This window comes from Anabrus simplex, chromosome 5, assembly GCF_040414725.1.
Source record: "Anabrus simplex isolate iqAnaSimp1 chromosome 5, ASM4041472v1, whole genome shotgun sequence".
NCBI classification, from domain to species: Eukaryota; Metazoa; Arthropoda; class Insecta; order Orthoptera; family Tettigoniidae; genus Anabrus; species Anabrus simplex.
This window is the reverse complement of record NC_090269.1, coordinates 301,394,086-301,603,101: the sequence shown is the minus strand read 5'-3', so window position 1 is coordinate 301,603,101 and position 209,016 is coordinate 301,394,086. Positions and strand designations below refer to the sequence as shown.

The following is a 209,016-nucleotide window of genomic DNA, read 5'->3' as shown; positions in this document are numbered from 1 at the left end:
CGTGTGTGAGCCAGCACGATGAACTTGTTCATCTGTAATCCGCCATAATCCGGATGGGAAACCTACATCTACATCTGTATACAAGACGCCGGAGATATACATCGGAACAATAAGTACCTTTGTAACAATTCCCTTTCTTTCTGTAGATTGCTAGTTGGATTGTATTCTTGTATAAAGAAACGTTGAATATAGTTAGAGTAGTAGAATTTCGATAGTGGTAATGGTAGAGTAGACATTGGTTTATTGATTCATTGATATTATTTTATTGATTTCTTGAGATGTTGCTGTGTTGATTCAGTGATTAATCCCCATTTGTTGGTGAATTTCATGAGAGTATGAGTGTAATTAAGGTCTTCAAAATGGACTACGGGGAAATGAAGGCTATAATAATAATTATGATGATGAAGGATTTCATTATAAATCATGACGATAATAATAATAATATCAACTTGAAAAACAAGTTATGCAGTCAGTGTTAAAGCAATGATTTAACCGAAGCATTGGTAGAGAATGACCTCTGAAATAATTCTGACCTTAGAAGGGAAGGTGTTATTCGTGGTCAATTGACAGTTCATCGAAATGATGCACTTAGGAATAATAATCACGGAAATAATAATGAGTCGGAATAATTTACATTTGTTGTTGAGAGATAAATATGAGTGTCAATTGTGTGATGATTCTTTTTTATGAATATTTGACAACATGATGACCGCTAGGGTACATGTTAGTGGTTAAGGTATTTGTGATTATAGAGATATGATTAGTCTTTTAGGAATAATAATAAAGTATAGCTCAACAATTTGTATTATGTAAAGGAGGGACTTTGTAATTTTTCAATGAGGCTAGATGAGTGCATTCTTCGAAATGTCTTAACTGATGGTAGTGATGATTTTATTCATCCAATTTTTGGTCATTTATAGCATGTCACGGTGTTATTCACTGCTATGATCTGTGAATATGATGCAAGGGTCTCCAACTTAATCCAGAAAGGAGATATAACAATAAGATAATAATAATAATAATAATAATAATAATAATAATAATAATAATAATAATAATAATAATAATAATAATAATAATAATAATAATAATAATCATCTTGATGCTCTGATAAAAAATTTCTGATAAATAATTGGGGTAGATTGTGAAATTGCGTGACGGTCTACCAATGTATTTCATTCCGTAGATAATTTTTTCCTTTGTGGTTTTTCATGGATTCTTGTAATGTGGATTTTTGATTCTGTTTGTTGCGCATTTGTTTATGTGATACTCCACTATGCAGCTATAAGTAACTTAGAAAGTGGATGATTGTTTAAAAATTTAAATATAGGAATACAGTCGGACGTAATCTGAGGAGGGGAAACTTGCCAAAGAATTTTCCAAGTTTTGTAAGAGAATTTTTCAAGTTTTGTAAAAGAACTTTTTCAAAGAAATTTTTTCAAGAATTTGTAAAAGAAATTTTCCAAGAATCTTTCACAGTGTATTCTTAAAGGAATTTCCAGAGAATTGATTGAAACATTTTCTAAAGAGTTTGTGAAGAATTTGGGAATTAATTTATAGGAATTAACCAAGAGATTGAAAAGGAAGTTGAAAGTATTGGTAAAAATATTTATTCTTTAAGCAAAATATGGTATCATTAAATGATCAAATGTAGCAATATTGATTATAACGACGTTTTCGCTAACATTGTAGTCTGTTCAATGTTACAGTTCGTAAATCAGCGGTTCAGACCGGAAGCGCGGTTTCAGACAAGAAGTTTATGTGATGATTGTAATGAATGGAACCCGTACGCATGCAGTGTATATAAGCTCACATTAAAAGATCAAAAGCAGTCGTATTATGTTGAAGTTGTGTATAAGTGAATAGTTTTTTATATGTTTTCATGTCCAGACTGCCATCATATTAATAAATGTTATTGTTATTTTGTTGTGATTTTCATTATGCAGTGTCGCCTCTCCAATCATCTATAGCCCTGCAAATATAAATTTCATAATGTCTGTCCCGAAATTGTGAAGACGGCCCTTCGAACGTTCCACAAGTTGGGACTCTCGCTCCGCCGACTGAGAGACCCCGGAAAAGGAACATTACAGACTTCTGACACAACTGAGACAGTATTAAGTAGTTTGAGACTCCCCCTATAACCTTTTCGAACTGGCGTGTGTGTTGCCATTTGGAAATTCTAGGTCAATCGGCTTTTGCCAATATACCCTTTTGTTATGGTATGCCGTGCGCTGCTGAACTGAGTATTGGTCTGCACCTACTGCGCGTGCGCGAGTGGTGTGACGCGAGTCTACTGTTGACTGCTAGCGACTACTTCCGAGTGAGTCGGCGTCCTGTAGCCGCCATGGATGGACGTGAATGTGTGTGTTCCGCTATGCGGCGGGTGGTTATGCCGAAACCCCCGTGAAATCCAACTTAAGAGGGATTATCCCTTATTCCATTAGTTGCTGGCCTCCTACTGTTTCATTGGACTGTTTTTGCTACGATAATTCTCCAGGATCCTTGGTGAACAACCTCAGTTCACGGCCTCGTGGTTGCCGCTCTTCAATAACAATGGCCAGGTTTGAACTTCTCAATTTTTCTGGACTCAAAGGTATGTAACTGTTTTGGATTAAAGTAATTCTGGGGAAGCAAGAAGATTAATGTGTTTCGGCGTACTTCAAGATAACTGTAATAATAATAATAATGATAATTTGGATTAAGACTTCCTCTTCGAAATTTGTGCTGGATATCGTGTGCGTCTGTGAACCATAGGAAACGGTTTCGGCAATTAATCATTTTAGAATGCAGTTCGCACGGTGAAAGAAATTAGCGTGTTTATCTTATAATTAAGTAAAAGTTTTTGGTGCACCTTCATTGTACTTTTAGGTGTGAACCAAGGCGCTGTTTCCAAGGTAGCGGGGTTAGCTTTCCTTCGGGTTCCTTGCCTTCTGGGATTTATTTCTCCTTGCTTTGTTTTATTGCGTTGTTTCTGGGATTTCTGTGAAATTTTATTTTAATTTAAAACCGTTGGTCTTCCTTCTTATTTGTAGACTGTGCTTCGCTTGTCCGTTAATATGGCAACGTGTGTTTGGGTAATTGTTGTGGGCGTTTTGGTTTTTAATGGGGATTGTTGTTGGTTCGTGTGTGCTTCTTGGTTGAAATATTTTTGTTGCCTGGTATCGTTGGCTTTTCTTTCATATATAGTGATTAATTTCGGCCAACCTCCTTGTCGTTTCGTCTCGTTCCTTGTCTGGGCGAAATGTGTAACTTCTACCTGTATTTTCGTGTGCCCTTGGAAATTGCCCTGGGTAGAAATTGGAACGGATTGTGGTAAAGTTAAAAGGCAACCGGCCTAAAGGTCATGGAACTACTGATGGTTTACTAAGTATGGTATTTGTTTTTCTCTTTAACGCGTGATCGATCACATTTAAATCAATATTTTACTTATCTTGTTTGAGGTATGGAGGTCACTATTGTTTTTTCCTTGTTGATATTTACGGATTAGTTCCTTTATTATTTGTTAAATGAAGTCTACATTTTCTTATTTAAAGCTGCCTTGTTGGCTATTTATTTACTAAACATATTAAGTTCTTGCAAGTTAATCCTATTACTGTTAAACGAGTATTTACATTCTTTTAAACACCTGGATCAAGTTATTATCTGATTTTAATCTTCTCCCTTATGATGAACCTAGGTTTCCTCCAGGTATTATCTTGTTGAATTGTTACCTCTCATTTTAATTTCTATTAAAGTTGTCTTTCATATCACTTAAAAGTTGGTTTTCATTTACCACATTTGGTGCAGCGCCGCAACTATTTCTTTATTTGGGTGTCCACGGGCCTTAAGCCGTTTTTCCTCTACGTTTTGGGTAAGCGTCTCTATTTTTTTTCCCTTTTGGGTAATTTTAGTATCATGTTGTTGGCTGGTGTTGGTTTTATCCTTGAATTTTTTGATGTACTGTGACTTGTTGTTTCACTTTGGCCCTTGTTCTCTCTTGTGTTCGCTTAATCTACCCATTTGGGGCGGACACAATAGCAACCTTCACACCAGGCTCTCTCACTCTCTCTCTCGCTCTCTCTTTCTCTCTCTCTCTCTCCCTCTCTCTCTTTCTCTCTCTTTCTTTTTTACCTAAGCTGGTGGGTAAGGTTATTAACCTCATCACCGCTAGGATGTTACCGGGGTCCTAGAGGGTGGTGCCGGTTAGACAACAGAACCTATTCTTTGGTCTGTTCCATTTTTACTGGTGGTATGTTTGTCGCTTTCCCTAGATCTTTATTCCCTAACTCATTTGCCAACCTTATTTTTACCATCTTAACGACCTCTTTGTTACCTATTACAATTATATCGTCAACATACAAACCAATGACACAACTCTCCTTTACATACACACATGGTTCTTTGACACATCTCTTAAAATCTAGCCTTCGTATTATACCATCAGCACAAGCATTCCAGTCTTTACTTGAATTTGGTACAGTTCATAGATACTTTTCAATTTACATACATAGTTTTGGACATCCTTCTCTACTAACAATTCTGCTTGTTCCATGCATACAGTACAACTGATTTCACTATTTAAGTAAGCACTAGTTACATCTAAATGTTCTACAGTCCAATCTTTACGTACTGCAAAGCCTATGAATAGTCTCATTGTTTTTCCCGTTATAATATGACTTAATGTTTCATCACAACTAAGGTTCATCTGTCTCTTAAAACCTTGGGCAACATCTCGCGCCTTATATTTCTGAATGTTTTTGTACTGGGTTTATACCTGGTAGCTTTTATAGGATGAAGCGGTGGGCCGAGGGAAACAGGCGTAAAGGCACGTTAAGTTTGTCAGATCACAATTTATTACATAAATGGAAGCCATTGCATTACTGCGATAAACAATTTTTCAAACAGCCAGCGACATGTCCCAATTCCAAACCCAATTTACTAAAATAGTATAAACACATGTGCATAGCACAATTTACTACTACTACTACTACTACTACTACTACTACTACTACTACTACTACTACTACTACTAATAATAATAATAATAATAATAATAATAATATTTGTTTTACGTCCAACTAACTTCTTTGGCGGTTTTCGGAGACGCCGAGGTGCCGCAGTTTAGTCCCACATGAGTTCTTTTACGTGCCAGTGAATCTACAGACACAAGGCTGACGTATTTGAGCACCTTCAAATACCATCGAACTGAGCCAGGATCGAACCTGCCAAGTTGGGGTCAGAAGGCGAGCGCCTCAACCGTCTGAGCCACTCAGCCCGGCAGCACAATTAACTAGTTAACATACTATTCACCAGTAACGGGGGCTTAGCCCTAAAAACACACTGCATCGCCTTCACGCAAACACCAAATTGTAGAGTCTCTTGGTATCCCACATTGCCGAGATAGTACCAGATAGTTCTGGGTCACGCCTGAATAATCGTAGACTTAGCAATGCTACGCGAAAGCATATGCCTCGAAAGTAAACTCATTACAACTAGAAATGTAAATACCATAATATTCGCCCTATTTACCAAAACTTTCTGGTACTTTCACATAATCAGTAACTATACTCATTTACACATTTACCAAAACATTCTGGTACTTTCACATAATCAGTAACTATACTCATTTACACATTTACTTCTAAAAGAAAGGATTTTAGGTAACTCTAAATTTACACACAACAATTAAAAGTGATCTCTCCATATTCAAGAGATAACATAGCTAAGCGGATCACAGGTCATAAGACCATAATATAAATCTAACATCTATACCATGTTTAAGAGTGAAGAATACACGGACCGAGAACTCTTTTAAAACCTTTCATTAACTGGGGCTTTACACCTACTCAACATATACATAGCTCAAAGATTGCGATCCGCTTCCTCAAACTCCTCATAACGAGCTACATAAGGGGAAAAATCTCTATGTCTTACCTCTACGTCTAGTGAGTACTCAGTTTCGAGGCTGCGGCAGGACCTGCCCGCAAGTGTACAGCGAACAAGCTAATAAGCCAGAATGATAATACGGTCAAGCGAGCGCTACCCTGCCCGGAGCGGGGAAAGGCACGCGCAAGGTGTCCCGCCTCCGATTGGCGCACCAAATAGGGCGGGGTGTTTCTCACCAGAACGTGGAGCCAAGAGGAAGGTAGCCAACTTAAGGCGGGTAAATACCCCAGGACGGGAAGAAACTTCCCTTTATCCTGTGGCCATAATGGGATGAGGACCAGACTTTATTTAAGGAAGAAGAGGGCAATTCAAAGACTACATTATACAATATAACACGTACAAATATGAACACAATTAAAACACAGCTTGCAAGCACGATCACAAACGATGACGAAGGGGGAGGAGGGAAAACGTTCTTCACGGTACAGATCCCCCAAACTCCATATAGGGTGTGAGGTTCCATGGAAAACTTTGGTCTAAGTTTAAGTAATTTTCGTCCAGGACTAAGTTCCAAACAAAGACAAAGTGGTCATTTTTGAGACGAGACTTTATTTAACCTCCTGAGGCCCAGATTATTTCTCTTTTGATCAAATGTCATAAAAGTGTAAACTTCTCTAACGGTGTCTTGGTTGGAGACAGTGAAGTGAGAAGCATATCACACCAAGGTAAATGAATTCCCAAAAAAGTGGAGCACCAACAAAAGGTCAATTTTTATTTATTTTATTTTTCTTTTTTTTCTTTTACGTGATATTCCTTTTTTAAACAGTGTCCTTTTAAAAGGACGCCAGGCCTCAGGAGGGAAGAAAAGGGCAATCCAAAGAATACATAATACAATATAACACGTACAAATAAGAACACAATTAAAACACAGCTTGCAAGCACGATCACAAACGAAGAACACAGATAAAATAAGACGAAGTGGGAGAAGGAAAAACGTTCTTCACGGTACAGTGTTAATGAACATATTTATATGAAACAGTCTAACGCAAGCTAGCAAAGGAAGCGGATGGGCTGAGTGGAGTGTGCAGCACAATGCTTGGTGTGGAGCAGTACCGAGCAGCGATAGGAAGGTGGTTATGACGAATGAAGTGGAAAAAGTCTGAGAATAGAGAGCACAAGAGTGACTTATGGAATATAGGAGAGGTGGTACTGGTGGCCGTGGTGATAACGATGTTGTTAGTTATTGGGGGCGTGGAACATAATCCCGGTCCGAATGGTAAGAGCTGGGACGACACGGAGGCTATTAAAGGAATAGTCAGAGAGGAGGTGAAGGATGTTTGTACAACAGAACAATTAAAGCAGATGTTCTAGAACCAGTCAAAGAAATTTGAAGAGCTGGAGAGATGGATAAAGGGGAAAACTCAGGAGGTAGCAGCAGTGACGGGAAATAATGAAGAAATCAGGAACTGGAAAAAGAAAGTAAAAAATCTGGAAGAAGAGGTAATTAAACTAAGAAAGTAGAGGCGAACTATGGTCAGGAACGTGTAAGAAATATCCGGGAAGTTCAAACGTAAGTAGGTTGTTCAACAAAACACAAGGAGCACGCGAGGAAATAAAAGATCGAGACACCCTGAATATAAGGAGATGTTTAAGCCAAAAAAGACTTATGGGGCAAGAAAAGTAGATTTTAGGAAGAAAAGGGGAACAGGCTGCACTCCATAGGACAAAAGAAAGAAGGAATGGGAATAGAAGAGGATAGGGCTATATGAACAAGAAGCAAAAATAAGGGAGGTAACGGGGAGAGACGGGAGGGTAAGTCATAGCTAGTCTGGAAGATAGGGTTTATAAATATTGAAGGGTTACTAAATAAGCTAGGTAATGATGCAGTTATTAAAACGGTAGAAAGCTATGTCATCGTGGCGCCACTAGAGACGTGGTTTGAATTCGGGAAAGAGATAAAATGGAAAGGGTATGGGGTAAAGTATAAATCCAGAAGGAAAAATAACGGAAAGGGGAGATTTCTGGAAGGAATAGCGTTATTGATAAAAGAAGAGATTAGTGAGCTAGTAGAAGTCATTGAAAATCAGATGGAGGAAGTAATTTGGGCCAGACTTATGAAGGGGAATGGACAAGGGAGGGAAAGGAAGATATGTTTGGTCTTTGCATACTGCCACGCACAGAACTCTGCTTAAGTGAACGAACATTTTTATGAGGAATTAGTACTAGAAACAAGTAGGTACCTTAAGAGGGAAATTTGATGAATATGGACTGTTGTTATTTGGGAACTGGAATGCCCAAATAGGAGAACTGTGCCCTGTCTACAGGAAAGAAGACGAGATGATGATCAGGGTAAGAAGGTGAAGTGCAGATAAAGAAAGGAATGGGTATGGATCAAAACTGTTGGAGCTATGTGCTACAGGCAAATTTTATATTTTGAATGGATGATGGGACGGAGATAGCGGGGGTAATTTGACATTCATCACGGGACAGGGGAGAGTGCGATTGATTTAGTATTGTGTTCAGAAGACATGCTAGAGTATATAAAAAGATGCAGATTTGAGACCGGGCTGCGTCCCATCATGCACCAGTATGGGGAATGATAGAAGGAAGGGAGGGAAAAATAGATGGGGGAGATATAGGAATGCATAGCTATACTAAACACAGGTGGAAGGAAAAGACTGAACAGGAGCTAAATGCCCTTTTGGAGAAGGAGCTGGATGTAATTAGGTGTGGATGGGAAGAAGCCTTAAGGGAAGGTAATACTGATAGAGCGCTAGAGCTACTCGAATACCCAATAAAAAGGGTAGCACAGCCGAATAGAGTCCCTAGGAGGTTGAAGAAGAACGAAGAGGGCAGGCACAACAATGAATGTAAAGAAAAAAGGAAATTAGTGATGGTGGCGCTAAAAGAGTTTAGGAAGAAGGTGAGGGTGCGAAGACAGAATGACATTCTGTAACCTAAGAAAAGAATACAAATTAAAAATCGCAGAGAGAAAGAGAATATGGATGAAAGAGCAAGTACAGTTAATAAATAAGGAGTGCAAAATGAAACAAATGTATAGGGTATGGGACAGAATATATAAAATGAATAAGGGAGGGAAGAGGGTTGGCAAACCGATCATAGCAGACGACCAATGGTTTGACTATTTCCGGGAGCTGTTAGAGGGTGAAGACAAATGGAACAAGGTAGAAAGGAAAATGACAGGAGGGAGAAATTTAGAGGTTCAAATTTAGGAACTTGATAAAGAGATTTCAAGGGATGAAGTGATAAGTGTGCTGAGTAATCTTAAGAGAAAATCAGTGGGAGGATGTAATGGTATTAGTAACGTTTTTTGGAAGTAAATAGGCAAACACGAGCAGATAATAAAGGGCATAGTTAAATTTTTAACAGGATTTTCGAAGGGAGGAATTACCCAAAAGAGTGGGAAGTTGGAGTAATATGCCCTATTTATAAAAAAGGTTGCAGAAATCTACCAAATACCTATAGAGGAATAACACTACTGGACTCGCTGAGTAAGGTCTTCACAGGATATTGGTGAACAGGTTAAGTGTCTGGGCCGACATTCAGTCGATTTTGTCAATTTATCAAAGGGGGTTTAGAACATGACGTAGAAAAATAGATAGTATAATGACCGTCAAGATGATCATAGAAAAATATCAGGATAGGAAAAGGGGTACTTAGCTGCAATAGATTTTGAGAAAGCATTTGACACGGTTAGTAGAGGTTCATTAATAGAAAAATCAGGGAAAGTGGGGATATCCATGAAAATGATCAAAGCGATTCAAGCGTTATATGGGAAGGTATATTGTCGATTTGGATTGGAGGAATATCTGATGAGCAGCCAAACAGTGTGTAAGGTGGGGCTGACGCAGGGGTGTAAGTTATCGCCCATATTATTTCTTCTATCCATGAACGACATCCTCCAGGATCACGGTGGATATAACTGAGCAGTGCCAGCGGTAAATGGGTTGGAGATACCAGGCTTAATATTTGCAGATAGTGTGATCTTTCTAACCATGACAGGGGGAGGCTTACAGGAATGCCTCAACATGGTTAAGGAGTTTGCAAGGAAATGGTCCCTGAAAATGAATGGAGGTTATTCGAAGGTGATGGTATTAAGTAAAATTGGAGAAGGAAGGATGAAAGGATATGGGTGGTACAGGGAGTGAAGATTGAAGAAGTAAGCAAACTGGAATATTTGGGAGTAATTATAAACAGGAGAGGAGGCTGGAAAGACCAAATTAAGAGGGCGAAGTGAAGAATCAAAATTCCCTGGGATAAATTACAGTTTGCAGAGATTGGTTTTAAAAACTTTGGTGCTAGGCAGAGTTCTGTACGGGGTGGAACTATGGGGTTTAGAGGACAAAAAAGGCATGTTAAAGCAGATTATATCAGATTTAGCAAAACAATAATGCAATTAACACAGTGCACGGCTAATGCCGGTGAATTACAAATTTGTGGTGAGGGTATCGAAGCAGATTGTGTTAAAAGAGTATTAAAATACTGGATGAGACTTAAAATAGGAGAAGGGGATGTAGTTCTGCAAACATCATATCTCCAACAGTTGAAGCATATGTATACGTGGCGTTGGCTAACGAAAATTAAAGCGTATTTGGATAGGATTTGTATGGGATATATTTGGAAGATAGTTTGGTACGGGAAGGAGAACAGCAGCGCCTGATAGAGGCATGTAGGGAGAAGTGCTCCCTTTGCCTGTACAATAAAGTGACAAAATTTGCATGAATAAGCCTTATCAATGTAAACAGAGCAGAGAGAAGAGGTTTGTTATCGTGGTTTATCGGGCTGTATAAGAATAAAGGATGGACTAGAAGGACAGATAAGTCACGGTGTTTAATGTGCGTAAAAGTGTCCAATGACCTTCATTTGGTGAAAGAAGCTTTTGCATTTTAAAAAAGAAGAAGTAAATTATTGAATCCAAAGGAACAACCCCTACTCAAGCAGGGGGATGAACGGAAAATTATGAAATGGGTGGCGAATGAATGGACCAGGATCGGTAATTTTAATATTTATGTGCTGTTAAAAAATAAGTGTGGTCAAAGTAGAAGAAGGAATTGTTAAAATATCTTAAAAAATTGTAAAAAGAAGGTTTGGCGAGTGTGATTTAATGCTGCTCTTCAATAGCGAGTCAGGGGTTTAGTATATTTCGAGTTGAAAGTAGTTAATGCATAATTCAGCAAGCTGAAGGAACGTTATGTGTGTGTAGCGAAATGGAACAAGAGAGGACGTCATGATTAAGAGCAAGCAGACAGGTTCAATCATATGGAACATGGTTCAATGACAGTAGCTGCTTGCTAAGGTCATGTACCCCCACAGAGTACCGATGTGTTTTCTATTTATTTTATTGCTTTATATCGCCGAAGGGCATTTATTTTCTTTATTCAGTGTTGCCGTTGTGCCAAGGTCTCCGAATAGGAGCTAAACATTTCCCTGTTTTATTAGTTTTATAAGTCTTGGGTTAGATGTAAATTAGTAATCGCATTTAGTAGGAGGCTTAGGAGGAATATTACATTTGTCTTTATGGGTATTGTGAACATGTACTTGGGCGAAAGCCTGCTATGTTCAATGTGCAATAAATAAATAAATAAATAAATAAATAAATAAATAAATAAATAAATAAATAAATAAATAAATAAATAAATAAATAAATAAATAAATAAATAAATAAATAAATAAATGAAAACACCCACTTAGAACTAATCACCTTGATGTTATACCGTCTTATAAAAATTTCCCAAACACCCTTCTTTCTCATCCCATTGATCTCCACTCTCATGGCTTCCATCCAGTTATTAGACTCTTGACTTGACATAGCCTCCTCCACTGTTCTAGGTTCCACTACACTCCCATGTCTAACTACAATCACTGCCTTACAATCTTCAAAAGTCTTTCCTCTCCTCTGTCTTATTGACCTTCTCAGATTATTCCATGGCTCTTTTATTGCTTTAGACACAACCTCTAGTTGTGCCTCCCGTCGTTGACTCAAGAGCCAATGTTTCCTCTCCGTCCTCCGCTGGGTCTAATCCAGTCCCTAATTTTGTATCTGGATCTTCAATACACAATATGTCAAACTACACTGCACAACAGAAAAAGCGACGCACCAGGAAGGAATTGTCCGATGGAGATAAAAATCGGTGGATGTGAGCAACAGACATAGAAAACAAACGATCAAAAGTGCAAAACAATCGAAAGGTTTATTGCGGAGTTAGAGCGTTACAAAGTGATGACGTCAATAAGGTGTTGGTCCACACCTGGCCTGGATGCAAGCTGTCAACGTGGCATAGACTGATAAATTTCCAGGATGGTGTCCTGCGGAATTTGGTGGCAAATGGTATCTAGCTGTTGGGCTAAATCGGCGACATTCCGGGATGTTCGCTATCGTCTTCCCATGACATCCCAAATGTGCTCTATAGGAGAGAGATTCGGCGACCTAGCTGGCCATGGAGGGATAGGGCAAGCTTGAAGACAGTTCATAGAAACACGTGCGGTGTGCGGCCGGGCACTATCCTGTTGGAAAGTAAGGCCTGGATGTCGCTGAATGAACTATAACACAACGGGCCGTAGAATGTCATCAACATACCGCTATGCTGTCAGTGTGCCAGTAATGACTACAAGAGGGGCCAGCTATCAAAGGAGATACCACCCCAGACCGTCACCCCCAGTTATGGGGCTGTGTGGCGTGCGATAGTCAAGGCAGGATCCCCACGCTGGCCTGGACGTCTCCAAACACGTCTGCGGTTGTTATCAGGGCACCGTTAGAAACGGGACACGTTACTAAAGACTATACGTCCCTAGCCAGCGCAGTTTCACGTTGCTTGAACGCGGCATCACAGTAATCTGGCTTGACGGTGAACAGGCGTGATTGGTAAGCGGCGTAACGGGCGGCTCGAGCGCAAATTTCTCTCGCTCAGGCGTCTGTTGATGGTCATGGTGGACACTTGTGTGCGGGTCACACGCTGGATCGTTGATAAAGACGACTCCGGTGCTGTGACAGCTGTTCTGGCAATCGCTCTGTCTGCCCGCACTGTTGTGGCCCTCGGCCGACCACTGCCGTCCTGACGCTGATGTCTGCCGTTGCTGACCCATGCTTGCCAGCATCGTCTTATCGCCCCATCACTTCGACCCAAATGAGCAGCGATAGCTCGATTCGACCAACCAGCTTCTTTCAAACCGATCGCACGGCATCTTTCAAACTCTGACATCTGCTAGTAATAAGCACGAATGATTCGGCGCGGCATTCTTACAGCCGACGTTAAGATAGTGCAGTCGAATGCATCAGCTAGTTTGAGCATACGCTTCGGAATCGCGCCATATATACACCTGACACATGCGCAGTTTGGATGTGCAGGAGCTCCCACTATTCACTCATTGGACACGAAACTTTAATCATATGCATGTTCGGTCCGAGTGTCATTGCATACGTAATTTCCTTACAATCGGACAACGCCTTCCCGGTGCATCGTTTTTTGTTATAGAGTGTATGTTTCATCACCCTCTGCCTTTGGTATAGTTTTCTTTTCTATAATATCGATTCCAGGACGTTTCACTTTAAAGAGAAGTATCTGCTCCTGAAATACCCCACTTCTCCTCACTATTACGTTTTTTTTCTTTCAAGACTCCATAATCTATATCCATCTTTAGTACCTGCCTCGTACCCTATCATAACGCATGACTCTGCTCTGCGATCTAACTTCCTGTTGTCTACTCTCACAGCCCACGCCTGACATCCAAATACTTTCAATTTGCCCTTTTCTGCCAACTTCCTAAAGAACCACAGTTAATACGGTAACTGAAAATTTATTGCTGAAGATGGGCACGTATTTCTTAAACAGACTTCAGTCATTACCGTTTCTCCCTAAAATTCCTTTGGTGACCCAGGCTGGATCAATAGACATCTAACAGCATCAAACATCGTTCTATTCTGCATCTCTGCTAATCCATTTTCTTGTGGAGTGTACGGTACAGACCACGTATGGGTAATACCCAATTTGTGCAATTGTGCTTGAAACCCGCTACATGTGTACACTGTACCATTGTCAGATTGTACTACATTAATTCTTACACCATGTACATTTTTTATCTTTGCCTGATACCTGAGAAACACCTCCTACACTTCATCCTTATTTTTCACACACACAGCCACATTATATCTGGAGTATTCATCAATCATAGTTACAACGTATTGAACTTTCCCAAGTGATTGTGGATTCATTTTTCTAACTAAATCAGTGTGCACAACATCGAGTGATTTTTCTCCCTTACGCTCACAAGTCTTATGTACTCCCTTGTTACTTAATTTTTCCTAAATGCATACAGAACATGTATTAATATCATTACTTCTTTTCAATTCTATCATTGGCAATTTAAACAAAGCTTCAGAATGTACTTGTCCATACCTCTCATGCCACAACCTAACCTTTCCAACACAATTAAATGCTAAATTATTATTACATTCTTGATCTATCATTTGGTCACAACCACTCACAGCTACAATATCATTTCTTTTCTTTATCAGTACTACATAAACATCATTCCTCCTGTTTGTAATGTTTCATCTTCATTCTTGTCTATAACCGCTGCTTTCTCACCTGCAACTCCTACTTTGATACCTTTGCTGGTTAACTTATCAACGGATATTAAATTCGCACCCACGTTTGACACATCAAAAACATCTGTAAATGTAGCTGTCCATACTGTTGATATTTTTACTTTCACCTTACCTATATCTCTAATATCCAGCTTACTGTTATCTCCTATTTCTACATTCCCAGTCACATTTGTTAACATGACTATGAAATCTCCTCTGTTGGACGCATATGATGGGACGCACAAGAATCGAACAGCTAATCTCCAATTTTCTCAGTTCCTACAGAAACAAATTTCATTTTTCAAGTTTGTTTCTGCTTTCCTCAGTGAGTAATCACGCCTTCACATCTGAGATTGTCAGTTTCGCCAAATCAGCTTCCAAGGCAGGTAGATGACTAATGCTAAAGAAGTATTAAGATTTGCATATGATAACAATGACATTTACCCTACGATACAAAAGATGAAAACTAAAAAAGCGTCTGGAATTATAAGTTTTCTGGGGATACACTAAAGAAAATGGATTGGGATATAGTACCATATCTGAAGGTTTGCATGAAAGAGCTATAACAAATGAATGGGGAGTTGCTATAGTAGCCCCTGTGAATAAAGGAAAGGGTGATAGACATAAAGCTGGAAATTACGGGCCAGTAAGTTTGACATGCGTTGCATGTAAGTTTGGGAAGGCATTCTTTCTGATTATATTAGACATATTTTCGAAATTAATAACTGGTTCGATAGAAGGCAGTTCGGTTTTAGGAAAGGTTATTCCACTGAAGCTCAACGTGTAGGATTCCAGCAAGATATAGCAGATATCTTGGATTCAGGAGGTCAAATGGACTGTGTCGCGATTGACCTGTCTAAAGCATTTGATAGGGTAGATCATGGGAAACTACTGGCACAAATGAGTGCAATTGGACTAGACAAAAGGGTGACGGAATGGGTTGCTATATTTCTAAAGAATGGATCTCAGATAATTAGAGTAGGTGAAGCTTTATCTAAGCCTGTAATGATTAAGAGGGGAATTCCTCAAGGCAGTACATTTGGACCTTTATGTTTCCTTATATATATATATGATATGAGTAAAGGAGTGGAATCATAGATAAGGCTTTTTGCGGATAATGTTATTCTGTATAGAGTAATAAATAAGTTACAAGATTGTGAGCACTTGCAACATGCCTTCGATAATGTTGTGGGATGGATAGCAGTCAATGGTATGATGATAAACGGGGTTAAAAGTCAGGTTGTGAGTTTCACAAATAGGAAAAGTCCTCTCTGTTTTAATTACTGCGTTGATGAGGTGAAAGTTCTTTTTGGGGTTGATTGTAGGTATCTGAGTGTTAATATAAGGATAGACTTTCATTGGGGAAATCACAAAAATGGGATTGTAAATAAGGGGTGCAGATTTCTGCACATGGATATGATGGTGTTTAGGGGTTCTAGTAAGGATGTAAAGGAGAGGGCATATAAGTCTCTGGTAAGACCACAACTAGAGTATTGTTCCAATTGTATGGGACCCTCACCAGGATTACTTGAATCAAAATCAAAATCTCTTTATTTGCAAGTGAGGTGTCTACCTCGGTGGCAAATGGTACACTAAAATACATTATTGTCAAGCACTAAATTTTAAATTAACAGGAGACGCAGAAAATTTTCCTAGAATACAATATTATACAATTTACGCTAATAATTTTTTCTATTAAACACACACATCATCCTTAATAAATTTATATTGTTTACAAAATTCTACTTATAATATCTTACAAACATAGTCAACTCATATACAGTACGGTATGTGAAATTACTTCTAATAATACTATACAACTGGTATAAGATTAAAGTTAACACTGAATTTATTTACATATTTATATTTTACCCATTCTGGAACCTAAGTAGCATAACGACCTGGTCGACTAAGTGGTATGTTGCGAGCTGTCAGCGGAGAGATGGCGTGGAATGACATTAGTAGACGAATAAGTCTGAGTGGCGACTTTAAAAGTAGGAACGATAAAAATATGAAGGTAAAGTTGGAATTCAAGTGGACAAATTTGCGCAAAGCGAACTGAATACCTGGAAACAGAAGCCAAGAAGCTTGTAGTCGAAGCAGAAACAGACCAATTTCGGGCCCTCAAGTAAAAGCAAGAGTGTAGAGCGAGGGAAATACCAATGGAAACATGGGAAAAATACTTCTCAGCGCTTCTAAACAAGGTCAGCAGAGCAAAAGATGACACCGCAAACCATTCTATCGATCCAGAACATGAAATTAGACTAACCACCGGGGAAGTACAAATGGTAATCAGCAAAGGAAAAAGGGGGAAGACAGTAGGACCGGACAACATATATACAGAACACTTAAAATATACTCAAGACCACTTACTACAGCTTTGGACAGAATTTGAAATTAACCAGGAAAAGACAGAACAGGTGGTGTTCAGAAAAGGTGGCAAGGCTGCCAAGGACGACGCTGATGTCTGCCGTTGCTGACCTGCTGCGTCTTAACCAGAGCCCCTTTTGCCACCACTTTTCAGAGTTCCTGAAGGGCCTTCACAGCTACCGTAGCGGTCCCAGGGCCCTCGAAGTCCCCACTGTACTTCACCCCGAGAACTGGAAGATATCCAAAGATATCCAAAGAAAAGCAGCTCGATTTGTTCTGGGAGATTTTCGACGAAAGAGAAGCGTTACAAAAATGTTGCAAAATTTGGGTTGGGAAGAACTGGGAGAAAGAAGACGACCTGGAGAATTAAACCGCAGTTATATACCGCATACCTTGAGGATAGTTTACGACGAATACCTGACAACCTTTTTTCTTATCAATAGTTACCTCAGATTTTACAAGAGTATATTAATTTGCATCATCCCATAATAGCAACCCCCCCTCCAACTTATAGGCGCCCTCTGAAAGTTAAATGGTGGGACGAGGAATGCCATTTATTGATACAAACTCGTAAGTTTTTGTTCCACCAATATAGGCCACATCCCACACTTCACAATTATTTCAGGCTCAAACATCATATAGCACACACTCGAAAAGTTTTGCACAAAATAACCGTCGTTTAGCTCGGCGAGAGTTCATCTCTTCCCTTACTCGTCAAGTTTCTATCACAAGTTTGTGGAATGCTATCCGGGCGATAACAAGAGTTACGCAACAGGTGTTATCAGATTTTCTTGACCGTGAGACTCCAGATTATGTAGTACCTTATTATGTCCACTTACAAGACATGCACGATACACGCTTTTCCGTGTTATTACAGCCGTGCGACCACCAGGAATTAGAAGCTTTTTTTCAATCTTGTTCGAATTCATCTCCCGGTCCTGACAACGTATCGTATCAGATGCTTAAATTATTACCGCTTAGAGCTAAGAAAATTTTATTAGAGATGTATAATGACATCCTTCGAAATTTTATTACGCCACCTACGTGGAATGAATTTTTCTTATTCCTATTCTTAAAAATAAGCAATTATGCTCTGAACCGTATAGTGTTAGGTTCTTGTATCCGCAAAGTCTTTTTAAAGATTTTACTTCGGAGGATTATATGGGCAATATAGGCAACACTCCACACCTCACAAATATTTCAGACTCAAACATCATATAGCACACACTCGAAAAGTTTTGCACAAAAAGAAAAAACGTCGTTTAGCTTGGCGAGAGTTCATCTCTTCCCTTACCCGTCAAGTTTCTATCACAAGTTTGTGGAATGCTATCCGGGCGATAACAAGAGTTACGCAACATTCCTCTCCCATGACAATTCCACGATAGGTGTTATCAGATTTTCTTGACCGTGAGACTCCAGATAACGCCGCAATATCAATATGCATTTTTCAAGGGACGAAGTTCATATGATGCGTTTAATATGTTCGTTATCGACTTGTTACTAGCTCGTCACAGGAAACACAGCACGATTGCGGTTTTTCTAGATATTCAACGGGCCTACGACTCAGTACCACTGAATATCCTATGGGATAAACTGGCATCTCTTAAAATACCTGTGGGGATTATTACCATTCTTAGACACTTATATATCGAACATTGTACTTTAAAACATCGCAATATACAATACAGCCACGTCAGGTGAGCACAGGTTTGCCTCAGGGAGATATACTGAGCGGCATTCTTTTTGCTATATTTATGAAGGACTTTGAAACAGTCATTCTCCGCTATGTTCGTATTACAGGCGTTCGCAGGTATTTTTGGTTTATTATATGCACCAGAATTTACAGTTTTGTAGACAGCATATCATATACACGCTTAGAGAGGCCATGACATGGGTGAATGCTCATGGACTGCATCTTTCTATTGCTAAATGTCGAGCGATGATCTTCACACACCATCGTACCTATGATCGCTCACCGATTTCTTTTGATGCTTATGAAATCCCCATAAGTAGTATAATAAGCGGGTTCGGCGGCCACCTCCACCTCAGGCTCCCAGTGGCCACCTCCACCTCCACCTCAGCCAGAGGCCTCCCAGATGCCACCTCCACCTCCACCTCAGCCAGAGGCCTCCCAGATGCCTCCTCCACCTCCCGCGGGAAATTTGAATTTGTAAACAAAGCCACGTGCTTTTTGACAGCTGTCATCGACAACAACGCATCGCTAACCTCAGTACTGCCATCTTGACGGGCCTAAACCTCAGTAGTGCCAACTTAACCTAACTAGCGCGAGGTAAACAAAGCCACGTGCTTTTTGACAGCCACATGCTTTTTGACAGATTTGTAAACAAAGCCACGTGCTTTTTGACAGCTCTCATCAACAACAACGCATCGCAAACCTCAGTACTACCATCTTGACGGGCCTAAACCTTAGTGGTACCAACTTAACCTAACTAGCATGAGGTAAACAAAGCCACGTATTTTTTGACAGCCACGTGCTTTTTGACAGATTTGTAAACAAAGCCACGTGCTTTTTGACAGACAACAACGCATCGCAAACCTCAGTACTACCATCTTGACGGGCCTAAACCTTAGTGGTACCAATTTAACCTCACTAGCGCGAGGTAAACAAAGCCACGTGCTTTTTGACAGCCACGTGCTTTTTGACAGATTTGTAAACAAAGCCACGTGCTTTTTGACAGACAACAACGCATCGCTAACCTCAGTACTGCCATCTTGACGGGCCTAAACCTCGGTAGTACCAACTTAACCTCACTAGCGCGAGGTAAACAAAGCCACGTGCTTTTTGACAGCCACGTGCTTTTTTGACAGCTGTCATCCGCCATCTTTAAACTACAGAGCACCGTGCTGCCCTCTTTCGTCACCTGTCATCGGCAGTGCTGCCATCTTGACGGGCCTAAACCTTAGTGCTACCAACTTAACCTCACTAGCTCGAGATAAACAAATCCACGTGCTTTTTGACAGCTACGTGCTTTTTTGATAGCTGTCATCCGCCATCTTTAATCTATAGAGCACAGTGCTGCCCTCTTTAGCTACTTACCTTTGAAATGTGGTGGCGGATAATTTGTAAAATGCTTTTCGACAAGCAGCCATCTTTAATCCAGAGAGAACAGTGCTGCCCTCTATGTGGTGGCGGTAAATTCCACATGCTCTTGTTTGAAAACAAACTCACGTGCTTTTTTGACAGCTGTCATCTGCCATCTTTAATCTATAGAGCACAGTGCTGCCCTCTTTAGTTTGAAATGTGGTGGTGGTAAATTCCACGTGCTCTTGTTTGGAAACAAAGCCACGTGCAGCTGTCATCCGCCATCTTTAATCAACAGAGCACTGTGCTACTATCATGCGGGCAATTTCATCACCTGTCATCCGCCATCTTGAATCCACAGAACACCGTGCTGCCCTCTTTATGGCTACTACCTTAAGCACGTAGTAGCGGACAATTTGAAAAGTTCTGTTAGCTATCATCCGCCATCTTTAATCAAGAGAGCACCGTGCTGCCATCTTTAGCTAGATACCTTTGAAATGTGGTGGCGGCAAATTGAAAAATTCCACGTGCTCTTGTTTGGAAACAAACTCACGTGCTTTTTCGACAGCTACCATCCGCCATCTTTAATCAACAGAGCATAGTGCTGCCCTCTTTAGTTTGAAATGTGATGGCGGCAAATTCCACGTGCTCTTGTTTGGTAAACATAGCCATGTGCTTTTTTGACAGCTGTCATCCGCCATCTTTAATACAGAGAGCACCGTGCTGCCCTCTTTATCGTAGTAGATGTAAATTCGTCACCTGTCATCCGCAGTGCTGCCATCTTTAGCTAGATACCTTTGAAATGTGGTGGCGGATAATTTAAAAAGAAAAATTCTACAGCAGCCCTCTCTCGACGCTAATTGCATAAGATGGTGGCTATACATGACTCCTTAAGGGTGCTTACGCAAGATGGCTGCTATACACAGGTTCTTATGAGACGCCCTTGGGATGCTTGCGCAAGATGACAGTTATACATGGCTCCTTATGAGATACCCTAGGGATGCTTGCGCAAGATAGCGGCTGATCTTATGGGACGGCTTAAGGGTCCTTGGACAAGATGGCTTGAGACGCCCTAAGGATGCTTGCGCAAGATGGCGGACACAAGATGGCAGCTATACATAACTCCTTATGAGACGCTTTAAGGGTGCTTGCGCAAGATAGTTGCTACTCTTAGCTTAGAGGCTAACGTGTCGTGATAGTTCGATTCATTAAATTTGGGGCTTAAATGCAAAATGTTAAATATCTCGAAAACGGTGCATCGTAGAGCAAAACGGACAAAATTTTTCCGCCTAATACCTAGGTTCGCAGTATGAGGAACAAGAAAATCATAGTCTAATGATGGGATCAACGGTTCGGTTCCTACTTAGGCCCTTTGGCATTTGCTCTGTTTTAGCTTGTATTGAAGCGAGTCTTCGTAACATGATCAGGTCTAGCTATGGTAGAGAGTATAACGTACCGTGCAGGTTCGATTCATTAAATTTGGAGGCTTAAATGCAAAATGTTAAATATCTCGAAAACGATGCATCGTAGAGCAAAACGGACAAAATTTTTCCGCCTAATACGTAGGTTCGTAGTATCAGGAACAAGAAAAAACATAGTCTAATGATGAGATCAACGGTTCGATTCCTACTTAAGCCCTTTGGCATTCGCAGCTATCTATTTCTACAAGATGGTGGCTGCTCTTATGAGAAACAAGATGCCTTGAGACGTCCTAGGGATGCTTACGCAAGATGGCAGACACACAATGGTGACTATACATAGCTCCTTATGAGACGGCCTAGGGGTGCTCGCACAAGATGGCGGCTACTCTTATGAAGAAAGCTAGCTTAGAGGCTACTGCGCAAGATAACAGCTGCTGTTATGCATGTGGTGGAGGGCAATTTGAAATTCTATGTGCTTAATCAACAGAGCACCCTGCTGCCCTCTTTAGCTGAAATGTGGTGGTGGATAATTTGAAAAATTCTTTTGACAGCTATCATCTTTAAAAACAATGGCGACTATACATAGGCTGTTAAGGTCTTATCATTCTCCTCCTCCTCCTCCTCCTCCTCCTCCTCCTCCTCCCCCTCCTCCTTCTCTACCTCCTCCTCCGCCTCTTATGTCAAGGCATAGCTTTATATCGAACAAGTTTAAACCTGCATCGCGAAGGCAAGCGTGTGCAGCGATAACATTATTGTGCATGTTTAGACTTTCGAAACATAAGAAGAGTAGAATCAAACGCTGTACTCGATACGACATGTGATCAGAACATTGATTGATGCATTCAGAAAAACAAAATAAGTGATCAAGACTAGAATCGAACAATGTACTCAATACATCATGTGTTTAGAATATGTCAGGGGATACGCTTGTTCTAAGAAGATCAGATTGAAACATAACAAGACTAGAATAGAACACTGTAATCGATGTTATTAACTTCAACATGTGATCAGAACATTGATTGATGTGTTCAGAACACAAAATAAGTGATCATGACTAGAATCGAACACTGTACTCGATACAACATGTGATCAGAACATTGATCGATGTGTTCAGAACACGAAATAAGTGATCAAGACTAGAATCGAACACTGTACTCAATACAACATGTGTTTAGAACATGTTAGGGGGTACCCTTGTTCTAAGAAGATCAGAATGAAACATAACAAGACTAGAATCGAACACTGTAATCGATGTTGTTAACCTCAACATATGATCAGAACATTGTTTGATGTGTTCAGAGCAAAAGTACAATTTTGATGATTTGCTTAGTGTAAAATCAAAAACTATGGAAACACACTGTGCACATATCGCGTAGCTAACTCGCTCAGTAAGCAATATTGCAAAACTACAACTTCAATGATTTGCATAGTGTAAAAATCAAAAACACACTGTACCCATACTGCGCAGCTAACTCGCTCGGTAAACGATATAGCCAAAGTATAACTTCAAATTATTTACCTTCCATCATTCGTCTTGTGTGTAAAAATCAGTCGAACAAGTTATCGCATAAACATGGCTGAAAAAAATCGTGATAGGGTATGGAACCCAGGGGTTACATCTTATCAGAAGGGCAAAAAGGATGAAAGGACTCTTCCTCCTCCTTACCGCACATTCCTTGAAGGGCTAATTGGCTGAAGGGCTAATGGGCTAAAGGGCTAAAGGGCTAATGGGCTAAAGGGCTAATGGGCTAAAGGGCTAAAGGAGCAACAACCTCGTCGATCGCTATCAGCAAGAACGCTTGTACTTTGTTAAGTGTAGAAAATTAATCTTTATTTGTAAATGGTTTCATGTTCAGAACAAGGAATGGAAAATCCCCGAGGTGCGATGAGTTACGTTTTTCGAACTAGTGTTTGGAACACTGAACTTTTCAAGATGATAGCAGAGAGTTTAGCAATGTTCTGTTGTTGGATTTTAAATTCCGCGCTACAACATGCATAAGGTGGTAGCCTTGAGGTTTACCGCCGTAAAGATGGCAAGAGTGAGGTTAACAATGTTCTGTTGTTGGATTTTAAATTCCGCGCTACAACATGCATAAGGTGGTAGCCTTGAGGTTTACCGCCGTAAAGATGGCAAGAGTGAGGTTAACAATGTTCTGCTGTTGGATTTTAAATTCCGCGCTATAACATGCATAAGGTGGCAGCCTTGAGGTTTACCGCCGTAAAGATGGCAGCAGTGAGGTTAGCGACGCTCTATTGTCCTTCAAAGTGAGGTTAGGGTTCGTCAAGAAGACAGCTGTCAAAAAAGCACGTGGCTATGTTTACCAAACAAGAGCACGTGGTCGTGACGTCACGGTCACGTAATCAATCCTTAGCTCGACGTCGTTAAGAGCAGTATTAGGGTTAGCTATGCTTAAAAGTCTTGGGAACAGAGCAGCACTATGAATTGCTATGTTTCAAAGCGTGTACACATGACCTATCGATATTACATGCATCGACCATCGAACTAAACTTCATCCGCTAGATCGTGCTGCTATCTTAGCATAACCTATACCCATAAAATTAAAGTACAATGAATAGCCATGTTTCAAAGCGTGTACACATCACCTATCGATTTTGCACACATCGACTCTCGTACTAAACCTCTTCCGCTAGATTGTGCTGCTATCTTAGCATAACCTATACGCGTGACCTTAAGGTACAAAGAATAGCCATGTTTCAAAGCGTGTACACATTACCTATCGACTTTGCATGCAACAAATATCGTACTAAACTTCTTCCGCTAGGTTGTGCTCTCTTAGCATAACTTATACACATGAACTTAAAGTACAAAGAATAGCCATGTTTCAAAGCGTGTACACATTACTTATTGATTTTGCATGCATCAAATCTCGTACTAAATTTCTTCCGCTAGATTGTGCTGCTATCTTAGCATAACCTATACCCATGAACTTAAAGTATAATGAATAGTCATGTTTCAAAGCGTGTACACATCAACTATCGAATTTGCATGTATCGACTCTCGTACTAAACTTCTGCAGGTAGATTGTGCTGCTATCTCAGCATAAGTAAGACGCATGAACTTAAAGAACAAAGAAGAGCTATGTCTCAAAACGTGTACACATTACCTATCGATTTTGCAAGCATCGACTCTCGTACTAAACTTCTTCCGCTAGATTGTGCTGCTATCTTAGCGTAACCTATACGCATGGCCTTAAGGTACAAAGAATAGCCATGTTTCAAAGCGTGTACACATTACCTATCGACTTTGCATGCAACAAATATCGTACTAAATTTCTTCCGCTAGGTTGTGCTGCTATCTTAGCATAACTTATACACATGAACTTAAAGTACGAAGAATAGCCATGTTTCAAAGCGTGTACACATTACTTATTGATTTTGCATTCATCGAATCTCGTACTAAATTTCTTCCGCTAGATTGTGCTGCTATCTTAGCATAACCTATACCCATGAACTTAAAGTACAATGAATAGTCATGTTTTAAAGCGTGTACGCATCAACTATCGATTTTGCATGTATCGACTCTCGTGCAAAACTTCTTCAGGTAGATTGTGCTGCTATCTTAGCATAACTAAGACGCATGAACTTAAAGTACAAAGAATAGCCTTGTTTCAAAGCGTGTACACATTACCTAATGATTTTGCAAGCATCGACTCTCGTACTAAACTTCTTCCACTAGATTGTGCTAAAATCGTGTAAGTGTGCTGCTATCTTAGCATAACCTATCGATTTTACATGCATCGACTATCGCAAGCATAACTAAGACGCATGAACTTAAAGTACAAAGAATAGCCTTGTTTCAAAGCGTGTACAGATCACCCTGAACATCTTCCGCCAGATTGTGCTGCTATAATAGCATAACCTATACGTATGACGTTAAGGTACAAAGAATAGCCATGTTTCAAAGCGTGTACACATTACCTATCGACTTTGCATGTATCGACTCTCGTACAAAACTTCTTCCGCTAGGTTGTGCTGCTATCTTAGCATAACTCATACACATGAACTTAAAGTACAAAGAATAGCCTTGTTTCAAAGAGTTTACACATTACCTAATGATTTTGCACGAAACGACTATCATACTAAACTTTTTCCACTAGATTGTGCTAAAATCATGTAAGTGTGCTGCTATCTTAGCATAACCTATCGATTTTACATGCATCGACTATCGTACTATACTTCTTCCGCTAGAGCATGTAGCAATCGCTTTTGTGTATCCCAAACCCCTGTGCACGAACTTAAAGCATAAAGATGAGCTATGTTCTAAAGCGTGTACACATCACCTATCGATAATGTATGTATCGAATATCGTACTAAACTTCTCCTGCTAGAGCGTACGAGTATCGCTTGTGCGTGCACGAACTTAAAGCATAAAGAATAGCAATGTATAAAAATCTTGTAAACAAAGCAGCAGCATTACGTATAGTCAAGATTAAATGCGTGCACACATCATGTATCCATGATGCACACAGTACTAAACTTATTCCATTAGAATGTACAAAGTTCGCATGTGTTTGTACTGCTATCTTAGCATAGCCTATGTGCATGAACTTAAAGCATAAAGAATAGTAATGTGTAAAAAATCTTGTGAACATAGCAGAGTGTTAACTACGTAGGTGTAGACATTGAACTTTACATGCTGAGGCAACATACTACGTGACCGTGACGTCACGACCACGTGCTCTTGTTTGGTAAACATAGCCACGTGCTTTTTTGACAGCTGTCTTCTTGACGAACCCTAACCTCACGTTGAAGGACAATAGAGCGTCGCTAACCTCACTGCTGCCATCTTTACGGCGGTAAACCTCAAGGCTGCCACCTTATGCATGTTATAGCGCGGAATTTAAAATCCAACAGCAGAACATTGTTAACCTCACTCTTGCCATCTTTACGGCGGTAAACCTCAAGGCTACCACCTTATGCATGTTGTAGCGCGGAATTTAAAATCCAACAACAGAACATTGTTAACCTCACTCTTGCCATCTTTACGGCGGTAAACCTCAAGGCTACCACCTTATGCATGTTGTAGCGCGGAATTTAAAATCCAACAACAGAACATTGCTAAACTCTCTGCTATCATCTTGAAAAGTTCAGTGTTCAAAACACTAGTTCGAAAAACGTAACTCATCGCACCTCGGGGATTTTCCATTCCTTGTTCTGAACATGAAATCATTTACAAATAAAGATTAATTTTCTACACTTAACAAAGTACAAGCGTTCTTGCTGATAGCGATCGACGAGGTTGTTGCTCCTTTAGCCCTTTAGCCCATTAGCCCTTTAGCCGAAAAGTTCAGTGTTCCAAACACTAGTTCGAAAAACGTAACTCATCGCACCTCGGGGATTTTCCATTCCTTGTTCTGAACATGAAACCATTTACAAATAAAGATTAATTTTCTACACTTAACAAAGTACAAGCGTTCTTGCTGATAGCGATCGACGAGGTTGTTGCTCCTTTAGCCCTTTAGCCCATTAGCCCTTTAGCCCATTAGCCCTTTAGCCCTTTAGCCCATTAGCCCTTCAGCCAATTAGCCCTTCAAGGAATGTGCGGTAAGGAGGAGGAAGAGTCCTTTCATCCTTTTTGCCCTTCTGATAAGATGTAACCCCTGGGTTCCATACCCTATCACGATTTTTTTCAGCCATGTTTATGCGATAACTTGTTCGACTGATTTTTACACACAAGACGAATGATGGAAGGTAAATAATTTGAAGTTATACTTTGGCTATATCGTTTACCGAGCGAGTTAGCTGCGCAGTATGGGTACAGTGTGTTTTTGATTTTTACACTATGCAAATCATTGAAGTTGTAGTTTTGCAATATTGCTTACTGAGCGAGTTAGCTACGCGATATGTGCACAGTGTGTTTCCATAGTTTTTGATTTTACACTAAGCAAATCATCAAAATTGTACTTTTGCTCTGAACACATCAAACAATGTTCTGATCATATGTTGAGGTTAACAACATCGATTACAGTGTTCGATTCTAGTCTTGTTATGTTTCATTCTGATCTTCTTAGAACAAGGGTACCCCCTAACATGTTCTAAACACATGTTGTATTGAGTACAGTGTTCGATTCTAGTCTTGATCACTTATTTCGTGTTCTGAACACATCGATCAATGTTCTGATCACATGTTGTATCGAGTACAGTGTTCGATTCTAGTCATGATCACTTATTTTGTGTTCTGAACACATCAATCAATGTTCTGATCACATGTTGAAGTTAATAACATCGATTACAGTGTTCTATTCTAGTCTTGTTATGTTTCAATCTGATCTTCTTAGAACAAGCGTATCCCCTGACATATTCTAAACACATGATGTATTGAGTACATTGTTCGATTCTAGTCTTGATCACTTATTTTGTTTTTCTGAATGCATCAATCAATGTTCTGATCACATGTCGTATCGAGTACAGCGTTTGATTCTACTCTTCTTATGTTTCGAAAGTCTAAACATGCACAATAATGTTATCGCTGCACACGCTTGCCTTCGCGATGCAGGTTTAAACTTGTTCGATATAAAGCTATGCCTTGACATAAGAGGCGGAGGAGGAGGTAGAGAAGGAGGAGGGGGAGGAGGAGGAGGAGGAGGAGGAGGAGGAGGAGGAGGAGGAGGAGGAGGAGGAGAATGATAAGACCTTAACAGCCTATGTATAGTCGCCATTGTTTTTAAAGATGATAGCTGTCAAAAGAATTTTTCAAATTATCCACCACCACATTTCAGCTAAAGAGGGCAGCAGGGTGCTCTGTTGATTAAGCACATAGAATTTCAAATTGCCCTCCACCACATGCATAACAGCAGCTGTTATCTTGCGCAGTAGCCTCTAAGCTAGCTTTCTTCATAAGAGTAGCCGCCATCTTGTGCGAGCACCCCTAGGCCGTCTCATAAGGAGCTATGTATAGTCACCATTGTGTGTCTGCCATCTTGCGTAAGCATCCCTAGGACGTCTCAAGGCATCTTGTTTCTCATAAGAGCAGCCACCATCTTGTAGAAATAGATAGCTGCGAATGCCAAAGGGCTTAAGTAGGAATCGAACCGTTGATCTCATCATTAGACTATGTTTTTTCTTGTTCCTGATACTACGAACCTACGTATTAGGCGGAAAAATTTTGTCCGTTTTGCTCTACGATGCATCGTTTTCGAGATATTTAACATTTTGCATTTAAGCCTCCAAATTTAATGAATCGAACCTGCACGGTACGTTATACTCTCTACCATAGCTAGACCTGATCATGTTACGAAGACTCGCTTCAATACAAGCTAAAACAGAGCAAATGCCAAAGGGCCTAAGTAGGAACCGAACCGTTGATCCCATCATTAGACTATGATTTTCTTGTTCCTCATACTGCGAACCTAGGTATTAGGCGGAAAAATTTTGTCCGTTTTGCTCTACGATGCACCGTTTTCGAGATATTTAACATTTTGCATTTAAGCCCCAAATTTAATGAATCGAACTATCACGACACGTTAGCCTCTAAGCTAAGAGTAGCAACTATCTTGCGCAAGCACCCTTAAAGCGTCTCATAAGGAGTTATGTATAGCTGCCATCTTGTGTCCGCCATCTTGCGCAAGCATCCTTAGGGCGTCTCAAGCCATCTTGTCCAAGGACCCTTAAGCCGTCCCATAAGATCAGCCGCTATCTTGCGCAAGCATCCCTAGGGTATCTCATAAGGAGCCATGTATAACTGTCATCTTGCGCAAGCATCCCAAGGGCGTCTCATAAGAACCTGTGTATAGCAGCCATCTTGCGTAAGCACCCTTAAGGAGTCATGTATAGCCACCATCTTATGCAATTAGCGTCGAGAGAGGGCTGCTGTAGAATTTTTCTTTTTAAATTATCCGCCACCACATTTCAAAGGTATCTAGTTAAAGATGGCAGCACTGCGGATGACAGGTGACGAATTTACATCTACTACGATAAAGAGGGCAGCACGGTGCTCTCTGTATTAAAGATGGCGGATGGCAGCTGTCAAAAAAGCACATGGCTATGTTTACCAAACAAGAGCACGTGGAATTTGCCGCCATCACATTTCAAACTAAAGAGGGCAGCACTATGCTCTGTTGATTAAAGATGGCGGATGGTAGCTGTCGAAAAAGCACGCGAGTTTGTTTCCAAAAAAGAGCACGTGGAATTTTTCAATTTGCCGCCACCACATTTCAAAGGTATCTAGCTAAAGATGGCAGCACGGTGCTCTCTTGATTAAAGATGGCGGATGATAGCTAACAGAACTTTTCAAATTGTCCGCTACTACGTGCTTAAGGTAGTAGCCATAAAGAGGGCAGCACGGTGTTCTGTGGATTCAAGATGGCGGATGACAGGTGATGAAATTGCCCGCATGATAGTAGCACAGTGCTCTGTTGATTAAAGATGGCGGATGACAGCTGCACGTGGCTTTGTTTCCAAACAAGAGCACGTGGAATTTACCACCACCACATTTCAAACTAAAGAGGGCAGCACTGTGCTCTATAGATTAAAGATGGCAGATGACAGCTGTCAAAAAAGCACGTGAGTTTGTTTTCAAACAAGAGCATGTGGAATTTACCGCCACCACATAGAGGGCAGCACTGTTCTCTCTGGATTAAAGATGGCTGCTTGTCGAAAAGCATTTTACAAATTATCCGCCACCACATTTCAAAGGTAAGTAGCTAAAGAGGGCAGCACTGTGCTCTATAGATTAAAGATGGCGGATGACAGCTGTCAAAAAAGCACGTAGCTGTCAAAAAGCACGTGGATTTGTTTATCTCGAGCTAGTGAGGTTAAGTTGGTAGCACTAAGGTTTTGGCCCGTCAAGATGGCAGCACTGCCGATGACAGGTGACGAAAGAGGGCAGCACGGTGCTCTGTAGTTTAAAGATGGCGGATGACAGCTGTCAAAAAAGCACGTGGCTGTCAAAAAGCACGTGGCTTTGTTTACCTCGCGCTAGTGAGGTTAAGTTGGTACTACTGAGGTTTAGGCCCGTCAAGATGGCAGTACTGAGGTTAGCGATGCGTTGTTGTCTGTCAAAAAGCACGTGGCTTTGTTTACAAATCTGTCAAAAAGCACGTGGCTGTCAAAAAGCACGTGGCTTTGTTTACCTCGCGCTAGTGAGGTTAAATTGGTACCACTAAGGTTTAGGCCCGTCAAGATGGTAGTACTGAGGTTTGCGATGCGTTGTTGTCTGTCAAAAAGCACGTGGCTTTGTTAACAAATCTGTCAAAAAGCACGTGGCTGTCAAAAAACACGTGGCTTTGTTTACCTCATGCTAGTTAGGTTAAGTTGGTACCACTAAGGTTTAGGCCCGTCAAGATGGTAGTACTGAGGTTTGCGATGCGTTGTTGTTGATGAGAGCTGTCAAAAAGCACGTGGCTTTGTTTACAAATCTGTCAAAAAGCACGTGGCTGTCAAAAAGCACGTGGCTTTGTTTACCTCGCGCTAGTTAGGTTAAGTTGGCACTACTGAGGTTTAGGCCCGTCAAGATGGCAGTACTGAGGTTAGCGATGCGTTGTTGTCGATGACAGCTGTCAAAAAGCACGTGGCTTTGTTTACAAATTCAAATTTCCCGCGGGAGGTGGAGGAGGCATCTGGGAGGCCTCTGGCTGAGGTGGAGGTGGAGGTGGCATCTGGGAGGCCTCTGGCTGAGGTGGAGGTGGAGGTGGCCACTGGGAGCCTGAGGTGGAGGTGGCCGCCGAACCCGCTTATTATACTACTCCCATAGTTAGTCAACATAAATATCTAGGATTATTTATAGATCATAAGCTTACATGGAAGCAGCATTTTCGCTATTTACGCTCGAAAAGTGATCAGTACATACAGATAATAAAAGCTAACACCCGTAGACACTGGGGAGCTGACCGTGTGCAGCAATATCCTTGTACAAGTCCACTATAAGATCGATCCTGGTCTATGGTGCACATATCTTTGACTTGGCAGCGAGCACGAATTTGAATACTCTATTATGTCAATATCAAGCACTGCGCACGTGTATAGGAGCTCTGAAATCGACACCTACAAATGCACTTTTGGTACAATCCTGCGAACCTCCGTTACATACTCGTAGAAAAATACTTGCTATGCAATATTTACTCAAAAAAATTCTCTTACGAGGCACCCTTTAATCTCTAAATTGCAGCTCCTCCATGAGTATTATTCCATACGGCGTCAAGGTTTGCGAAGACTGCCTGCCTTATATTATGCTTTCGATCATTCCAAGGTACAGTACTGCAAAGTGAAAATTTAATTCCCTATACTTTACCGTATTCTGTTCCCCATTATCGGCCACAGATAATCTGGCCTACCCGCAGTAGCTACACTGCTGTCATTCGTGCACAGGAGCCAGATCATTTGCCCGCTAAAAGACTGAAACTTTCCTGTATCTCTCCAAGCATAGACATATACACAGATGGGCCAAGAATACCACTGGAGTTGGAGCCGCTTTCAGCATACCTTCAATAAATGTCAAGAAACAATATGGTTTACCTAGTGATTGTTCGATCTTTACTGCGGAATTATTCGCTATCCAGCAAGCTTTACCCTTTGTTCAGCGGCTTGACTATAAGAGAGTTACGATATATACGGATGCGCTGAGCGCGTTGCAGTCCCTGATCTCCTATGCGCTATCTTGTGACTGGTATGTAATAACGTTAAATGTCTTCTCTATATGCTTGATATTTCCGGTATTTATATAACATTAGCCTGGTTACCCGGACATGTGTGTATTTTGGGTAATGAACAAGCGGATTTCCTTGCAAAACAAGCTTCTCCCCTTCCTGTTCCGAATTCTAATAATATCGTTCCTTCGTCCGATAATGCAGCTGTAATTAAACGATCTGCGCGTAATGAATGGCAAGATGAATGGAGACAGATAGCACAAATCAAATCAAAATCTCTATATTTGCAAATGAGGTGTCTACTTCGGTGGCAAATGGTACACTAAAATACATTATACCGGGCGAGTTGGCCGTGCGCGTAGAGGCGCGCGGCTGTGAGCTTGCATCCGGGAGATAGTAGGTTCGAATCCCACTATCGGCAGCCCTGAAGATGGTTTTCCGTGGTTTCCCATTTTCACACCAGGCAAATGCTGGGGCTGTACCTTAATTAAGGCCACGGCCGCTTCCTTCCAACTCCTAGGTCTTTCCTATCCCATCGTCGCCATAAGACCTATCTGTGTCGGTGCGACGTAAAGCCGCTAGCAAAAAAAAATACATTATTGTCAAGCACTAAATATTAAATTAACAAGAGAAGACAATTTTCCTGTAATACAATATTATACAATTTATACTAACAATGTTTTCCATTAAACACACAGCTCAACCTTAAGAAATTTATATTGTTTACAAAATTCTACTTATAATATCTTCTGTACTACTTACAAATGTAGTCAACTAATATACAGTATGTGGAATTACTTCAAATGATACTATACAACTGGTATAAGATTAATATTTACATTGCATTTATTTACTTATTTACTTTTTTTACCCGTTCTGGAACCTAAGTAGCATAACGACCTGCTGCGTCTTAACCAGAGTCCCTTTTGCTACCACTTTTCAGAGTTCCTGAAGGGCCTTCACAGCTACCGTAGCGGTCCCAGGCCCTCGAAGTCCCCACTGTACTTTACCCCTACAGGCAGTCCCCTACTTTGGCTGTCCAAAGTCCTTAGACCAGGGGATGGAATTAATTTATTCACACACATTTTTTTATTTACAATAACCTGCACTGGTCGAATGCCCTCTAACACTTCATTTATTTTCTCTGTTGCTGTTTATTCTCTTCTTGAATATCTGTACGGATTTTGGAAAAGGATCAAACACTACCCCTGGTAAACTGTTCCACTCCTTCACATCCTTCCCAATGAATGAAAATTTACCCCAATCGCTTCTGCTAAAATTCCTTCTAATTTTATATTTATGGTCAGTCCTGCCGATATAATTATTTTGCAACTGAAGCCTCTCACGGATATCTCCCCATGCTTCTTCTCTTGTATAGGCTCTATATAATCCTATAAGTCTAGTTTTCTCCCTTCTCTTACTTAAAGTTTCCCACCCAAGTTCCTTTAACATTTCTGATACACTACTCTTTCTCCTGAAATCCCCTGTTACAAATCTTGCTGCTTTCCTCTGCACACTATCTATTTATTTTATTAGGTATTGCATATTCCAATAATGGACGAACCATACTTAAGTAACTTTTTCTTTTAATTCTTTGTTGCATCCTTTAAGTAGCCTCATTATGACATGTAACGATCTGTATGCTTTCCCAACAACGTCATCAACATGACCCTTCCAGTGCAAATTACTTTCAAATCTCACACCTAAGTATTTGCACTTGCCATCTTTTGGGATAACTACCTCATCCAAAGTATATTCAAATTCAGTTTTAAAGCTCCTGTTTGTAAAAGTTGTAACAGTTGATTTGCCTCCATTAACCTTCATATTATTTTCTTCAACCCATTGTTGGATACTGTCAACGTCCCTTTGTAATTCTGAACAATCCTCAATGTTGTTTATTTCCCTATAATCAATTATGCCATCTGCATACAATCTTATTTTTGATGTTATATTGTTCCCTAAATCATTTGCGTATATTAAGAAAAGTAACGGACCGATTATACTACCCTGTGCAATTCCCTTACAAACTTGCTCTTCCTGAGATACATTATTTCCTACTTTGACTTTCTGAACCCTTGAATTTAAAAATGTTTTTATCCAACGTGTAACTATTATGTCCAATCCTATTTCCCTCAATTTCTTTAATAATATTCCATGTTCCACTCTATCAAAGGCTTTGGAAAGATCTATGGCTATGCAACCTAACTGACCTCCTGAATCCAATTGATCTGATATATCCTGCTGAAATCCCACCAGTTGTGCCTCACAAGAAAATTTCCTTCTAAATCCATGCTGCCACCTCATGAACCAATTTTTATCATCACATATCCCTCTGATGTACTTTGCTATTAAACTCTTCAGTATTTTACAAATTATACTGGTCAGGCTGATTGGTCTGTAGTTCTCTGGTTTCCTTTTATCACCCTTTTCTTTATAAGTTGCTATTGTTATAGATTCCTTCCATTCCTTTGGTATTACACTATTATTTATGACATAGTCAAAGAGAAATTTTAAATAAGGCACTATGTACCACCCCATTGTCTTTAATACCTCCCCAGTTATTTGATCACTTCCTGCTGCTTTTCCTTGCTGAAGCAGTTGGATTTCTCTGAAAATATTTTCATTTGTGAAGAGAAGCTTATTGTTTCCCTCTGTGTCTCTCCCTCTCTATCTTCTGTTTCGGTTTCCAACTCCTGACAATCATCTACTGAATCTCTGAATTCCCTACTCAATAGGTTTGCTTTCTCAGTATCTGTTAAATAGTGTTCACCCCCTTCTCCCACCATTGTAGGAATTTGGATTTCTTTTCCTTTTTGATTTCTGATATATGAATACAGCTTTTTCCATTTCCCTTTGTGGTCATTACCCTCTTGAAGAATGCCATTCATATAATTCTCTTTTGCTTCCTTTTTCGCTCTATTCAGTTCCCTCATTAGCTGTTTTCTAGTTTCTCTACTCTCCCTACCTTCTTTGATTTTCCTGTTTACTATTCTACATTTTCTTTTTAATTTTCTTATTTCCCTTGTATAAGAAACAGGGTCTGAGGTCATTTTACCCTTCTTAACAGGTACAAATCTCTTCTCTCCTTCCTAAATTATTCCTTTAAATTTAGCCCAAAGTGTATCCACGTTACTCCCTTCGCTTATCCAACAACTGAATTGTGATTTATGGTAAGTCCCAAATTCATCAACTTTGGTTTTTCTGTACAATTTCTTGTCTTGTGTAACCCTCATATTAAGCCTTTTTGGTACGAGTCCTACATCCATTATTACAGCCTTATGGTCTCCTATTCCTTCAATTACCTCCGTTTTATCAACAAGTTCCCATGGTTTAATCAAGAATACCTCTAGTAAGTTATTGAGACGAGTCGGTTTTTGTACCACTTGTGTAAATCCTCCCTCCAGTGGCGGCTCGTGGATATCAGCAGTGGGGGGCGCGCCTTAGTTTCATAATTCCATAATATATCTCAAGTTCTTCAAACCATGTTATCAAGATACACACTTCGAACACTATACGGTGCAATGCATATGCAATTTTATTATTATTATTATTATTATTATTATTATTATTATTATTATTATTATTATTATTATTATTATTATTATTATTAAGCGTGAATGGTCCCTTTCCGAACACACGAAGCTTTATTTATGATTTCGTTTGTGGAGGATCCAGGATGCTTTCATCTGTTGACTAAAGATCCTCTTCCTTTCTTCCGTCCACTTGGTACCTGCTCTTTTTGGTACTTCTTTCTCTGGAGTAACTTCCCACTTTTCAATTTTCTTTCTATATATATTTCGATTCAAAATGTCTTCGGGTTGAATTTGTGCGTTCTTCACGTCCGCTTTTGTCTGTTGTATTATTATTATTATTATTATTATTATTATTATTATTATTATTATTATTATTATTAACATTTGCCTGTTCCTATCCACGATCGAATTATGTTTACGAATAGTTTCACTGTAGTGATCACTCAAACAAGACACGGCATTGACTTTACCAAGCATTTCAGGGTCCATGGTACTATTCATATCACCCCTGTGGTGATCCATTTATCTCCTTTCTTAGAACGGGAGAACAGCAGGCAAGGAATGCAGTAAAAGGTTTCTGAGATATCACTTCCACATATTCGCGCGTTCTTGTTATATATGGCAGGAGAATTAATTTCTCTTTGAAAAGCCGTATTTTCATTTTCCTTGGCCTCCGGTTTTTTCAACGAGATGTCTGGTGTCGGCCTACCACATTTCTTCAGTTCGACTTTCTTTTCGATAGAAAGAGAAGAAAACGTTAGTTCTTTAATATGTTCGACGGTAATCATACTGTACGAAGTGCAAACATAACACTACGCCTAAGCCTACATATAAATCACAACCTTTCTCCTAATTTCACCTCGTCACAGTCACCTCACGAGATCATTCTTCAACACAAAGCTACACATCGCGCTCTCCAGTGAGTATCGCCAACATGAGTCTAGTGCGAGGAGACAGTAGTTATAGCTGTTACTCGTTTCGTCAGTTAATAATCCAAAAAATTGCAAGACTATTTTAAATATATACCGGCACATTTAACTCAGGTAAGTGCCTCAGTAAAATAGTTCCTAGTTTTAGGAGAGAAATGGCATAAACTGACCCCTGTTAAATAGAAATCAAATCAGCAATGTTTCGGGTAGGTTGGCTACAACGATAGGCCGCGGCAGAAACGCGCCGGAATCTCCGCTAGAACAGCACATCTCTACTGTGCCTCTGATCGGCTCCCTCAAGGCCAGTCAAGCGAGATTCGGAGTATTTGGTCCGCTATGAGAGAGCGCCCTCCTGCGCAGGGCGAGCAGCGCATCGGGCCGCAGTACGGTACAACTCGCGCCCTTGATAATAATAGTAAAATATTTCCCTTGTTAACATTTAAGATTAAAATTCCCTAATTCAATGGAACCCCGTGGGGGGGGGGCGCCTTAGCGCCTCCCAAACGAGCCGCCACTGCCTCCCTCCCAAATTAACTTATTTGCCAGTTTCTGTTCATGGGCTTCACTTGCAGCTCCATTCAATTCAACTTCAGGCAAATTTAGAATTCCCCCAATTATTACCATATCATTATTATTGTTTTTATGAGTATAATTTATTATTTTCTCAAATATTTCCATGTCTCTTTCCTCTCTTCCAGGCCTGTATGTTCCTATAATTCCCACCTCCTTCATATTATCACAAACTAATTTTATCCATAATATTTCATCCCTTTCATCGGTAAACCATTCATGTGAACAGTAAGTTTCCTTCACCAGAATAAACACCCCCCTCCTTTTTTATCTCCTCGGTCTCTACGATAGACTGTGTACCCTTCTGGAAACACTTCTCTATTACCCACCCCTTCTCTCAACCACGATTCCACTCCTATCACCACATCAGTCTCATAAGATTCCTTCAATGTACCGAATTTTAATTGTTTATTTACTACACTTTGACAGTTTACCAAGAGCAATCTCAGACCTCCGTCCTCCCTAAAACTTGACTGCTGCAATTGGGTAACTTGAAATTGCTTACTATGCTGAGTTTCATTTTCTAGTTGACTGAGCCAGCTTGAAGAACAGCTGGCTCTTTCTACTAGTTTTCCTGGTCAGTATTATAACTCAAGGGAGTTGCCTGTTTTGCAGTACATATCTTAAGATTAATAAAATCTAGAACAATATTTGCTATCTTTCGTTTACCTGAATTGTTTAGATGGAGGCCATGTTTTGTATAATAGTATCTCTCAAAACTGCTGCATTCAATAACCTGAGTATTCCGAAAATATTTACAAATTTTAACAATATCTATATTGACTTTGTCCACTTCAATGTTCACACACGAGCCTCTACTCAAATCATGCCTGTGGGGCACGTTCACTACAAAGACGTTAGTGTGGGTCAGCTTCCCTAGTGTATGTTTAAATTGTGATCTTACATTCTTGGCGTCGTCGTGAGCTATGCCACCGATGATAAGCACTGCATCGCCGCTCCCGAAGTTTCTAGTTGTTTCTTCTACGTTTTCCAGGACACTGCTAATAGAAGCTCCTGGATATATTTCTCCGGTTGCTGCTATATTCTCGTCGTTAATCACTCCCGCAATTCCCCTTCCTTGGCTATCACCAAAAACAGCTACCTTCACTGATTTAGGCCTAACTGGGTCTTGAATCTGAATTCTAGTCCAAAATTTTAAACTCGGCACGGCAACGGATCGCGATGATTTGGTTTCACGCGCGCGATCACTTTCTTCCAGAATTAAATTATTTCGGGCAGAAAACATATTTCTGATGTTTATTTCCGGAAATTCAGTTGTAGATTTCTTGTTAGCCGGCCATCCACGAACTACTTGACACGACGTGCTCGAGTTTATTACTGGTACCGGTATAGCACTCGAAGAATGGTCAGTCCCAATTTCTAGCGATCGCAGTCTTTTTTTTAAATTCTTGGTTTTCAACTTTAAGAGTCTCATTGTCCTTTTGTAGAATATTTATAATTTCTAATGCACTTTTATATTCCTCATCGATTGTTTTCGGTGCTTCATCGTCAACGCCGTCACCAACTACAACATTCCCAACTCACTGCTCACAAATCCAGTCAACATTTTCATTAGTTTTTACGTCTCTAGGGCAGTTTCCGCACTTATAATGCCACCATCAGTCACATGAATCACACATCATTCCATTTTTCACTAATCTTCGACATTTTCCGCACTTTTCGCCACATTTTATGGTTAATTTACTCGGGGATAAAACACTACGTCGTCATTACCGGGCGCCATTTTGAAAAAGTCCAAGGTACCTTTTATTATCATCTCCAAACATCTATACCCGTAAAACCATGGTTGATGAGAGGAGCATATTCCAGAAGATATATCGCTAACATCATTAGGTTGCGTTTTAATCATGCCCCTACGCCCCTATATAAACTTCGGTTCCATTTAACGCAGGATCCAAACTGTTCGTTTGGTGCAAGTGATGGAAATGCGATTCATCTACTTTTTCAGTGTTAGTAGTCTCGTGCGACTCAAGCAGGTTTTTCCAACCAGTGTTTCTTGTTTGCTATGTAATCCTTCTGCAGAGATCATCAAAGTTTTAAATACGTTTTTGGATGATGCAAATATTGCGTTATAATTTTCTTTGTGGTGTATGGTGGATCGTATTCAGATACTACTGATTCCATTGGGGTGGTTCATCACATTTTTGGAGTATTTAGTGATAGTAATTAGTTCGCGCTGGTTCCCGGTGGCGAGTGGACGTGACTATCGGTGCTAGCGTATTAATCGGTACAGTGTGCGAGTAGGTTCGGTGTTGGTAAGGTGTTCAAGTTTCTTCGCTTCCTTGGGAGTGGTGTGGGAGTCTTGTGAGTAATTATATGTATTAATTTCTCAACTCGCTCCGAACCTCATGGCGGAGTCGAGTGGGGGACAGCGTATGGAGGAGGAGTCCATTGAGGTAGATAGTCGTGAGTTCTCTTTGGATAACACCCTCGTGTTAAATGACCCACCCCCACCTGATAGTAACCGTGCTCCCTCTCCTAAAGTTGATGTGTATTCTCTGAAACCTGACACACAGCCATATGATGAGACACATACGGGACCCTACGTAGTATTTGTGGAGGCCCTTGCTGACGGTAAGAAATTGGGCAGCATCCATCCCATGGCTTTGGGAAAAAAATTTTTTGATCGTAAATTTGAGGGTGTTACTCAAATTGCTCGGCGAGGTCGCCATAGGATCCAAATTGAGTTTAATTCACGAACAAAAGCTAACGATTTTCTCACCAACCCTATTTTAAAGGAAAAAAACCTTAAAGCGTTTATTCCTTCTGCGTCAATCTATAAGATAGGCGTTATTCGAGGGGTTGATAAAGATTTATCGGTCGAGGAACTTTGTAAGGTTGCTGAATCAACTGCCCCATTAGTCGAAGCACAGAGAATGAACCGACGCTCCTTTCAGGATGGCCGCGTCAGTTACATTCCCACTGGTACCATTAGACTCACGTTTCGCAGCCAGACTCTCCCTGCTTTCATTTCCGTCTACCGAGTTCGTACCCAGGTCGAACCATTTGTTTTCCAGCCGACGATTTGCCGGCGATGCCAACGATACGGCCACACCAGAAAAAACTGTAGGGCTCAACACCCTCGATGCGCTAATTGCGCACATGAACATGAAACTACAGAATGTAAGAATTCTACCCGCCGTTGTCTCAATTGTTCCGGAGAACATTCCGTAGGTTCACTTCAATGCCCAGAACAAAAACGGCAACAGGAACTGAAAAAACAGCAGGCGTTGGCCGTCCCTCAGTTATCCTCAGAGTCCTTTTTTACTCCGACAGCCAATAGATTCAATCCCCTTTTGACCTTACATAACTTTCCTCCGCTTCCGAGCACTTCGTCGTTTCCTCAACCCCAGCCGCCGAGAAAGCGAAAATTTACGGCGGTTGTTTCATCGCCTCCACCGAGTCCGGATCGTTCGCCAGGTTACGATGTCAAGGGATATCGTGCTCTTCTCAAACAGCCTCCCTCTGTCCCCACTGCTATACATCCTATACCTTCCATATCGGGGACGAACCTCCCGGCCACTTCCAGGCATGTAGATTCTACTGTATACTCAAAGCAAGACAGTTCCCGGGCCTCGAACCCGGTATCGGCTACCATTACAGCCATTTCAAACAAACTCTCTGCCTATGCCCGGGCGGCTGAAAACTATTGCTAAATGGTCTAAAATGCTCCTCACCATGCAAGAGGAAGTTCAGTCACTACTCCATTCATTAGTATCAATTATATCGTTACATGATCATTCTTCAGTGGAATGCACGGAGCGTAGTTCACAAGAGACATGAAGTATTCTTACTTATTGATTCTTACAAACCTCATATCATTTTCCTTAGTGAAACTTGGTTGGCTCCGGCCAAACATTTTCATATACCCCATTATACTGTTATTCGTCATGACAATTATGGTTTTGACGGGGCGTGTATTTTGGTCCATAACAGCCTATCATACTCGTCGGTATCATTAACGTATAAAATACCTGGTACACAGGCGGTCGCCATTGTGATCAACAACATCCATTTTATTTCCATCTATTGCCCCCCGAGAATTCAAGGCACTTATGCTGATTGGGCGACTTTTTTCTCACACCTGCCGCACCCCTTTCTTCTGGGGGGCGATTTAAACGGGCACCATCGGAGTTGGGGATGTGACGTTTCGTGCCCTAAGGGCAATAAAATAGCTAAATTAGCGGCATCACATCATTTACGGATTTTGAATGATGGGTCACCTACTCGCGTTACGCCCCCTTCTACAAATAAAAGTGCTGTGGACTTAACTATCTGTTCGAGTAATCTGGCGCACCGTGTGGAATGGGAGGTCGTCAAGGACACCCATTCCAGTGACCATTTCCCTATCTTTATTGGGTTGGCTGACGGTCTCCCCGCCGCTCAACCCCCGGTTAAAGTAAGCAGACGAATGCGCAACTTCAATTCTTCTCAGTTTCAACATTTTTTAGCCCACAAGTTTGCAGCCTTAGGAGGTCAACCGGTGTCCTACAGTTCCTTCACAGCTATTATCACTGAATATCTCGATCTCTACCATCCACTACAACCATATTTCCCACCTAAATCTATCGTTTATGCTCGCTGGTGGGACGCGGAATGCACCGCCTTAATATCACGCCGGAAAGCAGCATTGCGCTCTTTTCGACGTTTGGGTACGTTCCAATCTTATTTACATTATAAAGTCATAGTAGCACAATCGAAAAAGTTTTTTAATGATAAACGCCGCCGAGCTTGGAAAACATTCATTGCCTCGTTAAATAGGCAGACACCGTCCAAACATATATGGAGAGCAATCGCTGGTCTATCGAACCGCCTCCTTAATCCACCGTCTACTATACATTTCAATATGGATGCTTTGATTAACTTTTTTCATCACCTCACGCCGGATTCGGTAGACCCTCAGTATGGTTTCGTTATCCCTCCTAGTTCCAATACTTTTTCGTCGCTCATGAGCCCAATTGACATAGACGAATTAAATCTGGTTATCAATCGTTCCAACAATTCGACACCTGGACGGGATGCGATTTCGTATTCCGTATTAAAGCAACTCCCCCTTCTAGCTAGGCAACTTTTACTTCACATTTTCAATCATTGCCTTGAGACGGCTCGAACCCCTTCCACATGGAATGACTTTTATCTCGTACCCCTGTTGAAACCAGGTAAAAATCCTCTCCTCACTGATAGTTACCGGGGTATCTACCTGGGCCAATGCCTTAGGAAACTTTTCCAAAAAATTCTTCTGGAACGCCTCAAATGGTCTCTCGATTTTTATAACCTGTTACCAAAATATCAATTTGCCTTCCTCCCGGGTCGTTCTGCCTCTGATGCCATTCACCTTTTGGTTACAGATATCAGTTTAGCACGCTGTCGGAAGGAACCTTTGTTGGCAATTTTCTTTGACTTACGGGGAGCATATGATCATGTTGACCTAAAAATTTTACTCCAAAAATTGCTAAATTATAAGTTTCCGCCGCTCTTTATTAATCTCCTTTTGAATATGCTAAGGCACAGATCACTTCAACTCAAACACTTCCCACAAATCTCAGCACGTCTGACCTCTACGGGGCTCCCTCAGGGGGATATCTTAAGTCCTATTCTCTTCTCAATTTATTCGATGTCCCTCGAGAACATTATTACACGCAGAGCACGTATGATCCAATTTGCTGACGATCTCGTGATATATCTCAGTCTTCCACAACTTGACGAGGTTTATAAGTCATTACATCTGACGTTACTGGATTTTGGAAAGTGGCTCCATGATCATAACTTAGAGGTATCTTTTGCCAAATGTCGTGCGATGATTTTCTCTTGGGCTCGGCGTACAGATCACCCGCCTATTCGCTTCCAAGGGTTTTCGATCCCGATAGTCCAGTCTACTAAATATCTTGGTATTTACCTTGACCGGAAATTACTATGGCACTCTCACATAAAATACCTGGTGGATAAGTCCTTTCCAAAAAAATCACTCTTTGTTGCCCTACGACATAGATCTTGGGGATCCGATCCTAGTACGATGCTTCTGTTATATCGTAACATTCTTCGATCGTCTTTGGATTATGGCTCGGGGTTTATCGACACGGCGGCCAAGACCAAACTTAATCACTTGGATTCACTGCAAGTACAGTTTGTTAAACTTTGTCTTGGGGCTCTACCATCTTCCCCCAACAATGCCACCCTGGTTGAAGCTGCGGAATTCCCCTTAAATCTGCGGCGGAAATTGCTAGCAACCAAGTTTCTTCTACGGACTTTATCTCTAAACTCTCACCCTCTCATCCCTAAATTATCTTTACTCGTTCGCTATTATCACGATATGGGTACTCCGTTACACAGATTCCCCGCGCTGGCTTGGGCTTATTGGAAATTTAGCTATCTTCGCAACTCTATTCTGCGTAACCCGTCCACAGCTAACTACATCTTTCCCTTTCAGGCAAACTACTATGTCCCTGACATGATACTCCCCACGTCAGGGGAGGTCCCATCTTTTGGCCCGGCCCGGACACAAAGTGCTCGGAAATATGTCCATCACATTTTGGCACAGGATGTTCACACATTAGCACCAGTCTTCTATACGGATGGGTCCAAAATTGGTACCCCCCCGTGTGTGGGGGCGGCCTTTTTCTCCCCAGATCTTGTCCTAGGAAAACAATTCTCCCTCCCGTCGGAGACTTCTATCTTTACGGCTGAAGCTTTCGCCATCCGTCAAGCCCTCTTATACGTTAAGTACTCCCGCCTCGAAACTGCTACTATTGCTTCTGATTCCTTGAGTGTACTTCAGGCTTTACACAATCCCACTCACCGCTCTCATTGGTACATTCAGAATCTCAGAAAAATTTGTTTCGATCTTCATCAACGAGGTAAACAGATTAAATTTCTCTGGGTTCCGGGTCATTCCCATATCACTGGTAATGAACAGGCTGATCGCTTAGCCCAGGCTGCTGCGCATGGTCAGGGTGTGGCTTTTTATTTGATGTTGCCCTACATGGAATTTTGGAGCGGTTGTTGCGAGACTCTACGACAGATTTGGCAGACTGAGTGGAGTAACCCCGCGTGTCGAAAAGGACGGAACTTATTCACAATTCTCCCGAATGTCCCACGTTCTCCGTGGTTTACAAAACATCCTTATACTCGACGTCATATTACGAATCTTGTCCGTTTGCGGCTTAACCACATGTGCACGCCGGATCAATTATTTCGGATGAAGTTGGTCGCGTCTAACCTCTGTCAGTGTCGAACGTCGATTGCTACCATTAATCATCTACTTTTTCAATGTCCGTTACTCGAAATTAGTAGGCGTAAATGGTTACAACCTTTTTTTAGTACACACTTCGCGTTACCCACTCAATTGACGTGTTGGATACTCGATCCCACGCCTACTACGGTAATTGCCCTCTCGAATTTCCTTCATGACACTAATTGTTTACTGTAGGTTCGGTGTTGTTGTTTTTCCTTTTCCCCTTATGTGTCGACCTGGTCTTGTTTGTGATTGGTAGAAGTCGCCAAGTATCGGTCACTCTGGCGTGAAGTCTAGTACCTTGTGTCCTTGTGCTTTTCCTGTGTGGTAGATATGTAGTTGAATTCCTTATTCCCTTTTTTTACATTCTACATATTCTTTTTCATCTTCTCCATCTTTTGGGTTTGTTTAGAGGATGCGTGGCTGGGTATACCGCTGCCAAGCGAAGCCCATTAAATTATACGATCAAGACAAGACAAGACAAGTGATAGTAATTTGGTGGAATATAGTGGTGTGCGTCCCTTCAAAATGACGACTTGTTATGGACTAGTGTTTTCGCTTGTATTAGTGTTATTCAGCAAGTAATGGATTTTACAATGGGTGAAATTACCTCGGTAAAAGCCCACAACTCATCACCACCAACAACAACTCCAACTCCAAGAGCAAAGACATGTCATATAACAAGATACGCAATACATGGCTTTCACCACAAAATATGCGCAAAGACAAAATTCCACACCCCAACAGATGACTGTGTTTGTACACTGTGTAAGGAAAACTGCGACCGCTACCATCTGCTAAAGTGCAAAAACAGAATAAAGACTCTGAAAGAATACAGCAAAATGTAAATTGGCACAACAAACTTAATACTCATTCGAGTGCTCTTTATAAATATATATATATAATAGGGTTATTATGCAAAGGTTGGCAGCTACTGTGATCAGCTGATCATTGTACTTGATTAAATTCTGCCAACTTTACAGTTGCTGTGTTTTGGTTATGTAGGTGTTGATGTTATTATGATAATTTTCTCAACTTTTTACCTCTCATTAAAAATATCGGATGCTGTAATTTTTTGAAATTTTATTTTAAAATATGCTAAGAAATTTGTTTGTTTGGTTACTGATTTTGGTAGGTCATGCCTTTGCGTGTTTTGAGGTTATGGTGTGATCCGCAAGATTTGTACGTACATTTGTGATATGTCGGGAATATTTGAGAAAGCCGTTGACTCCTTAGGTTCTCTCTTCTCACCCTTTGGAACTAATTCAGACTTGAAACAAACTCTAGAGCGATGTGTTTCCGCTCGAACCAAGGGAGTAAGTTAAATCTGTGTGTGTACCTTGTTATGCTTAGTAGTGAATATGCATTTACTAATCCTGTGTATTGTTTTAATCCAACAATTGCATTTTCCAGGAAGAAGAATGGTTAGTTAAAGAAAATCTCAGAGTTTTAAATAATAAGTTACTGGAACCGTCAAATAAACCCTCCACAATAAGCAGATGTTTAGCATTTGCTGTTTTTTCAGAAATGCTGGGATATAAGGCAGACTTTGCACATATTCATGCTGTGAAACTTGCTCAGTGTGAATCATTGATTGATAAACGGAAGGGTAAGTTAACAGTAATATTTTCCTTATAAGGTAGGGTATTGATATTTTATTGATTCATTAATATAGGGCTAACAAGTTAAGGTATGAGGCTTGTTTGGTTACATGAAACATAGTTCTTTGAACGCCTCCTACGCAGGACATTACAAGGAGGGAAAGCCAGCTGTTGTCCTACATTTTTTTTTAATGCACGAGTTGGACTAGGCCTACTAAAAATAAGTTATAAGTTTATCTGTCTGTTCAACCACAAACTATAATACTTAGAACACAGTATCATACCTGTAGAAATGAACAATTACTGTATAAGCAGAATGATATGTTTCATTGTACAGGAGCATATTCAGCATTCAATTCAATCACTTTTACAATGTGTAGGCTTATAACTTATATATACAAGATAGTTTTACTTTGCATAAACGTATCAATGACTGTGAATTGGTGATTTTATGAACAAGTGAGATAAATTATGAATGCAGATGTCCATTATTGACACGTATTTTGGAGAAAGTTTTCTATAAGTTACTTAAACTCACCTTGTCCATTGCTTATGGCAGCAGCTGCTGGACTGTGTCAAGATTTGCTGACATACTTATCTGTAGGGGTGCGAGGTGAAGGTAGAAGGGTAGCAACTCTGTTCAGCGAAGAGAGGGGAAAGTGCTATGTGGCTGTAGTCTATTTGTCTTGACATATTGGAATGAATAAGTGATAATGACTTTGGATGAAATAAATGCATAATAAAGAATTAAAGAGTGACATTTTTTAAAATGATATGATAACAATGTTCAGAGAGACTATTTCATAAAATAGGAAATTTTATTTTGAACTTTAATCTTGCAATGCATACAAGCAGCTATATCATGCCACAGCCTGATGAAAATTGTATCAGCTGGTGTGGATTTGCCACTTTATTTGACAAAATGTAAGGCCACCTGAAACATTGGAGAAATTTATTTTGTTGTTGTTGTTGTTGTTTCGATCATTATTATCATCATCATCATCATCATCAATTCCGTGCTTCAGCAAGCCGGGTGCATGTTTTTACAAGTCTTCTACAGTTCATCATGTCCATCTACAGCTGATGTTTTATTTTTTGCTGCCAATTTACATTACGTTTTGCAAGGTCTTTGACATTACTGGGTCTCCCTCTAGGCCTCTTACCAACAACATTCATATTATAATATGGATATCAGAACTGTTGGCACCGAGCAAGTTGACCGAGCAGTTAGGGGCGCGCAGCTGTGAGCTTGCATTCGGTTGATAGTGGGTTCGAACCCCATTGTTGGTGAAGATGGTTTTCCGTGGTTTCACATTTTCACACCAAGCAAAAGCTGGGGCTGTACCTTAATTAAGGCCATGCTCGCTTCCTCCCCACACCTAGCCCTTTCCTATCCCATCATTGCCGTAAGACCTATCTGTATCGGAGATATAAAAAGAAAAAATCAAAACTGTTATCCTGCATTTCTTATTTGTTGTCTGCTGGTTCTAATATGTCCATACCATCGTAATTTGCTTAATTCTAAGGTTTTCAACAGACTTTTGTCCTGTCCAAGTTGTTGCTGGATATTCCCATTCCCATTCCTTATTTTCTCTCTCCTTGTCTTTTGGAGACAAGAACGAAGGAATTTCATTTTAGTAGCTTGTAGGCAACCATGCAGGTCTAGTCAACATTGCTGTTTCCAGTCCATATGTCAGAATTCATACAAGAAATTTTGTACAGTGTGAGTTTGGGGAAATGAGTGATCCCAAAGTAGTTTATGAACAGAGTGATAGAATTTTGATGCATCTTTTCGTTAATTAAGGCCATAGTGACTTCCTTCCCAGTCCTAGCCCTTTCCTGTCCCATCGTAGCCATAAGACATATCTGTGTCGGTGCGACGTAAAGCAAATAGCAGTCTTTTATTCTAAATTGCTTATTTATTGGTTTATGGTTTATGGTATTTGAAGTTATTAACAGTATCCACTTCTTCATTTTGCACTCACAGGTGGGGACTGCTTCAGGATTTTGACTCATCCCTAAATCAGCAGTGTTAGTTCGGCTGATGATCATTCCCATCATTTCAAATTCTTCTTGCCAAAGCTGTAGTTTAGCTTGAACTTGTGCTTCTGTCTCAACCCGAAGGTTTGTACCAGTACATGAGGTCATCGACAACTGGGGTTTGAGAGTTCAGAATACTTCGGTTATGTTCAGGTTTTGATATCACAGCGAGACCTGCCTCGCTGTGGGATCACACCTGCCACCAGTCTCTCTAAGAGTCTGTGAAGTAATGTGTGGGAAGCATGCAAGTTTTTTTAATAGGTGCAAGTGAGTTACAGTTTTTCAGGTCCAGTCAGGATCATCCTGTTACCGTATGTGACAGTAGGTGGTACGACTTGCAACTGTCTGATCAAGGGTCAAGGAGTCATTATCAAACTTGACTCCTGAAGGTGGGGGGACCGATGGTTACAGGCAGAGAAGAGCTCCCTTTGGAGTCCAGGTGAAGCCTTTGTGTAGGAAATGACACATATATTCACCAGAAAAGAAAACATGGGCAACAGTTGGATATGATACTTAAACTTAATAGCGTAGTGTAGTTCATCAATAAGCACTGAATCACTGGATATTACCCAGTTTATTACTTAGCTCAAATACAAACATTTTACATGATTACTATACAGACAGCTTCAAGACACCATGATGCCTTTAGTCTCTGGATACTGCCAATCTTAACATAACAAAAATACCAAAAAGACAAAAGTTTACTACTGCTGACCATCATCAAGTTAAACTTCCCATATCTTGTCCATCCTGTCCCCCTTGATCTGTCAAGATCAACTACTCGTCTGTGGGAAGTGGTACTAATTGACTCAAGGAATATTTAAATATCCCATTGGAAGTTTTAACATCCACTGCACGCACGAGTCCATCACTACCAGGGTAGGTCCTGACCACAACACCCATCGTCCACTGGAGCAGTGGGGTGTTCTCGTTCTTCGTGAGAATGACAGTACCAACAAGAACATTGGGTTGGACAGTTTTCCATTTTTGGTGTTGAAGGCTGCTGAGGTAGCTGGTGGACCATCTCTTCCATATATGCTGTAAGAAATACTGTAGCTACTCCCATGTCCTGAGCTAGGACAGAGAGGCATTGGTAAGTCTTGCTCCAGAAAGGCAACAAGTGGGGAACCAAGTAGGAAACGTCCAGATGTTAAGTGACAACACACTTAAAGGCCTCGAATTCAAACAAGTTTCTATCTGACATAGCAAGGTACTTAACTCTTTATAGGTAAGTACATGTGTACTTAGTGTGCATGTGAGGTGATACTTCAAACTCTTGATGTTTGGTTCCCAGAGGCTGCCAAAATGTGGAGAACCTGGACGTATAAAATGCCACTTGAACTGTTCACTAGTTGCAAAGTTTTTCAAATCTTCCTTGAATGATACAGAAGATACCAGTTTATGAAGCTCCTGCAGTTCCTTACTAGTCTTAACAGAATTAGTCCCATTTTATTATTATTACAAATTGCTTTATGTCTCACTGGCACAGATACGTCTTATGGCGATGATGAGACAGGAAAAGGCTAGGAGTGGGAAAGAAGCGGCCGTTGCCTTAATAAGGTACAGCCCCAGCATTTGCCTGGTGTGAAAATGGGAAACCACGGAAAACCATCTTCAGGGCTGCCAACAGTGGGGTTCGAACCCACTATCTCCCGAATACTGGATACTGGACGGAATTAAGCGACTGCAGCTATCAAGCTTGGTAGTCCCATTTTCAGAATACACTTTGGAACATTTACCTCTATGAGCTGTAAATCATTTCATGGTGGCTATAAATGCACTTGATGTCAGACTACTAACCTTAGTTCCATATATACAAAGAACTCGAAATAACACTTTTGGGTTGCTTACTTTTAACAGAGCCAAGTTTCAACATTAAACGTCCAGTGTTGTCTGCATCAACATTCGTAAAGGGATAAGAAGGCTGGACACAAACATTCGGGTATTAATATATAAGTAATAATAATAACAACGTAAACGTTTCCACCTTTTCAATACTAAAATATATTCACAAAATTATAAATTACACGGTACTAGTTTCGACCCATCTAGGGGTCATCATCAGCCGTATTGGAGCAAAGATCACTTTTGGCGAAATCCTAAGAAAATGTTATTTTAAAGAATAACAAGTGAAATGAGATGTTATTATGGTAATAGTTAATAATACAAGGAATATACATACTAAGAGGTTTTTAACAAAGAATAAAGTATAAATGGGGTGTTGTAAAAATTATAATCATGGAAATCAGTAAGTTCTTGTATTGAAATGACATATATGAAATTATATATGGCTTAGGAAGAGGGCTTAAGGTGGGGCTGAAGGGTGCGGGAGAAAGTGTAAGTATTGGTCTAGGTGTATGTAGTAATTTTCCATTATGCCAGTCACAATCTCAATGAAATCTCAGAGAAACCCAACATACTCTTCGATCTATTTATCACTTTCCTCAGAAACAGTAATGCAGCCAACCTAAACTCAATCCTAAATTTAATCAAAGGTACTTTTCCAAGACAATTACACTTTCTCCCGCACCCTTCAGCCCCACCTTAAGCCCTCTTCCTAAGCCATATATAATTTCATATATGTCATTTCAATACAAGAACTTACTGATTTCCATGATTATAATTTTTACAACACCCCATTTATACTTTATTCTTTGTTAAAAACCTCTTAGTATGTATATTCCTTGTATTATTAACTATTACCATAATAACATCTCATTTCACTTGTTATCTTTAAAATAACATTTTCTTAGGATTTCGCCAAAAGTGATCTTTGCTCCAATACGGCTGATGATGACCCCTAGATGGGTCGAAACTAGTACCGTGTAATTTATAATTTTGTGAATATATTTTAGTATTGAAAAGGTGGAAACGTTTACGTTGTTATTATTATTACTTATATATTATTCTCAGTTCAATACGGACCAAAAACATGAAATTCATAACCATTAATACATTAGGGTATTGTCGCATTAACTCTATCCTTGCTGCTCCTTTCAGTTTAACACTCCGCAAGCACCTGTGGAAAAGGTATTTGACTACCTGACGAATCCTCGGAACCCAGTACTGCTGTCGCAAACTGGAGACGACAAGTTCAGATCCTGCATGTAGCAGACGAAGGTGTTCTGCTTTATAACAAGCGTAGTCAGTTGATGTCCAGGAGGCAATATCATTTGATGTTTTGTTTTGTAAGGTAATGCTGACTGATTCAACCTTCCCCCTACTTTTAAATCTTCTTCATCCAGAAATGGATGGAGGCTAAGAAGACTGCTGCTCAGTGAGATTGGTTCCCTTTTTCAGTGTTTCAATCTCCTTCTTATAAACAGAACTTCGTGCAATCTTGACACAAGTCCTCAATGATATCCTTAATTCCTTGGTGTCCATAGTACCATTCATTTTGTCAGAATGTCTGGAGTTATAGATGAATCTCTGACAGTAAGCCATAACTCTAACAAGCTTACCAAGACTTGAAAAATGCTTAGTATTTGTATCACAGTCTGTTAATGATATCAAGGTTTTAACTTTGGTAATACGTTTTTGTAGCATAGATTTCTTAGGGCTAATTCAAATTTTGATGATGATGATGATTGAGGATGCTTCAACCATTGAGGCACCTTGCCACCATGCCACCAGATGTTTCACCTTCAAACCTCATGACATTATAATTATATGCTGGGTTATCTTGAGACAATACAAGTCTCCAGCAACTGCCTTCACTCAGCTGGGATCTGTGACACACGATTTCCAACAAACATTTTCCAGCTTGAGGCTGGGGAAGATAATCAACCTAACACCTCCATCGAGTCTGTCCATTAAGAGATGCTGGAAATGTCAAGCTCCAAGCTTTGTGTTGTTTTCCTAACAAGTTTAGCTATAAGAACAGATGCACACAGCTTTAGTCTTGGAAGAATAATTTTCTTTACGAGTGCAACTCTGTATTTGGCACACAGTAATCTAACAGATATGTTACGAGCATTGTTTACAATTCTGAGAAAAATGCAGCAACCATATGCTTTCTCACTCACATCACAAAATGCATGCATTTGTATTTTCTTAATGTGTGGAAGACTTAAAACACATCGGTCTATCTCAAAGTTCTTGACATTGCATAACTGAGAACTTGATTTATACCAGCTATTACTTATTGAGTTTGGCAATGGATCGTCCCATTGTAAATTATGAGAACACAGTTCTTGCATAAGCATTTTAAGTCAAATAACATAAGGGCCAATGAAACCAAGTACATCGAATACCGAAGTAATTGTAGAGATCACCTGTCATTTTGTCCTTGCTAATCAACTTACTGTTCTTCATTGCAATAAGGAACTTGTCAGCTTCCTCGTTAACATTTTTATTAATAATCTTGACCATACTGGTATTGGGTCCATATTGGCTTAATCACAGTAAATAGAGAAATGGATAATCATGTTTACAATTGAATCGGAGGACAATGAAAGTCTGAACTATCTAGACATAACAGTAACTAGAAATAATAATAACCTGGTTTATTCAGAAAGCCTACACATACAGATGTTATAATTAGGAAAGACTCGAACCACCTGAGACAACACAAGAAAGTGACATTTTACAGCATGATCAATAGAGCAGTAAATATGCCACTAGATAAAATGAATTTAATAAAGAGAGAAAACCATAATGTTTGCAGGGCATGGAGGAAATGCCTACTCCCAGTCCTGAAAAAAACAATTAGGATGAACTTGTAGCGTTTCATTTATCACCAATTCATACTTCATTAATCACCTTTCCAGATCACATCTGGAATTGTAAAGCCTGACCTTGGTCAGAAATGTTTCTATCGAAAGATCAGACAATCGATGATGAGTCTCCTAATGAATAAATCCACCGGTGTGGACAAACAACAACAAGGATCTGCACAAAGACGCCACTCGGAATCGGTGGGGTGTCAAGTAGAAGACCTAGGCGAGTCGGAGCGCCTGGAAGCCCAACAGACAATCGACAGACAGCTGACAGACAGTGGTCAAACCCAACAATGTAAGAAGAGACTTTAAGTTCAACAAATCAGGAAAATTTTCATATTTTGCAACATTAAACATTAATTCACTAAGTAAGGTGGGCAAGTTGAAACATTTAACTGATGTGATGGACCAACATAGGATTTTAATAATGTCTTTACAAGAACTTAGGAACACAGATCAGGACCGAATTGAATCAGGAAGTTATCGTCTCTACAAAGGACCTCCAGGACTAAGAGTAAAGAAGAATGTCCCCCAATTTGGTGTAGGTTTTCTTGTTCATAGTAGCATAATAGACTCAATTAAAGATTTTTCTTCAAACTCTTCGAGGATGGCACTTCTAACTTTTAACGTAGGGAATAAAATGTATACTTTAATAAATGTCCATGCACCAACAAATGACAAAACAATAAAGATAGAGAAGGAGTTGAAAACTTTTGGGAAGAACTTGATTACATATTATCGAAGATCCCTGATGAGCATATAAAAAACTTACTTGGAGATTTCAATGCTAAAATAGGCAGAGAAAAGAAGTATCGCACAGTACAGGACCGTCCCCGCTGAAATCCTCCTTGATATTCACCAATCGTTCGATCAGATTGGCTTTCTACATTGTCCAGTAAAATCCTTTGCAGCACTTTGTATGCTACTGACAGCAGAGATATCCCTCGGTAGTTGTTGACATCACTGTGGTCACCTTTTTTATGTAAAGGGTGTATGATAGCTGATTTCCAGTCATCAGGGATCCTGCCAGTCTCCCAGCAGTTGATCAAGATCTGGTGTATTGCCTCTGTGATCGTATTTTCACCTGCTTTTAGAGCTTCCGCAATGATGCCATCTTCCCCGGGTGCCTTGCAGTTCTTAAGATGTTCGATGGCATTAGCTACTTGCTGCATTGTTGCTGGGTTAGATGGGAGGTGTATCTCTGGAGGATCTTCAACAGGTAATCTTTCCGTGGGCTCTTCGCAATTGAGCAGCTGTTCAAAGTAGTTTGCCAAAAGTTCCATGTTCCAGCAGTTACAGGTGACCAACTCCCCGTCTGTATTCTTAAAGTGAAGACATTGTGATTTATAACCCGAGAGTTCCTCTTTGAAGGCCCGATAAAAGTTTCTGGTGTTGTACATTTTGAATTCTTCATCCAACTTCTCCAGTCTTGACCGATCGTAAGATCTTTTCACACATCTGATGGTCTTACTCGACAGTTTCCGCATCATTCTGCAATTTTCCCAGTCTTCCTTTCGTTTAGTTGAGTACCACTTCGTCCACGCTGCGGCACGCTCATCAACTGCAAGATCGGATTCAGTATTCCACCATCTATGTCGTCTCTTCCTTCGAGGTTGTCCGAGGTCATGGGTCATTTCGCATATGGTGGACTTCAGTTGGTTCCAGTCTTTCATATCTTTTTGCAAGATGTCAGTTGCAAAATGTTCTTTATTCTCCGACAGGAATTGGGGATCAATCCTTAGTGGAACTGTGGTAGAAGGTATATTTCGTTTGGGCAGTAATCTGGTCTTTATTTGTGTGAAGAAATGGTCAGAATCAATATTCCAACCTTTACGAACTCTGACATTCATGATCTCTTTCCTGCATTTTACACTGATTGCAACATGATCGATTTGAAATGATCCTATAGCTGCGTTCGATGATTGCCAGGTGGTCTGGTATTTTGGCTTTCTGGGGAAAACTGTGGACATGATCTTCAACTGATATAATCTACACAGTTCAATTAAGCGCTTGCCATTGGTGTTTGTTCGTCTATGTGCTGTGTAAGTCCCCAGTATATCTTGGTACTGTCGTTCTTTTCCCAGTTGAGCGTTGAAGTCACCTACGAGTATTTTGACATGGTGACCGGGGATCTTACCGATCTCGTCTTCTAGCATCTGCCAGAAACTTTGGACCTTTTCAGGGTTCTTCTTATTGTCATTATTAACTGGAGCATGTGCATTTACAATAGAGTATCCCTTGTTGTCACATCTTAGAGATAACACAGAGATGCGTTCGCTAGCTGATGTAAATCTGATGACAGAATCCATTATATCACGTCGTACTAAAAAAGCTGTACCAAAAATGCTGGAGCCATGTGTGTTCTTAGACGCTGGTTTCCCCTTGATTACTCTATAACCTTCTGACTTAAAAGCCACATCATCAGTAAATTGGGTTTCTTGGACTGCTGCTGTTGCAATTTTGCGCTTATGCAGGATGTTGGTCAATTGCTTGAGTTTTCCGGTCTTGCAGAGTGTTCGAATATTGATGGTTCCAAAGTGTGTGACAGTTTTGGGTCTCAACAGGTTGGTGATATTGGGGAACTCCGACTTTCCCCGCACGATGAGGTCAGGCTCCCCAGAATCCGAAGGTCTGAATGCGCCACCATTGGTGACGGGAGATTGGTACTCCCTGGGGTAGTGACATCTGCGTCGTTGTTTATCATCGTATGCGAACTAGTAAAGAAATTTACTAGGGGTGATGACTAAACGCCTTCAGGGTTGGCCACTCCGAATGTTATTCAGGAGTGTTGATTACAATGGGGTCGCCACTCCCAAAGGCATTTTAGAGCTACTGCCAGCAATTATTTAGGCCACCCCTTACATGGGGGAACAGACGCCCTTGCAGCCGCCCCTGACATGGGAAACAGACGCTGCTGATGCCAAGCGTACTTATAGTATTCCCTAAGCACTGGGCTGCCTCTTCCACAATCTCCACCATTCAGAAGTCCATCTTCTCTGCTGTAGATTCCATTGAGGGCTTCACTCGTAACCCTGAGCTGGGACCCTTACCAGATGCTACACACTGGGTCAGTGTGCTCTGGGACTCACATAGGCAGGGGCGCCAATCCCTGGGCAGGGCTACCTCCGAAGAGGGTCCCTACCTGCTACCTAGACCCTACCTGAGGTTTGATGGTCACTGACTTGCTGCTACGTGTAGCCCCTCAATTAACACACGGGATACACCCGATTTATATTATTTCACTTACGAGATCAGTAGTTCTCCATTTGAAGCCCAATATTAACACACTACTACACAAAATATAATAATTTTTGAAACACAACGCGAGGAAGTCCCATAAGGTTATTTACGCCGATCCAGACAACGTTTTATCATCAGTGCAGTTCGTTTTTCAACCAATATATGTGATTTTAGCATTCCTCCTCATGTTTATTTTAAAAAACAACATCATAGTTCATTACAAGAGCGCACCCTTATGTGAATAACTGTTTTTAATCATAAACAGTCTAATGCAATTGAGCAAAGATTATTATGGTCATTGATTTATACGAACATTTAATCGCTACATACTATAGTAACATTTCATGTTATTCATTCCACTTACATTTTAAGCAATTTTAATGATCAATATTTGTTTTAGTAGGCATAATATAAACTTATGGATTATTTTTAAATTGTTAAAATTCGTATTTTATCAATGTATATTAGATGTTTTTTCGTTATATATACCAGGATCAGGTCCCTGATCCACCATGGATTATGTTATCTATAGCTGATGATGCTCACTAAGATTGAGCGAAACATGTCCTACTTGTAATTAAATGGTTTTATCCTAAATATAAAGTACTATTGTGTATTGGAAAGGTGGTTTTATTAATATAGTAACTTCTTAACAATAAACTATATTGGACACACAAAGGGCTTCCAGGTCGGAGAGGATGAGAAAGTTCTGGAAGAAGAAAAAGAAGAAATTAACTCAAATGTATTGATTTAAGTTCTCCATTGTGGGTGTAAAATATGTAAATAATAAATAAATAAAGAGATAAACATCATCCATGATACTACCGGAAGAAATGGTTACCCTAAGAATTATGTCAATAGGATAAAGAGCAAGGTCATGAATAAACCAAAGGCTTCACTTGTAGATAGGAAAGAAAAGAAGAAGAACTTTGTTATGTTCACTTATATTAATAAATAATCATACAGATTGGCTAAAATGTTTGATAATGATGATGCTTGTTGTTTAAAGGGGTCTAACATCTAGGTCATCGGCCCTCTAAAATGTTTAGGAAACACAATATATACGTATCCTTTAGAACAGACAACATTTTATTCAGTTCGAATAGCGTGAATACCAATAGTATTTTCAGTAAGTTGGGAGTATACAAACAGTCTTGTTAAGACTGCAAAAAAAAGTATGTAGTACAGTCGGGAAGAAGTGTGATGGTACGCTATGAAGAGCATGTGAACGCAAGAAGATATTCCTGATACTCTGGCATTTGTGAACATATGTATGAAAACAATCATCATTTCACATTTCATAAATATTGAACAGGATATGGTTTTATTAGACCTGGTACATAGAGGTAAACAAATTAATGCCCTTGAGAAATTAGAAATTTACAAGTTACAAAAATTTGATAATGTAAATAACCTTAATAAACACATGGCAGAGGATAATCAGTTATTTAAATCGGTGACCCGATATTCTAGAAAGAGGGGGGGAAAGAGAATGAGGGAAAATACGTAAGAGGGTAGGGATATGACAGTAACAACACGTAGATGGTATTCTCCACTCCTCCTTCCCTCCGCTGCATCTCCCACTCCAACTCCACAGTCTGTCGTCAAACAACTTCAGTTGCTTTTATATCCCTCTGAGATCTGCTTCTTTTATAACATCGGTAAGTCATTCTTTATGCATTGTCCTCTCATTTTGTTTACGTTATACTCTCACACTTGCATTCTCTATTTTACCTCTTCTTCTTACAGGCCAAATAAAGTTCATGTCAACCTGGCAGCCTAAACATCTATTACCTGAGGGGATCATCTTGACATCTTGGTTTCACACCATTTTATGGTATTTTTACATACATACATTATCATTATGGACTTATGCCTTTCAGAATTCAGTCTGCAAGCCTCTGTAAATTTACTAAATGTTGCCACAATCCTCTATTTGCAACTAATGCTGTGGCCTCATTTAGTTCTATACCTCTTACCTTTAAATTGTTAGAAACTGAGTCTAATCATCGTCGTCTTGGTCTACCTCTACTTCTCTTACCCTCCATAACAGAGTCCATTATTCCCCTAGGTAACCTATCCTCCTCCATTTGCCTCATGTGACCCCACCACCGAAGCCGGTTTATGCGTACAGCTTCATCCATCGAGTTCATTCCTAAATTAGCCTTTATCTCCTCATTCTGAGTACCCTCCTGCCATTGTTCCTACCAGTTTGTACCAGCAATCATTATCACTACTTTCATGTTTGTTACTTCTAACTTATGAATAAGATATCCTGAGTCCATCCAGCTTTGGCTCCCGTAAAGTAAAGTTGGTCTGAAAACAGACCGATGTAAAGATAGTTTCGTCTGGGAGCTGACTTCCTTCTTACAGAATACTGTTGATTGCAACTGTGAGCTCACTGCAGTAGCTTTACTATACCTTGATTCAATCTCTCTCACTATATACCATCCTGGGAGATCACACACCCGAAATACTTGAAATTATCGACCTCTTCTAGCTTTGTATCACCAATCTGACATTCAGTTCTGTTGAATTTCTTACCTACTGACATCAATTTAGTCTTCAAAAGGCTAATTTTCATACCACTCATTGCATCTATTTTCAAGTTCCAAGATATTAGACTGCAGTCTTTTGGCACAATCTGCCATTAAAACCAAGTTGTCAGCATAGGCCAGACTGCTTACTACATTTCCACCTAACTGAATCCCTCCTTGCCACTTTATGCCTTTCAGCAGATTATCCATGTAAACTACGAACACCGGGCGAGTTGGCCGTGCGTGTAGAGGCGTGCGGCTGTGAGCTTGCATCCGGGAGATAGTAGGTTCGAATCCCACTATCAGCAGTCCTGAAAATGGTTTTCCGTTGTTTCCCATTTTCACACCAGGCAAATGCTGGGGCTGTACCTTAATTAAGGCCACGGCCGCTTCCTTCCAACTCCTAGGCCTTTCCTATCCCATCGTTGCCATAAGACCTATCCGTGTCGGCGCGACGTAAAGCCCCTAGCAAAAAAAAAAAAAAAAAAAAAACTACGAACAGCAAAGGTGAAAGATTACAGCCTTGTCTAACCCCTGTAAGTACCCTGAACCAAGAACTCATTGTACCATCAATTCTCACTGAAGCCCAATTGTCAATATAATTACTTTTGATTGATTTTAATAGTCTACCTTTAATTTCATAGTGTCCCAGTATGGCGAACGTCTTTTCCCTCGGTACCCTGTCATATGCTTTCTCTAGATCTATGAAACATAAACACAACTTGCCTATTCCTCTTATAGCATTTTTCAGTTACCTGGCACATACTGAAAATCTGATCCTGACAGCCTCTCTGTGGTCTGAAACCACACTGGTTTTCATCCAACTTCCTCTCAACGACTGATCACACCCTCCCTTCCAAGATGCCAGTGAATACTTTGCCTGGTACACTAATCACTGAGATACCTCGATAGTTTTTGCAATCCTTCCTGTTTCCTTGCTTATAGATAGGTGCTATTACTGCTTTTGTCTAATCTGAAGGTACCTTACCAACATTCCATTCTAATCTTACTACTCTATGAAGCCATTTCATCCCTGCCTTCCCACTATACTTCACCATTTCAGGTCTAATTTAATCTATTCCTGCTGTTTTATGACAATGGAGTTTATTTACCATCCTTTCCACTTCCTCTAGTGTAAATTCATCAGCATCATTTTCCTACTCCCCATGAGCTTGCCTGTTCGCAACACCACCAGGAGGATTTTCTTTTACATTGAGATGTTCAAAATATTCCCTCCACCTCTCCAGTGATTCCCTGGGGTCTATCATGAGTTCACCTGAAATACTCAAAAGACTGTTCATTTCCTTTTTCCCTCCCTTCCTGAGATTCTTTATTACTGTCCAGAAAGGTTTCCCTGCTGCTTGACCTAGCCTTTCCAGGTTATTACCAAAATCTTCCCACGACTTCTTTTTGGATTCAACAACTATTTGTTTCGCTCTGTTTCTTTCATCTACGTGCACATCCCTGTCTGCCTCAGCCCTTGTTTGTAGCCATTTCTGATAAGCCACCTTTTTACGTTTACAAGCTGCTCTCACTTCATCATTCTACCAAGATGTTTGCCTTTTCCCATCTTTACACACAGTTGTTCCTAGGCATTCCCTTGTTGTTTCTCCTACAGCATTCCTGTATGACCGGGCGAGTTGGCCGTGCGGTTTGGAGCGCACAGCTGTGAGCTCGCATCCGGCAGATAGTGGGTTCGAACCCCACTGTCGGCAGCCCTGAAGATGGTTTTCCATGGTTTCCCATTTTCACAAGGCCATGGCCGCTTCCTTCCCATTCCTAGGACTTTCCTGTCCCATCGTCGCCATAAGACCTATCTGTGTCGGTGCGACGTAAAGCAACTAGCATCCCTGTATGAAACCCATTCTCTTTCTATATCCCGAACCTGCTTACTGTCTACTGTTCAAAACTTCTCACTAATCATATCTGTGTACTTCTGTCTAATTTCCTCGTCCTAGAGATTTTTTACCCTTATTCGTTTGTAGATGGATTTCACTTTCTTTATCCTAGGTCTAGAGATACGTTCACTACAGTTCAGATAGTGGTCTGTATCATCGAAAAATCCGCCGAAAACTCGTACATTCCTAACAGACTTCCTGAATTTGAAGTCGATTAAGATATAGTCTATTATGGATCTATTACCCCTAGCCTCTCATGTGTAGTGGTGAATAACCTTATGCTTGAAGAATGTATTCGAAACTGCTAAACCCATACTAGCACAGAAATCCTGCAAATGCTTCCTATTCCCATTAGCTTCTATATCTTCCCCACATTTACCAATCACCCTTTTGTATCCTTTAGTTCTTTTTCTAACTCTCACATTGAAATCGCCGATTAGCACTATTCTATCCTCTGTTGACCCTGATCACGATGTCACTCAATGCTTCATAAAACTTGTCAACTTCATCGTCATTTTCACCCTCACATGTTGAATACACTGAGACAGTTCTTGTCCTAATTCCTCCAACTGCCAAATCTACCCACATAATTTGCTCATTTACGTGCCTAACAGAAACTATATTGCGTGCAATGGTATTCTTGATAAACAGCCCTACCCCATACTCTGCCCTTCCCTTTCTAACACCTGTCAAGTATACTTTATAATCTCCTATCTGTTCTTCGTTATATCCCCTTACCCGAATATCACTTACTCCCAGCATTTCCAGATGCATCCTCTTAGCTGACTCAGCCAGTTCTACTTTGTAATGACTATCAGGTCAAATAAGAACAAGACCCAATATCAACATGAACATTTTCCCTAAGCTCCATTAATATTGAAAGCTCCTCATCAAATTCCATTTCGTTCGCCAAGTTGTTTCCAAGGAGTCCATATCATCCAATTTGAATTTGATAAGGGAGTATTGGATCAACGAGGACACATTGATGTCTCATCGCAGCAGTGCTCAGAGCTCAACACTTTATCCACCTACTGTGTTTATACTCCTGCTGTGTTAATCTTGAGATGACAAGATGGAATTTAATTCCATGTCACTATTCATCAATTTTTAATATGTCATATTGTACAGTTTTAGCTTTCTTAGCAGGGGCCCCCTGTTTCATTAGGTCTTATTGTAATATATGAATTTTACCCTATTTAACTGGAGAAGGAATGAACATCATCTTGAAATATGTACTAGATGTAATGTAAATGTGAATTGTAAATTAATTTTTAATACACAAGATTTACTGGGCACATTATCCATCTCTCTATTTACTGTAGGTTTTGTGAGTATTTCTTGAGGATTTCTTGCTTCTTCTTAATATAATAGCTGTAGCAGACATCTTGTTGCCAGGAAGGAACTTGGTACCATTCCATATGTCAGGTGTTCTTTTTTTTTTAATTTATTTTTTTGCTATTTGCTATTTGCTTTATGTCGTACTGACACGGATAGGTCTTATGGCAACAATGGGACAGGAAAGACCTAGGAGTGGAAAGGAAGTGTCCGTGACCTTAATTAAGGTTTGCATGGTGTGAAAATGGGGAAACCACGGAAAACCATTTTCAGGGGTGCTGACAGTGGGGTTCGAACCCGCTATCTCCTGGATGCAAGCTCACAGCTGCACGACCCTAACCACACGGCCAACTCGCCCGGTACGTCAGTGTTCTCATCTGGTTTATGTGAATAGGCTCCTTGGGATTTGGTTGCCACAAGATGTGTTGGAAGTATCTACGATCTGAACGTACTAATTCATTCCTGTATATCTTCTCTATATCAGCTGTCTACCGCGGTGTTTTTAACAGTCGTCATGAACAATGGAGATACATTTCTAGTGATGAGAATGGGGAATCTTTGGTTTCATGGGCTGAGGATCACAACCTCCATCTTATTTATGATGCTAAAGATCTCTGCACTTTTAGATCAGCAGCATGGGGACGAGAGTCTAATCCTGATTTGTGTTTTATGTCTACTAATAACTGCACCCCCCTACCAGTTACGCGAAAAGTTCTCTCCAGCTTTCCTCATAGCCAGCACTGGCCAGTTGTAATAGAGATCGGAATAAAAGCCCCTATTGTTACAACTATTCCTCATTCACGCTGGAACTTCCGAAAGGCAATTTGGCTGCCTTTACTGAACAGCTTGATAAGGTATTGGGATGGATTCCCCCAACAAGTGACAACTATGAGAGATTCACAGGTGCCGTAATAAGCACAGCAAAGAAGTTTACATCTAGGGGTTATCGAAAGGAATATATTTCTGGATGGAGCGAAGCTAGCGAAGAACTGTATCAAGAATTCCAAACAACTGGAGACAAGAACACAGCTGATCAACTATTACACAGCCTGGACACTGCTCGCCGACAGAAATGGACAGAAACAGTTGAAAACCTCAACTTCAAACATTCAAGCAGGAAGGCATGGTCCTTGTTTAGGAAATTAGGAGATGGGAGCCAAATAGCTCGAGACATTATTCCTATAAACCCCAACAAAGTTGCATCTCATATCGTGTCAAGTTCAAATGCTCCGAAAAATCGCGACCATACCACTGCAATCAAAAGGGAAATCAGAGCCTTGAAAACAGACAGTCTTGAGGGCAGCAGATTTTCTTGTCCGTTCTCTCGAGAGGAAGTTGCTATGGCTTTAAAAGATGTGAAATCAGGAAAATCCCCTGGTTTCGATAGCATTCACTCAGGATGTTTAGTGCATGCTGGGAAATATGCAATGATCTGGTTAGCAAAATTCTACTCCAATGTCTTAGAAACAGGGTCCATGCCTCGACTTCTGAAACAGACAAAGATCATCACCATTCTCAAACCAGGTAAATCCTCAAAGCTACCGCCCAATTGCACTTCTGAGTGTGGTTTACAAATTACTGGAGACACTTCTTTACAACAGAATTGGCTCAGTAGTTCTTGACCATCTACCCATTGAACAAGCGGGCTTTCGCCCAAATCGAAGTTGCACATACCAGGTTCTCTCTCTGACTACACATATTGAAGCTGGTTTTCAAAATCAACTAAAAACCTCAGTTGTGTTCGTGGACCTTACTGCAGCATACGATACAGTGTGGAGAGAAGGACTCGTCTACAAACTGCTTCGAGTAATACCTTGCAAGAAAATCGCCAAGCTGATTGAAAACACACTTATAGACAGGAGGTTTCCTGTAATTTTTGGAAACAAGACACGTAAGGAAAGGATTCTTAATAACGGTCTTCCTCAAGGATCGGTACTAGCACCTCTGCTGTTTATCAGACTTACTGAAAACAGCCTCTAAAGCATTTGGTTATGCGGATGACTGGGCATTTGCAACACAGGGCAAATCTATGGAGAACACCGAAGATACACTGACAGCTGACCTCACCACCTTAGATCAGTACTTTCGTAAGTGGAGACTTAGGCCGAGTTTGAGTAAAACTGAAGTCTCATGTTTCCATCTCAACAACAAACTGGCCCACTGTAAACTTAATGTCAGATTCCAGAACACTAGACTTCCTCACAACAAACACCCAAAATACCTCGGAGTAACCTTTGACAGAACACTATCCTTCAAAGAACATCTGAAGATGACAAAAGCCAAACTCCAGTCACGGAACAATATCATCCACAAACTGTATGGCACCACCTGGGGTTCTTCTGCTTCGACCTTACAAACTTCAGCCCTTGCCCTTGTCTTCTCAACTACAGAATATTGCTCTCCAGTGTGGCTGAACAGTTGTTATACAAAACTGGTTGACACACAGCTAAATCATACTTTGCGCATTATATCGGGAACCATAAAATCTACCCCCACTTCTTGGCTACCAGTTCTGACCCATATTCCTCCACCTCACTTACGGAGAAAGAACGTCTTGTTGCGTGAGTACCAGATATACCCAACGCCTTGAACAACAAACTTCGGTCCAGAAATCCACCAATAAGGACTGCCAAAATCCTGGTTGACAAATTCAGCCTGCAGCAGGATTGGATTCAAGAATGGACTTCTAAAGCTCCAGCTGAGTAGCAGAACTTCCCCTATATTACAAGAATACCAAAAGGATTTGACCTACCTCGCAAAACATGGGCAACACTCAATCATATCACGACAGGCCATGGAAAGTGCACTGACTTCCTCTATAAATGGGGCAAACTTCCCTCCCCGGAATGTAGCTGCAGTGCTCCTAAGCAAACAGTTCGTCATATAGTGGAACAGTGCCCCCTGAGTACTTATCAGGGTAGCCCAAAAGACTTTCTTGACCCAAATCCTTCTTGTATACACTATTTGCAGAGCTTGATGGTGAAATTGTAACCTACATAGTATATTGTATATTTAATTTGTGATTGTGTGTTTTTTATTTTTAATGTCATACGCTAAAGAAATAAATATCAGCCGTGAAGACAACAGCATGTGTCCTAAATCTCAGGGCTATAGAATATAAATCTTGTTGAAGTGTAGGTCATTTTAGCAACAAATCATTCAGAGAACAACCACTAGTAGTTTTACTTGAACAATCAAAGACTGCTCTTAACTTAGTTGTCGTGCTTGAATCCTTAAATACGGAATGTTTGGGAATATAATAAATGGATTTCAAATCTCCAGTTTGAGCCATCCTTTTTTCCTCCATGTGATAAGCCTTTCATACTCTATTATGAATTCCATACAGTACCGCCCATAAGTATTTTGACATTCGTATTTTCGACCCTAGGGAGGGAGAGAGTGAAACCTGGTGCTGGCACATAGCCTACTCCTGTTGAATAGCACCAAGGAGTCTGCTCAAGGCAAATTATCATCAACAGCGTCATATGCTCGTACTCTATCAGAACACTGCAGACGGATTTGAAATTTAATCCAGGCTTTTGGCATGCAGTCTAGTGATCAGAAATTTTATACCACTACCTCTCGTACCTTGCCGGCCAACATTCTGATGGTGAATTTTTTCACCCACGGGACTCGAATTGGCTAACCACGGTGTGAGACTTGATGTCTTAACAATCATGGCCACGAGGCTAGCTAAACAAGTATACAATACAGTATTCGCAACATAAGTCACTGAACTATTATGGGCAAAATGTTATATCGAGAACAGTTCCAAGGAAGAATAGAGGTATGGTATTGGGTATTGAGGGACATTTAACTTTTCATTTCATGCATCTGGATATTGCTCTCAAACAATAAATGGTTTTAATCCAACAAATTACTGGGCGAGTAGGCTGTGCGGTCAGGGGCACGCGGCTTTGAGCTTGCATGCGGGTTCGAATCCCACTGTCAGGAGCCCTGAAGATGGTTTTCCGTGGTTTCCCATTTTCACACCAGGCAAATGCTGGGGCTGTACCTTCATTCATGCCAAGGCCGCTTCCTTCCAATTCCTAGGCCTTTCCTATCCCATCGTCGCCATAAGACCTATCTGTGTTGGTGCGATGTGAAGCCACTAAAAATATATATGTATTCCAACAAATTAGAGTCCAAACGATTGAACACACACACGCCTTCATTGTTGTAGACCGTTTTGCTCATCTGCGTTCAGTCTGCAAGACTCTGTAAATAAAAAAGCACTTTCAGAATCCACTATTCAAAACCAGTTCTGTGAGCAAATTTAGTTCCACAGCTCTTTTCATTAAATCATTAAAAACGTAGTCTGACCGTCGTCACTTTGGTCTCCCTCTTCTTCTCTTGCCCTCCGTGACCAAGTCCATTAGTCTCCTTGGGTACCTATCCTTCATTTATCTCACATGATTTCACCAGTAAAGCCAGCTTATATGCACAGTTTCACTAAGAGATGGTGCCAGCGAACAGTACGCAGCGTATGAATTTGACGCATACGTCAGTTTGTTTGATATTAACCTACCAACACACACAAGTTGAGTCCTCCAAACACTAGTGTTGTATCGTTCAGTGATCATGTTGACGTTTGTGCCTGAAGAGGAACATTTGTGGCATGTATTGCTTTTCTTATTTAATCAAAAGAAAAAGGCTGTGGAAAGTCATTGTTTGCTGGTAGAAACATACAATGAACACGCTCCATCGATTAGAACATGTACCACCACCTTTATGCGTCAACTGCACTTGCATGTATGCCCAATTTCTAAGGACTCTTCCACATTCAGAGAGGAGAAGAAGATCCAGGAGATCAAAACTCTGGATAAACTCTCCTATCCAGATGGCCAGAGGAAGTTCAAATCTCTCTGGAGTTCTTCCTCTCCTTCGCTGAAAAGGTCGCACAAGTACAGATTTTTTATTTTTTTTAAATATCAGAAGCATGGCAAAGTGGTCCCAAAGTATCTATTACTATGAAGAGTAGTGACGGTCCCAAGAAGGTACTTGTACCTTTGAGGGAACCATCTAGTGCGTTATTGCTGATGTCGTCGTGGAAGAGCACTTGCTAAGCATATTCGGCTGGGAAGTCATCCGAGAAGAAGCCTTTTTCAACCTGATTGGTGGTCACTATATCCCCGAAGAAACCTGGCAAGCCGTTTGCTGGCTCTCCTTCAAAAGATATGCAAACAGGGAGCAAGAGTGGGAGATGTCGATGCCCTCTTGCTTGATTCTTTTCTTGGGAACCCAGTTCTTTCATGAAGAAGGCCCACCATTCCAAATCAGACAGCTCACTGTCTACAGAGTGCTCAACCACCAAGTTACCCTCTACTAATGAGAGAGTGGAGACTGAACCACTCATTATTATAGGTGGTGATGGCAACGATGATGGCAGAAATTGGCAGATAGCTGGATGAAATTAGGACATGCAACTGCCCTAATTTTGTCACGCTATTCAATGCTATTCAACAGAATATGAAATGAGGGAGAGTTTCTGTCTCAGTGGCATGAAGGAATTGTAATACCAATTCCAAAGCCAGGTAGAGATCGAAATCTCCAGGATAGCTATAGGCCATTTATCATCATCGTCATCACCTTGAACCAGCTGCAGTTCCCTGGATGTGGTGAATGAGTGCTCTCCATTTATTTCTGTCCATGTAGGTGCCTTCTTCCATAACGTGGCGCAAATCCAGACCTACTGTCGGATTTTTTTATTATGGGCGCTCGAGTTTAGGCTTTAATTACAAACGAATCAATAGGCCTATTGCAATGCGAGTTATACCAATATTTTCCTTGTTTAATTCTACATTAGTGTATATAAGACACATTGTTTTCAATGTGCATTAAATATTTTTTATTTGTGGTTGTAATAAATATTGCCCTGGTTTTTGGCTTCTTCTCTAGGAAGCGCTCACTTAGGAATATATATATATATAATTAAATTTTTATATCTTATAACCACATGTATTTGTAGTGTAATATTCAAGTTACAATTTTTTTCAACCACCCCGAAAAAAGTTCTTTTATTTTTCTAAAGTAACTCTTTCTCAGCCCAGGATAAACGTACAGCAGCAAACTTGGGCTTGTTTTGAAGCACTCGGTCATGGTTATCAGAAACTACAACAACTGTAACCATACAGTGTGGTCCTGAATTTATGAAAAGTAATATTGAAGGGAGGTTTTGTGCACGCCGGACCGTGCGATTAACAGCAGGCCATGTGGTGAAATCGGGCGTAGTGTTGCCGCATTCAGTAGTAATCACACGCGCAACGAACACAGCTTTTCGTTTACTTTCAACCTTTAATTTTATTTCCTCTTATAAATTTAGACCTTCAATTGCAGGTTTAAAAATGGTTGACTCCTAATTTATAAATATCACACTGTACAATTTTTAGAGTTATTTGCATTATTATTTACATATATTTCTTTCTTTCTTTCTTAATCTGCTTACCCTCCAGGTTCGGTTTTTCCCTCGGACTCGGCGAGGGATCCCACCTCTACCGTCTCAAGGGCAGTGTCCTGGAACTTCAGACTCTGGGTCGGGAGATACAACTGGGGAGGATGACCAGTACCTTGCCCAGGCGGCCTCACCTGCTATGGGAAGATCGGAAGGGATAGACAAGGAAGAGGGAAGGAAGCGGCTGTGGCGTTAAGTTAGGTACCATCCCGGCATTTGCCTGGAGGAGACGTGGGGAAACCACGGAAAACCACTTCCAGTATGGCTGAGGTGGGAATCGAACCCACCTCTACTCAGATGACCTCCTGAAGCTGAGTGGACCCCATTCCAGCCCTTGTACCACTTTTCAAATTTTGTGGCAGAGCCGGGAATCGAACCCGGGCCTCCGGGGGTGGCAGCTAATCACACTAACCACTACACCACAGAAGCGGACATTTACATATATTTACAATATTTAATTTATCAATTTTCTTTGTATGTGTTCTGTGTTGCGATGAATCGGTGCTGCTGTCATTCATGTTGATTATGACTGGCTCGAAGTAAGGGACATTTTCAGACAGTCCATCTTTTTCCCAGTGGTGGTCTTCAGTTTTCTTAGTGTGTTTAATACATTGTTTCCAGAGTTCAGGGGTAAAATTATGATGCATTTCCCATCTCCAGACGATGTATTGAACCCTCCACGCCATACGTAAATTTGCTGAATGTACCTTATGTACAGATTATAGTTGCCAAAGTTATTTTCTAAAGCTTCAACCATGTTTTCTTGCCACCCATATTTCATAGTATGGTTCTGTCCGCACCAGGTCTCGTCTGTAAAGATCTTGTAGCCCTGTGCACTTAAGTCTCTAATTCGTGTAAAGTAGGTATGTCGGGATGCAGCAACTATCACAGATTCCATTAGCACTGGTGTCCTGTTTAGTTTTCGGAATCGGAATCCCAAGCTTTGAACTACTTTCAAAAGCATAGAAATTGACATATCAGGAAAATCCGCCATATTTTCTAACAGTTTCGTGCGGAGTCTTTTAATTGTGGGAAATATCTTATTCATATAAAAATCGTGCATATTTCTTCATATTGTGCCCAAAGTAAAATTATCGAGATGGATTTTCGGACGCCACGGTCTCACACACTGCTTCTTTCTTGACCTGGATGACGTATTTCCATCATTCTCCATTGAAGCGGCTCCTACTCTCTTCACTGACGACAGCGATAATCCAAGACAATCTGCCACCTTCTGGTTGCACAGGGAAACTCTTGGCCCCTACTCGCCCCCCCCCCCCCCCCCTCCCCTATCATTGAAAGAAACAAATAGCACTCAAAATATTGAAAGTTGAAAGTAAAGGTTGAAAGTAAACGAAAAGCTGTGTTCGTTGCGCGTGTGATTACTACTGAATGCGGCCACACTGCGCCCGATTTCACCACCTGGCCTGCTGTTAATCGCATGGTCCGGCATGCACAAAACCTCCCTTCAATATTACTCTTCATAAATTCGGTACCACACTGTATGGTTACAGTTGTTGTAGTTTCTGATAACGATGACTGAGTGCTTCAAAACAAGCCCAAGTTTGCTGCTGTATGTTTATCCTGAACTGAGAAAGAGTTGCTTTAGAAAAATGATAAGAACTTTTTTCAGGGTGGTTGAAAAAAATTGTAACTTGAGTATTATACTACAAATACATGTGGTTATAGCATACAAAAATTTCATTACCATCAGACAAGAAGTTTTCCTTGTATATATTCTTAAGTGAGCGCTTCCTAGAGAAGAAGCCAAAAACCAGGGCAATATTTATTACAGCCTCAAATAAAAAATATTTAATGAACATCAAAAACGATGTGTCTTATATACGCTAATGTAGAAAAAACAAGGAAAATATTGGTATAACTCGCATTGCAATAGGCCTATTGGTTCGTTTGTAATTAAAGCCTAAACTCGAGTGTCCATAATAAAAAATCCGACAGTAGCTAGATTATTTCTAATCTGATTGATCCAACTCTTCCTTGGCTGACCTCTTGACCTTTTGCCTTAGAGTTCCTTCTCAAACCAATTCTAGCTGTTCTTTTGAGGTGATCAAACCATTTCAGCCTGGCTTCGACACAGATCTCGCTAAGGGGTTGTTTCACTTGGACAAGTTGGCCTATCTCGTCGTTTCTTATTTTGTCCTTCCTTGTTTTCGGAATCATATTTCTTAACCTATTGCAGTGCAGTTATATACCTTGAAAATGTACCTTGGAATGCGATTATTATTATTATTATTATTTTTTTTTTTTTAAGTTATGGATGCTAAAATGGTTACAAAAGCACACTGCATCAAACTGACAACATTTTGGGTTACAGTTTAACTTCCTACAATAAATTGAAGTCTTTTAAGGTATGGTACACCTTAAAACATCCATCCACGTAGAGGGCAACTTTGCATTTGTTACGCTCGAAGTAAGATTCCTTTTGGATTCTATGCTCAGAACAGACTTTACATCTCCTTGATGGGGCTGATTTACTTGTTGTAGGAGCAATTTCAGAAAAATGACTCCAGTGCCTTCCCTGTAGTCTCGCTGGTATGCTATCTGAGATGAACATCCTCTAGTGGCATAATCAGGAAGGGTGACATCTTCCAGAATTTGCTCTGCGATGTTGACTCGGAATGATGAGAAGCTCATTGTCTTTTTCCTTGCGCTCAGCATGTCATGTATGTAGCTAGCATTCTACAATGTCACATCCAGCAAGTAGAAGTACGATTTCTTGTGTCTGCATTGCCTTTCGGAACATTACTGACCAAATTCCAGTTCCAATTGTTTGATGTGATGAGGTTATATACGGAGTTGTCTTTATCTTCACTATCATTTTCATAAGCAGAGTCACAATACTCAGATGCACTATCACTACTAAAACTACTATCAGATAATTCTGAGATATCTTCATCACCACTATCAAGAAGAAATTGCAGAAAATTTCCTCTTCCTCCTCACAGTGTTTACACATCTTGCTCAGTAGAAATTCATTTCATGAACAAGATGACCAACTTTAGAACAAAAATATACATTGACAAAATGGCCTTCGGGTAATAACATTGGCATGTAAAACATGCTAGCACTATCTAGGAACATAATTCTGAAGTACATCATCACAATCAAAAGAAATCAATGGTCAGACAGACGCATTTCCGACTTGAGTACCCGGTGATGGTTGTACCCATCATTGCATGTTAATGAATGGAAAACTCTTGGCGATTGTACTCGTCACCGTAGTGGAATGAGTTAAGAACTTCATTTCCTCTGCTTGTAGTTTGCCTAACAAATCGCCTCTGTAAACTATTTGAAACGATGGCAAACTGAAGACTTGTGTGGGCTTTGGAAGAGAGAGATCTTATATGTGGTTTTTGCTCTCATCAGTATGCCACTGATTATCTCGTTTGACCGAAGAGAGCCATTCTAGAGGCCATTCCTTGACCTAGAAAAGGCTTATGACACTATGTGGCTGTATGGAATTATCTCCACCCTACACTAGTGGGGATTCCAGGGAAATATAACTAAGACTTATGGCTCATCAACGAGATCTATGCTGACCCTTTTAGTGGAATTAGGCTGACAACTGGATTTCCAGTCTACTTGCTGCATTGAGAGTTCCATCTTTGCAAAAAAAAGGGGGGCAACAGATACTCCTCACATACACTGCCAAAATTTTTGAACTAGTCCACCATCCAAGCTATCAGTGCCTCTTTAATACCCAATCCCAGCAAAAGTATGAAAACTGTCCGAATGCCACGTGACTGTTTGGGGTTCAAATTGATAGCTTGTGTCATGAGTTGGATATGGCTATTGGTGATTGTTTGAACAGAGCAAGGTACCTCCATGGCTAGTGTTACAACCAGATATACAACTAGATTTACTCCGTGGACGTAAGGTGAACACGGATATCTCTGTTTATCGTGTTTCCAGGATTTTGTCCAATAGTATCTGGAAACACGACTTGTATTTCTGGATGGTTCTAAGATAGAAGAGAACGTTGGATGACCGTCTCCGATGATGTCAAGACCAAGATCCCAGTATCTGTAGTGTGTATATCGCGAAGCACTGTGCCATCTTAGAAGCTCTGCATTTGCGCTGTATCATGAACAAGACCACTTTCTCATGTGTACCAACTCGTTAAGGTCCCTTTGCAAGTAATCATCCGCATTTTCGATATTGATGTTATGTACTGTTAAAAGAAGTAAAAAACACAATTGTTCCACCTGATCGATACTGTTTATTTGTTTAAGGCAATAGTAACGAATTTAAGATTGTAGAGAGAGACCCCACCTCACGTATGCAAAAGGATCTAAAAGAGCTTCTCAAGAAAGCTTCTTTTATTTTTAATGAGCAAGAGGTAAAAAAGCTGGTTTGCTTGAATTCAAAGCTCCCGAAGGCTAAAGCACTACCGAAATTGCAAAAAGAAAATATCCCCATTAGATCCATTATAAATTATCGAGACAGTCCTACATATATTCCCGGCATATATCTTTTCTTTACATAAGTTTTTGACCATTAATTTTTCTTTCCACAACAAAAATCCAATTAAAAATTTAGTTGATTTCTGCAAGAAGATTCAAGTTTTCAAAGTAACTCCCTTTCACACAACTTGCTCCTTCGACATCAAGGACATGTATACTAATGATCCTGTTGAAAGAACGATTAACATTATTAAGAAGAATTTGCAGGAACACAGGAGTATGGTTCCAGTGTATGGGACCCTCACCAGGATTACCTGATTCAAGAACTGGAAAAAATCCAAAGAAATGGAGCTCGATTTGTTCTGGGTGATTTCCGACAAAAGAGTAGCGTTACAACAATGTTGCATAGTTTGGGCTGGGTAGAATTGAGAGAAAGAAGGAGAGCTGCTCGACTAAGTGGTATGTAAATTTCTGTAAAATATTTTCACTGCCTTGTCAATACTTATACATTTTATTTTATTTTATTACCGTACATGTACATGTTTCGAGAGCCACCGCTCTCTTCTTCAGCGGTGCCAAACATTAATTGATCCTTGGACTATGGTACCATGGTATAATATAACAAGTATATATGAATTTTGAAAATTGTTACAACAATTTCTCTTAGTTTCACCTTTCCTATTTACTATGTCATTTGTTGCAGATTTTACTGGAAATTTCCTAACTAATGTAATCTATTAAATTTATCTCTATATGTTAATTTATGTCCTTATTTACATCTGAAAGAAAAATTATTTCTCCTTGTCTAAATTTAACATTTACTTGTCATTTAGTGGAAATCCTTAAATAAATCAATTTGTAAAATAAGAGATAACATCTATGAATAGTCTTTATCCTAAAATCGTAAAATCATAAATAATAAATATCAATTCATAAAATAATAAATAAATAACATCTATAAAATTAGTTATCCTTTAAAATGTTTCTGCCCTCTTTTTGGATAAATTAGATGGAATGAAGTAAGTAGGCCTAAATAATTTCTCCAGACATCTGAGTAACTGTCTTTTTCGCAAAAGGTCTCTAAAGTTAGTTTGTTTGGTTTACTTATTTAAGGAATTGGACGAGATTAAGAGAAGATATTCTGATATGAGGGGTCTAGAAAATTATAGCAGACTTTAAGAAGAGGGCAGAAACATTTTAAAGGATACCGGTAACTAATTTTATAGATGTTATTTATTTATTATTTTATGAATTGATATTTATTATTTATGATTTTATGATTTTAGGATAAAGACTATTTATAGATGTTATCTATTATTTTACAAATTGATTTATTAAAGGATTTCCACTAAATGACAAGTAAATGTTAAATTTAGACAAGAAGAAATCATTATTCTTTCAGGTGTAAATAAGGACATAAATTAACATATAGAGATTAATTTAATAGATTACATTAGTTAGGAAATTTCCAGTAAAATCTGCAACAAATGACATAGTAAATAGGGAAGGTGAAACTAAGAGAATTTGTTGTAACAATTTTCAAAATTCATATATACTTGTTATATTATACCATGGTACCATAGTCCAAGGATCAATTAATGTTTGGCACCGCTAAAGAAGAGAGCAGTGGCTCTCGAAACATGTACATGTACGGTAATTAAATAAAATAAAATGTATAAGTATTGACAAAGCGGTGAAAATATTTTACAGAAATTTGAATATAAGTCAGTATGGACCAACATGGTGAAAATAATCAATTCTAAGTGGTATGTTCCAAGCTATCAGCGGAGAGATGGCGTGGAATGATATTAGTAGACGAATAAGTTTGAGTGGCGTTTATAAAAGTAGGAATGATCACAATATGAAGATGTTCAATAAATTTCCAATTTCTTTGAAATCATTTAGGAAAAGGTTAGGAAAACAACAGATAGGGAATCTGCCACCTGGGCGACTGCCCTAAATGCAGATCAGTATTGATTGATTGATTGATTGATTGATTGATTGATTCATTCATTCATTCATTCATTCACAATAGGGTTAGCAGTCCAGAAATTGAGGACTTTATCAATATTCTTAAATTTGTACTCAAAAATAACTATTTTTCTTTTAATGATAACATTTATTTCCAAAATGTCCTCCCATTGGGAGCACCAGCTTCTGGCATCTTGGCAAATATTTACCTTGATTACCTCGAACATGCTCATATTATTGGAAAGAAGGTTTAGATATATGGTCACATTATGTGAATGACGTCTACGCAGTAATGACAGTAACAAAATCCTAAACATCATAAACAATTTAAATTCAAACGTTAAATTTATGCTAGAGAACAAAGAGGATGGTTCCTTTAATTTTCTAGGGAAAGTAATAAGTTTTCCTTTAAGATTTATAGAAAACCCACGTTTGATTTAAATACCATAATAAAAGTCCCTTGCACACTAAAGCTCAAAAAGAAAAGATTGGCGTGCTTCAGTTTTGTTAACAGGGCATTCATGATTCCTCTCTCGAAACCTGAATGGGAGAATGAACTCAATTTCATCTGCTAAAGGCCCTTTTCATAGATTATGATGAATCAAAACCAATCAAGAAGGATGTGAAATTCACTTACAATAATCCCAGAATGCACACGATAACAAACCTGTTGAATAAGCCTAATTATAAAGTTGCATTTTCGACAAATAACAATACAAAACATAGGTTATTCAATCACAATTCAGTTAATACGAAGGTAATCCCAAAAATGTCTCCTATTTTTTTTATAAATACATAGACCTGTTTATTTCTACAATGGTTTACATCATTTTACAGCTTGAACATTGTTACGAGTCAGTTTTCAGATATTTAAGTCTTACAATAAATGTATGTGAATGCATAGGTTATGAAAACGCCCAATCATAAAATCAGTAAGTGCTCAGATATCAGAATCGCTGAGGTCAAAGTCACGCCTTATAGAGAACACCAGCCATGTTGCACATATAATACTCGGGAGCTCGAGCACGAAGCGACGAAGGTAATAGAGCGAAGCGCATAATCAAAAACAACAATGCTTCAGCAGAGTTCGCGCAGGGATTGTCCGGACCTGTGCTCAGGAGGTATATTGTGGTAGGTACATGAGAATGGGGAAAGTAGGGAAGTAAAATACACCTCAAACCACAAGGTTCAAACCACAAGATGTATTAATAACATGAGTAAAGGGAAAACGTAATACAACCAAGTAATTCACACAATGGTAAAAATCAATTTACAAAATTAGTTTCATTTATAAAGCACAAGCGAAAAATCACAAAGTCGATGGGACTCATGAAAAGGAAGTCAATTGCAAGATCATGACTAGAATTTTCAAAGTGTCATAGTTACACAAAGAATTTTAAAAAGGGCGATCTTTTAGACAGAGACTAGACCTGGGTAATAACCTGATAACTGGGAAAACGACATATTTTTACACTTGAGGAATACACTCCTGGAATAATAAGCAGTTTCGAAGGAAACCAACAGTAATCCTAATCATTTGAAGAGAGAAAAAGTACGACGAATCACACCAAATACCTATTGGTTTGGAATAAGTATAGGCCACGAGACAAATCGAAGCACCTGAATTATATTTTTCTTTAAAGTGCGGGAGGGGGGAGGACTGGGAATGGAAAAGGAATTGTTGTGAACGGCAAGGATGAAGGGAGGGAAAAATCAAGCTGCTGTCTCAGTTTCTTTGAAATCACATGCACACAGGAAGTACAGAAAGTTAGTAACGGAAAAGGATGTTCGTCCAAGCAGAAGTCCTTGCACAAATATCGCAAACGCTGAAGGGTAGAAAAAGTTTATCTCAAATTGTATGAAGTGCCCAGCATGGGCCAGAGTTCGAAAAGACAAAGTAAGTTAAGGCGTAAGAAGCCAAAATTTTCAAGAAAATCAGAATAACATGATTGCAAGCCTGCTCACCCTGCACAGTGATGAAGTGAAGTCACGTAGAACGAAATTATAATTTAAAAATCGTCACGGGCCAGCCATGCAAAAAAGTGCCTGGTCCCGCCGCTTACATTAACAGAGAATGCCTGACTGGCAATTAGATGGATACGGCGAGTTTATATACCGTAGCGAAGCGAGGCCGAGAACATGCTGGAATCAGGTGACGTAATCAAGTGCAGAGCAGGCAGCAGGAACAGCAGGCAGTCGTAGACAAGGCGGGTGAGGAGACGGAGGACAGTGATGCCAGTAGAAATGTTCATAGCAGCAAGGCGATGAAGTAGGGAGAAGGTAAGATGAAAGATGAACATAATAGTGTAATTTTGGGAGCCAGTAACAACATTTAGCTGTTTTTCTACATAATCGCCATTTCGGTTGATGCATTTTTGTAACGCTGTGACAGTTTTTGTATGCCCATGTCGTACCAGCTCGCCGCCATGCAATGTTGTTAACCTCATCTTTCACCTCGGCGTCGGTGCTGAATTGCTTTCCAGCCAAATGTTTCTTCAACTTGGGAAACAAGTGATAGTCACTGGGCGCCAAGTCGGGACTGTAGGGTGGGTGGGTAATGATGATGCACTGAAACTGTTGCAGGAGAGCAATGGTTCCGGGCAATGTGCGGGCAAGCGTTGTCATGGAGAATATTTACGCCCTTGCTCAAGGTTCCTCTTCTCCGGTTCTAAAGTGCACATCGTGAGTTTTTTCAGGGTCTCACAGTACCTGTCAGCGTTAATTGTGGTCTCAGCGGGCATAAAGTCGGCCAACAATACCCCTCTTTGATCCCAAAACACAGTTGTTATGACTTTACCGGCAGACTATATTTGCTTGAATTTCCGCAGCTTTGGTGAAGAGGGATGCTGCCACTGGCGTGATTGTTACTTGGTCTCAGGTGTAAAGTGGAACGCCCAGGTTTCGTCACCCGTGACAATTGAGTCCAAAAAGGTGTCCTGTTCTTCTGCAAAGCATTGAAGAAATGCACGGGAAGAATCAACTTCTTGCCGCATGTGGTCTTCAGTCAGCATGCGTGGCATCCATCTTGCGCACACCTTTGGGTATTTCAATTTTTCCGTTAATATTCTGTGAGCGGTGATTCTGGAAACCTCAGGAACCAAGGTCAGAGATCATCCAGGGTGATCTGCCGATCTTCACGCATGATTTGCTCAATCATCACGACTGTCTCGATGGAAATTGATGGTCTTCTGCTCCTTTGTTCGTTGTAAATTTCAGTCCGAACGGCTGCAAACTCTCTACACCATTTACAAACATTTTTGACATTATTGCATGACTCAGCATACACTTCTGTCAGTAGGCGATGGATTTCAATCTGTTCAGTACCTTTTGTGTTCAAAAACCGAATAACTGTGCGTACTTTGCACTTGGGGGTAACATCCAACAGGAGCTCCATTCTCAACGGCTGCCAATCCAAGACTGAGAGCCTCAGCGTGGCGTGCGCACGTTTATATGCGAGCGCGGGAAACACTCTCTACAATATTGTGACCAACAGCCACACGAACAGAGTTCTGTATTTATAAAAAAAATAGGAAACCTTATTTTTGGGATTACCTTTTTTTTTTTTTTTTTTTTTTTTTTTTTTTTTTTTTTTTTTTGCTACTTGCTTTACGTCACACCGACACAGATATGTCTAAAATACCAATATAATGGTCTGTTATTGGACAGATATGTCTTACGGCGACGATGGGATATGAGAGGCCGAGGAAGTGGAAGGAAGCGGCCGTGGCTTTAATTAAGGTACAGCCCAGGCATTTGCCTGGTGTGAAAATGGGAAACCACGGAAAACCATCTTCAGGGCTGCCGACAGTGGGGCTCGAACCCACTATCTCCCGATTACTGGATACTGGCCGCACTTTGTAATTCTTAGAACCATAAATTTCTCAACTCAGGAATCTACATATTAACGTGCTCACTGTGCGAAAAATCATACATTGAGCAATGTGGACACAATTTTATGATTAGATACCTAGATCATGTTAATGCAATAAGGCATAACAGGTTTTCAGCAATGGGAGCTCATAAAAACGCAACAGGTCACAAATTCATTAGTATTGAACAAGATCTCGAAATTATAGAAAGATTGAATAAGGGCCGGCTGTTGAATAATTACGAGAGTTTCTACATACATGTAGATAAACTTTTTAAGGCTAATGAATAACTATGAGAGTTCCCAGGTGCATTTAGATAAACTTTTAAATAAAGATAATCATTTAAATGATGTTTTGAGCATAAAAATGTGACCATCTTTTCTTCATTTGAGAGATTTGGGAATGAAATGCAATTTTGTGGCAAACAAAATTGTTAAGTCAGAATGGCAGTAGTCACAACATGAAGTCCCCTCTCCGCAAGTAGTCGCAAATGATGAGACAGCTAAAGACGAGCCCTCCCCATCCTCTGCTTCTCCACCTCGTTACTATAGTGAACGAGACTCTGCACATATAAACCCGTACAACACTAGGCATAAAGCTAAGGCACGGACTGGGAAACTGCTCCTCGAAAATATATTAGATAAGTAACTTAGGGAGATCAGAGGGTAAACCGCATCTTAATATTACAACAGTCATTCACACAAATAATTTCTTTGTACATACGTGTTTACACACTTTACTTTTTCCCCGATTGCAGAACTGGTTGCAAACCACCATCTAAATTGCCAGCTGTTAAATACATGACAGTCACAACATTCTCAGCAATACAGTGGCTCTCTTTCAAACACAACAAGAATAGCGTTCTAAAGGATGATACCAAATAATCGTCCACCTAGTGAATTGTAGCTGGATTTGCTACAAAGTTTTTACATGACATATGAACAGTGACAACAGCAAACTTTTTTTAGCTTTAAGCTGGATTTAATAAGGCATGATTGAAAGGGATGTAAATCAACGATCGTAGTTAAAAGTTGTTAGGTAGTTTACCTTGTTGTATGTCCCTCCAATTTTTATTTGTCAGTTTGGTGTTGGTTGGTCACCACATAACCCCGGATAACATCCCTTTCAATCATGCCTTATTAAATCCATTATTTCAGCGTATGATCACTGACATCAACAAGAGCGTATTTATTCAACAGCATTCACCGAGGTCAAATGACAACAAGCATTTAAATTTCATTAAGACCAACGTTCATCCTGTCACAAGTTCAATGATCAAATTGATGAAATCTTTGAATCTTTATAGACTCGTATCCTGAAGGAATAAAACTTTTTTTTACCAGATCTCATTGCAAAGAAAATCCTCAAATTTAGCTCTTAAGATTGATTTTCATGTCTTTCTAAGATTTTAGACATGCTACTTGTTTTAAACACTTTAGAACAACTCATTCTTCCACAATTTTAATGTATATTTCCTATTAAGCCCATGTTATTAAGGCATGTCTCCAAATATTCTATATTTTATGATATTCTAGTAGAGTAAGTTTAAGTGTGTGAAAAATGGTGTAATAGTTCTTAAGTCATTATTTACGAACATAACCATTCTTCGAGATTCAGATTTTGGCTGATGATGCTCTGTAAGGGAACAAAACGTGTCCCACATATAACTTTTAAATTAATGAAGATATTTTAAACGTGACAACAATATAATGTATTTGACAGGTGGATCATAATAAAACTTTGTTATTGTAAACTAACAGACTTTAATATGGATTAAAACATGAGATTAGTCACTTGCAACAAGACCCAGAAAAGTTTTAACTCAGACAAGACTTGGGTCTTGGTCTTAAGATTGAAATAGGCTGAAGATGCCCAAAAATGGGGCAAAACATGTACCTGTGTAGTGTATACAAATCACTTAGAATTTAATCACCACAAACGGTGAATTGTATTGAATAGGTGGCTACAATAAATTTTATTCTAATAGAATCTTACTTATTAAGTTTACTAGCCTCAAACATAAACATGGATATTAGAAAAGTGATTCTAAAGATATTTTTGTAAAGCTTTATATTGTATAGAAGTGAAATGTGTTCCATAACTGATTTAAAAAAGAAAATAGAACCCTTTGAAATGTGGTGTTATAGAAGAATGTTAGAGGTGAAATGAGTAGACTAGACCACAAATGAAGAAATAGTAAGAGGAGAACAGTTGGGTTAAATTTGACCTGAAAATGAGATAGATTGATTGGGGACATTTTGCATTTCCAACATAATACATTCTTCTTGTAGGCCCTATATATAAAAATCAACTTTTATTTCAGTTTCAGCATATGTTTAGCTCCTCATATCTTTTTCCTTTTTAATCTTTGAATATTTATTGCTTCATCTGCATTTAGAATACTCTTTGGCTTGAAATGGTAGGTTGATATATAATTACTTATTGTTCCTGTAATTTTATGTTACAGGTTACTTGGCAAGTGTTTTCTTTCTGCAGGAGCAACATCCTCTCTCTGTTCTTTTGGTCAACACTATTGTGCGAGATCTCTCAAGTAGAAATATTATGATACTAGCAATGGCATTGACAGCAACTTGCTATCTTATTCCATCCAATCAAGCACCCACAGTCCTCCCTCTAATAGCTGACAGACTGAACCATCAGAATGTAAGTCATACCTCTGTGCAGTTTATTGATAATTTAATATATGTAGAGGTATTGTTTTAGAGCCTAGTGAATGTTTTTGTGAATGGAAAGCAGTAAGAGATAGTAACCACACACTTGTCAATGTTACAGTTCACATGTGGTTGTTATTAAACATCTATGTCCCTTACCATTATTTACTCATTATTTATTTAATAGCAACCATAAGTGAATCATAACATTGACAGTCATTAAAGAAGAGAGATTTGAAATAGTTAAGTCATTATGAAAATTTACTGTTAATTTTGGCTGTAGAGATGATTGCGTGAAATGGTGAACAAGTCTCATAAAACTTGCAAGCAAATTCTTTTAATATTGCATCCTGGAATGCCTAAGATTACCAACTTCCCTGACCTCCCTTGCATTAATAGGCAAGTTGTATCTCTCACTCAGGTAAGGAATACACGGATGGTATATTGTCTCCTTTTTGTCATTCACCTCCTTCGCTTGCTAAATATGTTGTTCCATTCTGTTGGACCGGGCGAGTTGGCCATGCAGGTAGAGGCATGCGGCTGTGAGCTTGCATCTGGGAGTTAGTGGGTTCGAATCCCACTGTCGGCAACCCTGAAGATGGTTTTCCTTGGTTTCCCATTTTCACACCAGGTAAATGCTGGGGCTGTACCTTAATTAAGGCCACAGCCACTTCCTTCCAACTCTTAGGCCTTTCCTATCCCATCGTTGCCATAAGACCTATCTGTGTCGATATGACTTCAAGCCCCTAGCAAAAAAAACAAAAACATTCTGTTGGTTGGGTCCAGAACAAGGTCTCTTCTTGTTTTCTGTTGGTTGGTACAATATCCCCTCTTCAGAGACTGCCATCCTCTTATACATAATGTACTTCTTCATACACTTAGGGATGTAGAGATGGAAGAACATATGTGTTGGTCACAAGTGTTACAAAATAAGTCTCCCTATGGTCAAAATCCTAGCACTTGATCGAGAGCCTCAACTGCTTCACGGGTGAGTTGTCAGCAAATAGTTGCCGGGTTCTCTTGGGTACAGATCGTACTACTGATATATTACATGAAATTAATAGCGGTTGTTCACTCGGAACATGACAACATTTCTTTGTTACTCGCCCATGAGTTGGTAGTGGCATCATCCTTGTACTCTGAATATAGGCTTCCCATTCTGTTCTAAAGAGACCCAAACTGGGCAGATTTTTGGGTGCATATATAGGAAGTATAATTTAAGACTTTGCACTTTTGCTCACAGGCCACGGGAATCTCCAAGCAAGCGCCATATGGCTTGTGTCAAGCTTGGCGTGTTAAGAAGTCTTGACAGTTGATGTAGTTGTTCGGTAGTAACTACTGGAGTTTTAAGGTCTGTTGTGAGGTTATTATCATGGTGGTTAAGTACTCTGCAGCATAGAGAATATTTTTGGTTTAGTGTTATTTGCACAATAAGAAACTGGTTAAAAGGTGCCTTAGAAAATACCCCGTAGACAGTTCCCCGGTTCTACAGTACCATATAAATCAGGAATAATCTGAATCAGTCAAGGAATTTTCCACCATTCAACACTGTATATAATGTGAAACATTTATTAAATGAAGACCAGTTTTGATTCTCTTGAAATCATCATCAGTTCAAAACAATAAATAAATAAATCAGAAAGGTATGTGGATTAACACACATTTAACATAAAATTTGCCTTAAAAATACACTTGAAGTGGTTCACATGAGTTGTATGTCATAAAGACATGTTCAATTTTAAAGAACTTCCTTAGAGTCTAAGGCACAAATAATTGGACTGCGTATGCACAATATTGAGCAGTTTTAAATTATTATGTAAAAATTTGGAGTTGAGGATATTATAAAGTTCCTATGATGTTGTAGATGTGACCATGGATATAAAATCATGTTAAAAAGGTTCATTTATTTGTAGTCGAATCATCGTTTAAAATAAAAATACGTGTGTCAAAATTGACAATCTTGTAATAGTTCCAATGTTAAGTAAATCGGAGGTTGTAGAATTGGATTATGTACAGTTTGCCGAGGAGTTAGGGCAACATCATTCGTTGCTTGTAATAGCTGTGTAATTTGAAAATGACACTGTTGATTTTGTTGATGTTAAAAGTTATATGACGCTACAGCCTTGGTTGTATGGAACATTGTAATCGCAAATGGTGGATGTTCCCTTACTCCTCGCTTTCGTAATCCTACCGCTAGGAAAGCTGGAGGTATATTCTTTCCTAGCAGTCCTAGAGGTACACTCTTTCGTAGTGGTAGGATTATTATTGGTGGTTTTATATGCTATTTTTAATATATGTTTTCTTAAAATGTTTGGTAGATGTTTTGGTTGCCAAAGGTGAATGTAGAGAATTGCTTATTGGTCTCTTTTATTAAAATAATACTGATTTATTTTTTAATGCACACTCTATTAAGAGACAGAATAAATATTCTAAATCTGGGGCTTACAGGTTATAGTGCACTGAGTGTTAAACTGCCTACCTTGGGCAAATGGGCAGGAGCTTTTCAATAAGTTACGCAGAACACGTTAATGCTATCAAGCATAATAAATTTGCAGCAATGGCATTACATATGTCAGACGCTAATCATAGTTTTTCAACCTTCAAGCAAGACATGATCATCATTACGCTGGCCACCAAAAGCACATCTTACAGAACTATTTTATATATTTAGAACAATTCTCCAACCCGAATTACAATGTGAACGAAGGATGAGAGAAATTAAATTGTCTGTTTGACGTCACCATTCCAGTATATCTAGAACATTTATTAAACATAAATAAGAGATTCCCCCCCCCACGCAAGAGTACAGTGCCCCCTCTACTTCCCCTACCTACGACCATTCACTTGCCCCCCTCCCCTCCCTCTCTTCCCACTATTAGAAGAGCAACCAGCACTTCGGTGTTAACAGATACTGAAAAAGCAAACCTATTTAGTTGGGAATTTAGAGATTCAGTAGATGATTGTTAAGAGTTGGAAACCGAAACAGAAGATAGAGAGGGAGAGAGACAGAGGGAAACAAGGAGCTTCTCATTCACAAACGAAGATATTTTCAGAGAAATCCAACTGCTTCAGCAAGGAAAAGCAGCAGGAAGTGATCAAATTACTGGGGAGGTATTAAAGACAATGGGGTGGTACATAGTGCCTTATTTAAAATTTCTCTTTGACTATGTCATAAATAATAGTGTAATACCAGACCAGGAAACCAGAGAACTACAGACCAATCAGAGGAGCTAGTATGGATTTAGAAAGAAATTTTCTTGTGAGGCACAACTGGTGGGATTTCAGCAGGACATATCAGATCAGTTGGATTCAGGAGGTCAGTTAGATTGCATAGCCATAGATCTTTCCAAAGCCTTTGATAGAGTGGAACATGGAATATTATTAAAGAAATTGGAGGGAATAGGACTGGACATAATGGTTACACGTTGGATAAAAACATTTTTAAATTCAAGGGTTCAGAAAGTCAAAGTAGGAAATAATGTATCTCAGGAAGAGAAAGTTTGGAAGGGAATTGCACAGGGTAGTATAATCAGTCCGTTACTTTTCTTAATATACGCAAATGATTTAGGGAACAATATAACATCAAAAATAAGATTGTATGCAGATGACATAATTGTTTATAGGGAAATAAACAACATTGAGGATTGTTCAGAATTACAAAGGGACCTTGAAAGTATCCAACAATGGGTTGAAGATTAATATGAAGGTTAATGGAGGCAAATCAACTGTTACAACTTTTACAAACAGGAGCTTTAAAACTGAATTTGAATATACTTTGGATGAGGTAGTTATCCCAAAAGATGGCAAGTGCAAATACTTAGGTGTGAGATTTGAAAGTAATTTGCACTGGAAGGGTCATATTGATGACATTGTTGGGAAATTTAAAGATAAAAATTTCATTGTTCCGTATTGAAATTATTGATGTTAAAAATTAAATAACTGGAGGTTCAACCTATTCAATACTCAAAAGAAAGAAACGTAGCAATCACATTTCTATTTAAATGGGACCGGTTTCGACCTTAGTCTAGGTCATCATCAGCCATAAAAAACATGTAAAATGTTTAAGAATGTTGGAGGTCAGTTTTTCACTGTTAGGGACAAAGACACGACATCACATTCTGTTCTGCACAAAGTCACAACATTAACAATCAACTTGCGAAGATCAAAAAGGCTTGAATTCGCAGACGAACAGATCTGTAGATGAAAGCCGCCAGCTCCCGGTGACTACGTGGCACACTCAAGGTCACGCACTGCGGCCAAACACCAAAGCAGAGTGGAGAACGTTTCGAAGGTCCAGAACCTGTCACGGCTGCGGGAAGCCAAGTACGTATATAAAAATGTACGATGCCAATTAGTATAACCGAATGAGCACCCGTACTCAAGCTAAGATCTTGGTAAACAGTTGATTTGAAAAAACAATTGTAGAGAGAAGAAAAAAATGTAGTAAAAAGCGCAATATCGGAAAACAAATGAAAACTTATATGCACAGTGCGCTATTTAAAAAAAAAAATTTTTTTTTTTAGGTTATGATTGAAGTAGTCAAAGTTGGCGCAAGACAAAAATTTTTGAAAGAGGAGAATAAATTAAACGAGGAAGAGTGATAGTGAAATAAGAGAAAGAATAAAAGAAATTGAAGTTAGATGGTAATGAGGAAAGATAAGATAGGGAAATGAAGGAGGGGTAGTTTAAGGTGGGTTAGGAGGGTGGGTTATTGGAGGTAGAAAATGTGGGTGGGAACTATGTAAGACATGGAAAATAGAATTGGGGTTTTGGAATTTGGAATTTTTGAGAAGAAGAATTAGGAAGTCAAAAAGGATATTGGGTTTTTCAGAAATGTCGTTTAAATTGAAATTAGGGTTGAAGTACTGGTCAAGGTGGATAAAGCAATTTTCAGTAATGTTTAAGAGGGGGCCTTTGTTAATGATTTTAAGTATGTTTATGTCATTGTCAATACTGGTGAAATTATGTTTGGAGTCTTGTATGTGCTGTCCTATGGCAGAGAATCTGTTGTATTTAATGGCGTTGACATGTTCAGAGTACCTGATATTGAAGTTGCGGCCAGTTTGTCCGACGTAGGAGGAACTGCAGTTGTTACATTTAAATCTGTATACACCAGATTTAGAAAAGGCATTAGACTTATTTAGAGATTTAGAGTTGTGTAAGATATCAAGACTTCTATTGTTAGTTCTAAAAGAAATTTTCATATTATGTTTTTTAAAGATATTAGTTATTTTATAAGCATCCTGAGTAAAAGTGAAGGTGGAAAAAGCAGTTGGTTTTATTGTGTCTTTAGATAAAGTGGTTTTTGGACGGTGTTTGAATTTGTTGATAATGCGGTTAATGAAGGAGTTGTTAAAGCCATTAAATTTAGCAATGTTGCGGATGGTGTTTAATTCATTATTTAAATCTTTTTTGGACATAGGGGTGTTGAAGGCACGAAAAATTAAGCTGTTATAAGTAGCACGTTTATGAGCTTGGGGGTGCGAAGAATCTTGTCTTATTGTAGTTGCTGTTTGAGTACGGGTGCTCATTCGGTTATACTAATTGGCATCGTACATTTTTATATACGTACTTGGCTTCCCGCAGCCGTGACAGGTTCTGGACCTTCGAAACGTTCTCCACTCTGCTTTGGTGTTTGGCCGCAGTGCGTGACCTTGAGTGTGCCACGTAGTCACCGGGAGCTGGCGGCTTTCATCTACAGATCTGTTCGTCTGCGAATTCAAGCCTTTTTGATCTTCGCAAGTTGATTGTTAATGTTGTGACTTTGTGCAGAACAGAATGTGATGTCGTGTCTTTGTGCCTAACAGTGAAAAACTGACCTCCAACATTCTTAAACATTTTACATGTTTTTTATGGCTGATGATGACCTAGACTAAGGTCGAAACCGGTCCCATTTAAATAGAAATGTGATTGCTACGTTTCTTTCTTTTGAGTATTGAATAGGTTGAACCTCCAGTTATTTAATTTTTAACATTGTTGGGAAAGCATACAGATCGTTACATGTCATAATGAGGCTACTTAAAGGATGCAACAAAGAATTAAAAGAAAAAAGTTACTTGAGTATGGTTCGTCCATTATTGGAATATGCAAACAGTGTTTGGGATCCTCACCAAGAATACCTAATAAAAGAAATAGATAGTGTACAGAGGAAAGCAGCAAGATTTGTAACAGGGGATTTCAGGAGAAAGAGTAGTGTATCAGAAATGTTAAAGGAACTTGGGTGGGAAACTTTAAGTAAGAGAAGGGAGAAAACTAGACTTATAGGATTATATAGAGCCTATACAGGAGAAGAAGCATGGGGAGATATCCGTGAGAGGCTTCAGTTAAAAAATAATTATATTGGCAGGACTGACCACAAATATAAAATTAGAAGGAATTTCAGCAGAAGCAATTGGGGTAAATTTTCATTCGTTGGGAAGGGTGTGAAGGAGTGGAACAGTTTACCAGGGGTAGTGTTTGATCCTTTTCCAAAATCTGTACAGATATTCAAGAAGAGAATAAACAGCAACAGAGAAAATAAATGAAGTGTTAGAGGGCATTCGACCAGTGCAGGTTATTGTAAAAAAAAAAGTGTGTGAATAAATTAATTCCATCCCCTGGTCTAAGGAGTTTGGACAGCCAAAGTAGGGGACTGCCTGTAGGGGTGAAGTACAGTGGGGACTTCGAGGGCCCTGGGACCGCTATGGTAGCTGTGAAGGCCCTTCAGGAACTCTGAAAAGTGGTGGCAAAAAGGGCTCTGGTTAAGACGCAGCAGGTCGTTATGCTACTTAGGTTCCTGAATGGGTAAAAAAAAAATGCAATGTAAATATTAATCTTATACCAGTTGTATAGTATCATTTGAAGTAATTCCACATACTGTATATCAGTTAACTATATTTGTAAGTAGTACAGGAGATATTATAAGTAGAATTTTATAAACAATATAAATTTACTAGCAAGGTACCCGTGCTTCGCTATGGTATTATACTGAAATTTATAATTGAATGCTTATTGTTTTAGATATATAATCCGCCGAAATTCGCGATCTGACACGTTTTCAGCGAGAATCCACCAAAATTCCCGATCTGACTCGTTTTCTATTAGATTACGGCACGTTTCCTCCCATTTTTCAATCTTCCTTTCCAGCAATCGACTTCGTACTTCCCGGGCTAGTCTCAGGTATTCTTCCCGGACACTTGGGTCCGTAAATCTTTGCCATACCGTATTTTCCTATAATCATTTTTAATCTGGATAAAATCCTTCAGGAGATCCGGCGTGGTGTCATATTGGGTGCCTTGGCGGCACTGAACCCGCGGCCGGACTGCATTCTTAGTCATTACCCGTCCAGGAGCCGTTTCCAGCGCGGTCCGCATATTTGACGACGGTCCGGAACATTATTATTATTATTATTATTATTATTATTATTATTATTATTATTAATGTTATTCTTATTCTTCTTCTTCTTATTATTATTATTACTATTATGTGTTGCTGGGATGAATGATGACAGGGAAAACCGGAGTATCCGGAGAAAAACCTGTCCCGCCTCCGTTTTGTCCAGCACGAATGTCACATGGAGTGACCGGGATTTGAACCACGGAACCCAGCTGTGAGAGGCCGGCGCGCTGCCGCCTGAGCAACGGAGGATCCTTATAAGTACATTAAGAACAGTAAAATCAATTGGTCTCACCTCCTTTTACACCCCACCGCCGTTAGTTTTTACTGCCAACCCCCCCCCAAAAAAAAATTAAAAGAAGGCGTGTTTCTTTATGTTTAAGGGAGATTCCAAACACCAATGTTCACGTCTATTACCTTCAGTTTTGAGATATAAGTATCCCCATAAATATAATTTACTTTTGTCACTTCATTTCAAACTACTCCCCCCCCCCCCCCCAAGTGAATTTTCCCGCAAAAAATACTTGTTTCTTTAATAGTGAAGGATCTTCTAAATACCAATTATCACGACTCTAACTTCTTCACTTTTAGATTTATGTGTCCTCATGAAAGGAATTCAACTCCTTTACACTCCCGCCCCCCAAGATTTTTCCCCCCCCAAAACGCGTTTTTCTTTGTTTTTAAAGGAGATCCAAATACGAATTTTCACGTCTGTAACAACTTTAGTTTTTATTAGATGTATATATTCTCATACAATTAAAGTCAATTAATTTTTCACCGAGCTCGATAGCTGCAGTCGCTTAAGTGCGGCCAGTATCCAGTAATCGGGAGATCGTGGGTTCGAGCCCCACTGTCGGCAGCCCTGAAGATGGTTTTCCGTGGTTTCCCATTTTCACACCAGGCAAATGCCGGGGCTGTACCTTAATTAAGGCCACGGCCGCTTCCTTCCACTTCCTAGTCCTTTCCCATCCCATCGTCGCCATAAGACATATCTGTGTCGGTGCGACGTAAAGCAAATAGCAAAAAAAAAAAAAAAAATTAATTTTTCAATTCTTTCACACCCCTCCCCCCGCTTCATTGGATTTTCCGAGAATACGTGTTTCTTTACTTTTAAAGCAGATTGCAAATATCAAATTTCACGTCTGTAACATCTTCATTTTTAAGATATCAGTAGCCTAATTAAAAGAATTCAACACCATTTTCAGTCACTTTCACCCCCCCCCCCTTTCCACACAAGTGGTATTTCCGAAAATTAAAAATACACGTTTCTTTATGTTTAATAGAGATAAAAAATGCCATTTTTCACTTCTGTAACATGTTAAGTTTTTTTAGATATACTGTAAAAATTCTCATTTTAAAATTTCACCCCTTTTGGGTTCCCCTTAAGTGGAGTTTCCAAAAACAAATCACCTATGTTTCTTTACATTTACAGGAGATTCCAAACACCCACTTTTACGTCTGTAACATTTTACGTTTCCAAGATAATCTTTCAAAAATTTCACCCCAATTTGTCACTTCTGTTTAACCGCCATTAATAGGATTTTCCAAAAACTAAAAAAATACCTGTTTCTTTATTTTTAAAGGAGATCCCATACACAAATTTTCAGTTCTGTTATATCTTCCGTTTCTGAGATATATGCATCCTCATTAAAGGCATTCAACCCATTTTTTACCCTTTTACACCCCTCCTATTGGGATTTACAGGAAACAAAAAAATACGTGTTCCTTTATATTTAGAGGAGATTCTAACTACCAGTTTTTACATCTGTAAATTTTAAAGTTTTAAGATGTAGACACATTCATTTTTAAAAATTCACCCCCCTTTTCACCCCTCAATATTTGGATTATCCAAAAACGAAAAAATACGTGTTTCTTTACATTTAAAGTAGATCCCAAATACCAATTTTCAGGTCTGTAATATCTTCAGGTTCTGAAATATAAGTAGCCTCATTAAAGGCATTCAACCCATTATTCACCCTTTTACACCCTTCCTATTGGCATTTTCCGAAAACAAAAGAATACGTGTTTCTTTATTTTTAAAGAAGATTCTAAATACCAATTTTTACATCTATAAACTGTAACAGTTTTGAGATAAAAATACACTCATTTTAAAAAATCACCCCTTTTTCACCCCCCATTAATTGGATTTTCCAAAAATAAAAAAAACGTGTTTCTTTATTTTTAAAGGAGATCCCAAACACCAATTTTCAGGTCTGTAATATCTTCAGTTTCTGAAATATATGTAGCCTCATCAAAGGCATTCAACCCCTTTTTCACCCCTTTTCACCCCTCCTATTGCGATTTACCGAAATCAAAAAATACGTGTTTCTTTATGTTTAATGAAGATTCTAAATACCAATTTTTACATCTGCAAACTTTAAAAGTTTGGAGATATAGATTCACTCATTTTAAAAATTCACCCCCTTTTCACCCTCCCATTAATTAATTAAATTAATTAATTTTCCAAAAACAAAAAAATACGTGTTTCTTTATTTTTAAAAGAGATCGAAAGTACCAATTTTCAGGTCTGTAATATCTTCAGTTTCTGAGATATAGGTACTGGTATACTGATTAAGGGCATTCAACCCATTTTCCCCATTTTCACCCCTTTTCACCCCTCCTATTGGGATTTTCTGAAAACAAAAATATACGTGTTTCCTTATTTTTAAAGAAGATTCTAAATACCTATTTTTACATCTGTAAACTTTTAAACTTTCGAGATATAGACACACTCATTTTAAAATTTCACCCCTCTTTTCACCCCCTTAGCGAAGGAATATCCAAAATTCCTCTCTTAGCGAGCACCTACATCTTAATATGAATATATCCCCAAAATTTCATTTCGTTACGTCCAGTAGTTTTGGCTCTGCGATGATGAATCAGTCAGTCAGTCAGGACAAGTTATTATATATATATATTAAGGATGAGCTGTGTGTGTTTAATAGAAAACATTGTTGGCGTAAATTGTATAATATTGTATTATAGGAAAATTTTCTTCGTCTCTTGTTAATTTAATATTTAGTGCTTGACAATAATGTATTTTAGTGTACCATTTGCCACCGAGGTAAACACCTCATTTGCAAATAAAGAGATTTTGATTTTTGATTTGAACATGAGCACAGTGTACCTCAAATTGCCAACACTTTAATATGTTGGGAATACGAACGAAGGGTATGTATCTTACAATTTTGCTATGATTTACCTTCTAACACATTTTTATTCTTTTTAACATTCTTTTGTTTTCTCTCTTCCCTTGCAGCCATTTAAACATTTTCCTATATTGACATGGTCAGGAGGATACTCTTTGAGCCTTATCCACAGATTGGCCTACAACTTATATTTTTTAAGAAGCTTGGTGACAGGATAATACCCATGTACACTGTATAACAAAAAAACGACGCAGCAGAAAGGAATTGTCCGATGATGATAACAATCGGTGGATGTGAGGAACAGACATAGAAAAACAAACGATCAAAAGTGCAGAACAATCAAATGATTTATTGCAGAGTTAGAGCGTTACAAATTGAGGACGTCAATAAGGTGTTGGTCCACCCCTGGCCTGGTTGCAAGCTGTCATTTGACATGGCATAGATTGATAAAATTCCCGGGTGGTGTCAGGGGAATGTCATGCCAAATGGTCTTCAGCTGTTCGGCTAAATCAGCAACATTCCGGGATGTTCGCAATCGCGTTCCCATGATGTCCCAAATGTGCTCTATGGGAGAGAGATCCGGCGACCGAGCTGGCCAAGGAAGGTAGGGCAAGCTTGAAGACGGTTCATAGCAACATGTGCGGTGTTCGGCTGGGCATGATCCTGTTGGAAAGTAAGGCCTGGATGTCGCTGAAGGAACGGCAACACAACCGGCTGCAGAATGTCATCAACATACCACTGTGCTGTCAGTGTGCCAGGAATGGTTACCAGAGGGGTCCGGCTATCAAAAAAGATGGCACCCCAGACCATCACCCCCTATTGTGGGGCTGTGTGGCATGCGATAGTCAAGGCAGGATCACCACACTGGCCTGGACGTCTCCAAACACGTCTGCAGTTGTCGTCAGGGCACCGTTGGAAACGGGACTCGTCACTAAAGACTATACGTCCCCAGTCAGCGCAGTTCCACGTTGCTCGAGCGCGGCGTGACTGTAATCCGGCTTGACGGTGAACAGACATGAGTGGTAAGCGGTGTAACGGGCGGCGCGAGCGCACATTCCTCTTGCTCAGGCATCTGTTGATGGTCATGGTGGACACATGTGTGCAGGTCGCACACTGGATCGTTGTCCGGCTCCATGGCTAATTGGTTAGCGTGCTGGCCTTTGGTCACAGGGGTCCCGGGTTCGATTCCCGGCAGGGTCGGGAATTTTAACCATCATTGGTTAATTTCGCTGGCACGGGGGCTGGGTGTATGTGTTGTCTTCATCATCATTTCATCCTCATCATGACGCGCAGGTCTCCTACGGGAGTCAAATCGAAAGACCTGCACCTGGCGAGCCGAACATGTCCTCGGACACTCCCGGTGCTAAAAGCCATACGCCATTTCATTACTGGCTGTGACAGCTGTTCTGACAATCGCTCTGTCTGCCCGTGCTGTTGTGGCCCTCGGTCGACCACTGACATACTGACGCTGATGCCTGCCGTTGCTGACCTACGCTTGCCAGCATTGTCTGATCGCCCCATCATTTCGACTCAAATGTCCAGCGACAGCTCGATTTGACCAACCAGCATCTTTCAGTCCGATCGCACGACCTCTTTCAAACTCTGACATCTGCTCGTAATGAGCACGCATCCTTCAGCGTGGCATTCTTACAGCCAACATTAAGATAGCGAAGTCGAATGCAACAGCTACTTTGAGTATACGCTTCAGAATCACTCCTTATATACACTTGATGCATGCGCAGTTCGGATGCGCAGGAGCTCCGCTATTCATTCATTCAACACGAAACTTTAATCAATTGCATGTTCAGTCTGAATGTCTTTGCATACGTAATTTCCTTACAATCGGACAATGCTTTCACGGTGCGTTTTTTTTTTTTTTTTTTTTTGTTATAGATTGTATTATATGGTTCTCTTTTCTAACCGCTAATAACTTCTATTAAATCACGTAACTTCGGCCAACATTTTTAAACATTACTTAAGAAGATAAAGTTTTAATTTTGTATGTACCGGTACTAATCAACAAATGGGTCATACACACATACACAAGGAATAAATGTTAACTGATTGACGTACTTCAGACTTCCATTCCAAGAGAACTTGTTTACAAGTGATCAGTTGACCAAAACTTTTATTTGAATTTCACAGCTGGTGTTTTAAGTGTCTTCTACTTTGTCATTATATATGTAAATGTGTGTTTCATGTCTTATGACAATGTATACGGTAAGGGATTTTAATGATTGTACATACATAGTATAAACTGCCGATGTTTAGAATTATAAGGCTGAGGATGACCCTTGGTTGGGTTGAAACCAGTTCCTTAAATAGTGGTATGATCTAAAATCTCTTTCTCATTTTACTTAAGAGGAGCATATTTCCAAAAAACATCTTTTCTCCACATTTTGAAGAAATTGACTTATTGGTACATTGATATTGTCCATCTCTTTCTGCATGGAATGTAAACAGACTCTGGGGTGGGTTTAAAGCATTTGTTGAGGAATGTGAAAATAGGTTTGTACCTTCAAAGGTGGTAAGGAATGGTGTAGATCCACAATATTATAAGAAGGAAGTAAAGAGACTAAGAAGGAGGTGCAGATTGGAAATAGTGTTAGAAATGGCTGTGGAAGTAAGGAGAAATTGAAGGAACTTACTAGGAAATTAAATCTAGCAAAGAAGTCAGCTAGGGATAACATGATGGTAAGCATAATTAGTGGTCTTACAAATTTTAGTGAAAAATGGAAGGGTATGTATAGGTACTTTAAGGAAGATCCAAGAAGGACATTCCAGGAATCATTAATGAACAAGGGGAGTGTGTGTGCGAGGATCTTCAAAAGGCAGAAGTATTCAGTGAGCAGTATGTAAAGATTGTTGGTTACAAGGATAATGTCCAGATAGAGGAGGTGACTAATACTAAAGAAGTATTAAAATATATCTATGATAACAATGACATTTACAGTAAGATACAAAAGATGAAAACTAGAAAAGCACCTGGAATTGACAAGATTTCTGGGTATTTACTAAAGGCAATGGGTTGGGATATGGTACTATATCTGAAGTACTTATTTGATTATTGTTTGCATGAAGGAGTTATACCAAATGAATGGAGAGTCGCTATAGTAGCCCCTATGTATAAAGGAAAGGGTGATAGACATTAAACTGAAAATTACAGGCCATAAGTTTGACATACAATGCATGGGAAGGCATTCTTTCTGATTATACTAGACATGTTTGTGGAATTAATAACTGGTTCAATAGAAGACAGTTTGGGTTTAGGAAAGGTTATTCCACTGAAGCTGAACTTATAGGATTCCAGCAGGAAATAGCAGATATCTTGGATTCAGGAGGTTAAACGGACTGTATCGTGATTGACCTGTCTAAAGCATTTGATAGGGTGGATCATGGGAAACTGCTGGCAAAAATGAGTGCAGTTGGACTTTACAAAAGAGTGACTGAATGGGTTGCTATATTTCTAGAAAATAGATCTCAGAGAATTAGAGTAGGCGAAGCTTTATCTGACCCTGTAATAATTGAAGCGGGAATTCCTCAAGGCAGTATTATTGGACCTTTATGTTTTCTTATATTTATATATATGATATGAGTAAAGAAGTGGAATCAGAGATAAGGCATTTTGTAGATGATGTTATTCTATATAGAATAATAAATAAGTTAAAAGATTGTGAGCAACTGCAAAATAACCTTGATATTGTAAAATGCACAGCAGGCAATGGTATAATGTTAAACGGGGTTAAAAGTCAGGTTGTGAGTTTCACAAATACGAAAAGTCCTCTCAGTTTTAATTACTGCGTTGATGGGGTGTAAGTTCCTTACGGGGATCACTGTAAGTATCTAGGTGTTAATATAAGGAAAGATCTTCATTGGGGTAATCACATAAATGGGATTGTAAATAAAGGGTACAGATCTCTGCACATAGTTATGAGGTAGAGTATGGTTCCAGTGTATGAGACCCTCACCAGAATTACTTGACCAAGCTCGATAGCTGCAGTCGCTTAAGTGCGGCCAGTATCCAGTATTCGGGAGATAGTAGGTTCGAACCCCACTGTCGGCAGCCCTGAAAATTGTTTTCCGTGGTTTCCCATTTTCACACCAGGCAAATGCTGGGGCTGTACCTTAATTAAGGCCACGGCCGCTTCCTTCCCATTCCTAGCCCTTCCCTGTCCCAACGTCGCCATAAGACCTATCTGTGTCGATGCAACGTAAAGCAACTAGCAAAAAAAAAAAAAAGATTACTTGATTCAAAAACTGGAAAAAAAATCCAGAGAAAAGCAGCTCGATTTGTTCTGGGTGATTTCCAACAAAAAAGTAGCATTACAAAAATGTTGCAAATTTTGGGCTGGGAAGACTGGGGAGAAAGAGGGCAAGCTGCTCGTCTAAATGGTATGTTTTGAGCTGTCAGTGGAGAGATGGCGTGGAATGACATTAGTAGATGAATAAGTTTGAGTGGTCTCTTTAAAAGTAGGAAAGATCACAATATGAAGATAAAGTTGGAATTCAAGGGGATGAATTGGGGCAAATATTCGTTTATAGGAAGAGGAGTTAGGGACTGAAATAACTTACTAAGGGAAATGTTCAATAAATATCCAATTTCTTTGAAATCTTTTAAGAAAAATCTAGAAAAACAACAGATGGGAATCTGCCACCTGGGCGACTGTCCTAAATGCAGATCAGTATTGTCAGTATTGATTGATTGATTGATTGACTGATCGATTGGTTGACTGGAGTGCGTTAGAATTACGAAGGTGGTTTGAAAAGTCTGTGCAAAGTCCGAGAGATGGCACCACCGGCGCGTATCGAGGTCATGTTTAGTTAGTAGCATCTCTTGAATGAACGCACACCAAGTTTCAGCCATATTGGTCTACTTTTTTGTGTTTGGTATTCGTGTGAATCAAGGAAGTCGAGTGATTTTCAAGAAATGGACAAAAAAGAATTTCGTGTGGTGATTAAACATTACTTTATGAAAGGCAAAACGCCTCAGGAGACTAAAGAGAAGCTTGATAAACATTATGGTGACTCTGCACCTTTGATTAGAACAGTTTATAAGTGGTTTCAACATTTTCGGACTGGCCACATGGGCACAAGTGACGCTGAACAGTCTGGACGGCCTGTGGAGGTTTCGACTCCAGAAATCATCGATCAAATCCATGATATGGTGATGGATAACAGAAGAGTTAAGGTGCGTGAGATTGCTATGTTGTGGGTATCTTGACTGAACGGGTACATAATATTTTGCATAAACATTTGAACATGAGAAAGCTATCCGCAAGATGGGTGCCGCGATTGCTCACGCTTGACCAAAAACGGAATCGTGTGAAGTGTTGCGAGGATGGTTTGCAACTGTCCCAGAAGAATCTGGAGGACTTTAAGCCTTGGTTTGTCACTGTGGATGAAACATGGATACATTACTATACTCCTGAGACCAAACAACAATCTAAACAATGGGTTACCCCCACTACCCCATCCTTCCGCCCTGCCTTAGTTCCATTCCCCCACAAGAGCTCCGCCTCCTTCCTTCCCCTCGCCTCCTTTACCGTTGCCCACACACTTCGTCCGGCTCCGTCTGTGTAACAACACGTTTACATGCTGCTCAAGGTGAGTCAAATCATCATTCAACGATTCTAATGTTTCTAGTAACTTCCACACATTGCTTCCAACGTCTAACTTGGCTATTTCTCCTTCAGGTTCAAATTGAAGTGGGAATTCATGTCTAATTACATCACGATCTTATATGATCAAAGTAAACTTCCCTGGAACCACCTAATATCTAAAGGAACAAATGTCATTCACATAGACAGCGTACAACTGCAAAAATTCACTTATCCCGGATGCACACAGACTGAATTATGTAACGAACAGCCGGAATTTTAAGAATTTTATATCACACCAATTGTATCATAATTTTATCGTATTTCATGTATCACCACATTAATTGTATGTTATTTTATAATGAGTTAAAATGTGTTTTAGATGTTTTAGGAATATATGTCTTGTTTTAATTTGTAGTCAAGGCTGATGATGGCACATAGATGCCGAAACTAGTACCATTTGACTATTTGACATGTGATTAAATCACAATAAAACGTCATTGTATTGAATAGGTGGACCTTGAAAGAATTTAATTTTACTGTTACCAAGGGGGAATCTGAACCAAAAAAGGCAAAGACCGTTCCTTCAGCCGGAAAGGTTATGGCGACTGTCTTTTGGGATTCACAAGGGATAATCCTCCTCGACTATCTGGAAAAGGGTAAAACTATCACAGGTGCATATTATTCAATGTTATTGGACCATTTGAAAACACAGCTGCAAGAAAAACGCCCACGATTGGCCCACAAGAAAGTCCTTTTCCATCACGACAACGCACCAGCACACACCTCCGTAGTTGTGGTTGCAAAATTAATGGAAATAGGATTCCAACTCGTTTCACATCGCCCCTGTTCTCCAGACTTGGCTCCCTTGGACTACTATTTGTTCCCCAATTTGAAGAAATGGTTGGCGGGACAAAGATTTTTTCAAACGAGGAAGTGATTGCAAACACTAATGGATATTTTGCAGACAAATCCTATTATTCGGAAGGGATCAACAAACTAGAACATTGTTGGATGAAGTGTATAAGTGTAAAAGGAGACTATGTCAAAAAATTAAAAAAGTTTACCCCAAACACATAAGTCGTTTTTATTTTTGCACGGACTTTTCAAACGCCCCTCGTACATTTACAAAATGTCTCTTCTCCTGTATACTGTATAACAAGGACTGCCATTATTGTTTCAAAGTTGTCTGTTATTCTTTAACACAACTAGATTTAAAGGCAATGCCGAATAATTGTATTATGCAATTTCTTTGCAAATATGTTGATAATTATGTAGTGGTGACATTGTTGCAGTATGAGATGAAGGAAAACAATTTATCTACAAGTTATGGTGCAGTAATGCTTTTAAGTCTTGTGCTTCATGTAGTTTTCTGCTAAGTTATAGTGGTTTTACATACATTTTTTTATATTTACACTGACTGACAGAGCAAATGCAACACCAAGAAGGAGTGGTTCGAAAGGGATGAAAGTTCGGGAAAAAACAGAGACGGCACGGACGAATAATTGATGTTTATTTCAAATCGATATGCAGGTTACACAATGCGCACGGCATCGACTCAGTAGGATTTAGGACCACGGCGAGCGGCGATGCACACAGAAACACGTCGAGGTACAGAGTCAATAAGAGTGCGGATGGTGTCCTGAGGGATGGTTCTCCATTCTCTGTCAACCATTTGCCACAGTTGGTCGTCCGTACGAGGCTGGGGCAGAGTTTGCAAACGGCGTCCAATGAGATCCCACACGTGTTCGATTGGTGAGAGATCCGGAGAGTACGCTGGCCACGGAAGCATCTGTACACCTCGTAGAGCCTGTTGGGAGATGCGACCAGTGTGTGGGCGAGCATTATCCTGCTGAAACAGAGCATTGGGCAGCCCCTGAAGGTACGAGAGTGCCACCGGCCGCAGCACATGCTGCACGTAGCGGTAGGCATTTAACGTGCCTTGAATACGCACTAGAGGTGACGTAGAATCATACGCAATAGCGCCCCAAACCATGATGCCGCGTTGTCTAGCGGTAGGGCGCTCCACAGTTACTGCCGGATTTGACCTTTCTCCACGCCGACGCCACACTTGTCTGCGTTGACTATCACTAACAGAACAGAAGCGTGACTCATCGGAGAACACGACGTTCCGCCATTCCCTCATCCAAGTCGCTCTAGCCCGGCACCATGCCAGGCGTGCACGTCTATGCTGTGGAGTCAATGGTAGTCTTCTGAGCAGACGCCGGGAGTGCAGGCCTCCTTCAACCAATCGACGGGAAATTGTTCTGGTCGATATTGGAACAGCCAGGGTGTCTTGCACATACTGAAGAATGGCGGTTGATGTGGCGTGCGGGGCTGCCACCGCTTGGCGGCGGATGCGCCGATCCTCGCGTGCTGACGTCACTCGGGCTGCGCCTGGACCCCTCGCACGTGCCAGATGTCCCTGCGCCAAGCATCTTCGCCACAGGCGCTGCACTGTGGACACATCCCTATGGGTATCGGCTGCGATTTGACGAAGCGACCAACCTGCCCTTCTCAGCCCGATCACCATACCCCTCGTAAAGTCGTCTGTCTGCTGGAAATGCCTCCGTTGACGGCGGCCTGGCATTCTTAGCTATACACGTGTCCTGTGGCACACGACAACACGTTCTACAATGACTGTCGGCTGAGAAATCACGGTACGAAGTGGGCCATTCGCCAACGCCGTGTCCCATTTATCGTTCGCTACGTGCGCAGCACAGCGGCGCATTTCACATCATGAGCATACCTCAGTGACGTCAGTCTACCCTGCAATTGGCATAAAGTTCTGACCACTCCTTCTTGGTGTTGCATTTGCTCTGTCAGTCAGTGTATACATTTGGACATACTTTTTGTCAGGTGTTTACTGTTAGATTCGTTTCCATGCTAGATAATGGCAAAAAAACTGTCAAATGAAGATCCAAACCAAACCAAACCCCATGGCACTACAGCCCTTGAAGGGCCTTGGGCCTACCATGCGACCACTGCTCAGCCCGAAGGCCTGCAGATTACGATGTGCCGTGTGGTCAGCACGACGAATCCTCTCGGTTGTTATTCTTGGCTTTCTAGACCGGAGCCGCTATCTCATCGTCAGATAGCTACTTAATTCTAATCACGTAGGCTGAGTGGACCTCGAACCAGCCCTCAGGTCCAGGTAAAAATTCCTGACCTGTCTGGGAATCGAATCCGGGGCCTCTGGGTAAGAGGAAGGCATGCTACCCCTACACCATGGGGCGGGCGTCAAATGAAGATAGTGTGACAAAACAGTGTAATAGTTCCTGCTCCCTTGAGAAAAGGGAGAAAACGTACCAGGAGTGAGGATGAGTGGAGGAAAAATGTTAAACAAAAAGTCTATGCTCAGAAGAGACTACCACAGATGCCAAAGTATACACACGTCAGTAGTGTTTTGTATTGTAAAGAGTTATCTATGCAGGACGTTCATAAATTTTGTCTGTCCTATACCGAGAGAGGAAAAGTTTATCAAGACAGTTTTGTTCAGAAATACAGTATACTCATAGTGAATCTCCACGAAGTTGTAGAGTGGCAGATGAAAGAAAACAAAGTAATGAAAGTTGGAATTGCTATTTTGTGCCCAGCACCAGGGACAAGGAAACGTAACTAATACAGGTATGCAAGATGCTTTTCTGTAACATCCTAGATATAAATGAGAATAGAATACAAGGAATCATTTTCAATATGGATACTCCCCAAAGAGAAAAGAGGCGGTGACCATGTTTCTCACTGCTATCAGTCCAGAAGGGTTGTTGTGAAGGAATTTGTTGAGAGCCTTGTCCTCTAGAATCAGACTGTTGAAGGGCAGCCCAAGTATCATGCCATTATTTGCCGAGCTACTTATCAATAGCAAACCTTCACCAACAGTATAATAGGAATGTCATTGATAATTTAAAAGTGAAGTACTCTTATTTTCACAATATCTTCGTGAAAGATTACCTCCTAAGTTTTAGGTCACCAGCAGTTGACATTTGATCCAAATGCATCCAATACCGACTCGGAATTAAAGGAGGTGACATTTCCTATGAAACAGTATTAGCTGTACACAAGTGGAAGAGTGAGGCATCCCTTCCCTTTTGAGGGATCAAGAGACAGGAGAAATTACATACTCCGTTGACTACAATAGAGTAAAATAATATATTATTATTGGTCCACCTTTTCAATACAAAATGAAAATTACATAGGTTGACTAGTTTCGACCTAGTAATAGGTCATCATCAGCCTGAAGTAAATTAAAGCATAAATATCGAAGAAAACATAAACAATGTAAACACAAGTACAGTCTTTTTAAAGGTACATACCATGTGGGAAATTGAGTAGTGATATATTAAAAATAATAACTCTTCCAATTGACGAAGCACTGAGCGGAAGTTATGTAAAGTTCGGTGCGCCGTATATTATAAAAGTCCACTGTGCACTAAATGATGTAATAAAGAAGAATAGTAGGTTGAATGCTGGCTTCTTCTTAGCTGTTGTATATTCGAAGAAGATTACGTCGTATTTTACTCTATTGTAATCACAGTTCAATACGGATCTATCATTATGAAACTTATTTCTTTTAATTACTCCGTTGACTGCCAGAAAAAACAAGTATTACCTAAAATACTTAAGCAGGCAGCTTATTATAGCTGCCAGTTGTATTTATACAACTTCACAATCTGTGAGGGCACTTCAAAAAATGAACAGTTTAAAGACAAAGTTTTTATCTAAGCATGGACTGAGGCAGTCTGTGCCAAAGGTTCAGCACAGATTTCTTTAGCAGTCTTCCAGTGTTAACAAAATACTACCATGGAAGGCTACAGTAAAATTGGGCTGTTCTCAGATGGGTGCGGGGGCCAGAACAAGAATTCTTCCATGATCTGTATGCTTATGTGCTGGTTGAGTGTCTGTGCCCCAAGCAACATTAAGGAAATAGAGTTCATATTCCCCATACCAGGTCACTAATTCATCCCATCGGATTGAGTTTTCGGAAGAATAGAACTTGAACTCCAAAAGACAGACACAATAATTCAACGTGATGACTATCTGAAAATCTTTAATAATTATGGGACTGTTTTCAAATTAGTGGATGACTGTACAATTCACAAATGGAAAAATATCTCCCTGATGTACTTGAAGAAACCTCAACTGTGGCACTTCAGGTTTGCAACAACAAAGCAATTTATCTGATTTTTCATAAGGCACAATCCATTGCCAAATGGCTCCATTCTTCTCATAGGTGAGCCACACTATAACAATAACATAGGAGCAGCAAAGAAAGTCCTCAAGCCTGGTATTAATTTTCCTGATTTTAACCTTCATATTGTTCCAACAAACATTCCTATTAAAGAAGTAAAGAAAACAGATGTGAATAAACTGCTGAGTTTGCATTTTGGTGATAAATGGGAGGCAAATCAGGTCCTTAAGTCCTATAAAGACCTTGTTAATAGAGACACTAATTAAGCTACTCCATCTGAGGCTGAAGATGAAGGGGTATTGATGGAAGACGTGGATGTTGTTTAACTCCTTCCAAAGACATTTAAAGTTTTTAAATCACCTGGGAACTTAACATTAATATTCACTTAAGAGTTAGATGCCTTAGATTACTATGAAATTCTTGAGCTTTTAAAAAATTTAATTATGCTGGTTACTAGTACACTTTACTTTTAATCTAGTTGTCTAGTTTTTGCATGTTTAATAAATAATTTCAAATGTATTTCCAAAACATCTCTTATCCTTTCTATATTTCCAAAATGTCCCTTCTCCAAATAATTTGTATTAATATCTAATTATATGGTATTAAGTGAATACTTTGATTCTAGGGAATCATGGAAAATACAACAATTAACTAGAAGGAGGTTTGAGGGAGTCAGATTCAAAATTCCATTTTCTATTAGATTTTTCTCATTCCTCTGAACTAGAAGCTGCTGGAGAAAGGATGTTTTGAAAATGTGTTCCTCTGATATAGTGTATTGAAAGGTGGATAACCTCATACCTATTCTCCTGATTACAAACTTTCTGGAATCATTCAATCCATAACATACAGCCAGCAGATTTTATTGCAGGAATAAAATTTTGCGATTGGCTAATGAATATTGTTCGACCCTGCGGTGTAGGAGTAGCGTGCTTGCCTCTTACCTCAAGGCCCCGGGTTTGATTCCTGGCCACATCAGGGACTTTTACTTCATCCTGAGTGTTGGTTTGAGTCTTCTCAGACTATGTGATTACAGTTGAGGAGCTCTCTGATGGTAAGATGGCAACTCCAGTCTAGAAAAAGAAGAGTAACGACCAAAGGATTTGTCACACCGACCATGCGTCACCTTGTAATCTGCAGGCCTTTGGGTTGAGTAGCAGTCACTTTGTTGGCCAAGGCACTTCAGGGCTGTAGTGCCATGGGGATTATCGTTCTGTGATGAGATTTTATTTGACGTAAATAAATATCACAGGAGAACACGTTCACTTCCTTATATAATTTACTTTATTCACAATGTACGTCACAAACAATTATACAAAGTCGCATATGACACTATATACAACACTCAATAGCGGAGTACCCTGAAGTCGATTCTGACAAGTACAGATATCGACAACACTGACGTGCGCACTATAACATACTCTCTCTTGAATTCACCGCCTCACTCACTTGAGACCAATACTCAGACTCCACCTCGGAGCCCAACAGTCACTCCCAGTTCATCACTTGTCTGAGTCCCAGGAACTAAGAACTGCGAACTTAGAACTGCCTTCTCTGACTGACAGCTCGATTTTTATACTACTCGATCAACCATCTAGAATGATCGACTTCTGGAAGAGTTCTTGCAACACTCTAATGAAACACACTCGAAACATCGATCGACCAGCTAATCAAATGGATACTCGAACTTTCCTTCAGTATTTAAAAACACCTATCGAAATATCTACAACATTCGTAATGTCTCTACATGTATCTGGATAATAAAACCTTACAGTAAGTTTCCAGAACCTTTCCTATATACCAAATTGTAATACAATAAGTTTAACATACGAACATTATGGAATTTTCTACCACTTTCGACTCTATAGATTTTGAGGTTATACAAATCTATACTACATATTTACAGGGAAATCATATATTAATCATATTTAATCTTTAATAAAATATAATTTAGCCTTATATAAACTATAATTAAAATACACTTAAGAAAATGGAAATTGCAACACCATGAAGGCATTGGTCGTTTATGTTGATTTTCAAGATATGGAACGATGCCATGTAGGTATGTAAACGATCAAAGTTTCAGACCCATTGGATTGTTGCTACAGGCCTCCCCACGTGATTGGTCGCGGAGGAATCAACTCCAGTATACGGACTCTGGTGTGGCGTAGTTGACTTGCAGTCTGTGCAGTGAAGTGTTCCCTGTCAAACATCCCTCAACAACAGAGAACAGCACGCTATCAACAACTGTCGTTTGAGAGGGCTCGGATAATTGGGCTGTGTGAGGCTGGACGCTAAGGACTGTCACTGCACTTGTTGGCCGACAGGCATCTACGGTACAATGTGTATGGCAGCTGTGGTCAAATGAAGGTACCCACACTCATAGACCTGGCACAGGCCCAGCGCGACAGACAACTGTGAGAGAGGATCGCCGCATCATTCGGAAGGCCCAGATGGAACCCCATGCAACAGCAGCGCAAATTCGAGCAGCTGTGGCACCCCACGTTACACAACAAACAGTTGGTAATCGCCTGCGTGCAGGTGGCTTACGAGCCCATTTCCCTGGAGAAGGTGTTCCATTGACCCCACAGCAGCGACGTGTAAGGCTGGCCTGGTGTCGAGAAAGATCGACGTGGGTCGACGAATGGCATAGGATCATCTTTATTGATAAATCGCGCTTCTGTCTTGCCTGCAGTGATCGCCGGAATCTTGTCCGCCGACGTACCAGGGAGAGGGGCCGCCCAGATCTTATTGTCGAGAGGCACACAGGGCCAACACCAAGCATTATGGTCTGGTGAGCTATTGGCTTTAATGTGAAATCACAATTAGTGCTTGTTGAGGGCACTGTGACTGCTCGACAGTACGTTGATAGGGTACTCAATCCAGTGGTTGTCCCTATGATGGTGAACATTACTAATGGGATGTTTCAGCAGGACAAAGCCCGGGTTCACACTGCACGCATCTCCAGAGAAGCTCTCCACAACATCACAACCTTAGAATGGCCCGCCAGATCCCCAGACCTCAGTCCTATTGAGCACGTGTGGGACCTGATGGGTCGACAACTGGCCAACCGTCCTCAGCCACCCACAACTCTGGAACAACTGATCCATGCAGTGCAGCAAGTATGGGCCACAATCCCTCAGGAAGCGATCCAGGGCCTTATTGACTCCATGCCTCGATGAATTCATCAATGTATTGCAGCTCGTGTTGGGCACATCTTGTATTGATTGTTGTCCAAACTTGCGGTCAGAGGGACCTGAAGGTGTAATCATCGAAGCACAACCGAACACTCGTCCTGCATGTTCAATTGCAGCAATGTAGCACTATTCCTTCTGGGTGTTGCAATTTCCATTTTCTTCAGTGTATATTAAACATAATAATTGATGGTTTTACACCAATTACGATGTCGTACTTATGACAGGATTTTGTTTGTGTAATGAATAGTGTCAGTGATGGTATCATGGATCCGAACTTTTTTTTTTATGAGTGAAGAATGGTTTTGTTTGAGTGGCTATGTCATTTCACAGAACAGTGGGATCTGGGATACAGAGAACCCACACATTTTACAGCTGAGACCTCTGCACAATGTGAAGGTGGATATATGGTGCACTTTTAGTGCCCGATGAATTTTTGGTCCAATATTTTTTTCAAGATACGATTACTTCTGACCGTTACATTCACAACATTCTTGAATCATTTTTTTTGCTGAACTGACTAAAGAAGAAAAAATGTACTGCTGTTTCCAGCAGGATGATGCAATGGCCCATATGGCGCGTAATTCTTTGCGACGGTGGCAGGAAGTGTTCGATGATGATCAAATCTTCAGTAAAGGCTTATGGACTCCTCGTTTGCCTGATTTAAGTACATGTGACTTTTATCTATGGGGAAATCTCAAAGGAAATGTTTACAGGAATAATTCTGGAACTGCAGAAAAATTAGAAATCAAAATTTGGATCACTGTGCGTTCCATCAGTGTCCATGAACTGCAAAGTGTATTTCAAAATCTCATTACAAGATGTGAAGCATGCATTACAGCTCAAGGAAATAACTTTCAACATCTACTGTAAATACTGGTGATTTCAGTTTTATTTACAGTAGAACTTCTGTTATCCAGAACACTTTTAACTGAAATACCGTTTAATTGAAATGACCAAAAATAAATATTTTCGAATTGAGGGAATGTTGCTTGTTGCGTTATATTATGACAAAGGGGATGAGTATGGATTGCGTGGCCTCTGACCTTGAGTGCCTCCTTGCCTTCTCTATTGACAACCCTGTTTTACCCCTTTCATTAGTTTCATTGTTTGCTGCATTAAGTTATGGCAAAGGGGGTTTGAGTAATGGAATACGTGGACTTCAGCCTTGACTGTCCCCTTCCTTTCTCCGTTGCCAACTCAGTTTGTGAAGTGGCAAATCAAAGCCTTCTGATGTTCTGCTAATGAAATGGTGCTGTGACATATTGGCTAGAAAATGATGTGAAAAGATAAAACAAAAGGTAGTAGACGACTTTTTCAAAAAATTGTGCCATATGTACAGTATAAGTATATGCACTATGGAACATGGTTTGTTCTAAACATGTACAGTAGTTTGGGTTTATTAAAATGCTTTGTTAGCATTGTATATTTATTGTCTTTATTAACTTTAATCTAAAACATCAAAAAATGTGTCTTAACTATAAAAATATTATTTTAATTATTATCCAAATTTTTCATTATCTGAAACCATCTTTCCTTTCTTTGCTCCAGTATCAGAGGTTCTACTGTATTTATTTATTTATTTATTTATTTATTTATTTATTTATTTATTTATTTATTTGTTTGTTTGTTTGTTTGTTTGCTTGTTTGTTTGTTTGTTTGTTTCTTTATTTATTTATTTATTTATTTATTTATTTATTTATTTATTTATTTATTTATTTATTTATTTATTTATTTTGTTCTGAGGTATCTGTGGAACAGCAGAGGTGAAAGAAGGTGCGGGGGTGAACAGGTCCCAAAATACAAAATTAAGGTTAAGATAAAATTTAACAAGGATATATTTTTTTTAGCAAAATCAAGAAATAACAAGAATGGCAGGTACAGAGTAGCAAGGCAACAAAAGTACAATTACAGTATTCACAGGATTTGGGCTTCGAGCCCCGGACTCTCAATTCTTGAGCAATTAGCCCAACTTTACGATATACACAATTCAACAAAGGGGCAGAAGACCCCTATCATGCCCAGGAGCACTTGCTCCCAATTACACAGTAAAGCCTCCTCGAGGCGCGCAGGAAACAAAATTTTTTGAAAGAGCAATCTGCTCTTAAGTACGAGCCTATCCAAGGCCACACCAAATTCCACTTTCAAGTTGTCCTCCAAGGACACGAAAACAGGGGTAAAATACCCAACCTACTGAGGCCTATTAAGTAAGGAAAGGTTAATTACGTGGCCTCTAAAATACCAACTTGAGAGGAGGCGTTCTTGCACTCCTAACACACTTTATATAAAATCTACTTGGCACTAGACCGTTACTGCAAGGGCTAATCCCATACTAAAGAGGTGACTTTAGAATGAAACAATTTACATTACGTTAAGGAAGAAACGGTTGTGAAAAATAAGTTCATCTCAATGCAATATGAGTGGGAGCTCGAGAGGGTTAAGCACTCTCTATCCCAATATGTAGCTTAAAAGAGAATAGATACTAAGTGTCTTTACATTTTAGGGAAAAGCTACATGGTGGAAAAGCTTTGGACCTGCCCCGAGAGTTAAACTGCTGAGCTAACAAGAAAAGAAGTTATTTAACGGCCATTACCTTGTTGTTGAACTGTTGCCCGAAGAAAGAGGCGCTTCCCGCCCCCTGCTACGTACTTTACACACTGAAAGATGTTACTGAAGTGGCCCGGAGACCCGAGAATCAGCAGTTTATATACTCTCGCGGAAAGTTCGAGGCGTTTCAGGAATGAGAACACCCTCCCACAAGAATTTTATTGGCTAGGGTTAAGCAACATATCCAATTTGGAGAAGATACACCTGATTGGTCATAAATTAATTAAAGAAATTCGGGATTGGCTAAATTCAAAACAAGGGGAAAGAAAGGGTTATACAGCCAACTTAAACAATAACAGAAAGAAATTTAACAAGAAACAAACTTCTGAAATAAAAATTTCTCCAAATTCTTTCACTTCGCACTAGGGTGCACCATTCTAGTTCTTCAGTAGTGTCCTCTAGAAGAGAATGTTCACACTTCTTACTACAGGCAAAACAAAAATACATCGAAAACGACCCAGTTCAGAAACTTCAAAATTTTCAAGTAGTGACATCTTCTGAGAAACTTGAAAATTAACACATTTGATAAAGTTCAGACTTCCTCCAGTAGGGGAGTTTCAACTGGCGCAAAGTTTGAATTAGCGACGTGGAGGTGTACCACCCGGTACATATTTATTTATTTATTTATTTATTTATTTATTTGTATTCAGCTGGTAAGTGTAGTTTCTTTAGATGTAATCATGCCCCTTCTTTGAGAAAAGGCATCTCCAAAAACCATTGAAAGCAGTTAGTGGGACATAAAAAATTAAAATTATTATTATTATTATTATTATTATTATTATTATTATTATTATTATCATCATCATCATCATCTTTGAGACGACTATGTCTGCTCGCCATTGTGAGCACTATGCTCGCTGTCACCCCTTCTCTGCGCTCCTATCCCTCGGTTCTCCGCTACAGGGTCTTTATGCTCCCTGTATTATGTCATTGGGACATGTACAGTAGCCCAATTACCTCTTTGACAGATATTCTTCATAATATATCAATATCTTCCATAAAGGAAATTGGTATCTTATGTAACATCTTCAAAGAGTAAATTAATCTTGGCCATATATATTATGTTCATCTAATAACACTGTCAGTGAGTTTAGATCATCCTCTAAATTTTTAAATGTCTTACTAAACATATTTCGTCAGAGAGCTTCACACCAAGGTATTTTATAGTTTGTGTCCCTCAGGGTATCTGATCATTGAAATTTCTCTGAGTTTACTGTGTTTGATATTTATTACATTTCATTTTGATTCATTTAGATGAAGATGTATTTCTACCAGACTACTAATAGCAAAATCCAATAACGATCGTGCAGATGTTTTATCTTTCTGTCTAAAACAACGTCATCAGAAAATCTTCGGTAGTTATATTTTCAATTTGAGAGGAAGGCTCATATCCATACAGTTTCAGAATTGCTGGATCTGTTAGATCTTTAATGATGTACTCAATCCCAGATATTAGAATCCATGGTGAATCAGTGATGAATGAAACCTTTGGCATTAAGAGATTCTTTTCCTCATGTAATAAATTCCCAGACATATCTGAATATATCAGAATATTGCTGTATTGATTTTGCAGATAATATTTTTTACCTTTTTAACTTTTTGTCCTGGATTTTATTATTTCAAAAATTGTAAAATGGTTTAAAGCACTGTATTTTCATCTCCTCAGGAATTTGTTAGAAGTAAAGCTGTGATTGCCCTCCATCACTTCTTGAAGGTGTGCCCAGACCAGTGTTACCATTATATCGTAAATGTCAAGGCGTTACTTAGTGACAAGGACCCTGGGGTGGTAGCTGTGGTCTTACAGTTTCTTGTGGATGCTGTACAGATAAATCAAGTATGTATGAGAAAAATATTATTAAAATATGTTCTGTCTAGAGAGGCATGCTATATAAGCTATTAGGATGTTGTTTTTATAGCATTTTATTTTGCTGGTGGTAAACACCATATTTAGGAATCTGAATGTTTAATGCGTTTGCAATTTTTTTTGGTGTACATTAGTATATTAACAATTAATTGTAGAATCAGTGTAACCAGACTGTCATTGTCTCATGAAGGTGATAAAAAGAGGTAATGGAAATGAGAACAATTATTTAGTTTTTCCTTAGTTTTCATTGTAAAGCTGTTTTTACCTTTTGTGTTAAATCTCCCAAAGAGTCTGTTAATTATAAGCAGTGCTTAAAGTGGGTCTGTATTTTATTTATTTATTTATTTATTTATTTATTTATTTATTTATTTATTTATTTATTTATTTATTTATTTATTTATTTATTTATTTATTTATTTATTTATTTATTTATTCATTTATTCATTCATTCATTCATTCAAGGAGCCTCCGTGGCTCAGGAGGCAGCACGTCGGCCTCTCACCACTGGGTTCTGTGGTTCAAATCCCTGTCACTCCATGTGAGATTTGTGCTGGACAAAGAGGAGGTGCAACAGGTTTTTCTCTGGGTATTCTGGTTTTCCCTGTCATCTTTCATTCCAGCAACACACTTCAATATCATTTCATTTCATCTATCAGTCAGCTGCCTGTGTGGATCAGTGGTACAGTGCCAGCCTCCGGATCCCAAGATAGCAGGTTCATACCTGGCAGAGGTAGTTGGATTTTTGAAGGGCAGAAAAAAATCTATTCGACACTCCATGTTGTACGATGTCGGCATTTAGAATATCTCTAGGACACATTTGGTGTTAAAACCCGACAAAATTAATTGAATCTCGCCCACAGACACCCAAGAGAGATTGGGTGTATTATCGGCACACTTTATCTGGATGCATTTGTGTACAGGGTTGAGGAGTAAGGAGGGAGCTGTCCCGGTTCCGGTAGTGCTGCCAACTGAATGAAAATGAAATCTGAATTGAATCGAGAATGTGATAGATCGATATGAAGTTTCTACACCGTTATTATCTTAAACCAACAACTGTGTCACATACACTATATATAACATTATATAACATTTCTCTATGTGAATCGTGTTCCTAGCATGAATTCTATAGTTTGGCTTTGCTGTGTAAACAACAACAGTACTAGTTCGTAAAGTGTACGCCAGATGTCGCGCAACGATGCTTATCATAATCTATGAGCTTCATCTCCGTATTGATTGCTACTACAATATAAAAATAATATAGAAGCCTCCACCTTATGAATACAATGTTTATTTACAAGATGCAGTAAATTCAGTACCGGTTTCGACTCCTGTGGGGTCATCCTCAGCTGTTATACATTAAATCGGTTTCAAAAACATCACATAAGGACTGATGTCTTCATATCACTGACCCAATTTGACAGATCATAAAAGTAAATATAACAGTAGTATAATGGATCATTTCTCATTGACTAGAAAGTTGCTTATTATGTAAAGTGTCATCTCATTGTAGCCTGAGTCTAGTAAACATCAAATAAAGTTTATAACGGTATATGTGGAATTATTACATATTTACATATATATTATTGGAACATACATTGTCTATTAAAAGCGAATCTATACACATAAAATTTGACCCGCTATAACAGGCCGTTTAAAAGTGGATGAAATGATAAAAACAAGATAAAATGGGTCCACATTTAACTCTAGTTTGTACTGGTTTGTTGTTGCTGAATTATTCTTGAAATATGGTAAGTACACAGTGTTTGTATTCTAATGTTTAAACTTGTGATAATTTTTGTTCATTCCGATGTTAATGCTACCAGATCTGGTAGTGAAATAATTAAAATCATTAGGGTATCATTGCTACCAGCCAGTCAATCAGAATGTTCAAATATAAAACAGGAGTGAAAATATATAAGTGTTCATCATGGCTAAGTGAGAAAAAACACGTAATCGTGTTGCCAGAGTTTAAAAACATAAGGTACAGCACAGAGCTGGCAGTGTAATAATCAAACTCATAGCTGCCAGTCAGTTAATAAGAATGTTCATCATGACAAAAATGATGATTATATTCTTTTGAATGAAGAAAAAATTAAATCACAATCTTGTATAGATACATGAGACGGGCAAGAGAAATCGCATATTGTAGGAGACAGGAATTGATCACGCCTGAAGCCGCTTCATTTTTACTGGGAGTTCAAGATCGTAACGGAAAAAATAAGATGCCGAATGCGTGAACTGGAATCTGGAAAATGGAAAAGGGAAAAAGATGTACTCGGGCCTTGAAAATAGGGTGTTCAGAATGGGAGTCTAAGATCGCTTACCTCTTATGTTGGATGAGCGTTGACCGGAGACATTAGCCGTTCGAGGGGGTCTGTTAAACGTATGCCCGTTGCTGCGTGTGTTGTATCTGTGAGCTTGCTTAGGCGGAGAGTAAGTTGGGACGGGAGGGGTAGGCGCAACAATGAGAGTGCTGGAAGCTGGCAGCGGAGTTGTATTATGGGGAGGGGGTAAGGTGGAATCTGTTATGACGACCGGAGGGGTATTTAAAGGTTTATAATTGAAGATTTTTGTGAAATTGTTATGATTTATATTAAAATTAGTGAGTTACTTGGGGACTTGTTCAATTAATGGGCTGTTGTTCTCTGGGACATCATTCAAATTATTATTATTATTAAAATGTTGATCCAAGAAAATGTATGTATTTTCTAATCCAGTCATTAGGCTGCTTTTATTTACATATTTTATAATGTGGTAGTCCTGATCAATTGTAGAATAATTGTGGCCGGAATCCCTCATGTGTTTTCTCTTGGCAGAGTACTTTTTATGCTTCAAGGCATTATACACGTTCCAGGTATCTAGTTCTAAAACTGCGGCCAGTTTGTCCGATATAAGAGAACTCACACTGGGGGCATTTGAGTCTGTAAATACCAGAGTTTGAAAATTTGTCCTGAGAAGTATTTACCAAGTTGGAATTAAAGAATATATTCCGATTAGTGTTGTGGGTTCGGTAGGCAATTCTGATGTTATGCTTCTTAAATGGGTTAGTAATGCTGTATATGGCAGGGTTAGTGAAGGTGAAGGTGGCAGTGTTTATTCTTTTGGGCTTATCTGGAATTAAATTTGTAGTATTTTTTTATTTGATTTTACCAGTAATCTTATTTATCAGGTTAGGTTTACAGCCGTTAAGTTTTGCAAGTTCTTTTATATATTCAAACTCTTTTTTCCGGTTAGAAGGGGATAGTGCAATATTTAATACTCGATGAACTAAACTGTAGAAAGTTGCTTGTTTATGAGATTGAGGGTGTAAAGTAGGGTTGGGCAGACTGGAACATTCACTTGTTCCGCAACATTAGGAGCTTGAGGCGGAGTGTTTCGGTACAGAGTGCCGAGACACGGGACACAGGACACAGGACTGTAACTGCGTCCTAGAGAGAACTTCGAGAGGCAATAGGACATGCTCCGCTTCAGCTGGAATGTGCCTGAACCGAACGTGCTGTGCCAAGGCCGCACTAGATAGATTAGTTGGCTTTGGCTGTGTCTGCCTGTCGATACCGGCTGTGTGCCGCCCTGCGTTGGAGTGTCAACATTTTTTCATCCAGTTATATCTTTAATTCCAAAGCGATGACCCATATTTTTCTTGGGCTTGAACGTTTCCTTAAAGTCCAAATTAATATTTAACATCAGTCCCCGAGAAAGTGTTGAGGGAAATTTTCGAGATATTGAAGAAAGTAAATGGAAGTTGAGAGGGAAGGAATTCGAAGTGCAGAGAGCATAACAGCACGAAAATACATCAATGTTTTCATCCAGTTATATTTTTAATTCCAAAGCGACGACCCCTATTTTTCTTGGGCTTAAAAGTTTCCTTAAACTCCAAATTAATTTTTAACGTCAATCCCCGAGAAAGTGTTGAGGGAAATTTTTGAGATATTGAAGAAAGTAAATGGAAGTTGAGAGGGAAGGAATTCGAAGTGCAGAGAGCACATTCGGACGCAGGCGAAGCAGCTAAAGCAGTGCAGCGCAGAGCAGATTTTTGTAATCCACACAAATCATTGCACCATCGCATGTTGACAGACAGGGCAGAACAGAGCAGAGCAGGCCGGTTCTGCGCCTACTTCCGCCTACCACGCGTAGTCTTCGAAACACAGTTTCCTGCGCACGTGTCACGCAGTTAGTTAAGAAATGGAGGAGAAAATTACCACAGCCATTCAGTCTCACCATGTTTTGTAGGTACTATGTAAATCATGTGGACTGCAATGCAGTATGTACGTATATATGTATGTATGTATGTATGTATTATGTATGTATGTATGTTCGTGAGAAAATGGCTGAACAGAATTTAATGAAAATCGGTATGTAAATTTGGGGAATAAGGCACTACAGCCTAGGCTATAAATCATTTTATTCACGCTGTGTAACAAGGTAGTTTGGAGAAAGGCCTAAAATGTAATCCACCGAGCAAGTGGCCGTGTGGTTACGGTCGCGCATCTGTGAGCTTGCATTCGGGAGATAGTGGGTTCGAACCCCACTGTCGGCAGTCCTGAAGATGGTTTTCCGTGGTTTCCCATTTTCATACTAGGCAAATGCTGGGGCTGTACCTTAATTCAGGCCACGCCCGCTACCTTCCCAATCTTCCACCCTTCCGTCGCCGAAAACCTTCGATGTATTAGTGCACCGTTAAACAAACAGAAAAAAATGTAATCCTCAAATATCTATGAAACAATCCGTGACCCATGTTCTCGCAACATATAGAATTTAAGACAAAGATCTAATGCTGATTATGGAGAGCATCATCGCCGACTCCGTCACCATCATCCATCATCACATTTATGTGAAGAGATAGATACAGAAAATCATTTATCATGTCTTGTCAAATATAAATGCAAACGCGTTCACAACAGATTGTCAATGTTGATTGATTTTAGTATCTTGTGTCTTGTGACAACTAGATGAAAATCTAGCAGTACATTTGTAAATACATATTTTTCTCTCTCCCCCACTGTGATCCTATTAATGAATTTACCATGCAAGTTGGTCGTGCGGTTAGAATCGCCTTGCTATGAGCTTGCATTCGGGAGATAGGGGGTTCGAACCCCACTGTCGGCAACCGTGAAGATAGTTTTCCGTGGTTTCCCATTTTCACACCAGGCTAATGCTGGGGGGGGGGGGCTGTGCCTTAATTAAGGCCACGGCCGCTTCCTTCCCATTCCTAGCCCTTTCCTATTCCATCGTTGCCATAAGACCTATCTGTGTCGGTACGACGTAAAAAATATAACAATCATGAATTAAATTCTTTGCTTAGTCCATATGAACGCCGAACATCGGTAACATAGAAATATTGTTCAGTCTTGCAAACTGGTGAAGGTGGTTGTTTTTATTGCGATTGTCTTAAGCTGAATAACCGCGTTGCCATCAGCACAAGGGAAATTGTGAAGATGACTAACAAAATGAGAAAAATCGCGAATGCTTGAAGAAAAAAAAAAAGGGCCTCTTTATACTGGATGCCCCAATATCACAGAGTCTAAAGAAAACATGTTATTTCTGAAAACCGACGAGACCCTGCGTAGCAATGTGCACTCACGTCCACTTCGCAGTTTCGTAAGCTTCGCGCTGTTCTGCTCTGATCTTCCCTGCTCTGCGGCCAACTGCTTCTCAGTGTGGGCCCGGCCTAACAGCACGAAAGTACAACAATTTTTTCATCCAGTTATATTTTTAATTCCAAAGCGACGACCCACATTTTTCTTGGGCTTAAAAGTTTCCTTAAAGTCCAAATTAATGTTTAACGTCAATCCCCGAGAAAGTGTTGAGGGAAATTTTCGAGATATTAATTACTCACTAATTACTCACAATACATTCAACTGGTGAAAATATTCTTGAATTGGTTACTTTTAAACATCTGCTCTGCCATTGTAACCGTGTTATGTGCATTTTATATTGACGGGAAAAATCTTAACCTAAAAGCAGCCTTTAAACGTGATTAGTGGGCGCGAATTTCAGTGTTCCGACTGTTCGTTCACGTTCCCTGCAGCTTTATGCTGGCCATAACTACACACAGGCACACACCACACAGCACGTTCCATACAGGCACATTCCCACTGGCGCGGAGCATGTAATGTTGCCTCTCGAAGTTCTCTCTACACTGCGCAGTTACAGTCCTGCGTCCCATGCGCCCGCTGCACAGTTCAACTAATAGGCGAAGGGCAGTGCATAGTGGCGCTTCTGATGGGACAGCGAGTCAGCTCGCTTGAGAATGTTTCGGAACAATTGGCACTCGGTGTTATGGAACAGCGGAGCATAACTGTGCACCGTCACATTGTGCCGAAACAGGGACATAGTGCCCAACCCTAGTGTAAAGACTCATTCTTTATTGTCAAAGGAGCAGCGGAGGGCTTTCTGTAAATTTGGAAAATAAAATTATCACTGGTTCTGGTCAAGGTTAAGTCCAGAAAGTTTAAAGACCTGTTGATTTCGTCTTCCTTAGTGAACCTGATATTGTGGTCAAGGTCATTAAGGGTATTTAAAATGTTATCACTATTATTGCGATGAGTGTCGATGATGTCAAATGTGTCATCGATGTATCTTAGCCAGAGCTGTAGACCATTGATTTTATTGATTATCTTGTTAGTCTCAAGGTGATCCATAAAAATGTTAGCAAGGATTCCAGATATCGGGTCGCCCATTGCTAGTCCCTTCTGTTGGTAAATTTTGTTATTGAATTTAAAGAAGTTATTGTTTACTACAAATTTTAGCAAGTTGATCAGTTCATCTATTTCACATTTGCTTATAGTGTTATGTTTCAAAAGGTTAGTTTCTATTAAACTAATGGTTTCATTTACTGGTATACTAGTATACATATTGGTGACATCATACGGAACCATGACGTGATTGTCATGTAACTGGAAATTAGAAAGTTTATTACAAAAATCAACTGGATTTTTGACATAGGCTTCATTATTGAACTTATAATGGCTATTAAAAAATGGTGTAAAAATTTAGAAACCTTGTAAGTGGGACTATTTCGACAGTTTATAATAGGGCACATTGGCACCTCCTTTTGATGTATTTTTGGTAAGGCTTTAGCAGTAGGTAACCTGGGATTCATAATGGTGAGTTTTTGTTGTTCATGCTCTTGAAAGAGAAAAATTGAATTTTTCAGCAAGTTCTTTAAACAACGCTGGATCTTTAAAGTGGGATCCTTGTCAACTAGTTTGTAGTTATTGGCAGAAAAGAAGTCTTCAGTTTTACTAATATATTCATTTTTGTTCAATAATACAGTTGTAGAGCCTTTGTCGGCTTTTGTGGCTATTATATTATTGTTTCTGATTTTGTTCTTTAATTCAATTATTTGCTTGTTAAGATTTAAAGAAAGCTTGGAATTTATTTCACTGGTTAGTAATGGGAGCTTCTTTTTAATTTCGTATTTAACATCATTACGGTGTTCTATAGGAAGTTTTGAAATATTTGATTCGATTTCAGCAATGTTGGTCACCAGATCATCAATTTTATTGGGGTTGGGCCGATTGAATTTGAAACCTTTGTTCAAAGTTAGTGTTGGACAAATTTACAGTGTTTGGAACAACTTTGATTTGGGGAGAGGGTGTTCCTGTGGTTTTGAAAGATTTGACGAATTTTAGTTCTTGATTTTTTAAGAAAAGTCAATTTTTTGTCTAAAACTTCTTGTTTCTTATTTGCCGCGATTGACACCTTGTCGTTAACATATTTAGAAAAGGAGTCCCATTCTAAAGGTGACATGTTGGACGAAGTTTTTAGATGAACTTTGTAAAGCTGCAAGTTCAGGAGTGATTTTTTTCCTGTAGAGTGTTTTGATTTGATTTTTCAGCCCAATAGAATTAATTTTATCTTGGGTGTGTTGTAGATTTGGGGATGTAATGCTCTTTCATTGTAAATGTTTTAAGAATCTGGGAACCAATCCATATTTTAAGCACTCCTGTAAAAACGTAATGTCCCTGGAAATTCTATTGACCTTAACTTTGAGGTTAAGATATTTATTCTTTTCTTTTGCCTGGTTGGCGGTTACATTACAAGTAATAAATCTCATTGTAGACCGTATTGGACATCAGATTATGAACTTTAAAATAAGAATAATAGTTAACACCACCTTTCCAATACTTAACTTTCCTTATATTTAGAAAACAAACATTACAACAGGCGTTTTAAGATGGGACATGTTTCACTTAACTGTCGTAAGCATCATCAGCCAAAAATAAATCTTAGCGTAAAGTTAGGTCAGGGCCCCGAACCTAGTGTCCTTAAAATATATGGTATCCTAAGAAACAACATTTACATTTAGAAAATCAAATAGGCTTAAACTAGTGTGAAAGAAACATAAAATATTACAACATGGCTAAGAGAAAAACACACAATCGTATTGAAACAGAGGATAAAAACAGAAAGTATAATACAGAGCAGGTAGTGAAATAATTAAAATCATAAGGGTATCATTGCTACCAGTCAGTCAATCAGAATGTTCAAATATAAAACAGGAGTGAAAATATATAAGTGTTCATCATGGCTAAGTGAGAAGAAAACACGTAATCGTGTTGCCAGAGGTTAAAAACATAAGGTACAACACAGAGTTGGCAGTGTAATAATCAAACTCATAGCTGCCAGTCAGTTAATAAGAATGTTCATCATGACAAAAAATGATGATTATATTCTTTTGAATGAAGAAAAAATTAAATCACAATCTTGTATAGATACGTGAGACAGGCAAGAGAAATCACATATTGTAGCAGACATGGAGTAGTAACACTTCAAACAGGAAAATTCATCATGCCTGAAGCCGCTTCATTTTTACTGGGAGTTCAAGATCATAACGGAAAAAATAAGATGCCGAGTGCATGAAAGAAATCTGGAAAATGGAAAAAGGAAAAAGATGTACTCGGGCCTTGAAAATAGGGTGTTCAAAATGGGCGTCTAAGATCGCTTACCTCTTATGTTGGATGAGCGTTGACCGGAGACATTAGCTGTTCGAGGGGGTCTGTTAAACATATGCCCGTTGCTGCGTGTGTTGTATCTGTGAGCTTGCTTAGGCGGAGAGTAAGTTGGGACGGGAGGGGTAGGCGCAACAATGAGGTGCGTAATAATTGTTACGGAGTTACCCGTTTAGCAGAAGAGGTGAAAGAAGGTGCCGGGATGAATGGGTCTAATTCCAGTGTCAAGAAAATAATTTAAAAACTTAACTGAAGGTTATATTTTCGAAAAACAACAAACTTAACAACTTTTCACTTAGTGAGGTAACAATGACATTTCAGGTCCAAAATTAGAAACAAGACTTAGAAAAATCCAAGATTTCAGAACTTTAACACTCTTGGGCTACAAGCCCCTAGTTTTACAATTTTTGGAGCTCCCAGCTCACATTTTACAGACGAGCATAAATTTGTTCAAGGGTAGAAATCCCCTAAATTCATTGAGCACTTGCTCCCAGTGTACAATATCAGGCCTCCCAGAGGCACTTTTACAGCACTAGAAAAAGAGCTAACGTGCTCTCAGTTCTCAAGCCTACTCAAGGCAACACCCAAAATATCTTACACCTTTTGGCCGTCCATGGCCCAACCTGCAATTTGAAACAGTGGTATCTTGTACCCAACCTATAGGGCCTACGTGTAAAAAGAAATAACAGTAAAATAAATGGCCCAAATACAAAAGGAAAGGAGGCAAATACCTGCACTCCTAGATAAGAACACTTAAAACCTAAAGGGCACTAGGCCGGTGAAACAGGGGTTATTCCCAGACTACTGAGGTGACTCGTATAAGAATAAATTAAGACATGACGGAAAGGAAGGAAACCAGTTACAAAACGTAGTCATCTCAGACCAATATGAAGGGGAGCTCGAGAGGGTACATCACTCTCTATCCCCGATTTACAGTTAAAGATTTTATGAAGTTATTACATAAGCCGGCAGAAGTTACATTTTCAGAAAAGTAGGTTACATAGGTGATGATTCAGAACTTTCCCTCAGGTTAAACTGCGGAGCAAGCAAGAAATAAAGATGTTATGTGGCCATTACCTTGTCGGCATACTGCTGCCTGATGAAAAAGGCGCCGCCCGCCTCCTGCTTGACACACATACTAGGTTAGATAACGATTAACTGGCCAAGAGACGAGAAAATCCACAGTTTATAAACCCTCGGGGAAAGTTCGAGACCATTCAAGATTAAACTAGCCACACCCTCTCATTTTTATTGGTGGATTTAAAAGTTACACTCAAAATCTAAGAAGAAGAAGAAGAAGAAGAAGACTGTGATTGGTAGAAAATTAATTACAGAAATTAGGAATTGGCTAAATTCAAAACTGGCAAAGAAAAGATAAATATTGTCAACTCAAAAATAAATGAGCATCAATTAGTTAAAAAAACTTATGGATACAAAACTTCTTTAAATCAAAAGTTCGTTCACTTCGCACCAGGGTGCATGATCATAGTTTTTTAGCAGTGACATCTATGGAAGAATTTCCAAACTTCTTGATGAAGGGCAAACAAAACAAGTCAAAATACAGTCAGTTCAGGAAACTTCAAAATAACAAAATTCCATCAGATTTTATTGGTGACATCTTGTGAGTAAAGGTTTAAGTAGGTCTAGTTTCAAGTTCACGGTTCCTCCAGTAGAGGAGTTCTTTTAGATGCAAGATTTAAATGTGCGGCGTAGAGGTGTACCTCCTGGTACAACAATAATATTTTTTTTTTTTTTTTCCTCGAGGGAGTGTGGAAAATTTTTCATAAGACGCTTGTGAGGGTCCGCACTCAACAAGTGTGTGGAGATTCTTACCCACTAAAAACCACATTCCCTTTTCCCACGACGGATGTCGTGCTTAATGCATCTTGTGCTTCATCTTCCTCCTTCTGCTTTACTGTCTGTCATAATCGTCCAGGTCCTTCTTCTTCTGACGCAGAATATTTTCTACGTAGACTGCCGCCTGGTCCCAAGGTTCTTGACTTCGTAGCATTACTGACACGATAATAATAATAATAATAATAATAATAATAATAATAATAATAATAATAATAATAATAATAATAATAATAATATGGCCTCGTCTACCATGTGCAAACATCTTAATTTGATGCCATCTGCCTGCTTGCTCATCAATTTTGATGTTCCGTTGTAGTCTAGACCTACTAGATGGCAGAGGAAACCTAATCCTACTTGGGCAACTAATGCTGAATTCAGTGTATTTTGTCGGGTAAACACCAAATATGTCACTAGAGATCTTTTACGGGCCGACATCGTACAACATGAAGCCTTGAAAAATTCCAGCGATCTCTGCCGAGTTCGAATCCTCTATCTCTACAAATGATCCACAGAGGGCATTGGCAGTAATATCAGACAGGTAAACTATTTTTGTGTTATCACAAACAGGTTGTTCAAGTGTTCTACTGCTCGTTTATAATCAAACACCAGTGTTACCATACAAGTGTCCAGCTCGATGGCTAAATGGTTAGCATGTTGGCCTTTGTCACAGGGGTCCCGGGTTTGATTGCCAGTAGGGTCTGGAATTTTAACCATAATTCGTTAATTTCCCTAGCTCGGGGGATGGGTGTATGTAACGTCTTCATCATCATTTGAACCTCATAAAGACGCGCAGGTCGCCTTCGGGTGTCGTATCAAAGGACCTACATCTGGCAAGCTGAATTTGTCCTCGGACACTCCCAGCAGTAAAAGCCATACGCCATTTCATTTACCATACGAGTTTGTGATGTCGTGATGAATCTAGTGCTCTTGTGTGATTCCATGGTAATCCAGACACCACTCGCACACAACACTATAGACACTATGTTATAGTCAACCTAAACATTTAAACTCCGATGTAGTTGATGCAATTATGCTGAGAATAGTGCAGATTTATCACTTAAGTATTACCTTGTTGCCAGCCATTAAGGATTTACGTAGGTAGTTCCTTTCCCTGTCCCTTCACTATTGTTATTTCATTATGTTGTTTTCCAAATTCGTACGTTCCTCATCGCTAGATGTTTCAGTCCAGGCTTGTGTCAGTGTCATATGTTGTGTACACCCGTTATGTTATGTAACCCTTCCAGACTGATTCTGATGGTTCCGCCAGCTTCCGCTTCAAACACTAGCGCTGTACCACGTCCGAGGAGTCATCTGGTGATGAATGAACTACCGTTTCCATTTCTATTATAACGTCTAAATTCAAAGCTCATTGTTTAAGAAGCCCTTCTCGTGGACAGTCAAGATTTCTTCTTATGACACAGAGCAAAGTTCTCTGCGAAACATAAAGAATTTCACCTTATTTTCTTGACACGGCATAAGCCCAAAAGCCTATATCATGTCTAAACTACAGCATGTCACTGACCTAGCCAGGGTCTGGGTCATGGCATGGCAGAAGGTCAATGGACTGACTAGCCAGCTGGATTAAAATTAGTTTCAGCAGAATCAAAAACCTAACAGTTATTGAATATACAGAAGGATGAGACAAAAAGAAACATGAAAACACAACAGGATACAAACTCCCATATCTTCGTAGATGGGCTCCATCCCCTGCAGTCCCAATGTATACTTTTTCAGGCACTTCTGAGTTTGTTTCTGGTTTTCTGCTTTCATAAAAGAAAGAAGAATCTGCATCCATAGAAGACAAATATCAGTTTCAATGTTGGAACTGTGCAGTACAGAAGGAAGCTTGAAAACAAGAAGGAAAGTGAGAAAAGGAAAAAAAAAATTTAAATTGAGGTCCATATCCCTTTCAGACCTGAAACAAAACTGGCGGTGTGAATTTTTGTTTGTACATCAAAAACTGACTAAATGCTCTTAAATACACATATTTTTAGTTTATTCTACAAAATAAAAATTAACATCTGAAAAAAAAAGCACCCCACAATTGTACGTACACGGTCTGAAAGCGATATGAGACAACGAACACAAGACAAAAACATACAAAGAAAATATACCCACTAAGAATAATATGTAGGAATTGCAAAGAACAAACACATGTACATAGACTTCCTCTTGGTCAATCCCAGGTCACCTTATCTATTTCTTCTCAGTTCCTAATGAACTTAAATACCACTGTATTCAGCTATATAGGTGCATGAACCAAGGTGATAACTGCCCGTACTCTCTGAGGTGTTGTTATTGGAACATTGTTTCAAAACTGTAGAATACCATTTGATATTGTTCAGCTTTTGTAACCACTTCTTTCCATTTGACATAATATTTATTGCAGACTAGCTCTTCATTTTAAACCACATTAAGCACTGATTATTCTGTTGTGACTGAGTAGTGTTATAATATTATTCTAGTTATACCTGACTTGTAATGAACTGCTGGTCCTGTTGTTAGACAACACCAGTGTTGGTGGCTGAGTTGGCTCCTGCATTGGTGCAAATTCAACAGCAGATCTTGGAAGGAAAGCTGCCGCATGAATACACCTATCGAGGACTGCATGCACCTTGGATGCAAATATCTGTACTTAGGTGAATTCTCTTTATCCCACTACCTGTAGAAGTAAAAGGGTTAATTAAAATGAACAACAGTGTAGTTGAAAGTGTTATTTTTGCTCAAGTCTGTGTTTTTGCCATGATTGGCATTAGAATATCTGTTGACTTACTACTCTTGTATTTAGTAAGATGTTCAGTTTTTTAACTAGGCTATTAATTTGTAGTGTCTTGAATTGTGTAGTTGGTGAAGTACAAGAATTCCTGCTTGAAAATAATATTCTATAAACTACCACTGACCTAGTGCCAAAACCTAAAGCTATTTTCCTGTGAAATTTACTCTATGCTTTAGACTAAGGAACACATATTACCTTTTTATTGCTAGAAGTATGAATTTTCTTTATTAGCTCACATTCCTCACACAGGCATTAAAAATTGGTGAGGTCTATATATGCAGGTGTTATTCTTTTGTCCCTAGGTATATACTCATTGCCAGATAACACCACACCCAGAAGAAAAACAGAATGTTACTTGGCTTCGAAAATGGCAACAATTATTGGTTGCAATGCCAGAGCAATGAGTTCATTTATTTTGGCAATAACTCCAGGAAAATAATAATTTTAATATAATGTCATATTTTCTCTGGTGATGATGTACTGTATATGGTCAAGGATGTTTGCTATACTCCTATGAAATTTTGTCATAACTGTTGAGACTTCTGCTCCAGATTCCTTATATTCAGTAATGGCCAAACTGCTTCTTTATCTTGCTGGGTACATGCTCTGTAGGAGGCCAAGGTGTCAGTGATTAAACAGGATACATTCAAAGAAAAGTTATGCTATACTTATATAGGTACCTCTCAGCAAACCATTGATGTTGCTACACAGTTCCTCCAATTTTTGTTCTCTGTATATGTTGGGAACTATACTACGTCTTGTTGACAAAACATCCTTCTCCAGGTGTGGAAATGGTGTATAGATTTAGTGGCGGATTATTGATCATAGTAGACTGCAGGCCGAGACCAAAGTATTCACATTTTCAGTTATCGAAGTCCAATACACAGATAATAATGTTGATGTAGCCAATAGAGAGGATTACTGCCCAACTATTTTGAATGCATTATACCAAGCATGTACAAATATCAGATTAGAACTTAACAAAACACAAGTCCTTTGCCAGTCTGCACCAGATACCAACAAGGCAGCTCCTTCCTTCACAAACAGTGGCAACTCCATACAAATATTAAACACTTTCCTTATGTTGGCAGCCACCTCTCGATAAATGCATACATAGACACTGAAATACAGTATCTCCTCAGATGTGCTAGTGCAGCATTTAGTTATCTCCAAATGGGTCTTCAGTAACCACGATTTCAGTATCCAGCCATGTTTCTAATGCCATAGTGATAGCAACACTTATTCATGAATCCAAGACTTAGAATACTTACAGAAAACTCTTAAAATATATGGAAAAGAAGAATACTTAAAATAAAATGACAGGACTGACAAAACTAATATCTGAATCACCGGGCGAGTTGGCCGTGTGGACAGGGGCACGTGGCTGTGAGCTTGCATCCGGGAGATAGTGGGTTCGAATCCCATTGTCGGCAGCCCTGAAGATAGTTTTCCAGGTTTCCCATTTTCACACCAGGCAAATACCGGGGCTATACCTTAATTAAGGCCATGGCACTTTCTTCAAACTCCTAGGCCTTTCCTATCCCGTCGTCGCCATAAGACCTATGTGTGTCAGTGTGACGTAAAGCAACTAGCAAAAAATATCTGTATCTTTGAAGGGGCTTATGGACAAGGCTGTGTTTAGATGCTTGTTTGCTCTTAGACAGGTTTCTTCTCAGCATCCCCTGCTCAATTCAGAATGACATGGGTTTTTTTGCTTTTTGTAAACTCTGGCACTAGGCATAATACATGTACAAAATTATAACGTATGAACAAATTGAAATAAGAATACAGGAGGTATAAAGGCATTAGAATTTTAGTCTTTACTGTACTAATCTAACTACTGTAAATGTTTGTTTATATTTTACTCACTTTTTTTTTCTTCTAGTTTGATGTTTTGTTTTCTTTCCATTTTCTGAGCAGGTACTCAGGGTGCACAACAGTGAACACTATTTTAATTAGATTTAGACTACATGAGAATTTCAAATTAGAGTTTTATTGGATCATTCATTGTGTTTGGAAGCAGGTTTATTTGGTATTATTACTAGTTTTTAGTTATAAAGCAGATAGTTACTAACATACCTCAAATGTTTAAGTTATTTTTGTCTTGCTTTCCTAGAAGCAAAAAAGTTTCAACAACCTGTTTGAAGCTAAGACATTTTGTGATGTCATTCTCTATGCACGATATGGATGTATTCGATAGTCGCTCCTGGGTCATTGTGGAGGTGAATGAGTTTTTTTACACACTTCAGTGCTTGAAGGTATCTTTCACCACTGTAGTTAGACACTGCTGTTGATAGGAACCTTCTTAAGGCAGTTCTGATATTTGGGTAAACACTATGAAAGTTATTTTCCTTTAACCAGGTCAATCAAGATGCATGGTTTGCTGAAATCTTTGCATCACCGATGAGTATGTGTTCTTGAAAATGCAGACACACTTCATGAAAGTGTTTCTCAAGTTCGAGGTCATCATTGTATGTGTTTACTAAAATGTCTATGCTATTTCATATTCTTGAGATGATGTTTCAGGCAATTTAATAAGAAATGAAGGTAGACTGCATGTACCATTTCAACCACATACCAGCCCTCCTGCCATTCTTAAATTTCTGGCAGTACCAGGAATCAAACCCAGACCCCCGAGGGCAGTTGCTAATAACACTCCCAGTACGCTACAGAGGCGGATTGTGTAGCAGGGATACTGACTGGAGGGTAATTAGGGATTTAAATGAGGCAATGGAATGTGTATATGGGGAATTGTGAGTGGGATTTGTAGGTCCTAATGGGTGGGTAGGAGACAGGGATCTATGCTCAGTCAGCCTTCACTAGAACCACAATGGTACATATAAGTTGGATTTTTGTTTAGAAGAGTTATAGGACATTCAGGGAAATTGGGTGGACTTAGGGAGCAGAGATGACAGTATAGAAAGCATGAAGTCAAGTAAGGATGAAATAAAATTGTTAGTGTTAAACTGTAGAAGTATTGTGAAGAAAGTGTATAGGTTATATGTGTATGGGCTATTGAACTTTGGAACACAGTGTTACTGGCCAATTCAACAAACTGTTATGGTCAAGGTTGGCAGCATGTGTTGGTGCATTGGCAACAAGACTTGTCATAAAATATGGCAACAGAGTACAGTCCACAAGCAGTTACATATCAGTTATGGTGTAAAGAACAGTTATTAAATCTTGCGTATTGTGCATTGTGTATGAATATTGTAAATATATAATTTTTAATGAACATGTGAGTATTAAGCCTAACATTTTGGTCCCATGGGCCAGATCTGTGCTACATCTTCAAGCGGACCAACCCTGTGGTCATGAATGCACGCTTAACATTCAACAAGTAAAACTTGTATTTTAGAGTCATGGCTGCATCAAGAATACTCACAAAAGGGTGGATATTTTCTAACAACTCCAGTTAGCGGGTCATTGGTCGAAACTGTTGAACGGCGGCTTCTTCACGACAACGTGGACACGGGCTTCTTGATGGCAATGCTGGGTCTTTACAACAACAAGTGGCTTCTTAATCGTCACAACTACTCAGGGTGGGTAAGCAGTATTTATTCAGGCTTTCCTAAACATTATCACATAGACCACAAATCCTACAGAAAGGCTAAGATTAATGCGGAAAAGAGCTGTAGTAAAGGGTCAGATGACGAGAATGACAAAGTTTGTTAGCGATTTTGATAATGAAAGTCAAGGTTTAAATCCTGTTCAACTACAATGTGACCTGATAGACATCGCAAGTAATTATGATAAAATTCAGTCATATTTAGAAGTTGAGGCACTTGAGGATCGTAGTCATGACGAAGACAGGGAACAATTCGAAGCAAGTTATTATATGTTAAAGGACAGAATGATGATATTGCTAACTGAACAAATGGGGGATTTCATTCAGATGGGTCATAAATTGTCAGTGTACATGGTTCATGTAACCCAGCAAGGCCTAGGCAAGTGAAACTTCCACCAAGTACACTGCTTAGTTTTAATGGTGAATATGAGAAATGGTTTTCATTTTCAGACTCTTTCAGAGTGATAGTGCATGAAAACCAAGTTATATCAACCCTACAGAAATTTCAGTACTTGCAAGGGAGTTAGTGTAAGTTGCAATCACAATTGCAACAAAGTTTTGGTTTGCATGTAAGGGTTTTACATGTACGTTACAAATATGCGCACAATATTTGCCATTGATAATTACACTGCACTTTACAGTCATGTGCATGTTCAGTCACAGAGCTCAAAAATGGGTTGTTGGGTAGCTCTTGGCAAAAGATTGTGGGGATGAACATGTCCACAGAGTATAAAGTGTCAGAAACAGAGTTGCTTATCACAGTAGGAGCACTTCATGAATGCCAATATTAAGCAGTCTTCTGAGTCACACTGCTTTTGATTATCAAAAATCGGGTGGTGTTTTAAACCTCTCTGGTCTGAAGTCATCATATCCAGCTACAGTCCAGGCATAACGAACAAAGTCTGCAAAGACAGGAGAACTTATTGTGTAGAATTCATATTAGAAACAAAATTTAATCCCTCGACGATGGTATGAATTGATAGTCATTAAGGATACTGTGATCTTCAGTCCGCTTCAGCACCGCCTTGAACTGTTGGAAGAATAGCGCATCAAGTGGCTGAATGTAAGGTCTGCACCCAGAAGGGATGATCTTGAATGTATACACCATGTTTTGGGGTTGGATAGCATCAATATGAGTTCTGTCATGATATGTCCCAAGCGAATCAACCAGAAGAGGAGACTCCTTTGCTGCAGATGGGAAGTAGACATCTTGAAAGAATTGCATCAGGATTTGTTTCATGATTAGGCCGGACTTCAAGGCAACTTTAATCACATTTTGCGGTTTCAGCATGTGTTGCACTACTCACACTCCAAACTGATCTACAGGTTCCTGTAAAATTACTAGCATCTTTGGAAACATGTATCCACTTGCTGACTTTAACGGATTGGATGAGTTGTTACAGGATCACTCCATACCAAACTTCTTACCGACTTCTCTCCCTTGAAATGCAGAGTTCGCAGAATTCCGTATACCACCTTGATCGGTATTATAAATCTGTATACATTCCATGGTGTTCATTAAGGACATTACCTCATTGCTAAACTCGTCACACCTTTCATTCATGTCACCATCTGTACTCTAGGTTTTAGTGGTTGCGCATTTTGTTATTGCCTGTGAGCCAAGATAGTGTGTCTGTTTCACCCTCAAGCACACGCACCAGATGTTAGGACGCAGACACACGCGTGGGGGTGCTTTCCACCCCATATATCATTGTATTGTAAAATATGAATTACTGTATTAATTGAAGATTTTAAGATAGATTATGTAAAGAATGACTCTTTCCAGTCAGAAAGGTACAAAAGTGGGGAGAGCACAGAAAAGTTATTTATACATTTCACTAGGAAATAAAATGCCCTGGGGTGGATTCCACCCCATACGCATGTGTTTGAGGGTTAAACCTTGCAACCCATCCATGGATAGATCCAGTGAATCGAGTCAATCCAATTTTTTGGGCTTTCTCCAAACCCCAAGCATGAATATCCCTGTCGTGAACATTAGCGTTTAGAACAGTTCTAGTCAACCTGAATTTTTAAAATCATTAAGCATATGAAGTTTTGAGCACTGGCCTTCCTTCCCTTTCTCTACTACATGATGTAAATATCATAGATGATGTATGTCTTGCCCCATACGCTATTGTTTCCGTACTGTATTGAAGCTTAACCTTTTAGTTTTACCAGAAGCCTGGAAGGCAATTATCTTCTTTGCCTTTTCAAAAGAGATATCACCCGACTTCTTCCTCTTAGGTGAGTTTGGCTGATAAGCAGACGACTGTCTTCCATCACTTCTTAACAATTCTTCATTGTCAGGTTCAGGATCATCCATAAATATTTCACAATCAGACAAGTCTTCTTCTGCATATTCATATTCTTCTATGTAGTCTATTGTATTTTTATGATGTAAATTATTACCATTGGTTGCCATTGTTTCATCTATCGCATTGATTGTGAATTCAGCTGCATTTCTCTCCTTTACTGTAATTTCTGTGGCTCTTCCTTTGTGTTTGTAATGGCTAACAATCATGCTCACTGTATTTGCAGGATTCATTATCACATGTTTACGTTGTCTGTGAGAGTAACATACTTGCTACGAATTTGGTGACACCACAAACGGACGGATTATCTGCCAAGGTTGATGCAGCACAGATGGGGGTCACTATTATACTGGTTTCCTTGCTCTTATGCATCATGTCTGTCTGGTTCCCCTAGATGTCACATCAAACACTTCGTCAGGTCACCTTCAATACGGCGTGGCGTGTCAACCATAGCATACACTGCCAATAACTACATTAGCTAGAGAAATAAATGTTAACGATGGCTAAAGCTACTAAAGTCACGATATCATGTTAGGTAAGATCAGTTGTGAGCAGAATATTGAGTCTTCGTAGCTTACAGTGTAATTGGCGATGGCACTTAATTTATACATTTTGTAATCAACACCCCCAAACATATTCATACAAACTACAACTCAGCTGCAATTGCGATCGCTGCTTGTGCTAACTCCCGTGTTAGTATCTTCTTCTAAGGTAGTAGCCAATCAATTAATTCAAAGTATTCCAAGCACGGAAAGCAATTACCTTATAGCATGGAAACTGTTAGTAGACAGATATGAGAATAAGCGCCTCATTGTGTGTACTCGTTTTCAGGAATTAATGTCATTAAATAATACCTGTACAAAAAGAATGTGCATCAGAATTTGTGAGATATTCCAATTCATTTGCCAGTAATTTAAATGCACTAAAGGCATTAAGCAATTCCATTGCGTGAGGTATTACACTAGCCAACATGATTTTGCAGTAAAATAGAAAATATGTTTAAAAAAATGGAAATCTATGCCCTGAGTCCGAAAAAAGTTTTTTCATATCACGTCTAGTTTCGATGCAGTTCTGTTTTGTAGTGTCTGCATTCATAAGATGTAATGATGAAATATGTTCTGACGCAGCTCACTTTGTAATAATAGTATATTACGTATCAAGGAAGGGAAACAAGCGATTATTCCCGTGTTTGAAGATGGCATATCGCGAGGGCCAAAGTTGTGAGTTCTCTTTGCTAGAAATTTAGATACGCAGTATTAAGAGCACGAGAGAAATTCTGTTGCAGATAAGAGAGTAGAGTTGCTCTCTCAGACCCCTTGTTTAAACAGAAGTGTTTTAAACCCCAGTCCTTATCCAATGTTTATATTAGGCTGTCATTCCTTTTCAAGATAAACTAAGTTGATATAATCCATTGTGCATGAGATGCACTTCAGCAAGTACGCGTTTAGTGCATCTTTTCATGTGTATGTGTGTGCGTGTGCGTGTGCATGCGTGCGTGCGCACACGTCCATGCACATTAATGTGAATATAAAAACTGTGTTTTAGTCTATTGTTATTCATGAAACTTTTATAATAGTATTTTAAAACCATCATGGCTAGTGTAACAGGGGTGTACAGAATGCAGTGTAAACAAAATCCTCAAAAAATTTTGCTACATTTGTGGAATTTGTGTGTTCGATTCCAAGGTGCGTCGAATAGACTCATTTGTGAAGAAACTATTCTTTTACTTCCAATTAACTGAAAGTTGGAGATCAAGAGAAATCTTTCACACCTCACATTGCATGCAATACGTGTGTTGATGGACATCATTGTTGGTATGAGGGTAAATGAAACACATCATAATTTGCCATACCTATGCAATAGCGAGAGCAGAACAATTATTATGACGACTGTTATTTTTGTATGACCAATGTTGTCGGTTACAATAAGAAAAACAAAACCAAAATTAAATATCCAAGCCTCTTGTCAGCTATTCGTCCCATTCCGACTTGTATTTTGTACAGATGTTTGAAAACTCTGTACCAGTTGGGAGGGAAAGAATATGTATGATCCTAGCAACTGGCACCGTTTTATTGACTCTTCCAAAATAAGTCATAAGGCTGTTTTGCTTCATAACAGCAATGTTCTGGCTTCCATACCACTCACGCACTCCACAAAACTGTCCGAAACATACAAGACATTAAAGTTGGTGCTTGAAAGAATTAAATATAACCAGCACGAGTGGCAAATTTGCAATGATTTGAAGGTCATTGAATTGCTGCTGGGAAAACAAAAAGGCTACACAAAATGTGCTACACAAAATGTACCTGTTTCCTATGTGAATGGGATATCAAGGCACAGAATAAACATTGGGCTACTGTACATTGACCTCAAAGGGGCAACTTCAACCAGGATCATAAAATGTCTTGAATGTAGGTCTTGTTGACTGTGAAAACATTTTACTTCCACCCTTGCACATCAAATTGGAAGTGATGAAACAAAATGTTAAGGCATTAGACAAAAGTAATCAATACTTCAAATATTTATGCACAAATTTTTCCACATTATCACATGCAAAAATCAAAGGAGGAGTATTTGATTGGTCACGGATTTGTAAACTGATGATGGACAAACATTTCACAGGAACATTGGCCACAATTGAGGAAGATGCATGGAACGCATTCAGAGTAGTAGTGGCAAAATTCCTTAACAACGTCAAGGACCCTCCATACAAAAAAAAATTGTAAGAAACATGTTGGACAAGTTTAACCAACTTGGTTGTAATATGAGCCTAAATTTTCATTTCTTAGTGTCATTCTGAACTACTTCCCTCCTAATTTAGGAGCTGTAAGTGAAGAGCAAGGTGAAAGGTTCACCAGGATCTCAAAGATGCAGAATGGTGCTATCAGGGACATTAGGATGTAAATATCATGGCCAATTACTGTTGGACGATTTCTCGTGACAGTCCTTCCAAAGAGCACTTGCATACTTAGAAAATATGCAAATTCTATGGGAAATAGGAAAATATGACCGAGTAAATGCGAGTCTTTTATTTATCATTTACTGTACTTCACTTGCTAAGATGTTTCGTTTGTAACGTTTTATCTCTCTACTCTGCACACGTAATTCAATCAGTACTAAGTATTGAAAATTTTACATAACAACAAAATGTTTTTTCACAATTGCCATTTAACCACATGTGATATGGCAAAACAAAATTCATTTTTGAATTCAGCATTATGAAATTAATGAAACTCACCTATTTTAGTTTATACCGGGCAAAAATAGTGGGCTTTTTTTTTTTTTTTCCAGGCTAGTGTTATTGATGTGTGATGTGTGTGTATCTACAAGGGTTTGATTCGAACAGTAGAAAGGAATGGGAATTAGAATCCAATAGCCAGGAGCTGCCAACATTACATGAACTGCTACAGGTTGTATGCAGTCATATCCTACAGAGGGCACGGACAGTGAACGTAAGGCCAATTAAACTAATTTTTCAAGAAGAGCTCTTTTACGGTGACTAAAAAAGATCCGACCCAACAAATACAACATCTCCTAAAATCAAACCTAAAAAATATGTAATTTTTATTTACAGAACAAGAGAAGACAAAACTAATAACTATGTACCCCAGTCTGCCAGTAGCGAAAGCTTTACCTAAGATCCATGAGGCCGGCATCCCCATACACCCCATCATCAATTATAGGCCAAGCCCATTGTATAAATGAACACAATTTATCCAGAAATACAATTGAGTTAATTAAAAAACCAGATAGCTTTGAAATACAGCCTTTCCACTCATTGCATTCTTTCAACATAACAAATATGTATCCGAGTATCAATATTAAGAAACTTTTTTCTATTATCCAAAATAATTTACATAAAAATAGTAACCTCAGTAAATTTGAGATCCAAGATTTCATAGAAATTTTGAAACTAGTAGTTAAAAATAATTTCTTCCTTTTTAATAATTGCATATATCAGCATTATGGTTTGGCTAAGGGGTCACTGGCCTCAGGGATATTAGCGGAAATACACATCGACTATTTAGAGCATACGGCAATTAGGTCCAAATTCATAGACAGCACTTATACATAAGTGCCCCTTATAAGCCAGGTTTCATTTCATATTACCTACTTAAGTGTCCCACTTATTGCTATAAGTGGCCTCCCACACACACTTAAGTGACCCACTTACGTTGCAGCAAGATGGAGGATAATGATTTAGCTGAATATGTTGCATTTCATTCACAGAATACTTTCCGTGCACACAGTAGAGATGGAAAATCCTGTCAAAATGTAATGTGACCAACAGTTTAAAGAAGGTTTCATTTTAGTAAAGTGAGAGTTATGAATATTCTTGTTCCTTTGATTGAGAGAGTGAACATAACCTCTAGAGGACTCGCCATCTCACCATTAATGAAGATATTGTTTTGAGATTTTATGCACACTCTTAATTTCAGGTTATTATTATTGTTATTATTATCATCACCATCATTACTGGTATTTTGCTTAATTAATTGGAAACATGTTACAAGTTGATAAGTTATCAAGACTGTAGGTCTATGGAATAGTAAAGAACTATACTGAGTTATGAGAAAAATGAATGTATTGCACTACCACCATTTATTTTAAGGTTGATTTGTGCTAAGTATATCAGGTTAGCCAACCAATTGTTTGCCGGATTATATCAGGAGTTTCTGAAATTATGGCATCGCACATCAAAACATACTATTTACGTTTTATTGGGGGAGGCCTATGTCAACATAACGACTACGGATATATTTGTCAAATCATCAAAAGCGTTGCAAGGGTAGATATTCTACATTTGGATGAATATTTGTATAAGTTCAAGTATCTGGATAACTATAAACATATTATATTAAAAAGAAAATTAGACTCTAGGCATTTTTGTAGTTTGCATTGTCCACAACAAGTTTTTTCCATGTCATTCATATTCTGATGAGAAACTGCTTCGGTCAGCTTGTTCTATATTATGTTCATGTACTTTGACACAAGTTCTTGCAGGTGCCATCTCATCTCGCTGTTTTGTTATCCATTCTGATAACCAAATACAATCAGACGATCTTTTAACCTCAAAGATTTCGCGCGTGGTCATGCGATGTCTTTCGATAAACAAAACACAATAGATCATTCCACTATTCGGTAGCCAGAACTACACAATCCAGGAAGCATGGGCATAATATACAGCATTGCCACATCTCCAGTGATACTGTATCAGTAAGTATGCTCTTTAAGTGCTGTCTATGAAATGTAAACTCATATAAGTGAATACTTTACTTATAAGTGATCCCTTATTACTTAAAGGTTCCACTTATGTATAAGTGTTGACTATGAATTTGGCCCTAAATCTCACATTAAACAGACTTCCTTCTTCTATAGAATACAGTATTTACAGGAAACTGATACAGGCAGCTACTACCATCAAGAAAGATTCTTTCCATCCCAAAGCACACAAATGTGCTACCTACAGCAGTATGGTAAACCGGGCATTCAGTATACCGCAAAATAAAGAAAATTCAATGAAAGAATTAAATACATTTTGCTCCATAGCTAAATATAACGGGTATGATAATGCATTTATAGAGCGCATTATCAACAAATGCAGATATCACTTAAACTCAACTGTAACTATAGAGAAAAATAAACCTGCTCATTATTCAACCTTTACTTTCAATGAAGATATTTACAGCATTACAAATATTTTGAAGAAACATAACACTAAAATCGCATATCGAACTGATATTAGAAATATGGACATCATATATAATACCAGCTCAGTTAATAAAACTGACATTTATAAAAAATCAGGTGTCTACAGATTCCAATGTAAAAACTGTGAGTGCTCGTATATTGGACAGACTGGTAGGAGCTTCAAAATCAGATACATGGAGCATGTAAATGCTATAAAACATAATAGATACTCGGCAGTCGGACAACATATTCAAGATTTCAAGCGTAACTTCAGTAACATAAAACAGTATTTAGAGGTTCTTATGAATGTAAACAAAAGCCCTGTTCTTGACATCACAGAGGAATGCTTCATTCACTTGGATCAGTTCTTTAACTCCAGTTTGAACCTGAATGAAATCTCAGAAAAAACTAACATTCTCTTTGATTTTTTAATTAAAGTCTTTAGATGCGTCAATGTTCCGAATAGACGGTCAGTATTTAGCGCGATACACAATACCCTATCACGTTACAAACCCCTACCACACTAATCACATCAGCGTTTTCCGGGCTTGTAGGCCATGGTCCAGGAGCGAGTGAATGTCCCGACATTTCACTGAAGACTGCGTTCGGCATTGTCAAGGGTAGGCATAGATATCAAGGATAACTTAATAAAAAACACCTATTCATTACTTTCCACGTTTAATGTGGTTATTATCTACATGATTTTATGTAGACTTATTTGGTCAGGTACAAGTTTCACCCATTATTTTGGGCATCTTCAGCCTGTAAACGACCTTTAGGTCAAGGTTTTGGACCTTTTTAACCAATATAAACATACCAATATATACACTATATACAATATATACATTATATACAATATATACAAACATGAGTTAATACAGTTAAGTTTTTTTCTTTCTTTTTTTGTCCTAATCTATCTAATATGAAAAATGTCCAAAACTAAAATGGATCTTCTTTTCGGTAAAGAGGATTGCATATCGGGGTTTATGTGACCCCTATATCATATTAAGTTCTTGACGTACCGTGTCTGGTGACAGGATGTGTCGTCAACAATAAGTGGAGATTTGAACTGATTGTTGTTTGTAGGTTGGTCAAGATTGAAAATATAAATTTAAATTAAATGTGTTTTAACTTGGCAGTTCTATTCTGGTTAACTTAAAATGTTCAAAATAAAAATACAATGAAACGGATCTTTTTTTTTTTTTTATTAAATCATAAGTCTTGAGAAAGGGTGATATTAAAACTGGGGCTTATATGACCCACGATTTTCATTTTTATGTTCTTGACGTAACTAATATTTAAATGTGTTGTCATGCACAAGTGGGGATTTAAAAGCCGATTGTTGTAGGTAGACTGGTCAAGAACGTTGTGAATGAAACTGTGAATGAAACGTTCTTGACCAGTCTACCTACAACAATCGGCTTTTAAATCCCCACTTGTGCATGACAACACATTTAAATATTAGTTACGTCAAGAACATAAAAATGAAAATCGTGGGTCAAATAAGCCCCAGTTTTAATATCACCCTTTCTCAAGACTTATGATTTAAAAAAAAAAAACAAGATCCGTTTCATTTTATTTTTATTTTGAACATTTTAAGTTAACCAGAATAGAACTGCCAAGTTAAAACACATTTAATTTAAATTTATATTTTCAATCTTGACCAACCTACAAACAACAATCAGTTCAATCTCCACTTATTGTTGACGACACATCCTGTCACCAGACACGGTACGTCAAGAACTTAATATGATATAGGGGTCACATAAACCCCGATATGCAATCCTCTTTACCGAAAAGAAGATCCATTTTAGTTTTGGACATTTTTCATATTAGATAGATTAGGACCCAAAAAAAAAACTTAACTGTATTAACTTATGTTTGTATATATTGTATATAATGTATATATTGTATATAGTGTATATATTGGTATGTTTATATTGGTTAAAAAGGTCCCAAACCTTGACCTAAAGGTTGTTTACAGGCTGAAGATGCCCAAAATAATGGGTGAAACATGTACCTGACCAAATAAGTCTACATAAAATCATGTAGATAATAACCACATTAAACGTGGAAAGTATTGAATAGGTGTTTTTTATTAAGTTATCCTTGATATCTATGCCTAACGTCATCTTCAATACGGAACAATGAGAGTTGTTACTTGTAAATTGTCAAGGGTTCCAACTGACTTCGATTGCAGTGAAGCTGTCAGTTATGTTTTCACTTTTGACAACATTTGAATAACAAGTGTCTTAAGGACGGACAAATTATCGTCGAGAGTTTCAAATGCAACCGTAAATATGACGTGATGATTTGAGTATTAGCACATAAACAGATCAACCAAAACAGTGTATCAAGTGATTGCTATACGTTTTTTACGGGGTTCACACCTAGCTCTTTATTGTACACCAAGTTTTTGTAAAGAAATGTGGAGGGAAACATCATTTGCTGCTACACAGGGTGGCTTACAAGACTACCAATGAACAGCAAAAAACAACACGGGGCTGATCTCATGGAACTGTCTTACCATATTGTTAAGGGAAGGTTAAGGTCACAAGTACTCTTGTCTACAGCCAAGGTTCGAGTTAAGGATGCTTATGCCAGACTGCATACCTTTCGCGCCTTACTGACCAGCGGAAGTGAAGTTAACTATGTCACTGAACAAATGCCTCAGGCACTGAAGCTTAAAAGACACAGACAAGTGGTACCAATCCAGGGGATCAATAATGCAGCCGTTGAGACAGTCACAGTGTCACTGTACGTACACAAGCGGTACTGGTAATTTTCAAGATACAATTTAGTTTTTAGTTTTAGTTCTTCCACACTTCACAGGAATCATGCCTCATTGTTATATTGAGCATAAACATTGGAACTTGCCCTATGATATTGATTTAGCGGATCCTATATTTTATCCGCCTGGACACATAGACAAGTTGTTGGGAGTAGGGCTTTTCTTCAAGCTTTTGCAGAATGGGAGAATGATGTGCCCAGGATAATACCCAGTATTACAAGAAACAGAACTAGGATGGATCTTGTCCAATAAGCAACAGAGGATGGCACACTCAAAATAAATACCTGCATCATGAAATATGAAGAACACTTCAAAGAACATACTATCAGAGATGGGAAAGGAAGATACATTGTTCGTCTGCCAATAAAGAAAGATTGTAAGTCACTAGGAAGCTTGTATAGTCAAACTACAGTACAGTAATTGGAATGCCATCTACAGTGCCAACCACAGGTTTGATCAGAATGCAACAAGTTCATGGAAGAATAATGTGGCAGCGGGGGAGGGGTTAGAGGTACATTAAATAATGGGAATAAAATGGTTAACTTACAAATATATCGAAACCAGTCATACGTGAGACAAAACTCAACTTACAGGTAGTTCAAACGACAACTACAGAAAGGACGTGGAAGTGGCAGGAGCCCTATTGAGGTCCTTGGGGAAGTATAGCGTTGTGGGGAAAGAGAAACACGCACCAAACACCCTTGAAATCTATTGACAAACTAAACACCAAATAGAAAATGAGGCCAGCCATTAATGTAGAAAATAAAACTTTAAGTACACTGAACTGAAATGCATACTGAGGTACAATTGAATACTATAGCTCTTCAGGTAATGTGTAGTGCAAGCTTTAACACAGAAGTTGAGGCAGGATTATGGGAGGCAAACTCAAAGGCAGTTAATTTTACGTTAATTATAATTTACATAGATTACAAATTTAGAACAAAAGAAGAGTTGTCTCCGAAAAGTATGCTATGTCTGTCGAAGCACAGTCATTCAGGAACCCAAAATTGGTGAATATGGAAGTCTAGAGAAAAACTCCATTATGCGAAACAAATTTACATTATCACAGAAAGTTACATTAAATGAGAAAAGGGGCCGAAACACAAATAAGAATTTAAATTAACTCACACATAAGATGATAGCGCTTGCCTAGGGGGCTAGGGTCCAGAGACTGGCCGGACACAGTGTGTGTCCGGCCGCTAAGGTGATCAGTATTCAAAAGACGTGGACAATTGCCTCGCTCTCATGAGGAGCCTAAAACCGGAAATCAAGTGATCACAAGGTAACCAATGAAAACGTGGAATGTCCCCAGATCTCCATATTCACTAATTAGAAAGGTCGTTATTCTGACCAATAAAAATACACTTCCTTACATGGGCAAGTTCTAGAGTGTTTGATTGCGAAACATGTAGAAATTTCGTTATTAAAATTACACATGCCAATACAAGCTGCCACAAAAGTTGGGTACTGCACTCGGTTTCACTATATTACAAAATACACAGTTTGTTAAATATCAAACAAACATAAATCCAAATAAATTTAGTAGAGTTGCAGAATAATTAAATAACACTGATACAAATTTCCAAAAGTTCTTTGTCCTCATCCAAAATTATAATTTTAAATATCACACACAGTCAATTTTTCAAGTCAAAACAAAATAAACAGATTTTACAATATCAAAATAAAGACAATGACTTTTCTTGAGGCTTTCCGAAATTACGTAAAATGGTCCACAACATCTTTCAAAATACAGCTTTCTTGTCATCATGACAATTAAGAAGGCTTAGAACATATGAAACTTGTCTGTGATGAAGAGGGAGATCATGAAGGCATCTCCCTCATCACCCAGTTATAAAGGAATCTGGTACATTCACAAGAACATGAGTTTTTTTGATGCATCAACCAAAACCACTAGCGATATTTCACTCAATGATAGGTTGATGGTAGGCCCTACAGGGCAGCAGGATCGCATTCAATTATTGTTTTGAGATTCAGAACACACCCTATTGTATTCACTGCTGATGTTTCAAAAATGTCCAGGCAAAACAGATTTCAACCATGTGACATGGGACTTCAGCGGATACTCTGGCATAGGTCACCCAATGAGGCAATGAAGATTTATGAGCTTCATTTAGGAGATAGTGGTTTTGAATGCCAATGTCAGCAGCTCTGAAGATGGTTTTCCATGGTTTCTCATTTTCACACCAGGCAAATGCTGGGGCTGTATCTTAATTAAGGCCACAGTCACTTCCTTCCCACTCCTAGCCCTATCCTACACCATCGTTGCCATAAGAATTATCTGTGTCGTGCAACATAAAGCAGATTGTAAAAAAAAACAAAAAAAAACATGAGCGTCATGTGCAACTATGGTCCTTTGAAGGGACTTTTATGTCGACAGTGTGCTTTCTGGATGCTCTACAGTTGAGGAGGTGCTAAAGCCTCAGACAGAGTTGATCCAATTGCTAAACTGTGATAGATTTCTATTATGCAAATGGTGCGTGACTCACAGTGATTTACTAGAAGCAATCCCTGCAGAACACCGTGAGATACAGTTACTATTGCAAACTGACAATGATGGTGGTGTTAAAACCTTACGGCTTCTTTGGCATTCAACTACAGATAAGTTTCTTGTAAGAACCAAGGCCAGTGTAAACGGATCATCAGCAGCAGCGGGCGACACATGTAAGTGCATTGGATCTTGTATTGTTGCATCAATTTTTGATCCACTGGGTCTTATTAGCCCTCTTATGATTGTTTACAAGACTTTATAAGTTGTAATGGGATAAACATCTTCCAGCAGACTTAACGAAGAAATGGCAAATCGTATACAATCACTTGCGTACAGCATAGATTGGTATTATGTCGGGGTGAACCAGTCACCTAAACATCCAGATGCATGGGTTTTGTGATGCTTCGGAGAAGGCATATGTCACATGTGTACATCAGATCAATAAATAAACAGGGAGAAACTATGATATGATTGTGTTCACAGTCAAGAGTAGCTCCAGTGAAAAGGTTAACTTTGCTAATTTTAGAGCTGGACGTTAGCAACATATATGTATGGACAGATTCATCAGTAGTATTGTGCTGGATTGCATCACCTGCAACTAGATGGAAGACATTTGTTACTAATATGCTTGCAACAATTCAAGAGGCCACACATAGTGTCGAATGGAACCATGTTTCTTTGAGTCAGAATCTAGCAGATCTTGTGTCGAAGGGAATCACTTCATTGGAACTAATGAGTTCACGATTTTGGCAGACTGGTCTGGAGTGGTTACTAAGATACACGGATATGTGACCATCGACTATGCCAACATTAGGAGTGACCGAAGAACATAGAAGGACCCAAGTAACCTTGGCAGGGCCAAATGCTACAGGAGAGTTCATGGAACAGTATTCTGCGGTGTCACGCTTAGTGAGAGTAACAGCATGCTGCATCAGATCCATTCGCAATGCAAGGAATCAGAAATTAAAAACAGCAGGGGCGTTAACAAGAAATGAACTATATACAGCACTAGGCAGATGAATCAAGACTGCACAACATGTGATCTACAACCAGGAAATGCACAAACTGAAGAGAGGCGAACAAGTACCGAAGCAAAACAAGTTGATGGATCTACATCCATTCTTGGATGATTATGAAATGTTTCAGGTCAGTGGGATACTTGACAGTTCAAACCTAATATTTGATACCAATCATCATCTGATTTTTCCTCCAGAACATCACCTGACAAAACTTATTGGCAGAACATCTGCAGGAGAGTTTCCCAGCAACTAACGGGAAATTTAACATCACCTTGAATCCAATCATCTCAACCATTTCTCAATGCTGGTGTGGACTATGCAAGCCCGATCTTGATCAAATGTGGGAATACATGGAGCAAAATAACTCTGAAATGCTATATTGCAATATTCATCTGCTTGTCAACAAAGGCAATCTACCTAGAAGTGGTTAATAATCTATCTTCAGGGGCCTTTAGGACTGCCTTCAAGAGGTTTACAGCAAGACGAGGAAAGTGTGCGGATATTTACAGTGCCAACAGAACCATTTTCAGCTAATCGGGCATTTCATACCTCCAAGTTCACCTCACGTTGGCAGTCTATGGGAAGCAGCAGTGAAATCCATGAAATACCATTTTAAATGTGTAGTAGGCAATAATATGGTGACATTTGAGGAATTAAGTACACTAACTGCTCAGATTGAAGCTTGCCCTAACTCCCGTCCTTTAACAGTTCTGTTGGATGATCCATGCTTCTAAGTTATTTATCTCCTGGTCATTTTCTAATTAATGCACCTCTCATCTGCCTACCTAAGCCTGATTGAACAGATCTTCCCCTTGAGTAAGTTGTCCAGATGTCAGCAAGTGCAGCCTTTGCAACAGCAGTTGTGGAGAAGGTGGTCATACAATCACCACAATTCATTGCTGCAGAGAAGAAAGTGGGCAACTTCTAAGTACAACAAGCTACATGGATCATTGGTCATTATTCGTGAGGACAGTTTACCTCCTTTACAGTGGCACATGGGAGTCACCACCGAAGTTTAGCTGGGAAAGGATGGAGTGGTGAGAGTAGTAATATTTGCAAACCAAGGCAGGCACATTCAGGCGGCTCATTCAGAAGTTGGTGTTACTTCCTACCTGATAGGAAAAATACGGCAATTGAGCAGTGTACATAATATTGGAATTTACTTGAAACTATTAAGTCTGTTACCTCATTTTTTGTGTAGTTCAAATGTTAATGGGCATATTCATTCATTTTTATGTGATTCATTGTGTTGTATTATTGTTGAATCTAGTAGATTCAGTGGAGGGTAGTAATGTTTAGGTTATGTTTTTATGGGCTATGGAACTTTAGAACACAGTTTTATTGGGTGATTCAACGGACTGTTACGGTCACGGTTGACAGCATGTGTTGGTGTGTTGGGAACAAGCGTTGGCGTAAAATATGGCATCAGAACACAGTCCACAAGCAGTTACGGTACCAATTATGGTGTAAAGAACAGTTACTAAATCATGCATATTGTGTATTGTGTATGAATACTGTAAATATAGAACTTGTAGGATTGTGAGTATTAAGCCCAACAGAATGAAATAGAATTAACTAATTTGATAGATAGGTATTTAATCATGACTGAGAAGTGATATGGATACAGACATTTTCTCGTGGAACTGGAGTGTCTATCATAGAGACAGATTAGGAACGATAGGAGGGGGAGTATACATACTGATTAAGGAAGAATTTGTAAGCTAATGAAAATGTTAAGGATGAGGAACATGAAAGATAATTAGCTATGTGGGGAATTACACAGAAAAGAATGTTATTTTAGCAGGGGATCCGAACTTACCAAATGTTGATTTGGAAGGGAATGCAAATGACAGAAAGCATGGCCAATAAATGGTGAATAAGTTAATATGGGAAGGACAGCTGAATCAAAAAGTGATGGAACCAACTAGAGGGAAAAATATTCTAGACATGGTGCTGATAAAACTAGATGAGATCTACAGTGGAACTGAAGTGATAGATGGTATAAGTGATCATAAAGCTGTTTTTGTCAGTTTCTAACAAACTCAATGCATTCTTGAAATGAAATCTATTTGCAAGATCATTAGTGGTGAACAAGAAAAGCTCCTGGAAGATATATCACCCATCTATGATCTAGTATCGCATCAGAATAAAAAATATACCATAGTATTTGTGTTACGTAATAAGGGTTTAAAGACAGATTCTATATTAACTTTATTTATTAAAATTTACTTTTTTCACTTTCAGGGCATAAGGGCAACAGAAAATTAGCTACAATAATACATTATGTAATATACTGCACGATTTACAGTACATAACATTATTTTTATATATTTGAAGTATTTTGATTATGCACTTAATTTGATTATTTAATGCTGTCAAAATTAGAAAATGGTAGACTATACAACTCACCTAAAGCAACAATAGTGACTTTGTCATAAAATATGGAGGCATTTAAGAAAGAAGTATTGTCTCATATCATTGTTGGCTGTAACTTGATCCGAGTATGTATAACTTCTTCCTGCATAAAGTGAGCAATTTGTGTTTGTGATGACTAAACAAACCAATCATGGCATAAAACATTCGCCCACACAAATCATACTGAATGGATGCAGGAGTGTGGGGTTGTAATTTACGGAGCTTTCTTGCTTGTCACTTGGCCTCTTGATGTCTGCAGCGTTCTCTTTCGTACAAGTTGACAGCGGTGGATGTAGTGTTCTGCCACAGTGAATGGTCCTCAGCACACTCTTCCCATATCTGTATATTTATACCAATTGTCTTCATGATGTGTTTCAGCTAGTCCTTAAAACACTTAAGAGGGGCTCCATGAGGTCCACTGCTGGAGCAAAGTTCACCATAAAGAGTTTCGCAGGGAAGCCTGGTATCACACATGTGGTTGACATGGCCTAACCATCTCAGTTGATGAGCGATGATTGTTGCCTCAATGCTATTTAGTTGTGCTTTGTCGAGAACTGCAGTATTGGTCACATAGTCCTCCCACTTGATATGCAAGATGTATTTCATTTTTTGTTGGTGGAAGCATTCAATTTTTTTGATATCACGGCGATAGAGTGTCCAAGTTTTACAGCCATACAGTAGTGTGGAAATGACCACAGCTTTGTACACCATGAGTTTGGTATACAGATTTAGGTCATTATCCATAAAGACTCTGTGCATTAACCGTCCGAATGCTTCATGAGCAACCCTGATTCTGTTATCAACATCTTGTTCGCAGGTACACCGTTTAGACAAGATTCTTCTAAGGTAAAAAATGTGATCAACCTGCTCCAGTGTTGTGTCTAAGATGTAGATACTGAAATCAGGAAGAGTTAATCCTGGGGCAGGTTGTGCAAGTACCTTCGGGTTCTCTCCCCCCTCCCGCATTAATGGCAAGATCAAAGCGATCACATGCTTTTAAAGCAGATGACTGACTGTTGTAGTTCTGCAGCTGTTAGAGCAGGAGATGTGGTGTCATCGGCATACTGCAGTTCTGTCACCCAGGTAACCAGAGTACTTGTAAGCAAAGTCTTGCCAAATTGAATAGGCCTCCTTCAAAACAAAACTTAATCTCCATGCCTAAGTTGTTTGCAGATGATAGTCATGTACAGTGCAAAGAGTGCTGGAGCAAGCACACAGCCTTGTTTCAATCCATGAGTGATTGGGAACGAATCTGATACTGAGTTACCATGAAGAACCTGTCCAGACATGCCATCATGAAGAGCTTGAACCAATTCCACATAATGCTCAGGACTCAATATCATAAGTCAAAATAAAAGTAATATACGAACAGTTTTGTACATGTGGTGCATTAATACTATTACATACTGTATTTATATTACATATTTCACTGATATTTACTACATTTTTTATGAACATGCTGTATTTCACACTTTGATATTAAATAAAAGTCCAGGCCACACTGATAACTGTCAGTACGGATTACAATGAAATTTGGCACAATGTTGGGATCCCGGGGAACAAACTTGCAGATCAAGCTGCAAAGGAAGTGGTACATTTACCACCTTAGCTACATTGAACCATTTTGGCATCCTGAAAATCGAAATGCTTAACTATCCGAACTCCCAGCAAATCATGACCAATTAGGAAGACGAGTGCCATATGGTGGTCCTTTTTCCTATCTTCACAGAGAGAGGCTGTAGTTTTATGTAGGATGAGGATGGAAAGTTTATGCACTCTTACCTCGTAAAGAGGGTAGACCCCTCGGTACCGGGCGAGTTGGCCGTGCTCGTAGAGGCGCGCGGCTGTGAGCTTGCATCCGGGAGATAGTAGGTTCGAATCCCACTGTCGGCAGCCCTGAAAATGGTTTTCCGTGGTTTCCCATTTTCACACCAGGCAAATGCTGGGGCTGTACCTTAATTAAGGCCACGGCCGCTTCCTTCCAACTCCTAGGCCTATCCTATCCCATCGTCGCCATAAGACCTATCTGTGTCGGTGCGACGTAAAGCCCCTAGCAAAAAAAAAGACCCCTCGGTGTGTTTTTGTGGTGCCGAATTTGCCGTGACCCACGTCCTGACTGAGTGTGCTGATATCTCTAGCCTAAGATAGAACATTGACTTGCAGGAGACACTCAGGCTCGTACTATCCAATGACGAGAATACTACTGGTCTCATCATTCAGTTTATGTGTGAGAGTGAAGTAATCAGGAGCATATACATTTTAACCAGCCCCACAGTGTGCCTGCCTCTTACCTGGTATGGACATCATCACCAAATTGACTATTGAGAGGGAGCAGGAGTATAGCTTATGATGGCAGGGGTTGAAGGTACCAGGTGCACACGACTTACGAAGAACATACGGATATTCACTTCAAACCAAATTAAACACTAGAACAATACATCTGATGAAAAAGAATACCTATTCAAGTTACGAATGTTCCCCTTCAAGCTACATACAAGTCATTACCCATATTACTATTGAACAAACATAAATTATAAATCAAACTTCTCATCTATACAGATAGGGATGCCAACTCCCAGATCAACTCAGGAACTTTTGGTTGCTGTAAGAGCGACGACATAGTTCGGCATCAACCATAGCCGTTTGGATGTGTCATTTTGTTTCAAGTTTAGATGTGTTATTCGGACTTCATCAAAGTTTTAAATTAAGATTGTAAATTGTGACATACCAGATTGTTTAATTTATTATTGGTTATATGTGTGCAAATGTCTTCCAATTGGAGCGTGGCTTAAGATGACCTAATATATATGGGGTCGAAACTAGTCCCACTTTTATAAGACAGTATACAAGCTAATGGTATTGAATAGGTGGACCCTTCTCTACCCTTTGATAGTGATCAATTGTCAATACAGACCATAATGAAATTCATATCTTATGATCATTTTCAATTCATTTTCAAATTTCCCCATTCAGGAAATAGTTTTATTTTTGTTTTTGTTTCTACTTAATTTGTTCAGAGAGTATGGTTACCTAGCTCTACTTCTTTTTCCTTTTAAAACAAAGCTCACCATCACCACCACTTTAAAAGGCTCTTATCTTCATTTCAGGTTAATACAGCAGATAAAGGTACCTAATCCGAATCTTGAAGCTGTGATTCAGAAGACATTGGTTGCAGCAAAACGTAGTCATGAAGAAGCCATTGGAGCTGCTCTGGTTTCAGAAAGTATCACTACCCTGGTTCAGTTTAAACAAAGTGAAGATATGCTGGCATTGGCTATGACTCACATCAGTAGCTTCTTAGAAAGCAAGAGTCAGAACTTACGGTAATATACCTTGTACAAAGACGAATATAATTATCTCTGTCTACGGTTTGTCATGTAGATTTTTGTGTGGAAAAATATTACATTGCTTTCCTTTCTTATACCATAGGTTGTATAATATGTCCCATAAAGTAATTTATGCATATTGATTTTACTATGTACTGTATTAAACGTAGCAGTATGAAGGTGGAATATGTTTTCTCCAAAATTGCTGCTTTTCCCTTTCATTTGAGTTTGCCTCATTGACCTTGGTTTAGTGGGTGGCATGTTCCATATCATACCCTGTTAGGAAGCGGTTGACTCTTTGCTCTGTCTTGCCTAAGTGTCAAAGAAGGGTGCTCTTTACCATACGAATTAGCTGAAAAGGGCCATCCTAGATGTGTTTTTGCATTTCCCCCTTAAACCACAGATAACTGTAATAATACTAACTAGGTTATAGGATATGGCCACTTCCTCCATTATCTAGGTCTCAGATAATTACAGATGCTCTTGGTAGTACAAATCCCCTGCTCATGCACTTATATTTGGACCACAAATTATTTTACTTAATTATTACTTGCATAAGTACAGGAGTTCAATCACGTGATTTATAAATGAACCAAAGACCTTAAGCAGAATAAAAGTTGATTTAAAATGATGATGGTGATAATAATAATAATTAATAATAATAATAACAACAACTCATTTTTTTACATAAATCGTAACACTGTGAATAAATTTAAACCCCTCCCTTCCCCATATAGATACGAGGCATGTTTTTTTTAAGTAAGGGGTGTTTGAAAATGGCTACACAACGAAAGGCGTTTTTCAAACACCACATTTATTTTCAGATTCTTTTCAGTATTGCCACCAAGTTTGTTTAAACACTTATCATACCTTACAGCTAAGTTTTGAATACCGTCTTCATAGACACTTGCTGCCTGTTCAGATAATCAAGAGATCATGATCTTGTGCTGGGTCAGAGTCTGTTTGGCCTTCACCTTTACAGGCGAATCTTTTGTTTTTGTACAGATTGGAGTGTTTGATGACGTTTTGGGCTCGTTATGCCGAAGAACGTGATGACATGTTGAGTCAGATCGTAACGGGAGACGAAGCATGGGTTTCGCACATCACGCCCGAATCGAAGCAGCAGAGCATGGAATGGAGACACACACACATTCGCCTGTAAAGGTGAAGGTCAAATAGACTCTGTCCCAGCACAAGATAAAGGTCAAGAAATCTTGGTTATCAGAGCAGGCGGCAAGTTTCCATGAAGAGGGTATTCAAAACTTAGTTGTAAGGTATGATAAGTGTTTAAACAAACTTGGCGGCTATGTTGAAAAATAGAGTAAAGTGTGTAGAATCTGATAATTAATGTGGTGTTTGAAAAATGTCTTTCATTGTGTAGTTATTGTCAAACGGCCCTTACTTAAAATCATGCCTCGTATATAGATTCAGTATATACCAACCATACTTGCTTGCCTGGTGTCCATGATCATTCATCAAGTTTGTATGGTCTGGCATGATTGTTTAGCTGGTTCAGGTCCCTCACATTGAAAATTTCTACAATTTTTAATCACTAGATTGCATGCCAAACGCTTGGATTCAGTTCCGAACCTCTCCACAGTGTTCAGATGGATTGAGGGCATACGACACTGTTGATGGTGATTCATCCATCGGATGGAGACGTTAAACCTTGAGAGCAGGCGTCTTGGTGCTATTCAATAGGAGTAGGCTCCATTACTACCATCATACAGTATATCACATCATTCATTTCATCTCATTAACTCCTCTGATGAGGTTGACGTCGGGAAGGGCAGTTGGTCGTAAAAACTCTCTACAAAGATTCATCTCACTTCATACTCAACCCTGTAGAGAAATGCAACAAGGATTGGAGAGAGAGAGAGAGAGAGAGAGAGAGAGAGACACAGGCACGCGCGTTTGCGCATAGGACCCATCCGCTTTTTTCCTCATTTTTAACTTCCAACACTGGGGGAGGGTCCAATGGCATAAACTTCACAAAAATCCATTGTTGTGGGAAGTGTGGTTCAAATAATCTCCTTTATTTTGATGCTACATAACATGAGATATTAAATTGAAATAAACAAAGTTTATATCTTTATCAACAGTGATTCTCTGCAAAGACTGAAGATGTTATAGTGTGGTAGATGGGCTTGGCCAATTAAAAAGGGAGAACATGCAGCCTGATTACAAAATGGTTTACCTGTAACACAACAAATCTTTCTTTCTAATGCTGTATGTTCATTCTTCACAAAAATATTTAGGTATAGGTAAAATAATTAAAATTAGGCCTTTTTTTAAAAAATCAAAGGCTAATCTCATTGCTGTCTTCACTGCCGCCATCATTGCTTTAGTCTGGGTCTTCATTTTCTTACTGTTATTTCCATAGATCATCATCTTCACAGTCATCTAATGCACACGCTGTTCCAGTCTGTGTAAAACTCTCTTCAAGAATGCACCAAACGTGCATGATCCAGTCGCAAATACATTGAAGCGAAGGCCATTTGATTTTTCCAGCTTTTGTTTTCTCATGCACGTTGTCAACCATTCAGCTTGTGTAAAACCTTCTTATATGGTCTGTAAAAAGCTTGTTTATGGAGACATCTAATTGATGCAAAACATATACAGTAAGTTCTCCTGGGATAATTGCTGGGTAGATTTTGGTTAGTGCCATTGGGTTATTTTACGCAGTCAACTAAGTGTCCACGAAAGCAGTCCAGTAAAAGCATTGATTTTTTATTAAGTATGGTCGTTCATGTTGTTTCCATACAGTTCTTAGTCTTCCATCAGATCCACCTCCATCCACCCTTTACACGGATGGTGATGTCAGTGTGAGATAATCGCAACAAGCAAAACAGCATTGCTGGCAGATTATTGAGGCCTGCGATAAGGAAGTTCCTAGAAATGTTGAAATTTTGACATCTTGAGTGAAATGAGACCAGCAGTATTCAGAGGACTGGCCCAATCCATATTGTTACAACTGCTTCTAGCCATGAGTTATTTCACTAAGTGGCCTAAGGTCTATACCATCCCCAATCAGGAAGCATCAACTGTGGCCGATACCCCAGTGAAGAACGTCTTCTGCTGCTTTGGTGTTCCGATGGAGTTAAACAGCAACCAGGGCAGGAAATTTTAGTGAACACTGTTGAAGGAAGTTTTGCACCATCTTGTCCACAAGCTCTGAACGTCTCTCCACCCGCAGTTGAATGGCATGGTAGAGCAGTTCATGAAGACCATTGAGGAGCATCCGGGGAAGGTGATGTTGGCACGTCAAGACTGAGATGTGAGGGTGCTCGTCTTCCTGCTAGCATATTGTGCATCCATTCACAAGACAACAGATATGACACCCTCCAGCATGATCATCGGAAGGGAGCTATGTGTACCATGTGACCTAATGTTTGGGACAGCTCTGTAGCAAGAACAACTAGCGACAGACTATACATGCGAACTGGTTGAGCAACTCAGTGACATCCATGAATATGTCCAAGAACAACTGAAGGTAGCTAGCAATTGAATCAAGTTCCGATGCTACCTGCAAGTTAACTCAGCAGGATTCCAGAAAAGTGACATGGTGTTGCTATACCAACCCGTATAGAGGGGAAATTGACATGGTAAGGTCCCTACACAGTTATCACCAGGTTAATGATGTAGCCTTTCGGGATTAAGCAGCTTCCCTGATGTAAAATGGTGGTTGTCCACCAAAATCAGCTTATGTGTTATTGTGGAGCAGTTCGGAGTGTAGATAGGGCCAGCAGCAACCAAAAGAATAGCACCGGCAGATTTTTGAGGCTCATGATAAGGAAGCTCCATATGGTATCCGTTAGCTTCATTTCACTTATAAAACCCCTAGGGTGGTATATCTGGAAAATAAGTAGAATTTAGCATAAGGAAGGAAAAGATATTAAAAGGATTCAATAATTCTGAAAATTAAACATAAGATGTGGAAAATAAAATTTGACAAAAGTGACAGCTTGCTAACTGTGAGAATATAAAAACAAATCATTTATACATAGCAGGGCTCAGTGGTCTAGATGGTGGAACGCTGGTTTTCTTAGTCCAAGGTGTCGGGTTCAGTTCCGTCTCGGTCCTATAGTATTTGAGGGTGCGTAAATATGCCACCACGTGTTGACAGATTTACCAGTATGTTAAAAAGCTCCTGCAGGACATAATTTCCAGTATCTTGATGTCTTGGTAAACTGTAGAAGTAATTAAGAGAATATAAAACCAGTAATATTATTTACTATAATTTACAGTTACAAATTAAAACTTGAAACTTGAACAAAAATCTTGATTATATATAGATTTGCAAGGTTTCATCTAGATTCTGGAATAAGGAATAGAAAGTAACTTTGAAATTTTGAAAAATAGATCTAGTCCAAGACCATTTCAAATGGTATCAGACCTTAATTGTTAAATATTCTCCATCTGTAACACTTCAAATCATTCTTATCTATCAATAGTAGAAGCAATTTGAAGTTCTGTGATGGCACATACATTTTCGCATAAAATACACCACCACCACCCATATCATTACAAGAAATGAACTTCATATTTAATCTGTATGGTCAACCTTGAACAAGTGAACTCAATCCTTAACACTTGATCACCCATGTAGTTGGTCACTTTAATACTTTTTGTGAGTAATATTATATGAGATGTTACCTTATCCTCTACTTTAACAAAAATAATATATTGTTCACAAATAAAATAAATAACTTTATCACTTTTTATAACCTCACTTTTTAAAACTTCAAAATTAGTTGTAGTAGTTTGGGAAATGTGCTTGGGTAGTTACCAAGTCAGAGCTTTGGCTTTATGCAGGGAAAATAGCACATGGGAAACATCCTTTCTAATGAGAAATTTATCTTTGAATGATTTAATGCACTCTAATGAATTATCAATGAAATCATCACAAATACCCTTGATCTAAATAGGAATGCATCCGCCTTAACCTAATTTACATCGAAACACGCAATGTAAAGGACACATTCTAATATATCATACTAGTTTTAAAACCAAATTTCCATACAAATATCACTATACTAACTTGTTAAAATTAAAATTAATTAAACAACAGAAAGAACTTAACAAATGCTTTGCACAACCACTTATTTACATTTGAACAAACTGAACACAGCACCATTTTAGCTAATATCTGTAGCTGCATTAAGGCCTGACATTGGAGATGGTCTTGTCTTCTTTCATATATCTTGCAGATTCATAAATTGTGTGTTGTAGGTATGCGGGCCTTAGTCTCCTGGAGGTGATCCTTTATCGTTACCATCTCACTCTGACTCCAGAGCAGCAGCAGGTCGTTCTCTCCAGTCTGCAACATCCAGACCATGCTGTGAAACGTAAAACCTTAAGTCTTCTGTGTGTGGTGGCCAATGAAAAGAATGTTCAAGCCATTTGTAGCCAAGTGGTTGACTATGCCCAGGACTCCTGTGAAGATAACCCCCACTTACGAAGTGATCTTGTTGATAGGGCTGTTACTCTAACAGACAAGTTTCCTGACATTAATAATTGCTGGCACATTGCCATGCTTATACGCATACTGCCACTTTCTACTCAAGACCAGACAAAAAGTGTTCAGAGAAGAATTAAAATGTGTCTATTATCAGGTAAGATGCTTGTATTACATGCTTAAATCACAAACTACTCCTTCCCAAAGTTAGCCCATTTTTGCATTCATTTTATTATAGATACATGCACTTGTACAGACACCGCATTGACACAGGGTATCACATGAGACTTTATACATGCACAAATGACTGGGATTATTGACCAAGATGTCCCAGGTCTCTTGCACAAAGTGAAAAGAGCCATCTATATTCTTGGTTGCCTGTAATGTAATCAGGTAAAATAATGTATTTATTTATTTATTTATTTATTTATTTATTTATTTATTTATTTATTTATTTATTTATTTATTTATTTATTTATTTATTTATTTATTTATTTATTTATTTATTTATTTATTTATTTTAATTTTTTAGCCAACATAGGACTACGTAGTCAGGTTTATGGAGGTTTTTCAGTCCAATACTGTTTCATCCTTTCTGAACGTAATTTTCTTTCTGCTTCTGGAATCACTCTTCCTATTCTCTGCTTGTTGATTTTTATCTGTAGTCTAGTGTGTTTATCTTTCAGTATTTTGAGTGTATTGGTTTTGTATTTTAAATCTTCTATTATAATATGCAACTTTCTCATGTCTTATTTAAGTTCTGTGATACATCTAATATTAATCATTATTAATGATAATAATTGAAACTTTTTTGTTGCCTACTATAGACCACGGGGCTGGTCTTAACTCTTAGCTAAGGTCTTCTGCTTTTTCTTGGCCTAGTACACTTTCATTTTCTGGCTGTGAGCTTGCTTCCTTCTATCGGTCCACTTAGGTCTGGTGGTCCCTGTACTCTTTTTGCTTGTGAGGGACAGTGGGAAGATTCCCTGTAGGATGGCCTGTCGATACTGAGATCGGTTCTCCATGGTCTCTAATGGGATCTGTACTTCCTCAAGGTCTGATTTTACTAAAGTGATCCACATGGTCTTGGAAGCCTTTCTCCTCCTTGTTACTGTGAGGATTCTGTTGGTGAGCCTGCAGGATTTCAGGCGCCTCATGTGTCCGTAGAAAGTCAGTCTCCTTTCCCTCATACATGTGATTATGTCTTCCTGATGTTCGTAGAGCTCGTTGTTGAGCCTGATCCTGTAGATGCCATCTTCCTCTCTTATGGGTACTAGTATCCTCCTCAAAAATCTTTGTCTCTTTTAAGTTCTAGTTTCCTAAGTGGGCCTTTTCGATTCATCAAGAGGCACTCAGAGGCGTAGAGTACAGGGGGTCTTACTACTGTGTTGTAGTGCTTCAGCTTTATTATTAGTAATTTTATTGTTATTATAATATGATGACACGTTTTAAAAAGGTTGAACATTTTTGCATTATCACTCAGTAGAATTAAAGGAACAGTGGCTTACTCCAATCTTGTAATTTAACGTTCTCTTGCTGTCATTGACCACTTTTCTCACACTAGTAATGTGGTAATGTGTGTTCTCAATGATGACAGACTCCATGTGCCATAGCATGCTACCCGCAAGGTTAGCAGGTACTGAAAGACTGCAGTATATTTGGACCTCTTTCTTATTTGAATAATTTCCATTAAATATTTCTGAGAAAAACTACAATGTAGAAGGAATAAGAATTGTAACAAGCAAGGCTGAGTGCAGGGCAGCTGGCAATATTTCTCCCCTGTTTCAATGCGCTTTGCCCAAGCATATCCCAAAGGATTGAGGTTTGAGCTGTATGCTGACGAGTTCAGAGTTTGTATCCCAACATCACGAAGGAATTCCAATGTACAACAAGTGACATAGGGTTGGGCATTATCATGCATCAGTCTTAAGTTTTCACCAACAATAAGAATAGTGTCCTCTTGAGATAACTGCGGGGAACAAAACTATAGTGCTGGTAGATTATTGAGGCCTGTGAAGTTCCTAAAAATGTTGAAATTTTGACACCCTGAGTGAAATGAGACCAGCAGTATTGGAGGAGTGGCCCAATCCACATTGTCACAACTGCTTCGAGCCATGAATTATTTCACCATGTGGCCTTAGGTCTACACCATCCCCAATCAGGAAGCATCAACAGTGGACAATGCCCCAGTGAAGAATGTCTTCTGTTGCTTTGGTGTACTGATGGAGCTAAACAGCAACCAGGGCAGGAATTTCTAGTGAACACTGTTGAAGGAAGTTCTGCAGCATCTCGTATGCAAACTCTAAACAACGTTTTTCCACCCGCAGTTGAATGGCATGGTAGAGCGGTTCATGAAGACCATTGAGGATCATCTGGGGAAGGTGATGTTGGCACATCAGGAGAACTGAGATGAGAGGATGCTCGTCTTCCTGCTAGCGTATCGTGCATCCATTCACAAGACAACAGGTACAACACCCATCAGCATTGTCTTTGGAAGGGAGCTATGTTTGCCATGTGAGCTAACGTTTGGAACAGCTGTGAAGCAAGAGCAGCTCAGCAACAGACTATACATGCGAACTGGTAGAGCAGCTCTGCGACGTCCATGAATATACCCAACAACTGAAGGTAGCGAGAGATCGAATGAAGTTCTGATGTTACCTGCAAAGTTAACTCATCGGGATTCCAGGAATGTGATGTAGTGTAGTTATACCGACCCATACAAATGGGAAATTGACATGGTAAGGTCCTTACACAGTTATCACCAGGATTAATGACATAGCCTACAGGATTAATCTGCTTCCCCGCGGTAGAATGATGGTTGTCCACCGAGACCAGCTTGTGTGTTATTGTGGAGCAATTTGGGAAAGCGAGAGATGATAATTCCGGCATAGTTGCCACAATGTAGATGGGGCCATCAGCAACCAAAGCAATAGCACCAGCAGATTTTTGAGGCTCCGGATAAGGAAGCTCCACATACCCATTAGCTCTATTCCAAGCATAAAACTCCTGGCAGTGGTACATCCAGAAATGAGTAGAGTTTAGCATAAGGAAGAAAAATATATAAAAGGTATTCAGAAATACTGAAAATAAACATAAAATGTGGAAAACAAAGTTTATTGATAAAAGTCTTCAGAAAAGGGAGAAAAATAGCAACAGTTATCACCATTGAGTTGAACAAAATTAAGTGTTCCAGATTTAAAAGATTCTACTAGCAAGACCTTATTGAAGTTTCCAAGTTGGGATTAAAACAGAAAACACATTAATTACACTCATTAAATTATTAGAAAAAAATTTCACTTTTCAAATAATATTATTACAAGTTTCAGATTCCGTTCCGTGAAGGATTGCATGCCTTCTTAATGCACCTATCAGTCATTGCTTAAATTCTATATATTTACATTAAATCTGTATTCAAATTTTAGCAAGTATCAAGACTATTTTCAACATTGACCTTCAATCTGTCTTAGTCTCTTCAAAACATAATTTATATGATTGAAATATTTTCACATTTCTGACATGATCTTGATTTTCTATGGTCTTGTCTTGAATTAATCCTTGTGAAAACCAAAATTACACATTAAACATTATGTTACATGTTAAACTTAATACATTGAATTTTAAACTTTAAATGTTGTTGGAACTTTCATTGTTCTAATGATATGACAGTCTTGTTCACTATAGTATAATTAATTACCCCTTTAGTTAAATAACTATAAGGTTCATATTCTAAATCTGTCCATTTCAAAAACACAATAAGCTCAAGACTGAAATAAATGCTCGACTATAGTACCTTACAGTAAACAAATTCATTATGAAGTAATGAATTCAGTTCACAAAAATACATTGATGTGACACAATAATCTCGTGGTAAAAAAAATTACATACAAAGAAATTTCAAATATGCATTCCATGCTATTTTCACTTTTGTTTATGTGAATAATAGTGTCATTATTATTAGTAGGAAAATAATGTTATTAAGGGAAGGAATGTGAAAAATTGTTGTGTAAACGACCGTGTAAAATCACCGTCCAAATATTGTAACCTCTGTAATACGGCTTTAGGCTTTTGGTAAACATTGCCACATTTTGTGGTGACAGTTGTAGGCCTAAATTAACTGAAATGCTCAAAACAAATTATATGAATGATTATATATATTGGGTGCTGAGCAAAGGATCCTCTCCCATTTGCTTAAATTATACTGATTCTCGTGAGTGAAAAATAACTTTGAAAATAAGGTTAGTGTCATTGTAATGAAATAGCAGAAAATCAACAATAAATTAAATTGAGCACGAGAAATCTTCTTCCGGTTCCCAGGGCATTTGGTCATGAGCTGACGAGTCTTCGATTTTGCTGGTATAACCTTACTTGACACTCGTTTATCCCTGAAAATGATAGGGTAATAAGCCAGGTATGACTCCACTAATGAAATAAGCTATTAACTGTTAACTAATTGAATTTACTTGACTAAACGAATCATAAATTGAGAAGGCTCATACTTATATCCCAAAATCACACCCAGTATAATCATCAAATTGGTAGATATTCTCACAACACTGTTATCAACACTCACAATCACCTATCTTATAAGAACTAGGCACTACTACCTGTCTTACGTTTGAATAGTGTCCCTAATTCTATTTATACAACACTTTTCTAGCTTCTGAACCTCACAGCTGGTTAGTATTTTCTGTGTGGATCCCCAAAAACATAACTTGGTAGAAGTTATAACACTAATTTTCTCAAGTATTTCTGTACCCAATAAATGCAAAGGTTGTACCTCATATCATTTGTTCAAATCATCAATTTGTAACACTGGGCCAATAAACGAGAACACAATCATGAGAAGTTAGAAAACAATATACAGTATACAGTCGTGTACAACGTAAGTCTAAAACACCATCACTGTGCCGTAGAATAAATATCATGGTCACTTGTACATTCCAGTACAAATCATCACACAACTCGACAGCAGTAAGCAACGGCAAGTTTCTCGCATATTACACACCAGAGTATAGATCACATCCTTGCTGTGCGAATAAGTCTTAAGTTTCAGGTCAAAGCTCCTTTCAGATTTAATTGTCAATATCCCTCATGTCTCAGTAATACTAGCCCTTATAAGCAAGTCTACCACAGATAGAGGTCTGGTGAAAAGCCCCTCTAACTTTCAGAACATAGTTCTTACAATTTATGATGTTAAGTTTGAACTTTTAAATTTCCTAGCACTCTGATCGGCTACTAGGACATAGGCACACAATGTGCTAAGCGCTACTCATTTGTTTAACATTGATGAACACACATCTATAACCACAGTATTGAACATTTTCAGTTGTTGCTAGCCAGTCCCTGCTATGAATGGTGTGAAAATGTCACTCACAGGGTCGGTTGGTGCATGCATTTCAGTGGGCTTGGCAGACTGATGTGCAATAGCAACTTCTGGCTCAGTGAGGAAAGCAACGGGAAAATACCTCACTCCTCATTTCCCTAGTACGCCTCTTCAGTGACACCTAGCCATCTATGACAACTAATGGTGAACCTGTTGAGGATCCAACCAGCCTTCGGGCTGAATACCCAACATACAACATACATACATGCTATGGAAAATGACTCACTCTACGTGAAATACCCATCTGAACCAACGGCTGTTCCAAATATAACCTGGAACTTTCCCAAGTTTGAACATCATACATTCAGACTTCTACTAACATTAAATATTATACAGATTTATATGATATCATTACAAAATCCATGACTTTAAGTAATTTTACATGCTCAAGATATGGTCTTATATGATAACTTAAATAATTAATTACCGGCCCCGTGGTGTAGGGGTAGCGTGCCTGTCTCTTACTCGGAGGCCCCCGATTCGATTCCTGGCCAGGTCAGGGATTTTTACCTGGACCTGAGGGTTGGTTCAAGGTCCACTCAGCCTACGTGATTAGAATTGAGGAGCTATCTGACGGAGAGATAGTGGCCCCGGTCTAGAAAGCCAAGTTTAATGGCCGAGAGGAATCGTCCTGTTGACCACATGACACCTCACAATCTGCAGGCCTTCGGGCTGAGCAGCAGTTGCTTGGTAGGCCAAGGCCCTTCAAGGGCTGTAGTGCCATGAGGTTAGTTTGGTTAGTTTAAATAATGAATTAATTAGTGGAGTCTTTATATTTGTCAAATTTCTGGGTTTGTACTCTTGTACGGTTATATCTTGTGTACAAGGCTTGTGACTGTATTTGAATGGGGTCACTTGTTTGATCTCAGTCGTTGTATTCTATTATCAATCCAAAATGTGTAATCAGGGACCAAGCGAGTTGGGCATGCAGTTAGGAGCGCGCGCGCACCTGTGAGTTTGCATTTGAGAGATAGTGGGTTCGGACCCCACCGTCGGCAGCCCTGAAGGTGGTTTTCCGCGGTTTCCCATTTTCATACCAGCCAAATGCTGAGGCTGTGCCTTAATTAAGATCACAGCTGCTTCCTTCCCACTCTCCATAAGAGCTATCAGTGTCAGTGCAACGTAAAGCCAATTGTAAAAAGAAGTTAAAAATATGTGTAATCAGAAGATCATCTCATGGAATAGATTTAATAACAACACATAGTGATGAAAAATTCCTATTAATTTTTCTGGCATGGGAAGTATTATTCCTAGCCATGTTTAAGTTGACTTTACAGCACATTACTTAACGTGATACTTCAGTACGCAATCATAACTGCTAATATGTACTCCTAACGCCCTTTACCAAACATATGAGACCCGGTGGTCTACCCGTGTATTTCAATAGTGTAAAATGAATGAAATCAGGCAATGAGCACGAATACTCCAAATCTAGGCATCACAAATAGCTATCCATTATTAACTCTCATCTCGCATCATTACCTAACCTGCTTCTTCTTTTTCTTATTATTGCATATAGAGTTAGGTTCATTATTTAATTTTATTATTATTTTATGTCTCTAAATCTGTCCTGGGCAAAAGTAAAGGAACAAGTCATAACCACTTGCTAACTGTACCCAACATGACATATCAGGTTTAAATAGATGGCTTTTACTCTAATATCCATAATTATTCATGTGAAAGTAGCATTAAATCACATTTTATCATCTTAATTGAACACTGGGGCTTCTTATGATGATTATTATTATTGATTTGCAATGTTGCCTTCGGAATAAATAGTACCTAAAGATCACTTCTTAGAATAGACGACACAGAACTATCAAATTCTTCATCATCTTCTACTGGATAGATAAGAATTCTACAGTCATATTTGGTTAATAGAATTATGTTAAAATACTGTAATGAAGGAAACACTTGTTACCTTTTCAATATCAGAAAACCAGATTTGATTATTTCAACAAGATACTCATATTTGTTGCATTTTAGCCTTGTGGTCATTGGGCTCCTCACGGTAGCTTTATTGCTGAGGTCAGGATTCTCTGCATTCTCTGCTTGTAAAAATTTGTAGAGGTTGGTGATTCTCTGGAGTATATGTACCTTGCAGTGTAGTTATTCTTGACAGATGTCCTGAGTTTTAGCAATATCTTTCCCAAGGCACAGGCTCATAATTTGGCACTGAGGAATTTAATTTCCTTTCGGCCCGTCTTTTCCTTTTCTCTTCCTGATAAAGCAAGCTTTCTGCACTGACATAGTTTGTATTCAGATTTTGTTGACTGATGGCGTGTCTCCTCTTCTCTATTTTCCTGAGTGATCTTTCAGTGTTCATCTAGATATGTTATGCTCTCGTGTTGCTATTGAAGCTTTGGGTCTGAATCCTGCTGTTGTTCCTGGATGTCTTTCTCCATTTACTACCTGCGTGTTTGGAATATGGTCCCTTCTGTGGATATCATTTCTGATATATGAAGTTTCCTCTGTTCCTTCAGTTTCTTAGATAGTCAGAGTTTTGTAGCACCGTTGTTACCAGAAGTTATTTCTTGGGAGCCTTGGCCATTTATTTCTCAGTTTATCCTGAGTTCTCACATCCAGAAAACAACTTGTCTTGCCTGGCACTGGCTTATTCTCTCCTGTGCTAGAAATGTTGTGGATCTGGTGTTCTTGCATCCTCAGGTTTCTATGTTAGAAATGACTGGTAGTACTATCAAGCTGTCAGAGTACACACTCAGCTTAAACCACTGTTTGTACTTTAGCAGCAACCATATTCCTTTGAATTTCAGAGGACAGCTGATGTTCAGTAACTCTTATGAGTTCCAGCTCAATTGGAGGCGGGTCAAATTCCCTAAGCTTATACAGTTGGCTAACGATGTAGTCTGCATATTTAGTAGGCCACCTATTCCTCCTGCTCCTCCTCCTTTGCCCATATCCAGCTCCTGCCAGGGCGGGCCGTTTATGACAGTTCTCCACCTTCCTCTCTCCTTCATTTTATGCCAATCCAGGTTTCTTCTTCTTGCACTCCTCTTTATTGCAACAGTCCACCTTATTCTAGGTCTTCCTCTCACTCTCTTTCCCTTAAACTTCATCTCCATCATCTGTTTTGATATTCTTTTCTCAAACATCCTCTTTACGTGTCCAAACCATCCTAGTTTATTCCTATCAATTCAATTCTCTCATTTAGGTTTTCTATTCTGACTTCCTTTCTAACATCTTTGTTTCTCACTCTATCTTTCCTTGTCTTTCCTACCATATTAGTTATTTCATTTTGCTGGCTTAAATTCTACACTCCTCCGTACTTGTCATTGTACAGGTCTCAGCCTCTTAAGTCAGTATGGGAGTACTTTACACTTCCTTGGTACTTCCTTATTCCAGACAAGGTTTCTTACACTCTGGTAAAATGCATTGCCCTGTTCTACCCTCTTGCTAATGTCCATGCCTAGCCTCGTATTCTGTATTAATTCACTCGCTAGGTATTTGAAACTGTCCATAATTTCAATGCTTTGACTACCAGTTTTCACAATGCCTTTCCCTTGTCTTTCTCCTCTTGATTTCACCATAGTCTTGCTTTTCCCTGTGCTGATTTTTATACCATGCTTTTCAGTTTTCTCATTCAGTGCATCAAGTTGTTCTTGTACTTCTTTGCTGTTCACTTCCCAGACCACAGTACCATCTGCAAATAGGGGCAAAATATCTTCCTAGGTTAATGCCCCAAACAAATAGCATTTAAAAAAAAATCTGCAAATAGTAATAACTTTATCTCCCTATTCCCATGTGCTTCCTTTGTCTCCTTTACAATTTCGTCCATAACCATTAGAAACAGCACACTCCCCTGTCTTTGTCCACTTTCATTTCTAAATCATTCCATCATTCCAACCATAGTCTGTACGGAGTTGATGCAGTCGTTGTACATTGCTTGCACCATTTCTACAGTTTGTGTACCCAGCCCCTTTTTGATCATGGTTTCCCAAACCTTCTTCCTGGGAACACACATGATGAGATCCTTTCCATATTCCCAATTCTTTTCCATTAATTTTATCACGCAGAAAATTGGTTCCAGACCCTCCATGGCAGAGCGCCGGCCTCTCGCCGCTGGGTTCCGTGGTTCAAATCCCAGTCACTCCATGTGAGATTTGTGCTGGACAAAGTGGAGGTGGGACAGGTTTTTCTCCAGGTACTCCGGTTTTCCCTGTCATCTTTCATTCCAGCAACATTTTACAGTATCACTTCATTTCATCTGTCAGTCATTCATCATTGCCCCAGAGGAGTGCAGTAGGCTTTAACAGCCAGCACACTTCCTATCCTCGCCGCTAGATGGGGGCTTCATTCATGCCTTTCCTGACCTGGTCGAATGACTGGAAACAGGCTATGGATTTTCAGAAGATTGGTTCCACTGCAGATCGTCCACTTCTAAAGATGCACTGTTCCTCTTGCAACTCTTCTACTTTTCTTCTCATTCTCCACTCTCTAATATCCTTTCAAGTATTTTTGCCACTTTTGATAAAGTATGATTCCTCTAGAGTTATCACACAGTTTTTTTGTCCCTCTTCTTAAAGACTGATATTATTATTCCTTTTTCCCAGTCTTCTGGCACACGTTTCTGTTTCCATATTTACTTTGACTATCTCTACATCCATTGCAATCCAACAGGTCCAGCAGCCTTTATCATTTCACACTAATTTCATCCATCCTGTGTGCCATCCTCATTTTCATTTCAAGGACTACTCATTTCACCTCTAAGATTGTTATATCATTTTCTGCTATTGTCATCACACCGAATTATTACCGTCTCGCCTCTTCTACACAGTTTCTCACACTTAGCAGCTTATCACAGTGCTGCTTTCTTCTTCTCTTTATTTCTTCTGGATGTGTTACAAGCTCTTTACCTTCTTTTGTCATCAGCTTTGTATAAAATCTCTTTCCTGTTATTTAGTATATTTCCTACAGTGAGTACATTATGAGGGAAATTCTCGAGGATTGGAGTGACGCCATCACAGTTGGTGGCAGGAAAATTAACAATCTCAGATATGCGGATGACACTGTGATAATTGCAACAGATGACCATGAACTAGAAGCCATCATGCGGAGTTTAGACAAGCGAAGCAGAAAATATGGTCTTGAAATCAACAATAAAAAGACCAAAGTGATGATTGTAGACCGTTTTAATAACAACAGACCTGCCAAAACAAGAATTGCTGATTATGAGGTTGTCAGTCGCTTTGAGTATCTAGGATCTATTGTCACAAATACCGGAGACTGTGAACCTGAGATCCGTAAGCGCATTGTGATTGCAAGAAATTCAACAGCAAAACTTACTCGTATCTGGAAGGACAAAAATGAAATGAAATGGCGTATGGCTTTTAGTGCCGGGAGTGTCTGAGGACATGTTCACCAGGTGCAGGTCTTTAGATATGACACCCGTAGGTGACATGCGCGTCGTGTTGAAGATGAAATGATGATGAATACGACACATACACCCAGCCCCCGTGCCAGTGAAATTAACCAATGTTGGTTAAAATTCCCGACCCTGCTGGGAATCGAACCCAGGACCCCTGTGACCAAAGGCCAGCACGCCAACCATTTAGCCATGGAGCCGGACTCTGGAAGGACACCTCCATCACTTCCAAGACAAAGCTCACTCTCATTCGAAATCTGATCTTCCCTATCGCGACCTATGCAGCAGAAACTTGTGACGATGAAGACAGCGGATCGCCACAGGATTGATGCTCTAGAAATGTGGTGCTATAGGAGATTACTGCGAATACCATGGACAGCACACCGTACTAACGAATCGATCCTGCAACAGTTCGGCATCAGAACAAGACTGTCGACCCCTATCAACCAAAAACAACTCAAATATTTTGGTCATATTGCCAGAAGACAGGAGGCAATGGAAATACTTATCATAGGGGAAAAAGTCGATGGCCGAAGACCTAGAGGACATGCACCGTTACGATGGATGGACCAGATCAAGAGCTTGACCATGATGAGCTAACAACAAGCAAGTCACCATGCCCAAAGCAGAGATTCCTGGAGGAATATCACCTAAAGGATTGTCGCGTGATGCCACTACACTCTTACGAAGGGTTGGACTAAAAGAGAGAGTATATTTCCATACGGCATTCTTTTACTGTCAGCTCCATCTGTTTCCAACGTTTGTGTAAATTCTTCCCAACTTTTCTTCTCTTACAAATTTCATACATTTCCTTTTATTATATAAAGATACTGTACTTCCTTTTGCTTCCTTCTTTTTTTTTATCTGTACACTCGTGCCATGCTTTCTTCTTTCCTGTCACTGCTTCTCTGACCTCATTCCACGTGTGTCCCCTTTCTTTCAATCTCGTCAGTGTTCTACCACAGGCTCTCTGCTCCACTTACAAATCCCTATTTAAAGTTGGAGCATTCATCTTCCACATTTCCTACTTCAGTAACTGGAATTTGTTGTTTCAGTCTTTCCAGAAATTCTTTTAGCTTATAGTCAATACGGAACCTGAAAATGAATTTCATTACTTGTAATATTTAGTAGGCAATGATGAGACATATTTCTGGGAGTATAATTCAGATTTTATGTTATGCTGAACTTCCTGGCTCCAATACTTTTCTATAAAGGCATTTCAGAATCCCTCAGAGTCATCGAATGAATATTTGAATGCCCTATACTAGTTCATAGGACTACGATCAAGATATTTCTCCATGACTCTTTAACTCATGTTCTGCAATAACCTTGGTGTCTCAAAAATATTCTTTAATATTTCTTATAAAGCTTTTGGTTGTCATCTCTAGGAAATCAGTAGGGCCTAGACTTTTGGCCAGTCTTCATGTAAGTGAATAATATTAATTATTTGGGGTCACCCTGGTTAAGATTATGCACCCAGGGTGTCATCCCATGATGTTTGGTCCACACTATTTTCATTTGTCTTCTGGTTAGCTTCCTTCAGTGGAGTAGAAGTTGTTAGTTTCTGCTTTATGCTCTTCTCCAATTTGTTCTGCAAATCCATTAGTGAGATGACTATCACTTTTGTGCCTTTGTCTTGTTTAACATTTAATATTAATATATTAATATTAACAAATACTTTGCAATTGGGAAATATCCCAGTGACAATGATCGCTTACAGAGTGTGATAATGAAGTTAAAACATAATTTACACTACAAGAGTACAACAATCAATTCCATGGAAAGAAAATATTACAAGAAATACTATTAGTTTAACATTCTCAATCCAGCATCATATACAAATTCTTACACAACTTAAGTATTTCCAGTGCTTAACACTACGGCTGTATTTCTATATCTTGATGGATTAAAATGTCCAAGTGAATCTTCTTTCATAATATATAGCAGCTGAAGATGTCCAACATTTGGATGAAACATGTACTACTAACTTTTATCCAGTGACTTTTTTCTGATTAAAATGAAATATTAAATAGGTGAATCTATAACATTTTCATGTATGTATAACATGAAATGCTACGGTAAGGGACGTGTGGTACCGTACAGTGTGGTACCAACGTGTTTCTTCTGTTTCCACATCAAGCTAATGGGAAGTTATAGTATTCATTGGTTTTCTGACATTCCTTTCATCTGTTATGAACACATTTCATGCAATGAAATCTTCATGTACACTCAATCCATAGCAACCATAGTCGCTTCATTTAAAGAATGCACCAATTCAGAGCATTCTACAGTCAAATTTGGCTAATAGTACTACATTAAACTACTGCAACAAACGAAAAGATCTTTACATCTGTATATATAAAAGAAGAGTTTTGTCTGTACATTGCTCAGAATTTTAAGAGAATGGTATTTCAGTATCGGTCATGTCCACAGTAATAAGGAAATGCACTTTTTACTTTTCTGTAACTTCTGTCTGTCTGTCTGTCTGTCTGTCTGTCTGTCTGTCTGTCTGTCTGTCTGTCTGTCTGTCTGTCTGTCTGTCTGTCTGTCTGTCTGTCTGTCTGTCTGTACACACATCACGAGAAAACGGCTGAAGAGAATTTTAATGAAAATCTGTATGTAAAGTCAGGGGGTGAGTCACTACAATCTAGGCTGTAAATCATTTTATTCACACTGAGTGAAACCATAGTTTAGGGGAAGGCCTAAAATTTAATTCTCAAATATTTATGTTATTAGTGGTCCTATCGATAAATACTACATAACTAATGTTATATAATTAAATTTCCGATCATTTATATCTTATACACTTTTACTATGATAATACAGATATTAATGAATTTGTATTTTTGTTGCTAAGTCCATATCAATGCCGAGCCACGAGAAAATGGGTTAACAGAATATAATGACAATCGGTATATAGAGTCGGGGAATAAGAAACTACAGTCTTAAGCTATAAACAATGTTATTCACCCTGAATGAAATCGTAGTTTAGGGGAAGGCGCCTAAAATTTAATTTTTAAATACCTGTATTCCTGGTCCTATCAAAATGTACTACATGACAAAAGTTATAGAGAATACAATTTCCGATCATTTATGTTTTATTCAGTTTTTTCCGTAGGCCTACCGACTGTTATAAGAGTGGTATTTCAGAGTCTGAGAAAAACTAAATGTGAAGGCTGACAACATCAAAAGCTCATAAAATTGATCAACAATTACATTGACAATTGTTTGTTGTGATGTTCTTTGTCCCTTATGGTGCCACTCATCTCTGATAGATGGGATTACTGCTGTGTACCGAGGATAAAAGCCTGCCTAAATATTGATGGGAAATAGCTGGGGATTTAGATAACTTTCTTTTTTGGCATGCCATTCCTCTGGTTCATATATTTTCTGATACTGTTGGTACGTAACACACTGGTTCATCATAGTATTCCAGCTTTTCGATCCCTACTCTGAGATGCTGATTGGAATGAGCAGTCTGCACACTTAACAGCTGTCTGCAGCCTGGTCATTTCAGCTCTGCAGCATAGTACTGTTCGTTAAAAGTGAGAAAATGTGTGTTTTTTCATTTGATCGAGTATTTCATATGATGGCATTGCTTTTAATCACGACATTCCTACTGACGTCATTGTAATGACCTGTGTTGATTTAAGTTGGGAAAACCACTGATACAGTCTTTCTGAGGGTATAAAAAGGCAGGCGGAGAGTGAGTGTCTGCAATTATAATGAAAACTCCTGAACTTGATTGTAACTGATGGTAAGCAAGAGGGCCTACCATTACAATGAAGATTCCATAACCCAGTCTTCGCATGAGAAAAGACGTATGCTGACTTCCCTGTTGCGTTTCTGGGGTAACGCTAAGAACTATGCAACTTAATGCAGCCTTAGTCACTACGTGTACACTACCTAACCTAGAATTCTGTATGCAATGTAGAGTTCCATAGTGAAGCACGAGCACATGAGCTAGTTTACAGTATCAGGAAAACAGATTCGATTTTTTGTAATTCGCTTTACATCTCAACGACACAGATAGGTCTTTTGGCAATGATGGGATAGGAAATTGCTATGAGTGGGAAGAAAGCAACCATGGCCTTGATTAAAGTACAGCCCCAGAATTAGCTAGATATGAAGATGTAAAACCATGAAAAACTATTATGTTATTTTAACAAGGTACTCAGTTCATTGCGTTTTAGCATTGTCCTTGGGCTCCTCCTGGAGGCTTCATTGCTAAGGTTAGGATTCCATTAACATCTTAACTTGCCATACTCTTCATCCAAATGTGGGTTGGAATCACCATCACTAAGTTAGTCCCACGCTGGAAGGTCATTCTCAAACTTGACTTCAAAGTCCATTCAGGATTCGAACTTATCTGAAAGCTAAAGATTTGTCCAAGTATATGCTTGTAAGCACACACAATTTAATCAACAGAGCATCATAGAGACTACTTACCTTGTATGGCAATGAGAATAGAGTGAGACTGTACTTTTACGCTACCCCTGTTTCCTGCCTGTTTACACCATGTGGTGCGTTGTGTGCATGCCAGAAATGCATTCCTATTGACTACTTATAATGTCACCTGTAACTGATTGGTAAATCATGATATGTAATTATAATTTCATTCTCACATTGAAATTGAAGAATACTTAATGTTAAAATGCACATACAGAACACTCGGCATTAATCAGATAATGCAAACTACCCTTCTGTTATATAGAAAAACACACACACCATCACCCTAGTTGGTTTCATCAGCTGGCTGCCAGCCATAGTAGGTTGCAGTCTGGTTGCTTCCCATACATCATCTGTGAAAGTTACCTCACCTGGAATACAGCCTTTGCCAGCAAAGAAAGATAATGATGGGGGCAATACGTTATACTGTTTAGTTTGAACATTTGTGTAGGCTTGGGTGGGGTAGGTCTCCAGATAATTCATTGTAACGCTCTTTGGAGAGGTTTGACAAGAACTTGATGGTCCATCATAGAAACATCTGCTCGTACCACAATAGGATACTGACAAAAACACAGTATTATAGATTGAAGATCTTGTTGTACTGTGGAACCCCACCATATACAATTCATTTACGGGCACTCCAATTCCCTATGGGAATCAACATCTATATCACTCCAGTACCTGTTCTTGCTGAACCGTCAAACCCAACTTGTAACTTTGTTGTTCAACTTTCTCCCTTAATATTCCATTATGCGGTAGATAATAGACATAAAGTAGAAGTCTGTTATAGCAAGAATTCATAACGGTGACAAATGTACTCACTATAACGGATTGTCATTATATCCTCATACACATTAAAATCGGTATGAAACAGCAATCAGTTTGTTCAAACCTTACATTTTTACAGATGATATCCACACTGTGGCCTGCTAGTTTGTTAGTTTTCAAAATCTGATACTACGTAAAAGTGTATTTTTAATTTAATTCTGAAAAAATTATAGTACAGAGTCCTCTATGGCAAATGTTCCAGTTTTCTTGTTCGAACAGCATCACCTAACCTAACCATGTATGTATCATGAAACTGTATTTCAAGCGCACATAGAGAAATGATAACCTCCTCGCTACAAAATTACATGGGAACAGCCTTTCCAAAATTTAACTAGACGTGAGAAAATATAATCTATCCTCTGAATCAGTGATGTACTCTGCCATATCTTGAGGTGTATCACATTCTTACTTAATTTCAGTATATAACATTAAAAATTAAGCGATCATTCAGCCTTTATTTCTAACGAGTTAACAACTGCTGTCAGCCACGTTATTTTGTGCATTTATTACGAAAATGTGTTATCCTCTTTCATTTTGAATTTTCTTTTAGAGAACAGTAGTCAACGGGCATTACTTTTCAACTCCGACATCACCTTCGAAAGTCGATGAGAAAGCTCGCAAGTGTACATAGCTAGAAAACGATACAGTACCGAAGATAACCGATTGCATTTTGTGACAAATGTTTCAGTTTTCTTATTCAAACAGCGTCACCTAACTTAACCGAACTGCATGTGTCATAAAACATATTCCAAGCACCAGTAGTGAAATGATAACATGCTCACTATAAATTTACATCGGGATAGCCTCTCAGAAATTTAACCAGATGTAAGAAAATATAAACTAACCTCTGAAATCAGTGATGCACTCTGCTATATGTTGAGGTGTATCATATTCTTACTTAATTTCAGTGTAGAGAACTAAAATTACACAATTGTTTACTTAGCCTTTATTTCTAGCGAGTTAACAACTGCTATCGACCATGTTATTTACATATTTGTTACAAAAACATGTTCTGTTCTTTCATTTATAATTTTCTTTATGAAACAGCAGTTGACGGGTGTTACTAATTGACTCCAATCGACTCCGACATCGCCTTCGAATGGATGATAGGAAAACTTAAAACGGTCCACCTTTTCAATACAAAAATGTTATAGTTTATTTATAACATGTATTTGCACTTGGAACTAGTTTCAACGCTGTTTTGCGTCATCATCAGCCAAAATGTGGGAAATAGGCCAGCATGTAGGCATTTATATTACACAAGGCGTTACATTAAACAATACACATCTTACAAGGAGATAAAAACAGGGACGAATATAGAAACAAATGAATTGTTGAGAAAGCAAAAGTTATACATATTAAAAATAACCTTAACCGCACATCTTGCAGTGCGAAAGTGTTCTTCTTGAATGATTCCTGAATATAAAACGCACGCGCACACATTTCTGAAGAGCCAGCAGGCAGGACAAAGTAAAGTGAAACCTACAAGATGTGTGGTTAAGGTTATTTTTAATATGTATAACTTTCCCTGTTTTTATCTCCTTATAAGATGTGTATTGTTTAATTTCCTGTTGTGTATGTTTATCAGGAACTCAAGGGAGACTTCATTAGTTATTCGGAACATAGAAAGAATGATGAACTCTTCTCAGAAGAACTCTTACGGTTTCACCTTACTTTTTCCTGCCTGCTGGCTCTTTAGAAGTGTGTGCGCGTGCGTTTTGTATTCAGGAATCATTCAAGGCAAATATTTTCGCACTGCAAGTTGTGTGGTTAAGCTTATTTTTAATATGTATAACTTTTGCTTTCTCAACGATGCATGTGTTTCTACATTCGTCCCTGTTTTTATCTCCTCGTAAGATGTGTATTATTTAATGTAACACCTTGTGTAAAAAATTGGGTTATATGAAGGAGTTATATCATGTTCAAGATCATGCTTTCACGTCTCTGCACAATATTTAAAATGAAATTTTACCGTTGGTCTTTATAGCTATTGTTGAGAGTGAAGGAGAATTTCCTGTTGTGTATGTTTATCAGGAACTCAAGGGAGACTTCATTAGTTAGTCGGAACATAGAAAAAATGATGAACTCTTCTCAGAAAAACTCTTAAGGTTTCACTTTACTTTGTCCTGCCTGCTGGCTCTTCAGAAATGTGTGCGCGTGTGTTTTATATTCAGGAATGTTTCAAGAAGAACACTTTCACACTGCAAGATGTGTGGTTAAGGTTATTTTTAATATGTATAACTTTTGCTTTCTCAACGATTCATTTGTTTCTATATTCGTCCCTGTTTTTATCTCCTTGTAAGATGTGTATTGTTTAATGTAACGCCTTGTGTAATATAAATGCCTATATGCTGGCCTATTTCCCACATTTTGGCTGATGATGACGCAAAACAGCGTTGAAACTAGTTCCAAGTGCAAATACATGTTATAAATAAACTATAACATTTTTGTATTGAAAAGGTGGACCGTTTTAAGTTTTCCTATCATCCATTCTCAGTTCAATACGGACAAAAATGAAATTCTTAGGTTTAAATCGCCTTCGAATGTCGACTAGAGAGCTTGGAAGTGCACATAGCAAGAAAACGATACCATAGGTCACGTTTTATGGCAAGCGCTTCAGTTTTCTTATTCAAGCAGCTTAACTTAACCTAATTTAAAACACATGCCAAGCACCAGTAGAAATGTGATAACCTTCTCACTATAAATTTAGATGGGAATAGCCTTACCAAAATTTAACCAGACGAGAGAAAATGTAATCTAATCTCAGAAATTAGTGATGCACTCTGCCATATCTTGAGATGTATCACATCCTTACTTAATTTCAGTGTAGAGCATTAAAATTAAACAAGCAGAAATGTATCATGAAGAAGAAGAAGTAAAATTAAGTCATTGTTTACTTAGCCTTTATTTCTAACGAGTTAACAACTGCTATTGACCATGTTATTTACGCATTTATTACAAAAACATGCTCTCTTTCATTTCTGATTTTTAAATATTTTTTTTTATGGAACAGCAGTTGATGGGTATTACTAATCGGCTCCGACATCGCCGTTGACAAACTTAACCATAATAGGTATTTTATTTGATCCTGTATTGACTTGTCTAAATCTGTTAAAGAAACTATTTAAAATAGTTTATGTTGGGTCCACCTTGTCAATACACTCTTAATGATTGAAAATTATTTATTCTATCATACATGTTTCAGGAACAGTATGCATTCCCTTCATCAGTGAATGTTGACGAGAGAGTTCGCAAGTGGACATAGCGATAAAACTATATACCCAAGATGATCAATTGCATTTTGTGGCAAACATTTCACTTTTCTTATTCAGACAGCGTCACCTAACTTAACAGTACTATATATATCATGAAAACATATTTCAAGCGCCAGTAGAGAAATGATAACCTTCTCACTATAAATTGTCTGAGTCGTTGGCTGAATAGTTAGCGTACTGACCTTCGGTTCAGAGGGTCCCGGGTTTGATTCCCGGCCAGGTCGGGGATTTTAACCTTCATTGGTTAATTCCAATGGCCCGGGGGCTGGGTGTTTGTGCTGTCCCCAACATCCCTGCAACTCACACACCATACATAACACTATCCTCCACCACAATAACACGCAGTTACCTACACATGGCAGATGCCGCCCACCCTCATCGGAGGGTCTGCCTTACAAGGGCTGCACTCGGCTAGAAATAGCCACACGAAATTAAAAAAATTAACTATAAATTTACATGATAATAGCCTTCCCAAAATTTAATCAGACGCAAGAAAATATAAACTAACCTCTGAAATCGATGATGCACTCTGCCGTATCTAGAGGTGTATCTCATTCTTACTTAATTGCAGTATTTAGCATTAGAATTAAGCAATTGTTTACTTCAGCTTTTATTTTTAAGAGTTGACAACTGCTATTGGACATGTTATTCACACATTTATTACGAAAACATACTCTCCTCTTCCATATTTCTATACGGAACAGCAGTTGATGGGTATCGTCTTCGAATGTCGACGAGAGAGCTCACTAGTGAACATAGGAACGAAACGATATTGATGCGGATGCGTCAGTGATAGGGCTCTCACTGTAACTGAAGGATAATACACAGTTTAATATTGGAATTTTGAAGGGATGGACAAAAACTGTCGTTATAACGGGGTTCTCGTTATATGCCGTACTCGTTATAGCTGACTTCCACTGTATTAAGGAGGTTGGTTTTCAATAATGTTCCACATTTGACCTAACCATTCATACTGTTGCTTAATCTTCATGCATTTTTTTCTCAGTGCTTTCTTGTGCTGAAATTTTTTGTTCCAGGGCAGCAAATAAGTGATCTTCTTGTTCACTACAGTCTTCTAAAGATCCTGATGAACCGAGCTGAGTGGCTCAGAGGTTGAGGCACTGGCCTTCTGACCCCAACTTGGCAGGTTTGATCCTGGCTCAGTCTGGTGGTATTTGAAGGTGCTCAAATATGTCAGCCGTGTTAGTAGATTTGCTGGCATGTAAAATAATTCCTGCAGGACTAAATTCCGGCACCTCAGTGTCTTTGAAAAACTGCAAAATAGTTAGTGGGATGTAAAGCCAATAACATTGTTAGATTCTAATAAATTCTTTTAAGGGATTCAAACAATAAAGTGACCGTTAGCATCCCTTTTTGGGTTTTGTACAAAATTCAATTTACAGTCTCTTTTTCTGCAAAGGAATATTCATGTTTGGACCCCTCTTAAATTTCTCAGAATTTCTTTATTTGATCTGAAATGTTTGAAAGGTTTGCTACTTTGCATACAGCGGTTTGCTGTGAGAGATCATGCCGAGGTATTTTCCCAGATACAAAATAACCAAACTTTGCATTGTATAAATAGGATGGGATGTGGATTATGACAGAGCAGATCACAAACTAAATTCACTCCTATCAGTATATCTATCCTTCTGGTCAGTAAAACTCAGGATCAGCCTAGATGATACTTCACAAATATTGTGTTTTTGTCAGTATTCTGTTGTGGTAGGAATAGATTTCTGTGATGTACCGTCAAGTTCTTGCCAATCTTCACCAAACAGCGTAACAATGAATCATTTGGAGACCTACCCCATTCGAGCCTATTGCTCCCCTTTTGCTATTTCTGCTATCAACAACCACCTTTTTTTTTTTTTTTTTTCATGTAAAACCTTTCCGGACCTACCAGCACACACACAGATTTCAGAAGCTAAACAGCATTAAAAATGTTTAGATTGCTTGCAAACAGATCAGTTACTTGTAAATCTAAAGGCTAAAGGCTGCTGCAAATGTTCAAGGATGTACAATAACTTTCTGCATTTAAAAAACAGTTCAGAAAACAGGAAAGAGAATCAGTCTAAAAATGAAGCTCCCACAGCAAAGCTTAATGGTATGGTGCTGTCGACTATAAAAATGCATGTGGGGAGTAGACATGCAACATTCCAAGTTTTGCCCATTGCGGTGATTGAAGTTTTCAACAAAGATGGAAATGCATGTGAATGCACAGTATAATTGATCCCTATGCGAACCACAATCTATGTCACATTAATGCACTGCATTGTTAGAATTCCGATTGTTAATTCGCAGATATCTTTACACTTCAACAGCTTTTAACCTCTTAACAAGGAAGTTTCCACTTATAGCAAGGAATATATTTTGTCTGAAAATGAGTTAATTCGACTTTGCACATTACCTTGATACAGATGACAAAGTAAGTCATCCCACCCATTATACATGTATGCAGAGGACTAGTTAGCTAGTCCTGCACCTTTTGAATACATCATAATTTTTTTGTGGTTGAGTATTTATTTTTATTTCATTGAATAAGATATTTGTTTTTTCTAAAATTTAATTAAAGTTGAAGTTAGGGTTTTCTCGTCGATCAAGATGTGTACATTTTCAAGTATGTTTATGAAAGCTCCCTTTTTAACTACATGAATATTTCCTAGATCCAGTATTCAAACCCCACTGTCGGCAATCCTGAATATGGTTTTCCATTTTCACACCAGGCAAATGCTGGGGCAGAACCTTAATTTAGGCCATGGCCGCTTCCTTCCCACTCCTAGGGTTTTCCTGTCCCACTGTCGCCATAAGACCTATCTATGTCGGTGCAACATAAAGCAACTTATAAAAAAACAAAAAAGTTCCTAGATCTTGATTTATGAAGGAAACAACATGCAATAAGCCAGCCGTTCCCATCCCTACAACTTCTTCCCCTTCTGTACTGTTTCCCCTCAACAGTGACAGCCCAAGGCAATTGTCTGTCTGCGCTCACTCGTATATCAACATTACATGACATAGTCAACTTCAGGGGCAGGAAGAGAGTATGACTATCGCTTCATTCATCCATACATCCATTTTTCGCTAGTGTATCCCATTTTCTTATATTCTGTTTTAATTCCTTTCTAGATTTATTCATATCAACCAAAGCAGAGATACAGCATTTACAATAATACTAAATACTACATTCACGTTCCGTATTGATGCTTACATAATTAGAAATACTCTGTAAGACAGTTACGGTCCATCACATAAAAACTTAAAGAGAAATTTCCTTCCAGCCTCATTCGACCTACAATCAACGTTGGTCTATACTTCTCGAGGACATTCTCCTAGACTATAAAACATAAAGCATGATGTTTTTAGAAAGCTTTTAATGTGCTAGTGTTTTAATATACTTTTCATCCAACATATTTTACTTTATAATTACCAAAATGTTTCTCCACAACTAGCTGTAGATAACCCAAATAAGGGTTGAAGTATGTTCTGGTTTTTTAACATGACTCTTTATTTTTAAGTAGATGGTCTTGATATTGTATTGAATAGGTGGACCTGTAGAAATTTATTATTTTCAATAATTTAATTTAGTTATTGTCAAGTGGGTACAGAACCAAAGATGAAATTCATTAGTTTCAAGAAATGACATATCCATTGTTGTGTAATGAAGTTACATATTTCCACAGATCCTTCTCTATTTGCAGAAACTTCCCACTTGTTGGACTGTGAAATGCTTTATAAGACTCGTTGGGTGCTTGAAGTGAAATTTTATGTTTCCATCAGTAGCACACGTTGCATTTGGACACTGGACACTTGCGGTTCACTACCCTATTTTTGTGTGTGTTTCAGCGTAACTGATCACCGCGAGCTTTATGTTGGAGTATTACTCGAACACTTGGTCATTGCAGATTAACAATTTTGAAATCACAAAATATACACATATCCAACATGCTCATATATTTGTACCAGACTGGAATAGAGCATCTCGAGTCAGATGGGCACTGATTCATTCACTGAAGTAGTGCATTGGTACTTCCTAATGGGTGATAACAGGAAGTTGTGCATTATTTGTAATCCGAGGTTTTGCAATAGGAAGGCTGCTACTTGATATTTTTATTTTGAAATGCATCTGTAATTGCGATGAATCGTCGAGAAAGTGGGTGCATAAATATGCAAACATTTCTCTTTTCCCACTTTGAACAAAAAATATTGGGGTGTGTAAATTATCCAGGGGCATTAATTTTGCAAGAAAATACGGTAACTTATGGTAGATATTTTAGTACAGTACATACAGTTTACAAGCCTACCAAATCGGTTGTATGTTTATCACAGAGAAGGTTACTAGACTGAAGTTTTACCACTACCTCCAAAATAAATTTTTATATGTTCAGTGTGTAACTTTACTAATGAAAAATTACTAATTCAAATATTGCTGAGAAATTACTGTAATGTTAATCTCTGTCTGTCTGTCTGTCTGTCTGTCTGTCTGTCTGTCTGTCTGTCTGTCTGTCTGTCTGTCTGTCTACTTCAGAAGAATAAAAAAGGCAGTATGCCTGTGGTAAAGAGGTTGACTAGTTTCAGAGTTCATCACCAGTGGCGTATGCTGGGATCAAGACCTGGGTTACCACTAGACTTAGGTTACCCCTTTTTGATGGTTGGTTTAGTGAACTTCAAGACTTCGGCGTTTTGAGCTGCAGCCAATAGCCAACGGAGTAGTTTGCTGTGTTGTCAGTGTTTGTTTCACAAGGTATACTGCCCTGGCCTCTGCTACTGCCAATGCTCAACCCCTGATCAGTGGAAATGGTAGCCTAAGGTTTAGCAAATTAAAGTCCGGCTTTGTGGCTAAATGGATAGAATGCTTGCCTTTGGTCCAATGGTCCCGGTTCATTTCTCAGAATCAACCCCCTCATACTGTTAATTCCCCTAGCACCGGGCTGAGTGGCTCAGACGGTTGAGGCGCTGGCTTTCGGACCCCAACTTGGCAGGTTCGATCCTGGCTCAGTCAGGTGGTATTTGAAGGTGCTCAAATACGTCAGCCTCGTGTCGGTAGATTTACGGGCACGTAAAAGAACTCCCGCGGGACTAAATTCCAGCACCTCGGCGTCTCCGAAAACCGTAAAAGAGTAGTTAGTGGGACGTAAAACAAATAACATTAATTCATTAATTAATTCCCCTGGCTTGGTGACTGGGTGTTTATGACGTCTTTGCCATTCATTTTATCCTCATTAGGTCACCACTAAGCCTATACAGATGTCATGCACCATTATTATTATTATTATTATTATTATTATTATTATTATTATTATTATTATTATTACGGAGTTATCCGTGGAAAGCAGAGGTGAAAGAAGGTGCGGGCTGGAATAGGTCTCAACTACAAAATTAAAGTTAGTTTAAAACTTTAGCAAAGGTTATTTCGAAATCAACAAATAACAGATTATAACACGTACCAAGTAGCAGATCAACAAATTAAGAAATTACAAATTACAGTTCATTACAGGATTTGGGCTTCGAGCCCCGTTTTACATTCCTGAGCCCTCAGCTCACAACCAGAAATTACCAAAGGGCAGAAAACCCTTTCATACCAAGGAGCACTTGCCCCTAATGAGAATGTCAAGCCTCCTAGAGGCACGCAGAGATCAAATTAGGAAAGAGCAGTCCCGCTCTCAAGTTTACAAGCCTATCAAAGGCCACAACAAACTTCACTCCTAACTGCCCTCAAGGCACACATACAGTGAAACAGGGGTATCTTGTACCCAACCTACAGGGCCTTCACATGAAGAAAACAAAACTTTGGGTTAATTAAATGGCCCAAAAAACCAAATTGACTGGAGGCGTAGCTTGCACTCCTTCATGAAACTTCTTAAAACCTAGGTGGCACTCGGCCAGTTATACAGGGGCTAATCCCATACTAGGGAGGTGACTCGTAGAAGAATAATTTATTACATTAAGAAGAGAAGAAAATCGGTTATGAAAACTCAGTCACCTCAAAACAACATGAGTGGGAGCTCGAGAGGGTTAAGCACTCTCTATCCCAAATTGCGGTTAATTTACATGAATATAGTAAGGTTTACATTGAAAAGGATTCGAACCTTCCCGTCGGGTTACAACTGCTGAGCTAGCAAGAAATAAAGATGTTAACAGGCCATTACCTTGTTGATGAACTGCTGCCCGAAGAAAGAGGCGCTTCCTGCCCCCTGCTACATAATCACACACTAAGCAAGTTTTCGATGAAGTGGCGACGAGCCATGAACCTCAGCAGTTTTATACGCTCGGGGAAAGTTCGAGACCTTTTGTGAATAAAACAGTCCCGCCCACTACCTTTTATTGGTCGGCTAAAGATTACATGTCAGAACTGAAGAAGAAATCTAGGATTGGTGGAAAATTAATTTAGAAAATTCAGGATTGGCTGAATTCAAAACTGGCAGAAACAGAGATCAATATTGCCAACCCAAAAAATGAAGGAAAGAAATTTAACAAAGAACAAACTTATGGATACAAAATTTCTTCAAAAACAGTTTGTTCACTTCGCACCAGGGTGCACAGTTATAGTTTTTATGTAGTGACATCTAGGAGAGAATGTCCACACTTCTTGCTATGGAGCAAACAAACACAAATCAAAATAGACATAGTTCAGAACACTTCAAAATTTACAGTAGTGACATCTTCCAAGAAACCTTTGATTTAAAGTTCAGAGTTTCTCCTGTAGGGGATACTTTTTAGGCGCACAATTTAAATTTGCGGGGTCGGGGTGTACCAACCGGTACAGACCTCCCCCCCCCCCCCCCAAAAGTCCTTCCCAGGGGCGACACAGAAGAATGTTGAAGAAAATCTTTTCCCAAAACAGAGTCCAAGTTTGTTGTAGATAATTTGAAATTAATTGAATTGCAGCTTTCTTTGAAATAGATTTGTAGGAGTATATGGAGGAGTTATTAAAAATTTTCAGAGTCTGTAGCAGCATTTAAACAGAAACCATTTAAAGCATCAAGACATGTTTCAACATAGTTAGGAGTTAGTTGAACTCCGGCTAGAGAGTGTCTTTGTTGTAGTTGGATTTAAATGCAAATTTTTTTGAGTACGGTAGTAGTTGGATTCCGAAACAAAACTTTAATTCTTGAAGGAATATATTTTAAAGTTCAGCACGGTTGATGTTAGAGTCAAAATATCTTAAATGTAGGTATAGAATGTCCATGTGACAGTTACATGCTGCTTGGTCTTGACGGCAAGTCCTGCCGCCGCTGCCGATATTTCACCGATGTCGCTCGGACCCCACAAGTACCCTGAGATACCGTTCTCCCGCACTATGAGAGGGGTAGAGGTGCTGCACGCCGCAGATGAGAGGCGAAGTTTAAGCCTCCCGCTGAGTTGATGGAAGGGCTGCCGCGCAACAGCCCGTGCCGGGAGATAGACTCCGGCGCGCCATACTCGAATATCCATCATGGGAGTGGGGTGGGCCCGTACCCCTCCTCAGTGGGAGTACGGCGCCGAGCTGCTGCCGGGCACTGAAACATTAAAATTTCTGCGGCAGAAAGATGTTGTTGGAGACAATTTATTTATTGGGTACGGTATAGAAGTTGAGGCTGAGGGGTTAGCGGCATGACTTTTTTTTTCAAGCCAATGGTGTGTTTGAGCAGGAGACGGGAGCATGGTAATGGCCTAGGTGGGCAGGATAGCAGTTTAACTGACAGGGGAGGTTGTACAATGAATATTTAAATACAAAGAACATAATTCAAAGGGCAGAAGGCCTAAAAATGAAACCAAAAATATAACCTTTACGCCGTTGCAGCCAAACTTTCAAGACTAAGTTATTAGACATTACACAGGCTTTATCTGCGACAGATGTACCCTAAAGATCCTCTCGGTGGCTGGATTACTCACTAACAAAGTGACCAGCGTAAGAAAATCTAAAATTATGCACGGCCCATGAAATCTGGGGGCAAGCTTGCCCGCGGGAACAAAATTCTTGACCATAACTTGGTCTCCTACCTTTAAATTGGTGGGCCTCCATCCACGATCATATCTTTCCCTAACATTTTCATGAGAAATTTTAAGATTGGCCTTGGCCTTCTTCCAAAGATCTTTAATGTTATCAGGATCTATTGTCTCAGGTAGAATATCACTAAGAGACCAAAGGTTAGAGAGCGGCGCGTTGGGAACAAACTTGAACATCAAAGAAGCTGGAGTAAATTTATGTGATTCATGAACCGCCGAATTCAAAGCAAAAGCTAACCAATGCAGGGACGTGTCCCACCTAGAATGATCTTCATGATGATATGCAGTCAGCGCCGACCTCAGATTACGATTGACCCTTTCAGCCAGAAATGGTTGAGGATAGTACGCAGAAGTTGTTACATGTGAGATAGATAGATCAAAACAGAATTTACGAAAGAGATTAGAGGTAAAGGCTTTAGCATTATCAGACACAATATATTGACACGGACCAAACAAAGCTAAAATGGAATTTAAACAAGAAATAGTGGACTGAGCGGTAGCCAGCTTAGTCGGAAATAACCAGGAAAATCTTGTGAAACCATCTACACACACCAAAATGAATTTGTTGGCATTCCCCTTTGACTGGGGGAAGGGTCCTACGTAGTCGATATAAAGACGTTCCATGGGGCGCGACGCCTGATGAGAAGACAAGAGCCCCTGCTTAGTGGACATGGAGGGTTTACTAAGCCAACAAGTTTTACAAGCTTTTACAAATTTACGGATTTCTCCGTCCATACCCTTCCAAATGAACATTTCACGGATCTTTTCACAGGTTTTGAAGATGCCTAAATGCCCCCTAATGGGGTCTCATGATAGTACTTGAACATCATGGGCACGAGAACAGCTGGAACCACAACTTTCATCATCTTATCATGCCTCGACGGGCAACATAAAACACCATTCCTCAGTACATAAGGGACGACATGTTCCCCAGAAGAAAGGGTTTGTGTGATAGGGGCCAGCGTCGGATCCTCACGTTGATATTTCTCAAGATCCCTAAACAACATGGGAGCATCAGTTAGAATGGCATTAACCTCAGGTAGTATGGACTCGGGAGGTGAAGAACTATCAACCTGTTCAGGGGTCTCTACATCATTAGAAAACATACGGCTTAGTCCGTCAGCAACCACGTTTTCAGTACCTCTAATATGCCTAACGTCAAACTGGAAGGCAGAAATTCGGATGGCCCACCGGGCTATACGACCCGTACGACGCGGCCTACCTAAGACCCAACTTAAGGCTTGGTTATCAGTTTCCAAGTCGAACTTGTCATGTTCCAGATAAAGGCGGAACTTTTCTAGCTCAAACAAGACAGCCAGACCCTCAAGTTCATAGATGGAATACTTGGCTTCTTGAGCCGAAAGAGTCCTAGATGCATAGGCAATGGGTCGCCTCCCTAGTTCGGTCTCTTGAAGAAGGACCGCAGCCACTGCCGACGATGACGCGTCGGTTTGGACAATGAATTTCTTAGAGAAATCGGGCATGGCAAGAACAGGGGCATTACACAGAGCTAATTTAAGATCTTCAAAAGCGGCTTGTTGAGAAGGTCCCCACTCTAATTTGATGCCTTTCCTACGAAGTAAGTTCAAGGTCGCCGCTCTATTGGTGAAATTTGGAATAAATTTCCTGAAGAAATTCACCATACCAATGAACCTAGCAATACCTTTGATGTCCTTGGGAGGCTTGAAATCACGGATGGCCTGTGTTCTAGCGTGATTGACTGCAACACCATCGGGCGACACAGTATGCCCTAGGAATGACATGGAAGGTTTAGCGAAAGCTACTTTGGACAGCTTAACTGTTAACCCTGCCTTCCGAAGGCGATTAAGGACCTCTTTTAGATGATCAAGGTGTTCCTCAAAGGTCTCAGAAAATACGACGACGTCATCCAGATAATGATACAAGTACTCAAATTTGATGTCGGAGAAGACCCTATCTAGCAGTCTTGTAAGCACAGCTGCTCCCGTGGGGAGCCCGAACGGCACGTGGTTGTATTCGTACAAGTTCCAATCTGTGGCAAAAGCTGTCAGGTGTTTGGATTCCTCTGCTAACGGTATCTGGTTATAAGCCTGGTTGAGGTCCAAGATGGTGAAGAACTTAGCTTTACGAAACCAGGAAAAGCAAGAATGAAGGTCAGGAAAGGGCACAGATTGTAACACCACCTTCCGATTGAGAGCCCTATAATCAATCACAGGCCTGAAGCCACCTTGGGGTTTCGGGACTAGAAAAATAGGCGAAGAATACGCCGACTTAGAGGGCCGAATAATACCATCCTTCAGCATCTGATCTATAATTTCCTTCAAAGCTTTCATTTTAGGAGGAGACAGCCTATAAGGTGGAAAATGGACAGGAATCGAATCCGTAACCTCAATCTTGTATTCAGTAAGGTCAGTAACACCAAGAGTATCAGAGAACACCTCTGGAAACGACTGACACAACTTACGAATACTCTCTGCCTGCTCCTCAGGTAGATGTCTAAGGTCTAACAACATCTCATCCTGGGTAGGCGAAATAGATGAACATGACACAGAACTACATTTTAGCAGAGGGATTTTGGAATTACTATCAAATTTGAAAGTGCACGACTTGCTGTGAAGGTCGAGCACTAGACCGGTGTGAGACATGAAATCAGCTCCCAATATAATGGGGCAAGACAAGTGCTTGGCCACAGACAGTTTTATTTTCCAAGTGAACTTCGAAATGCGGATTTTAGCTTACAGAAAACCTAAAATATCTAATGGGGATGAGTTTGCTGAAACATAATGAACCGAAGTTGAACAAAAATCAGGAAGATTACAAACAGTTTTCAATTTGGAGTACCATTCAGCCGAAATAATAGAACAAACACTGCCAGAATCGAATAGAGCTGTTACAGGTTCATTATTTAATTCAATTTTGAGAAAAGGAACAGGTGCGGGGGTATCCGCCGCAATCCTAAGACATTCTTTGGGACCTTCAAAGATAAATTTGAAGACTGAGTTTTCCCTGAAATTTCGACAGGTTTACTTGGGGCTGAGCCTCGGGAAGATGGGTTAGCCGACTCAGCCGAAGCCACTAGTCACTTATGATTGTTGGTGGAAGTTGCACCCGAAGTTGAGCAGGAAGGGGTGCTGTTAGCATTAGGGCAGTTCTTGGCAATATGGGAAAACGCGCCGCATTTAAAACAGCCTTGAGATGACCCTGCTCCATTCCTTGTCCCACTAGACTTGATCAATGCACATTTATTGCAAAGATGGTCAGGCGACCCGCAAGCATAACGTTTACGGGGTGTTACAGGTCGGCGAGGTGGAGGCCGAAAACTACTAGAGGATGGAGGGGGTTCTTTCATGACACGCAAGGTATCGGCATATCTAACTCCTTCGGCGGAGACAGCCATAGCCTCTAACTCGGCAAAAGTTTGCGGATGCGACACAAAACACAAGTATGATCTGTAAGATGGTGAAATTCCTTCCACAGTGGCTTGAACGATTTGATCTTCGGGAAAATGAAGGGCAAATTCCCTAGTATAGAATTTGATGTCTTGTATGAAGTCTGCCAGGTTTTCATCAAGTCGCTGCACTCTATAATAGTACTTCTGAATTAGAGATGACCTAGCTCGAGCTGGAATAAAATTAGCTAACAGATGGGCGTGGAAGTCTTCTATGGATGACTGTTCAGCAATTGCCCTAACTATCTTGTCTGAGAGAACACCAATTGCATAGTGATAAATGATCTGCAAAATTTGACACGGAGAAAGAGAAAAAACAAGGGCATGATCCTGGAACTCAACTAAAAACCTTAAGAATGAAATTACGTCACTGGTAGAGTTAACAGAAAACTTAGAAATACCCCTGAGCAACATTGCTAATGGATGAGGCAAACTGCTGAACCCTGGTGACATAGTAGGTAGAGGTCTAAGTGGCGAGGAAGCTAATTTAGAACGTGCATTATTCAAAGAGGTGGAAAGCAGAGGTGAAAGAAGGTGCGGGCTGGAATGGGTCTCAGCTACAAAATTAAAGTTAGTTTAAAACTTTAACAAAGGTTATATGTTCTTTTCAAAATCAACAAATAACAGATTATAACAGGTACCAAGTAGCAGATCAACAAATTAAGAAATTACAAATTACAGTTCATTACAGGATTTGGGCTTCGAGCCCCGTTTTACATTCCTAAGCCCTCAGCTCACAACCACAAATTACCAAAGGGCAGAACCCCCCTTCATGCCAAGGAGCACTTGCCCCTAATGAGAATGTCAGCCTCCTAGAGGCACGCAGAGATCAAATTAGGAAAGAGCAGTCCCGCTCTCAAGTTTACAAGCCTATCAAAGGCCACAACAAACTTCACTCCTAACTGCCCTCAAGGCACACATACAGTGAAACAGGGGTATCTTGTACCCAACCTACAGGGCCTTCACATGAAGAAAACAAAACTTTGGGTTAATTAAATGGCCCAAAAAACCAAATTGACTGGAGGCGTAGCTTGCACTCCTACATGAAACTTCTTAAAACCTAGGTGGCACTCGGCCAGTTATACAGGGGCTAATCCCATACTAGGGAGGTGACTCATAGAAGAATAATTCATTACATTAAGAAGAGAAGAAAATCGGTTATGAAAACTCAGTCACCTCTAAACAACATGAGTGGGAGCTCGAGAGGGTTAAGCACTCTCTATCCCAAATTGCTGTTAATTTACATGAATATAATAAGGTTTACATTGAAAAGGATTCGAACCTTCCCCGCGGGTTAAAACTGCTGAGCTAGCAAGAAATAAAGTTCTTAAATGGCCATTACCTTGTTGATGAACTGCTGCCCGAAGAAAGAGGTGCTTCCCGCCCCCTGCTACATAATCGCACACTAAGCAAGTTGTCGATGAAGTGGCGACGAGCCATGAACCTCAGCAGTTTTATACGCTCGGGGAAAGTGCGAGACCTTTTGTGAATAAAACAGTCCCGCCCACTACCTTTTATTGGTCGGCTAAAGATTACATGTCAAAACTGAAGAAGAAATCTAGGATTGGTGGAAAATTAATTTAGAAAATTCAGGATTGGCTGAATTCAAAACTGGCAGAAACAGAGATCAATATTGCCAACCCAAAAAACGAAAGAAAAAATTTAACAAAGAACAAACTTATGGATACAAAATTTCTTCAAAAACAGTTCGTTCACTTCGCACCAGGGTGCACAGTTATAGTTTTTATGTAGTGACATCTAGAAGAGAATGTCCACACTTCTTGCTACGGAGCAAACAAACACAAATCGAAATAGACGTAGTTCAGAACACTTCAAAATTTACAGTAGTGACATCTTCCAAGAAACCTTTGATTTAATACAGATTTTAAAGTTCAGAGTTTCTCCTGTAGGGGATACTTTTCAGGCGCACAATTTAGATTTGCGGGGTCGGGGTGTACCAACCGGTACAATTATTATTACTATTACTATTATTATTATTATTATTATTATTATTATTATTATTATTATTATTATTAAATGCCGGGCTGAGTGGCTCAGACGGTTAAGGCGCTGGCCTTCTAACCCCAACCTGGCAGGTTCGATCCTGGCTCAGTCCGGTGGTATTTGAAGGTGCTCAAATACGACAGCCCCATGTCGGTAGATTTACTGGCATGTAAAAGAACTCCTGCGGGACTAAATTCTGGCACCTCGGCGTCTTCGAAGACCTTAAAAAGTAGTTAGTGGGACGTAAAGCAAATAACATTATTATTATTATTATTAAATAAAAATGTTGAATTTTATAGCGGTCGTATCCATCAACACTAGGTAATTATCTTCCTCGGGAGATCAGTGGTGGTGTCCGACCCACGATCACGGGTTCGATTTCAACCAGCAAAAGAGAACACTAAATCTGAAAGATTGCACTTCATTTTAGCAGATCTACCAATAAAAAGAAAATTATATTGCTCCTATAACAGCAGCCCTGCAGTGTCTTCCTCCAAGGATGAAGAAGGAAACAGGAGTGAAATGCCAGCACTGTGTTATCTATATAATTAAGTCAGAAGTATGAGGTGAGGAAGTATGTATGATGAGTAACGCATGATTGATAGTTAGCAGTGGCGATCTGACGTACCAAAGTCTAGCAAACCTATCCTCCAGACCCCGCTCCTATCCGATATACAGCCGCAAGCTGTGTAGGGTGAGTCGAGGGAAGAGGGATGAGAGTCTGGGCTGCAATATCAGTCTCCGATGCCTTGCGCTCAGAAATATGTGCGTCGTTTTTTCTCACTTCTTTCAAGTTTTGTAAATGGAACAATGTGTCAGATGCTTACATTATATTGTGCTTTAGACTTCCATCATTCTCAATTGAGGTTGGGGCTTCACTGATAGCCTTGGTAGCCCTCAGTATACACCACTGCTTATCACATTTGACGTTACATATCATTAGTTTCATTTGGAACAAACCAGGCATTCTCTTGCTTTCTTCTTCTTCTTCTTCTTTTATGACCACATAGGATCACTTTAGTCAGTCCGTCGTTCAGGTCTCTTTGAAGGGATTGTTCGGGCTTTGCGGTCCTCCCAGTACTTCTTCAGACGCTCCGATCTTCGTGCCCTTTCCTCAGTTGAAAATGTGCGTGTTGTTGGTTTGTTTTGTGTAAGGGTAAAGCGGAGGTTTGTATTCTTGAGTTTTGTATTCAATTTTATCTTATTTGTGGTGTCTTCTGTTGTAAGGCCTATTTCCTTCAGATCCTCTCTTACTTCTCTGATCCATTTACATCCTGTTGTGGTATTTTTTGAGACGAGATTGTGTTGTACTAGTTGTTTCAGAAGTCTCGAGTCCTGCATCCTCATGATATGTCCAAAGAATCCCAGTCTCCTCTTACGCATAGTATCTGTAATGGGTTCTAGCTCTTTGTACACGACTTTGTTAGGCATTAACCGCCACTGTCCATCTTTCTGATATTTTTTGTTGATACAGGTTCTTCCAATCCTCCTTTCAATTTTCTGAAGTCTGTCAGTCTTTGATTGTTTATTCAGGTAAAAGAGTGTTTCTGCTGCATATGTAGCTTCCGGTTTTATAACTGTGTTGTAGTGTTTTATTTTTGTATTTATTGATAGACATTTCTTTTTGTAGATATCCCATGTTAATTTTTGTGCTTTAGCTAATCTATTTGTTCTTACTTGGATTGAGATTTTTTCATTTAAGTTATGTGTTATTACTTCTCCAAGATATTTAAACTGAGTTACTATTTTGATTTTATTACCATTTATGGTGACTTCTTTTAGCTGTGTTGGTTTTTGGGGCATAATTTCTGTTTTTTCAAATGATATTTTGAGGCCAATTTTATTTGCAATGTTTTGAAGTTCTGATATCTGGGTTTTTGCTTCTTTTATGTCCACTGCTAGTAATGCTAAATCGTCAGCAAAACCCAGGCAATTTGTTTTGATTTTTCGGCCAATCTTTATTTTGGGGGGAGATTTTCTAAACCATTCCCTCATTACCATTTCTAGAGCACAGTTAAATAATAGTGGTGAGAGCCCATCTCCCTGCCGTAGTCCAGTTTTAATTTCAAATGTCTCTGATGTTTCCCCCCTAAACTTCACTTTTGACTTGGTATTGGTGAGAGTCAATTTTATCATGTTTATTAATTTGGGGTGTAGTCCAAGGTGTCTTAAAATTTTAAACAGAGATTCTCTATGGATGCAATCATAAGCTTTCTTGAAATCTACAAATGTTATCACCATATCTCTGTTTCTTCTCCTGTTATAGTCCATTATCAACTTAAGACTCATGATCTGATCAGGACAGCTCCTCCAGGGTCTGAAACCTCCTTGATATTCTCCTAGTTCTTTCTCAAGTTGTAAACTTATCCTATTAAGGATGATTATTGAAAATATTTTGTATGTTATGTCTAGGAGAGAGATTCCCCTGTAGTTATTAGGGTCGGTTTTGTCCCCTTTTTTGTGCAGAGGATGAATGAGGGCTGTTGTCCAGTGTTCTGGTAGTTCTTCTTTAATCCAGATAGAGACAAGTTGTTGATGGAGGGCAACTTTTGCTGAGGTTCCTGCATATTTCCAGATTTCCGCAAAGGTCTGATCTTCTCCTGGCGCTTTGTAGTTTTTTAATTTATTCAGAGCTTGGTAGACTTCCTTTATTGTGGGGGGATTGATGTTTTCTGGTGATGTTTTTATCGGGGTGTTGGTGTCCAAATGAAGGAGTTCTGTAGGTTCCTCACAATTTAAAAGCTTGTTGAAATGTTTAGCCAGAATTTCTGCATTGTCTTTATTGTTATGGGCCAGCTTACCATCTTCATCCTTCATCAGTAGGGTCGGGGGTTCATATTTTTGGAGCTGCTTTCTGAAGGTTTTGTAGTAGTCCCTTGATTTAGTTTTACTGAACTGTTCTTCAATTAACTGCAGGGTGTCCTTATGATGTTGTCTTTTTATTCTTCTTAAGACTTGGGTAGTTTCTTTTCTCTGTTTTACTAGCTTTTGATAGGATATTTCTGTCTTTTGGGACTGATGTAATAGCCATGCCTGATGTCTTTTCTCCACTGTTTCATCACATTCACTGTTCCACCATTGGTGTTTTTTACGTGGTTTAATTGGAGCTAGGTCTTCTGCAATTTGTTTAAGGTTGTGTACTAAGTCTTCAAGTTTGTCTGTGATTTTTATTTTTTCAGTTGCTTTCTGGTAATTTTTGTTGTTGATTAGCTGGGTAGGATCTATTTTTCTTTTAGTTTTAAGGGCTTGCTTTTGTTGTCTCCTCTGGGGAGTGAGTTTAATTTTAATTTTAACTACGTAGTGATCTGAACCTGTGTCTATTCCTCGGAGGACTTTGACGTTATAGATCTCTTTGTGGTGGTATTTGTCCATGCAGACGTGGTCCAGTTGCCATTCTCCTTTAGTGTAGTCAGGGTGTTTCCATGTTTTGAGTTTTTGAGGTTTCCTCTTAAAACATGTAGATTTTGAGATTAAATTATGGTTTCTACACAGGTCAACTAGTCTCTCTCCATTTTTATTTGTTTTCTTGTGTGCTGGCCATTTTCCGATGATGTCACGGTATTTTCTTTCTCTGCCTAGTTGAGCGTTGAAGTCGCCTATTAATAATTTTATATGGTGTTTGGGGATGTTATCTATGGTCTGGTCCAATAGGTCCCAAAATTCTCCTGTTTCCTCCTGGTCTTTTGAGGAGTTATTTTTATCATTAGTGGGAGCATGGGCATTTATTATAGTATAGATTTTATTAGATGCCTTTAAGGTGAGCGTTGAGAGTCGTGGAGACTGTGATCTGAATTCTTGAACTGAGTTTATTATTTTAAGGCTGACCAAAAATCCTGTTCCAAATTGTGGGACATTCTTCATCACTCTCTTCCCGGGTATACCTTTATAAAGTCTGTACCCTTGAGATTCCAAGGCATCCTGGTCAGTGTTTCTAATTTCCTGTAATCCCATGATAAGAATTTTGTGTTGGTCCATTATGTCGGTGATCACTTTTAGTTTACCGGTTTGCATGAGTGAGTTTATGTTGTGTGTAGAGAAGTATGTTATCTGCTTTGGTTTGATTCTTGATTTTGTCTCATTCGTGTATGTAGTACTGGGGTATTTCCGTGCCTCCGACTTCACGGTATCTTTCAGGTGGCAGCCCACCGTATCCGAATGCTGCCTTCTCTGAACTCTTGGTTCAGCCGGTGGAGTATTCCTTAAAAGACCTTCCATGGTTGACTGTCAAGGTGTCACCTGTGTGGGACTAGGTCCCGAATTACAACTCTGGATGTGATCCAGTGAGGTGATAATGAGGCCGCTCCTCTGGAGTACAGACGCCTTGTGCAGCCGCCCCTAACCTGGAGAACAGACGCTGCATAATGGATTCCAGTGGCATTTCCTCCACTGTGGGGACCATCACCCCACCCAAAGGGGCTCATTCGCCCGAAGCCGTTGGCCCCCTTAGGGAGTCAGGTTATTTCCCGCCGCCCAACACTCGGCGTTGGCAATTTTACAGCTGGGTGCCAGACCAGCAAACCCTCCTCCTTTCTCATTCCGGACTTGGGACCGGACAATGGCGGAGTTATTCTCTTGCTTTATAATCTGCATTTTACATAATTACTGAGGTTATTTGTAGCTCATGACATTGTCATAAAATTGTCTTTGATATGCTAAAGGCCAACAAGCTTTTACAAAAACTCTCAAAATGTACTATCATTTGTACCTTCCATGTTTTAATGTAATGCAATATTTCATGGGCCCCTTAATACCATTTCAAATATGAAAACGGAATATCAATCAATTAGAAGTTATTTTGGTGTAACATAAGTGAAAGACGCTGTGTATGAGAAGTGCTGCCATTAATGTTTTTGAAAAGAATGTTGTGGTTTCTTTTTAGAAACTTGTTTGTCATTACCTTATTTCTTTATTATAAGACTGTATTATTTGATTCCTATAGTGGATTATTTTACTCTTTGGTTTTTTATGGTAATATATATTTTCTGGTGTATATTTTCAGGTAAAAACCATGACCTTACTGCTGCTCGTCACAAAGTTATAAAAATTTTGAAGAAATACTCTGAATCAAAGACAGCTGCAACATCTATCTTAGAAGTCTATGTGTGGGCTGTGAGTCAGTTTGAGCTCCTTGTTGTGGATAATGCTGTTCATAAAGTTACTCCTGATGTGGTCCTACAAGAAATCATTGATTTGGGAGAAAAGATTTTAAAGTTTCAGAATCCTGAGAGTGGTTTACATTATGGGATAAAGGAATTTCTTCTCTCCTCATTAAATGCTATTACTCATGTTATTGAAAACCATGGAACATTTCCTGACACACTTATCCCATTCTTGAATAAATTGAAGAAATTTTCCATTGGTGACTCGTTTTTACGTGCAAGTTGCTCAGAGTTGCTTTATATGTTACCTCAGTCTCAGCTTGTCTGTGAATATTTAAAGCCATTGAATGGAGGAAGAGTGGATGATATGGACTTCACCTTGTCATTCTTGGATGAGTTTGTGTGTGAAAGTTTACGAAGAGGGGAACAGCCCTTTCAGCCAAAAATGCCAAAAGCTGCTACTATTGAGAGTGCCCTTGCAAGTCTTGGGACTGAATGTCTCTCATTCCCAACATCACCTTCTGTTCCATACCAAAGCCCTGTCTGCTCAGAGAAGAATTCTATAATAGGATCATCCAGCTCAGAGGATTTCAAGTCAAATAAAAGGTATTTCTTCATTGTTTTATTCAGAAGCATGAATTATTTATAGGAACAAATCTGTTGATTTTATGAGGGTAAGTGAAAAAAATAAATTTTCTTGTTTGTTGCTCAGAAACAAAGGAAGTGGTCTGCCTCTGTGGTGTAGTGGTTATTGTGATTAGCTGCCACCACCGGAGGTCTGGGTTTGATTTTTCAGCTCTGCCATGAAATTTGAAAAGTGGCACTTGGACTGGAATGGGATCCACTTAGCTCAGGAGGATAGCTGAGTAGAGGAGGATTTGATTCCCACTTCGGCCATCATTGAAGTGGTTTTCCATGGTTTCCCACTTCTCCTTCAGGCAAATGCCGGAATGGCATCTAACTTAAGTCTACAATTGCTTCCTTTCCTCTTCCTTGTCTATCTCTTCAAATCTTCCCCATCCCCCCCACAAGGCCCCTGTATAGCATAACATGTGTGGCCGCCTGGGCGAGGTACTGGTCCTTCTCCACAGTTACATCCCTGACCCAAAGTCCCATGCTCCAGGACACTGGCCTTGAGGTGGTAGAGATGGGATCCCTTGCTGAGTCCGGGGAAAAAACCAACCCTGGAAGTTAAATGGATAATGAAATGAAATGAAACAAAGGAACTGAGCTCATGCCCATGTAAGTATATGATATTTTGTAGTCACTCTGATAGATAGTGCACAGGTTCACAAGTCAGAACCTGGACACAGTTTGTCGTACGAACGACATCGTAACCGACGTAAAACCTTCAATCATTATGTTTAATATATTTTAATTATAGTTTATTTAATGCTAAATTATCTTTTATTAAATGTTAAACATGACTAGTACTTGGTTCCCTGTAAATATGTACTATAAAATAGTATAACCTCAAATACGTATTGTGTATAAGTTAACCTCAAAATCTAGATAGTCGAAAGCGGTAGAAAATTCCATAATGTTCGTATGTTAGACTTATTGTACTATAATTTGGTATGTATGAAGGGTTCTGGAAACTTACGGTAAGGTTTTATTATCCAGATACATGTAGAGACATTACGAATGTTGTAGATATTTCCATGTGCGTTTGTAACTAGGAAACGAAAGTTTGAGTACCCATTCGACTAGCTGGTTGATCGATGTTTCGAGTGTGTTCCATTAGAGTGTTGTAAGAACTCTTCCAGAAGTCGATCATTCTAGATGGTTGATCGAATATATATATATATCAAGCTATCAGTCAGTGAAGTCAGTTCTTAGATCTTAGTTCTTAGGACTCAGGCAAGTGATGGACTGGGCTCCGAGGTGGAGTCTGAGTATTGGACTCGAGTGAATGAGGCGGGGAATTCAAGAGAGTGCACGAGTCAGTGTTGTTGATATCTGTACTGGTCAGAATCGACTTCAGGGTACTCCGCTATTGAGTGTTGTATATAGTGTCATTTGCTACTGTGTATAATTGTGTGTTGTGACGTACAGTGTAAATAAACTAATTTATATAAGGAAGTGAACGTGTTCTCATGTGATATTTATTTACGTCAAATAAAATCGCAACGAAGAACGATAAGTTAGGGTTCCAAAATTGGGAAGTTACTGTACAAATGGTCGTGGGAGATGGTCTGTATAGCGATCCACTTTCTTTGGGCAAAAGACGTGGAACCTGTCAACATTTAAGGGAGAATTTTTTCTGTGAACAGAGCGAAAGTGATATCTACTGGTAAGTGAGGAAGTGATGCCGTGAATTTGTAGACGTGAATGGCTGTGAAAGATGAAGAGCACCGGGCGAGTTGGCCGTGCGCGTAGAGGCGCACAGCTGTGAGCTTGCATCCGGGAGATAGTAGGTTCGAATCCCACTGTCGGCAGCCCTGAAAATGGTTTTCCGTGGTTTCCCATTTTCACACCAGGCAAATGCTGGGGCTGTACCTTAATTAAGGCCACGGCCGCTTCCTTCCAACTCCTAGGCCTTTCCTATCCCATCGTCGCCATAAGACCTATCTGTGTCGGTGCGACGTTAAGCCCCTAGCAAAAAAAAAAAAAAAAAAAAAAAAAAAAAAAAAGATGAAGAGTGTGTGTTGGTCAACATCAGGCTTATTCATGAATGCCTTTAATGAAATGGTATGGGAGAACAGATATGGTGTTTTTTACAATTTGTTTTACGTCACATTGACACAGCTAGGTCTTACAGTAACGATGGGATAGGAAAGGCCTAGGAGTGCGAAGGAAGTGGCTGTGGCCTTTATTAAGGTACAACCCCACATTTGCCTGTTGTGAAAATAGGGAACCATCTAAAACCACCTTCAGGGCTGCGGACAGTGGGGTTCGAACCCACTATCTCCCAGATGCGAACGGATACAGTAAATTAAATTAAATTCTTTCAAGGTCCACCTATTCAATACAATGACGTTTTATTGTGATTCAATCACATGTCAAATGGTCAAATGGTACTAGTTTCGGCATCTATGTGCCATCATCAGCCTTAAGTACAAATTAAACAATATATATATTCCTCAAACATTTAAAACACATTTTAACACATTATAAAATACAATTACTGTAGTGGTACATGAGATAAGTTAAAATTATGTTACAATTGATTGGTGTGATATAAAATTCTTAAAATTCCGGCTGTTCAGTACATAGTTCAGTCTGTGTACATCCAGGATAAGTGAATTTGTGCTGTTGTATGCTGTCTATGTGAGTGACATTTATTCCCTTGATATTAGGTGGTTCCGGAGAAGTTTACTTCGATCATGTAAGATCGTGATATAAATAAAGATGAATTCCCACTTCAATTTAAACCTGAAGGAGAAAATAGCCAAATTAGACATTGGAAGCAATATATGGAAGTTACTAGAATCATTAGGATCATTGAATGATGATTGACTCACCTTGAGCAGCATGTTGATCGTGTTGTTACACAGACGGAGCCAGACGAAGTGTGTGGCCAGCGGTAAAGGAGGCGAGGGGAAGGAAGGAGGCAGAGCACCTGCGGGGGAATGGAACTAAGGCGGGGCGAAGGATGGGGTAGTGGGGGTAATTGACGGGAGTGTGTATTCCGGATTACTTGGAAAATCGAACTGTTTTTCGATAGTTTGGTATTTTTAAGCCAATCGATTAAATGATCGAAAAGGATATTGGGTTTCTCGTAAATTTCGTTTAAATTATAATTGGGGTTGAAGTATTGATCGCAGTTGATGTATCAACTTTCAATAATATTCATGATGGGTCTCTTGTTTGCTGTTTGAAGATCTTCCATATCGTGTTCAATGTCGGTAAATTTGTGATTAGTGTCGTGCATATGTATACCCATGGCAGAGAACTTATTGTGCCTCATCGCGTTGACATGTTCTGAATATCTAATCATAAAGTTGCGTCCTGTTTGACCCACATAAGAGTTGCTGCATTCATTACATTTTAGTCTATATATTCCAGATTGCCCTTATGGTGTTAAGTTCATTATTAAGATCTTTCTTTGCCATTGGTATGGCAAAAGCTTGATATACCATGCTATTGTATGCTACACGTTTGTGCATTATGGGATGTATGGAATCTTTGTGGATAGTGTTAGCAGTTTGTGTAGTTTTCCTGTATATTTTGTAAGACAGGCCAGATATATTTCTAATAATGGTTATATCTAGAAAATTATGTTCGAATGATAACAGCAACTGGTAGTGAACACTGACAGTGCAGTTTGTTTTTTGTGCTTAGCATTTACCAGTAGACAATGTTCGACAACTAATGGACTTTCCTTTCCTACACCTATTTTACTTTTCCCTCCGTTGAGAGGGGGAAATGATTGGTGGACCTGGTACATGAGTTTGGTCCTCTTTTATTTCCATAGGGGCACTTGTGATCTCATAATTGGTGAAACAATGAAATGAGCTATCTGCAGCTTTTTGTAGTTAAGATAATTTTTAAAAGTAGAATTAGAAATAAGTTGCATCGCCTTTGGTTACCGGTTTATTTCAGTACATAGCAATGAGACTGGTTACCAATTATAGAACCATTTCCATTGTATAAATCAATCAATCAATCAGTCAATACTGATCTGCATTTAAGGCAGTCGCCCAGGTGGAAGATTCCCTATGTGTTGTTTTCCTAGCCTTTTCTTAAATGATTTTAAAGAAATTGTATCTGTGTGATTTGTGTAGTTGTGGTAAGTAAGATAAATAGATTTATTACCACCAACAAGATAAATCCGTATCACAGGTGATAAAATAAGGTTAGAAATGAAATCATATGACAGAAACAATTTAATCTGACAAGGGGAGGTGGTATATATATGAGGGCTATTTTTTTTTTCAAGGTCCGATTGGTCACAAAATGAAACAGCAGTACAAATTTGACACTTTTCTATTAGTAACACTTACTGATACATCACAGCTATTTTTCAACATAGTCGCCTCGCAGATTGAGACATTTGTCATAGCGTGGTACCAACTTGTCAATGCCCTCTTGATAGAACGTCGCCGCCTGCGCCTGTAACCATCTTTGTACGCCGGTCTGCAGCGCCTCGTCGGTGTCAAAACGCTGTCCTCCTAGCCAGCGATTCATGTGAGCAAAGAGGTGAAAATCTGATGGAGCCAGGTCCGGACTGTATGCTGGGTGATCGAAAACGTCCCACTGGAAACGCTGCAGGAGGTTCGTGGTGGCAGCTGCAGTGTGCGGCCGAGCATTGTCATGGAGGAGGACAATGCCTGATGACAACATCCCTCTCCGCTTATTCTGAATTGCTCGTCGTAGACGTTGAATAGTCGCACAGTATGCGGCTGCAGTGATGGTGGAACCACGTTCCATGAATTCCACCAACAGAATTCCTTTCCGGTCCCAGAACACAGTAGCCATACACTTTCTGTTGGAGAATGTTCGCTTGAATTTCTTTGGCTTACTCCGGGAGTGCGAATGCATCCATTGTTTGGATTGCTCTTTTGTTTCTTCCGTTTCAAAATGAACCCATGTCTTGTCCCCTGTGACAATTTTGTTCAAAAAATCCGGTCCTTCATCATGGTAGTGCTGGAGAAACGCTAAAGCAGCGCCCATTCGCTGTGTTTTGTGACGGTCAGACAGCATCTTCGGAACCCATCTCGCACAAAGTTTGCGGACTGAAGTGTCTCACTCACAATTGCGTAGAGAGCTGACCTGGAAATTTCAGGAAACGAAGCACTCAACACAGAAATTGTGAACCGACGATTTTCTTGAATTGCCTGATCCACACGCTGAACAAGATCATCGGTTGACACACGCTTCCTTCCCTGGCCGCCTGCATCATGGATGTCTGTACACCCTGCTGTAAAGTTCCTGCACCATTGTCGCACTTTGCTGTCGCTCATGCACGTTTCACCATACACACAACTTATTCGGTGATGAATTTCGGGTGCATTGCACCCCTCAGCCTGAAGAAATCGAATTACACCGTGCACTTCACACTTGGCGGGCGAAGCGATCGTTGTAGCCATGTTTACAAGCGCGCTGCACATTCACTACTGACGGGACTGAGGTGAGGCGCATAACGGTCATTTCAGAGACGTTGCAGAACACATCTGCACAGCGGTTCATCATATATTCGCGGGCGTTTGACTGTCGCGACCGATCGGACCTTGAAAAAAAAATAGCCCTCGTATATACACACACACACACACACACACACCCCTCTTCATTATGGACAGTTCTACCTTTCAAAGTTCAGTCCTCAACCCTCTATGAATTTACTAACTACTACCACAATCCTCTATTTGTAACTAGTTCTGTGGCCTCGTTTAGCTGTTTACCTCTTATCTTTAAATTGTTAGAAACTGAAACTAATCTCCCCCTGTGGATGGCAGCGGTAGAATAACACCCACGGTAACACCTGGCTGTCGTAAGAGTCAACTAAAAGGGGCCCCAGGGGCTCTCAACTTGCAAGCGTGGGTTGGGTACTGGCATTGCTTCCACTTACTTGTGCCAGGCTCCTCACTTTCAACTATCCTATCTTGCCTGCCCTGGTCAATTCTTGTTCTTTTCCGACCCCTACGGTATTGCAGCGTTCGAGGTCTAGGGAGTCTTTCATTTTCACACCCTTCATGGCCCTTGTCTTGTACTTGTTGAATTTAAACTGATTTTTGTGAAATATTTCCTGAATCCCAAATCCCACACGTGTGTTTGTTAGAAGGTTGGAAAGATAAAATGTTGATTTCTGAAGATTTTGAGTTACGACCCCTTTGTATTCAGGGTGTGACCTATTATTAAGTTCCAAGATATTAGACTGCAGGTTTTCGGCACAATCTACCATTACAACCAAGACATCGGCATAGGCCAAACTGCTTACTACATTTTCACCTAACTGAATTCCTCCCTGCCACTTAATACCTTTCAATAGATGATCCATGTAAACTAAGATAACAAAGGTGAAAGAATACAGCCTTGTCTAAGCCCTGTAAGTGCCTTGAACCAATAATTCATTCTACCATCAATTCTCACCGCAGCCCAATTGTCAACATAAATGCCTTTGATTGCTTTTAATAATCTACCCTTAATCCCATGGTCCCTCAGTATGGCAAACATCTTTTCCTTCAGTACTCTTGTCATATGCCTTCTTTAGATCTACAAAACAACTGTCTATTCCTCTGTAGCGTTTTTCAATCACCTGACGTATACTGAAAATCTGATCTTGACAGCCCCTCTGTGGTCTGAAACCACACTGGTTTTCATCCGACTTTCAATCACTGATCGCACCCTCCTTTCCAAAATGCCAGTGAACACCTTGCCTAGTATACTGATATTCCTTCCACCTGTCTAGTGATTCCTTGGGATCTATTTTGAGATCACCTAATTTACCCAAAACACCATTCATTTCCTTTTTCCCTCCCTTTTTAAGATTCTTTATTTTGTTCAAAAGGCTTGGTCTAGCCTTTCCAGGTTATTACCAAAATCTTCTCACAATTACTTCTCGGATACAACAACTATGTTTTTCACTCTGTTTCTTTCATTTATGTATACAGTTCCCTGTTTACATCACTCCTTGTTTGAAGCCATTTCTGATACGCCTTCCTTCTTTTTTTGTTTACAAGCTGCTCTCACTTAATCACTTTTCCCCATTATTACACACAGTTGTTCCTAGGATTCCCTCACTTTTTCTACTACAGCATGTCTGTATGCCACCCATTCTCTATATCCTGAACCTGCTTACTGTCCATTTTCTAGAACTTTTCGTTAATCATATCCATGTTCTTGTAATTTCCTCATCCTGGAGATTGTCTACCCTTATTTGTCTGCAGACAGCTTTCACTTTCTCTTTCTTAGGCCTAGAGATACTTTAGTTCACCACATCAGGTAGTGGTCTGTATCATTGAAAAATCCCCAGAAAACCTGCACATTTCTAACAAATTTCCTGAATTCGAAGTTGGTGAAGATATAGTCTGTTATGGATCTGGTGCCCTTACCCTCCCATATGTAGCAATGAATAGCCTTTTGCTTGAAGAAGGTATTTGTAACTGCTAATCCCATACTAGTACAGAAGTCCAGTAAATGCTTCCTGTTCCTATTAACTTCCATATCTTTCCCACATTTACCCATCACCTTCCCATACCCTTCAGTTCTATTTCCATCTCTCACATTGAAATAGCTCATTAGCACTATCCTACTCTTGCTGTTGACCCTGATTACGATGTAACTCTATGCTTCATAAATCTTGTCAACTTCTTCCTCATTTGCACCTTTACATCGTGAATACACTGAGACAATTCTCATCCTAATTCTTCCAACTGCCAGGTCTACCTACATCATTCACTCGTTTACGTGCCTAACATCTTGCATGCAGTACTATTCCTGATGAACAGTCCTACCCCCTTACTCTGCCCTTTCCTTTTTTAACACCCCTGGAAAACACTTTATAATCTCCTCTCTCTTCCTTATTATCTAACACATCCAGATGCATTGTCTTTGCTGACTCAGCCAGTTCTTCCATAAGCCGTGCGGTCAGGGGCACGCGGCTGTGAGCGTGCATCCGGGAGATAGTGGGTTTGAATCCCACTGTCAGCAGCCCTGAATATGGTTTTCCGTGGTTTCCTATTTTCACACCAGGCAAATGCTGGAGCTGTATCTTAATTAAGGCCACGGCCGTTTCCTTCCAACTCCTAGGTCTTTCCTATCCCATCATCGCCATAAGACCTATCGTATTGGTGCGACGTAAAGCAACTAGCAAAATATTGATAGCTCCCCATCAAATTCCATTTCGCTTGCCAAGTTGGTTCCAAGGAGTCCCTCACATGACAAATGGAACGGGACTCCATTACTGCCTTAGATCCAAGGCTAGCTTAAAATGTTCTGAGTCTGCTCAGTGAAAATTCTATGAAGCAGGATACTACCCTACTTACACATAGATCCAGTGAAGATCTGTCCTCTAATGAGTTAGAGACCACCGGTGGATTGTATAGTCCTAGCTGCCTGAGCACAATGAGGGTCATGGCTCAAAATATGTTCAAAATTGCCACTCCCATTCCATAGCAACTGGTATCCCAACTCTCAGAACCACTTACTAGGCCATTCAGCCATTGCCCATTGTTCATGAACTAGGACGTGACTACAGTAACCCACACCACAAACCATCAACACCTAAAAGGACCAGAAATATTGATTTCTTCTTTTTGGCGGTCCTTAGTTTCTTAGAATCTGGGTTACGAGATTCTGTTGATATTTTGCCTTAAAACTCTCCCTAACAGTATGCAAATATAATTTAAATTCCACCTGGCTTCTGTCTTGTCTGCTTCCTTCAGTACATGTGTTAGTTGTTGAATATCGAGTTATAAACCTCCTTTTTAAGGAGAAATTGCTTTCCTTTATATTTTCTGAATTGGCTAGTCTGTGATACATGTTAGACTTCACTTGTTTGCTATGTTGACTTCAAATGTACTTGGAACCTTGTCATCAAGTAAAATATTTTCAGCGGGTGGCTCAGATGGTTGAGGAGCTGGCCTTCTGACCCCAACTTAGCAGGTTTGATCCTGACTTAGTCTGGTGGTATTTGAAGGGGCTCAAATACATCAGCCTTGTGTCGATAGATTTACTGGCACGTGAAAAAACTTCTGTGTGACTAAATTTGGGCACCTCGGCGTCTCCAAAAACCATAAAGTAGTTAGTGGGACCTAAAGCCAATAACATTATTAAAATATTTTCAGTTACTTGGACTAAGTAGTGTTTTTTTCTTTTTTTCAAGAAACGGTCAGATGGTCCTGGCAGAAGAAAAGGGAAGTTTATAAAAATAAATGCACCTCTAAATAATAATACTAGTGAGAGTTGCAATAGGATTAATTCTAGTGTGAAAACTATATGGAGTGAAGTAGGTTATAGGTTAGGTGAAACACATTTTTCTTCCTGTTTTCATGAAGAGGGTACTGGTAGGGAACACTCAAGGTCATACAAATGAATATTTGAAGATTATTTTTATCAGGCATGGATGCCCACCCGATCCCGTTGGTCAAAAAAATTTTCACCATCAGAATGTTGACTGACAGGGTAGGAGAGGTAATGGTATCAAATTTCTAATCACTAGATTGCGCGCCAAAAGCCTGGATTCAGTTACGGACCTCTCCACAGTGCTCATATGGAGTGAGGGCATATGATGCTACTGGTGGTGATTCGCCCATTGGATTGTGACATAAAGCCTTGAGCAGACCCCTTGGTGTTATTCAACAGGAGTAGGCTATGTGCCGGCACCGGGTTTCACCCTCTTCCTTCCTACTATCATATATCACGTCATTCATTTCATCTCGTTATTTCCTTTGATGAGGTTGACGTCAGGAAAGGCATCAGGTCACAAACACTTGCTACGAAGATTCATCTCACGTCATACCTGACCCTGTAGAGAAATGGGATAAGGGTTGGTCATACATACATTTTTTATCACGCATGAATGAGACACCATATTGTGACAAATCCATAAAATATGGTCTTCTGGTTCATATAACTTGTTTCACGGTTAAATAAATAATTTTATAGGTAATTGACAAACTTAAGGTGCACAGGTCAGTTATTTCCTATATCAAAGAAAGTGTTTTACGTATCAGTCTGTGAAGGTTTAATTATCGAACAGGATTTATTGTATATTGAACATTGGAGTTTGATTTATTGAACAGAGTTACCTACTATTAGATATGGTATTATTACCATAATATCCACTCTCTTAGAAATGTTGATAGGAAATGAAACCATTTTGAACTACAAATTATTAAGGCATAAACAAGGGACAGTGCATAGTGTCATTTCCTAAATAGTATCAAGCACATTTCTAGTCCCCTTCAAGGAGATAAGGATACTATGAAAAAAAAATCATTCAAAATACAAATTTTTTGAGACATAAACAAGGAACAATGCATTATGTCATTTCTTAAACCATATCGAGCACATCAAGTTCATTTCTAGTCATCTTCAAGAAGACAAAGGCACCTTTAGTTCTTCTTGTTGAACTTCTTTTTTGTCAGTTCTTCCTGGTACTGTATAGTGCTATGAGGAAATGTGCAGAAAACTCAATGAGTTATGCTGTGAAAGAAGCAGTAATTGAAAATTGAAGACTCCAAAAACCTGGTCATAGCCTTAGATGGAACATGGCCGAAGTGTGGACATGTAAATTTTAGTGGTGTAGTTTCTACAGCAAGTGTAGATATTGGTAAGGTACCAGTAATAGATATGAAGATTCTCACAGAATATTTTCAAAAATGTGAAAATGTGAAATTTGAATAGCACATATTGAGTGTACAAAAGCAAATTTTACTGGTATTAGTGGTTGGATGGAAGCAACTGATGTTGGACCAATATTCAACTGGTCATTGGAAAAGTATGGAGTTAGATATACCGTACTCAATATCTGAATGACGGTGACGATAAAGGTTTCAAGAAAGTGCTAGAGAGTATGCCTTTATGCTTTGCTGTTATTTGAAGCTGTTCCGCTCTGACGCCAAGGTACTTTCCTGACACTTCGTGGTAAAGAAAGTTCATCTCATCTGCATTAAAGATCCTACTAGGGTCATCAATGATAGGTTTGATATCTTTGGCTTCAAGACAGTTGGACAGTCCGGCAAACCAAGGACGTATCCTCTTCTCTGAAACATCAGCTGCAAACTTCAGCCTCCTTCTACGATAAACAAGAATGGCGACCCATAAAACACCAAAACCATTTTTCCCTGGCTTACCATATTTAGTACAATTAGTACAATTTGCTAAATGTTAATGAGCAAATTTTTCATTTTCAGTGGAAAAGCTCTTTTTGCCATGTTTTTCACCATTTATAAATGCCATCCTCTCCAGGGCTCAGAAACGGTTTCCGACCAATAGTAGAAGTAATCTTCTGACGTCCAGAGAGTTTGTCATTTAATGTTGTCAGAGGGATATAATAAGTTTTAGAAGCTTGTCCCTGGGACATATTGCCAGATTTTACTTGCTGAACAGCTTCAGTCTAAGCAGATGATGAATACTGGCATTGTTTCTCTACTTGGAGAATTTTCTGCACTTTCTTTGCCTTACTCTCTTCATTAGGCATCTTTATTTTAACCACTCCTAAGCTCTGAACAATTGTTAAAGAAACTAAACAGACACAAGGAAAAGGAAAATAAGATATAGCAGACATGATAACATGGATGGTGTATTAGGAGCAAAGTAAAAAGTCAGCAAGATTAGTCCATTAATTTCTCATAGTGTTCGATATAAGATGATATTATTTGAAAGTTTCATTTATCGAAAACCAGTCCAGTATTACAAAATTGAGCTCAGATATCGAGCATTTCTTCTATACAATTTTAAGAGTGTTTGAGTAAACACCACCTTTACAAAACTTAAAAGTTCTTTATTCCTTTTTCTAGAAAGGGACATTACGGGATGATCTCGAACAGCCTGTATCTTTCTCAGGGACACAATAGCATGCCGCCACACTCCGAAATGTCTTGCCTGCTGGTTGTTTATCTGGACAGTGTTCTTGATACAGATGAAGTGCATGGTATGCATTCTGTCTAGCTTTTCCACAGATGAATAACATATCCACATACTCATCGCTGGAATATATCACGAGGGAGTGAATAACCTTTGTGTTGTGTCATGACCTGCATCAGAGGAGGGGAGTTTTTGGAGCTACCTATCAGGGCCGATGACCTTCGATGTTAGGCCCCTTAAAACAACAAGCAAGCATCTACCTGTTGTTGCATGTTGTTATCGTATCAAGGGGAAACATTTCACCCTTAGTGTGTCCTACAAAGCTGGAAACACATACGACGTAGTTAACTGGAATGTTGGTTGCCTGTGTCCTAGCCATAGACCTTCACCTCCTCATCCTTGTTCAACTCAACTCCATACCCTATGCCATCATACCAACTGGGCCACATAAACAAATCAGTCTGTGGAAACTATTAACCTCGCACATCCCAAGCAATTGGTGGCTAAAAGACCATTGCTTGCATGGGATCTGAAGCTCCGTACCCTTGAGCCCTGTCCACTCTTATATCTCTGACTGCGTCCCTGCCAAGTGAGCTCTTGCGAGTCTTGACATGCAGCAGGCAGTTCCCAGCCTATACAATCCTGGTCTGTGTGTTCACCACCTGTTGTAACATATGTGTTCTTCATATCTGTGCTCATTTTAAGGATTCGTTCATCATGTCGGAAATTAATAGTGGCGGTCATGATTGCTGCTGTCTTCTAGCCTGTAACCACTCGTCTCATTATATTACACCGGATTAGGGAGAAGATCCATTGTTTATAAAAAATTGTAGCAAACATGGCAGATTGCATGAAAGTAGATCACAAGGGGCTCAGTATAGTGCCGACACCCTACTCCAGTTGTTAGTGCTTCAGGAAGGAATTTATTTGTAGTTTTGAAGTGTTTAATGCTGGTTTGTGTAGTGCAAGTGATGATCTAACCAGTAGTAACTTAACGTCATTTTAATTTTTGTACTACTTTTAAGTGCTCTTCCATTTGTGAAATGAAAATACCATATTTACACGAATAATCCCCGCCACCGAATAATCCCTGCACCCTAACTTTAGGAAGGCTGATTTTGAAAAAAAGAATGCCAACATTGACTCAAATAAAACCCGCACCCCAATTTCGTGCCTCAATTTTTTTTTTTTTTTTTTTTTTTTTTTTTTTTTTTTTTTTGTGCTTATTGTCAATGTTTTTCTTTTCAGTTCTTTATTTATACAGCTGAAGAGGACCACTAAGTGGTCGAAACATGTCCTGTAAGTTTTAATTTTATTCAATTTTGCCTGAGGCATTAATAAAGTATCGATTAGGTGGTTATTTATACTTACTTCTTGATTAAACATCGATACGGTCATGAAATGGACAACTTGTAATAAATACGGCACTACAATGAAGAAAACAGAATTAGGTGTTACAAAGATTCCAGGGAAGTTTTAGCAGTTAAGTTAGTGCTGAAATGCAGTAGTTGTCAAGACCAGCATTCATTTTGGTCTTCTGAAATGACACCTTGTGGGTATGAAAACTGTCTTAGGTTTGTGTATGGTATTCGTTCTGTTGGAAAAGGACATGAATCCAGTAAAACTTTCTGTGGCATGATGACCTTGTCCAGGCTGCCTGACAAATTTTAAAAATTTAATAGAGTACTGAAGAGTGCTATGGGGAAGTGTGCAGAAAACTCAATGAGTCATGCTGTGAAAGAAGCAGTAATTGAAAATCAAGATTCGAAAGACCTGATCGTGGCCTTAGATGGAACATGGCAGAAGTGTGGACATGTAAATTTGAATGGTGAAGTTTCTGCAACAAGTGTAAATATTGGTTAAGTAATAGATGTAAAGTTTCTCTCAAAATATTAGCAAAAGTGTGAAAATGTGGAAGTTGAATAGCACATATTGAGTGAACGCAAGCAAATTCTGCTGGTGTTAGTGGTTGGATGGAAGCAACTGGTGTTATAGCAATATTCAGCCGGTCAGTGGAAAAGTATGGAATTAGATATACTCAATATCTGGGTGATGGGAACAATAAAAGTTTCAAGAAAGTTCTATAGAGTAAGCCTTATGAGGATGTCAACATTGGAAAACTTGAACATGTTGGGGATGTTCAGAAGAGAATAGATTCTTGCCTTCACAGGTTAAATTGAAATAATAAATATGGTAGTTCAACCTATTCAATACAAGTAAATAAGAGATGTAGAGATTACATTCTTATTTAATTAAAAGTGGAAATGGTGCCGGTTTCGACCCCAGTCTGGGTCTTCATCAGCCGATTATAACTCGAAAAACAATGCATAAGTAAGAAAGAAGTTAACGGTCAAGTCCACACAATATCAGTTGAAGAGGTGATATAAAAATGACGGCAGTAGGCACTGTAAAATTCAGACGAAGTGGAATGTAAGTCACTTAAAAGAAGTAATGCGTAATCTTCCGAGCATCAGCACGGCACACGCAATGTTTGGCACTGTCTCGCAATGTTCACGAAAAGCAGAGAACAGTTAAATGAGCCAGACTGCATACACCGTCAGGCACAAAGTCACAACACAATCCAAATATGAAGATCTAAAGTCATGAAGAAGCCGAAGACGAGCAGCTCAACCAAAGTAACACGAAATTGTACCTATGTATATATACTTATAATACGATTCAATATAATTGAATACGTAATTATGATCTTGAAGATTTTTAGAACAGTTGACGTGAAAAAACAATAGTGAATAGAGAAATGGTAAAAAGCGCAATACCAGAAACAAATGAAAATGTGTATGCACAGTGCGCTATTTCTTGAATATAAAAAATTCAGGTCGTGATTGAAGTAGTCAAAGTTGGCAGACGCAAGGCATGAGTTTAAATTTGAAAGTGAGGGCCCAAAATGAAGGTGGCAATGTAGGTTTTTATTATTATTATTATTATTATTATTATTATTATTATTATTATTATTATTATTATTATTATTATTATTTACTCATGTAAAATCATTTTTTTTTAATAATGTTTTTAAAAATTCAACACTGATGATGAACCTTAGAGTCCAAAAACCAGTTTTGAAATAAAATTTAGTGTGCTGATACGACTGTATATGATTAATTATATTAATAACAAGTATATTTGACTTATTTTATTACACTTACTGTACCTTTATAAATAAAATAATTCTGTTTATCATCCTCATCATCATTGAGCCCTACGAGCATACCAGTTAGGATAGTTGTAAACTAGCTCTCACCAATGTTCTTTGTCCAGGTAGGTTTCATTGTCTGTGACAAATCCCCAATTTCAGGTTTTTAAAATTTTTTCCTGTCCTTGGCAGCTGACTCTTGGGGCAGGGTAGGATGTTGGTAATGGATGCAAGATAACAACTGTCCCTTTCCCTGAGAACAACCAGAAAAACAATTGGTTGAAAGTGCTCCTACAAGGAGCTTAATTTATTGTTAAAAATAATGCGATTGATCTCAAAATTTTGTTACAAACACTATTAATGTAGGAAGATTTCAAGATTTCAAGAAATAAACCATAACATATTTAGGAGGGTGTACATCTTCATGATTTACAAGAAGAAAAGTGAAGGGCAGGAATTTTACTTCAATCTCCAATCATTAGTTATGATTTAATATAGATGATTTGATAAGAATGGGGATGTGTTTTGTTGTTTTATGATGAATCTGATACGCAGCCTTTGATAGATTGTTATAATGATTGTGTCCCTTCACCTGACTTTAAAATATCGAGCACCAAGCTCGATAGCTGAAGTCGCTTAATTGCGGCCAGTACCTAGTATTCGGGAGATGGTGGGTTCGAACCCCACTGTTGGCAGCCCTGAAAATGGTTTTCCGTGGTTTCCTATTTACACAGCAGGTAATTGCTGGGGCTGTACCGTAATTAAGGCCATGGCCGATTCCTTTCCACTCCTAGCTCTTTTCTGTCCCATTGTCGCCATAAGACCTATCTGTGTCAGTGCAATGTAAAACAACTTGTAAAAAAAGAAAATTATTGAGCATAATTTTTGAAAACCTTTGTCTAATGATATTAGTATTTCTGTAGATCATAGCAAAAGGATTATATTAAAGCAGTATTATGAAGAGGAAGAAAGATACAGAAAATTGTTCAGTATACATCCAAACAGTTATAAAAGTATTCTTTCCTCATTAAATCTCTTGTTGGTACAACCAGTTGTGTTCCCTCAGACAACCAGTATTTTGGACTATTGTCCTATGTTGTAGTTTCCTTTGTAGTAAACTGCATTGGAGAAAGGGCAAAGGAAAGCCACAGGACTGACATCAGAGCTTTCCACCAGAATGTCCTGAAATGAGATAACACAGATCCCTGTTTCCTGTTCCATCTCATGAAACCAGACCGATGTTCTGGCAGTATGTCCTCTATACAAATGAGGGATGTCTCTTCGGTAGATAGGGGTCATAATGGATGCCAGAAAGATGACAGCTTTCACCTTCATATTTTTTCCACCTTACATGTAGGTAACATCCCAGCATAACCAGATCTGGTGAAAACCATGAAGCCTCTTGAAAAAGTGTCTGTATATTGTGCTACCTTAAAAATGTGTATTTGTCCTGTTTCTTGTTGAATTCTTTGTAAGTGTTGCTGCTTTGTGCTACATTACCTAATAACTCATTCTTTTGATGTGCAACCTTTTTGTCATCAACTATTCACCTTACTCTTATATTTCACATTCTTGTTATGTTTCTTTATTTTTTTCCAGTCTGAAATTGGGTCTACCTTCTGCTCAGCCAATATGGACCAAAGAGGGACGTGTCAAAGTTAATGAACAGCGGAAACTTGAAGAAACTGCTTCTAGTTCTGTGGTCTGTTCCCCTGACCCCAGCATGTTTAACCCATTTGAACCACACCAGAATACTGAGATGGTTGCCCAAGACCCATTAGAAGACCTATTAAACAAGGATTTCCAAAAACTGTCAGTCATTGTAAAGGAAAACAGATGATTATAGTGAAAGGTAGTAAGAAAACTAAGAAATAATTTTATAATGATCTAGTCATGGGAAATGAATGAAAACAGTCTATTTATTCTTCTGAATATTCTGTCAATATACTGTATTTTGATGCTTATATTTTAGTACGAGTACGAACAAACTTAATTTTTGGAATCATTGGTGCATATGCTTGTGTGCTAAAAATTTTATTTAATTTTATGTGTCTACATATGGTTTGTAGACCATATGAATAAATAGTAAGGCAGATTTGTCCAATCTCTTGTACTTTATAAATGAAAGAAGTGAAAGATTTTAAATCCTCATTTTAACACGAGTTATTTTAACCCTCAAATGGTCTATTTATACGACTGTTACGGTCACACGATTTTCAGGATTTTTCTATTCTTAAAAATAGGTTTTAAAAGATAACCATGCAGTGTAATACATTTTATTAAATCATAATATCATAGGCTATTGAAATAAAAATATTTTTGTTTTGTACCTTTCATTATATCTTTACAGCCATCCTGAGTTTGCAAAAAAATATTCCAAAATGATATTATCAAAATGTTTGCGCCCATACCAGGCACTAAAATACTCGACTTACCCGAGAAAGTCATATCACAATGTTGTGCACAATTTTATGCACTTCAAAAAAATATAAACACTTTAGATGTTACATACACAAATAAAGATATATATATATACACAAGCACTAGAATGCCTCCGCAAAGTCACTCAGAGGAGCTACCAGAACTAGACTGCTCTCTCCTTTTTCTTCCTCTCCTTTCAGACCTCCAAAAGTGCTGTAAATTGTGGTAACACTCCCTGTGAACTGCACAGTTACCACCAGGGCACAAATACCGGGTCCTTCCCCTTTTTTGTTGGTCCACAGTTTACGCATATACATTCCAGCTTTCCAGGAAGTTTGTCAATGTCACTGTCATTATCACTCGCGACACTCATTATTTCATCCAACATCTTCTGAATGGGACCTGAACATAAATTACTTGGGAGTTGAACCTAAATTACTCGCCATTTCCGCAAAACACTGATAGAAACAGCGCGTACAACAGAACGACACCGTGATGCAGCAAGGCGCCATACTGTACTGCACAGTTAAGGTAGTGAGCCTAACGAC

The 209,016-nt window shown here is 39.2% G+C and overlaps 1 protein-coding gene across 3 annotated transcripts; it reads left to right on the top strand.

Moving 5' to 3' along the window:
* Nucleotides 1-45,137: 45,137 nt before the first annotated feature.
* On the top strand, nucleotides 45,138-208,705 carry LOC136874854 (AP-4 complex subunit epsilon-1). Of its 3 annotated transcripts, XM_067148535.2 has the most exons (10): nucleotides 45,138-45,193; nucleotides 45,328-45,508; nucleotides 45,606-45,801; nucleotides 80,744-80,940; nucleotides 109,721-109,888; nucleotides 123,235-123,368; nucleotides 146,918-147,133; nucleotides 152,369-152,751; nucleotides 190,326-191,031; nucleotides 207,647-208,705. In XM_067148535.2, the coding sequence occupies exons 2-10, from the start codon at nucleotides 45,392-45,394 to the stop codon at nucleotides 207,885-207,887; spliced, it is 2,358 nt and encodes a 785-aa protein (XP_067004636.2). In that variant the 5' UTR covers nucleotides 45,138-45,193; nucleotides 45,328-45,391; the 3' UTR covers nucleotides 207,888-208,705. The 3 variants fall into 3 exon arrangements, with proteins under 3 accessions (XP_067004636.2, XP_067004637.2, XP_067004635.2); XM_067148536.2 differs by having other exon boundaries at nucleotides 45,169-45,508; nucleotides 45,718-45,801; XM_067148534.2 differs by having other exon boundaries at nucleotides 45,169-45,508.
* Nucleotides 208,706-209,016: the final 311 nt, after the last annotated feature.

Coding starts and splice junctions, on each gene's coding strand:
- LOC136874854 (XM_067148535.2), top strand. CDS start 45,392: ATGTCGGGAATATTTGAGAAAGCCGTTGACTCCTTAGGTTCTCTCTTC. Junction 109,889..123,234: donor ATGCTGTACAGATAAATCAA/GTATGTATGAGA, acceptor TCCTGTTGTTAG/ACAACACCAGTGTTGGTGGC. Junction 147,134..152,368: donor AGCAAGAGTCAGAACTTACG/GTAATATACCTT, acceptor TGTGTGTTGTAG/GTATGCGGGCCTTAGTCTCC.